At 44.5% G+C, this 262,289-nt stretch overlaps 1 protein-coding gene and 1 non-coding gene across 2 annotated transcripts; both read left to right on the top strand.

The window, feature by feature from the left end:
* Positions 1-63,491: 63,491 nt before the first annotated feature.
* SKI (SKI proto-oncogene) lies at positions 63,492-253,510 on the top strand. Its single transcript, XM_063145524.1, has 8 exons — positions 63,492-63,833; positions 64,131-65,557; positions 239,768-239,890; positions 240,590-240,699; positions 241,064-241,353; positions 242,471-242,778; positions 246,237-246,467; positions 251,198-253,510. Exons 2-8 carry the CDS (start codon positions 64,586-64,588, stop codon positions 251,384-251,386), a joined length of 2,223 nt encoding a protein of 740 aa, XP_063001594.1. The 5' UTR covers positions 63,492-63,833; positions 64,131-64,585; the 3' UTR covers positions 251,387-253,510.
* Positions 160,146-160,264, top strand: LOC134411659 (5S ribosomal RNA). Its single transcript, XR_010026360.1, has one exon. It is a non-coding gene; the product is annotated as a 5S ribosomal RNA (ribosomal RNA).
* Positions 253,511-262,289: the final 8,779 nt, after the last annotated feature.

Here is a 262,289-nt window from a genome sequence, read left to right as displayed (position 1 = left end):
CCATCTCACTGTTTTTCCTGAACCCACGATGGTTTACATAATCCTCTCCATTTTATTCTCACAACAGCCCTGTGAGGTAGATCAGCCCAAGAGTCTGAGACTGGCCCAAAGTCACCCACTGAGCTCCCTAGTCCCAGTCCAACATTGTAACCACTACACCACACTCTCTTGTCTATAAGAAGGGAGACAGAGACCTGGGTCACACAATTGCAGGGTAATTAATCAGCCACAATGGCTTGTTTACCACCCTGCTCATGCTGGGGAATTACCCTCAGCAGTGCAACTTGCGCTGTGTGAACCCAACCAGGGTGTCTTGTTGCCATGGTTAACAAACTACCCAGAATCCTACAACAGTCCATGGATTCTGGGGTCGCTTGTTAACCACAGTAGCAAGCCATCCTTGTTGGGTTTGTACAACACAACAAGCCACACAGCTGAGGGTAGTTATGCTTATCCTGGTATGCGACAACCATGAGCAGCAGGGGAAATAAGCCACCGTGTTTTTTTTCTCCAGCCCCAATCTGGGTCAAATCATGAGTCTCCTTGGGGAGCATCCCCAAGAGGGCACAAATTAAAGGTAAGGTATATGTCATTTATTTATTGCATTTTTATACCGCCCAATAGCCAAAGCTCTCTTTTATACAAGTAACTACAACAGACAGCCCCAGATTTTCCCCTACCCAAAAAAGGGCTTTTAAACTTTAGCATGACCCATTGTGGGATGCCTTCCTCACACCAACCTGGAGAACGGAACATTGGTACTTACTGAGAAGTTTCCTTCTGAGTTGGTGTGCGGAAGGCATCCCAACCACACCTTGTAACACTACCACTGAGTCTATTTGTATAGGTAATCAGGCCACTTGGCTCTGCACTTGGCTGGCCAGACCTTTGCCTAAGGATCCTCGAAGTTTATATTCTCAAATCGATTTCTAGGTATCTGTTCCTCTGTGGTCCTTCCTTACTTATGATAAAAGTGATGTTGTCTTCCTCAATTTCTGAGCTTTAGCCATGGATGGGACTGGCTAGGAGGAGCTTCAGACTGATAGGGGGCTTAAAACTCAGTTTTTCTGGGCGATAAAAGGAGCTAACCCATTATGGGATGACTTCTGCACACCAACCCAGAAGGAACCTTCTCTGTAAGTACCAATGTTCCATTTTCTGCTAGCTGACTGACTCGGCCTGCAGTAAGTCGGGACTGCTAGCAGATTTCCAGTGTTTTAAAATTTGGGCAAATTTCAGCTGTAATGTGTGCAAATTTGCATAATTTGTGCCACTTTTGCAAATACTCTGTTCTGTTCTATCATTAATGTTACAGCCCCCTGAAGAAGGCCTTAAAATAAAGGACAGGCCGAAACAAGTTGGGAATCTTGTCAATAAATCTATTTTGCATCTTGAGAACATGTTTCTCTCCTTTGTGACTTGCTTGGGATACTCATCTCCTTCCGACTCTTCATTAAAGGGAATGAACTTTTATAATATGCCCAGAGTTCCTATTTAAATGGAGGGGGCGCGCGATTACTGTAAGTAATGCAAGAGGCATGCAGGCCTTCAGCTTCTTCTTTGTTTAGGAACAGAGGACTCACGCAATGATGTTTTGAATGTTCTGTTTACGCTGTATAAACAAGTAGTTGATTACAGAGCTTAACTGGAATATATTAATAACGTATGTCGAAGTGGCATGTCTGTATTCCACGCTGAGATGAAAAAAAGGTCATGGGTGCACACACAAAAGTGTGTTAATGCTGTTAGGTTGTTCCCAATCCTGTAAAGTAGTTTACAACGCATTTCAGCATTGCCTTCATTGGGGGAAATCTCCCATTTACTCTTTACTCAAACACATAAATGTTCCCTTCATTCATAATTTGGTAAGAAGAGCTGTGTTTCCTGTCTCCAACAGCATTAGCACACATTGTGCTGCCTACCCACCCACCCCCACTGGTTTGGTTATTTTTCTGCCCATTTATTCATATTGGATGTGACCCTCTTGAGTGTTTTAATGGATTTCATGCTAAACTGAAATGAATTCAAGTAACATGGCAACTTATACTTACGTATCACTAAAGCGGATCTGACACATAGGACACTGGTCAAGAATAGGTGTGTGATCTCCTGTTTTTTCCTGGCCAACAATACAGAAACTAGCCGAAGGTGGGGTTTGTGCAGGTAATCTTGATGTGGCCTCTCTAAGTAGAGGACTGTGTTGTACTAACAGATCAGTATTTGCTGATCTTTCATCTTCTCTCCTGATTTCCCCTTCACTCTGTGGAGTAGTCCCTTTCCAAAGCTTTGGATGGTTCTGTGTAGCTGAGGGAGAATGCCCTGGTGACTTCTGCTGGTGAATGTGCCGGCACATTTCAATCCCCTCTCTACTTTCCAGCTTAGTGGAATGTTTCAGACTGTATTTCATTCTTGATTCCTCAGTGGCATACTCATTGACTGTAAGAGGAGCCTGTTTAGGAACAACAGAAATGACTCCAAGTCTCTCATCTTCACTGTTTTCTCTTCCCATTAAATGGACAGTTTCATTTTCAGAGCTTTGATGGCTTCTTGAATCTTTTGCTTTGGTAACTTCTCTGTGGTAAAGTGGAAATGGAATCCATTGGAATTGCTTCATTCCGGTGTTAAAAGTTTCTGGGTTTGGTTGAGGATTTGCAATCTGAGAGCTCTGTAACACAGACAAACCCAAGTTCATCTAAACGTGTAGACGCCCCGCCCCCGCCTGCCCCAAACAGAAAAGCTAATATAATACAGTAACAAGAGTGATGGCTTTGAATGTGAGAAATGCACGTTCGAATAGCTCCATGGATATGAGGCTTATTAGGTAGCTTTCGGTAATTTACTATATTCTCTAGTGGTTCAGGGATGGGGCCATCTTTAATTCTAGAAAGTACCTCCTCTTGGTTAACAGACACAGTCTTTTAGCATGAGCCACTTAAAGAGAAGAACTCCACCTGAGTTTCCAAACAGAGCTTGAGACATGGAGGAATACTCTTTGACCCTCACAAGTGAAACTTTATATAAAACCACAAGAGGAGATACTTCCTAGAATTAAAGACTGCTACATTCTACACTTTTGGTTTAGGCCCGTTTGTGGTTCTCAATTCTACAGGAGACATCAAGATTACCAGAACCAGTCTTTATTAAAATAAAAGTTGGACAAGCTTCAACATCAAAGCAACTATAGTTTACCACAAGCAGCATCAGCAAAACGGGCTTCCTCCCCTCGTATTACACAATTCTTGAAGGAGCTGTAGAGAATGAATTAGGGGACAGGGGAAAAGCCTCTCTAATATCAAAACCCATTACCCTTCAACCATAGTCTGTATTAATTTTTAATTATTTTCCATTGCTCTCCCTTTATATTGACTGAAACCATTATTTTATCTTAAGGCAGTGCCTTAATGGTTTTTAAGAGCATTTTCTAAACACCTTTACCTTTGTGCAAAACTCTGGAAGGTTGATCTCTTTTTCTAAGCTTGAGCGATTCAGATGTGGATCCACAGCCCTGAGTAATGTAATCCATGTGTTTTCGGCATCACTTAAGCCTTTCTTTTCAAACCAGGAAGAATTGCTGGCAAGTGTTCTACAAAACAGAAAAGTCCAGAATAGCATCATAACTCAGAACCAGCCCAATGTAGTTCTAGTCGCTTAACATTTTCAATTAAAATGCAGAATCTTACATTTGTGGGGTAATAATAGTTACTGCATTCTAAAGTCGGTACAAAAAGAGGCAAACCGGAACAAGACTAGGTATTATTACTCTCCAGATTGCAAAATTCCAGTCTTGCAACAGTAGATTATTCAGATTAAGCTATTGTGTACACAAATTAAATATTGTCTACTGTTTGCACAAATCAAGACCTGTAGTTAAAATGCTAGAGGCTGCTAAGTTGCCAAAATTCAACTTTTCTGCTGCATGCATGAATACACTTGCACTCCTGACGTCCACCCATGGTTTCCAATAAAGCTGGAAATGAGAAGTTGTATTTGGCTAATGCCACTTAAGCTCTGACTAGAATTTATTTATTTATTATTTATAGTATTTTTATGCTGCTCCTTAGCCAAAACAAAAAACCCTACTCCTGCAGTGGCTTACAATCAATCAGCAACATCTGAAATTAATATGACAAGATTTTATAAGATAGTTTTCATGAAGTGCAAAAAGTACTTTGGACTAATTGTGGTAAGACCCTTCTCTACAGTGGACAGAGAATACCCTCTGATGAATTGCTCCTTATTATTATTATTATTTATTTATTTATTTATTTATTTAGCACCATCAATGTACATGGTGCTAAAGTCGGTACAAAAAGAGGCAAACCGGAACAAGACTGGGTATTATTACTCTCCAGATTGCAAAATTCCACTCTTGCAACAGTAGATTATTCAGATTAAGCTATTGTGTACACAAATTAAATATTGTCTACTGTTTGCACAAATCAAGACCTGTAGTTAAAATGTTCATAGGGTCCTCCCACTCAATCCAACAGGCAGGAGCATGCAAATTAAACACAACTGCCTTCCTATGTGGGAGAGCTTCCCCTCCCATTCTAAAACTGGCAATAGCAGTGTAACAACACAACTCTTCGCTGCAGGGATTGTGGTATTGACCACTTAATGGAAAATAGCAAGAAAAAACTTAGAACAGTATAGTCTCAGTATGGCTGAAATTAAAACTAACAGAGATGCCACAACCCTTCACCGCCAGCAGTGAGAGCAGGTGGGACACAGACAAGCTGGAGGGGGTTGAAAGGAGGGCAACCAGGATGATCAGGGGTCTGGAAACAAAGCCCTATGAGGAGAGACTGAAAGAACTGGGCATGTTTAGCCCGGAGAAGAAGAGATTGAGGGGAGACATGATAGCACTCTTCAAATACTTAAAAGGTTGTCGCACAGAGAAGGGCCAGGATCTCTTCTCCATCCTCCCAGAGTGCAGGTCACGGAATAACGGGCTCAAGTTAAAGGAAGCCAGATTCCAGCTGGACGTCAGGAAAAACTTCCTGACTGTTAGAGCAGTACGACAATGGAATCAGTTACCTAGGGAGGTGGTGGGCTCTCCCACACTAGAGGCCTTCAAGAGGCAGCTGGACAAGCATCTGTCGGGGATGCTTTAGGGTGGATTCCTGCACTGAGCAGGGGGTTGGACTCGATGGCCTTGTAGGCCCCTTCCAACGCTGCGATTCTATGATTCTATGATTCTAAAGGAAGCCAGATTCCGGCTGGACATCAGGAAAAACTTCCTGACTGTTAGAGCAGTACGACAATGAAACCAGTGACCTAGGGAGATGGTGGGCTCTCCCACACTAGAGGCCTTCAAGAGGCAGCTGGACAAGCATCTCTCAGGGATGCTGTAGGGTGGATTCCTGCATTGAGCAGGGGGTTGGACTAGATGGCCTTGTAGGCCCCTTCCAACTCTGCGATTCTATGATTCTATGAGTATCCCACACTAGAGGCCTTCAAGAGGCAGCTGGACAACCCTCTGTCAGGGATGCTTTAGGGTGGATTCCTGCCTTGAGCAGGGGGTTGGACTAGATGGCCTTGTAGGCCCCTTCCAACTCTGCGATTCTATGATTCTATGATTCTAAAGGAAGCCAGATTCCGGCTGGACATCAGGAAAAACTTCCTGACTGTTAGAGCAGTACGACAATGAAACCAGTGACCTAGGGAGATGGTGGGCTCTCCCACACTAGAGGCCTTCAAGAGGCAGCTGGACAAGCATCTCTCAGGGATGCTTTAGGGTGGATTCCTGCATTGAGCAGGGGGTTGGACTAGATGGCCTTGTAGGCCCCTTCCAACTCTGCGATTCTATGATTCTATGAGTATCCCACACTAGAGGCCTTCAAGAGGCAGCTGGACAACCCTCTGTCAGGGATGCTTTAGGGTGGATTCCTGCCTTGAGCAGGGGGTTGGACTAGATGGCCTTGTAGGCCCCTTCCAACGCTGCGATTCTATGATTCTATGATTCTAAAGGAAGCCAGATTCCGGCTGGACATCAGGAAAAACTTCCTGACTGTTAGAGCAGTACGACAATGAAACCAGTGACCTAGGGAGATGGTGGGCTCTCCCACACTAGAGGCCTTCAAGAGGCAGCTGGACAAGCATCTCTCAGGGATGCTTTAGGGTGGATTCCTGCATTGAGCAGGGGGTTGGACTAGATGGCCTTGTAGGCCCCTTCCAACTCTGCGATTCTATGATTCTATGAGGGAGGGAGAGACACAGGCGCCTAGACCGCCTTCCTCTCACAGGAGCGGCCCACCCACACAGCCCCCCCTCAGCCCCATGCAGCCACCCGGAGCCGCCGCGAATGAATCCCGCCCTTTCTTCCCCGCCCCAATTCACCCCAGCCGGCCAGGGCGCGGGAGGCCTCCCCCCGGGGGCTCCGGCTGCCTCCTGCGTTTGAGGCTGAGTTTTCCGCCTCCTCGGCCGCTGCCGCCGTCAGCCCGCTCTCCGCCGGCCATGACGCTCGCCCGAGCCGGGTGGAGGAGGGAGAGAGACGGGAGGAGGATCCTCTTGCACAGCCTTTCTCAACCTGAGGCGCTCCAGATGTGTTGGACTACAACTCCCAGAATGCCCCAGCCAGGCTGGGGCATTCTGGGAGATGCAGTCCAACACATCTGGAGCGCCCCAGGTTGAGAAAGGCTGCTCTTGCAGGAGGCGGGAAAAGCCTTCTGAGGCATCGCCCGCCTTCAGGCCCAGCTGGCGGCGCTTCTTCTTCCCGAGGGAGCGTCTGAGGAAAAGGCGGGAAGGGGTTTCCAGGCCTTGGTTTCCATTTTCTGCCTCTCCCCTCACCGCGCTCAAGTTGGCCGCTGAGTCAGCGCCGAAACAAGCCCTGCATGAGCTTTATCACCCCAGCGTTATACTGTGCAATCACTGCGAAATAATAATAATTAATAATAATTTAGGAAAGCTGACGCTTTAGGGTGGATGCTTTAGGATGGATTCCTGCATTGAGCAGGGGGTTGGACTCGATGGCCTTGTAGGCCCCTTCCAACACTGCTATTCTATGATTCCAGCTGGACATCAGGAAAAACTTCCTGATTGTTAGAGCAGTACGACAATGGAACCAGTTGACTAGGGAGGGGAAGAGAATGCAAACAGGTACAGGGTAGGGTAAGCAGGCACTGGGTAGGGAAAAACTACACTAGAGGCCTTCAAGAGGCAGCTGGACAACCATCAGTCAGGGAGGCTTTAGGGTGGATTCCTGCATTGAGCAGGGGGTTGGACTAGATGGCCTTGTAGGCCCCTTCCAACTCTGCTATTCTATGATTCTATGATAATGATAATAATAATAATAATAATAATTCAATTCTTTTTATTACAGTCAACAGACCAATAAAACATATGAAAACATTTAAAATACATGGAATTAAAACAGTATGATTGCATGAAGCTGCCTTAAAGTTCTGTACTAGAAGCAAAAGGAAGTATATTATATTAAATATAATATAATAATAATAAATGTTTATTTATTTCTTACCCGCCTCTCCCTTTGGATCGAGGCGGGGAGCAACATTAGAACAGGAATCAATACATCTTAAAAATTCTTGATTTTACATTGATCTGGATAGGCCTGCCGGAAAAGGCTAGTCTCTAAAGCTGCCTTAAAATCACAGAGAGAGTTAATTTTATGAATCTCCTCCGGTAGGCCGTTGCACAATCGGGGGCGACAGAAGAAAGGACAGCATTGCATGCAAAGGACTCGGAAGTTTTCCACCTTATAATCCGTTTTGATTGTGAAGTACTCCCATGCATCCTGCCTTAATTGTGCAATAAAGCAAAAAGGTTCGCCGTATTTAGCCCCTACATTTTGAGTGTATTTTCCCAGCCGCCGCTGGGGTGCAGGAGCAGGATTTTAAAGAAATGCTTACATCTGCGTAAGCTTTAATGATAAAGACACCAACATTGGCACAGTAATAGATATTAGGGAGAGCTTTAAGCATACCAAATTTGAATTGAATTGGGTCATCCGTTGATTTTTTAATGATTTTTTTTTACATTTCCCTCCTTAAACTCACTTCCTGGAATGCAAAGGATCGCTGTCGCCTGGTAGCAAAAACAACAACAACGGCGAAAGCTTAGCGCTATGGGGATAATCTGAGGGAAGCAGGTACGTGGGATGAAGCTTTAAGAGAAGAAAACAAGCGCTACTCTTCACCTTCATCTGAGGGAGTCTATTCTAGTCCACAAAGGGCCTGTTCAGACAACACGCTAAGCCATGGTTAGGTTGCTTAACCCTTTTGCAGCAAGCCGGTAGGGAGCTTGTTTAAACCACCATGGTTAGGAATGGTTCACACAACATGCTAAGTCATGGATCGCATGACATGCTAAACCATAAGGTTTAGCTCAAAATGCTCAACTACCATGGCTTAGTGTGTTGTCTGAATGGGGTCAAAATCTTATTATGCCACCATAAATTTGAAGCAGTGTGCTCTCGTGTTTTCTCAAAAGTACAGCCTACTAGATTCAATGGGGTTCACGCCCTAGTAAATGTGTTTTGGATAGAGGCCTTTAAGGTGCAATCCTATGCATATTTATTTATTTATTTATTACATTTCTATACCGCCCAATAGCTGGAGCTCTCTGGGCGGTTCACAAAAATTAAAACCATTCAAAGTATAAAACAACAGTATAAAACCATAATATAAAATACAATATAAAAGCTTAGGCAGAATAAAGTCCTACAATTCCCAGCATTGAGTTGTAGAACTTTTTCCCCCGTCGAAACATGCATAGGGATTTGTTTCTAAACCCCTGATCATCTTCATTGCCCTCCTCTGAAATCCTCAAGCTTGTTTGCATCCTTCTTGAAGTGTGGTACCCAGATCTGGATACAATACTCAAGATGAGGCCTAACCAGGGCCGAATAGAGAGGAACCAGTACCTTACGTAATTTGGAAGCTATACTTCTATTAATGCAGCCCCAAATAGCATTTGCTTTTTTTGCAGCCACATCACACTGCTGGCTCATACTCAACTTGCGATCTACAACAATTCCAAGATATTTGAGAATCTCGGAGTGTATGTATGTGTGTGTCACGGAGTAATTTCTCCTTTTTGTATTTATTTACTGCATTTCGATATTGCCCAATAGCCGAAGCTCTCTGGGCCTTTCACAAAAATTTGCATGGAGCAAGAAAATGCCCCCATGCTGAATAATCAGCTAGAGGGGAAATTATCAGTCCCCTGCTGCCCAGGACTCTGTTGATCTAAGGAACCCCCACCCAGCTGGGTTTGGGTTTTTTTGGCAGGGAGGATTTTTTCGCCTTTGTGAAAATGGATGACGGAATCGCTCCATTCACTTGCAGAGCAGGGCGGGGAATCGCTTAGAGGTTGCGTCAGGTTGGTCCTGCAAGTGCCATGGCACCTAAGAGTACTGTACTTGAGACCCATGGAATAGAGTTTTGACCAGGATTTGGAGACCTGGGTTCTAGTCCCCACTTGGCCATGAAGCTAGGGTGACCATATGAAAAGGAGGACAGGGCTCCTGTATCTTTAACAGTTGTATTGAAAAGGGAATTTCAGCAGGTGTCATTTGTATATATGGAGAACCTGGTGAAATTTCCTCTTCATCACAACAGTTAAAGCTGCAGGTGCCCTGCCCTCTTTTAAATCTGGTCACAGTACAGCTGTAGTATAGTTCCTGCAGCTTTAACTGTTGTGATGAAGAGGAAATGTCACCAGGTGTGATATGCATACAAATGACACCTGCTGAAATTCCCTTTTCTATGCAACTGTTAAAGATACAGGAGCCCAGTCCTCCTTTTCATATGGTCACCCTACCATGAAGCTCACTGAGTGACTTTGGGCCAGTCACTGACTGTCAGCCTAACCTACCTCACAGAGTTGTTGTGAGGATAAAATGGGTAGGAAGAGGATCATATAAGATGCTTTAGGTTCTTTGTAAGAGGAAAAAGATGGGATATAAATGTGACAAATTAATGCATACATTTGGGGAATATGGCTGATGAATTTGTAATCTTAAAAAATTTAAAACAGAAGAAATCAATATCCCAGGAAACAATATCCCTCTTCCCCTAAACCTATTTTACGTTGTTCAGGAGCTAGCAGCGGTGGAAAGGGTGGGGAAGGTTGTACCTTGCCTAGGGCGGCAAAATATCATGAGACGGCCCTGAAACAGAGTGAACTTCATGAAAAGCTAACTTCAAGTTTACACATGGCATGAAAATGAAGAAAGCATAAAAGGAAATCCTGACATCAGGAAATAATTGCTTCATTGCCTCAAAGTTGCAGCTGTAAAAACAAAAATGAAAAGTGTTTTCCTTCCAGCTCCTGCCCCTTTTAAAAACAGTGCTTAATGTCTAAACTTGCCATTTTAAAATGGAGTGTAGATACTTACCACTAGGTGGCACCAAATAATTAAAAATAATCTAATTCTTTAAGTGTTTCCTTCCATATTTATTTATTTATTTATTTAAGCATTTTTATGCCGCCATTCAGCCAAAAAAGGCTCTCATGGCGGCTTGCAAAAGTATTTCTTGACATATATTTAAATGATGAGCAAAGTGTTGCAGGCCTTTTCCATGCATGTATAACACTTATGTGTTTGCCTGGATTTGTAGGGTGACCATATGAAAAGGCGGACAGGGCTCCTGTATCTTTAACAGTATTGAAAAGGAAATTTCAGCAGGTGTCATTTGTATATAAGGGGAACCTGGTGAATTTTCCTCTTCATCACAACAGTTAAAGCTGCAGGTGCCCTGCCCCCTTTTAAATCTGGTCACTCTAGTATAGCTCCTGCACTTTTAACTGTTGTGATGAAGAGGGAATTTCACCAGGTTCTCCATATATACAAATATTACCGGCTGAAATTCCCTTTTCTATGCAACTATTAAAGATACAGGAGCCCTGTCCTCCTTTTCATAGGGTCACCCTAATATTTGTTATAAGAGTATTTTGTTACAATGTTACAAATATACAGGTGGGCAATTATACATAGAATAGCTTTACTGTCTTTTGGGACTGCAGTAGACAGTGCTTTTAAAGAACTCTATTTTTTTTGTAAAAAAAAACTTGTTTTACAGTACAGCCCAGAAATGTGAAGAGGCAGTCTTCTGCGATTTTATATATCCATGTGTATCTGATTCTGAACACACTGTTGTTTGTGCAAGTATGTGTGTGCAAGTGCATGCACACATTACACGGTTCTCAGATTTTGCAGCGTGGCAGAAATGATACTGAAAATATCATTTTGTAATGATTGTAAAATTGATAGACGAGTGCTTGGTTTATTCCTACCATGCTATTTGCATTTATAAACAATATTCCCTTCTCCATTTCAAGGTAGGAAACAGAAAAGCAATCTCAGTTCAGGTCTACGCATGTCATGAAAATGAAGAAAGCAGAAAAGGAAACGCTAACATCAGGAAATAAGGTAGCAAATATTCTGTATTTACAAGAAAATATTAAGCATATAGCAGGAAACATAACCAAATAACAAATTATGTGTTGATTAATCTATTAAAAGGTAGTCATCAAAACCCATAGGTTCAAGGTAGCATAATGTTATATATATATATATATATATATATATATATATATATGTGTGTGTGTGTGTGTGTGTGTGTGTGTGTGTGTGTGTGTGTGTGCCTCTTTCATCCCCCTTTTGTCTCTTATCCAGTCTAAGTTATTGCACAAAATTAACCACTCTGCTTGCAATTTTTCAAAAGGGCAACAGATCAGGTGACATTTCAAACATTCAGAAACAAGTCTCTCTCCCTCCACCTGTTCCTAAAACTCTTTAGTTAATTTAAAAGAAAATATCTAAATTCCATTTCAAAGCGAACCGCAAATGCTAACATTTTTTGTAAAATATCACATGTTTTTAACCTGTTTTATTGTGTGCATTGCCCTGAGAATGTGGTTCATTGTGGTTTATTATTTAAATCACAATGAGACATGGTGCATGCTGAGTGTATGTGAATATGCAAACCCCAATTGTGGGTTGTGCCTTGTCATTATTCGATGGTTAAACAACCTTCGCATAACCCTCGATTCGTACTAGCGTTAAGTGAGGAATGTTTAACCCTCAACCCACGATGGCCGGGTTTGCATTGATTGGGGCAATCAGGGGTTGTGTATTCCAAATGTCGGCTGCACAGACGGCAGCTCTTCGTGGGTTAAATAGGCTAAAATAAAGCTTCCACAAAATTTGTTTATTTATTTACCTAGGACCCATTCACACGACAGGGCTGTCTTATCACGGGTTAAATAAGCAGACATGTCATGCAAACTGGTCCTAGATAAATAAACAAATTTCGTGGACATTTTGTTTGGTCTCTAAGCAGTTCTCATGAAAATTGAGCCTATGTTGCGGAGCTCAGTTTTAAGGCCTTGGTTAGATTGTGCACCAATTCACTACCTGAACCCAAAAGAGAAGCCCAGTTTAATGCCATGGGCTTAAGCTGGTATGATGGCCAGCCCTGAGTGCAGATCCTTTAAAATAAATGCTGTAAGTAGTGGAGAGAGGCGAGGAAAACACTTGAAGGTACTCTTGCTCTTACTCAGCTACACCCATCCACCTTTGGCCCTCTTCCTTCTTTAAAGAAACAGACAATTTATGATTTGAAATATAATGCAGTCATACTCTGTTGTCTGATTTGGGATTTTAAATATGATGCCAAGCTTTGGGGGGTGGGGCAAGGGGTCTGAAGGACCACATAGCAGCGTTCCTGCACCACTGTTTACTACCCTTTGTAGCTCATAGAATTATGTCAGTCTATAAACATACATCTTTGATGTCTGCGATTCTTTGCTTCTAATTAAAAAACACCCAACAACGGTTATAAGTCCTGCAGGCCTGTAAGTATCAAAGATCACTGGGAGGATGGGGGCGGGGGAGAGAGTGCTGGAAAGGAAGCAGTTGCTAGAGCAAATTATAATTCTCTAAGACATTCAGATAAAGAGTAAATCTGATGATATAAATCACGCACCAAACATACTATTATGCATACTTTGTTAGTGGGAGAGGAGGAGAGAGTCAGAAAAGGCACCGTGTGAAACGCAGGTGTCAGCATTTGCCGGGGAAGAACTGGTACATTATAAACTAATCCACCTTCTGCTATTTGTGATTTCCTCCCCGACAGCTGTGGCATTAAATAAGAGCTCATTGCATTTGGGAAGAATTGGAGAACTCGATGGGGGTGGGGGTTACAATTACTGAAGCATTGGGGAAAGGCAGGGGAAATGGGGATTTCGAAGGAAATGTTAGACACTTTTTAAAAAGTTTATTATTCAGTTAGATTTATCAGTGGGAATTGCTACGGTCCTTTGTTCTTGGCCTTCCATGAAGACTGGTGTGGCCCTATATATATTCTCTCACGCGCACTGTAGGCTCCTGTATGGTGTGCTGAGAGAGTCCTCGGAAGTGTATTTTTATTGCGGAACCGGGTTTGGTGCCGACTGCTGCCAGCTGTTAACGGGAGTCCACCAAGATAGGCTAGCTAACATATATGGATTCTTGTGCTCACTGCCGTAGAGAGAGATGCATTCTTTGAGTCCAAGAAAGGTGATTTATAGCCCAGTCATATGCATAGTGTTGTAGTGATAGTGACTTATAGGTTTGCTCCATTGTTAACGTGGATGCAGATTTGGACATTTTTTAGAGCTTATAATGGAGTTTACATAAAGGTCACGTCTAAGATTAGGATGTGTAACCTGAAGACCAAAGTCATGCATGTATTTCTAAAAGGCCCACTGAATTAAATAGGCCGACTTCCATAGCATTGCAGCTTAAAGTTTAGTAGGTAGGCCTATAATGTCTTCCTGTTTTGTACATTAGCATACTACAAATCTGCATTTACTCTTGACATTGCTGCACACACCTTGTGTGTGTGCCTCCTTATGGGAAGTGTATTTCAGGTACAGTATCCTAACTAGGAGGGATTAACATGTAAAGATTGAGTCAGGCCTAAAATCTGATTGAAATGGGTCCAGATAATCAGTATCATGCAGATATATCACCTTGCCCAATAATGGAAAAAATTAGCCACTGGTTTAAAATGATTAAGATCCTCTGGATCCAACTCTGGCTTCGTCAGGAGAGAACCCTAATGTCCATCAACTATAGAGCCAAGTGCGAAACAATGGCTAGGAGCCAAAGCTAGGTTTGTGTTACCCAGTACACCACATGGCTTTGGTGCTGAGAGGACCTGGATATACAAAGTATAAATCTACATCTGAGTTATTATTAGAGGTCAGGGATTCTAAGAGGCTAATTTGTGGGGGTGGAGGGAAGCCCTTTTTTTTGTAGGTGGTGGTGCTGTTAAACAATTGGGAATCAGAAATCCTTGCCAGTCTACTGCAAATCATCCAACAATCTCCTCTCTGCCCTCCCCTATTCCAGGGTACATTCTCATCTCACAGTCTCAGTTAACAGCAAAGTCTTTCCAGCTTGGCCAACACACTATTTGAAATGAGAAGAAGCATGTATGCATGTTCCATAATTGTGAAATACTGGTTTTCCATGATAGACAGTCAGGGCTTCTGGTTTGGTTTGATTTAACAAGGTAAGAGATGTGGAAAGGGTTCCCTAATGGTAGGGAGTTTGAAAACCTTTGATACACAGCTGTTCTATGAAGAACTGTCCCAGCTCCCGCATCACTTGCCACAAAGCATCAACACTGAGATTACATCCTTCTTTAGTGAATGTAGTTTGAAAATTGGTGCATGTCCAATGGTCAGTCAACCTGAAATAACTGGATTATGAACACTTGCTAGCGAGGGTTGGTGTGCTTGCTTTTTGGATTCTAAAATGGGCAAATGCTGCAGCTTGGCTAACGGTGATTTCTGCTCTCCATCCAGAGCTACAGCTCATCAAGGACAGCTTAATAATCCTTCTTGCTTGTTGGCAACCGACCACTGGATGCCATCATTTGTAGCTATATTTCATTCACACAACATACTGATGGTCGCGTAGCGCTTGCACCATCCAATATATTTTAACTATTTCCCTGGTAACTTTTTCATTGTTTATTTATTTATTTATTTATTTATTACATTTTTATACCGCCCAATAGCCGAAGCTCTCTGGGCGGTTCACAAAAATTAAAACCATCATAAAACAACCAACAGGTTAAAAACACAAATAACAAAATACAATATAAAAAGCACAACCAGGATAAAACCACGCAGCAAAATTGATATAAGGTTAAAATACAGAGTTAAAAGAGTGTAATTTAAATTTAAGTTAAAATTAAGTGTTAAAATACTGAGTGAATAAAAAGGTCTCCAGCTGGTGACGAAAGGAGTACAGTGTAGGCGCCAGGCGGACCTCTCTGGGGAGCTCGTTCCACAACCGGGGTGCCACAGCGGAGAAAGCCCTCCTCCTAGTAGCCCCCTGCCTCACTTCTTTTGGCAGGGGCTCACGGAGAAGGGCCCCTGTAGATGATCTTAAGGTCCGGGTAGGTACATATGGGAGGAGGCGTTCCTTCAAATAACCTGGCCCCAAACCGTTTAGGGCTTTAAATGTCAATACCAGCACTTTGACTGGCAGCCAATGAAGTTGTAAAAGGACTGGCGTAATGTGATCTCGCCAGCCAGTCCCTGTTAGTAAACAGGCTGCCCTGTTTTGTACCAGCTGAAGCTTCCGGACCGTTTTCAAAGGCAGCCCCACGTATAACGCATTGCAGTAATCCAAACGAGAGGTTATTGTATGCTACTGGCAAGCTATATAGATTTCCACAAGACACTTATCATCCTCAGACTAATTTATGAGTTGGTTTCCTTTTCACCTACTTGTCATATAAAGTTTGAAATTGGCAACTGGATATTTCCCCATCCACCTTACCTCACCATATCTCTCCCCTCATATTGCCCAATCCATTCTTCCGGTGATCTTTGCTCCTACAGCTTCACCACCCTCCACTGTCCAAAGGTCTGCTACTCCTTCAAAGGACTCTGCACTTCCTCCCTTGTTGACCCATAGGCTTGGAAGTGCCTCCCAGAAAGCCTGCATGATGCCACTTCTCTTACTTCATTCAAATCCCTCCTCAAAACCCCACCTTTTCCATAACTCAGCCAGTAGCTAAGCCTAAGCAAGCACATATCACTGGAACTTAACTGCATATTGCTTCCTTGTTTACCCTTGCCTCTATCACACCTCTCAAACGCCTCCTGAAAATACATCTTTTTAGACAAGCTTTCACTGGATTATAAATTTTTCTGGTTCATATGCCATTTTTTAAATTTTAATAGTTTTAAATTTTGACCTCTGTTTATTATGCTTTTAATTATGAACCAGCCCAGACAGCCTTGACTGTTGGGCAGTATAAATATGTAATAAATAAATATTCCAACCACCTCCCATCCTAGATTGTAAACTCTGCTCTCTTATACCCTGTAAAGCAACATGCGTACTGATGGTGCTATATCAACAAATAATAAAATTAAGAGCCTTCTTAGTCAGAATTGGGACCTAAAGAGTTCTGTTGTACCACAGACTCTACAAATGGTCATCTGGGTTTTCGAAAGCTGCATAATAATCAATTAGGCTTCTGTTGGAGGGAGGTTGGTCTTCTGTTTGTGCTAGAAGGGAAGGGAAGGCTCTCCTCCGCGTCTTAGGAAATGTTGCTTCAACCTATAAAGCAATGGTGGACAAGTTGTGGCCCTCCAGATATTTTGGCTTACAATTCCTATCATCAGCCTTAGCCAGTGTAGCCAATGTTGAGCGCTGATAGAAGTCCTATACTAAACAATAAAACATAGACGATGAGTATAAAATTGCTATTAAGAAAAGCATGAGATATTGCAAACATTGTTTTAAGCCCTTGAATTAGTTTTTTGGGGTTTCATTTGGTTTCATGACCCATATGTCTTCTGGTCTATAGGGAGGAGTCTAAGGCTGCAATCCTATACATAGGATTTCTGAATAAACATGCTCTATAGATTGACCATTTTGGGATTTTAGTACATGCATTTACACAATGCATAGATAACCATTTTTATTTGATGGGGAGCATGACCCTGGCAGCTCAATCCTATGCCTGTCTACTCAGAAGTAAATGTAACTAAGTGTGAAGGGCTTATTCCCAGCTACGTGTACATATGATTGCAACCTAAAACTTAATTTTAGCTGGCTCAAAAGCCTTACTAGGTTTCTGGACAGATTGTGGAATGGGGTATGGACTCCTCCACATTCAATCAACATTTGTTTATAGCAGAGATGCAAAAGTTAAAGCAACAGACTCTGCCAGTGTGGATGCCCCCATCTTTGTATAAGCCATCCCTTTGCCATGAATGACTTCTGGAATTATTTCTGCTGCATGTGAAAACATGCTGTGCCAGTGGATCACCCATGCACTTTAGAGTGAAATCTGCTTAATTGGAATTAAGACTTACTTCTGAGTAAACGTGCTTAGTACTGGGCTGTTATTCATTGAAAACCCCAATCGTCACAAAACTCCAGACATCCAGCTACAGTGCCTTGACTGTATATAAACCAGTTGTGCAGATGGTGTAATCCACCAGCATGTTTTCACATGCCTTAGCTGACTTTAAAATGGAACATAGTTCTCAAAGTGCTTCTGAAGGACGTAAATTTACCGCTTTGCATATTCTCTTGTCTCTTTCGGACTTTCAGCACTGATTTTAGTTTTCAAAGCGGTGCATACCGTGATCTGTAATGTTCTCCCTGCCCACCTCAGCGTCTCTTAACTATTAAACTGTACCAATGGATGACAGCAAACAAAATGCAGCCTGGGAGACGTGCCTTGGCGCTGGGGCGATGTTCCTGACTACAAGCACCCACTTAACCACATGCAGCTCTTTACCTTCCACCTGTTAGAATAGCAGTCTAATGCATTTCACATGTGTTAGCAATAAATACCACCCTCATAAATCATCTGGCGGTGTCTTTCCCATGGACTGGAGAGAGTCAGCAAGTCAGGCTTGCCTGCTTTGGACTGAGGAACTCCAGCCACACAGGGACTGTGCGTTTTGCTCCCTCTGATGTTTTTTTTAACATGCTGGTTTCTGATCTGTTCCATGCCAGCGGAGATATTTGCTTGCATTTTACATGAAGGGTTTATAAGCCGCCGTTCAAAACACAATAATTTCTCAAAGCAGTATACAAAATTCAACAGTACCATATTAAAACAAACAAAATTAATCATAAATGACAAAAACAATTATAAGTAAAAGCAATAAAATCATATCCTTTCAAGCCAGCCATCCTACCATGACATCTAAAAAGAACTCTTTAACAACAATAAAACCCACTTAATTAAAAGCAGTCTGAAAGAAGAATGTTTTAAGATCCGCTGAAACGATCCTGTCTCTTGCGCTCACCAGCCTAATTTTGTCTCCACTATGCCCACCTTCATGCCCTCCAGGGCTGCCTGTGTGAGCAGGTTCTTTGCCCGGGCATATGGCGGCACATCCTAATTACCCACATGTTTAGTTTTTAATTGGTTTTTAATGCTTTATGTGTGTATGTACTGTGTTTTAGAGTTTTAAATTTTGTATTCTTGTTTTTATCTCAATTTTAGAATTTCTGTAAACCGCCCAGAGAGCCCTGGCTATGGGAGCGGTATATAAGTATAATAAATAAATAAATAAAATAATAAATAAATTCATATGGATGCCCTTTAGGTAAATTCGACCCAAACTATTAACCTTTTAAAAGGTCAATATGAACTGGGCCTGGAAGCAAACAGGCAACTAGTGCAGCAGATGCAAAATTGGTATATTATATAGTCTGAATATCACATCAGAAGAAAAAAAAAACATTGTGAAAGAAAACAATGGTTGTTCCCCAGGTACACTCCTGACCCACCGATTAAAGACCAGCGTTCTAGAGGTTGGCAGAAAGTAGATTTCCAGCTGCTTTGGACTTCAGCTCCAACATTCTTAACCCTTGGCCATACTAGCAGGGGCTTCTGGGAGTTGAAGTCCAAAACATCTGGAGATCTACCTTCTGCCCACCCCTACTCTAGAGTACTTGGTTTGAGGTTTGAATAATAATTGACCCCAAAGATTAAGAAGGCATTTAAAACTGAACGAATGGTCCTAACATCTTAAAACAGCAACTGATAAAGGAAATAGGGAGGAAGGGGACTTTTAGATTATTTTTAGACCCTGTAAGTGTCGGTTATTATCTGCCGTGTTTGTATCATTGCTGCAAAATGTTATATGTGTGATTAGATCTATACATGTTATATGATATATAGCCAAATGCTAAGTACAAACCCCCAAAACTCCACCACTTCTTTTTCTCACTCTCTTCACGCTCCATACAAAATGACATGCAGCCTAATGGCTCAACATTTCTCTGGTTCAAAATCTGCCTATTCCAGGAATGAACTCAACTAGGTGGCCATAGGCTAGCCACTGTCTCTCAGCTTCTGCCTTCCATCTGTAGGTGTGGATAGTAATACCTATCCAAGTTCAACTGTTTGCACAAATTTATTTATTTATTGCATTTCTATATCGCCCAATAGCCGAAGCTCTCTGGGCGGTTTGCAAAATTAAGACAATTCAAGTATAAAACAACAGTATAAAACCATAATATAAAATACAAACAGTGAGATCTACTCGGGAGTGCTCCTGGACCCAGTCATGTTGCTTGATTCCTAGGTGGCAGCTGTGGCCAGGAGTGCTTTTGCACAGTAGTGGAAATGACTCTTGTAATGACTGGCACCACATTTCCCTGTCCCCGTTTCTGGAAAATATAGGCCAGGACATGGTCAATCAGGTCTTGGTTATTTTGAGATAATTATCCTTTGGAACCAAGGAACCATTTAAAGATGCTCCTTGAGTCAGAGTCTGGGTAATCATTGGTCCTCCATGGCTTAGATTTTGAGCCAAAAATATACAAATAAGCTCTTGTAATGACTTTTTCATTATGCAGGAGAAGAACAGTAGATACTCTCTTTGCCTTTGGAGTCACCAAAAGAAACAGATAATGCAAATGCCACACAGGAACAGAACACTTGGAAAATGTACTGCTTACAAAGGCCTTAGCTAGACTTAAGGTTTATCCCGGGATCATCCCAGGGTCATCCCTGTTCATGTAAATGACACACAGGATATCCCCGGAGCAGGCAGGGACGACCCCAGGATAAACCTTAGGTCTAGCTAAGGCCAAAGACAAAGTAGCCAGCTCAATCCTCTGTTTCAAAGAAATCTTCATCAGAAACTGGCAAATGAACATACTACAAAATACAACATCACAACAAAATTAAACCCAAGCAGGAAAAATGTGGAGTCATTTACCTTGTCAAAAGTATATCACAAATGAAACAACGAAACAGGTCATAAGAGCTCTGTCCCTCTAGCAGCAAACTGAAAGGCAGTTCACACAACACGCTAACCCACCCAGTGTGGGTTATTGTTGAACCATGGGTTAGTGTGTTGTCTGAATGCAGTGTGTTTTCCGGAGGATTGCCTGTTAACCATGCACTGTAGCTTGTTAACCACCCTGAACAACTCAACAACAAACCATGAGTCCTCAGTTGGCTTGTTCCAGAAAAATAAACCACACTGCATAATTAACAAGTCACCCTATGAAAAATGCACTGCATTCAGACAACACAATAACCCACCTTGTTGAAAACACACTGTATTCAGACTACCATGTTTACCCATGGTGTGAAAGAGGGATAGAGCTCTTAAGAGCAGTCTGTCTGTACATTTGTAATTTATCTTTGACAAAGGGAATGACTCCACATTTTTAAATTTCCTTTTTGGTGTTTCCTACTTTGTTACAATGTATTTTATATTGCTCTTTTGATGACGAGTATAATAGGCTGTGGATGAAGATTCCTTCAAAACAAAGTTTGAGCTGGCTGGCTAATCTGGCTTCATTAGCAGCACACGGGTCCCACAATAGTTCTCTGAACTTGACTTTGAATAGATTCCAAATTTGAACCACCATGATGCTGCCAAATATTAGCCTCATGTAAGGTTTGAGGATATATTTTGGTGTTAAGGACCCATTTCCCATCTTGGCATCTCCATAATTTGTTGTGGACAAGTTTCTTCAGCTTTCAGCTTAGCTTGAATTTTTATTAATTTATTTATTATAGTTCTGTCTAATAGTTGAAGCTCTCTGGGTGGTTCACTACAATTAATACCATAAAATACATACCGTATTTCTTCGATTGTAAGACGCCATCGATTGTAAGACGCACACTAATTTCAGTACCACCAACAGAAAAAAAAACCTAAGACACGCACCCCGTTTTTAAAGATGTTTATATGGGGGGAAAAGTGCGTCTTAGAATTAAAGAAATACTGTAATAAAATACAATATAAAACTACAAACCACAATAAAACCTAGCCACAGTGCAGAGATTTAAAATATAGAAGCAGATTTAATACAACAGAGCTAAAAGACTAAAGTGTCTGGGAAAATGTAAAGGTCTTCACCTGGTGTCGCAAAGAGTAGGTGCCAAGTAAGCGCATTCCACATCTGGGGTGCCACAGCAGAAAAGGCCTTCTTCCTGGTAGCCACCTACCTTGCTTCCTTTGGCAGGGGCTCCCAGAGAAGGGAGAACGCTGAAGACGATATTAAGGTCTGAGCTGTTAGATATGGGTTATCCTTTGGATAATCTGGCCTCAAGTCCTTTAGGGCTTTGAATGCCCATTGAATTGGACTCAGACATGGACTGGCAGCTATGATATTTATAGCTGTCGTGCATTGAGAACATCACTTTTAACTTACTCAATTTTATAATCAAGACACCACGAAGGTGTTTTGTTACCAAAAAAGAGCAATTTGGTTTGTCATAGTTAATACATAGCTGTCAAGATTTACATAAGTATCCCAAAGCTATTAAAAGGTCTCTTAGACCTGTTTGCGCATGGGAAGATGGGACCTGCATAAAGCAAAACTGATGGAGTTAGAAAAGAATTTCTCACCCCTATATTCAGAAATGGCACCGCTAGTATAGAATTGAATAGAAAAGTCCAACTAAATGTCTCCATTTGCCTATACGTGCAGGAATACTGTCAAGAAAATGTACGAGGATACCCAGTTCTTTCTTTCACGGGTGTGTCAGTGCCCAAAATTCTAATCAACAATAGCAGTTGTTGCTCAAGAAGAGAAATAATAACAGTATTGATCAAGATTCTTTGCAATTGTCTTCTCTGCAATTTTTCTTTTAAGAGGTTCTTGTCTATGGAACTGAAGGCTGCTTTCAGATCCACAAAGGTGCGTTACAAATAGCCTTTTCTTTTCTTTTGAAGTGTTGGTTATGATCACAGACCAATACAGGTTTTTATACAAAAGAAAGATACAACTGATTAAGAATAGCTAGATAAAAACAATAACTTTAAAATCGGGGCAACATAATTCCCCCCCTAATTTGCATTGAAATAGGAAAGAATCGTGAAACTTTTTCAGTGGTGTAGAATGAGTCATTCTTCAAACAAAACATCACCAGCTCTTCGGAAGATCATTCCGGGAGAGTTCTTAATAAAGGAAGAAAAAGCCTGCCTCTGCATTACAATGCAGGAGTACATGATCAACAGACTCTATTGCACGCATTCTGCATGGATGCAGACATTTTTGAGTATTTGTTGATCAAATGAAGAAGGGTAAACACATGAGCTGCATTTGGATGTAACGCTAAACCATAGATGACACACTAAACTGTGGTTAATCTAAAACAGAAATTTCTGATCATGCAACAACACCAGAGAGGGAGAGAGAGAGAGAGGCAAGGGGGGTGAGTCGAGACTCACTTCTGTGATGCTATAATTTAGCATAACATCTGAACCAGCCCATTGGCCATGGCTGAAACTAGCTCAAAAAAGATACTCTTCACGCAGTCTTTGAACTTGGCAAGCAAATATTCAGCAAGATGGTTTTATAGCGGCTCAGTTGATTTCTAAACCCGTATAAATGGGACAAAGATACCTATAGTCCAGCCTCCTGGAATGTTGCCAGAGGAAATATTGATAGCGTTGCACCAAAACAATAAAAGGAGCCTGCTGTTCAAAGTTGTTTTTAATTCATTTAAGAAGAATGCATTCTTCACCAGGAGTCTTGTTTTAGCCATAGCATCAATTAGACTTTCTACCTTTTCTGCTATGGGGAATAAGGTATCGGTGGAATCAATTGCACTACAATTATGTACTTCAGTGGCATGAGATGCCTTATTAAATGACAAGTAAAACATTATTTTCCCAAGCATTATTAAGAATGGGTATTAGAATGGGTATTAGAATGGATTAATTTCTTTAGTTTGGGCTGTCAAGTCTAGTTCGTTCCATAATCTCTGGTTTTACAGCTTCAGTCAGCCCAAGCCAGCAGAGCCAATGGTAAGTGAGAGGGATGATGGAAGTTGTAAACCAAAATATCTGGAGGGCCGCAAGTTTCCCACTCCTGCTTTAAAGCAATGTCTGGTCATGGAAACTGCATTTGTAACGTAGTGGATGTGTGTAGTCTGTGAATTTTTTAGTTGAAAATGCAACACATTCATATTGTACAGCTCCAAGCAACTTCACTCCTTAAGAGAGAATCTTGATTGTGGAACAACCAGGTGCTCACAGGGCTGTGACAACAGCCTTATGAGGAAAGGTTAGAATGTTTGGGGCTGTTTTGCTTAGGAAAAAGGTGAGTAAGGGGAGAATTGATAGAGGGATAGATATGATTGTCCATAGTATGGAGAAAGTGGATAGGTAGTCATTTTTCTCCCTCAAAGAACTGGAACCCGGGGTCATAGAATCATAGAATAGTAGAGTTGGAAGGGTCCTATAAGGCCATCGAGTCCAACCCCCTGCTCAATGCAGGAATCCACCCTAAAGCATACTTGACAGATGGTTATCCAGCTGCCTCTTGAAGGCCTCTAGTGTGGGAGAGCCCACAACCTCCCTAGGTAACTGGTTCCATTGTCATACTACTCTAATAGTCAGGAAGTTTTTCCTGATGTCCAGCCAGAATCTGGCTTCCTCTAACTTCAACCCATTATTCCGTGTCTTGCACTCTGGGAGGATCAAGAAGAGAGCCTGGCCCTCCTCTGTGTGACAACCTTTTAAGTATTTGAAGAGGGCTATCATGTCTCCCCTCAATCTTCTCTTCTCCAGGCTAAACCTGCCCAGTTCTTTCAGTATCTCTTCATAGGGATTTGTTTCCAGACCCCTGATCATCCTGGTTGCCTCCCTCTGAACATGCTCCAGCTTGTCTGCGCCCTTGAATTGTAGAGCCCAGAACTGGATGCAGTACTCTAGATGAGGCCTAACCAGGGCCAAATAGGGAGGAACCAGTACTTCATGTGATTTGGAAGCTATATCTTCCCATGAAGCTGAATAGTAGGAGAATCAGGACAGTTAAAAGGAACAACATACTCACACAGCACATAGTTAAAACTGTGGAATTTATGTAGTGATGGCTATCAACTTGGATGACTTTAAAAAGAGATTAGACAAAAACATGGAGGATAAGGATTTCAGTTGCTACTAGTCATGATGGGTATTTATTACCTCCAATATTGCAGACAGTAGGCCTCTGTATTACAGTCACTGGGATCATGCACTATTTTCTTAACGTCCTGTTTGTGGGCTTCCCATGGGGGGGCTAGGTGGGTCGGTGCAAACAAAATGTTGGACTAGATATGCCTTTGGTCTGATCCAGCATAGCTCTTCTTATGTTCTTATGTAACATAAACCCATTAGATCTAGTCCAGACCAGAAGACCTTGGTTTCTGTGGTTGGCATAGTTTTCCATGTTATTTGTTACTGTTCTAATTTTTAAGGCTTAAATACTTGATTTTAAATACTTTGTTTTAACCAATATTTGACTGGTCAATTGACTGGTCAGTGTTTGTGGTTATTTCTTATTCTGGTCAAATGTCAACCCTAGACCAGAAGATACGCAATCCACAGCTCTTAACATATTGCTTCTAGAAGCTGAACATCCAAAAATTAATGGCAGTCTTCCAAATGGATTCTCAAAATGAATCAATCTTGACTGCCACTGGGTCAATGGAGAAGCTGATTTCCAAGAGACTGTAAAACTCATGGTGCATACAACCTGCTTTGGGAATGGACTTGGAATCCGATCTGATCTCCGTGATGGGAGGGAATGCAGTCCTGAGCTGGTGCTGTGCATTTTTTAAGTCCACATTCTCACAAACAACTGGAAATATATTACTGTTGTAAACCGAGAGAGAAAGATTTGTTATGGGCAAGATTATTCTGGATTGTGCTGTAACACTCTCATTTATTATGCTAATAATGGGAATGCTGGGATGTGTGTTTGTGTGTGTGTGTGTATATATATATATTTCTGTCTAAACATGCATAAGTTTGTGCCCTTAGAAAGTGGACGGTATGAAAAAAATGTCTCTCACCTTCCCCACTTTAATTTCTTTCTTTTTTTAAAGACAAAAACTAGGTAGGTGTGAGAACAGGAAATATCAAAGTCAGTCTTTCTGTTTGAACCTGTGACTTAAGGAAGCTGCTGGGCGAATCTAGACTGTCACTTGCACTTCTGCTTTTCTGATTGAAGTGATATATCTCCAAATTTTGATCTCATACTAAACTGTGTTCTGCTCATGGAAAGAAATGCCCATTTTAAGAATTCTTTACCCTTGAAAAGCAGGTGCAAAAGTGGTACTTCTGACTAAAACTCATTTCAGGGCGTGAGCATTGGCAAGATTTCGCACTTCACATGAGTAAACTGGGATCATGTTTACTGACTAACTTTTTGAAGTGCTAAAGTCATCACGAGTGGATTTCGCCCTAGTTTCGTATAATGAGTCCTCTTCTTGTATACACCGTTCAAGGGTGAGAGAATTGAGATTTGTTTTCATCATGGTGTGTGTGGGTCCCAACCTACCCTATATGAGATGGTGAACAAGAAATACATTCACCATGCAAAATTAAAGTGATCCTCTCATAGTGTCTTTGCTATGATATATATATATATATATATATATATATATATATAGTGAGAATATAACCATAATTTGCTTTGGGGTGTGATTTGTTTATTTATTTATTTACAATATTTATATACTGCTCCCCAATCAAAATTTCAGAGTGGTGTACAAGATAAAATAAAATAAATACAGAAGAAAACACTTTGAAATAGATTTTAAAAGAAGCAAAGTGAAAAGTGAACTGTGGCTGGTCATTAAGGAAAGGCTTCCTGGAACAGTGACATTTTCAGGAGGCACCGAAAGGAATACAAAGTTGTATAGGAGGGGGCCACCATGCCGAAGGCTCTTTCCCTGGTGGACTCCAATTGAAGGATGGGTCTGTTTGGATTTACCCTATTTGCAGTTGGGAAGGAGTTTTCGCTTAGGTCTGATTGGCTAATAACACTGCTGGATTTGTATTTGGGTTGTGTGTGTATGTTTGCGTCCCCCTCTCCCCACGACCTTCCCTACTGTATGTGGTTTGGGGGGGCTGTCTGAACATCATTTTTGCCCCGTGGTGGCTCGGATGCAGCCGCCAGTTCGCTGCCACCACGGAACAAAGAGATAAAGATGTGCAGCAGAAAAATCAGAGACTTACCCTGATTTTTCCTGCAGGAATAAGGTCAGCACAGCTCTTCGCCAGAAGCCGGGAGAGGGAGAGGGAGAGTGGATAGGCCTGGCAAGCTAAATGGCCGCTAGAAAGTCCACGCTGCCTCCTGCGTCAGGATTTCTCAATGCCAACCCGCTGCAGCAAAAGCACGGAGTTTCTCTAAAAGTGGGGACAACCCAGTGCCGTCAAGGTAGCCCCCTGGAGTACTTTCACTTATACATTCACTTTCTCTATAATACTGTTTGATTTGGGGGGGGGCAGGGGACACTAAAGGCCTCAAAGATGGGAGTTTGCATAGCAGACGCCCCTTTTCAGCTACATTTTCATGTTCTATAATATCTCTCCCTCGTATCCCTCAGTTTGCTTGATCTTGTATGATTCTCCTCCCCACCTCCTCAGTCCCGGTACTGGCCTGCTCAAAGCAATTGAAGCTGGTTGTTAACTTCTGCCCTGTAGTTGTCACTGAGCTTTTCCAAGCACAACATTACACATGGAAATTAGAACATGCTTGGCACCCGTCTCTGGTTGAAGGTAAAAAAATAATAATAATATAAATAAATAAAAAGCCATCCATTAAAAGGTGATGGTCATGACCAAATGTCAGCCCTGAAGAGGTGCAGCTGGTGAAGATTGTGCTGTGTTTTCAGAACGTGTTTGTTTAGACAGACCTGAAAGCCAGCATCGGGTTGAACAGTTCTGGCAAGGTGGAAAGTTTACAGCGCACATTAAACTATGCTTTGAAGTCACATGAACACTGGATGTTCCTATTTTGTTCAAACTGCCTGCAAGCACATAGGAGAAAATCTATCTGAATGGTGTTCTGCTCAGGTGTTGCGTCTCTCTCTCTACTAGGGGGCTTCCACACACAGTCTTCGGGGCGCCCCGAAAGTGCTTCAGGGCGCCCCGAAAGTCCTAGTGTAGCTACCTGGTCAGAAGAGATGGAGGAAGAGGCGGCGGCAGCGAAAAGTTCCCAGGGCTCGGTGGCTTCTCTGGTGAGTCCTTGCTGCCGAGCCCAACTCCCCGACGGCCTCCTGCTGCCGGTGAAAGAGCCACCCGGGTTGGAGAGCTCGGCAGAAGAAGGCAGGCTCTTCCACCGAGCTCTCCAACCCGGGTGGCTCTTTCGCCGGCAGCAGGAGGAGGCCGGCGGGGAGTTGGGCTCGGCGGCAAGGACTCACCAGAGAAGCCACCGAGCCCTGGGAACTTTTCGCTGCCGCCGCCTCTTCCTCCGTCTCTTCTGACCAGGTAGCTACACTAGGAGTTTCGGGGCGCCCTGAAGCGCTTTTGGGGCGCCCCGAAGACTGTGTGTGGAAGCCCCCCTAGTAATGAAGTCGACTGGACCTCATGGGCATTCTTCCAATAATGTGGTTGGGAACAAAGTGTTCAGAACAGGAATTCCAGGTTATTTTGATTCATTCGGGGTTTGCTTGCTTGTTTGTTTGTTTGTTTCGTTTTTGTTTAGATATTATGTAGACTGTCCATTCAACAATTTGATTTAGGTTATCAAGGCTGATTTGTATATGGGTTTGTTCCCCATCTCTTTAACCCATGCGGGTCTTAAGTAACAGACAATGCCGTATATCAGATCAAATTTTGTCCATCTGGCTCAGCATTGTCCACTCTGGCCTGGTGTGAACAAACTTTCCCAAGAACTTAGAGTGCAATCCTATGCGTGTTTAGACAGAAAAAAGTCCTAACTCCCAGCATGCCCCAGCGAGCTGTCTGGGGACACTGGGAATTGTAGGACTTTTTTCTATCAAAACGTGCAGAGGATGACACCCTTAAGCAATGATTAATAAACCCAGGCCTGAGCACTTGCCCCTTGCCCTGGGACACTGGCTTTGGCATTTGCACGTCATTCTTTGCTTGCATTAAACCAGAGTCACCATAATGTCCAAATCAAGGAACTGTGGCGTCACATCAGTTAACAAAGCAGGATATTTATTTATTTATTTAAAATATTTCTTGGCCACCTATTAAAAACCGTAAAAACACAATAAAAGCATAATAAAAACAGCAACAGCAGCAAAGATTCTAAAAAAAGAAGAAGCATAAAATAAAACAAAAGACAACTGCAGCCACAACCCAGTCTGGTAAAATATAATCGGGGGAAGGCCAGAGTAAAGTAATGTGAATTGACAGGTCCAGAGTAGGGGCAAGTGGGTAGAGTTGAGATGGGAGGCGGTCTGCTAGACTAGCCACTCACCAGAGGTCACAGACTGAAGACACTCCCTGAAGGAGGGGTCCTATAAAAGCCTGTTGGGCATAGCAGGAATCTGTTCATTTAGTTGGTAGGTATCTGCCTTACTTTGTTAGGCTAATTAAGCTTAGAAGATAGCTCCTAGCATTCACACTCCCATCAGGTGTGAAGAGACGTCTGTTTACTGAATAAAGCTTTGTGGATTGCACAGTAGGGCTTGGAATCATGACAGTGGCCCTGTAAGTGGCCCTCAAAGAAGGAGCTGCTGTATGGTGCCATCCTTTCCCCAATGCTATTTAATATTTACATGAAACCGCTGGGAGAGATCATCCGGAGGCATGGGGCGGGGTGCTATCAGTATGCTGATGACACCCAAATATATTTCTCTATGCTTTCGACAACAGTGTCAGCTAAGGACAGTGTGTCTCCTCTGAATAAATGCTTGGAGGCGGTAATGGGCTGGATGAGGAAAAACAAACTGAAGCTGAATCCAGACAAGACGGAGGTGCTTGCTGTCAAAGGCCACAACCTGGGTTTGGAGGTGTGTCAACCAGTTCTGGATGGGGTTACACTCCCTCTGAAAGACTGCATTCGCAGCTTGGGGGTGCTTCTGGATCCGTCGCTCCAAATGACAGCCCAGATAGATGCGGCGGCCAGGAGTGCCTACTATCAGCTTCTGCTGATACGCCAGCTGTGCCCCTTCCTAGGGTTGGAAGACCTAAAGACTGGTAACTTCAAGGCTGGACTTCTGCAATGTGCTCTACATAGGGCTACCTTTGTGCCTAGTCTGGAAACTTCAACTAGTTCAAAATATGGCAGCCAGGCTGGTCACCAGTACACCTAGGGGTGACCACATTACACCAGTTTTAAAATCTCTTCACTGGCTGCCAATTAGTTTCCGGGCGAAGTATAAAGTGTTGGTTATCACCTTTAAATCCCTACATAGTTTGGGTCCAGGCTACCTGCGGGATCGCCTTCTCCCGTACAATCTGCCCCGCACACTCAGGTCCTCTGGGAAGAATCTACTTCAGCTAGTACAAACTAGATTAACCACTGTTACCCAGAGGACCTTTTCTTCTGCCGCTCCCAATTTGTGGAATGGCTTGCCGGGAGAGATTCGTCAACTTAACAGTCTTCTGGAATTTAAGAAAGCCATAAAGACTGATCTCTTCCAGCAGGCCTCCCCAGCTGAATTTTAAATTTGCCTTTTAGTGATGTGCTGCTTTTAGTGATGTATTGGTTTTAAATGTTTTAATTAGTTGTATGATGCTTGCATTTGTGTTGTGCCCCGCCTTGATCCAGAGGGAGAGGCGGGTAACAAATATATATTTTTAATAATAATAATAATAATAATAATAATAATAATAATAATAATAATAATAATTAGGCAGCTCGCTGCTGACCCAGTATAGCTGGCCAAACACTATGCTCCACTGCTATGGCATAATGAAAGGTTGTGCTAAACTCTTCATCTAACATCCCGTTATCAAAACACGTTGCACTGAGGTCAACAGAAACCTCTTCCAACAATTGCTGAGCCAGTCCTGTTTACCTTTCTTATGAACTGGAAACGTTAAGTCAAAAATCAAACCCTCTCTGGAGCCTCAACATCTTTTTTTCTGAATTCACAAGCACCAAGAGGAGTATGAGTGTGTCTAGACAGCCTTAGCAGTGGACGGAGTGGCATGCCTGCCATTCACTAACAGACAGCTTACTAGCAGGTAGGAATTCATGCCCACCACGGTCCCCCTTTTCTATATTTATCCTGTGTGCCTTGTCTGCAGTGCCACAAATTATGCTGCTAACTAGATGTTGGAGGAGGAGGATTTAGCCAATACACACAGTTCCCAAGCAGCATGTGTGCGTGGAGAAAAAATAGATGGGAGAGAATTACAGCAGTCATATTTTGAAGCATGGTATTGCCCCCTCCCTTACTTGATGGTGCTGGGTGCATTGCCTTTGCATCCCCAGTTGGAGGGCTGGCCCAAGGCAGGGTACCGGTAAGGTTTCTAGGCAGACAAGTGTTAGCAATATGGTTTTTCTATATGAGACCAGGTTGTTCGTGCTAAGAGTTCTTCCATTAGCGTCCTCAGCACCACAATTCTCTCTGTGCGCTTTTTGTTCACTTGGCAATAACCCAGAATACTGTACTATGTGCTCTGTTGTCTGAGTTATGGATTCCCTGGCAAAGGTTAGTGGTGTGCTGCGATTGGCTGTAGAATTATGCCCCCTTCATGTGATTACAAGAGAGTCACTTTTCTGCCCCCTGGACTGGACTGCTGCTTCTGCTGCTGCTTCTGATTCCTCCACCTTTATTCCTCTAGTAAGGAACCCACGGTGGCTTACGTAGGCCTCCTCCTCTCCACTTTCTCCTCTCAACAACCCTGTGAGGTAGGTTAGGCTGAGAATCAGTGACTGGCCTAAAGTCACCCAGTGAGCTTCATGGCTGAGTATGGATTAGAACCCGGATCTACAGAGTCCCAGTCCAGCACCCTAACCACTTCACCACACTGTCTCATCCACAGTGGTATGGATGCCTACACTGTCAAAGCCTATGTACAAACGGCTGCTTGCGTGTGATTGGGACTCTTGAGTCAAATTATGGAACCCACTACCACAAGATGTAGTGATGGCCACCAATCTGGATGGCTTTAAAAGGGGGTTGGATAAATTCCTGGCGGCAAAGACTATCAATGGCTACTAGCCCTGATGGTTGTGTGCTATCTCCAGTATTCGAAGCCTGTGTGCACCAGTTGCTGAGGAACATGACCAGTTGCTGAGGAACATGCTGTTGCACCATGTCCTGCTTTGTGGGTCCCTGGTCGACAGCTGGTTGGCCACTGTGTGAACAGAGTGCTGGACTAGATGGACTCTTGGTCTGATCCAGCATGGCACCTCTTATGTTCTTATTGTGTAGAATACGTATTGTGTAGAACACGTGGGCAGCCAGGGGATCTGTTTGGTGGTCCCACTCCCTAGTAATTGTTTGGAGACGTGTTCATGCAGTTAAGATGTGAAAGGAGCTTTTGATGGAATCCTATGGTCCACTATGGCTGGAAAGCAAGAGGACGTTTAGGCAGTGAGTGGCTAGAGGTTTTTCATTTTTCATTGACCTCCCTGGGAGTACTTTAAGTTAAACCACCACTTTTGCTAGTGTAGTTATGCTGTTGTTGTCAGGCAGGACCAAGATCCAAATGAGTTTAGCATTGCCAGCTAAGTTCATTCCTCCAGTGGATGGGTGACTCCACCCATCTTTGGACCCTAAATTGGCACAATTTATATCAGCGTAACGCTGACATTACACTGGCATGACACTAGCAAAGGATACTTAGTTGGCATGCTAAGGAATTCTAGCCAATGTAACTGGACCATAGGAATGCACTGTTTGGGGTTGATGTTGCAGAATGATTCCAAGGTTGTAGAGTTTTTCTATGCAACACAGTTCATTGGCTGTTAATTAGCTGTATCTACTTTCGGTTATGTTGCAGAATTGAGATCCGAGTGTTACATGAAGCGCATTTCCTGCTTTTCACTACATAACCACTAGGTGGCAATGTGGTGTAGCAGAATAGCCCAAATACACAAGTAGAAACAATGCTTTTTGTCATTTTCCCAATTAAATGCCACATTTTACCTGCTCTAACAAAACTCTGAAGTGCTGTTTAGACGAAGAAGTGAAACTCGAATGTCACAATGTTGTCTAAAGAAGCCATAAACAACTGTGAATAGGCATCGAGAAGCATGTGATAAATACCTTGTGTAGGAAAGGCCCCCATAAGTAAGGGGGAGTCAAGCTTAGGGAGGAAAGGGTGGAAGAATGAGTATAAGTCCATGCATAATTTTCTCCCTCCCCACTGCAATTCCATGCAGCAAAGAGAAATGATTTGTTGAGAGTATAACTATAACCCAGTTTCACTCTAAAGACAGATAAAATCCAAGAAACATTTAAAGGACGGAGGGGAAAAAACTGCTTTGAAAATCCCAGAGAGAAAAATAAAAGAAGCTGTTTGAGAGAAGGAAGGAAAAGGGGGAAGTTTATGTTATTAGGAACTGAAATACAATGGACACTGACAGCCACAGGGTGGGTAAAACATTTGGGGCTTTTTAGTTTAGAAAAAAGGCAAGTAAAGGGGGGTACATACACGATAAAGGTTTATAAAATTCTACATGGTCTGGAGAATGTGGACAGAGAAAACATTTTCTTCCTTTCTCGTAATGCCATAGTAGTCCGTGATCATCCACGGCAGCTGAATGTTAGGGGATTTGGGAGAGACAAAAGGAAGGAGTTCTATACAAAGCATATAATTAAGCCGCGTAATTGGCTACCACCAAATGCAACGATGGCCATCAACTTGGAAAACTTCAAAAGGGGATTTGGCAAATTCCTGGAGGAATATGATGGAGAAAAACAGGGATAGCCATTGCCTTCACACCCTGCCTGTGGGCTTCCTGGAGGCATCTGGTTGGCCGGTATTCTGGACTAGATAGCCCTTCTGATCCAGCAGGCCTCTTAGGGCTTTGCTAGACAGAGGTTTCAGCCCAGGCTGACCCCGGGCTCACCTCTGTGCATCCAGATGATGCACAGGGGATCCCGGGGTCAGCCAGAGCTGAAACCTCCTTCGGCCTAAGCTAACCGGAACCTCTTTTGGCCCGGTATTACCCGCGGCCTCAGGCTGAGCCCGAGACTGCGGGCGTCTAGCTTGTTCCACCGCCTTTCCCGGCTACCGCGCTTACTCATGAGTAGCCAGGACAAGTGGTGGAGCCCGGGGGAGGTGGGGGGAAACGAAGCCAGTGGGAAGGGGGGAAGATCGGAGCCTGGGGGAGGTGGGGGGGAAGATCGGAGGCAGGGGAGAAGGGGGCTGGCGGGTGGGCAACGGAGCTGGCGGGGATGGGGGAAACAAAGCTGGCGGTGGGGAGATCGGAGCCCGGGGTACGTTGGGGGGGGAAGATCAGAGGCAGGGGGGAAGGGGGCGGGTGGGTGACGGAACTGGTGGGGATGGGCGGGGAAATAAAGCCGGCAGGAGTGGGGGAGATCGGAGCCCGAGGGAGGTGGGGAGGGAGTTCGGAGGAAGGGGACGAAGGTGGGAAACAAAGCCGGTGGGAGAGGGGGGACTCATGGCCAGGGAGTGGGGAGAAGTTTTTTTTTTTTTAAGGGCGTTACCTAAGCGCTGGTGTGTTCCTGCATCCGGCCCCTTTAAAAAATAATAAAAAATGGTGGACGCGACAGAGCTTTTCTTTCCCCCGTCCGTGCTAGTTGTAGCACGGGCTCGCCGCTCCTCCTACCTGGATTAGGCGGTAGGTCTAGCAAAGCCCTTATTCTGCTCGTATAAGATCATGAAAATGGCAGCATTCCTAAGAATTCCCCCCCACAAAGGAAAGAATATGCATTCTAATCAGTGTGTGTGTGTGTTGGAGGGGCGGGGGGGGGGGGGAATACATGGTTTATGGATCCAGAAGAGTGGGAGGGGGTGGCTGCTGATCCTATTTTCCATTTTCTGCAGCAAAAACATGGGCACACCTCATATATAATCAAGGAAGCTCTTAAGAGTACATGAATACAAGCTATCTACATTATATATATATGACAGATGGCCACATGTTATCATGCGAGTTTTATTTTTTAAAAATCAATTTTTAAAACTTTTACTTAGGGTTCCCCCTGCCCCCTGTCAATCCATTGTGTGTGAGTCATTATCAAACATGCCAATGTAGTATCTGGGATTTTCTAATAAAAAAACTGTTTCCATTAAACTTTGGTTGGGCCTGAAGCCAATATTCGTGATGGGGCTGCAGCTATATGAACCAGAAAGATACGCTTAGGATCAAACTACAAATGATGCTAAACATGTCTCTGACTAACGTGACTGGAATGCTCCTCTTTTCTTTCAAAGCAGTGTTTAAATGTTTTAAAACAATAATGAATTAATAAATATTGTATTATTCCAAATAGGTGTTAATTAGGAATACAACAGAGAGCCCTGGCTATTGGGCGGTATACAAATGTAATAAATAAACATCCAAAACAAAACAAAGGCAGCTATGGTGGTCATAAGAAAAATGCCAAAACCTTTATACTACAATTCCTTTATTAGGCCAACTGAAAGATCCGGGGTGGGGTGGAGGGAAACACACAAGTTTTCGAGACCTACAGATCTCTTCGCCAGGCAAGATGTTACAAAAAAGCAAGTTGGAGTGGCAGGGAGAAAGGCTGACTGGATGTTGGAGTCAGGATGTCTGCAAAATCAGTGTCTTAAGATGTTATGAAGGAGGAGGATTTGCAGACATTCAAATTGGGCTCTGCCAAGCAATGTGATGGTTTCCTTGGGACCACTGGGAACAAGAAATTAGTAGACAATTGTTCATTCTGCATTTGACTGCCTGAAAAGATGCCTGTGATTAATTGGACAGCACATTTAAATGGATTTAAACACAAATGTCTGTGAGAGTTCTTTCTATACCCTTGCACCTAAGAAATCCAGTCTTAACTGGACATCTAAGTGCCTCACCTTTTTACTGAATATTAACCTGCAATCAAGTAACCTGGTAGACAGTTTAGCTGCCACCACCTGCTCAATATATAGCAGTTGAACTCTCCAATAGCAGGGCTAACAGATCCAAGGCTATGGGGCGAGATATTGGTATTCAGAATCCCAAATTCTAGCTAATATACTGCCCTAAGCTTTATTGTAAGCAGGTAACTTCTCTTATGTGCTGCAGGAATAGTGGAACCTGGAATCTCAGCAGTATCCTCAGTGGTCTTTCCACCTTACCGATAAATTGATGCCAATGGACTTTATGTAGACTTCCCAGCTATCTCCGACTGAAGACCCTTTGCACAGGACTTGGCAAATTATTTATAGAGCTTTGCCTGTGAAATTGACACAATGGCCTACTACCCTGCATCAGGATATTGGCAGGGATGAACCCTGATTGCCAGCTTAGAAAGGAAGAAAGGCAGGAAGGAACAGTGGGCCTTGTTGAACGGGTTGAAATAAAGGGCAAACATATTATTTTTAGGCATTTCGATTTAACCCCTACCTTCCCAGCTTTCTGTGGCAATGTAACACAAATTGCAGGTGATAGGTGGCATCTTTGAAGAGGCACCCATCCTCTCATATGCGGAACGGAATGCTTCTTCTAAAGTGTATTCAGTCCTGCTACGTCACTGTTCACAGATCACCTAAAGCAAAGTATACTTTTTCTTCCTCAACACTATTGCTTTCTTCCTATGCCAAAGTATTTCACTTTTATTCACAAATGGGGAACTCATGGATAGCTCTGCTTTATTTCATGTGACCCTCGGTATCGTTCAGTTCTCTGGATGTTGCAGGCACGCTCTTGCTTTTCGGACTGGAATTTCTTTCTCTTCTGCTTCATCTGTGCGTAAGAGAGGTAGAGAACGAATAGGGAGTGGCAGAGAGAGCAAAAGCTATGCAATGCTGCAATCTCTCTGTCCATCATCAACTGTGGCTCTTCACTCCATTAGCTGAGATCCCTGATTGATTTCCCCCCATGAGTTAACAGCCCTTCATAGGAAAAAGATTCCCCACCTCTGTTTTAATTGATCAATTAATTGATTTTAAACTCCTATGATTACTTGACTAAGTTTTTTTTAATTGAGTGAGAGCCCTAATTTTATTATGATTATTTAAACTTTGGATTCCTCCAAAATACAGCCTTTTCCTAACCAGATTATCATTTTATTGCACAGTAAATATTGATTTGTCACCTGTATCCCATTACTTGATTCTATGCATCTGGACAGCCATCTTTCATGTATGTTTTAAGGTGGATTCCTGCATTGAGCAGGGGGTTGGACTCGATGGCCTTAGAGGCCCCTTCCAACTCTACTATTCTATGGTTCTATGACTTATGTGGGCCTCCCAGTAGTATCACATCAAGATTTTTTATCAGATCCGCAGTGCTTCAGCATTAGGCACTTCAGGGCCATTTACTGGATTCCCACCCCCACCGTTCATCTGTTAATGTCAAGTTTTCAGATACCTTTTCTAAAGGTTATACTTTTATTGTAAGACAATTACATTTTTTCCAGCTCTCAAATGGCAGTAGTTGAAGGAGAAATGCATTTCTTTCCCATTCTACCTATTTCTAGCTAAGGAGGAGCAACAAAGCAAGACTCCCTCTGACCACCACTCCCCACATTATTATTATTATTATTATTATTATTATTATTATTATTATTATTTATTTATTTATTTATATAGCACCATCAATGTACATGGTGCTGTACAGAGTAAACAGTAAATAGCAAGACCCTGCCGCATAGGCTTACAGTCTTGAAATGCCCTGCATGGGACTGTCTAAACACTCGGAATGTCCCGGATGGGTGTGTAGTGGTGTGTTGTCAATTATACAACGATGTTGTAATCCCGCACCCACCCTGGGGCTTTCCGCCGAAGCTGTGGAGAAAAAAAGTCAGGGACTTACCCCGACTTTTTTCTCCAGAGAGAAGCGAGGACACGCAAGACAGCCCTAAAGCCTTGCTCCAGAGACACAGTGGAGGCGTGGCTGGGCGGTGTATGGTGGAAGATGACCTGCGATTGGTAGCCTTCCACCAGGAAGAGGGCGGGGTCCCTGGATGGCCACCCAGAAACCCGATGCCACCCCAGGGGAGGGAAAGTGGGGGGGGGTTTCAAGGGAGGCAGCAACAACCCGGCGTCCTGAAGACACCCCCCAGGACATTTTCTGGTTACATGGTTTTAGTGAGGGGCATTTACCTACAGTCTTAGTGAGGGGAACATTCACTATTGTAGATATTCCAAGTTTATAATTACTTCAGTGTGCCATAGAAATTTAGCCAAAACTGTGCTACATTTTGGGGGGAATTCAAAGCTCAAAATATACTAGCTACGTTATTAGATCTGGTGTTCTAGAGCAGTAATCTCTAGTCTTTTCAGACCCCATGCTCACTTTTAATCTCAACCGGCAAAACGAGGACCATTTTTAATTCTTTCTTTCTCCGCTACACATGCTTTCTTTCACCATCTGCTTTCATTTTTTGTAAAAATGTAAACAAAATTAAAAGATACTGTGTGGAAGAAAGTTCCCAAGACTGATATTACCATACGAGGCTTAGGTAGTATTTCCCCCCACCCCACCCTTGTTAAATGTATTCATATTTATTTATTATATTTTTATCCCATCTTTCCTCCAAAGAGCTGAAGGCAGTGCAGATGGTTATTGTCTTACTGCGTTTTATCCTCACAACAACTCTGCAAGGTAGGCTAGGCTGTGAGATGGTGAGCTTACTGGTGCTTACTGGATTTCATCCAATGTATTCATTTATTTATTATGTTGTATTGGTTTCATTTTTTACTATTCATCCTGAACTGTCATTAGTAAGAGTAGGGTGGAGGAAGGCTGGGGGTGGGATTGAAACTAGCTGGAGAGGGACCAATGGTCACAACTTTGAACAGTGATAGTTCTTCATACCTATTTCTATGTGCCTTTGTAGAGGGGGGATCAGGATGGGGACTGGGAATATGGCACATTTCAAATTGTTCAAAACATCTTGTGCTTTCATCCTAATAAGGAAAAAAAACACACATAAAAGATAAGGGTTGACAATGGAACCAATTACCTAGGGATGGGTGGGCTCTCCCTTCAAATAGAGGCTGGACAGTTATCTATTGGGAATTCTCTAGTTCTGGATTTCTTGCATTGTGTGTGTCACACCACCCCCCTGCTGGAGGAATCCTCCTCTAAGGAGGAATCAGAGCTCCTAGAGATAGCTAACACCAAGGAGCTATCCATGGCAGGAGACCTGGGGGGACCTAGGGTCTCAGTGGAGATGACTATGGTTCCATCCCCACAGGAGGAAGGGCCACCTAGCTCCTGAGAGTGTCATCACCTTAAGAGAAACTAATAGGACTCCTTTAAAGAAAAGTGCTCAAATGCAAAGTAAGACTCCTTGGGAGCAAGTCCTGTAATGAACTGCAGCTGAGGCCTGGGTGGGGCTTAGGAAGCTCTGGCAATATAAGACTGCAATATTAGTCTAGACTTTGCTGCAAACAATATCTGTCTTGTAGCTTGTTTTCCTTGCCTTGCCTTGTGATTGAACTTCCATGCGAATGACCTTGGATTCCTGCTTCTAGGACTGCATATTGTATCTGACTGTTTATCTGTGTTTAGACCATGGCTGCTCTTCAGACCTCTCTTTTGAACTCCCCCTCTTGCCTGGTAAACCATTGCCAGCTTATTGACCTGCTTTGGGATTGTCCCTTAGAATACGGAGTCTGATCCAACCATAGTACAACAAAGTGGAGAGGAGAGTGGAGGTTGGTCTAAAAGGCCTACAAAGACACCCTCCAACTCTATGAGTCTACTGTTGGTGCAACCTGTAGTGATAACTCTCTAAGAAGCGTTGCTGGTATAAGGAATTACCAAGGCAGAGCCCAAAGCTGGAAAAAAGCCAGCCAGAGACTAAAGGAGGTGCTGGGAGCAGGGAGTAGAGATGCAATCATCTAAAAGCTTGATACAGGGCCCAAAAGGCATATGCTTGCCATGACAAATAAAATCTTATTCTAGCAAATGTTCTGGAATTTATCACTGATAAATGAAAGAACGGCACACAACCCTCCATCAGTTTACTAGAGAGGGAAGCTGTAGGTACAGAGCAGCAACTAGCATGCCTACTAATAAGACAACAGGTGTTGTAACTATTACAATTTTGTGTGGGTACAACTGGAGGTTTAATAAGGTTCACAATCTGAATATTTAACTAAGATAACAACAATTTCAGCTGGATATACACAGGTGTTTACAAAGAAGCATCTAGAGTTGTAGACAGCATGACTCTGTTGTTATTATTATTATTATTATTATTATTATTATTATTATTATTATTTATTTATTTATTTATTTATATAGCACCATCAGTGTACATGGTGCTGTACAGAGTAAAACAGTAAATAGCAAGACCCTGCCGCATAGGCTTACAATCTAATAAAATCATAGTAAAACAATAAGGAGGGGAAGAGAATGCAAACAGGTACAGGGTAGGGTAAGCAGGCACAGGGTAGGGTAAGACTCTGGGAGCATGAGTGATGGATAGATAGGTTCAACTGCCTGCTTTCTGCTACCTATCTAGCAAAAATTAGATCTGTGGTAGGCAGATCTCTGGATGAGTTGCAGTAGATTGACAAAGGCTTATGTCTCACAATACTGTAACAATAGCAAGTAAAATAACACACAAATATTCAACTCTAGCTGATTTTGGGCTAATAGCTTCTCTCTTTAACCTGTAAAATATGAGTATTAATTGGTTGCCTTTAGCCAGGTCTCTGCGCAGCTCTCATGGCTCGTTTTAGAGTTTTGTGTTAGAATCTCTTATCTGTAGTAACTTCAATGTAGCTTTGTACTTGTTCATGCTGGACATCCCAGGGTATGGCTCATTGGGCACTGTAGTGAATTGGGTCAACCCACTGAGCCACCGTTTTGGATCTGGCGCTAGTCGGTAGACTTCACATACTCTCTGCCAATACAATCACCTGTCCAGATATTTTATTTATTTATTTATTTAATTAATTACATTTATATACCACCCCACAGCCGAAGCTCTCTGGGCGGTTTACAACAATTAAAAATAGTAAACATTAAAAGTATACAAAAATTTAAAAAACATAAAAACAGTATAAAAACAACTATCCATTTAAAAACAACAATTCTGGGGTCCATTAAAAACAAACTTAATGTTGTTAAATGCTGTTAAAATGCCTGGGAGAAGAGAAAAGTCTTGACCTGGCGCCGAAAAGATAACAACGTTGGCGCCAGGCGAGCCTCATCGGGAAGATCATTCCACAGTCGGGGGGCCACCACTGAGAAGGCCCTCTCCCTTGTTGCCATCCTCCGAGCGTCCCTCGGAGGAGGCACTCGGAGGAGGACCTTAGATGTTGAGCGCAGTGGACGGGTAGGTTCATGTCGGGAGAGGCGTTCCATCAGGTATTGTGGTCCCAAGCCAAGTAAACATTGCTGATATCTTTGAGTCCCATTTAACCTATACTAAATGTAATAGATATTGTGAAATAGAACCGCCCAGAGAGCTTCGGCTATTGTGAACCACCCAGAGAGCTTCACCTATTGGGCGGTATAGAAATGCAATAAATAAATAAATAGAAATCCCTCCCCCTTTTTTTTAAAGGTAACTATTATAGCCTGTTTTACTAACACACACCCTGTTTCAGAAGCCAGGGTATGACAGGCTATTTCAGAGTAAAGAAAAAGAACATACAGCAGGCAGAGAAGAGCTTTTGCAATATGTAATATTTGGAGAGTGTGGGGGAGTGATCAGCCATTGGGAGAATAGGGGTGTTAAAAGTGCACAAGAGTTTCCCCATTTTCATTTGCGAAATGTTGGAGGGTCTGCTGTGTACCCTGAAGAAATTGCTCACATACCTTATTTAATGAATGAGCTCATTCCTCTTGCTTTTGCCAGAAACAATAAAAGTTAGAAAATGTCCCAGTAATTAAAATAAAGTGTTACACAGATTTATGGCGAGAAATGTGAAATGTCAGCCTACTGGCTTCACAAATAAACCTCACATTCATCAGAACAGGTTGCATTCATTAGCAGGAGAGCAGTGTGGGTCTGCTATAAGCCCCATGTGGTTTTTACTGGCCAGGAAGAGAAGCCAGAGGTGGGAGAGAGAAAGTAGAAGAGGTAAAACGCCAGTATGCTTGGCTTGGGTTCCCATGAACAAAAGCAAGCTTGTTAGATAGCCCTGTTAAGTGCTTTAATGGCAGGGCATATCTTTCTTCTGCAAGGTCTGCACACACTTTAAATGCAAGGGTACATTTCCCATTTTTTTCCATGCAAGGAAAATCCTATTCAATGAATATCCCAGAACGTGCCTCTACTCTACTTTCTGGACAACAAGTCGTTTCCCTCTCTATGGTAAACAAAGGCAGCCTGAAAAGGAGTGAGGTTGGATCAACTCATAGCATAGTAGAGGAACATTTCCAAGAGTATGAGAGTATGCTATCAGGAACAAGGACTTGGGTGCAGAGTATGGCCTTAGCTAGACCTAAGGTTTATCCCGGGATCATCCCTGTTCATGTAAATGACACACAGGAGCAGGCAGGGACGACCCCGGGATGATCCCGGGATAAACCTTAGGTCTAGCTAAGGCTTATGGTTTTGAAAATAAACCAGTATATATATAAATATAATATATCAACACAACATGTGGAACACGAGAATGTCCTTCTCAGGGTTATATGAAGGATAGCGCCAGCTTACATAAGAGCCGTGCTGGATAACACCTAGGGTCCATCTAGTGCAGCATTCTGTTTATACAGTGGCCAACTAGCTTTGAAACCCACAAGCAGGATATGAATGCAACAGCACCTCTCACCTATGTTCCCTAGAAACTATGTGCATAGACTTACTGCCTCTGCTACTAGAGGTAGTACATAGCCATCATACATAGCGTGTTCAGAAGAGGGCAACCAGGATGATCAGATGTCTAGAAACAAAGCCCTATGAAGAGAGACTGAAAGAACTGGGCCTGTTTAGCCTGGAGAAGAGAAGATGGAGGGGAGACGTGATAGCACTCTTCAAATACTTAAAAGGCTGTCACACAGAGGAGGGCCAGGATCTCTTCTCGATCCTCCCAGAGTGCAGGACACGGAATAATGGGCTCAAGTTAAAGGAAGCCAGATTCCGGCTGGACATCAGGAAAAACTTCCTGACTGTTAGAGCAGTGCGACAATGGAATCAGTAACCTAGGGAGGTGGTGGGCTCTCCCACACTAGAGGCAACTGGACAACCATCTGTCAGGGATGCTTTAGGATGCTTTAGGGTGGATTCCTGCATTGAGCAGGGGGTTGGACTCGATGGCCTTGTAGGCCCCTTCCAACTCTGCTATTCTATGATTCTATGATCAGGATTATTTATTATTATTAATAATAATATCTCACCTTTTGCCTAATGCTGGGCCTCAAGGTGGCATTACAAAATTTAAAATGTATACATTTAAAACCTATAAATAGAAATACACTAGTAGCCATTGATAGCCTTCTCCAGAAATTTGTCTAACCCCCTTTTAAAGCCATCCAAATTGGTAGCCATCATTACATGTGGTAGCAAATTCCATAGTTTAACTTTGTGCGGTGTGAAGATGTACTTCTTTTTCTCTGTCCTGAATCTCCCACTAATCAGCTTCATAGGATGACCCCGGTTTCTTGATAAAACCTGGTGCGAATATGATGTAGCAACAAAACAAGTAGAACATGGGAATGGCCTTCTCAGGTTTATATAAAGAATGATGCCAGCTTTCACAACTCTGTGATGGATACACCAATTATGCCAATATTTGGGCCAAAGGCACTAACTAAACATGATAAAATCTTTATGAGAATAAATTGACCAACCAGACCATTAAAAGGGAGTTTCCTGACATTTAAGGCATCCAGTGTTTGCCAGATGTTTCAGGTCAAGCCAATTGTGAATATAGTGTCAGTTGTATATGTGTCATAACGATTATGAAAGATTATATCAAAAGTGATGAAGGAGCAGCTAGTTCAGTATCGTCTACAACATTCTAATCAAAACTAATCGAGCAGTGACTCTAAGCATTAGGGAACACTACAGTTTACCATCATTCAGTGAGGATTTTTAGTGTGCACTGTCAGGATACTGGTAGATCAAACTGGATGAAAACAGTTTTCTAAATAGTAATAGTTCTTTCCCCAAGGGATTCACAATATAAAGAAATAAAATGGTTTGGGGAATAAAAGAACCCCCTCAAAACAACAGCACACTTGGTAGGGATGCAAGACAGGGAATTCTCTGTTGGTGGCATCCAGGTTGTAGTACTCCTTCCCTAGAGAGGTTCAGTTTGCAGAAAGTGGAAGAAATAGGACGTAAGTAGGGGATTAATCCACAGTCTCTTGTGGTGACATCTGTTTTCCCTCCTACTGATGTAGGGTTTGGAAGAGAGAGCTACAATAGTTGGCCAGATACTCGGTATGTTATTGGTCTGGCTGGTTAACTGAGGCCACAACTAGACCTAAGGTTTATCCTGGGATCATCCAGGGTTCACCCCTGCCTGAGCACTGGATCCCCTGTGTGTCACCTAGATGAACAGGTTTGACCCCTGGACGATCAATGGGATAAACCTTAGGTCTAGCTATGGCCTGACTGGCTTAGGAAAAGAAGGAACAGATGAGAAGTGAGTCCTGTTTGCAGACTTATGAGGAACAAAGATTAAACGGTAAGAGGGAGATTGAGGAAGGAGAGAGATTTAAAAAGTAGTGTATCCATCCTCGTTCTGAATTTCCTTCTCTCTTCACTCACCTCTCCCCTTTCCCATCTCTCGCTGTTGTTTCTGCTGCAGCCTTCTCTCTTTCCCCCGAGTACATGCATGCACAGATTTCTTCTTTTGGCTTTTGGGGATGATTTTTTTGTTTTGTACAAAACATGTGGATCTCCAGGGCATGCTGAGGCCTCTTCCTTGTGTATGGGTGGTACCAATTTGGCTACATAAGTAATGGCATCCCCCCACCCCCAGTAGTTTGCAAGTAGAATATATGATAAACAGAAAATCTGTTTATACAGATACTGAAAAGCAGGATGGGTGGGGAGCAGAACTCAGGCCAAGGTGTAGTGCTGGTGTCTCTGAGCAATGCTCAGGAGATAGATGCATCTTCAGGCCCGGGCTCAGTAATACTTCTCCATCAGCAGCACTAACTGTCAATGGCAACCCCTGGAAAAATTGTTGCCAGATAGGATAATGTTTCCCAAGTAGGGAATGTTGGAGAAATTCGAGACTGACTAAAATGAGTTTGGATTTCTAAGAATCTGACCTGTGGAATCCGCTGCAGACCAGCTCCTCAGTCCACAGAGTGCTTGTGGACTTCCTCATCTTTCTTTTTTTGCGCAAATTTATTCATAGAAAAATATTCAAGTTTCTGCTGAGACTGGAAAATATCCGTGGGGAAAAGTTGAATGGAATGGGGGCGGGGGTTGCAGTATGCTAAACGTTATGTATTAACATAAATTACATAAATTGTTGTGAACCCTCTTATGGAATTATTTGTGTATTTTCCACCATAACAAAATAAATCCATCTGGATATGGATGCCAGAACAATTTATGTATTTATTTATTTCATTTATATACCACCCCATAGCCAAAGCTCTCTGGGCCGTTCACATAAGATAAAACATTCTCCGTGAGCCCCTGCCAAAGGAAGTAAGGCAGGTGGCTACCAGGAGGAGGGCCTTCTCTGCTGTGGCACCCTGGCTGTGGAATGAGCTTCCTAAAGAGGTTTGCTTGGCACCTACATTATATTGTTTTAGACGCCAGGTGAAGACCTTTTTATTCTCCCAATATTTTAACAGTCTATACATTAATTTTAACTTCGCTGTTTTAAATTTGTATTTTTGCATTGCTGCTGTTTTTATCTTGGTTGTGCTTTTATATTGTATTTTATATTATGGTTTTATACTATTGTTTTGTTTTGAATTGTCTTAAATTTGTAAACCGCCCAGAGAGCTTCGGCTATTGGGCGGTATAGAAATGCAATAAATAAAAATAAATAAATAAATAGACATTTAAAAACAATATACAAAAATTAAAAACCACAAAAGCATGCGACATTACTCTTTGCACGGGTCTTTCAGATGCTTTACCAAATGACTCCACACAATCCACAAAACACTCATGGGACGGATTTCACCAAATTCAGATTTCCCTACTCTCAAACAGCAGTAGTAGCCGCCTACTGCAGGGAGGGGCTTTGAGGAACCTTGATGGCAACTCACCAAGCCTATACTGTCTACGTGTATGTGGTCATCTGTTACAGTGGAATCAGATTACAAGTCATGCCTCTTTCCAGCACCAACCAAGACTTCAGCAGCAAGGGTACAATGTAGTACATGCCTGGAAAAGAGTTTCTGATTACGGATACCCTGTCTCTCAATTTCACAGAGGGACAAGATGCAAAAGAGGAGGAATGCACTGTGACATCTACCTGTGCCCACATGCATGCTAATGGAAATAGCAAAGAAGACAGACTATGATACTGGGTTAACCCTGTTGTGAAACCCCATATGAGCAGGATGGCCCATGCGCAAACAGGCTCCGGAGGTTATCGAAGACTTGTAGAATATGACTGAGCTGACCTATGGTGTAGTGATTCCAAAGTAAATGGACTCAGAGATGCTGAAGAGGATTCATGACGGAAACCCTGGAATGGTACTCTGTAAACAGTGTGTAAGGCAAACTTCTCCAATTGGGTGCCTTCAGAATGTTTTGGGCTTCAACTCCCATCAGCACCAGCCAGCATGCCCAACGGTCAGGAATCCTGGGAGTTGGAAGTCCAAATCATCTGGAGGAAACCTGACATAAGGGATAGACTGTACTGGGTTATGCTCTGGCTGGAATGCTCAGAGGGAAGATATTTGAGTAAGGTCCATGTTCTGTGCAAAGCACCAAAGACAGAACTGCAAAGAGCCCCCTACCAGCAGCACCTGGCAAAAGCACACTCACCAAACTTGCAAAAAGTACTCCACTAGTGGCAAAGGCCGGCGGTGTGGGTGTGTGGGTGTAAATCATGTTTGAATGTTCAGGAATCAAGAGACTCTTTGGATTTCAGGAAAGAATTTCCCTTCCCTCATCAATTCCATGGCCGGTCATTTGTTACTATGCAGTTTCCCATCCATCACCTTCTGTATTTGACTGGCATGCACAAACAAATAAATGGCTGAGGTTGCATGTGTAGTCATAACAATAGATTCTTTTACCCTTTTTGGTTCGTATATGGAATTGGTGACCTAATTTTGGTGACATAGATTTTGTGACGTGATCCAGAATTCCAGAGAGGGATCCCTCCCCTGCCCCAAACCAAATCCTCAGATAAGGCAGAAGTTTTCTTCTTTTGTAGCATGAGACTTGGCTGGCTGGCTTGAGTTGTCAGTTGGTATACAGTGCAGTGTCGAAGTAGGTGAGCTGGGAGTTCCCCAGTTCAAAACTTGCCAAATCAGATTAGGAGCCTGAAACCAGCTAGCACATGTTTAGAAGCCTTGAGCTGACTGTGGCTGTAGTTGTCTGGGCACCTTTTGCAAATCCCTTTCCAACAGCATGCACACCACTACTATCATTGATTCACCATCCAGCAGCACCTGGTTTCTTCTAATACCAGGTAAGAAGATGCAAATCTCCCTGACTGCCTCTTCTCTGGCACATCATTCCTCACTGCGGTTAGAAGAAGCCAGGCACTGCAGGAGGTCTGGGAAGTAAATGACATTGTACAGCCGCTCTGAGACATCCTCCTCTGAAGGCGCTCTCTGTGGCTAACTGTAGCTATTGATTCCAACAGCTGCTGCTAGTCACTTGGGGGCTCTGAACCTATAGCAGCTGGTTCACAAGCTGCAGTGTGAACCAGACCAAAAGAGAGTGAGAGGAACATAGGAAGCCGCCTTATACCAGGCCAGAACTATTTGTCCATCTTACCCAATATTATTTGGTCTGTTTTGCAACAGCTTTCTGGGGTCTTAGGCAGAGGGTCTTTCCCTATCACCTGTTACCTGATCTCTTCAAACTGGAGATACTGGGAATTGAACCTAGGACCTTCGGTATGCAAAGCTTGTACTCTACCACTGAGCTAAGGTTGGGGGAATCTGTTTTTGCGAAGTGCCGCATGGCCAATGGCTTCTACAGTCAGCCAATCTATCTCCTACTGATTCACGGGCTGTTTTACAGGATGCTATGTGAACCAGACAATGTTATCACCACGATTTTCTTGTTTAGGAAAGTTGTTGTTGACATTTCTGTAGAAAAGTTTAAAATCTTAGAAATACAATATAAAACATAATATAAAAACCATCACATACAAAACAATGAAAAACAATCAACACTAGAAATCCCAGGACTGGTTAAAACCTTACCATATGCTGGGCCTGTTCAGATTGCCTTCTAAGCCAAGGTTAGGCCACTATCTCTTTTGCAGCAAATGGTTAATGAGCGTGTTTAAACCATGGTGACATAATGGTTAGGAATGGTTCACACAACACCACTGAATCATGATTCACAGGAGATGCTAAGCCATAATGTTTAGCTCAAAGTGCTTAACTATCGTGGCTTAGTGCGTCATCTGAACAGGGTCACTGGCTTTTAGTGATATGTGAAGATATCATAATTTTCCTTGCTAGGTTGTATTGTTTAATCCTGAATCCTCTTATTTCAGTCAAATATGTGTTATGTATTTATTTAAATACTTTTATGCTGCCCTTCATCTTACAATAACAGGGTGATGTACAAAATCTTCTAAAATCCTAACACGCTATACCATAGAAACAATAAAACAACATAAAGTACATCAATAGACGTTCGTGTTTGAAAATCTAGAGGACCCTGATAAATAGATAAATGTTTTCTCTTCTTAGGTTTGTTCCACAGTTTTCTAAAGGTGCTCTCAACATAACAGGTCTGCGAGTGAGCATCTGTAAATGAAATATACCCACAAACCTCACATTTGAAACAAGCCAGCTTAATTAAATATAAGTTCTTTTGGAATATAAAAGGTGACACTGTAGCTGCAATCCTATCGTGCCATTGAGCTCAGCAGGATTTACTCCCAGGTAAATGCCTATAAGAACTGCAGTCTTAAGCTGCAATCCTTTGCATGATTATCTGAGAGCAACCCCACTAAATGCAGTAGGACATACGTCTGAGTAAACATTATTATTATTATTATTATTATTATTATTATTTATTTATATAGCACCATCGATGTACATGGTGCTGTACAGAGTAAAACAGTAAATAGCAAGGCCCTGGACTGAGCTGTTAATAAACACTCTCCTGTTTTCTTTCAAACAAGACTACTCCGTGGGTTGGAATCTTTCTCAACGTCTGTGGGAATACCTATTCGCAAAATGTGGTGAAAGTTAGCAGAGTTTTAGCCAAGCAGTACTCCCAATATATTCTTTAGCTTGCCTGCCCTCTCATTTGTCAGATGTTCTTCCTTCCTCCAAATGTTTTGTAGAATAATCACCAGAAGCAGCCCAGTCATCTCGTCAACCATCTCAGCCTGAACATCTGGTAGCGGCAGAGGGTCAGCTTTGAAGCATACACACACACACACACACACACACACACACATCCTTTGTGCAAGACACAGCCTATATAAACATGTTCATTTTCCCCATTGGGGACGTGGAAGGGGCAAAGGGTGGCAGACGCTCCTGGATATAGTCTGCTGCTGCTGCTGCTGCTGTTGTTGTTTTGAAAACAAACTGGGAGTGAGGAAGACAGAAACAATCTGCTTGTCGAATACGGAAAGATGGAGTCTGTTTTTTTTTGTTCTGGGCCTTTTGGAATCTGTGGGTGGACTAGAGCTGGCAGGCAGAGCGCAAGCACCACTAACCACAGCGATGAGCAGTTCAGAAGTTTACTAGACTGTTTGTGTTCCAAAAGTAGCTGGCCTTGAAGCAAGAAAAGAAGAAGGGAAGATAATAACACTATGATGTTAGGACCCTTCCTCCAAGATTATTCTTCTTGCATCTTCTTTCCCTTTCCACTCTCGTAAGTCAGAAATACGTGAATAATAAGAGGAAAAGATGGGGAGGCAGTAATAAACCTCGGCTCACATTTTATTCCCTGTTGCCGTTCCAAGGATTTCTTAAAAAGAAGTGTTCGCTCCCATCTCAGTATGCATTGTGGCATTCATCAACCAGACTAGCAGGGTGGATTTTGCAGGTTTGGTGTTTATCCCTCATGGGCATGGGCATATCTGAAGGGGTAATTGCAGGAAATTTGTACATATGTCACGTTTATTATTAGAAACTACCCTTTTGTGGGGGGGTGCCTGTATGGAAACGGAATAGCACTTAGCGGGGTGGCTGAAGATGGAAGCTCAACCTTCTTGAGAATGGGAGTATGAAGAGATTGATAAACTACATGTAAATGTTACCCCATGGCTGCCTTCAGCCCATTGAAATCCGGATGCTCAAATGGATGGGATTTTTTTCTTTCTTTTTCTTTTCTTTTGTAGGAACAAAGTTTGAAACCGGATGTGCACAATTTGCCATATGACTTCACATTGTATGGGCACCAACTGAGATGCATAGAGATGCCTATCTTAATAATAATAATAATAATAATAATAATAATAATAATTTTATTTCTTGCCCGCCTCTCCATTTTGATCGAGGCAGGGAACAACAATAAATGATAATATACATAATACTCAATTAAAACATAATATACATTGTTAAAACCATCCTAAAAACATTTTAAAAACATCTTAAAAATAATAATAGTAAAAGAACTTGCCAGAGTATTAGCATCTTTTCCATCAATGGACAGAATTTCTTCCAGGGCACTGGATTAGTGCGTGTGTGCATGTGCGCACGTGTTTCCTTTGAAAGAGATCTGGATTTTTCTAGCCAATGTTGGGAAACATCTGTATTTTTGCTGCTAGACCTCAAATGTGTCTAAAAGCATTTGGATTTGTCATTAAAATGAGGAATATGTTGTGGTTTCTGTGAATTAGACATTTCATGTTTCCAATTCCGTGGCAAGATGCTGTTGAATATCACTTGCTTTGGAGGCAACAGCGAAGAAGAGTTATTGCCCTCATGTGCTGCTTGTGGGCTTCCCAGAGGCATCTGGCTGGCCACTGGGGAACTGAAGCCAGACATCTTCAGCCCAACTGATAGGGAGGAAGGTCTGTGGCTCAATAGTAGAGCACATGCTTTGCACGCAAGTCCCCAGCATCTCCAGGTACGGCTGGGGACAACTCCTGCCTGAAACCCTGGAGAGCGGCTTCCCATCAGTGTTGACCTGGGATGGCCTTAGGGGTGGGTGAGCTGAGCAGTCACCCAGGGCACAGAGCTGAGGAGCGCACCAAGCAAAGCTGGGAGGGGGCGGGCGCCAAACTGAGCTCAGTGGCTGGGTGTTTCAAATGTATTGTCTGCAGTAAGCTAGGACAACAAAGAGACTCATCACACAGGGAGAAATTGCGTTTCCTTCCCGTTACTTCTCCACCCGAGAGTTTGTCCCTCATTACTTCTTCTTTTGAAAGAGGAAGTAAACAACGTGCACATGGCCCATTCAGTGGGCTGTTTTGATCCCGCTGCTTCTGCACACAGCAGGAGATAGTGGCAACTTCCATCTTTAAAAATAAGACTTACCGGGGTGTATTGTTGTCACAAGAGGAAGGCTAGAAGGGGTGTGCGGCAGGCAGACGACGTCATGAGAGGGAGCCACGAAAATCCGGGATTGCCCAGTAACGAGCGTGTAATAAAACGCCCGTCTGATGGAGCTCAAAAAGCAAGTGTCTGTAACCTTTCTTTCAAAGTTCTACAGGTCATTTGGGTACTAACTACAAAAATGATCTTCCTTCAGTTAGCTTTAAAGTATGTTTCTTTTTCAGTTTCCATATTGATATCTTTTGTGCTTGGAACACAGCTTTACTTTGAGGCAACATTGCTGAGCAATTAGCTCTTCAAATACTGTAAATACTATATGAAGAACAATAATAAAATAAAGCCGTAAGCTCTAAGAGGTCAACTGGAGATAGATAGATAGATAGATAGATAGATAGATAGATAGATAGATAGATAGATGATAGATAGATAGATAGATAGATAGATAGATAGATTCTTTATTATTTTTAAAGATAAAAGTAATGGATATTCTAAAATAAAGAATGCTTACCAAAAGATAGGAACTCTACACAATGAAAAATATTATAAGTAACGCCTATGCTAGTTCTGTTGTGCTGCATAATGAACTGCCACTGTGCAGAATGTCGCTTTTCGAACTCTGGCTGAGTACAGTGGCCGAGAGGCCAAGGTTTTGAGCAATGTCATTCTCGATGGACATCACACCTGCAACAGGCCCCATAAATCCTCTGAGTGGCCCTGCAAAACTGCCTATGGGGGATGCTGAAGGCGCTCCTCACCCAGGACGCCCTAAGGCCAGCCATGGAGTGTCAACCCTACTGGGCTGGATGGCCCAATGCTGTGACTCCGCATAAGGCAGCTTCCTGTGATCAGCAGTTGCAGGGAACAGACTGCTGATAGCATGTGGAAAGAGCGATCGTCATCAGGATTGCTGTTCGGGGTGGGAAGACAAGGTTAGACCCTTTGGGGAAACAGCGATCTTGATGAGAATCGCTGCCACCCCCTTCCCTGGGATCCCTGCAGGCACGATTGCTAAGGGGGAGCCTTTAACCTTACTTGTCCTTTGTCAACAATCCTGATGAAGATTGCGGTTTCCTGGCTGCTGGTAATGGTGAAGGAACAGCAATCTGTTTCCTGCGGCCCACCTGATGCCTGATCACCCTCCCCTGCAGGCAAGATTTCTATTTCTCACCGCTAATAGCAATCTTGATGCGGATCGCTGTGGATGGGTAGGGGAAGAGCCTTTAATCTCGCTCCCTCCTACCAATCCCTGCAGGCAAGATGGCTGTAGGGCAGAGATGCAAAACCTCTTTCAGCGTGTGGCCCGGATTCAGTCTTGGAGAACCTCCTGGGGGCTGCATTCCAGCGGTGGACAGGGGGAGGCCAAAGGCGGAAGTGTTGGGGCCAAAAACCCAAATACCAGCATAACTTAAGGTTCTTAAGTCCACTAACTAGTTAGTTAAAGTCCAGTAACTAAGCCTTAGGCATTTGACCTTTTAGAATGAGGGAGCATGCACAAAAGTCAGGAAACCACCAAAAGATCCGTGTTTGGGGGAAATTGTCTAGGCTTGGATTAGGACCCTGGGCCTGAGGTTATGCACCTCTGCTGCAGGGGATTTAGGAATGTAGCTTCAATCCTGTATCTTAATAAACAAGCTTTAAAATGAGGGGCAGTTGCCCATAAAATGAGGTCCAATCCACTGAGGACAAAACAATTTATAAATCACTTGGTGAGAATGTGAGACCTAGATTGAACTGGATCACACATCAGGGGATCTGTGAGGAGTTCTATTTTAAGGCATCACTTTTCTCAACATCTTCTTAAGGAAGAGTCTCTGGAGACATTTTCTGCCTTTCCATCCAGCCTAAGTTATTTTGGATCATTTTATGCAGTAGACATGTTTGCTCTCTGTACGCTGGTGTTTCCTGTAGTAAACACACAGCATTTTGGGAGACACACATGTGTCATTAAACACACATGTCCATGTGTCTGTGCCTGACATCTGCATCGGCTCCACATTTTGGGGGGACCGTGGGCAAGATGCCCCCCAAGTGTGCCGATACTTGCCGCTGTCACTAATGCCCATTTGCTTGCTCTCTCTCTCTGGGTCCCAATCCACACCACTGCCCCAAAGGAGAGGGTAAGGCAGGGGTAGGTTGTTGCACGTTCACCTGATTCTTGACACAGCTTACATCCTTAGTAGGGATGCTTGAGTAATTCATTTCAGTTCATTTTTGGTCAGCATCTACTCAGTTCCCACTGTCCAGACTGAACATGGACTCAGGCGCAATCTGAAGTTGAAGTCTGTACACTTTTGAACTTAAAGTGTGATTTCCGGAAAAGAAAACCCAAATGCATTCCACAGCATGCACTCCTTTTAAAAAAGCTCATGAAAACGTTTGTAACTTTTGAAAAATTAAATATGCTTTAACCAATGGGAGAAGAATGCATACAGTTGAAAGGTTCACAACTGATCCGTACATTTGGGGGGGAAAAAATATGCATGAAAGTATGCATGTATTTGCACCCCCAGCGCTCCCAATCTGATACAGACTCAAATCTTAATGAGCTTTGAGACGGAATTCGGAGAACTTCACTGAGCTGGAGTTTTGCTTATTTGCACATCTCTAATCCTTTAGGGAAGCATTACAGCAAGGAAGAAGAGCAGAAGCCAGGGAGCTCTGGGGCTCCTGTTGGGCAAATGCCCAATGATCCTGACCCTTGACGTTAGCCCTGTCTGGCTTAATCAAGGTACCCAGATGTGTGTACGTTATTCATATTTTATATGCTTACTGTAGGAATCATCAGCATACAAGATGTTTAAAGCCCTAAACGGATTGGGACCTCGATATTTGAGGGAGCGCCTCTCCTTATATATGCCTGCCCGAGACTTGAATTCTGTTGGAGGAGCCCTTCTCCACATCCCACCAGCACAACTCATTCACTATGTTGGGACAAGGGAGAGGGCTTCCTCTGTTGTGGCACCCTGACTGTGGAATGCCTTCCCCTTGGAGGCCCGACTGGCGCCAAGGCTGACTATATTCATAGCTTTTTAATAAAGCCTTTAATGGTTAAATTCACCAGGCTTGCACATTGTTTTTACTGTTTTTAAATTAGATATTGTTTTTAACTTGATGAACGGTTTGTTTTTAGCTGTGTATATTTATTGTTTTATATTGTATGATTTTTATCTGTACGCCGCCCTGAGGTCCTAGTGATATAGGGCGGGATACAAATGTTTTAAATAAATAATCACATTTGCCACTTAGAGTGTGAAGTTACTCTTTGATTAACAGTCTGTACATCTTCTGAGCTTTTTTTCTATTTCTAATCAGCTAATACTCTGCAGTGCTATCTGTCAGTTTTGTCCCCCCCCCCCCCCCGGTTTCTCTGTGCCTTTGCAAACCTGCCTAAAGGTCTCAGAAATCCTAAACTGAACTTCCAGTCAGAAAGTCTCAGGTTCAAATTTCACCTCTGCCATGAGCTCACTAAGGGCACAATCCTGTGTATGTTTAGACAGAAAAAAAAGTCATACAATTCCCAACGTGCTCCAGCCAACATGGCTGGAGGGATGCATGTGTCAGGAATGCTTTAGGGTGGATTCCTGCATTGAGCAGGGGGTTGGACTAGATGGCCTTGTAGGCCCCTTCCAACTCTGCTATTCTATGATTCTATGCTGGCAGCTGGAGGACTTTTGTGTCTGTTTAAACATGCATAGGATTGTGCCTAAGTGGCCTTAGGTAAGCTTCTCTCTCTCAGCCTCTGTCATCCCCTGCCCCAACCTGCAATATAGGAGATAATAATACTGACTTACATTATAAGGTTTTGTGAAGATTAGAACTTGATAATCTAGGTGATGTTGATGATGATGATGATGATAATGAATTCAATTATTACTAATACTGTGGCCCAAACTGGGTGGAATTTTGCAAAACCAATGAGGGGAAAATTCTGTTTCCAAAATGTGTGGGCCCATTATGACTATCTTTCATACTCAAGATAATAATAATAATAATAATAATAATAATAATAATAATAATAATAATAATTTATTTCTTACCCACCTCTCTCTTTGGATCGAGGCGGTGAACAACATTAGTACAGGAATCAACACATCTTAAAAATTCTTGATTTTACATTGATCTGGGTAGGCCTGCTGGAAAAGGCTAGTCTTCAAAGCTGCCTTAAAATCACAGAGAGAGTTAATATTATGAATCTCCTCCGGCAGGCCATTCCACAATCCGGGGGCGACAGAAGAAAAGGTTCTTTGGGAAACTGATGTCAGCCTAGTCTTGGCTGACTGAAGTAAGTTCTCCCCAGAGGACCTGAGTGTGCGGGGTGGACTGTATGGGAGATGAATCCTTCCAGTTGATACCATCCAATTAATACCATTAGAACATGTGGTTTAATGCAGAAGGTCCCATATTCAGTCCCTGACATCTCCAGATAGGTCTGCGAAAGCCCCGTCTGAAACTTTGGAAAACTGTTGACAGTTAGTGGGGACAATACTGAAGAGCCAAGGGTCTGACTTGGAATAAGGCAGTTTCCTATATCTTAAGGGAAAGAATGTAGCTCAGTGGTAGAGCATATGCTTCGCACACAAAGGGCTCCATCTCCAGCATCTCCAGGTAGGCCTGGAAAGATCAGAGGTCTAGAAACAAAGCCCTATGAGGAGAGACTAAAAGAACTGGGCATGTTTAGCCTTGAGAAGAGAAGTCCGAGGGGAGACATGAGAGCACTCTTCAAGTCCTTGAAAGGTTGTCACACAGAGGAGGGCCAGGATTTCTTCTCGATCATCCCAGAGTGCAGGACACGGAATTATGGGCTCAAGTTACAAGAAGCCAGATTCGGGCTGGAAATCTGGAAAAACTTCCTGACTGTTAGAGCAGTACGACAATGGAATCAGTTACCTAGGGAGGTTGTGGGCTCTCCCACACTAGAGGCCTTCAAGAGCAGTCATCTGTCAGGGATGCTTTAAGGTGGATTCCTGCACTGAGTTGGGGGTTGGACTCGATGGACTTAGAAGCCCCTTCCAATTCTACTATTCTATGACTCCTGTTTGAAACCCTAGAGAACTGTACACTGTCAGAGCGTAGACCACCAGAGAGGGGAGAGACCTGTGTCCCTCCAGATGTTGCTGGACCACCTCTTGCAGCATCCCTGATCATAGGCCATGCTGCCTGGGGCTCATGGGACCTGGAGTCCAACAACATCTGGAGGGACACAAGTTCCCCACCCCCAATATAGGCAACGTGGAGTTAAGTGTTGTAGACAATAATGAGTTAAATAGATCAATAGTGGTCTAACTGAGTATAAAGCAGCTTCCTATGAAATTAGGGCTGAAACAATGGGTGGGGAGATATGAATTTGTGGGTCCAAATTAAAGTTGGTCCTGAGTGGTGGAAATATTGTTCTCTCATCTCTTCTAGCAGTTTTTACATGTTGCTTTGCCATATCTGATGAGTTTGATTCTTAAATACATAGGACACTCTCTTATTCTGACTCAGTGGTTCATTGTATTCACTGAATGATACTGATTCCGAAGAAATGATGAATGCTGGTTTTGTGCTACATATCTCTCTTATCTGACCAAGTGCAGCTCAGCAAAACCTGACGCTTCCCACATGCTTACTCACAGACATCTCTCCAAGGCCAGGTATTGGGTCATCTACCTTCTTCATCTTATAGTATTTTGCAATATTGATAATGAAGTTTTAAGTTCCCAAGATTTCCAGGGCCAGTGCAAAATGGTTAGACTGGGCACAAAATCTTTATCCTAGATGTGAACTGAGCAAAGGTAAAGATGCAACCAGTAATTAAAAAAAAAAGTCGCTGCCTTAAAGTCCTTTTGAGACCTGCACCAGTAGGGGGCAACCTTTCCTATATGTGTAGTGTGTATATTGCTTTGAATAGCTGAGTGTATATATATAGTATGTGTGTGTGTGTGGGGAGGGCATTCCCTGTACTATCAGGTTACTAACCCAATTCAGCCCTCTCCCTGCCACCCTGCCCAATATAACTTCATCACCGAATGTCTCACTTCACTTCCCCTCAGCTGCAATATTTTTTACACTTTTGGTATTTTAAAAATGGTTTTAATCCGCTTTTTTTTTTAGGACTGTATAATAAATAGTCATCAATACAATAGTTAAACAAAAACAAACAAACAAATAAATAAAAATAATTAAAATGGAGCACAATTTTTTTAAAATTGTTTGGAGGCAGTTTTACTTTATAAAATCTGCAGTCCCACTACAATGGTAGTATAATGCAAATTGTGTGTGTGTAGGTGTACGTAGGGCATGTCCAGGTTGACTGCATAGTACAAACTCTTAGGGCTGCAGTGTTCAGTTGTTTAATTAGTTATATTAATAGAGTAAAACACTTTGACGAAAAAGATGCTTCCGATTAATTAGTCAGAAGATTTAAATGTTCATAATATAATTTTCAGTACGAGTACTTTTAAAAGGAGCAGATGGCAAGTGCCATCTTAAGAGAGTACGAGAAAGAATAGAATATGCCTCTTTTAGGGCTATGCCTGATGTGGCACATGGGTGCATCATCTAAAACATAGTTAGGAATTATGGGTGTTGCAGTCCAACACTTCTGGAGGAAACCAGTTTGAGGAAGACTGAACTAAAATTATTATTATTATTATTATTATTATTATTATTATTATTATTTATTTATTTATATAGCACCATCAATGTACATGGTGCTGTACAAAGTAAAACAGTAAATAGCAAGACCCTGCCGCGTAGGCTTCTTTTCTTTAGAACACTTGTGCAAATGTATTCATATTTTTAATCAGTTAATGTATTAGTACCACCATCCTATGCATGTTTACTCAAAACTAAGTTCCACTGTGTTCAATGCGGCTTACTCCTCCCTGTAATGCATATGTAGGATTTCAGCCTCATATTGATCAACTAAGATTTTCTAAATATGGCAGCAGGTCTACAAATATTCTCTCCTTCCCCCCACTCCATATATACTGTATTTCTTCGATTGTAAGACGCACACTAATTTCAGTACCACCAACAGGAAAAAAAAAAACCCCAAAAACTAAGACACACCCGTGATTCTAAGACGCACCCCAATTTTAGAGATGTTTATATGGGAAAAAAAGTGTGTCTTAGAATCGAAGAAATAGGGTATTTATGGCTATCTCAACAGGTTGTATGTTACATATTGTGTCATCCCTATAATGAGTGCATATGTCACTTTGCAACTTTTCGTAATCCAAACAAGTAAGATCTGCAAATGATCGATGAGCATTTTATATCATAATGGGAAGGACCCGAATAAGCATGGGATGAACATGAGCAAAACCAGTTACACAATTCAGCTTGAGATGAGGATCAAGGGCTCTAGGTCTGTGTTGGAGCACATGTTTTGCATGCCAAAGGTCCCAGGTTCAGTCCCTGCTGCCATCTTCACTTAGGACTGGAAAAGACACCTGCCTGAAACCTTAGAGCAGCCTTTTCCAATCTGTTTCCCTCCAGATGTTTTGGACTACAATGTCCATCTTCCCTAGCCAGCATGGCAAATGGTCGTACTGCTGGCAGGAGCTATACTAGAGTGACCAGATTTAAAAGAGCACAGGGCTCCTGCAGCTTTAACTGTTGTGATGAAGAGGAAATTTCACCTGCTGGCAATGGTGGGGGCTGCAATCCAATTTAGGCGAGGGTCCGTAGCTCAGTGGTAGAGCACCCGCTTTGCATGCAGAAGGTCCCAGGTTCAATCCCCAGCTTCTCCAGGTAGGGCTAGGCAAGAATCCTGCCTCCAACCCTGGAGAGCTGCTGCTGCCAGTCAGCGTCGGCAATACTGGGCTTAGATAGACCAATGGTCTGACTCAGTATAAGGCAGCATCCTATGTTCTTCTGATTTATTTATTTATTTATTACACTTATATACCGCCCCTATAGCCAGAGCTCTCTGGGCGGTTTACAGAAATTCTAAAATTGAGATAAAAACAAGTATACAAAATTTAAAATTTGAAAACACACAGAACATACACACATAAAGCATTAAAAACTGTTTAAAAAACTAAACATGTGGGTGATTAGGATGTGCCGCCATATGCCTAGGCAAAGAGGAAAGTCTTAACCTGGCGCTGGAAAGATAGCAGCGTTGGCACCAGGCGAGCCTCGTCAGGGAGATCGTTCCATAGTCTGGGGGCCACCACCGAAAAGGCCCTGTCCCTCGTTGCCACACTCTGAGCCTCTCTCGGAGTAGGACCTTAGATGTTGAACGTAGTGACCAGGTATATTCATGTCAGGAGAGGTGTTCCGTCAGGTATTGTGGTCCCAAGCCGTGTAAGGCTTTATAGGTCAAATCCAGCACCTTGAATTGGGCTCGGAAACATACAGGCAGCCAGTGCAAGCGGACCAGAGCAGGTGTTACATGGTCGAACCTTCTGGTTCCTGAAATCAATCTGGCCGCTGCATTTTGCATGAGCTGCAGCTTCCGAACCGTCTTCAAAGGCAGCCCTACGTAGAGTGCATTGCAGTAATCTAACTTGGAGGTTACCAGAGCGTGGACAACTGATTAAGCAATAAAGCCAAATGCCATGCAGGAAAAAAGGGATTCTAAGGAAGGATTTGAAAGAAGAGCATGTAAGGTGGCAGGCAGCACATGCAAGCTGAGCGAGTGGGTTCCAGACCTAGATAGGGGGCAGCAGGAGAGAATGGGTTGAGTTAATATGACAGCAGGCTCTGGGCAGTCAAGGTCCTGCTTCACTATACAGGAAGAAATAAGGCAGAAAGATAGAACAGGGCAAGGACTGTTGTTTATTTTAGCATTGTATAACTTGCCTTCAATAAGTTGTCAGGGCAGCTTTCAAAACTTTAAACAGGGTTACAGAAGAAGGTGGGAATCCTTAAGGAAGGACTTAATACAGTTTGGGCAGGGCTATTAGTGAATTATTATTATTTTATTCAATTTATATCCTGCCTATATACAAAATGCTTTGGGTGCAAGTAATTTTACTATCATTATCTAACATGGTGAATGATAGATAATTCGCATATCCACATAGGTCTGCTTTTTACATTCATTGGTGTTTAGTGTTATAGATCATTAGTAACATATCAAAATAATGGTTGGATCAGTCATGTATATATACAATGTTTTTATTTTATTTTCCCCGTCTGATATTGTTAGCTGCTTTGTGAAGGTGCTTTGATTTAAAAAGCAGGGTTTGTTGTTGTTTATTCGTTCAGTCGCTTCCGACTCTTCGTGACTTCATGGACCAGCCCACGCCAGAGCTTTCTGTCGGCCATTGCCACCTCTAGCTCCCCCAAGGTCAAGTCTGTCACCTCCAAAATATCATCCATCCCTCTTCCCCTTGGTCGGCCCCTCTTCCTTTTGCCTTCCACTTTTCCCAGCATCAGCCTCTTCTCCAGGGTATCCTGTCTTCTCATTATGTGGCCAAAGTACTTCAGTTTTGCCTTTAATGCCATTCCCTCAAGTGAGCAGTCTGGCTTTATTTCCTGGAGTGTGGACTGGTTTGATCTTCTTGCAGTCCAAGGCACTCTCAGAATTTTCCTCCAACACCACAGTTCAAAAGCATCTATCTTCCTTCGCTCAGCTTTCCTTATAAGTATATAAATAGTCTCACGCCTTCCAAGCGCAGAGCAATCCTATGTATGTTTACTCAGAAGTGTTACTATATCCCATGGCGCTTCCTCCCAGGTAAGTGTGCGTACAACTACAGTCAAAAGCGGCAATCCACTGAATACAGTAAAACTAGCTTCGTGACTAACTTACGTCCTATTGATTTCAATGAGTCTACTCCTAACCCATTGTATGATATACATGGTGTATGGTTATGTCAGCCTTCACCAGCCTGGCACTCTCCATGTGTTTTGGATTACAACTCCCAGCATTCCTGACCATGAAGTACAACACATTATGTAATCCACCCAGAGAGCTTCGGCTGTGGGGTGGTATAGAAACGTAGTAAATAGTATTTCCTGTCGCTCCGGGGTCCTCAACGTGGTGTCCGTGGGCACCAGTGTGACCACGGACACCTTCTTTTGCATCTTGAAATGCTCCCTGTTCTTTCTGGTTTTTAAAAGGTTCTTTTTCTTTACTTTTAAAAAAGATTTCTTTTAAACCAAGAAGCCATCATGATGCAAAGCAAAGTGCTAGCCTCCAAAACAATCTTTATTGTTAGAGTACCTCTTCATCCCCACATAGGCCTCAGAGGAATACCTAGAAAATAAAATGGCAGGTGGCTGCAGTCAAGCGGTTTGTTTTGAACTCTGCCCAGCCAGCCAGAAAAAGAAAAGAAAAGTCTATGCTGCAGTGATGATGGCACAGAGCATCCTAGACGGTGTTTTGTGGGCCTGGCTTTTTTTTAAAAAAGGTGTTGTGTTAGCTAGTTAGTTTCTTCATTTTGGAGTTGTGTATGTTTTGCCTAGTATGTGTGTGTGTGTGCCTTGGGGGCAGGTATTTGTGTGTTGTTTTGCCTGGATGTGCGTTTCTCTGACCATTACCACTTTGCCTTCTGTGAAATGGGCATTTTGTTGTGCTCTGTGGGGATATGTGACATGGCATTTGGGGCTCAGATCTTACCTCTGCCTTGTATTCACCTTCTGTGAAGTGGGTGTTGGGACAGAAATCTCTGGGCTCAACAGAGTCGTCTTGCATTTTGGAAATCATAGGCCGCCTACTTCGATTCTTGGGCAAATTACATTTCTTTCAGCTTCACCACTTTGCCTTCTGGGAAACTGGTGTTTTGTAGGGAGGGCTGTAGCTAAGAGGTACACAGCTTGTATACAGATAGTTCTAGGTTCAGTCCTTGACATCTCCTGGTAGAACAGAAAAAAACTCCTGCCTGAAACCTAGAATAGCCTCTGCCAATCAGTGTGGACAGTACTCGGCTAGACGGACCAATGACCTCACTCAGTATACAGCAGCTTCCTATGACTGGTCATGCCCACATGGCAGCTATTTTCTGCACAAGTGAGTCCCCTCATGGCAACCATTTTGTGAGAGCACCCATGACATGCTCTCAAAATTCCAAATGTGTTGGAATTGGATATAGTAGGACTTACTTCTGAGTAAACATGCTCTGCATTTGGATTGCAGTCTGTGAAGACGCGTGGTTATTTATGTATTTATGTATTTAAATACGTGTGCCAAAAAGCCTTCACAAAGCAGTTTACAATATTGAACTGATATAAATACAATTTAAAATGCACACAAAAATAATTGTAATAAACTAAGGTGACCATATGAAAAGGAGGCCAGGGCTCCTGTATCTTTAACAGTTGTATTGAAAAGGGAATTTCAGCAGGTGTATATGAGGAACCTGGTGAAATTTCCTCTTCATCACAACAGTTAAAGCTGCAGGAGCCCTGCCCTCTTTTAAATCTGGTCACTCTAGTATAGCTCCTGCACCCTTTAACTGTTGTGATGAAGAGGGAATTTCACCAGGTGCGACATGCCTACAAATGGCACCTTCTGAAATTCCCTTCTATGCAGCTGTTAAAGATACAGGAGCCCTGTCCTCCTTTTCATATGGTCACCCTAAATAAACAATGCAATAAAAACACAGCCATTTAAAGGTCCTTCCCAAACCAGAACGGAGGGTGAGTTCTACAATCACTGAGCCCTGCCTCTAGTTTCCACCCATCATATCTTTGCAAAGACCTTAAATGCTTTCTCCGCTGTGGCACCCCGGTTGTGGAATGAGCTCCCCAGAGAGGTCCGCCTGGCTCCTACACTGTACTCCTTTCGTCTTTAACACTTAATTTTAACTCAAATTTAAATTATACTGTTTTAACTCTGTATTTTAACCGTATATCAATTGTGCTGCGTGGTTTTATCCCGGTTGTGCTTTTTATATTGTATTTTGTATTTGTATTTTTAACTTGTTGGTTGTTTTATGATGGTTTTAATTTTTGTGAACCGGCCAGAGAGCTTCGGCTATTGGGCGGTATAAAAATGTAATAAATAAATAAATAAATAAATAAATGCTGACATCAAAGTCCAGATAGCTTCATGAGCAGCCCAGCAGATACATGGTTAAGACACGCATGCTGCAATATACATGTTCTTGTGTTTTTTTTTGGACTATTTTTCATTTGGAGATTTTGTGCGTGGGCATCCGCATGGAGCCACCGTGCCTTGGATGCAACTCCCGTTACGAAACGCTTTATTCTCTTGTATAAAACTTTGGCCCGTTTTTTAAGAAAAACCAAATCTCAGGAGCGAAGAAGGGAGAGCAAAGTCGCTCAGAGCCGCCCTCCCGCTCGCTTTTCTCCGCAGTCTCGAGGTCTACAAACCTCACACTTTACCCCTCTCCTCTCCTAGTTCTTTGCAGAGCAGAGCTGCTGCTTTCTTGCTTTCCTTTTTCTTTTTTTCCGGCAGTCTGCTTTTTCTTCTTCTCCTCCCTGTGCGTTTGCGCCCGCCCGCGCGCGCGCGCGCGTGCGTGTGTGTGTGGCTCGCTTGCCTTTTGCAGAGCGGCTCGGAGGAGGAGGAGGAGGAGGAGGACAGAGCCGGGGGGAGGCGGCGCCTGTTCCTGGAAGAGCCCAGCCTGGGGAGTTGGTCACATTCTTGGCTGGGATTCAAGAGCTGAGGCAGACACCAACAAACAGAGAGGTGGAGGAGGGAGGAGGAGTGCACAGCCAGCCAGCCAGCCAGCCTGCATTAGCTCAGCTTTGAAACACCCTCAGTCTGGGCTGGAGCGCGGAGTTGGGAGGATGTGAGCTGGTGCGGCTGCAGTTCCCATACTGAAAAGGAGAAGAGGCAGAAAGGCCACCCTCCCAAGGAAGGACTCCTTTTCGCAAGGCAGGGGACCCCGAGAGCAGCAGAAGGCGAGAAGGAGGCGCCTCCTGATTTGGGGGAGAGCCTAGCTTCACGCTACATCACCCCCCCCCTTCTTCTTCCTTTCCTCTCCCACTTCCAGCGAGCAACATTTTTTTCCCCCTTCCCTTTCCTTTCCTTACTTCTTTTTTTTTGGTGGACATGGACAGAAAGGAGGTGAGTTCCCCGACGCCAGACGCTGCCGCTTGGACATCTTTCAACACCCTCCGGTGCTGCTAACTCTTCAAGCCCGTCCACGTTGTTGTTCCAGATTCATTAGCAATTTGGGGGGAGGGAGGGAGGGAGGGGAGGGTTGTTGTGTGAGACTGGTGCGTGTGCGTGTGTGTGTGTGTGAACGGAAGATTGCAGGCTTGAATGGGAATGGGAGGGGAAGATTTGGTTTGAGAAGCCCGTGCGCTTTTTCTTTTTATAACTTTCCCCTCCTTTTTTTTTTTATTTATTATTTTTATGAAGAGAGAGAAGGAGATACACCCCCCTCCCCCGGATTGGTTCTTCTTTTGCTCCAGCGCATAAGGGAAGGAAAAAGAACCCCACCACTAAACTTACAGAGAGGGTCGTCCGGAAAAGCGGACCCAAAGAAGCGCAACCCAAGCCAAGAGGATTTTTTTTAAATTGTATTTTTTTTAAAAAATATGAATATGAGATTCGGTGGCTTCCCCTCCCTGCGTCTTTAGTGGACAGCAACACATATATTATTATTATTTTTTAAAAGAAGAGGAGCTTTGTCGCTTGGGGAACAACAACCACAAAAGGTTTGGAGACATTGAATCGAGGCTGGGTGTTGCTGGATCTTTGTGGCTTTTTAAACATTTTCTGGCACGCTTGTTGGAGAGGGGCTTTCGAGCAGACAGAAAGGGAGCGATCATCCTCAAGGAAAGAAGAAAGGCACAGCAGCGAAGGCACCTAAAATGGAGACTGTAACCAGGAGCAGTTTCCAGCCTCATCCTGGCTTGCAGAAGACCTTGGAACAGTTTCATCTGAGCTCCATGAGCTCGCTGGGTGGTCCGGCCGCCTTTTCGGCGCGCTGGGCGCAAGAACTGTACAAGCGGGAGAACGGCAAGGAGCCTTCGTCGTCCTCCTCCTCCTCCTCCTCGGCGGAGCCCGTGCTGCACTTGCCGCCCATCCAGCCGCCGGCGGTGATGCCGGGGCCCTTCTTCATGCCCTCGGACCGCTCGACGGAGCGCTGCGAGACGGTGCTGGAAGGCGAGACCATCTCGTGCTTCGTGGTGGGCGGCGAGAAGCGCCTGTGCCTGCCGCAGATCCTGAACTCGGTGCTGCGCGACTTCTCGCTGCAGCAGATCAACGCCGTGTGCGACGAGCTGCACATCTACTGCTCGCGCTGCACGGCCGACCAGCTGGAGATCCTCAAAGTCATGGGCATCCTGCCCTTCTCGGCGCCCTCCTGCGGGCTCATCACCAAGACGGACGCCGAGCGCCTGTGCAACGCCTTGCTCTACGGGGGCGCCTACCCGCCCGGCCGCTGCAAGAAGGAGTACGCCGCCGCCGCCGCCGGCGGGCCCCACCACGCCGGGCCCCTGGAGCTGGAGCTGACCGAGCGCAGCTTCAAGGTCTACCACGAGTGCTTCGGCAAATGCAAAGGGCTGCTGGTGCCCGAGCTGTACAGCAGCCCCGGCGCCGCCTGCATCCAATGCCTCGACTGCCGGCTCATGTACCCGCCGCACAAGTTCGTCATCCACTCGCACAAGTCCCTGGAGAACCGGACTTGCCACTGGGGCTTCGACTCGGCCAACTGGCGAGTCTACATCCTCCTCAGCCAGGATTACGCCGGCAAGGAAGAGAAAGCCAGGCTGGGCCAGTGCTTGGACGACATGAAGGAGAAGTTCGACTACAGCAGCAGATACAAGAGGAAAGCGCCCAGGGTGAGTTGAGGGGCGAGGAGGAGAGGGAGGTGGTGGGTGGCGGCTCTTCACTCCCGGCAGAGATCCCTAGTAGGTTGGGATGGCCTCTTAAACTGGGCAGGGGGGTGCTCTTCAAAACAAAAGGAAGATGCACCACCCCGGGTGATGAGGATGAGGGCTGCAGCCTTAAAACGGTGTAACCCAGTAATGTGGCATGTACCTGTCGGATCTGTCAAGCACATCCAATGAGACTTGCTTCCTCCCAATGGAGGTTGCATAGCTTACAGGCACACAGTCAACCAATTATTATTTCTTTTTCAAAAAGTGGTTATTGCCTGAGGTTAGCCTCAGCGCTGTTCTCCGCCTCTCTCTCTCTCTCTCTCTCTCTCACACACACACACACACACACACCTCTTTGTGGAATTGGACATATTTAACTTCCTTTTGGGTTCCTACCACAGGTTTCAGGTGATAAGTGGTTTTTTTAAAAAATGCAGTTAATTGTCTGGGATAGGAAGATGTGAAGCCAGATGCACTGATGTTCACTTGGAAGGTGCTCAGGATATAAGGGGGCTTAACTGCCCGACAAGTGTGCAGCTGTAAGGATTGCACAGAGCTCTTAATTCTGGCAGGAGCGGTGCTTTCTGTGAGGAACTCAAAAACTTGCTCCAGGGATGCCCATACCCTGCTAAAACCCACACTGCCATAACCTAGTTGAGGCAGGACTCTGGGTGTGGTAACCCGAAAGTGAGCCCCGTTGAGTTGAGTGAGATTTGCTGAGCAAAAAAGGATGTTTAGGAATAGAATCATAGGCAGCAAATAACTCAGTTGGCCTTGCTACTGGGTAAAAAATAGTACAGTATTGTGCTGGTTTTTTTGTATTGTTTTTTTAAGTGCCCCACACAGAGTGCTTTGTCTTTTCTCCCCCCCCCCTTTTCGTTTTTGGCAACAGACTAAATTTTTGGAATAAATCGTTTGGTCTTTCCTGGGTTGTTGTTTTTTTGTATGTGTGTGTGTGTTGCTTTTACTGCTACAGACTACCAGTGTTCTCTTCTAGAATTTGTCTGCACCAGCAATGTTGGATCCATTAAAGATATCGTATTAACCTCACTCCCTTTGGGGTGGGGGTGGAGATAGAAGCTAGCACATCAACCATTCCTACATACATTTTTTCTTGTAGCAAAAGCTTAAATTGTGCCTGCCTTGTTGTTTTGGGCTATTTTTAATAGCATGCTAATTTTCAGAAACCCCAGGCTTCTCTCTAAAATTTCACAAATATGAGGGAAATGCAAACTAAATAATCTCAAAAGCTTCTGCGCTAGAAGGGGAAAGAAATAAACACACAACCGGATTGACTTTAGACTGTACTAATTCAGTGTACTTGTAAATACTGTTGGCGTCTAGTAGATGTGTACAGACTAGATTGTGTATTTTGGGTGCCCAGTACTGTCTGGCTCGAACTCTAACCCTCCCATCTCTCCCCGAAAGTCGTTCTTGTGTATGGGTTATATATACACTCAGGAAATCAATGTGTCTCGGGGCAAGCTGTTACAGCAACCTTTAAAGTATGCCAGGCAATTGTGGAGTCTGCTAGAAAGTACATTGGTACAAGATACTCTTTATTTAATCTGCAGGAGTTTTCAGTTCCCAGAATCCCTAGGGTTGGTGGTTGGGGGAAACGGGGAAGTGGGCCTGCCTTGGCACTAGTCCTGGGCAATGAGGTAGAAAAGTTGTGGGCCTCTTGAAAAACTTGCCTATGGTCAGGATGTCTGACTAGTTGGTGGGTGTAATTGGTAAGCAATCCCCACCCCCTTTTTTATCCCCTCCCCCCCAAAAAACAGCAAGATGGAGCAAAACAGAAAACTGTACTTCACTGCCCAAAATCCTTTGATAGACTTTGAATCATGGGAATTTACAGGGTATCAGAGGAGAATCGTTTAATGCTTATTAGGGAATGTTCAGTTAAGCCTTTTTCTCGTTAAACTCCCACACACCTATTTTGGAGAAAATGTGCACATACCCACACGCACACTGGCACACCACAAATACACAACCTAAACAAAAACAACTCACCTAGCTTTGGGAAGCCAAATTAAATTGGCTCATTACTTCCCACTTCTAGCTATTCTCCTATTTCCACTTTTAAAGTAGAGGAACCAGTTCTTGCTTTGGCCTCCATTTCCCCTCCCCCAGAGCATTCAGTGTAAGAGCTATTGTAGGAACACCAGGGTGTAAAGACCCACATTATCTCTCATAGTCAGAGAGACGTGTTCTTAATGGCTTGTCTATCTTCGCCTAATCATGCGCTAAAAGTAGCAGTTTGGGGGCTGTCTGTCTTTATGCTTATGAATGGAAAGAGGAGGAGGAGTGAAAAATGTTGGATGCATTTTTTTTAAAAAAAGTTGGACATCTTTTTGAAGGCGAGTTCTCCATTCTGGGCAACACAAACAAGGAACCTTTCTGAGTCCAAATCCTTGAGTAATTTGGTAGAATATTATTTAGAACCATTGATATCATAGTTGCTTATTTGTAACTGGTTCCTTTCATTTTTATGGTTTTCAGTTACCATTTTGATTCCGTTTTTTAAAAGCTTTTGATTTGTGAAAGAATTTAGTAGCTGACATGGACATTCTCAAACTCATTTCGAGTCTGGTGGAGTCGTTTTCAGGGTGTGTGTGTGTAGATGTATGGCTAGCCTGCCATTATTTAAAACCAAAGTAGCATCTATCAGATGGTACAATGATGGGCAGAATGAAGAACTACTGGTTGATCTCTAGGTGATCCTGCAAAGATTTCTGACTCCAAATTATTTAACAACAGTAGCAACAAAATTACTCACTGCCCCTCCACCAACCCTAAATTATTCTGCTAAAATGAATGAAGAAAGAATGTGGGTAACAAGGAGTGGAGTTTTTATGAGGAAGGACTGTGAACTGTGTGTCTTTTGCACCAGGCTCCAGTTGGTAGATCTCGGGGTTCTAGTAAAGAACAGAGTAGCTCCTGCAAGCCTGAAGTCTGCCCACCTCTGAATTAGGCCAGATTTGGTGTGAGACTTGGAATCATATTAAGCTTTAAGCTGGTCAGCTAAAAGCAACTGAGTGGGCATAGGAGAGGTCAAATATAGGAAGACTGGATTTGAACAGGAAAAGTGGGGAGTGTCCATTTCATTGAGCTGGGAGAGAAGGAAATACTTGTGTTGTGGGGCGAGGGGGGGATGCTGCAGCTTGTGGGTCTCCTTTTTGTGGAATCAATTCCTCTGAGTCAAAGAATGTTGCTTGAAATATCCTCAGTGAGACTGAAACAAGTAGCATTTGCTTTGCTTTTCCAGAATTACTGGTGAGGCAGAAGGCTCAATTTATGCATATCTGTGTCCCAGGACTTCCTGTGTAGAATCATAGAATAGCAGAGTTGGAAGGGACCTACAAGGCCATCGAGTCCAACCCCCTGCTCAATGCAGGAATCCACCCTAAAGCATCCCTGACAGATGGTTGTCCAGCTGCCTCTTGAATGCAGTTGGACTAAGTTTCAAAGCTCTGAATTTGACTACAGAACCTTGTATTTTACCCTTGAGGAGACCTTGTCAGTGAATCTCCCCAAGCAAAAAGCTGCTTTGCCGCCATTCTCTTTCCATCAGACATAGCCAACCCGGAACCCTATGTTGAGGTGGTTTTGTATTGCAGCGAATAACCATGCTGAGCGTAAAAGCCAGCTGTAGCGTTGGTAGACTGTGGCCAGAGGCAAAGAGCATTCAAATAAATTTGGGGTTTCCTAGAAAGGAAATGGTGGCGGATGGATTATGATTGTATTGCTACTTGGAAATGTCCCCAGCTCATGGATGGGAACAGTGTGGAATGTATTTGTGTGCAGAAGGATAGGTTTATCCTTATCATTCTTGTTATTATTTTTATTATTATTCTGTGTACTGGATCTGTGAGAATTAGGTCCTGGTGGAGGGCATGAGGTGTATTTGTGTGATGCTGCAGTATGGCTGTGGTGGACGGTGGTGCTTCCATGAATCATAGAATAGCAGAGTTGAAAGGGGCCTACAATGCCATCGAGTCCAACCCCCTGCTCAATGCAGGAATCCACCCTAAAGCATCCCTGACAGATGGTTTTCCAGCTGCCTCTTGAAGGTCTCTAGTGTGGGAGAGCCCACAACCTCCCTAGGTAACTGATTCCATTGTCATACTGCTCTAATAGTCAGGACGTTTTTCCTGATGTCCAGCTGGAATCTGGCTTCCTTTAACTTGAGCCCGTTATTCCGTGTCCTGCACTCTGGGAGGATCGAGAAGAGATCCTGGCCCTCCTCTGTGTGACAGCCTTTTAAGTATTTGAAGAGTGCTCTCATGTCTCTCCTCAATCTTCTCTGCTCCAGGCTAAACATGCCCAGTTCTTTCAGTCTCTCTTCATAGGGCTTTGAAGTGGACTTGGAGATAATGTCTCTTTGAGTTGGTGGGAGACGCTTCCCGCAGTGGATCTCCGTGACTGCTGGAGGCAGTCTGCTTAATCCAAAAATTAATGTGCAGGGGCAGCTCTTGTCCTTACGCCAGGGGTAGGGAACCTATGGCCCTCCAGATGTTGTTAGACTCATAACTCCCAACAGCCCCGGCCAGCATGGTCAGGGATGATGGTTGTTGCAGTCCAACAACATTTGGAGGATACAGGTTTCCCGCCTTTGCTTTTATTCGTTGCTTGCAAGCTTCCTAGAGGCATTTGGCTTGCCAAGAAAATGCTGGGCCAGATAGAATTTTGGTCTTCTTCAGCAAGGCTGTTCTTGCATTCACAATATGGGTATATGTCGGCATGTGTTCAAAAGATGCCTGGAACTCTTCCATGCATACAGCAGGCGCTAGAGGGGAAGGAGAGTCAACTGCTTTTAGTTCTTCCCAGTTTCTCCTAGCGTTCAGTTTCTCCTAGCGTTTTGTTTGCTTTCCTTGGGCTTAATCATTGCTACGTGGACTTCTTCAGACCTCCTAAAGCCCTTCTGGACTTTGTTCTTTAGCTTCCCCAGCCCCTAGAAATGTATTGTTCAGTTTCCTTGCGCCCTCCCCCCTCCCCACCTCCTCTTCTCAGCTTTTCTCACCTTCCTGTGACACAGACTTAGAATTTTTTTTTAAAAAAATACATAGAGGGATTTGACTGCTTTCCACCGTTTTCAACTGTACGTGTGAAAACAAGGCCTGTTCTTCATTTCCCATCAGTCGTTCTAATATGTGCCTACTTTCCTGCACATGTTGCTGCTGAGTGTTCAGAAGGGGCCTTACAGCTGCTTGTCTCTTGGTAGCCCATGTAGTATCGGAATCCCATCACTTGATACGGGTCCCCATTGGGAATGCCGCCCGCGATCAGCTTGACAGTCTCCTTGCCTCCTTCTTTTCGCACGTCACGCAGTGTGCATGCTTAGTAAAGCTTTCTAAAATTATGACTGCCCTTTTCACAAGGTGTATTTTTCCCTACGTGGGTGTGGAAGGTGGCGGGAGAACCCAGGTAGATGTCATGTGTGAAGATCACACATCTGACTGTTTCCCTGTGGATTATTTCTCATTGGGAACTCGCTGCCCACTATAGCTTTCCAGTGCATGCATAATCTTTTCACATGGGTCGAGCTCAGAGATGTCCACATTTTTCTTGCACCTGGGTGGAAAAACGTCATCTGTGAAGTGGTCCTCAGTTAATGGAAGGAAAGAGGAAATGACGGCCGGCCCGGCCTATCTTTTGCACACGCCCACATCAATATTCCCCTAGGGCTCGGTGTCCTCAGAGGTAGGAGGAGCATTCTGGATAATCGTATGCAAGCAATCACAGCTGAGGAGGTACCCGTTTCTGTTTCATAATTATAATCCCTCTCAAGCCAATGAAAGGTATGGCACGAAGAGATCAAAGAGCGGAAACCTATTCGTGCTGAGGTAATGCAGCCCTTTGGATTGATCTTGTGAGACTGTTCAGGCCTTTTTGCATTTTGTGGTGGCTGCGATTCTAGTTTATGGCGGCGGGCAGCAGCAAAACAGACTTCTTGTGTCCTCCGTGAGCATGCATGGCCACCACTACAACCTTGGGGCTGCTGCATGCATTACAGAAGTGTAGGGTACACATCTGTATGCAGCATGTTGCCATGTAAAAATTAAAGAGAAACCTTTTTCCTGTGTACACACCACCTGGGGGCATTTCTGGCTCTGGAGTATACACTCAAATTGGTCAGCAAGTTAAGTTCAACTGGACATTTGTTGGCATGTATCAGCTGAGTGGTTTTAGAGCTTTTCATTGGAAAGCTATTGGCCATAGACAGGTGGTGCGTGCAGCTTATGGTATGCATGCAGTGACCAGGTTGTGGTTGCACAATTTTATTCTGACCACCCTCACCACCCTCAAATGTCTTGGTCCTGCAGAATATAGTAGACTTATGTAGGAAAACTATCAAGGTTGACTGATTTTTGCATAATATGGACCTCATGAGTGGTTGAAGCACCTCTAGTGGTGAGTTATTGTAGGTAGCAGTACGGAGGAAGAAAGGGCAGCATTCTCTCCCCCAACCTCCCTCAGATCCTTCTGGCTTGGACGGATGACTCCTGAGTCTCTGGCTAAAGAAAGCCAGACTTTAGTCCGGCTTCTATGGCGCTAGTTTCCTAGTCTCTCTCCCTGGCTGGGTTCACACATCACACTAACCCACCCAGTGTGGGTGGTTGTTGAACCATGGCTTATCTTGTTGTCTAAATGCAGCATGTTTTCTGCAGGGTGGGTTACAGTATTGTGTAGCCCGAACTCAATGCTTTTTCCACACAGTAGATTATCATGTCGTCTGAATGCAGTGCGTTTTCCATAGGATTGCTTGTTCAAGGAAAAATAAACCACACATGCCACTCTGCGGAAAACACACTGCATCCAGACAACACGTTAACCCATCCTGCAGAAAATGCACTCGGTTCCGGCAACACAATAAACCATGGTGTGTTAGCATGTTGTGTGAAACCTGCCTGTCAGTTACTTTATCCCATCTCTAAGTCTCCTTATCCACTTCTTTGTTCTGGCTCATCATCTTAAACCTTTGCCTACCTCCTGTTTCCAGTGCTCTGCCTAAGTCCTCTTTTTCAACCTGGTGCCCTCAGCCTTCCTCAACCTGGGGCGCTCCAGATGTGTTGGACTGCATCTCCCAGAATGCCACAGCCAGCAGAGGTAATGCCACAGAGCTGGCTGTGGCATTCTGGGAGTTGTAGTCCAACACATCTGGAGCGCCCCAGGTTGAGGAAGGCTGTGCTAGGACATGTGCTTTCTGCTTCTTACATGCTTGGCTGCTCTATGGCGCACTGCTGCCATTGAACACACAGTAGGACTAGATGCTTTTTTCCCGGTCCCTCTTCAATTCTGCTGCTAAGCCATTTGAAGTCTTGGGTTGCCTCAAAAATTAAAAGTATGAGTCTGTTGTGGTTCCAGTCTGGCATGGTTCTAGAGAACCTCCCCCCACCCTCCAATCAATAGACCTAATTTATTTTAGCAGAGGAGATTTGGGAACAGAAATCAATTTGGCTTTCAATTAGTGAAAGCCCTCTTAATACATAAGCTTGCCTTGGCTAATATTTGCTTAAATATATGGGGACCACATTATCCTAACTAAGTTGTATGTAAACTTTATTGGCGTTGTTTCTGAGATTCTATTTCCCCCTCTTCTTCTTTGGGGGGAAAAAGGCGTTTTTATATGCTTTTCTAAACTTGAGGAGTAAACATTGCCATCTTTGTACAGGTAATCTTTGCATTCCATTCTGCTGCCTCAGGCAAGCGCTCACACAATAGTCTTCAGTTTGCAAGGGGGCTAGAAAGTAGTGGGACCAGCATTGCTACAGGTGTGTGTGTATGTGTGTGTGTGTGTGTGTGTGTGTGTGTGTGGTTTTTTTGTTTTTATTTGAAGGGGGGAACTATGAGAAGTGTTTTTTTAATTGCTATGAATCCCCCCCATGCCTCACCCTTGAAATTTAAGTTTAATGAAAAGTAATAACAGGATAGAGAAGGATAAAGATCCCAAATTATTTATAATAAGGGTGCCTACTTTATGCATAATTGAATAAGCTGTTTTGGCTAGAAAGTAGGGAAATATATCCTTGAAATAAATTACTATTTAAGTTCAGTGACTAGACTGCTGTAATAGAAGGACAGGCTGCATGCAAAGTTTGCAATCCATCTTTTAAACCTAGTTTTTTGGTGAGATAGTCCAATTGTGTCTGGGCTGTACCACATTAGTTGTGTTATTGCACGCTCCTTCATTCAAAGCACTTTGCTTATAGAAAATGAGTGTGTTAGCTGAATAGCTCGGCATTTATTTATTTGATTTGTGCCCTGCATTTCTATCAAAAAACGTCAGTGAAGGTAGCATCTTCTCTAAACAACTGGTTTTCCGAGTGCAGATATTTTTGAAAACATTTTTGGAAAGCGCATTCAGACAAGGTTGCTCCCAGTTGCAGTCTGAAGTGGTACAGCCCAGGTAAAGGTTGACTATCTGAATGATATCCAGGCCTGAATTGTTCCTTAACTCAGGGCATTTGCACTGTGACATTTTCTCTTCTTTTTAGCATTAACATAAACTGGTCTTGTAAAGAAGCCCACAAAAGTAGCCTGCACCTTTCCTCCTCTCCTATCTGCTATGAGGCTAATCATAGAATCATAGAATAGCAGAGTTGGAAGGGGCCTACAAGGCCATCGAGTCCAACCCCCTGCTCAATGCAGGAATCCACCCTAAAGTAACCTCTTAGAAAGAGTTTACATGTTGGCCATGGTGGAGGTGGAAGTGACGGCTACTAGTGTTTTAGCAGGCAAAAAACAGCCTTCAACCAAGGAAAAGGCCTTCCTTCCTTCCTGGCAGAGCGAGAATGGAATAATCCATCTGTCTTATGTGAGCTCACTCATTGTTTTGTATGGAATTCTTAGTCGCCAATGGTTACCAGGTGAGTTGCTAAATTCAAGGCTGACCTAAGAAAAAACTGATATTGGAATGACCCAGTATGGATGTTTGTCTTATGCACCATTTCTGATCAAGTCACCTTATTTGTTCATTTCACATCTTTCTCCACCATTGATTTAAGCCCCACCATTCACATCATAAACCTGTTCTGATGCTGAAGTGATCGCACAGCTCAAAAGGTGATCTGCTCCCTTCAGATAACCTTTGAGGATGCTTCTGTGTAATGAGCACTTCGAAAGGTTGTGAAATGTGCATTTGGCTGTATGTGGAATGCCTAGAGAATAATTTCCCCAATCCATAGTTTTCCAGGGCTCTCAATGCATGTATCTAAACAATGGGAATAATGGTGATGCTACAAAATTGTTGTGAATGCTGACAAGATCAGAAAACTTCCCTGATCTGTCTGTAGAAGCAATATAGCCTCTATGACGCTCCATGTGTTTGGATCCAGAGCAAAGCCTTGGAGAACTTTGGTATGTTAGGAATGAGACCTCTGAAGACCCTAGAGTTGGTCTCAGACCAAGATAGAAGAAGGATCCAAAATGTCCAGCAGAGCTTTTCAGAGCTCCCTATCAGCTGGGCCATGGGAGTAATCCACCTTTTGCTTGCTAAGATCTCCCTCCCTTAAACAACTCCAAGACTACATGAGTGCTGGACTTCCTGGTAAGACCAGGGAACATGCCTGCTATTTCCTGCTCTTCTCAACCATGTAACCATGGTTGAGAAGAGCGGGAAACCATGTTTCCCGCTCTTCTCAACCAGGCAATTGGGCTCAAAGCTTCTCTTGCACCAATCTGCTCCTGCTCCTGGAAGTAGCCCATCCAACCGGCTGTCCTGCCCGCTCCTTGGCTCCCACAGCATATAGGCCATCTCTGTCCATCCCTTAGTAGACATAACATCACTTTCATCTGTGTTGGATTAAAATGGCTTAAAGAAGCCTTCCAGTATATAGAGGGGGGAGGATTCCAGTTGTAATGGGGTGGGTGGGTGGAAAATTCAATATTCCTCTGTCCCACTCCGAAGCTCAAAATCGAGCTTCTAGTGACAACTGCAGAGTGGACAGAGCACGGAGGAGAGGATTCCCTCCGTTCACCCTGCGTTGGATACTCAAGTCCCCTAAATTAATAACCTTTGGAAAAAACCAAGCAAGTACCGTCTTAGAAGAGGCATTCTCCCTTCTCTCATACACAGGAAGGAAGTGCCTCTTTTAAGGTGATGATTGCTTCTTGCTTTAGAAATATGCTCCTTGCTTTAGATATATTGGGCTGAATCCAATACTGTCACTTTGTGAATGGAAAGGCTCCTTCTGTGACTGTGAAGCTCTTTCCATGAATGGAATGACAACGGTAGTTAAATAAACACCATTATTTTCTACCCATATGCTAATTTGATCAATAGATTGTTTCAAATTCATAGGATTAATCAGTTGTAATTTATTTAATTGAGTTGCAACTTTAACGTAGACCTTTGCTTGCGAACATTTTTGCTTATATTAAAATATAAAACAAAACTTCGGTAGCACCTACCCTCACCAAATATCCCGCCCTGCTGCCATGACCTGAGCCCAGTAAACAGAAATATGTTCTAAGCGGTGGCTAGTTTTCCAAGTGGTTTTAAGAAAACCATCAGCGGCCGTTTATATTTTTATGGCTACGTTATGGCAAAAGGTACAAATCCGAAATGCCAATACATTGCATGTGGAATGCGGCTTTAGAAGCAAGTCAGTGAAAACTGGGCATCCATCAATAATCGCTAAGGAATAGTAGAAGTAGCTGCTACTAACCTAAGAAAACAGTGTGACTAGACTACGTCTTGGCATGGATTCCAGTTGCACTGCATGGATGGGTAAGATCAAGACTAGCTGGTGGGAGGAGACGTTTGTATACCTTTCCTTAACCCCCTTTTTTTGTTCGTCAAGCTCTGCTCAAGTCAATGGTATCATGTTAAAAGAATAAGGTCATGGACTCGGATTGCTGCTTGGTTTCCCAATCCCTTTTTTGCCAGCCAGTTTGTGTAATGTCTGTCTGAAACAGTTGAGTAAGGGCATTGAAATAGCAGACAGGATATCAAGTGTTAGGAAGTCTGGGTTAAGTATAACAGAGGCTCCAGTATGCTGACGGGTTCAGGAGAGTAACCCTTGCAGCTTCAATTACAGGTTAGCCACTTTGGAAGCCTAGAGAGAGCTCCATCTCAGCCCCAGAAGTGGCTGTCGTCTCTCAACTTGAGCAGACCTCAGAAATTTTTCTGTGTGGTTTATTAATGCCGTGCTCTGCCCAGGAAGGTGTCAGACCAACCTCCTTATTTTGATCTCAGTACTCTTTCTCTCTCTCTCTCTCCTTCCTCTCTCTTCACTGAAATGGTTACTCAAACTGTAACAACATCCTCACTTCCTAAAGGGCTTGTGTAAATTTAGGGTGGCTTTTTTTCCATTGTTAAATTATGCAAGGTTTAAACTGAAATATATTATAAGCAGCTTTATCATCTTTTGGGGGGAGTGTTTGCCATTGCAAGCCGCAAATTATTTAAATCTTTAATTGAACATCTGAAGGACAAGGTGGAAGGGATTTATTAATATTTTTCCCTGGTACCTTCACATTATCTGAACATTACAGCCTGTTTAATATCTTTCCTGCCCCCCCCCATATGTTTTTAAAGAAAAACAGTGCCCCTTTTCCTGTGGTTCAGTCTTAGTAAATGAATGCAGAAAGCCACACAGATGAGGCAATTGGGAGAAAGTGTTCTGTAGAATTTAGGGCAAGGTTATTGATCCTCAGACCCTTGGGCCAAATCTACCCTGCATGGGATCCTAACTTGGACCCCTGTGGCTCCTCAGAGGGTCATGGCCCACAGCCCTACCCCCATTTCCCCTGGTCATTTGCTGGTTTACCAGCTTTTGCATGTTTTTTCCTCCATTCTAAAAAGTTTGAAATGCCTCTCGTAAGGTTTACTTACTGGCAGTAAGTTTTTAGCTAAAGTAAGCTTGTATTTTGGGGAGGGGGGGTTGGCCCTGTCCATCACTGGACTGCGCCCCTTGAGGGCTTCTCTGACATTAAAATTGGCACATAGGCTTAAAGAGGTTGCACACACACACTACTTTAGGGCAACTTCCTGAAAATGAGGAAACGGCAGTTTCTTTTTGGTGGATGGCTGATACAATGAATTGATTCAATACATTGAATTGATCTTTGTTAGGAACATACAGTATGGAGCTGCCTTAGAAAAGGGAACATCTGATGTTTAGGAACATCAGATGCTGCCTTATACTTTTGGTCCATCTAAGCCGAGTATTGTTGACCCTGACTGGCAGCAGCGACTCTCCAGGCAGGATTTTTTCCTAGCCCCACCTGGAGATGCCAGGAATTAAACCCGGGACCTTCTGACTGTCCTTTATATACAGGCATAAGAAAAAGTCATTTGGAGCCTGTTTCAAAGAAAGTGAAATACAAGGGTGTTAAGGAAAAACTGAGTTATTTATTACATTCAACCAACCCATATGTGATTCAGAGGGTTGCACTATTTGCAGCAAAAGCTAATAGATGTAGAGCAAAGTTTTTGGATGCTATTGGTGTGAGATGCTATAAAGATTCAGAGATTGTGATTGAAAAGTAATTAAAGGTTTCTGTATGTCTGCTGTTCACCCATTTTACCATAATTTCAGGAATGGATGTTACGTTACAGCTCTGTAGTTTTAGCCATATGTAGTATGGTACAATACTATACTAGTATTGTATAATAGTATAGTAAAATTTCAAGTTTGTATGTGTTGCAATGATCTGTGGATTGAGCAATCAACGTTTTGTATACCTGGGACCTTCTGCATCCAAAACAGATGCTTTACCACTGAGCTATGGTCTGCTTATGTTACTTTCCATCTAGCTTAGTATTGTTTGCTCTGACAGGCAGTGGATCTCCAGGGTCACGGGCTAAAGAGATCTTTTCTATCATTTGATGCTCAATCCTTTAACCTGTAAAGACTTATAGAGTTTGGGATCTCAATACATAATGGAGCACCTCTCCTGACACAGACCTGCTGTACACTGCGCTCAACATCTAAGGTCCTCCTCCAGGTGCCTACTCTGAGGGAAGCTCGGAGGATGACAACAAGGGAGAGGGCCTTCTCGGTGGTGGCCCCTCAATTATGGAATGATCTCCCTGATGAGGCCTGCCTGGCACCAACATTGGCAGCATGTGATGAGTGTTACTTGATCCCAGATTTTGTTTACAGTTTGGCTGATTGCTTAAAGTTGTTTTTAGATGTATATTGTCTCTGTGTATACTGTCTGCTGTGTTTTTTGTTTTTAATTTTGCATATTGTTTTTAATGTTTTTAAAACACCGCAGAGAACTTTGGCTATAGAAATATAAATAATGCTCTCTGGGTACATACAAGCACTTGGGTTGTCTTGATTTTATTCTGATTTCTACAGAAGATGGCAATGGCTGATTCCTTTCATGTCCTGAAGAGTGCTTGGAGATGTAAATATTTATTTGAAGGATTTTTACCCTGTTTTTTTGGCCAAAAAGCTCCCAGAGTGACTTAATAAAAATAGGATTATAATATAAAAGATATGACACAAAAGGAAAAAGGATTCTTCGTTACAAAGTTCTTAAAATGACCAGCTGGAGTGGAAACATCAAGGAGGGGAGAAGCCAAAGTTTGCTGGTCTCTTAGTAGAGCTCTGGGTTCACACAATATGCTAACTCGCCCAGTGTGGGTTGTTGTTGAACCGTGTTGTCTGAATGCAGTGTGTTTTCCGAAGGGTGGGTTATCATGTGGTCTGTGCACAGCGCGTTTTCCGCTGGGTTGTTCGCTAACCATGCAGGCTGGCCTGTTGAGCACCCTGAACAACCCAGCAGCAAGCCATGGGTTCTCAAGGTGGCTTGTTTGAGAAACATAAACCACATTGCATGGTTAACAGCCCTCCCCCATGCAGAAAATGTGCTGTGTCCAGACAACACAGTAACCAAATGTTGAGTTAGCATGTTGTGTGACCCCCACCAGCTCTGCTTTCTGTCACTCCTTCTGCTGCAGCCTGATGGTATGGACATGTCCACACTGTGTTCCTTGCTAGTTTAAAACCACATGTGAGGACTACTTTTTATTCCCCACCCCCCCCACCCCATTCTACCATAAGGACTGCCCTGCTGGATTGGACCAAACGTCTATCTTCTCCAGTGTCCTGCTTCTAATAATGGCAAGCCAAATGCTTCTGGAAAACTCAGAAGCAAGGTTCTTCCTTTGTTGGCCAACAGAGTCTGGTGTTTTTCTATAAGTTACGGGTGCCAACTGGACCTTGGCACGGGATTTAAACCCATGCATATGTGGCCAAAAGAAGCTTTGCACTTAAAACTACTAAGACATCAACCCCAAATCCACTTACTAGGAAGCAAGCCCCACTGAACGTGGTGGGGCCTGTTTCTGAGTAGACATGTATAGGATTATACTGCAACCCATGTGAAAACTGAGTTAGGTATGCTGAACTTTAGTAGGCCGTAGCTGTCTTACCTGGACGGGTGGTTCTTTCAGATATGAAATAATAAATTCAGTGATATGAATTATTCTTTAATAGCACTGTTTGGGGGCTTTTAAAGTTGTTGGCTTGTTCAGCATACTCCAGGGGGCCCTGGTAGTTGTTCCTACATGTATTGAAAGTCATCAGATACTCTTTAAGAAAGATAAAATGGACATGGATGAATTTGAGATGCCTCTTTGGTACTTAAATATATTATTTCCCATGTGCCTCTCATTCATATCTAGGTTATTCAGCTTTGCATATTTAAATAAGGAAAACAAACTTTATAGCATTTTCTCCATCTAGTTTATTACCTTGAGGTAAACCCTTCAATTAATAGGCTTAACAAGTAGCAAGGAGTCAATGGGATATTTAACATCAGACGTATTAGGATTTCAGTTCTCCATATATATTAGAATAGAATTTTTTAACTATGTCTCTAGAGTTTTATTGCCGTGTTGATACGTGGTTCCCCCTCCCCACAAGTTCTAAGAACATGCAGTCATTTCGAAGTCTATTCTCCTTACTTGATTCTCAAGTCTCAGTCACCACATCCTAAAGCGGGCCCTTTTGTTGAGAGAGTCTGCATCGATGTGGTTGAACCGCATACTATGAGGTTTGAGTTTTCCCGCCTCCATTCGAGCAATCTCCGAGAAGGACCTCAGCCTGAAACCCTAGAACAATTCACTTCAGTTGTGGGGAGGAGAACCAGCCCACTTCCTGCCTTGGGTGGGAAGGTGAAAGGGTCTTTATAGGCCATTTGTGTCTCACCCACTGCAATATTTCACTATGCTGTTCACAAGTATCATATATAGGGATGGACACTAGAAGAGGGGGAAAGTTTGTGAAAGTTCACTATATCCATCCCTTCCTACACAAACCAGCCAGATTTCTTCCTCTTTGGCAGGGTGGCCAGGTGTCCTCTCTAACAGAGGACAATCCTCTATTTAAAGGGTTGTCCTCTCCATTTCTGGTTTAAAGACAGTGAACCACATTAACGGCTGCCCATCAACTGTTAATAGGCTGAACAGGCAGGCAACACAGGTCACAGTCTTCCACTGTATGGAAAATGTACTTATTTCTATTTCATTTCTATTTATTTATTTCATTTCATTTTTATACCGCCCAATAGCCGAAGCTCTCTGGGCGGTTCATAAAAATTAAAACCATCATAAAACAACCAGCAATTATTATTTATGCATCTATACATAGAAATGAGCGTATACAAATGTGTATTTATTTTATTTATTTATTAAGTTTATATACCGCTCCATAGCCGAAGCTCTCTGGGCGGTTCACAAATTATGCCAATCACCACTCTCTTTTTTTGGTGATGCATGTCTTTTACTTTTTTTGCGGGGAGGGCTATTCATAAGTGCCACCTTACTTTGGAGGCTCTTCTACAGGTTTCACTGCCATCTGAAACAGGGTAGGCAGGGACAGTTCCCCAGAGTAGTTCAGATGGCCGTGACTTTGTTAGCTTTTTGGCAGCAGGTATAAAAGTCCTTTGGCAGCAGCCGGGCACCTCTCCACCGTGCCTGGGTCCAGCTCCAGCTGAGAGCCCCCTCCCTCCTGCTACCAACTGTCTCTGCAGAGGCCACCAGTGAGGGAGGAAGCAGCAGCCAGGCACTTCTCCACCGTGCCTGGGTCCAGCTCCAGCTGAGAGCCCCCTCCCTCCTGCTGTCACCTGTAACTGCTGAACTTTCCAACTAAGATTGTAGTGCCTGAATTTGCTTTGCTTTCCCCCCTCCTCCTCCTCCCTCCCAATCCCCTTTCCTTTTGTGTCATGTCTTTTAGATTGTAAGCCTGTGGGCAGGGACTGTCAAGAAATACTTTTGTAAGCCGCCATGAGAGCCTTTTTTGGCTGAATGGCGGCATAAAAATCCTTAAATAAATAAATAAATAATTAAATTTATTCGCCCGGACTTCTACATACCAGTTCTTTTTTATACAGTCTTTCTCCATGAATTGCAGAACAGTTTAAGACATGTATTTTATGCTTGATGATTCCCCGCCTCGATCCAATCAGAGAGGCGGGTAAGAAATATATTATTACTACTATTATTATTATTATTATTATTATTATTATTATTTAGTCCTAGGAGGAGATTTGCAGGAGGGAACTTGCTCACCTTGAAGAGAGCACATGTGTGAATGCAGATAAACATAATCTCCATTTTTCACTAGCCCTGATGTCTATGTGCTACCTCCAATATCTGAGGCAGAAGCCTATATGCACCAGTTGCTGGGGAACATGGGTGGGAGGGTGCTGTTGCACCATGTCCTGCTTTGTTGATTCCTGGCCGACAACTGGTTGGCCACTGTGTGAACAGAGTGCTGGACTAGATGGACCCTCGATCTGATCCAGCATGGTACTTCTTATGTTCTTAATAAGAATGAAAATGAAGGCCGAGAAGCATTGATACTAAGCATCTATTACCAATGGCTTGCTTTTCCTGGTGCATGCCATGTGTTTCTTCTTGAGTATGTTATGCAGATTTGCTCTGGTTCTTCTTCTTCAAGACATGCTTCAGTTAACTAGGATTTTTAAAAAGCCGACCTTCCATTTAAGAGGACAAAATGAAGATGTGTTCTGGATGGGCAGGGAAATGGTCAGAGAGAGAGAACCATGCCTGTCCATGCAAATGTTTTAACACTGCTATATAATGCAGACTATAGTGCTGAACGGTAGAGATTCAGGACAGATAAAAGGAAGTCCTTCACATCATGTATAGTTAACTGCGGAATTCGCTACCACAACTTGGACAACTTTAAAAGGGGATCGGACAAATTCATAGAAGGCAAAGCTCTCAGTGGCAACCGCACGCCTCTGAAGGCCATTTGCATGGGAACATGAATGGGAGCATACTCTTGCATTCATGTCCGGCTTGTGGGCTTCTCACAGGTATTTGGTTGGCCACTGTGGGAACAGAATGTTGGACTAGATAGACCTTTGGTCTGATGCAGCAGGGCTCTTCTTCGTTTTGTATTGCCAGATCAAGAGAAATCATCTTGACTTTCACAATGGATCAAATTCTCGGCTGATGTGATGGTAGAATGCTGAAAAGCCCAGAAATCGGCATGTACACAGCTGCTCTTCCAGCTGTATAATTTTAAATCTGCCCATGCATGTATTTCAATAATTGGTCTTTTTGCCAGAATAGAATCCAATGGAAAAACATTCTACCTTAAAGAAGGGGATTTCTGTGCACTTCCAAACATTCCTTACTTTAGCTTTACATTCAATTTCCTTCTTAAGTCTTCTCTTTCCTCTTTCGTTTGGATACAAGTTGTGGCAGGAAACAACAGATTAAAGAATTGAGAATAACATTTAAGTATTAATAGCTAGTTTTAGTATTTGTAGTATCTGTGTTACTATACATTTCACATCCCTGTTAAATTATATTTTTACTAACATAACCAGTGGTTGGTAGCAACTCTGTAGAATCTAGATGGAACACATGATATTGTGCGTAGTTCTATTTGTTTATGGAAACTGGTTGTTGTTGTTATGCATCCATTACTATGAAAACATTTATGTCAATATGGCAACACCAGAAAAAAATATATTAGGATCTCTTTAAACATTACACTTGGAAGCCCTCTTTGCATTCTCTTCCCAGCCCTCAATCTTTTCCCAATGACGTCTAAGTAGTTTGAGTTTCATCATTATCTTCTAAACCTTGAACATGAATCCAGTGATAACTTAAAATATGCATTTGTAAACTAGCATACCAGTTCTGCCTCTGCATTGCATAACGAAGAGCCAAGCAATCCTGCTTAAATAGCCGAGAATCCATGAATGGAACCAAACATAACGTTAATCTAAAAAGAAAAGGAGGGGGGAAGCATTTCACACAACAAGAGGTGTTGTTTCCCCGTGAAGCGTCTGGGGGGATTTGGGCCCTCTCATCCAGCTGCACTATGTATATGAGGGCGCGAGATTCATACATTTAGCTGTGTGATATATCTTGGCTCTTCAGGGATAGCTTATACTTGTCAGTCACAGACCTTGAAAAGAGCCCCTTCTATTTGTGTGGCTGTATTGGTTTGACAGATTTGCATGAAAACAGCGCCTTTGTTACTCAGGAGAGACCTGCAGCTACTTGGGTCACTCTTCTGAAATCATAATCCTGTGTGACATCACAATTAGTTGCCTCGGAGACCATTGTGATGTCACAGAGCTAGCCGGAGGAGGAAGATGGAGTGGTTTTTAAAGGCCCCGCTTTCCAGCGTCCCGTGTGCGCGTGTTGAGGTGTGAGTGTGTTAAAAGGATTTAAAGAGAGAGCAGGGGGGCACAGACTGCTGCTTTTCAGCGAGGCGCCATTGGGTGAAATCCCCTTCGTTGGATTCCTCTGACAGTCTTCCCACAACGTGTAACCGGTTGCCAAATTTGCTCTGTTAATTATAACGGAAGACCCTCGTGAGGCCTGTTTCTCTTTTGGCACCAATTGCCATTTGGAAAGGTTGCTGCTAAATATTTTGTGGTCAGTCACAAACCAGAATTTGCTTCCTTGGAAAACTCCTTTGCCGCCCCCCCCCCCCCCCACGTTTTTAATAGAGAAGATTGGCACCAAACAATCCCTCCTCTTAAACTGCTGCCGTTACCAGCTCAGCTGTCTCTTTCTCTCCCTTTTTCCTGCTCATTTGGACGCAGCCTTAAACTTTGCCTCACCCTCCTCTTTCCCCTTCCAGGCTCTGCGCGGCCTCAATGCATCCTGGGACTTCCTTTTTGCTGAATGAGCTTCTTGTGAGCCGGGAAGGAAGGGAGGTCCCAGTTGGATTGATAGGGGATGGAAAGGAGGAGGCAGCAAGGGAGCGCGCACTGACAGTCATGCGCTGCGAAGGGGACGTTGTGCTTTGTATACAAGCTGCGGCGAGTGAATCCGGGTGTTGTTGTTGTTGTGTTTTATCATTACCTCTGTGGCCTCCCAAGGGCAGCCTCTCTTAACATGGCAGCCGCCTGAAAACTTGGAGCGTTTTTAAGCATGGGGAGAAAAGGCAAGTTAATGCCTGTTGGGAGATGAAAGGGCAGAACGCATTAAACGAACACCCATCTCATTCATTTCTCCAGGAAAGTGGGAGAAGCCGCAGACCCCATCCCCAATCTCAAGAGCTTTGGCTTTAGGATAGCGTAACGCTGTCAACTTCAAAGGGTTCTGCTCTTGTTTTACATTGGAATGAAGTCTGAATCAAGCCCATAGATGCAATCTCAGCCTTTTATGTGGCTTTCGCTCCGGCTGAGAAGATTAGAGCCAGTGATGCCATTTGTGCAACAGCCAATTCAGTCGTGTGGTAATTTTCTTTTTGCAGAATGGTGGTAGTGGTGCAACCGCTGTCTGCTTGAGGGCCAATTGAATCTTTGGCTTCCACCATTACATGTGCATTACAAGCCTGTAAACGCAAAGGCGGTATTAGGCGCTAGAGTTTCAGACAGCAGGAATGGGTGGGGATCTGAATAAGGTGTCCAGTGTGTAGCATTTATTTGCGTATTTATATATTTAAGGATTTTTATGCCGCCATTCAGCCAAAAAAGGCTCTCATGGCGGCTTACAAAAGTATTTCTTGACAGTCCCTGCCCACAGGCTTACAATTAGGGTGACCATATGAAAAGGAGGACAGGGCTCCTGTGTCTTTAACAGTTGCATAGAAAAGGAAATTTCAGCAAGTGTCATTTGTATATATGGAGAACCTGGTGAAATTCCCTCTTCATCACAACATTTAAAGCTGCAGGTGCCCTGCCCTCTTTTAATCTCGTCTCTCTAGTATAGCTCCTGCACCTTTAACTGTTGTGATGAAGAGGGAATTTCACCAGGTTCCCCATATATACAAATGACACCTGCTGAAATTCCCTTTTCTATGCAACTGTTAAAGATACAGGAGCCCTGTCCTCCTTTTCATATGGTCACCCTACTTACAATCTAAAAGACATGACACAAAAGGAAAGGGGATTGGGAGGGAGGAGGAGGGGGGAAAGGAAAGGAAATTCAGGCACTACAATCTTAGTTGCAAAAGGATGTTTGGACTTTCCCCTCCATTGCATTTTTTGCAGGATGTCTATCTCTGATTTATTAGAAACTGATAAAGGCCACAAATCCCTTGGATTTCAAAGGCCATTTGCACCTTACTTGTATTTCCCCCAGCCTGGTTGGAGGTGGGGGTGCTGGGCATTGTATTTATTTTATTTTATTTCTAAACCGCCCAATAGCCAAAGCTTCTTTCTGTCTTAACGTGCACAGGATTGCGTCCTAGGTTTCTCTTCCGGTTCCTCAACTACCTCACACTGTACCTCACAGCATCTTGACTGCCCTGAGCTCCTTTGCGGAAGGGAAGGTTACAAATGTAATCTTAACATCAGAAGAGCCCTGATGCTGGATCAGACCAAGGGCCCATCTAGTCTAGCACTCTGTTCACCCAGTGGCCACCCAGCTGTTGACCAGGAACCCATAAGCGGCTATTGGGTGGTATAAAAATCTAATAAATCTAATAAATAATAAACCCATAATCAATGAGTTTCCAGCTGTAAAACGGCTACATTGCACAGGGTTTATTTTTCTTTTGGGTTGGTGGTCCCCTGCCCTCCAAACATAGATTGAGCATGTCCAAAAAAGAAGCCGCTTCTGTGGGAGAGGAGAATTTTCAGGTTGGAGGATGTGGTGGCGAAGGATGGCGAAATGAGCATGCTAACAAATTAGGAAATGTGAGGCGTGTTGCTTCACCTTTGGTTTTTGCTTCATCAGAAGTCTTTGAAAGGGTTTTCCTCAGAATGTAATGCGAAAGAGATTATTGATGCTGTTGAAGAAAAGATTATTAATATACAAGAGCCAACACCTTCCGTTCCCTTGGGAATCTGCCTTTTATTACTCAGTGCCTCCTGTTTGTTTTTACCTGTAGTCTTGCTTTATCCAGAGAGGCGTGTTGAGTATGCGTGTGTTATCCAAACCATTTATGCCTTGAGTTGAATGATATGCAAATGCAGTCAATTAAGCAAGGGGTTTTTAATTAGCAGTTAAAGTTCATGTGCAAAGTGTCTTGCCTTAATTGCTTGACAGTTTTGTTGTAAATTTGTGAAGTTCCCCCCCTCCCTCAACTATCAAAACTGTGATTTTTTTTAGTAACATTGTTAAATCCCGTGAGTGCATTTGACCCCTCATGCTTCTGTTTCTTCATTCATAAAGCTCTTTTACAAACTGTGCAGGAGAGGTAAATTGTGCCTGTTAATTGCCTCTAATTAAAATATTGCTTTCATTTTCTTTTTTTTTAGAACTAATGGAGAACTTTGGTGTATCAGTCTTTTTTCTTCATTTGTTATACCATAGAATTGCATAGTTTCCATTCATTTGGGCCAGGTGTCTGCAATGCTGATATGCAGAGCTGATGTTCAGTGTGTCTTGCTCTGGGTTAGCCTGAGTGGGTTATTGGTTTTCTACACCGTTTAGAGAAATTTGCAGTGGTGCAGATCTTCTGGTAGAATATAGATACAATCCCAGGACAGAAAGAACGGGTTTTTTATAGCAATACTAATTGGAAGACTGATAGGTAAAGCATCATATAATTCAGCCTCTGACACCAAAACAGGAAAAACTCTCTTCAGATATCTGCTCTTTTCTTCAAGACCTCCAAAGGGAGGAAATCCCTTCCTTTTCTCTTTTATGGAGCTGTATTGTAAGTGATTTGAAAAAGTGTGGTTGCCTTTTGCCAGATGGCCTCAAAGCCAATTACAATATAAAACACTTGCAATACAGTAATGATAACGGCAACAAGAAACAGCAAATGGAAACAACCAATAAACAATAGCGCCAACAATTAAAAGCCCACATGGAGATAACAAAAAGTCTAATAAAGGATCCCCAATCCCATTAAAGGCAATTGACAGCACATTGGACTTCTCCTGGGATCTAAAAGATATCCCCAAAAAGGCACCTGGTCAAAATGTCCTGGGAACAAGTTCCATGGTTTGAGTACTGCCATGAACAAGGCCATCTCTGCCTGCCTAATCTCCAAGGATTTTGTAGGATTTGTAGCAATGCATCAAGGCTGTCTATATGTGGCTGTGCATATGCACCCCGATGGTTACACAACGCAGGCGCAGGTTCTCAGCCACTGTGCGGCTTCCCCATGGTTTATCCCAACTTTTTCAAAGGAAGTGACATCAACAAGGTGCTTCCGCCATATAACGTCGCGATGTAGTCAACCCGAGGGCGGAGCGTGGTGGAAGGCAACCAGCGTTTGGTCGCTTTCCACCAGGAAGAGTGTGGGGGAGGGGGGTGGCTCCGGGACCCGGATGGCCACTCAGAAACCCTGTGCTCCCTCCTTGGTGCTGGGATTACCTTGGTGCCGCCCCAGGAGAGGGAAAGCGTGGGGTTTGAGCCTCGAAAACAGCTCCTCAGTTTGGGAGAGCATCTCTATTTGAGGAGCTGCCACTGCCACTGCTTAGGAGGATGAGTAGGGAGAAACACTTCCCCTTTTCCCCTTGCTCTCCCCACATGTCACTCTTGACATTGGTGCTGCTGCCTAATGTAGGGTGAGCTTTTGAAGGAAAATGGCCTCCTCCACCTTTGGTCACCTTAAACCATGGTTCCCCCATGGATGCAGACTGAATAAGAAATATATGTCGCCTGCATCAAGGGTGTGCCCAAGGTGCCGGACGTAGTTTTTATTCCTCTGATCTATATTACTCTCCGCTCTCTTCTCTTTCATGGGAGTTATGAACTTCAGCCATCATTCCAGGCCTCTGTTGCCTAGATTACACAATGTCTTTCTCAGATCATTTGAAGTTCAAGTATTCATTAAAGTGGTGCCCAGCAGCTTTGCTGTAGTTAAGGCTCAGTTGCTTTTCCCATTAAAACAAAAAACAGCGCTGTGAGCCCAGCCCAGCCCAGCCCGTCCTTTGGAAGGCTTTATATCCCATCTGTTTTACTTTGCTTTGGGCTGAAAACACTTTAGGAGCAGTGAGGGGGTTTATTGATGCCCCTTCTATCCCCTTCCCCCTCTTGGGAAATGTCAATTAAATCTCTTACTCTGTGTGTGTGTGTTTATTGAGAAGGACGCGGGCAGAAGATATGTATCGTTCACCTTATTATGGAAGTAGGCTTGGTTTGAATGGCGTCTACTTTATCGGAATAACAGATGTTGAAAGGTGCTCTGTTGTAGTTCTTTAAACCGATGGCTTTCTATCTAAGGCAAGTTGTTTAGTGTGTGTGTGTGTGTGTGTGTGTGTGTGTGTGTTACAAGGGACGGTCCATTATTTTGTTCCTAGGCTTTTTGCTAATAGTGTGTAGCTGGTGCAGCTCCAGCATAAAAAAAGATATTCCATATAACAAAGGGCAAATCCTTTGAATTCAGCGATGCCTATGAAAATGAGGGGACATCTGGCAACCCTGCTAAGGTGTAATTGGCAGTTAATTTCTGTCAAAATGGTTGGGCCTGCTGCTTTTGTTTCATTTTACACAGGAGTAAATCTAGAGCAATTCCGTTGAAATTGGTGCAGTTGTGACTACAGAAACAAGGCCAATGTATAATTTCTGCATTTGAGTAGCTATGGCAGAGTATGTATTACGTAAGGATCAACGAATTTTAGTTGGCTTTCGTATAGAGCTGCCCTTTTCCAGAGGGAGGAGGGAGGGTCTTCTGACATTGTGCTGAGTTTAAGACCCCACAAAACGGGGGGTGAGGTTGAGGAGCCCCTGCTTTTCTCCACAGCTGAGGCTTTTCATACGTCTTCAAGGCTCAGTGCACGGCCATCTTCCTAGGACTTCCGAGGTCAGCATGACATCATGGAGAATCCTCATACTTTTCCAGGCATGGAAGTTATTGAGCAAGAAATGTACTTGCCCAGAGGTGAGCTGGGAGTGCATTTGTGAGCCCTTGAATATATATGTGTGTGTGTGTAGAGGAAGGATAGTTCCTGACATTCTCATCATGCAACTATTTTTGAAGATAAGTTCACAAAAGCCACCAGCCCACACATAGCTGTATGGTGTATTTGTTGGAACACAGTAGGACAAAATAAAAAGAGCCTTTTTCATCGTTTACAAATTCCTTGCCTACTTAGTCACCTGGAGGCGATTCTTGTTAGCCACAGGAGACCAGACAAGTGGCTGTTGACAAGTCTGCTTAAGACTCTGACATTATCCCCCAACCCCTTCTTTGCACATCTGGGAGTGTGGGGAGGTAATTAATGCAATAATGCATATGGAGAGATGCAGTTTCATAGAAGTTTGCAAGCATATGGGAAATAAAATAAATAAGACAAAGGGCAATTGTGGAATAAGCCAGCCCTGGAACCTTTTAGAAAAAGATTAACGGAGTCATTTCTCAGGGAAAGATTAGGCATTTCGCATCCAGTTTGGGGGCAGTGGAGGCTGTATCTTCTAGGGGTTGGTGTGTGTTTGAGCCCAGAAAAACACCATATATGATGTGAAGAAACTAAGGTTGGAAGGAGAAGAAAGCTCATCTTGTTAGGATAAAAATAAGGACCATTTGATAAATAGTATTACTTCCAAATCTTATAAAGTTTGATTTTATCACAACTGACCTCAAACACTTTGAAGAATTCTGCAATGTGGAAGAACTGGTTCTACCAAACCTTTCGAAAATAAATTTAAAAAAAGATGCGGTAAAGCCATTGGAACTGCTTAAGAACTCTGTGTACACCCTGATTCTTATTTTTCTTAGATGACCAGCCCTTTTGCTTTTTTAGAAAATGTGAGCTTTGTTGCTAAGTAGGCTTTCCTTCCAGCAGGGTGGGGGGCAGATTGGTGTTGGTGAAGAGAGTAATGTTTTGTATGTTTTCTCTCCCAGCCTTGGAGAAAAAATATGTAAATACAGCCTGTGTTATTTAAATGCGTCCTAAGACAGGTTTAATTGTGTGACCTTCCTTCACCTCAGTCCCAGTCAGCAGATGGTCCCACATCCCTCTTTTCTTTTCCTCCACGCCTTGTCGACTATAATTCCCAAGATGCCAAAAAGAAAGGGGGGAGCTTGCATGTGTGTGTGTATGTGTGTTAGAGTAAGATGCCAGATACTCTGCTGGTAGTGGCTGTGGCTCTATTTATTTTATTTATTTATTTATTTATTTATTTATTTATTACATTTCTATACCGCCCAATAGCCGGAGCTCTCTGGGCGGTTCACAAAAATTAAAAACACTCAAAGTATAAAACAACAGTATAAAACCATACTATAAAATACAATATAAAAAGCTCAACCAGATAAAAACAGCAGCAATGCAAAATTACAAATTTTAACAAGCATGAACCTTATTTGGTTTTAAGAAAGAAAGAAAAAGGAAGGGGTATTGCTAAAACTGAACTTCTGAAATGTCAGAAATGTAAGTCCACTCACCGGCTTGGTGCAAGCTAAGCAAAAGCAATCAGCATCAAGTCTTTTAAGTGTCCTTTCAACTGTTACAGAAGAACAAGTGCCCATTTGTCCCTGTGTGGCTCTATGCGGGCGCTGTAATGTGTGGAGGGCAGACGCGTACCTGGAGGGAAATAGGCCTCCATTAAGTTGCTGACGTTCCTCCAACCGGTGGTGGCATTTGCTGGATATGAATTAACCACATGTTCTTGGATGAGTTTGTCCCTGCAATCATGTTTTGCAGGCATACAGACAAATGCGAACTTGTTTTTCTAACGGTATTTGAAGCAGCCTTAAATTAATTGCTCGCACTAATAGCAAATGTAGGTGGCGAGTATTGACAGGAATACAGCCACAAATTGGGGCCGACGGCCTGTCTACTGGGATGGCCTGGCCATGGTGGAACAGCCTGGCCATTGTGACCCTCGCATTGGTAACTTTCCCAATCCTACCTCGAGATACCAGGGAATCAACCCAGGAGCTTCTGCGTGTGAAGGTCTGAGGCCGTTCCTATTTCACTTTATGGTATAATATATCTTGGTTGTATTTTACACGATCTTTGCATGAAGCTAAGATCGCCCTGATGGCTAGTCAGATTTCAACCCAACGTGCAGCTTAGAAAAGTTCATTACCCCCTGCCACCCCAAGTGGAAGCATTGATACTTTCCCTCTCCAAATCTGTCTTGTAATGAAAGTTCAGAGCTGCGTTTGGTTGTAGCCAGGTTGTTTTTGTGATGGATCCATTATTATTATTATTATTATTATTATTATTATTATTATTATTATTATTATTAATATAGCACCATCAGTGTACATGGTGCTGTACAGAGTAAAACAGTAAATAGCAAGACCCTGCCGCATAGGCTTACAATCTAATAAAATCATAGTAAAACAATAAGGAGGGGAAGAGAATGCAAACAGGTACAGGGTAGGGTAAACAGGCACTGGGTAGGGTAAAACTAACAGTAGAAAGTAACAGTAGAAGTCTGCACAACATCAAGTTTTAAAAGCTTTAGGAAATTGTTACAGAACAAGAAGGGGATGGTGCTTTGCGGTTCTAGCTGAGCATCTGTAGACCTAAGCTTGCCCAGATGCAGAGATGGCTTTAAATAGGAGCCCATTTAGTCCTCCATAACTTTTCTAGCCACGGCTCCCTACACGCCATATGCAAACCTCCATTAAGTTTCGCTGTGCAGGATGGGCAACCCATACTTTTTTTTTAAAAAAAGCTTTTAGTCTGAATGAAGTGGGCTTCTACAAGCACAGCGCTCGAGGGAATGCATGGATAAAAGGGAAAAAAAGGAGGGGGGACAATGTGGAGACTAGCCTTCTGCATTCGTTCTGCTGGCAGCCTCCCAGAATGGTTTGCACAGCTATGGATTTTAAATAATTTAACAAATGCACAGAGTAATGTCTGCAGCAGCAGCAGCATTGCTGGAAACACTGGACTCAGCAGACAGACAGTCTGGCCAAGGGAATGACATGCTTGCATTCAATATCCCATCATGTCATTTGACTAACGGATTCTGCTTAAAAGATTTACAGTAGCTCTAAATGGTGGGAACGGGTCTCTACTCTGAAGAAGGCTGCCTAAGAATGAAAGGAAAATGCAAAGGGGGAAGAAGCTCTTCAAAAGCCTGTCATCTTATTAAATCTCTCAGCCGTTTCTGCAGCCACGCAGTACTCAGGAATGATGAGTCATTCTCACCCTGGGAAATCATGAGAGCAGTTTAAAAGTCATGAGATTTTCAAATTAACGGTGCCTTGCAGGAGCCCTTTCTGTTTCAGTGAGTTGCTTAGGAGTTTCCTCTTCAAAATGTTGATCCCAAGTCAGAAGAGGAAGGAGGGGGAAAGGAAGTGGAGAAGCAGAGAGGTGCATGCTGCATTCATGTAACGATAAGCCAGAATTCCAGGCTTACTGTGAATGAATGAGCAGAGTGCCGGTGCTCTCAGCCTGTTCGTTTCTCCCGTCTCACAAGTGGGTAAAACGAACCAGGAAAAGATTGCTTATTGTGGCATCCAAACCCGGAATCCTGGTTTGTAATTTCCAAAGAAGCCAGGGTTTGTGAGCCAACAACAAATCCTGGCTTATTGCTAGCTTATCATTCTGGCTTGTTGGGGAACAACAATTTGGAGCCCAGATTCAGATATTGTTATGTGCAAATGCAGCCACAGACTGAAAGCCAAGATGTCAAAATGTAGAGATTTTAATTAAAATTGCCAATATCATACTTTTTTTTAGCTATGAAATTGCAATCACTGTTAGCTCCCTGTTTAAGGATTGTTTTCCCCTTGTGCTTTTCCGTAACTAAAAATAAATAAATAAATAAATAAACCCTCCAATTCCTCTTGTGCTCCCTAAATTTGGAATTTGGGGCTTCTTTCCTGGAAAGAGGTTTAACACACATACACACACACACACACACACACACACCAATTTATCTCTTGCATTTGTCATTATATGAACAATGGACTGAAATGCACTGCTTTGAGGTTTGCCTCATAATTATAATGTCAAGATAATTTGGATGTACAAAAAAGAGTCGAAGAGGTGGGGGTAGGGGTGAAACAGGCTGCAAAGCTCGAGTAAATGTTGGGGTGGGGGAAATCTGTGGAAGAATAACGGGATAGAATATACCCAGAATGTAGAATATTCTGCTGCAGAAGTCCTATTAAAAAGACTGAAATCTGCACCAGAGAATGACAGACTGCTTGATTTTCCCTTTTTAAATGTGCTTCTTACATTCTTACATTACAATAAATCAGGATGCTGATCCTTCCCCAAATGAATTCATGTTCATAACCCCCCCCCCCCCGGGGTCTCTAATTTCTTATAGGCATGCAGTGTGCACCTTTTTGTCTAAAGTTCACTATGGAGCAAAGAAAAAACAATGCAGGGAAAGCAGGGAAAATAATCTCTTATCAGGAGCAGCATTCCCACCTTGGTGCATTTACAGGATTTCTGGCTGAGATGGTTAGAGCAAGACCCACTCTTTAGGATTGTGTTCTTATGTTCTCTGAAAGACACTGACACACAACCTCTGTATTCCAAAAAAACCCACCCCAAACCCCCAAACAAAACCCCCTCTTGCCAAAGCTGTCATGCAGCCGCCCATCACTTGTCTTTTCAGAAGCCCAGATGGTAAACAAGAGTTGGAGGTTAAAGAGGACAACGGGGCTTTGTCCTCGTTTCTCAGGCCTGCTTTAAGCGTTGTGTGTCTGTCCTACACACACACACACACACACACACACACACACACTCCTCTGTCTTTAAAACTTAAGATAGAATATGCATAAGCAAGCAAATCATCATTTATTTCAGCACGTTAATGATTGTGCAAAGTGCTTTGTGTACATTGTTTCAGCAGACCCTCTATAGCACGAGTGGGCAACTTTGGGCAGTCTGGGGTAGCAATTTTGAGCCCCTGCCGAAATTCACGCTGCCGAAATTCACGCGGCCGAAATTCAGCTGCACTTGGTATTAAAAAAAGGGGGGGCAGTTTGTTGCCAAAATTTGGCGGCGAACTGCTATGAAGACTCAGAAGGGGAATATTTCACTTGAAAACGCTTGGGGTGAAACTCAAGGCCAATGAAGTAAGCTTTTTGTCTCCAAAGCCCATTTTATCTCCCTGCTGCTAGAGCCCTTGGGCCAATCTACATGACCAAATTGATGGGCTGTGCTAATGTGAATTTATTGGGCCTGTTAAGTTTGGGGCATACATCCCAACTTGCAGCTCAACCCAGTGTTGCTATCTCACTTCTCACATCCCACTTCCCGTAGATTTGCGGTGGTAGGGCTCATGAGTTGGTTGCATGCCGAGGCAATTCCATGTGTATGTTGGCGTGTGGTGAATGCTGCATTCTCGATAAGACCAATTCGCACAAGTTGATTCAGCTAGTTACGTTCTGAGAAGTGTGTATGCCTTGCAGAATTTGGCCATCATGGGAAGCTGTTTGCCAAATCCTTCGATTCTAGTTCGAAGCGATTCCAGTCCCACAAGGCAGAGGTGACTGAGTTCGTATGATGGTGGCCAGGCAAAGGAAACGTTGAAGAGAAGATTGGCAGAGTAAAATGGATGTGGCTACCGGAAAGGTCACTCTCCGCTCTAAGGACCACAGAATTACAATGAGCAAATGAAGCAAGCGTGAGCGCTGAACGCACTTGCCCCCAAACATCCTTTTCACAGGGGTAAATGATCCTTCTTTTCCTGTGATTGCGCTCTGCTGCAGTGCACAATTGGCTGCTTTCTGTTCTTGTCTGATTTAAAGAATAAATGGCCCAGGCTTGCATTAAGTAGGTTTCTACTGTTGCCAATAACCGTAGCAAAAATTGAATGCGGTTTCTTGCACCTGAACCCCAGAGGCAATCTTTTCAGCCCTGGAAGAAGAGCCTTGGGTGTGGCGGATCTCTCTCTCTCTCTCTCTCTGTGTGTGTGTGATGAGAGGTGCTAAATGAGTGTGTGATTGCTCTGGCTGTCATGGTGAGAGAGACAGATAATGCAGGGAAGGTGATAAGCTTTCTGAAAGACCTGGAATAGGTAAAGATTTTATCTTTTTTGTTGCACCAACTTTAATTCTTTTAAAGACTTTAATTCTTTTAAAGGCGTTCTGCAAGCTTTTGAACCTCCTTTGTTCTTGGGTGGGGGGAAAGGAATTAAAAACTGGGTAGTCCTCTACAGGCTCTTCAATATGCAGAAATAAGAATGCTTTTTTTGTGGTGGGGTTGCTCGGCGCTGCTCTGAGCCGTGTGAGTTTCAGAAGCTTGTAAGGAGAGGCAGTAGGTGGGCCAAGATTCACTTGGTGGCCTGAGAAGTCCTGCTTCTCAGCATCCCACTGTGTCAAACTAAAGAGTCCCAACTTTTACTTCCCAGTTCCACTTGAATAAAGTGGGGAGCCCGGTCATATATTTGGGAGGATTAATGAAATGGGGGTTTCCCATTCAACAAAGAATGATGCCCATTCTTTGTTTCTAGCATTGTTTCAAACTGCTGAATATTAATGCAGGTTGGGGAGAGGAGTTGAGAGTTATACATTTAATTCTTGAATGGGTGAGCGGGGGATCCTCCTCCTCCTCCTCCTCCTTTTCCTTCTTCGTTTTGCAAATATTATTGATGGAATCCTTGCTTTAGGGTGCTGGGCTCCTAACTTTATAGTTACCATGTTGAATGTCAACTGTGAAGCAGATTTAAAGGGATAACGCTGCCTCCTTTCCCTTTGCTGTGAATTTTATGTCGTTCAGGCCATAGAAGGGTTAGGAATCTTCTTGAGACGTTTTGTAATGCTAACAGGAAAAGCTGTAGATTTTTTTTTAAAAAAAGAAATGCACACCACATAAGAATATTATGTTTCCATGGAGAAGTGTTAGGGCAGTACTGTTCAAGTTGGGACTGAAAGCTTGTTGTTGAATGTCTAAGGAAGGCCAAATGGAAAGTATTTATTGGGCTGGAGGTCTGCTGCTAATGTGCATATTTTAACTACGTGATAAAGGTGGTCAGCATCTCAAAATAATAATAATCCCGCTTTAAAATGGCAGAGACCATTGTGTGTGCTTCGAGAACGTAATGAGCCTATACCATATTTTCTTTTTTGGGGAATTGTTCTTAGGAGAAGCCTGAGTAATCCTTTGGAAAAAAGCACCATTGGGGACTGTTGACTTGGAAATCCCACGGAGTTGAAGAACATACTGAACTTCTGCCTGTTTTCTCTTGCCCCATTCTTTTAGCATGTTTTATCGCCACATTGATCAGATTCGCCTTCGGTGAGGACTCAAATTAGCCTTCTTTTAAAGGAAAACAGATTCTCTCATTCCTAACAAAATTGCATTGGCAACCGCTAACAGGGCCCTGGCAAGTCCAAGGGAGGCAGCATGCCTTTTGTACTACAGGCAGCCTGGTCCATTCACCCAGGTTCTAGAGTCCAATGTCCTGTTGTGTAGCTAAGTCTAATTCATTATATCCTCTTCCTCGGTTCACCCCTGTTTCCTTTTTCCTTTCCTTCCTCTGTTGTCTCCCTTGTGTTTATTTCTAGAGCGTCAGCCCCTCAGGGAGGAGACTTGTATCTCTCCTTCTTTATGAAGTGCCGTGTGCACTATCACTGATGACTGTTCCAAAGTATTGGCTGGGTTCATACAACATGCTAACCCGGCCAGTGTGGGTTCTTGAACCGTGGATGATCGTGTTGTCTGAATGCTGCGCTTTTCCTGCAGGGTGGGTTATCGTCTTATCTGAACGCAGTGCGTTTTCCGCAGGGTTGGAAAGGGCCAATAAGGCCACCATGTCTAACTCTTGCTCAGTGCAGGAATCCACATTAAAGCATGCACTGCTCATTAACCCAGAAGTGTGCCTTATTCACCTCTCCTCCGTACAACCCAACAAGTCATGGGTTCTCAAGGTGGCTTGCTCAAAAATAATAAAGAAATAAAGTGAACCACACTGCATGGTTAACAAGCCATCCTGCGGAAAACGCACTGCGTTCAGCCAATTTAATAAACATAAATAAATAAATAAATACAATAATCCACCTGTGTTCCAAACTCAATCTTAGGAAAGCTGTTGCTACTCAGTTTAAGCCGCTAGTGATGAGGTGATAGTCAGCACAGAGAGGAAGAAAATCCAGGCAGTTAGAGGCTTTGGGTGGATGATGCAGCACACATTTCGCAGCCCCGAAAGAGGTAAAGGGTCTGGAAGCTCTAATGTTTGCTCCATGTGCCTGTGTAAAGTTTTGAGTTGAGTGGGTGAGGTTCAAGTTTGACTTCGTAGAGTATTTGTTTTCTCTCAGGGAGGCATGGATTGATGTCACATGCAGTCTCGGCGGCCGTGGCCTTTGGTGTTAGAAGGATGCCTCCCTCTGCCCTCGGCTTGCTATGCTTTCCCTCACTGCAGGATTGGTTGTTGATCTTTTAAGGCAGCGGTCCCCAACCTTTTTGGCACCAGGGACCGTTTTCGTGGAAGACAATTTTTCCACGGACCGGGGTGGTGGTTGAGGGGATGATTTTGGGAAGCCCCCCTCGCCTCCCCCCCACTCCAGCGTCCTGGCTTTGCTTCGGCTGGGTGAGTGCCCAGCCGAAGCGAAGCGAGGACGCTGGGGCGGGTGGGCGGCTTTGGAATGGCGCATCCGGAAGTCTCTCTCCCAAAGCGGCTCCCGGCCAGGCACGCCGTTCTGAAGCCGCCCCCCCAACCCCAGCGTCCTGGCTTCTCTTCGGCTGGGCAGGCGAGATGGCGCCCCATGCCCAGGTACGCTGGGGTTGGGGTGGGGTGGGTGAAAGCAGCTCACCTGCACAGCCCGGTTCCTCACAGGCCACGGACTGGTACCAGTCCGTGGCCCGGGGGTTGGGGACCCCTGTTTTAAGGGATCAGAGAGGCAAACATGCATCTTGGCCTCGGAGCAGGGAGTTCAAAACCTCTGCAACAGAATGTTTTACAGGAGCACAGACAGGTTCCAGAGGTACAACGCTTAATTATGGGGCCGGGGGGCTGCTTTGGACAGTTGAATGCATCATAACTATCGGACTGAGATTAGGATTGCTTGAATTTCTGTATTAATTTTTTTTAAAGTGGCTGCATAACTGGCAGAAGTAGGGTGGATAAAGCTTTACCCATTCTTGCATCTTGTTGCCAAGAAAACCTTCTCTTGGTGGTGTTTGTTTGTCACGCAGCTAAATCCATGAAAAGGTGAAAAAACAAGGCAGGGTGTCACACGATAGAAAACCCAACAGGCAGAAAAGCCAGAGGCCTTCAGCTCCTCAATGAGACATCTGGAGATGCTTTGCCAATTAAGTCTAGTCTTGCCTTTGGAAGAATAGCAAGACAATCTTACTGCTTTGGGCATGAACTTTTTCAAATCCTTTGCTGCAATAATGGGTTCCAAGAGAGCATGGATTCTCTAAAGAGGCAACTCAGTTTTTCTAGGAAAAGAAAGGATGTTTCTTTCCTTATTTCTTTTTTTTCAAATTCTGGCATGAATTTAACCCCCGTCTAAATTTTTTTTGCTCTTGTGTTTGCATTAGCACGCACATGCATGCAATATGTGTCCGGGAACAAAAGAATTCCTACTGCTAACATGCAGGTCTGGGCAGGATCAAGACATTGCTCAGTCATTTCTCTACCCCCGCCTTGAAATTTGAGCAGGGGTGTGTGCTCTCATTCTGCATCATATTTGAAAACTTTGTGAGACCACCCTAAAATAAGCATGTGGCCAAAGCCCAGCGTGCTTATTTTAAAGTTAAATAATGTTTAGTTATGGGAAATCGTGACTCGCAAGCAAATGCACACATAACACAGACCCCTTCCAACTCTACTATTCTGTGTGATTCTCTATGTGGATTCCTGCATTGAGCAAGGAGTTGGGCTCAATGGTCTTACGGGCCCCTTCCAACTCTACTGTTCTATGATTCTCTATGACCCTCTTTTTAAAAACTAAAACATAACACATATGATCTCAAGAGACATGTTTAAAAAGCAGCATTTCCCCTTAATACATTATATTCTCTGATCATCCATACATCATTGGTTACATCTATTTTTTGTTTGTTTTCTGACTTTCTGGCTTTTAGAGCACCCATCCATTTGTCTGGTGATGAGTCCCTTGCAAATTGCAGAGGATTCTGGGCATTTTAAGGAGATAAATGAATACATAGTCCATCTCTGTCTGTTTTGTCTCTCTCTCTCTCTCTCTCACACACACACACACACACTCACTCACTCACACACACGGCTCTGGCCAGACCTGTTGAACCTCACACTGACCCTGAACATACCGAGTTGCACATTTCAGGGAACAATGGGCAGCAGTGGACATGCTGTTTTTTCTTGGCATCTAGTCTGCAGTTATTGATCTTATCAATGAGGAATCCCTGATAAGCTTCCAAGTAATACCAGGGTTCTGCTTAGAACCAAATTTGAAAGTCCCCAGGGTTTATCCAGGTTCTTAACAGGCAAAAAATTCAGGTTTTTTTGGTTCTTTCGGACCTTGCTGCAAGAGAGAAAAGCAGCTAGTGAAATGTCACCCCCTTCAGCTAGCAGTGTTATGTAATGCACCCTTTTGTAGATTCGGGGGGGGGGGGCGGCACATCTGGGAAGCCAGGTTGGTTGCCATCTCCTGTTTCTGCCGCAGGGTTGCAGTTTGGAGGATACATTCAACATGTTCCACTTAGAAAAGCAGCTCAGATGCTTTGTGAAGGACTCCCAATGGTGAGGAGAACATAGGAATCTGACTTAGACCAGTTTGGGCTCTTCTAAATCCTTCTAGCTAAGTATTCCCTACTCTGGCAGGCAAGAACACTCCAGGGGCATAGAATAGTAGAGTTGGAAGGGGCCTATAAGGCCATTGAGTCCAACCCCTTGCTCCATGCAGGAATCCTGGAGGAGAAGGCTATCAATGGCTACTAGCCCTGATGGTTATGTGCTATCTCCAGTATCCAAGGCAGTAAGCCTGTGTGCACCAGTTGCTGGGGAACATGGGTGGGAGGGTGCTGTTGCACCATGTCCTGCTTGAAGGTCCCTGGTCGACAGCTGTTGGCCACTGTGTGAACAGAGTGCTGGACTAGATGGACCCTTGGTTTGATCCAGCAGGGCTCTTCTTATGTTCTTATTCTACCTTGGGCAGAGGTCTTTACCTTTACCTTATGTGAAGCGCCCAGAGAGCTTCGGCTATGGGGTGGTATACAAATGAAACAAACTCCTTTTAACTGGAGTTGCCAGGCATTGAATCTGGGACCTTCTGCATGCAAAACAGGTGCCTTCTACAGCTGAGCTGTGGTCCTTCTCCAAAGAAGTGAAACATTGATAATTTTGAAAGTTACAGTTTTCTGTTTTTATTCTTTGGTGCCCTGGCAGGAGACAGATTGGCTAGAAGAACTGAAAACAGACCCACAAAGTGCTTGCACAAGGCAAAGACTGACTGGAAGGCGCCACTGCATCATGGCACCAGAGCAGAACTTCCCCTTTAAAATATAAAATAAAATAAAATACAATCAACAAAATGCAGAGCTAAATGTCATAGCTTTCATGGGGGGGGGGATCTCAGGGAGGAGGGAGCTTGATATCTTTAGCCCAGGAACCTTCAAACAGATTTAGCAAGAATGTTGAGGAGCCCAGAATTTTGTCTTTCTCCTGTTGTTGGGGGAAAGTGCTCTGTGCAAGACACCTCAGCGCCAAAAGCAGAGACCCATCTGGGAAAAGTGAGAAGACCTTGCTGTGGGTCGCTATCTAGCTGGCTTTTCGCACATGTATGACTAGGGATGGGTGAACTCTCCCACATCCTGTTCGCATTCTCCTGCCAGTTGCCCGACTTCGGCGGGCATGCGGGGTGAGCTGCCAATGGTCTGTGGGTGCCCGGCGAGAGCTTGCTTCTTTCTTTTTTGGGGTGTGTGTGTGTCTATGAGCCTTGATTTGCGCAAATTCACAGCTGCAAATATTTACAGAAATTGTGATTTGCGGATATTTGCAGCCATAAATAGTGCAATTTGCATAAAATTGAAGACATCCATGACTTTGCACAAATCACACTATTTATGGCCTTGAATTTGTGCAAATTGAGATTTCTGTAAATATTCCCTGCCTCGAATTTGCGCAAATCATGATTCGCATAAATAAAAAAATCTGGAGCCCACGAACTTGCCTAACTCGGCGCGTACTGAGTCGAGCCAGCTCAGGGATCTACAAGATGGCGAAAACCCACCAAGCTTCACCCCCAAACCAGATTCCTGTAAAAAAAAAAAAAACACCCCATCACGAGTGTATATGTAACTTCCAAAATTAACTCTCTTCAGATTTGTTTGCTTTTACTAGCCACCTATGGATCACTTCCTGAGTTTTTAAACCCACATAAGTGACTAGTCCACAACGATACTTGGAAGCTATTCTTAATTTTGGTGCCTATCTACAAGCTGTGTTATGTTTCCTTGTTTGGTGTGCATGTTCAAGAGCGTTTGGAGATTTGTGTGTTGTTGTTGTTGTTGTTGTTGTTGTCGTCATCGTCATCATCTTACTATGAAATGCTTGACATTCATAGACCTGGGAGTCCATGTGAAGGAATGGCAGACTGTGCAAGAAGGGACAGCAGAAATAGTGAATATCATATATTGTCCAGTCAACATGGATAACCTCTCAAGTGGCAGTCCCTCTAATCAATGTATAGTTTCCAGGATTCGATCATTTTTGTCTGTCTCTTCTGCCAAGACTCTTGTTCATGCACTGGTTATTTCACGGTGGGACTACTGCAACCTTCTTCTCACTGGCCTTCCTTCTTCTCACATCAGTCCGTTGGTTTCTGTCCACCACTCTGCTGCTAAGATCATCTTCTTGGCTCGCTGCTCTGACCATGTAACTCCACTTCTGAAATCTCTTCATTGGCTTCCAATTCACTTCAGAATCCAATATAAACTTCTCTTGTTGACCTACAAAGCTTTTCACTGTCTAGCTCCTTCCTATCTCTCCTCTCTCATCTCACACTATTGCCCCGCTCGTGCTCTTCGCTCCTCTGATGCCATGTTTCTCGCCTGCTCAAGGGTCTCTACTTCCCTTGCTCGGCTTCGTCCATTTTCTTCTGCTGCCCCTTATGCCTGGAACGCTCTTCCAGAACATTTGAGAACTACAAGTTCAACCGCAGCTTTTAAAGCTCAGCTAAAAACTTTTCTTTTTCCTAAAGCTTTTAAAACTTGATTTTGTTCTGACTTTATACTGTTAGTTTTACCCTACCCAGTGCCTGTTTACCCTACCCTGTGCCTGTTTGCTTTCTCTTCCCCTCCTTATTGTTTTATCATGGTTTTATTAGAATGTAAGCCTGTGCGGCAGGGTCTCGCTATTTACTGTTTTACTCTGTACAGCACCATGTACATTGATGGTGCTATATAAATAAATAAATAATAATAATAATAATAATAATAATAATAATAATAATAATAATTGGAAACTATATATACTGAACAGGACATTTGCAAAATTCACTGTTTGTGGTTTTGGTGTTCTTGTGAACACACACAGGTTTTATATGCATGTTTTAGTGGATGGCTGTGGAACTTACATGTGTGTAAAATGGAAAATGACTATGGGTTTGCACCTGTCTAACATGCCAGCTCTATTAAGTCACATTAAATTCAATATATACATGTGTGATTTTTATTCTTTTTAAAGAATTGAGAGCACTGTCTTAAGGCCAGCGTTCCATTTCATTTGTTTTTATATTTCATTTGTTATATTTCTATACTGCCCCATAGCTGAAGGTTTCTGGACAGTTCGCAAGCCCTCTGGGACATTTCCCAACCTGATGCCCTCTAGATGTTTTGGATTACAACTTTCAGTATCCCCAACCATTGATTGTGCTAGCTGGGGCTGATGGGAGTTGAAATCCGAAACATCTGGACTTCCTGGTGCTGTGAGCTGTTCAACAGCGGGACTGACTTCTTTAGAAGGTTTTAAAGTTTTGTTCAGAAGGTTTTAAGCAGAGGCTAGATGCAGTAGTGAGTTTCCTGCATCAGCAGGGGGTTGAAATAGATGACCTTTGAGGTCTTTTCTGAATCTTTGGTCCAGGGCAAGAATAATATATATGCAGTAGTACTGAATTCAAAAGTAAAAACTATTTTTCTGTTAGTTCCTTGTTGAGGTAGGGTTTGAGTGAAGGTGATGGTGGTGGTGGTATGTGTGTGTGGGGGGCTGATGGTAGTGTGGCAGTTCTCTGCTTCTTAGATGACAAGCACATTTTCACACACACACACACACACACACACACACACACACACACACACAGCATTGGGTGATAGAAAAGTCTGGTTTGCTTTTCTCTTGGCCTGGGAGCTGCTGACCAAATCCCTTCTTCATTGCAAAGTTCAGGCACTTTCGTTGTTGTTTCGTGTGCGGCTTTGTGTTCCTGTGTGTGTTTTTTTCCCACCCTCCATGCAACCGTGGTCATCTGAGGATCATGTGACCTCACTGGGGCGATTCTTTTCAGGAGAGTGAGCAGATGCTACCTTGCTTATTTAAAGGCACAAAAGATTGCCTTTTAATGATGTCGCCTTGCATATTTTAAAGCCCACTATTCTCCCCCACCATCTCAAGAATTGTTTTTAGATCTGCCTTGAATTGGCCTTAGCCATTTGTATAGAGATATTTTCTCCCTGGACTTACAGGCACAGAAGCTTGCTACTTTGAAATAGAACATTATTATTTTTTCACTTTACCAGTCCCAACTTTTTAAAATAGTCGCAGTGTGCTGTGACATTTATTACCTATTATTTTTAGAATATTTATATGCAACTTCCCATTTTAAAAATCCCAGAGCAGTTCGTAACATATGAGATCCAGAGTGGTGTAGTGCTTAGAGTGTTAGACTGGGAGTCAGGAGATCCGGGTTCTAGTCCCCACTTGGCCATGAAGCTCACTGGGCAACTCCAGGGCAGTCACAGACTCTCAGCCAAACCTACCTCACAGGGTTGTTGTTGTTAGGATACAATGACTAGGAGGAGGGATTATGTACGCTGCCTTGGGGGGGGGAAATGCGGGATATAAATGTAATAAAATAAATAAATATTCCAAAACGTTATTAAAAGCAGAACAACATTTAGATAAGTGAATGTTTGGGAAAAGCCAGGGTAAACAAGTACATTTTTAGCAATCGTCAAAGCAACATGATCATCAGTGCCTGACACATCGCAGAGGGGAGTTCATTCCAGAGTGAGGGTGCCACCACAGAGCAGGCCCCTTGCTGTGTTGCTGCCAGACAGGACTCTCTAGGGCAGCCTGCCTCAACCTGGGGCGCTCCAGATGTGTTGGACTGCATCTCCCAGAATGCCCCAGATGCAGTCCAACACATCTGGAGCGCCCCAGGTTGAGGAAGGCTGCTCTAGGGTGTGTCACAGATAGCAAGTCCTCCCCTGAAGATCATAGTGATTTACGATCTAATGCGGCATTGTGGCTTGCAAATTAGAAGTGGATGGGAGGAAAACAACGAAAACTTAAGTTTTTCAGTGCCCCCACCCCTATTTTCTCCTGCAAGTCCCACTCTGTAGCCTGCTAAAGGAGACTTGTGTGGGCAGGGGTGTGCGTGTGTGTGTGTGTGTGTGTGTGTGCATGTTTAGAAGGCGGTGTGGGGCAGGTTGTCTTGCGTGGATGAGCTATTTGGCAAATGTTACTCTATAGTGCAGAAGGGAAGCAAAAAGAGGAGGACATTCCCCCCGCCGGGGTGCGAATGGGACTACAATGGTTATGCTTTTTGCATAAGTGGTTAATGGACAATATGTACGGTGCCAGCTCTTGATGCCTATGCAGCACTTTCGACTTGGGTAATGTTTGCGCAAAAAGACGGTAGGACATGGGTCACTACTACTGCATTTTTCTGCGTGTGTCATTTCTTCCTGTCTGCCCCATCCCCGCTTCTGTTCAAGAGTTCTGGAGACCTTGAAAGCTTACTCACTATTTTGTGACATTTCAGTTGGTCCTAAGAGAGGTGGATTTTGGATTCTCTCTCCCCCCCCCCCTCGCCCTCCCACCAGTTGGTCAACACGCCTTCCTTTGCATTTTGCCTCTCTCTACTATGTTACAGATAGGGAACCGAATCTGAGAGCGAGCAATTCACTAAGAGAAATGGAAACGTGTTTTGTTTTTATAAAAAAAAGCATTTGTGTAAGAAATGGTTTTCATCATGGTTTTGCAAGGATTGTATGTATCCATATGAAAATATCAATTACAAGGCACGGGAAATAGTTTGGATTGTGTTGGAATGTTCAGCAAGGACACCAGCCAGCCTTTTCTAATTGTGAGGAGAAACTACAATAGCTGCACTCCTGACATAAGAAAAGTGGGTCAGTGCAACTTGGAACTCGGTCAACTGTCTCCAGTGAGGGGAGGGGAAGCTGTCTCATGAATGGGCAAAGCCATTTTCTGCCAGCAGTAAAATCCTATTGAAATAAAAGGAAATAAAATCATAGGAAAGCCCTGATATTGGTAATGCAGGCTTCATCCTTGCTATCTTTTATACAATTCAAGAAGGACGCAGACAAGCTGGAGCGTGTTCAGAGGAGGGCAACCAGGATGGATCAGGGGTCTGGAAACAAAGCCCTATGGAGAGAGACTGAAAGAACTGGGCATGTTTAGCCTGGAGAAGAGAAGATTGAAGGGAGACATGAGAGCACTCTTCAAATACTTGAAAGGTTGTCACACAGAGGAGGGCTAAGATCTCTTCTCGATCCTCCCAGAGTGCAGGGCGCGGAATAACGGGCTCAAGTTAAAGGAAGCCAGATTCCAGCTGGACATCAGGAAAAACTTCCTGACTGTTAGAGCAGTACGACAACGGAATCAGTTACCTAGGGAGGTTGTGGGCTCTCTCACACTAGAGTCATTCAAGAGGCAGCTGGACAACCCTCTGTCAGGGATGCTTTAGGGTGGATTCCTGCATTGAGCAAGGGGTTGGACTTGATGGCCTTGTAGGCCCCTTCCAACTCTGCTATTCTATGATTCAATGCCAGCAGTTTGTACCAACCCAGATGAAATCCTAGCGTGTGCTGTATGGGGGTTGTCCTTGAATGTGTTTGAATGCTGCAGCTGGTGTGGAACGCAGCCGGTCTCCTCTTCTTCAGCTGTGTCCTTGAGGGCAGATCACACTGGCATCCTGATTTTAAATACCTTACTTGAAAATGAGTCCTGAATGTTTCTTTAAGAAGGTGTTCAGAACTGTATGGTGTCCTGCAGGCATCCTGTGCACAGCCATTTGCGGTTGCAATCCCAAGACGAGGCACGTTTCAGCCTAGGGGGGAAAGGCAAGTAAAACACAATGGAGGCTCATAAAATTTGGGGTGAAATGGAGAAAGTGGAAAGAGAGGTTTTTCTCATCCAATAAAGGTAATTGGTGGGAGAGTCAGGACAGACAGAAGGAAGTCATTCACACATTGCGGAATTAACTTTCCAGATTTGCTGCTGCAAGATTTGATGATGGCCCCCAGCCTCGATAGCATTAAAAGGAAGTTAAGTGAATTCATGGAAGATCACGCTGTTTTCTGTTACTTTACAGGCTCCACCCTGTGTGTGGGGGTTGAATACCGGATCAATTTATATATTTACCCTTTCTGGGCACAGCTTCTTGTGCCGTCTGAACCCAGTGAGGGCAGCTTGCTGGGGAGATTAACAAACCGTCCTGAACCCGTGCTGTGTTGTAGGTTTGTAGGGTGGTGTGTTAGCCACACAAACAAGCCTCCCTCGCTGGGTTCGGACGGCACGAGAAGCTGCAGCAGGGGGCTTGAATTGGCAACCTGGCATCGCAACCCAACCATAAATAAGCCATGGTAGGCTGCAGTGATCATATGAACCCGGTCACAGTATGGCTCTGAATAACCAATTACTGGAGAACAACAGGGCTGTTCTACTTGTAGCCTTGCCAGAGGCATTAGGCTGGCAAGTACGAGAAACAAGATGTTAGATTATCAGCCTTCCTCAACCTGGGGCGCTCCAGATGGGTTGGACTACAACTCCCAGAATGCCCCAGCCAGCTGGCTGGGGCATTCTGGGAGATGCAGTCCAACCCATCTGGAGCGCCCCAGGTTGAGGAAGGCTGGATTAGATCTTCAGGAGGGCTTTTCGTATGTTCTAGTGTTCTTAATTTAGTCATTTTAAGCTCATGTACTGTTAATTCTAGAATGTATTTCATCTTTGGGTTGTTGCACATGCATATAAGGGATTTGTGAGAATATGCTGCTTTCAATACATTGTTCCTTTGCTTGAATAATATGTCCCCGATCACACTGCTCTGTAGTTGGTTTCTACTTTCTCACAATGCCACATTTCCTGAATGGGCATTGAATACTTCCTGACAAAAAGAATTCAGACTTTGGTATACCCTAAAAGTGGTTTCAGAAAACTTTATCAACTTTGGCAGATCTACTAAATTCTTCTTGTTAATTGAAAATGTCCACGGCCAACACCTCTCTTCATAATCCGTTGTAATCCTACTGTTGCGTGCCAGATTGTGTTGCAACGTTCTCCTAATCTCCTCCTCTCCAAGTGAACGTGCGGCGAACGAGGAAAGCAAAAAACTATTTGTGCAATCCCATCATTCCCAGTGGTAGCTCTTTACTGCATTGGTTCCTTACATTTGCATTGTTTTGCAGTGACAATACTAACTGCTCCTTCAGAACGACATTCCCCTTTTTGAAGCTGCCCTCTGCCATGTGGAACCTTTGAAAGCTCTTCTAGGCACAAACCAAATCATAGAATAGTAGAGTTGGAAGGGGGCTACAAGGCCATCAAGTCCAACCCCCTGCTCAATGCTGGAATCCACCTTAAAGCATCCCTGACAGATGGCTGCCCAGCTGCCTCTTGAATACCTCTAGGGTGGGAGAGCCCACCACCTCCCTAGGTCATTGGTTCCATTGTCGTACTGCTCTAACCATCAGGATGTTTTTCCTGATGTCCAGCTGGAATCTGACTTCCTGTAACTTCCTGTAACTTGAGCCTGTTATTCCGTGGCCTGCCCTCTGGGACGATCGAGAAGAGATCCTGGCCCTCCTCTGTGTGGCAACCTTTCACGTATTTGAAGAGTGCTCTCATGTCTCCCCTCAGTCTTCTCTTCTCTAGGCTAAACATGCCCAGTTCTTTCAGTCTCTGCTCATGGGGCTTTGTTTTTCTGCACAAGCTGTGTTGAAATGAATGGGAATTGAGCAAAACCCTTTGAGGGGGAAACTGGAGCTCTTTTCTTAACAATTGCACATAGTCCCAATCAGGACGACCAGTCAGAGATCACATTAGCTGTAACCCCACCAGATTGGAGAAAGCTATAAGGCAGCTTCTTGTGTGTTCCCCAGTCTCTTCTATCTGGTATGAGAAAAAGCTTGCTGAAGAGTGTTTTTTTAAGTACCAAAAGAGAAATGGCAAGGCACCACACTGCTACCTAGCCTCTTCCCTGGGGCCAGTCCCCACATCCAGGCAGCCAGCCTTCCTGCCTACCCCTGCACAAAAGCCTCCTCTGCTTTTTGTTCAAGGCTTGCTTTTATACATGCAGCAAGCCTTTTGATTTGTGCTGGGAACCAGGAGCCTCGGAGTGGAGTGTTCGTCTCTGCCAGAACAAAATGTTCAAGTCTCTGCTCTGGAGATGCAGCTGGAGGTTTCAGTATTAATACTGCATTAGCCAGATGGAAATGCGGTTGAAGTGTGTGTGTGTGTGTGTGTGTGTGTGTGTGAGAGAGAGAGAGAGAGAGAGAGAGAGCACATGGGAAAATGTCTTCCCTTTAAAGGGAACAGAAAGCTGAATTGTTCACACACAGCTTTCATGGCGTTGCAAAATAGCAAGATTTGCTTTCGGTGCTGCACCAGAATTGATAATACAGTTATATCATGTATTCGGATGCGTCACATGACCTCATCATCTTGTAATCCTTACAACAACTCTGCAAGGTAGGCCAGTATTAGTAGCCTTATATTACAAAGGGGGAGGGGGAGACACAGAGGCTTCGATAAAGCCACCAATGTGTTCATAGCAGTGGCTGGCCCAGCCTTCCCCATCCTGGGACTTGGCAGATGTGTTGAACTACAACTCCCACCATTCCCCACTGGCTGGGGGTAATGGGAATTGAAGTCCAACGCAACTGCCAGGCCTCAGGTTGGGGAAAGCTGGGCTAGACTTTCCAATTAGTAATTCCGCCTCTTAACCCCTCTATGCTGTACCAGCTCTGTTGAAGTGTCCAGGGTGCGGGTTTGTGCACATTTTCCTTTTGTCTTAAAGGTTAACTTAAAAAGAAAAAAACACAGTAATGAAACATAAACGTAGGTATGGCAGTTTTACACTCCGGCCCTAGTCTTTGACAGGGAATTCTGTGACCCAAAATGTCTGTGGAATTTCCCAGGCTAGATCTTATGGTTGATGTTTTTAATTGCAAAAATCCAAGGACATTTCTCCAATGACTTTGGACAAGGTTTTCCTTGGGTTTAATGTACTTCAGCCCCACCTGGTGAGGGTCCTCTTCTCAAGGTCCTTGCCCTTGCTTTGTACCAGCAGACAGTGCATTTTGCTGTGGTGCCTCATCAAGACCTTTTTTGGTAGTGAGATTGCGTTCTTAGAGCAGATATTATTTATGCTTGGCTCGAACGTGTTTCCATTTGGAGCTTTTTACCACTGATCAAGCATGTCTACAAATAGAAGAAATGTATCCTTTTGGCAATCAACTCACCTGACCGGGTGAAGCAAAGCCATTGGATCTTGGAGGGGTGGAGGGAGTATTTGAGTATCATGTCTCTTCATTATGAGATGGGGCGAAGAAAGAAAATGGCCATTCTTTCGATGTTGAAAGGAAATTTGTTGGTTGTGACTTCCGAGGAGGGTCAAATAAGTAGCTTTGGAGAGGGCGTAAGGATGGCTTTGTGTACAAGTCAGCAGCTGGGAATCACCGGGCCAAAACTGGCCCTGTGAGTGGTGTAGTTTGGCTCCCAGATTGCGAGTCCCAATGGCAAAAGAAAGGTTTGGCAAAATTAGAGTGTAGTTAGGAGTTTAGGGATTGGTTCTACATTCACAGTTGCTGGGGTGTGTGTGTGTGTTCAGTTCAGAACTATTTTTTCCTGTTACACAAGGCTCTTATTCTCAGCCTGCTAGGACCCTGGGATTCCCGCCGCCCCCCTGCTCTGCCTTTTGCCCGTAGACAATCCTTGGTGCTTTGCCATCTCTCCACCAGAGAAGGGAATCTGTGGGCAAGCCCTGCTGTACAGGCTGAGGATGAAATGCTATCTGACTCAGAAGATATCTGACTTTCTTTATAGACCTTTAATTGTTGCCACATTTTGAAAGTAGTGTCTTGCCTTGAACATCCCAGTGGTGCCTAAATAATCAGCAGCAAACGAATTGCCATGAAGTTAAATCAAGAACCCAGGTTCCTATATCTGAATCGTACTTGTTTGAGAATTCTTAAACGATACTGAAAACGTGTCTGTTTCTGACCTTGCGCACAGCTAGGTCTTTCTCCCCCCCACCTCCACGTCTTCCTGACAGTGGAGTATTGCAAGGTCAGTACTCAATGGGATCAGAGCCTTAAAGCATCATATTCAGCTGCAGTTGTGTGCCGAGGCTAAACCATTAATTTAATTACCCGCAGAACAGCTCTCTCCCCCCACTGAAATCCTTAAAAAGGCATTTCCCCACATCTGTGTCCCAGCATCTTCAGGGAGCAGCTTGCAATTAAGGTCAAGCTTGAATGGAAAGCATTTTGCGGCCACTCTGGCATACAGGGGGTTGATATTGGGGGTGGTATTTAACAGATTTGAGAGGGGCTGGGTTTATTCACAGCACGTCACTGTGGATAGTAGCTCTCGCTTCTGACCTCCTGATTTTTAACGGCTTTGCACACTCCATAAAGCACTACAGCCATGCAACCCCCGCCCCATTCATTTCAATGGGTTGGTGGTGGTGCAGGGAGCCTAGTGTAAGCCCTGGTGAAATGGGTGGAGATTTTGGTGCACCCGTAGGGGCTGTCACACTTTAGGATCTTTTAAAAACAACAACCCACCACTTCATAAAAATGTGCCATTCCAACCAAGATAGAAGCCTACTAGCCGTCGTTTACACCCTGGAGGGACTTGCATGATGGCTGCCAGATGTGCAAACCAGACTGTAGAGTCTGCCTCCTCCCTTGAAGACAGAACAAAGTAGAACTCCGGGGTATTTCCCTCCGTGATTTCGCCGAGAATCTTCTGTGTCTGTCTGTGTGTGTCTGTGTTTTGGGGAGGGACACGGTAGAGTACACACGGAAAGCCCCAGGTTTGATGCCTATTGGCTCCTGGTTAAAATGATAGGAAATTCCTCTTTCTGCTTCAGACCCGGGCAGCTGCTTCCATTCAGTGTAGACAGTACTGCGCTAGATGGACAAATCGTCTCATCCTGGTGTAGGGCAGCTTCTGATGTTTTCAATTGGAAGGCAGCCATTTCAGGCAGGGAAGGTCTCCTTTCATATAAGGCGGCTTTGTATGTTCCTTAAAAAAAGGGGGGAGCTGTGAGTATCTGTGTACGTGTACAAAAGGCACCTCATCCCGAATATCCTAATTTTACTTTAGTTCATGTGAAAGCAGCCCCGGTACTGTGCACTTGGCTCTTGGTCCTGTACAAAGCCTTATGTAACTGTCTCTGAAGCAGAGAAAGGTTCATCTGAGGCAGCTGCGTTGATCTGCTTGACATCTTGTGTCTCCTCTCTTGATGCTGTCTGGAAGGATTTGTTAAGATTCCCTTTTCAAGAGAGGAGCCGATGCCCGCACATCGCCCAAACGACAGCTGCCCCGTGGCATGAAGCCTGGGTGTGCTTTGCAGCCTCAGTAGAACACCGCAAACGTTGTCGTTACTGTGTGTTAGAAGTCTGTTTCGCCTTTGTTCACTTCGGTAATACTGGGGTAGGGTAGTACTGGGGTAGGGTAATACTGGGGTAGGGTAATACTGGGGTAGGGACACCTTCCTAGCCCATATTTCAAGAGTAGAATTAATTGTATGCGTTCCCTCGGTTTGTATTTGCATGCAGGTAAAAACAAAATTTGTGAAGCAAGAAACACTTTGGATTTAGTGCTGTAGCAGCTATCCTCTTAGAAGAGGCATTCCTTCCTCTCTCTGTGTGAGAGAGGGGAGAATTCTTCTTTGCAGATAGCCAGTACCATCCTAATAAACACCTGTAATAATAAGATGCCCTTTGTCATCTTCACAAACACATGCCATTTTTCTAACTCCTGTATTTAAAAAGTAATCCGCTGCCCAGTTGATCACAGAACCATTGTTTGGTTGATTAAAAGCCCTGTAATCAATGAATCTACTGATTAATCAGTTGAGCTGAACCTTGTAGCTCAAGAGTCCAAGGTAAATTATACAAACGTTTGTGGGGTAGGTGCTCTGATGAATTTGACACAACAAGCAGAGAGAAGTGAATGCTTTTGTAGTCTAGTCGGCTGTTTGGAGTACCATTGAGTGAAAAGTCAGTGCTTATGTTTAAATAAATAAAATTAGGAAATGGACCCACCCCATCAGTCATTTTCTCCCATGTCTGATGTAAATGTAATTTGTCACCTGCGCCAGATTAGCTCAGGCTTGGTGACTGCTAACTTTAGAAAGCAGACAGGAAGTTGGGGGAATATCATTAAGGATAAACTTCTTTAGGCATTAGCATATGGAACAATTAACAGAAGGATGTTCCCTTCTAGGGAATGAGAGTACAGCCAGAGGCAAGTACATTGGAGATTGTTGAAGACATTTAGAGGTGCTTCACTTGTTTGCAGCAGAAATGCACGTTCTCGTTGTGGCCCCCTCTGGAACCTGAGCCTTAATTCTTAAATTCAAGGGAGTTTGGATCTTTTGAACAACACCATGACCCTGTCTATACCCTACTTCTAATACCCTGTAGCGACAAACAAAGGATGATTCTTGAAGGGGAAAAACTTCCCTGGATGGTCCAAGAAGATGTGACTGCTTCTGGAGAGCTTCGTAAAATATTATGTATACTCCTCCATTTCGTGTTTATTGTCCTAGGACCCCGAAGCCTGTAATGCCATCACACAGGAGAAGGCTCTGAATTTGGAGTTTTCCATTTTTAAATGTGTTTCTGGCCATTGTATTTGGAAGAAAGGGTGGCAAACTCAGTCACACAAGTAGGCGTTCTGGTACATAGAGGTGGCTTATCCAGAGGCTCCCCGCTTATATTATGGGATTGCTATTTAAGCAAAACTCAGAGGGGGAAGTCCCAACAGCAGAAATGTTGGGTCTAACCTGGTTGTATCTGGACAGGTATCTCAAGGACTTTCCTGTAAGGGAATCTGCAAAAATGGACGTGATGCTTAGATGTCTTTTGGATTGGGAGGGCGCACTGTGGGGGAATCGACAGCTCAGACTCTTCTGTCGAGCAAAGTGTCCGCTCATTCACAAGGTGCTCTAAAGTAGATTCGTTCGCTTTGACCAAGGCACCCATCAGCCAATGGGTCCCTGGAGAGAGTGCATTCCAATTACAAGTGACAAATAGGAGTGGGGTTCTGCTTTTAGACACGTCTAAAACCAGCCTCGTAGCCTGCAGGGAAAGTAAATCATGCTCATCATGAGTTTTCTTTCCAGGATGTGGCGAGACGTCATTCTTTCCATCCTCATTCCTGTGACTCAGTACATATGTGAATAGACGGTTTGAGTCCTTCTCTACTGGACACTACCTCCAGAGTGTGTGCAACCGCTTCTTCCCATTGTTGTCTGGATATAGTTGTTGTTACTAAATTTATACATTTCTGCATTACTTGAGGCACTAGACATATCCATCTAGCCAGCCCCCTCTAGTCTCAGATATTACTCCAGATGGACTTGACTCTCCAAGGGAAGAGGTATGAGAACATAAAAGAAGCCTGCTGGATCATGCCAAAGTTCCACCTAATCCAGCATCCTGTATTTCACAGTGGTCAACCAGATGCCTCTAGGAAGCTGGCTAGAAGGGTATAAGGCAATAGCCTTCTCCCATTGTTATTTCCCCTGCCTCTGAGCCTGTAGATAGCATAGACTTACCATTGATAGACCTAACCTCCATGAATTCATCTAATCCCCCCTTTAAAGTCATCTATACTCGGGCACCTCCTCCCCTGAACCCAGTTTTAGAGCCTTCGGTAGTTCGCTGTGATGCATTTAATGATCATTTCACAGATAAAATCTCTCGGATAAGAGCCAATTTAGATGCCGTCGTTATAACAGAAGCTGAAGCTGAAGTGTCCAGCAACTTTGTGAGTAGGATTACACTGGATCAGTTTCAGTTGGTGAGTACTGATGATGTGGACAAGCTGCTTGGACGAGTAAGGAGGACAACTTGTCCTCTCGATCCCTGTCCTTCTTGGCTGGTCACCCAGGGAGGAGATGCAGTTAGACTACAACTACAACATATTATTAATGCATCTCTCAGGGAGGGGAGTTTTCCACCATGTTTAAAAGAAGCAGTGGTACGGCCACTTCTCAAAAAGCCCTCCCTGGATCCCCTGGACCTTAATAATTATAGACCAGTATCAAATCTTCCATTTTTGGGCAAGGTGATTGAGAGGGCAGTTGCCTTCCAACTCCAAGCAGTCTTGGATGATACAGATTTTCTAGACCCATTTCAAACTGGCTTTAGGGCAGGATACGGAGTTGAGACAGCTATGGTCGCCTTAGTGGATGATCTCCGCATGAGCATTGACAGGGGGAGTGTGTCCCTGCTGGTACTTTTGGACCTTTCAGCAGCTTTCGATACCATCGACCATGGTATCCTTCTGGAACGCCTGAGGGCTTTGGGAATCGGGGGCACTGTGCTCCAGTGGTTCCGGTCCTACCTCTCAGGTAGATTCCAGATGGTGATGCTGGGGGATAGTTGCTCCTCAAAAAAGGAGCTGTTGTATGGCGTACCACAAGGTGCCATCCTATCCCCAATGCTGTTTAACATCTACATGAAACCGCTGGGAGAGATCATCCGGAGGCATGGGGCGGGGTGCTATCAGTATGCTGATGACACCCAAATATATTTCTCTATGCCTTCAGTAACAGCATCAGCTAAGGACAGTGTGTCTCCTCTGAATGAATGCTTGGAGGCAGTAATGGGCTGGATGAGGAAAAACAAACTGAAGCTGAATCCAGACAAAACAGAGGTGCTTGCTGTCAAGGGCTCTGACCTAGGTTTGGAGGTGTGTCAGCCAGTTCTGGATGGGGCTACACTCCCCCTGAAAGACTGTGTTCGCAGTTTGGGGGTGCTCCTGGATCCATCACTCCAAATGACAGCCCAGATAGATGCGACGGCCAGGAGTGCCTACTATCAGCTTCGGCTGATACGCCAGCTGCGCCCCTTCTTAGAGTCAGAAGACCTAAAGACAGTAGTGCACGCGCTGGTAACCTCAAGGCTTGACTTCTGCAATGCGCTCTACATAGGGCTACCATTGTACCTAGTTCGGAAACTTCAACTAGTTCAAAATATGGCAGCCAGGTTGGTCACCAGTACACCTAGGGGTGACCACATTACACCAACATTAAAATCACTCCACTGGCTGCCAATTAGTTTCCGGGCAAAGTACAAAGTGTTGGTCATTACCTTTAAAGCCCTAAATGGTTTGGGTCCAGGTTACTTGCGGGATCGCCTTCTCCCATATAGTCCGCCCCGCACACTCAGGTCCTCTGGGGTGAACTTACTTCAGTCAGCTAAAACTAGGCTGACATCAGTTTCCCAGAGGACCTTTTCTTCTGTCGCCCCCAGATTGTGGAATGGCCTGCCGGAGGAGATTCGTAAAATTAACTCTATGTGTGATTTTAAGGCAGCTTTAAAGACTAGCCTTTTCCGGCAGGCCTATCCAGATCAATGTTAAATCATGAATTTTTAAGATGTATTGATTCCTGTTCTAATGTTGTTCCCCGCCTCGATCTAAAAGGAGAGGCGGGTAAGAAATACATTTATTATTATTATTATTATTATTATTATCTAAACAAGTGGCCATCAGCATGTCCTAGAACAGCCTTCCTCAACCTGGGGCGTTCCAGATGTGTTGGACTACAACTCCCAGAATGCCCCAGCCTGCTGGCTGGGGCATTCTGGGAGATGCAGTCCAACACATCTGGAACGCCCCAGGTTGAGGAAGGCTGTCCTAGAAGCATCCCGGTGGTCTACGAATGATGCTCAGTCACACCTGGGAATAAAAATTCAAGAGAAGTAGAGTTCGACTTTCCTCTCCGTAGCTCAGTTTCCTTTTCTGTTGCAAAGTATTACCCATCCTAATGCTTCTCCACTTCTCCCCCGCACCACTTCATTTCCTGTTCGCTGCAAAATTATCTGTGATAGGATAAAAACGGTTTGTGGGGCTGTTTGCACTTCAGAGTGGCAAATCTGCAGCTATTTTGAATATTCAAACCCTGATCAATCTGATTGAATATTTGAAATGGCTGAGGGACACTCACCACTGTTATTTACAAACCGACCTGTATTTCTTCGTTTTATTTCAGGGCATATTAAGCAAATTTAGTAAACTTCGTGCAATTTATAGTGCTTTTCACAAAATGTATGTAATTTTCTCAGGCCAGCTTATTGTATTTTGGGGTTCCAAACTGAATTTCTCTAGACTCTTTTTGGGGTGGCTGTGAGCATATGCATTTGCATTGCATGTTTAGTGCTGCAAAATTAGGCGCACTTTCTCTTAAAGTCCCAGCCCTGTCCCATATGCTCAGTCTCAGACAGAGTTAATACACAGGTATAAAAATAGCTGTTGCACGTGCCACTCTGCAGATCCCAATTAACAGGTGTACAGAGGATGCTCTCTAGTTGAGCTCACCTGTCTGTCAATGTGTCTACTTGAAATGCTGGGTATACAGATTTGCTGGATATACAGAAAGAATAGTATTGAGATTGAGAGTTTATTGGTCTCAGAATCTGAGTGTCTCTGAAGTGCCTTGCAGATGCAGGGCCGTGTCCCTTTTGCATTGAAGTCTCAGAGGTCAGAAAGCACAAAGACAGGAAGAATCTTTTGGAAAAAATACCCTAAGCAGAGGTGATCCAAAAATAGTCCAATGAGGTCTAAGTGTGTACAGTGGACATGGAATTCTAGATGACTGTTGGAAGGGTTGGGAACAGAATGGAGTGTCCAAGAAAAGGGCATGACTGCTTAGCTAGAACCCGGCAGGAGCACTCCACACTGCAACTTTTTGTTGTAGGTCCCACATGTAATTGAGTCATGTAATGTGCATATTACCAGTGCCTCTATATAGGTGAATACTTGGGCAAATTGAAAGAAATATAAGATAGCACCCACTTTAATAAGCTAACGCTACACCTTACTATTAAAATGAAAGGGCATCCCTGTTCAAACAACACGCTAAGCCATGGTTAGGCTACAACCCTTTTGCAGCAAGTGATTTGTGAGCATGTTTAAAACGTGATTATGTAGCCACCAGGGTTAAGAATAGTTCACACGACACACAGAGCCATAATGTTTAGCTCAAAACACTTAATCATCAAGGTTTAGCGTGTTGTCTGAACAGGGCCACATTTTCACACATCAGAAACAAAATAGCCTCCAAAATGTAAACTTGTGCTTAACTCCAATTTACATTTATCCTTGCCGACTGAAATTTGGTTTAGTTGGTTAATCGATGAAAAGCTTTAGCAAATGGATTTACTGATTAATCATCGAATCATAGAATAGCAGAGTTGGAAGGGGCCTACAAGGCCATCGAGTCCAACCCCCTGCTCAATGCAGGAATCCACCCTAAAGCATCCCTGACAGATGGTTGTCCAGCTGCCTCTTGAAGGCCTCTAATGTGGAAGAGCCCACAACCTCCCTAGGTAACTGGTTCCATTGTCCATACTGCTCTAACAGTCAGGAAGTTTTTCCTGATGTCCAGCTGGAATCTGGCTTCCTTTAACTTGAGCCCATTATTCCGTGTCCTGCAGTCTGGGATGATCGAGAAGAGATCCTGGCCCTCCTCTGCGTGACCACCTTTTAAGTATTTGAAGAGTGCTATCGTGTCTCCCCTCAATCTTCTCTTCTCCAGGCTAAACATGCCCAGTTCTTTCAGTCTCTCTTCATAGGGCTTTGTTTCCAGACCCCCTGATCATCCTGGTTGCCCTCTTCTGAATGACTAAAAGGCTGCAGTCCTGTTCCCACATGCCTGGGAGTAAGCCGGATTGAAATCCGTGGGACTTGCTTCTGAGTAGATCTGTAGAGGATTGCAGTGTAAGGCTGTGATCCTGCAACCCTTGCCTGGAAGTAAGCTATATTGCCCGCATTACTTCAAAATAAACATGCCTAGGATCAGGCTCCAATCATTGTCAGCAATTCTGAGGGCTTTGTGGAAGGGTGGGATATAAATTCACGAAATCAGCCTTCCCCAAAATGGTGGCCTCCAGATGTGTTGAACTACAACTCCCATGACGCTCCAGCCATCATGAGCAACTTTCAGGAATGCTGGAAGTTGTAGTCTCACTACATCTGGATAGCATCAGGTTGGAGAAGGCTGCCCTAAATAAATAAATCCTATGAAATCAGTGGGACGTTGCAAAAGTTTGCAAACCACTTTGAAGACCAAATGGTGGATAATCTGTTTTATGCAATAATGACGTGGCTAGAATATCACTGCATAGCTTGCAACCTTATCGTCTAGATACATGACATTTAAAACAGAGAGAGAATACAGTTCCACTTCATACGCTCTCAGAGCGCAGTCCAAAAAGGGAGAGAGGAGAGTGGACTTGTATCCCATTTAAAGAATAAATGTGTGCATTCCTGGCTCAGCAGAGATCTCTTAAAGGGAGAGGAAATACCCTAGTTAGGTGTGCAGTATCGGTTGCGTGATGTTTGGTGCGTGTGTTTGTGTGTATAAATATACCTAAGTAGAGATGCAAGTCAGAGTGATTTTCAAAATACTCCAAGCAACTTTCAGTGTGTGGAGTTCCTTTAAGAAGTGCAAATTGTATGGGGAATTAATGATGACAGAACAATGAAGATACCTTCAAATTAAATATTGCAATCAATCATTTCTGTAGTGCTTTACTATATAGGCAATTCTCTATATACAATTCTCCTCCCAGCCTCTCTGCCAGGTAGGTTAAGGTTGAAAGACAGAGTGTGTTTTGCCCAAGGCCTATTCAGTGGGCTTGTAACTTTCATTCGTCATTCAAACCTCACCCATGTTCAAACACAAAATCTTATCCATTGCATCATGTTGACACTGTCTTGCTTAAAATTATTCATTAAGTTTAATTTTCTGCTTTCTGATCCTTTGTATTTCAGTATTTGAGGGAAGAATAACGTAATTAAGCTAAGGTGTCTGAAAAAAAATGTGCCATGCCTACAAGAAGGTTTAGGGCACCATGATACAGACATAGTCTGCTGCTGGAACTGGTCAATGTTCCCCTAATGTTTTTTGAGGACCCCCCACCCCCGCTCTCAAGCATAATGTACCGAAGAGATTGCAATGTGTTTGGGTTCCATTTAATGCTGCTGTTACTTTCCTGCCAACCAAAGCATTCTAAGACCAGGTTTGCACGCAATGACAACCCATGGTTTAAACAACTCATGGGTTATTGTGCACAAACGGGAGAGAGTGGATGCACTGGTTCCCGTGTGCCCACCACTTCCACTTTTAAACAGCAACCTATGATCAGCTCATTTGTAGGTTGTTAGAATGCCCTCTGAACCCAGTCACATTGGGTTGTTTGTGGGTTAACCAACTCAAAGTTAACCTATGATTTATTCTTAAGTTAACTTTGTGTTGTTTGACCCACAAATAGATTCAGACATCACACTAACGCCCTAAGAACAAGGTGTTTGTATAGTATTTCTGCAAACCAGAAGCAGCTTGCACATGGCATGCGTCCCTGCAAATCATAGGTTAATTAACCCATGATTTGCCACCAAGCGCTGCTATTATGTGTGAACAGTCCCTATGAGTTGTTCATTGCTTAGATATCATCCAGCTCTTTAAGAGCTATGGCACTATGCGCACCCATTTGTTGGTGTGAACTGAAGCTGTGAACTAATTCTGAAGGTGCAGTTCATAACAAAGAGATTGGTCAAACGTCATGGCTAATTGGCTTGTATTACTTCTTGACCAAGGTTATCATTAACATTGCTGGCCATATGTGAGGCTCATGAAATGTTTACAGGTATTTTCTCTCTTGGGGGCATCTCGTGGGCTGGCAGGACTCTTTAATTCAACTGGGGCTTTCTGAAGAGGGGGCGGCAGGTAGGGTAGCTTGGGTTGAGCCCCCCCCCCCCCCGTTTTTGTTTTGTGTTTTGAATTAAGGGCCAATTTTGAAACAATATGCAGGAGCAGAAAATGAAGAGATCAGGTAGGTGGAAGCGAGAAGGATATAATTAGAAAATCTGGCAGCTACCAGGCAACCTGTTTAAGGAAAAAAAGAAAAGAAAAGAATGTAATTAAATTTGCTAGAAAAATAAAGACATAAAATGCTTGCTTTGTTGCCTCTAGGGGTATGTTAACCTCCAAAATGTTTTTTTAACATCATCACAAGACAGAGGGATGCATACACACACTATACATTTCATAAAGTTGCTTTTAAAACCTTGACTTGAAAGAGAAGAACACATTCCCCATTGTTTGAACTTTGGATAACTAGGAATTTTTAATTGTCTACTCTGTGCCACCTTTGTAGACTACATGAGTGCAATTCTGTGAAAGAGTTTGTCCTGTTAGTATTCTTAGGCTGCAGATTTATACACACTTACTTGGGAGTAAGCTCCATTGAGTTTAATAGAGCTTGCTTCTGAGTAGACAAATATAGGATTACGCTGTTAGCTTCTTAGGCTTTAGTTATATCCATCTCCAAACCTACCTCTGCAATAACAGGGACCAGAGACCAGGAAAGCACTGAAAATGGAATATTCCTTTGTTTTTAATCATAGTTTGCAGCACTCTGGGGGTTAGCAACCAGAGGGCCCTGGGCCAAACTCTGGGCCTTGAGTGGCATTTCTTATTTATTTATTTATTATACTTATATACCGTTCCCATAGCCAGGGCTCTCTGGGCAGTTTACAGAAATTCTAAAATTGACATAAAAACCAAGTATACAAAATTTAAAACTCTAAAACACAGAACATACACACATAAAGCATTAAAAACCGTTAAAAACTAAACATGTGGGTGATTAAGATGTGCCGCCATATGCCTGGGCAAAGAGGAAAGTCTTAACCTGGCGCCGGAAAGATAGCAGTGTTGGTGCCAGGCGAGCCTCGTCAGGGAGATCGTTCCATAGTCTGGGGGCCACCACCGAAAAGGCCCTATCCCTCGTTGCCACACTCTGAGCCTCTCTCGGAGTAGGCACCCGGAGGAGGACCTTAGATGTTGAACGTAGTGACCGGGTATATTCACGTCGGGAGAGGCGTTCCGTCAAGTATTGTGGTCCCAAGCCGTGTAACGCTTTATAGGTCAAAACCAGCACCTTGAATTGGGCTCGGAAACATACAGGCAGCCAGTGCAAGCGGACCAGAGCAGGTGTTATATGGTCAAACCTTCTGGTTCCTGAAATCAATCTGTCTGCTGCATTTTGCATGAGCTGCAGCTTCCGAACCGTCTTCAAAGGCAGCCCTACGTAGAGTGCATTGCAGTAATCTAACTTGGAGGTTACCAGAGCATGGTCAACTGAAGCCAGGTTATCCCTGTCCAGATAGGGGCGTAACTGGGCCACCAACTGGAGTTTGTAGAAGGCACTCTGTGTCACTGAGGTCACCTGAGCCTCAAGTGACAATGATGGATCTAAAAGATCCCCCAAGCTACGAACCTGCTCCTTTCTTGTTCCTTCTCCATCTTGTTGCCATTTCAGTGGCAAAAGAAGAGCGCAGGGAAAGTGGCAGCTATGCCAGTGAGAGCTGCCGAGTTGTGAGAGTTGTGAGCCTGTCTTTTGTCCTCCTTCAAACGGCCTTCTGGTAAAATTAGTTACTGACCAGGGCTTTCAAGCAGGCAACTGTAAGGCTTGTCATAAAATAAGTAAGAGTTGGCAAAGAACCTACATTTCCCACCTGACTATCATTACGTGCTTTGGCTTTTTTTGAGAAACAACTGAAAGGGAGAAATGGTGTTTGAAGGCAAAATATTGGCAGGGCCTAATAATGAAAATGAATCTGGCAGGCGCCATAATAAAATATATCTTGAGATTTCATCCCACCATCCTACAAAAAGATCTCCTGTATAGCTTTAATTAACAAAAGTCACCGTTTTCCTCTCCCTGGTGTTAACTTATTTATAGGCCAACCTGCATGTTAAAATCAGTAAATAACTTCCTGTGTGTGTTTTTAATAAGGATTTTGAAGAGTATTAGACTCTCTGGCACTATTTTGATATGTTCATGTGGTTTTCATTTAGTGCAAGGACCTGAATTACATAAGCACAGTCAATAAAGCAGGATATAGCAAGCCCTTCTGTTGACCAGATGTTACATGGGGTAAAGAACCAGAAAGAAAAACAAACAACGTCAAAAAGGAATCACTGCGGAGTAGGAATAACCCTATTTATGCTAAAGAAGAACCAGCTTCTTGTACTGCTCTCCTGCCTGGTCACCTGGAGGTAATTCTAACATGCCACATGTGACCAAGCAATTCGCTCTTTACAAGCCCACGCAATCGTTTCGTTGGGGAGCAATTCGTGCTGCCCGAAAACGCTAGCAAAGACAGTGCAGTTGCTCGGAAACTTCGGGGGCATTTCTACAATGGGAGAAATGACCCACGTTTGCTCTGCTGGGAAACTGAGCTAAGGACATGTGTGAGCTTTTCTCTGCAAGTGATGCATGAGGACTGCGCACATCTACATGCACCCGCAGGAGGGTTTGGTAGTGGAAAGTTGGACAGCCGGGGGTTGCGTTTCTCCCAGCTCATAACCAGGCCAGAATCTTTCTGTGGCAGGGGCAGCCAAGGATGTGTGAGAGGCATTTCAGCACCTCTGTTGGAGTATAGCACCCTTTGGAACCCGTTCCAAGTGGCACCCAGGTGTGTCCTTAATTGCTGGGTGGTCACCTAATTGACCTAGTGCAGCTTTGAGATTTCGGGGGCTCAAGTGGATGAGATGGACTGAGCATTTGCACATTTTGAGTTGATTTCGGTACAATTTCCTTCTCACTGGGAGTTGCAAGGAACTCCATGCAAGCTAAAAGATAATCCAGGCTCCATTTCGACAATCTTAAAGCTGAAATACATTTGGGCCTAACTCCCAGGTGAATAATCTCATATTTTCACCACTTGGAAGAAGACATGGGTTTAAAACCTTTCTGTCCTGCCTACCCACTGTGTTGTCTTCTGAAAGATAAGAGTCAAGTCTGGGTTATTCTTTCTCTTTCTTTATTCTCCTTCCCTCCGAACAAACGTTTTAAAAAAGGCAAGGAATGGGGTCATTAGGGAACTGCTCAGAGCAATTGGGTGTAAGTCTCCTCCTTGATCGCTATTCAAGACAGAAGCTACGGCCAGTTTGGATAGTAAACAACAACAACGCTGTCCACCTCCCCGCACCCACAAAGGGGGGGGGCAGACTAAACTTTATGGCTTGTTGTTGGTATGTTTGTGTGCGGAGGAAGAAAGGGGAGGCCTACAAACAGCCATGTTGTAAATCATTCTCATGGCCGGTGGTGGTGGTGGTGGTGGGAGCAGTTCAGGAAGGGAGAACTGGCAAGGGGGGAAATTCTATGACAGTGGGATGATGGAATGCAGTGGTGGTGACTGTTGTAAAAATGGCTGTGAGCAGAAGGAAAGCTAAATTATGGCAGAAAATGAACCAGGCGGCTGACTGTGCTCTGACTCAGACACGCTCAAGAGAAAGGAATTGTCGGTCGCCGGGAGGTTTGCTTGTGTCCCGAACTGGGATGACACGTAGAAAAAGCTTCACGGTTCCTGTAGAAAGATCCTGCATTGTTGAAGGCTTTAGGGAGTTTTTAAGGGGGTAGGACGGAATGTTTTTTTTGGACTGGGTTTTGTGGGTGGGTGTACAGTAAATTTAGAAGTTTGATTTTGGAGGAAGTTGTTACTTTTGGGGGAAGGAATGTAGTTGAAGCTTGCTAACTGTTCTAGGTCCAGTCCGCTTTATCTCCAGGTGGGACTGGGAAAGACCTCTGCAGAACCGCTGACAGTCAGGAGCTAGACAGATCACTGGTGATTAAATATTGACCTAATGGGACTGTTCAGACAACGCCGCTAAGCCATTTGAGAAGGATCGAGAATTGTTGTAGATCGCAAGCTGAATATGAGCCAACAGTGTGATATGGCTGCAAGAAAAGCAAATGCTATTTTGGGCTGCATTAATAGAAGTATAGCTTCCAAATCACATGAGGTACTGGTTCCTCTCTATTCGGCCCTAGTTAGGCCTCATCTAGAGTATTGCGTCCAGTTCTGGGCTCCACAATTCAAGAAGGACGCAGACAAGCTGGAGTGTGTTCAGAGGAGGGCAACCAGGATGATCAGGGGTCTGGAAACAAAGCCCTATGAAGAGAGACTGAAAGAACTGGGCATGTTTAGCCTGGAGAAGAGAAGATTGACGGGAGACATGATAGCACTCTTCAAATACTTAAAAAGTGGTCACACAGAGGCGGGCCAGGATCTCTTCTCGATCCTCCCAGAGTGTAGGACACGGAATAACGGGCTCAAGTTAAAGGAAGCCAGATTCCAGCTGGACATCAGGAAAAACTTCTTGACTGTTAGAGCAGTACGACAATGGAATCAGTTGCCTGGTGAGGTTGTGGCCTCTCCCACACTAGGGGCCTTCAAGAGGCAGCTGGACAACCATCTGTCAGGGATGCTTTAGGGTGGATTCCTGCATTGAGCAGGGGGTTGGACTCAATGGCCTTGTAGGCCCCTTCCAACTCTGCTATTCTATGATTCTATGGTTTGCAGCAAATGGTTAGTGAGTGTATTTAAACCATGGTTGTGTAGCTACCATGGTTAGGAAGGGTTCACACAACACGCTAAGCCATAACATTTAGCTCAAGATGCTTAAGCACTGTGGCTTAGCGTGTCGTCTGAACAGGGTAATTATTTAATAGTAACCTTACTGTTCGTTTAATGCGCTGTGGCTTATATCACTGTGGCAGTAAATTCTGTCCTGTTTTGCCATCGCTTTGAGTCTTCTTTATTTGTTATATGTTTTGTTGCATCTCTTCCTCTCTGGTTGGGGTGATAAGTTCAGAGCTTTGGTCAGATCATGTTTGGGCTTGTAATGAAAATGAGAGGACTATTCAACAGATTTCATGAGTAAGGGCCTGGAGCTGCATGTAGCCTTGCAAATGAGATCCATCTCTTCAGACAAGCTGCTATTGAGTGGCCAAAATGATAGATAGATAGATAGATAGATAGATAGATAGATAGATAGATGGTTCCTGAGTCCAGGAAATAGGCTCATTGCCTGTTCTTGATGGGGTTGCACACGTAGTTTGGGCATCCTCCTAGATCCATAATTGTGGCTGGAGGCCCAAGTGCTGTGGCGACTCAGAGTGCCTTTTACCAGTTTCAGCTGGCTCGCCAGCTATGGCCTCTCCTGGACAGGGATAACTTGGCCACAGTGGTACGGGCACTAATAACCTCAAGACTGGATTACTGCAATGCGCTCTATGTGGGGCTGCCCTTAAGACTGCTGCAGAAGCTGGAGCTAGTGCAGAAGGCAGAAGCTTGGATGTTCTCGGGAGCTGTGTCTCTTCAGCATATAACTGCTGAAGGAATTGCACTGGCTGCCTGTTGGCTACTGGGCCAGGTTTAGGGTTTTGGTACTTACAAAGCCCTAAACAACTTGGGACCAGGATACCTGAGAGAGCACATTCTCCCTTGCTACCCTGCCTGATCACTGAGGCCATCGGAGGGCATGCTTCTGGTGGCTCCATGTGGACCAGTAGCTTGATTGGAATCCCCCAGGAGAAGAGCCTTGAGTGTGGTGGCCCCTTTTCGGTGGAACTCTCTGCCCCTGGAGGTCAGGCAGGCACCAACACTAGGCTGCTTCTGGCGCCTCCTGAAAACAACTCTGTTTTGAGAAGCCTTCCTCAACCGAATAGCCACTGATTTTCTGGTCCCTTTGTTTTTAAGTTGAACAATTTTAGTTTGCTTTTTAAATCTTCTTTTTTTCCTGGAATCTGTGTTAGATAATTGAGCAGTATCTAAATATTGTTAATAATAATGATGTTTGCTTTCAAACGCAGAGCATGAGTTCTTTTAACCGGAGTGTTAAAAATCAGGTTGGCTCAGCATCAGGATGGAGAACTTCATGCGACGGCCGCCTTGTTTGGGAAGTCTTTGTGTGTTGGGTGGGTTTGATGGGAAGAAGAGAGAGCCGAGTTCCTACTACTTTTACGCGGGGGTCAGGCGGTCAGCAAGGATGATAGAAGAGTTGCAGTTGGTTAGGGTCCACCATCTGGCAATCGTAAAACAGGCAATACACATTTTAAGGAGGAGGAATGGCAAGGAAACGCACTGCAGACAGTTGTCTTAAGATCATGCCCCTTAAGCAGACACCTTTTAGAACTCCTTTTCTCTCTCCTGGTTGGGATGTCTGCAGTGAGGGTCAAAAGTTCGCACTGTCCAGATATATCCCCCCACCACCACCACCAAGGAGCTCGGCAGAGGGTATATGTGTAGAGAGAACGTGGGCAAATCCGACTTCACTAAACCAGCCAATTTTACTTTTTCCTTCCTTCCCAAATAGACAGAGCTGGAGTCAGAAAGAGTCTGATGGTTAGAAAGACCTGGACAATAGACACATTTTAAATGTGGCTTGGACTTTTAAAACACCTTAGTTAGCCAAAGTGGCAAATGCATCTTCCCCCAAAAATAATGAGCAGAGAAGTTCTTCACTTTTTAAAATATATAAAAAATAATGTTTATGGGCTCTCCTTCCCTGTTTTGTGGGTGCAACTGCTAATGCATAAAAGGCAGTTCAGCACTCTGAAAGAGTTTGGCCCAAGTTAGTAGGTCTGAAAAATGCAGCCTCCCTAATTAAGCTCTCTGGCAGTTTCAAGGAAAAGCCCAAACTCTGTTTCAACCCCTTCCAGTGGATGTATGAATTCGATCGGCCTTCTGCCCCACATGCCCCTTATCAGATTAAATCTGGGTGGTTTTTTCCTTGCATTTTAGCAGTTTGCTATACCACCCCCCCAGAAAAAAAAACCAACCCCCATATACTGTTCATCAAGTGTTCAAGAATTGCATCGCTGCTTTACCCAGAGCATTGCGGGGGGAATATAGAAACTGGGTTTTTATCAATTTTGCCTTCCTTTGTAATGCAGACCCATTGAAATGAATGGGACTCAAGTTAGTCATAACTAATTTAAGTCCCATTCATTTCAATGGCTCTGCTGTAAATAGGACTAACATTGGATACCACCCACAGGGTGTACATGCAATATAATGAGAAAATATGAAACTTGAGGGCAGCAGCACCCACAAAGAAGAAAAGACTGGGTAATATACTGTGGAATTCTGAAATTCGCAGGGGATTAAATTCTGCTCTAGATCCCAGATTATGCGCTACATACATACATGCATGAATTTATCGCTGTCCTCAGTGAATCACCCAAGCTCTTTTTGCAAACTAGTGTTTGTCAATGACGTCTTGCTTTTTCTCCAGTTTCTTCCCCCCCCCCCCCCCCCGGGTGTTTCACGAATAAAAAAGCTCCTCCACTGAGGGATTGTTCTGCTCTCCCTGATATATATGGGTGCAATGACAAACCAATTCGAAAAATAAAGATAAGGTGAAATGCTGCATTGAAAGGATGGGCCCCCAAATACTGTTTTTTTAATTGCAGTGGCCAAGGCCTGTCCTAGTCCAGCCAGGTACATTGGGAATATGTACTTGATAAACTGTTTTCATGTGCAGATGTTGGATCTCCAGTGTAACAGTTTCTTTCTGGAATGTACAACTGCACATCTGGTCTACATTACTGCGGGGCTCTGTCATAATCACCCAGAGAGCTACCTTGGGTTTTTATGTTGAAATGTTTGTATTACACAAAAATCCCGTTGCCAAGCAATCTTTATTAAAAGAGACAGTTTATGCTCTCTGCATTATAATAGAGAAGGAGGGTCTCAGAAGGCCATGTAACATATACACAGACCAGTTCCCAGTCTCCCAAGAGTGTGAGTTGCAAATGTAACACACCAAAGATAGACGCCACTTTAGTCTTTGAATTAAGGCTCTTAAAATTTCAGATCATTTTAACGATTCTGGTTATTTTGTGAAGTCAGGTATGAGGAAATGCATGACGCTATATTTTAAAATCATAATGAACATGGTCTCTTTTGTAGTTGCCTCATTGTTATGGAGGTAATTACACCCATTGCCATGTTTCCAGATGCTTTCCCCATCAAAATAGGGTTGCCACCTTTGTTGATGTTGATGTTGATCTTTGTAAGCCACTCAGGAGATGCTGGGAGTTGGGGAAGGCTGTGTGAATCCTTGGCAGCAAAAATACAAGAGAAGGTATCCATTAAATAGATGAAAAAAATGGTTAGTTGTTTGTATACATGTATATTTCAGGTACACGAGAATCAGTGATGTGCATCTACCCTAAATCCATTTCTTGTCTGATTTGTCCATACGAGGATGCAGGCCTAGAAAAGCTGATGTTCAAATAGTGAAGGCCTATTTGCACAATTTCTTGAGACTGCAGCAAAATTCCTGTGCGTGGAAGCCGTTTGTGTTCAGGATTCATCTCTCCACATGCTTTGGAGAGCTCCCGCAAAATGGCATTTCTCAAGACCTCTTGCAAGTTCAGTCCTACCATCTCCCCAGGGAAACTTGTGGATGAAACTCCTGGTGTGTGAGGGAGCTAGCTAGGCACCTCTAAGAAAGCTTTGGCTATTGGGTAGTATAGAAATACAATAAATAAACATGAATAAATAATAGGAGTCCAGCGCATCAAAATGGCAATTCATTCAAGAGTATGGGGGAAGCCAGGGCTATACAAACCTATACAAATTTGTAGCGTAAACATACCCCTTTTTCTTATACCACCTTTTAAACTCCTTTTATCCTAGTTCACCTGTCAGTAAGGGCAAGGATGGAGGTTTTTGAGGCAATTAGCATTTACACACTTGCATTAAGAAGTACACTGGCTTAAGCCTAGAGATAAATATATTGCCCTTTTAGCTGCTTTCTTTGAAATAAAGGGTGTTTCTCGCACCACTGCAGAATCTTAGCAAGTGACACCGAAGCTTGCAAAGCAGGAAGAGGAAGAAGGCTGGCTGGCTGGCTTTCTTAGCATTGTGTCAGTCGCAACTGTCTACCGGAAACCACAAAACCCCTGCCTTAATCTCTATGTAGACCTCCAGTCACAACATGCCTCTCTCTGGTCCAAGAGACAACTTCCTGTCCAGCCGTTTCATTGTGTCCCCACGAATGGCTGCGTTTTCTCTTCTTGATAACGCAGCCTTGCCTTTTTCTTGCATGCCTGCTCCACCGAGGAGTTGGGACTTTTGAGGCTTGGCAGCTCCTTTGTTTGCAGAAGTGAGGTCCTTTCAGGTCAGAACATAAGTGCATTTGCATGGGTTTGGCTAGGTGGAGGGAACTCAAATGCATCAAACTCAGCTGGCAAGAGTCCTTCTGGCTGCCGTTTAATTAGACGCGCTGCGAAACTCCCTTTTGCGGTTTTGCTTCTCAGGGCCAGCTTGTGGGAAATGTTTTCTCCAGGTTCCAACTGCCCTGACTTTTTCAGGTGCGCATTCTGGCTCTTCAGACACAGGTGAAGGAGCAGCCAGGTAGCTCAGGCTTCCAGGTGTGCCTGCCTTTGGCTGCATTCCAGAAGAGGGCATGGTTGGGCAGAGAGCGTAGGTGCAGCCTAGATTTAGTGCAGGAACATCTGTGCAGTGAAATTCTCTAGCTTGTGGTTATGTACTGGATAAGCACACCTGATTGGGAGTCGGACAGACAAGGAAGCAGAGTCTGGCAACTGCCCAGACCCCCCTCCGAACTTCAAGCGGTGTGGGGAGAGTAAGATTTATAGTCATTGTAAAAAAAACAAGCCACAGAAAGATGAACATCTCAATTCCCAAGCTCTTGAGATTGTTGAAGAAAAAGGCTTCCCATGAACGTTCTCCAAAATTCATATGACTCGACCTGTATTTCAGTCCTCGGTGACATGGCACCTCTCTAACCCTCATCAGTGACTCAAGATTTTGGCGTAGACCCTTGGGCAAAATGGTTTTATTCCTTCAGTCATCATGTATTTATTAATCAATCATCACCTTCAGTATCAGAGGCAGTAAGCCTACATATAAAGTATCAGAGGCAGTAAGCCTGTATACACCAGTTGCTGGGGAACATAGGTAGGAGGGTGATGTTGCACCTGTGTCCTGCTTGTGGGTCCCTGGTCGACGGCTGGTTGGCTACTTTGTGAACAGAATGCTGAACTAATGGACCTTGGCTTGATTCAGCATCAGGGCTGTTCTTATGTCCATTATTCAATATAGCACCACCGACATGCACTGGGGTTTACAGAGTACAAATGGGCAGCTCTCTGCTCCAGGGTGCTTCCAATCCAAAATTTGACTCGGGGGAAACTGCAGAGCAAGCGCAGGGAAGTGAATGCAGGGGTAGAAGGGGGGAAAGAAAATATGCAATATGCCCTTAGCCCCCCCCCCGAATAGCCACACCTCCTCGTTGTTGTTGCTGCTGTCTGTCTGGACCCAATCCAGAAGGAGAGGGCGAGGGGGAGCGGAGGCTGGCTTCTCCGTGCTCTAATCACCGCTCACGAGCTCAGAGAGGGGGCTAATGAGGAGGCGTTGGAGAGCTCCGAGGGGTAGCCGTGGGCCCCAGCCGATGCCCAAGGATGCCAACCCCAGGTTCACCCCTTGTGGTCATTTCTTTCCCTTGTCCCTGGTAGCCATACATTTCCCTTCTTCCAGGCTCTGCTCTCTCTCGCTCTTCCCCTTCCTTTTTAATCAGCTCCATTTTAAGCCGCTTCCTGGGAAGACTGCCAGAAGGTGCACGAAGAGAGAAAATTGCTAAAAACACAGAAGATGGACTTTGAGATCTAGGCTTCTGGGAGGGGGCGGGAATGGCTGGGATCCAACGAGCCATGAAACTAGTTTCATAAGTCCAAAGGGGCTTTTGACTAGTTTCCCCCCCCCTTCAGCAGAAGCTGCCCACCCCCAGGACCCAATGCCACTTTTGAGACTTACTTCATAATATTGTGTGTGCTTACTTTGAAGTAAGTTCCACCAACTTCAATAAGAAGAACTCAAAGAACTTAGTAAAAATTGTAACCACAGTGCTGATGTATGGGTCTACCCCACTGGCAGATCTGCTCATTGGGGCAGCTGGCTTTGTTTTTCCAATATGGCATTTTATTTTATCTTGTTTTTCCAAATATAAATATGGTCTTCAGTGTTATTCAGTTCCATGTGGAGGCTGTTTGACACAATCCCCTTTTCATACATCCTTTGGCATTTTTTTTTGCCACACAGACAGAACGTGGCCAGGGGTGAATGGGTTGTGTGCATTCACACAATCTCCTACATCCGACCAATGCATCACGTGAGAAGAACCTGCACAACTTTTGCCTGGATTGGGGGAGAGTTGCTTACACAATCAAGAGTCAGAAGACCTAAAGACAGTTGTGCACGCACTGGTAACTTCAAGGCTTGACTTCTGCAATGTGCTGTACATAGGGCTACCATTGTCCCTAGTTCGGAAACTTCAACTAGTTGAAAATATGGCAGCCAGGTTGGTCACCGGTACGTCTAGGGGTGAGCATATTACCCCAACATTAAAATCACTCCACTGGCTGCCAATTAGTTTCCGGGCAAAGTACAAAGTGGTGGTCATTACCTTTAAAGCCCTAAATGGTTTGGGTCCAGGTTACCTGCGGGATCGCCTTCTCCCATACAGTCCGCCCCGCACACTCAGGTCCTCTGGGGTGAACTTACTTCAGTCAGCTAAAACTAGGCTAAAACTAGGCTGACATCAGTTTCCCAGAGGACCTTTTCTTCTGTCGCCCCTGGATTATGGAACGGCCTGCCGGAGGAGATTCGTAATATTAACGCTCTCTGTGATTTTAAGGCAGCTTTGAAGACTAGCCTTTTCCGGCAGGCCTACCCAGATTAATGTAAAATCAAGAATTTTTAAAATGTGTTGATTCCTGTACTAATGTTGTTCCCTGCCTCGATCCAAAGGGAGAGGCGGGTAAGAAATAAATAAACATATTATTATTATTATTATTATTATTATTATTATTATTATTAATTTACTGCATTCATATTTAAAACATAGGGGGCTTCCAGAATGGTTGTGTGAATTGGGCCTATTCTAGTTTTGGTGTAATCATGTGAATAGAAGTACCTTGCATTTATTAAAGCATCTGATCATGTATACATTCATATTTAAAACATAGGGGGGCTTCCAGAATGGTTGTGTGAATTGGGACTACTCTAGTTTTGGTGTAATCATGTGAATAGAAGTACCTTGCGTTTATTAAAGCATCTGATCATGTATACATTCATATTTAAAACATAGGGGGCTTCCAGAATGGTTGTGTGAATTGGGCCTATTCTAGTTTTGGTGTAATCATGTGAATAGAAGTACCTTGCATTTATTAAAGCATCTGATCATGTATACATTCATATTTAAAACATAGGGGGGCTTCCAGAATGGTTGTGTGAATTGGGCCTACTCTAGTTTTGGTGTAATCATTTGAATAGAAGTACCTTGCGTTTATTAAAGCATCTGATCATGTATACATTCATATTTAAAACATAGGGGGGCTTCCAGAATGGTTGTGTGAATTGGGCCTACTCTAGTTTTGGTATAGTGCCTAATAAAATTCTTGCAAAGTAAAGTGGTTTAAGGATTACAGTGTCTATGGCATTTGTGTCAGAGAAGCACTTTGTAGGCTGCATCCTTAAAGACTATAAGCCCCTGCATCTCATCTCGAGGGTTCCCTTTCTCTTAAACATTTCTAAAGAGCAAGTTAAGATCTCCTACTGGGGTGGTTTTCCTACCTCCCCATGCATGACAATTTAGCTGCTCCTGCTTCTCTTAAGGGCTATTTATCAGCCCCATTGATATTCCGAATGCATGGCTACATCTCAATGATCTGAACTAGAGGACAAGCTGATGGCTCTTCCTTGCAATTTTGCACTCTCCTTTTATTTTAGGTGCCAAACACGAAACCAAAGCAGGTGACTTGTCAATTGCTCTCTGGTGTTGGGTTTGAAAGTTGCTGTTATTCAAGAACATTTTTCCCTCTTGCAAGTCAACAGGCCATTGGCGGTAAGATGATCAGCAAAAAAGCAAAACATCCACCTTTAATTCATTTAATTAAATGGCTTTACAGCCAGAAGGCTAGGTGTTGCGTCCTCCTCTTTATTGGGTCAGCTTGTTGTTGTTAATAAAACCTTGAAAGAAGAATGCACCTTTGCTGACTGATGAACAAAGCTCAGTTTCTAAGCATCAGCACCACCTTATTTATTTATTTATTTAAGGATTTTTATGCCGCCATTCAGCCAAAAAAGGCTCTCACGGCGGCTTACAAAAGTATTTCTTGACAGTCCCTGCCCACAGGCTTACAATCTAAAAGACATGACACAAAAGGAAAGGGGATTGGGAGGAGGAGGAGGAGGGAAAGGAAAGCAAACTCAGGCACTACAATCTTAGTTGGAAAGTTCAGCAGTTACAGGTGACAGCAGGAGGGAGGGGGCTCTCAGCTGGAGCTGGACCCAGGCACGGTGGAGAGGTGCCTGGCTGCTGCTTCCTCCTCACTGGTGGCCTCTGCAGAGACACTTGACAGCAGGAGGGAGGGGGCTCTGAGCTGGAGCTGGACCCAGGCACGATGGACAGGTGCCTGGCTGCTGCTTCCTCCCCCACTGGTGGCCTCTGCAGAGACAGTTGGTAGCAGGAGAGAGGGGGCTCTCAGCTGGAGCTGGATCCAGGCACAGTGGAGAGGTGCCTGGCTGCTGCTTCCTCCCTCCCTCACTTTACCACAGATGAATTCATTAATTTATTCTGGTCTGCCATTATCAATGTTGGCTAATAACGTGCAAGCATAGGAACGCTGCACAACTTCGTTTCAAAGCATGGAATTGGCTTCCATCCTTGGTTAGTGAAAAAAAAGAAGACTGTGTACTCATGCATGATGACACCAGAAATCACTTGTGCTAGCAGCTGGTCTCTTCTCCCAGTCTTAACTGGTGCCGGCTTTTGGCTGCCTAATTACTTTGTGATGTGGATTTGTTTTTTGTTTTAAATTAAGTGTGGGTGACACATAACTCACAGCCCCTTGGTGTGTTGTTTTCTTTAAAAAACCTCAACTTTATGAAAAGCTAAGTTTCTCGACTATATGGTGGGGAACACATCCGTTCTAATGGTTCACCCAACAAATCATGTGAATAGAAGTACCTTGCATTTATTAAAGCATCTGATCATGTATAGCTATTACGATTGAGAGGCTCTGAAATGGCATATTGGCAACTCTGGGATTTTTGCTTGGTGTACAGCTGGAATTCTTGGTGAACAGCTGGGGAAGGGGGTATTTTAAACCCTTTTTCTGAGAATCAACATGGTCCTAAAGTAGCCTTTCTGTCCAACCTCTATTTGTGAGCAGTAAGCATGCAAAAGAACTATATTTATTACCCTATTTCTTCAATTCTAAGACACACTTTCCCCCCGTATAAACATCTCTAAAAATGGGGTGCATCTTAGAATCGTGGATGTGTCTTAGGTTTTTTTCCCCTGTTGGTGGTATTGAAATTAGTGTGCGTCTTACAATCGATGGCGTCTTACAATCGAAGAAATACGGCAAGTGGACATTGGCAGAAATTTGAAAGCGAGTGTACTTTTAACCCAGCATCTTCCTGCTACAAACTGTGTAACTGAAATAAATCGAAAGATCTCGGAACAGCAAAGAAGAAGCGTGTAGGCTTCCCCACCAAATTATCATGTTTTTGTGTAGAATTTAGGTTCCTTTTATTACAGGATGAAACGATGTTGGACGTTTAGGCATTGATGTTTGTGATGAAGTCCCTGGGATAGCATTACCAAGCACCCATCTCTCAACGTCTGTTTCAGAAAAATTGAAAGTGTGCGTTGTGAGCAAATCCGCTATCCCCCCCATGGGCATTAAAATTTCCCACCTACTCTGCAGTGTGCTTCTATCCCTCCGAACGTCTCCTCTGCCCATCAAATGCGCCGTCGCCCAACTCGGCCATTGTAAAATGCCCCCAAAGTTCAAAAGGTCATAGCCTTTGCATGGCCTCCCCTACCTGCTTTTATTACTTTTCCTCCGTTGGGTTCTCATGACTTGCATTTCATTACAGTCATCAGCAGAGGTATCAGACAGGTCAGGGATGGGTCCTGTGTTTTTTCTCTCTCTCTTTTACGACACTCTCTGGTGTCTTTCTCAAGATCCCTTTATTTCTTCAGCGGCTGGACGGCGAGTATAAAGAACGCCCACTCTTTAACATGTTAGTTGGTTACTTAAGATAGGATGGTTTGTTTGCTGAAGTGCTTGAGAACTGAGAAGTTTTTTTAAAAAGAAAAAAAGAAAAATAAGAGGCCCGAAATCTTCTGAAACCCATTGTTGTGGGATTTTAACGTCTCTTGTCACGTACATCAAGGGAAGAAGAGATTTGGTCTCCCAGCTTGCCAAAACCTCCCCAAAACAAGATCCTTCACTATAAGCTGCTGTTGTTCCAGATATAATAACAACAGTTCAGGATTTACTTAAACCAGATTTGTTTTGAAAATGTAGGTCAAACTACAACCATCCACTTTGGTCTCTGTTGTTTTTAGGTGCAAGTTGCAAATGTTTTTAAATTGGCATAAAGTTTAAACATCGGGATGCATTGTTGGCCTGTGTTGCATCACTTTGCCTTGACAAGTTGGGTAATAATAGGGCAGACAAGGGCACTAGGGGAGGTTCTTAGCTGGCGTAGAAAGGAGATGAAGATGGAATTGCGACAGAAAATGGAATTACTAATTCGGGTGGAAATCCATGGCCTAAAACAAAGTTGTGGCACCATAAAGTCTGATAGGTTCTTCGTTTTCCATAAACATTTGTGAGACGGTCTCCATTTTGTCAGCGGGCTCCAATAGCTTATGCCACAAAGAATTTGTTTTTGGACAAGAATGTCCAGTGTTTCATTATAGACTTAACATAGGGTGACCATATGAAAAGGAGGACAGGGCTCCTGTATCTTTAACAGTTCCATAGAAAAGGAGATTTCAGCATGGGTCATTTGTATATATGGAGAACCTGGTGAAATTCCCTCTTCATCACACCAGATAAAGCTGCAGAAGCTATATTAGCGTGACCAGATTTAAAAGAGGGCAGGGTCCCTCTCTGCCTGTAGGCGCCAGGCAGAGAGGTCCGCCTGGCGCCTACACTGTACTCCTTTCGTCGCCAGCTGAAGACCTTTTTATTCACTCAGTATTTTAACACTTAATTTTAACTTAAATTTAAATTTTACTGTTTTAACTCTGTATTTTAATCTTATATCAATTTTGCTGCGTGGTTTTATCCTGGTTGTGCTTTTTATACGGTATTTTGTACTTGTGCTTTTCACCTGTTGGTTGTTTTATCATGGTTTTAATTTTTGTGAACCGCCCAGAGAGCTTCGGCTATTGGGCGGTATAAAAACGTAATAAATAAAATAATAAATAAAATAATAAATAAAATAATAAATAAGGCACCCACAGCTTTAACTGTCGTGATGAGGAGAGAATTTCACCAGGTTCTCCATATATACAAATGACACCTGCTGAACTTCCCTTTTCAGTGCAGCTCTTAAAGATACAGGAGCCCTGTCCTCCTTTTCATAGGGTCACCCTACTTAACATGGCTATCTCTCTGGAATTAAGGGTGGTTGGAGGTTTGTTTATTGTTTTATATGAGGATGGAGGAACATACCAATTACAGTGCAAAGTTAAGGAATGGGGAAAGAAGGAGAAAAAGACAGGTGGTGACTTCCCTGCATGTATGTGCTCCTGGTGGAACATCCATTGGACTTCTGCGGAGGCCCATGGTCCACTAAGGAGCCTATTGCCAATTCCAAAAGCCTACTGGCCCAATTGCCACTTGCCCTTGCTGTTGAGGTGTCATTATCTGCCCTCTCGAGCGAACGAGCAGTGAAAGGTTTCCCTCCGGCGGTGGTGTGGATTGGGCCCAGGGAGGGAAGGGTCCCCCAAAACTCAGAACTGACATTGGCTGCAACTCAACTTGCCCCTGCGACCATAGCTGTGCTAGGTTGACCTAAAATTTGCAAGCTTGTGTTCTCCGCTTTCTGTTTTAAAAATACGGAGGAAATAGCCCACATTCAGGGATGTCTGTCACTGACACGCCTACGTTATGGTCTTTCCAATGCCTGGTGAAGACCTTTTTATTCTCTTAGACGTTTTTAACAACTGTTTTCAGTGCTTTTAGTACTCTTATTCTACTGCTGGTTTTAACCTGGTTTCATGATGTAATAATGGTTTTATCTTTCGCTGCTGATTTTATCTTGATTTTATCCTGCGCTGTTTTAATGTTTGTACTGTCTTTTTAATGTAGTGTTTACTGCTCAGAGAGCATTGGTGATTGGGTGGTTTGAAAGTACAGTAAAAATAAATAAATCCTGCACTTTTTTGTTTTGTATAGCTCACATTTCTCTCTTTTTCTCTCTTTTTTCCTCCCCGCCTTCCCTTCTCCATCCGGTCGTGGCATTATCCTTCTCTTCATGTGCTGGATGTTATACAGGTAAGTGATGCTCTACTATTTATTCTACCTGCACTGTGGTGGTTGCCTCTTCCTTGATAAATGTCTCTCACTCTTGAATAGAAAATATATTTCAGCCTTTGAGTGACCTTAGGAGGATATGCCTGAGCAGTTTCCCTCCGCGTTAGATGAGGCTGGCATGTGTAACACCTCAAGAGGGACCAGCTGGCAGCTTAGCAGTCCTACGACTTCCTTACAGCACTTTTTAAAAAATGGGGGGGGGGGAGGGATGGTCAAGAAGGCTCCTAAATATACTTACCTGGGAATAAGTGCCAGTGATGAAAGTGGGATTTACTTCTGAGTAAGTAAACCTATATGGAATTGCACCTGTAAGGCATTAGAATATCACAGAAGCTTATTTCCCTTCTGTTGTGGGACATTTGCCACACTAGGTAAATCGGACGTAAACTCTACTTTGAGTAGACCCATTGAAATGAATCAGATTTCGCCCTGACTAAATTAAGCACCATTCATTTCAGTGGGTCTACTCTCAGTAAGACTTATGCTGGATTTCACTCATTGTTCATGTTTGTTATAAGCGAACTTTCAATATATAACTTGCTTCTTTATAATGAAGGCAGCAACGTATTTCCCAAACAGGCCAATTCTAGATTGTTAAAAAGGGCAGGACGGAGGGTGTCTGGGTTTTCGTTGGCCAGAAATAAAAGAATAAAAATTGTGTGCGTTCTGGTAGAAATATGCATTGCTTGGATTGAGATTGGGTTCGAATTCTGAATATTTGGACTGAAGTCCTTGCAGTGCTAACATGACACCATTTTGGGGAGGTGCTACACATGAGATATAACCTGCTAACCATTGTGGGAAAACATCGCAACATCCACAAGGGTATGAATGCTTAAAATACTGACTGTCCGATCAGAATGAGAGCCTAAGCACCCGCACCCGGCCATGCTTCCACTTGACAGTGGAGGGTTGAGAGTCAAGCCTTAAGAGATCTAGGGGATCATCCAGAAGCCAAATACACACTCATGGTTCCTTAACGTGGATTCGTTGCTGCTTAACTCCCTCTGCACATTGAAAATTGGGGAGATGCCCCAGACATCTCAGATCAGTGGACAAAGTTGACCAGGTAGCGCTGTACGTAAGTGTGTGCATGCGTAACAGAAAAGGAGACGTGATAAGCCAGGCTAATTAAGCAGGATGAAACCCAAAGCAACATTATTGTTTGTTAATATTTATATACTTCCTTCTTTGCTAAAAATCACACCTATAAAACCCACCAAACCCCACAGCCATATAAAATATATAAAGGAAAGGAAAGGAACCTCTCGTGCAAGCACTGAGTCATTACTGACTCTTGGAGGGACACCAGCTTTCGCTGACGTTTTCTTGGCAGGCCTTAGAGCGGGGTGGTTTGCCGTTGCCTTCCCTGGCCGTGATTACCTTTCCCCCAGCTAACTGGGTACTCATTTTACCGACATCGGGAGGATGGGAGGCTGAGTCGACCCGAGCCGGCTGCCTGAGAACCAGCTTCCGCTGGGATCGAACTCAGGCCGTGGGGAGAGTTTCAGCTGCAGAAGCTGCTGCTTTACCGCTCTGCGCCACACGAGGCTCATTTAATGGCATCAGGTATCTAGATGGCCCTTTCCATAACATTACCTGTTAGAGTCAGTGATTGCAGTTATAGGGTCACAAAACAACGCCAGCTCTATTCCCACAGGTTTAGGGAGTTTGTGGATCTCCTGGCATTATGGATTATCTGTTTTCAGCACTGGAAAAATAGCATTTGGATTTTAATGGCTTAAAAAAGAAGCAGCAGCCAGCCTACATGACGTTGTTTTTTCACACCTGTCTCCTGGCATCAGAGCTGTCACCTTTTGGGTAAAATCTCTCACTCCTTACACAGATGACTGTGTCCAGTAGACTTGAAGAGGGAGAGCCTTTTTGTCTCATGTCACTTGTGAGGTTATATTCCACCATAAACATTATGACATTTTAGTTGACTGCATTATCACCCCTTTGCTGCCCTTTGCAATGTCAGTCATCAAATTCTAGTCTTTGGGAACCTAGTGGGGTTGTTTTAAAGGTCCCCTTGCCCTTACTCTGAAAAGATCAGAAGCGCTTAAACTACTTTATTGTCCAGTTTTCAAGTATAATGATGTCTGATTCTCCCAAGAAATGGCTGCCATTGGTCTTTGAGGGTCTTATTTTCATAGCATGCCTGAAGCGGCATTATTTTTATTTGGGTAAATAGTCATAGAATCACAGAATAGTGGATTTGGAAGGGGCCTACAAGGCCACCGAGTCCAACCCCCTGCTCAATGCAGGAATCCACCCTAAAGCATCCCTGACAGATGGTTGTCCAGCTGCCTCTTGAAGGCCTCTAGTGTGGGAGAGCCCACAACCTCCCTAGGTCACTGGTTCCATTGTTGTACTGCTCTAACAGTCAGGAAGTTTTTCCTGATATCCAGCCGGAATCTGGCTTCCTGTAACTTTAACCCGTTATTCTGTGTCCCGCACTCTGGGACGATCAAGAAGAGATAGACTGCTCTGACTGGCAGTAGCTCTCCAGGATGTCAGGCAGAGGTCATTCCTATCACCTGCTTCCTCATCCTTCTAATTGGAGATACTGGTGTCCCTGTGCATGCAACCACACTTAGAATACTGTTTACAGTTCTAGTTAGTGCACCTAAAAAAAAGATACTGTAGAGCTGGAAAAAGTGCAGAAAAGGGCAACTCAAAAGATCAAGGCGTTGGAGCTTCTCCCCTATGAGGGAAGGTTACAACAGCTGGGATTATTTAGCTTTGGTAAAAGGTGAGTAAGGGCAGACATGAAAAAGGTGTACAAAATGATGTATAGTGTGGAGAAAGTGGATAAGAAGACGTTTTTCTTCATTTCTCATAATACTAGAACCTCATTCCATGAAGCTGATTGGTGGGGGAGATTCAGGGCGGATAACACAGCGCATAGTCAGACCGTGGAATTCACTACCACCAGATGTGGTGATGGCCACCCAGTTGTATGGCTTTAAAAGGGGGTTGGATACATTCCTGGAGGAGAAGGCTATCAATGGCTACTAGTCCTGATGGCTATATGCTACTTCTAGTGGCTGTAAGCCTATATACACCAGTTGCTGAGTGGGAGGATGCTGTTGCACCATGTCCTGCTTGTAGGTCCCTGGTAGACAACTGGTTGGCCATTGTGTGAACAGAGTGCTGGACTAGATGGACCTTTGGTCTGATCCAGCAGGGCTCTCCTTATATCTGCATTCTGGCTCCACATTCCCAACCTTCCCTTGCAAGGCATGCAATGTATGTCCTGGCAAAAATGGGATGGAAGACGAGGATGTTGGCTTGTGGAGGCAGGTCAACCGCTCCTCCAAGCCCATGTTACGTACCAGTTCTGTGAAAGCTTGTTCAGGGTTTAAAAGCCTTCTGGATTAGCAAAGCTATGGCCCATGGAAAGTACCTTTGAAGAGGAATTATAAGATGGGGTCTGCTGTTCCCAAGTTTATGATGTTCCCAAAGCAATCAAACTGGATCCTGCTTATAAGAGATGGCCATAATCTTTGCACCCTGTGGGCAGCTGGTTGGCCTCTGTGTGAACAGAATGCTGGACTAGATGGACCCTTGGTCTGACCCAACATCATACTTTTTATGTACTTATGCACTGAGATCTGGCGATACCTTCACAGTGATACTGCCCAAATTTCTTGCTAGGGAAGTATGCTGCTGTTATTTATTTTTATATACACAAGAATACAACATAGCCTCCCTATAACTAAAGTTTTGTGGTGAGCTTATAGGAATCAAGACAAATGGAGTCACAACAAAATACGGCCAGTGCAGCACCGTTATAAAATCACAAATCATTTTAAAACCAAGAACAGCTGTTACGTTTCTTTTCCCCACTGCCTATTTTGGAGCTTGAACACACGGTACAGCTGGCCATCGGGGTGCGTCTGAGAACGACTTCCCCACGGGAAATCAGCCTTGCTCTGGCATTGACTTGTTGGAATATTTATCACACGGATCACGCATGGCCCCAGGGAATATGGAGCAGGACAGTGAGACTTTGCAGTTTCTAACTCTGTGGTACTCCCGAGAGTTAGGGACAAGTGCATTTGGGCTCCAAGAGAGACAGATTTGCATGATGGGTTTGTCAGCAAGTTAGACTCAATTGGACATTTGAACAGCTTCAAGTTTGTCCTGTTACAATACCTCTTCCATGTGTTTTTGTGAGGGTTCACAGCGCGACCATGGAGCACCTACTCTCCAACTGGAAGGCTGCAGGTTCAACCCGTTGCTAGGAAATCGAGTTCTCTTTTGGCTCGATGGTAGTTCCGGGCCGTATACCACTCACTTTGCAGCTGCTTCCTGAACTCCAGGAACTTTTTCGCACATTTTTGGGAGCAATTGGCACAAACTACACAAATTGGGCTGTCATTTGCATAAAATGCACACATTTTGGGCGTAAGTTGCACAGGATGCTCAGAAATGCACACAGATTGAAGAACCTTCTGCCCCCCCCCCCCCCGGGGAGCAGAATTCCCAGAAAGTCAGCAAAGTGGAGCGATGTGCTGCAGTTTGAGTTGGGCACCACAGTGGAACCCCAAACCAAATCTGGAGGGTCGATCCTAGAAAAAAGCGCTGAACACCCCGCCCCCACCCCCAAATGGATTTCTCCAACACCCCCACTTCCGCTGCAAGGGCCAGGTAGCAGGTGTTGGGAAAGTTTTCTCCCTACTGGAGATCTGACAATTTTTGCTTGTCAGAACAAAAATACTGGATTAGATGGACATATAGTCTGACCAGTGCCCCAGTATAAGGCAGCTTCTTACGTTTCTAAAGAATTGCCTGTCAGGGTTTGGGTGTAGAGGAACATCTGGCAAGCCTAAACAATGGCTACAGATGTGGCTGAGGAGAACCAGCTATTTCTTTTCATGGGTGTCATTGGTAAAGGGGGCAAGAGAACGGTACAAATGATTACATGAGATGAGGAGGTAGTTTTCGGAAAAGCCTGTTTTGCTAATGAAGAAATAGCTGCTTATCAGTCAGAAGGAGTTCTTTGAAAGCTTGTTCAAGGGTTAAAGTTACAGGCTGGAGTGCTCTTTACAGTCAGCGAAGTGTAAGGACTCGGCTGGAATGTGTAAAAGAGGCAAGCAATGCCATAGATAAGAATGAACTCTGGACTGCCTACTATGCTGCAATCCAGTTTATGCATTCATAACCCACAACAGAAAGAACAGAAGGAATTTCTCCGCCCCAACTCGCATTAAAAAAAAAAAAAGAACAACAAATCTAAATTAAGAAATTATTAGGTTATTAAGGTCCTTGAGAATAAATTAATATTATGCAGGGTTTTGAAGTGGAATAAAATAATTAAGCAGTGTTATACAGTGGATAATAAATAATTAAGCTTCGCTCATGTTTTAACTTCAAGGTGTATTTGAACTGATTTAATGTGAGTGTTTTGAGCAATTCTTGTATGTATTTACGCCAACTGAGAGGTGAAGCAATGCAGTTCTTAAATAGATCAGTTCTTAAACCTTTTCCCCCTCACAGGCCGCTTGAAATTTGCTGGGGGTTTCAGCAGCCCACTTAATACACTTTTGTTCCTGTTGTACAAATCAGAGCCTGTTCATAGCCTATATTTTAATTATTTCTTTCTTCATCACTGGCATCCTAATCAAAACCAGCACCATATTATGAAAATCATGGCCCCTAGGCCAGGACAGTAAAACAGGCTCCTTTACCTGGTAATTTTTAGGAGGAAAAAAATTGGACTTCACCCGTGTCAGATTATGAAAACCACAGCCCCTAGGCCAGGATCGTGTTAGCCTGTTTGATAATCTGGCCCTGGTCCAAATAGCCTGGATTTCTTGTCAAAAGAAAATTAAGGGTGGATTCCTGCATTGAGCAGGGGGTTGGACTCGATGGCCTTGTAGGCCCCTTCCAACTCTGCTATTCTATGAGTCTGTGATTCTAAGTACAGATATACTCAAATCCTGCACTACGTTTCTGTGAGAACCTTTGAGGTTGATAATGGAAGCACTTGTGCAAACACTTGCACAAGTGTTTAGCTAAATTTAGCTAAATTTAGCAACTTTTCCATTTTACTCTGTGGATGCTCATTCACATGTGGTGGCTTGTGAGAGAGAGAGAGAGAGAGAGAGAGAGAGATGCTGATTCATTGTACCTAGACTGTAAGCCCCGCAAACCCCCATTTTTGGACGTGAGTATGGATTGTTTAGGTAGCCAGCGGTTTCTGGTTCACTCGTTTGTTTACATTTGTCATAGCAACTTTAGATACATCTCCTCCTCGCTGAGTTCTTGCTTTGTTCTTAGAAGCTGTGGACTGGACAACGTGCCCACATCCTACCTACATTGGGGGTAGGATGATTGTGTGTAGAGCACATGCTTTGTATGCAGAAAATCCAGGGGTCAGTGATGGGAAGGACCATCTTCTCCCAAAGGGCATACAGAGATTATTATTATTATTATTATTATTATTATTATTATTATTATTATTATTATTATTATTTATATAGCACCATCAATGTACATGGTGCTGTACAGAGTAAAACAGTAAATAGCGAGACCCTGCCGCATAGGCTTACATTCGAATAAAACCATGATAAAACAATAAGGAGGGGAAGAGAAAGCAAACAGGCACAGGGTAAGGTAAACAGGCACTGGGTAGGGAAAACTAACAGTATAAAGTCAGAACAGTATAAAGTCAGAACAGTATTATTATTATTATTATTATTATTTATTTATATAGCACCATCAATGTACATGGTGCTGTACAGAGTAAAACAGTAAATAGCAAGACCCTGCCGCATAGGCTTACATTCTAATAAAACCATGATAAAACAATAAGGAGGGGAAGAGAAAGCAAACAGGCACAGGGTAGGGTAAACAGGCACAGGGTAGGGTAAAACTAACAGTATAAAGTCAGAACAAAATGGAATGGCTCCTTCTCTTCATGGATTGGACCGCGATCCAGTGAGTATCCCACTGGAAGAAGGTGGGGAGCAATTTTTGCTGACTTCCCCTTCCCTTGCAGCTCCTCCACCATTGTTCCAGGAGGTCCCTAAAATAGGAAAATAGCCTGACCTATGCAGCTTCCCATACTCCCAGAATATAGCACCCAAGATAGGACTATGCAGCATATATGGACTATTTACTGCAGGTGTGTATACCAGGGATGGGGAACCTCTGGCTTATGGGCATGATCCGGCCTGCGGAGGTTCCCTAGCTGGCCCACAGAGCCTCCTTGGATTCTCAGAGGAATCCACACTGTTCTCGCTGATTGTGACTGGAGATAATGGTGGAGATTTCCTGGCGAGCCAACTGGGTGAGCAAGGCGTAGGGGACATGCCCATCCAGCCCACAAAGAGCTGGGGGAGTGGTGTCATTCTGCCTCCCCCAACTTGAAACAGTTGTTTATCACATGGGATACAGCAACATCTTAGTGATAGGCAGTTGCTGGGGAACATGGGCGGGAGGGTGCTGTTGCACCTTGTCCTGCTTTGTTGGTCCCTGGCTGACAGCTGGTTGGCCACTGTGTGAACAGTGCTAGAGTAGATGGTCCCTTGGTCTGATCTAGCAGGGCTCTTCTTATATCTGCATTTTGGCTCCACGTTCCCAACCTTCCCTTGCAAGGCATGCAATGTATGTACCGGGAAAAATGGAATGGAAGAGAAGGATGTGTTGGCTTGTGGAGGCAGGTCAACATGACTGTTCTTCCTTTGAATAAGAGATGTTCAACCCCACCTCCAAGCCTATGTTACGTATAAGTTCTGTGAAAGCTTGCTCAGGGTTTAAAGTCCTCCTGAATTAACAAAGCGAAGGCCCTTAGAAAGTAGCTTTGAAGAGGAATTATAAGATGGTGTCTGCTGTTCGCAAGTTTATGATGTTTCCAAAGCAATCAAACCGGATCCTGCTCATAAGAGATGTAGTCATAATCTTTGCACCCTCTTGCTCCATATAACTTTTATTTCTATCTTAGTGACCACGCGCTTTTCTTTAGTCATTCATTCTGATGTGCCCAAGAGACGTGTGCATGAATACACATATAGACACACAACAATTACTGCCACTGCCACCTCTCCAAAATGTGCCCACTGCAAGTTTGCAAGTTGCACCCCCCCCCGCACACACAGATATGCTCTGTTGTCATGGTAACTGGAATTTAAAAAAAAAAATCTACTCTCACATTGGGCGGTGATAAGAGTTCTGCCACGAATGTCAGACATCTCAAAAATAAAATGAAGAAGACTGTGAAGTTTCACTCCCCTTACCTTCCCACACCAAAAGTTTGGCCAGAATCCCACAAGCTATTTGAAGTCCAGGTTCAGTCTCTCGGTAAACATAAGTAGTTAAGAGCTGTGCTGTACCAGACCAAAGGCCTATCCAGTCCAGCATTCTGCTCACACAGTGGAAAGCCCACAATTAGAACATGAGTGCAATTGCATCCTCCCAGCAACAGATATAAAGAGGCATATTTCTTCCGATACCATTTTGACTAGTAGCCATTCATCTTTGAATTTGTCTAATCCCTTTCTAAAGCTTTCCAAGTTGTGATAGCGAATCCCATAGTTTGTCTATGCGCAGTGTGAGGGACGCCTTCCTTTTGTCTACCCTAAATCTTCCACCATTCAGCTTGCGTTCAGTTCTGGGCTCCACAATTCAAGAAGGACGCAGGCAAGCTGGGGCGTGTTCAGAGGAGGGCAACCAGGATGATCAGGGGTCTGGAAACAAAGCCCTATGGAGAGAGACTGAAAGAACTGGGCATGTTTAGCCTGGAGAAGAGAAGATGGAGGGGAGACATGAGAGCACTCTTCAAATACTTGAAAGGTGGTCACACAGAGGAGGGCCAGGATCTCTTCTCGATCCTCCCAAAGTGCAGGACACGGAATAATGGTCTCAAGTTACAGGAAGCCAGATTCCGGCTGGACATCAGGAAAAAGTTCCTGACTGTTAGAGCAGTACGACAATGGAACCAGTTACCTAGGGAGGTTGTGGGCTCTCCCACACTAGGGGCCTTCAAGAGGCAGCTGGACAACCATCCGTCAGGGATGATTTAGGGTGGATTCCTGCATTGAGCAGGGGGTTGGATTTGATGGCTTTGTAGGCCCCTTCTATGATTCATTGGATGACCCTAGGTTCTCGTAGAATGAGGGAGGTAGACACTTTTCTCTCTCTCGTCTTTCACCACCCTATGTTATATACCCCTGTCGTGTCTCCACTTATTCCCTTTTTTCCTAAGCTAAACGTCCCCAAACCTTACCTCATGGAGGACTTGGCTTGGCAGTGCACAAGTTGGGAAACCCGTTTGTACATATTATCTTCCCAACTTGTGTATTTTGTAGTGGCAAGAATGCAGAGATGCAGACAGACGCTCTTGAGCCGCACTTCAAACAATAAGCTATTGCATGTGCTTTTTGTACTCACATTATCTCAGAAGAGGAAAAAAAGGAATGTTTGAAATGGATCCAAAGTTCCTTTTCTGTTTAATCGAGTACTAGAGTCTCCTATGCACGGGTCCTCAAAAGCTTGTGAAAAAGAACGGTTTCCTCAAATGGAACACTCTTTTAAACTACAAAATGCCCTGAAATCCTACAACAGCATGGTTTTTGTTTTATTTTTCAGCAGGAAATTGTTCCATTTTACCTCCAGAGGTGCTTTGGTCCATACCCTGCAGGTTAAATAGACCAGATCTGGATTAGCTGAAATTATTTTTATTTTTATTTTGGGGTGCAGTTGCCTCATCTTAGAGTTGCCGTGGCGTACATACCAAGATAATCTGCTGCAACTCTGTGGTGGAACTCTTCAAAAGGATGCCATCAAGATATTTTACCCACATGAAAACTGATCTGGGCTTCAGATTTAGCTTGCCAATATTATTGTTGGCCCCATTTGCAGCACTGTTGAAACTTTGCAGTGATTCTACCTGACATGAGGCCCACAAACTGCCTCTGTTATGTGTGAATCCAATCATCCAACTCAGCCTGGCACCCAAATCCCCCTCATTCACAATAGAGCAAGCCCAGCTATATAAGCAATTTTATTACCCACAAGCGCAAGGCAGAACCATAAAATATTGCCGTCCCTGAAACAGGGGCTGGTGGACGGTAGAGTTGGAGAGATTCAAAGGGGGGGGGGGCAAGGGTCGCAGGTCAAGACCTTTCTGCAGGATGAACAGAAGCGGCTTTGACTCCTTAGTGAAATGACCGTAAAGCCCCTCTTGGGAGGAGAAACTGGATAAAGAGGAGGCAAGGGACATAGAATCCCAAAGTGACAGTGGGATTTTAGGGAATCCGTTTTCTTTTTTCATATTTCTATAAACAGTATTACTCTTCCGAGATTCACCTGTGCCTTTTGTGTTGGATGCAAGACAGAGAATGGAGGGGGAGCAGTGCTCATAATTAACCTTAAATTATTTATCTTTCATCCTAAATGACCCCAATACAGTTTTGTAGGGGGGAAAATGGGCTTGAGTCAAGCTGTCATCCCAGAACAAATTGAGGGTCATTTCACATGGCCATCTTTGAAATGGAAGGAGGGTGCATTTTCCTTTGGCATTCACATGGTAAACGGTCTTGTGAAATGGTCCCCATCTGGTAAAATTGCTAGTTACCTTATCGGGGAAGAAAATAAAGAAGTAAAGAAGATTTGGGGTGTGTGGAGGTGGGTGTTTTAAATCCCCAATAATATATAGCGACATTTGTTACATGAATTTGTTCATTTTAATGTGAACTGAGGGCGAACAATGATATTGTGATGACCACCACAGTGTATTGTCTGAACTGGCCCTAAGCTTTACCAAGTTAATCTGGCAAATATTATTTGTCAATTAATGCAAATATTAGTGGTTCCAAAAAAATCTTTGGTCTGCTTAAGGCAGTGTTGCAGAATAAAAGTATTAGAAAGAAAAAGGGGAGAGAGAGAATTGTGTATGTGTGTGTTTTTGCCACTAATGCTCTAAATCTCATTGCTAGTCAGCTAAAGTACCTGGAGCAGTGAGAGATACGGTCATCGTGAATGTTTTATTACCATAGAATTAGCTGCATATTTTTTTTTTAAATAGGCTCTACGCCCTCTCTTTTAATTTGTTCAAAGCCATACAAGGCCTTTCACTTTCCCGCTGAGTGTACATTCTGTTTTGCACACCCCAGCTGCCTGGTCATAGAAGGGAACCTTGAGAAACGAGATGTGTAGCTTTCTTTTCAGTGTTGTTTAATGATGTATTTCCAATCATAATGTGAAAAGGCTGGGGGAAGGAGCGAAAATGTGAACTTCAAGAACTGAATTCGAGACGGGCCACCCACCCTTGTGTGTTTGGGAGGAATAATTGTTACGACGAACAGTTTCAAATCCCAGACCTCGAGATTGCCACCCACAGCTGTGGCCCCAGAAGGAGATATATAAGATCTTTGGAGAGGAGGGGCGGTTGGCTGTGTCTTCGTGGCTATTTCGTGGTGGTGGTGGGGGAGAGGTATAGAGAGGTGAATTGTGAGAATCTGGAAACTGTCCCTTAGCTGTTTCCCACGAGATTGCTGTTATAAAAAGCAGGAGGCGAGAGAATAGCTGATGGTGACAGGCTGAAAGTGCTGCTTGATGATGGGCACACCCGTTCAGGTTTCTCTCTCTCTCTCTCTCTGTCTCTCTCTCTCAGCTTGCATTAATTTTTAATCACTTCCTCCGGTTGGCATGTAACAATCGTCTCTAGGGCGACTTTCTGCACTAGTTCCTGTGTTTCGCTCTTTTCCCCCCTGCAAGCTGAGCAGTGCCGAGGCTCTGAAAATTAACATTGGAGGAGACGTGACCTTAAGTTTTGGGTGAGATCCTGGTCTTGTGACCCCAGTGTAAAATTGGATGCCTTTTGCTTTAGCTCGTCTCTCCTCAACCCCTTCTCCCTCGAATGGAACGCACCAACTCCATCCTCTCCGTGTTTTCAAGATGAATGTTCACATCTGGGGTGCAGATGCAAAGGCAGGGACCCGCTGCGGATAATTGTGGGTTTGGTGTCCTGTTCCTAGGCAGCTGCTGGCATTTTTATACATGGCATGTCGATAATAGTTTCACCCATGTGTTCAAATGGTTTGACTCCTGCATCATCTCAACAATCAGATGACTATTGAGGAGAATATGTAATGTGTGTATTTAGACTGTGTTTTACTGTACTTGACCGGTGAATGCAGCAGTGGCACCCTTATCGAAAAGGCCGTTGTTTGGGTAGGTTCATTAGGTTCAGCATAACCATGTAATGTTATCCTTGTGGACCTGGGTTTCATGATGGTGTCCATCGGACAATGGAAAGTACAGTTACTATTGGAAAGCTGAAATCCACCTTGTCAAAAGTGTGGGATTCCAAGAGACCTCAGATCGCCATTTGGATCCCTGTAGCTTTATAGAACAATGCCCATGAAAGTTTATACCTAAGAGCCTTGGGGTGGGGGAGATCATAGAATTGTGGCCTTAGAAGTGACCACAAGGATCATCCAATCCAACCCTCTGCACCGTGCAGGACAACCAGTTAGACTATCCATGAGAGGTGGTTGTCCAGCCTTTTCTTAAAAACTGGAGGTTTCATCTCTGGAGAACCCACAACCTCCATAGGAAGATTGTTCCACTGTTGTGCAGATCTTACGGCCGGGAAGTTTTTCCTTATTTTTAATCGATGTGTCAACATCATGCACCAGAGATGGTGGCGTAAATTAAAGTGATTTGGTTTCTGGGGTGTATGGTAGCTCAGTGCTTTTGTGTCTGTTGCATTATATATATATATATATATGGACATAGGTAAATCATCTAGCCTTCAACAGGTCTTCAGTTCCCTTCCACACTTCTGGGATGGTTGTGATTCTGTGTGGCAGCTCTGGGTCCTTAAGGTTGAGTCATTGTGTGTGTGGTGGAGTCCCGTATGTGTATCTTTCTCTCTACCCTTTAGCTGAAATGCTTCTTTGTTTGTGTGACTTTATATACTGGGTCATTGCCCTTAGTACAACAACCATTGCTAGCTGAAAAGTTGGGAATTCCATTCAGAATCCTAAAAAGCAGGTGAGGCCAAGCTGTGGGCACTTTTTGAGAACCCTGAACCTTTCCCTCATCTCTCATTCTCTCTTACTGTCAATGATGTTACGCTTACTCCGGTCAAGGAAGCTCGTAGCCTTGGCTTTATATTTGACTCCTCGCTCTCCTTTATTCCTCATATTGAGGCAGTAGCTAAATCTTGTCGATTTTTCCTGTATAATATTGCCAGGATTCAATCATTTTTGTCTGTCTCTTCCGCCAAGACGCTTGTTCATGCGCTGGTTATTTCACGGTTGGACTACTGCAACCTTCTTCTCTCTGGCCTTCCTTCTTCTCACATCAGTCCGTTGGTTTCTGTTCACCACTTTGCCGCAAAGATCATCTTCTTGGCTCGCCGCTCTGACCATGTTACTCCGCTTCTGAAATCTCTTCATTGGCTTCCAATTCACTTCAGAATCCAATATAAACTTCTCCTGTTGACCTTCAAAGCTTTTCACGGTCTAGCTCCTTCCTATCTCTCCTCTCTCATCTCACACTATTGCCCCGCTCGTGCTCTTCGCTCCTCTGATGCCATGTTTCTCGCCTGCCCAAGGGCCTCTACTTCCCTTGCTCGGCTCCGCCCATTTTCTTCAGCTGCCCCTTACGCCTGGAACGCTCTTCCAGAACATTTGAGAACTACAAGTTCAATCGCAGCTTTTAAAGCTCAACTAAAAACTTTTCTTTTTCCTAAAGCTTTTAAAACTTGATGTTGTGCAGACTTTATACTGTTAGTTTTACCCTACCCTGTGCCTGTTTGCATTCTCTTCCCCTCCTTATTGTTTTATTATGATTTTATTAGAATGTAAGCCTATGCAGCAGGGTCTTGCTATTTACTGTTGTACTCCGTACAGCACCATGTACACTGATGGTGCTATATAAATAAATAATAATAATAATAATAATCAAATTAGAATACTATCCCTTTCTCGTTCCCTCCCACTCAAATGGTGCATATCAATTTGCGGGGAGTGGGCGAGAGAAGCTGGCTATCTCAGATAAGGAATTTCCCTTCCTTTTTGCTGTTTTGTAGCAAGTGGGGCACAATTCTATCTATGAAATCATTTCCCAGAAGCAGAACTTCAGGGCATTAGGCTGCAATCCTATGCACACTCACCTGGGTCTTACTCCTGAGTAGACACGCAGAGGAATGTACTGATAGTTATCCACCCATTTGAGATGCCTCATTTGTTATGACAGCTCTGACTCTTTACATAGCTTAGGTCTACCACAAGGTGCAGTGTGTGAACATATTTTAAAAACAGTACACGCAACATATGTCCATACAAAATACTTTTTTTCAGGCAGCTGTCTCCTGGCACGGACCTTGAATACAGTTGTTGGAGGACAGGTGTATAATTCAGGGGTGTTGGCTGGCGAACAATAAGAGAACCACTGGCTGTGTTAACACATGGCCCATGGGCCCTGCTGCCCCACACCATGTTCCTGGAATTCATGGTGGCCACAAAAATATTGGCGTTCTTTCACCCTTTTATTGCTCCGTAGTGGCTTCCTGCTGAAACCGCCAGTGTTTTTGCTGCTTCTGAATTTGGGGGTGCAACGTCAGGAATCTGTCTGTGTGGCGGTGGGTGACCATGGGGGCAAAAGTTCCACGCCTGCCCCCCCCCGACCTCCTGAGGTTGCCCACCTCTGTGTTAGAATAACAAAGAGTCTTGTGACATGTTAAATACTAACCGTTTGTGGCATAAGCTTTCATGAGCTAGTGTCTTCCGTCTTGCATCTGTTGAACTGGACTCTAGTCGACAAAAGCTTATGTCAGAATGAATCTGTTAGACCAGTGGTTCTCAACCTTCCTAATGCCGCGACCCTTTAATACAGTTCCTCATGTTGTGGTGACCCCCAACCATAAAATTATTTTCGTTCTTCTCTACACGATCCATTGTCATGGGATGGTTTGCTAATAATGAAAATAATACATAACAATAGCTTTAATAATACAAAAGATGATACATGACATAGTTCAGTCAATACAGTTTCCTAAAACCATCGGAAATATGTGTTTTCCGATGGTCTTAGGCGACCCCTGTGAAAGGGTCATTCGACCCCCAAAGGGGTCCCGACCCACAGGTTGAGAACCGCTGTGTTAGACTTTAAAAGTGCCCCAAGTCTCGGATGTGTTTTTACCTCTGAGAAACAGTTTAATTATAGGTGGCAACACTGTGTGAGATTTAATAGTGATAATAATTATGTGTGTGTGTGTGTGTGTGATATAGATATAGATATGCTATAAGATTGGTTTTTTTAAAAAATAGTATGTTTGTGTCTCCTGCTAGATTGCTGAGGAAAACCACATGCCGCGGTATATACGTTTTATTGTGGAAGGGCGTCTGTACGCGTGCGCACATGCCTTTCCTCAACAAATGCCTTACTGTGGCTTTAAGAATGCCTGCAAAATGAGTCAGGCTACGCTGAGGCGTCAGACAGGCCAGGCAGACGAGGGAGATAGCGGAGGGGAGGCGGGTGGTGGCCTGGGAGGAGGTGGAGGGAGGGTGCTCAGAGGACGGAACAGCCTCAGTCTGGGCTCCCAGCCTCCTGGCTAGACTGCAGAAACTTCTAATGGTGTTCCTGAGCTTGGCTCTTCACCCTCCCCTCCCTGCAGCTTGGCTGGAGGGGGAAAAAACACACCAGGCTGACTTTTTGTCATGCTCTTCCACAGTGACCTTGCCTGCAAATAAGTACACAGGGATCCAGAAGGGGCGTCGTGCACTTCGAATAATGGCGAAAGGTGGAAATTGCGTGGGGTTTTATACTTGATATAAAATGGTGCTGGTGGTGGTAAATTCCAAAATAGGCATCTCTTGCCTTTGCGACCCAGTTTTCAGGCTGTTCCGAAAGGTGGCTCAGCGTGTTGTTTGTTAAATCATGAATCTGAGAAAGATCCCCCCCCTCTTCCCCCAATTTCTACTATTTCAGTCTCAAAGCATTTTCATCCGGAAAGTAGCAGGTTTCTTTGCGTGTATAAAACAAGCATAAAATTGACCGCTTTTTATTCTACGTTGCACATGTCAGAAGAAACCGAACCGATAGAATGTGAAATAAGGGAATTATAGGCCACTTGTGTTCATATAAAGTAAAATTTTAGGCTTTGCTGGAAGTGGGTAGGACGAAATGTCATTCCATTTTCAGCAGAAACTAGTTTAGCTTTGCTTCTTCCTTGTCAAGTTTCCAATCTTCAGAGTTGTTCCCTCATCGCATCGTAGGACTTTCTAACATTTTTTTTTTTAAAAAAAGAACACGTATGTTTCTGAATTTGTGCTCCCCTTTTCCTTATAAACTTTTCACTCAGTTACGTGACTCCAGTAGCTGTGTTTTGAGGACAGGTGTAAACTCAGGGTGTTATTGACGACAGAGCGTAAACTCAGGGTGTTATTGACCGGTTTATCTCAGGTTCCTTACCTGACTTGTCACCGACTCCAGAAGTTAACCTTTAGTCAGTATACTCGAAAAGAACTCTGCAGAAGCGGGTTCATCCACCTGTTTTCTTTCACTGCTGCTTCTTGTGTAACCTGTGATTGTGCCAGATGTTTCAGACGGGTATTAGAAAAGTGTAATTCGAAGAAAGGGAGAATTGATTATGCAGAAGTGACTTTAATTAAAACTTGTTTTTCTCGTCTGTTCTCCTTTGTTTACGTCTGTGTGACAAGGCACCGCCACTCCCTGCAGTGGGAACTTCTTGGAGAAGTTTAGCTGCTGGTGCAATCAAAGGTAATTTTGTTTGTGCAAGATAGGTATCTCCAAAGGAATGGCCAAGAACAGGGGTTAAGGAGAGGACAGGAGGCAGAAAGAAAGCACCGTGTTTGCATTGGGCCTCCACCTTGCTGTCAGCCGTGATCACTTTTTAATGGCTTCCTAATGGAGCGTCGGGCAATTCCGTCTGAGGTGGGTTTTGGGGGGAGTGCTTTGGAGACATCCGCTTAAGAAATGAATGAAAGAGCACTGCCCCAAACAGGTGATGCATGAGCTGCATTTCTATTATTCTCATCCACACACCGTCCAGCACAACTTGTCTCTCTCTGAGTTGCGTTTCCGCATATGTTCCATTTCAGTGTCACACCTCAGTCTACAACAGAGGCATGTCTTGTTGTGGGGGGGGATACAGGACAATGACCCATTTTGGAGGGGAATGGCTTAGGCCCGTTCACACATTACCCTGGTTAAAAAAAAGTTCATGCTACTCTGTGGAATCTCGGGGTTGCATTTATTTGTTCTGGGATATTATTATTATTATTATTATTATTAGTAGTAGTAGTAGTAGTATCCCACCTTTTGCCCAATACTGGGCCTCAAGGCGGTCTTACAAAGTTTAAAACATACATTTTAAAACATAGGAAAAGAATTGTAAAAAAAAAGCTTAAAATACACAACAAAATTACAAGTCATTACAAAATTACAAGTCAAGTTAAATTACAAGTCAAGTTAAAGGAAGCCAGATTCCAGCTGGATATCAGGAAAAACTTCCTGACTGTTAGAGCAGTACAACAATGGAATCAGTTACCTAGGGAGATTGTGGTCTCTCCCACACTAGAGGCCTTCAAAAGGCAACTGGACAACCCTCGTATCAGGGATGCTTTAGGGTGGATTCCTGCATTGAGCAGGGGGTTGGACTTGATGGCCTTATAGGCCCCTTCCAACTCTGCTATTCTATGATTCCATGAACATAGATGGAGGACCAAATTACTCTCCAAAGGCCTGCTGGAAACAAACAAGTTTTAGCCTGCTTCCGAAAGCCCATCAAGGAGGGAGCCAGTTGAGCTTCCCTGGGAAGAGAGTTCCAAAGCACCGGAGCAGCCACTGAGAAGGCCCTCTCCTGCATTCCCACCAGGCGTACCTGTGATGGTGGTGGGACTGAAAGAAGGGCTTCTCCAGAAGATCTTAAAGCACGGGCAGGCTCATAAGGGAGAATACGGTCTTTCAAATATGACCTTGTAAGACTGCAATGTCAGTTATTCGCGACCAATTTCGAGCGAGCATAAGCGTTTTCAATGCATGTCTTGTGCAGGCTTGCTACAGACGGATGCTTATATTAGATTTTTTTTTTTTTTAAAAAAAACACCTTGTAAGTGGCAGTGGCCAAGTCTAGGGTTTCTGCAGTGTGAGATGTACAGAGCCATGAAAGATACTTGCCGGGTGGGGCGTAGGCGCAAATTAATCTGTGACCTCTCTCCTTCCTACCTAATAAGTGCGGAACGGGAGATAGTATTGTCTGCTCCTTAGTGAGGGCAGTAAAATAACAACGACAACTTCAGCAGCAACAGTAACAGTAACAGTAACAGGCTTTGTTATAGCACTGTTGGTTGTACAGCTTGCAAGCATTATCTTGAATTTACATAGGGCCATTTTTATCTCCATATTGCACATGGGGTTGGGAGCTGGAGTCGAAAGAAGACAGGCTTCCCTAAACCTGATGCCATCTTGTGAGTGCTACGGCTGAGATTAAATTTGGAACCAGGATTTCTTGGCTCACATTTCCTTTCCTTTCTTTAGACTTAGCTTTGCCTAAAGAAGATCAAGGGCCCCAGTGACAGAAACAAGGCAAAGCATCTCTCTGCCTTTGTTGCATTGGAGGAGTCTGAAAAAGTTGGGTTTTTCTGATTTGGGGAGAGTAAACTTTAATATCAACAGCCTGTCAACCAATTAACTTTTTTAAAAAAATGATTTAGTGAACTACCTTTTAGTTGATTGTATTTAAATAAATTGACACCTTACTAAATCCTCCTGTGTGTAGCCTTCACTCACAAAAACCACACTATTTAGTCTGTCTTCTATAATTGCTGTAAATAAATAAATTTCATGTATGCAAGTGGCTGGACACCTCACTAATATTTAATACAAGAACATTTGCCTGTGTGGGTTGTGGAGGGTGGGTTTCTGTCCCCACCATGTCCACTTGGCTCTTGACTCATGTTTAGATGGGTTACCCACCAAGGGGAATGCCACAGAGGAACAAAGCTTTATTCAAACAGTCTTGGCACAGTTCTTGTTCTGAAACAACTAAAGCCCCTTGAATTTTAGCTGTAAAGCTTGTTTTCTGTGTCTGCTACTTACAAAAGAGGTGACATCTTCTGCTAAATCTATATAGGGGATTTTCATCTGCTGCCCCTTACGCCTGGAACGCTCTTCCAGAACATTTGAGAACTACAAGTTCAACCACAGCTTTTAAAGCTCAACTAAAAACTTTTCTTTTTCCTAAAGCTTTTAAAACTTGATGTTGTGCAGACTTCTACTGTTACTTTCTACTGTTAGTTTTTCCCTACCCTGTGCCTGCTTACCCTACCCTGTACCTGTTTGCATTCTCTTCCCCCCCTTATTGTTTTACTATGATTTTATTAGATTGTAAGCCTATGCGGCAGGGCCTTGCTATTTACTGTTTTACTCTGTACAGCACCATGTACATTGATGGTGCTATATAAATAAATAATAATAATAATAATAATTTTAAAATGTAGAGAAAGGAGTGGGGAACTGCCTCCCCCCCGCCCGGTAATAACATCCCCAGCTGCAGTTGCTGGGAGAATTTGGGGGGGGGGGTTAAAGGTGAGGGTAGGAAATCAGATCTGTGGAGAAATCAGATCTGTCCCAATGCCAAGTCAAGATGGCATACCCTTAGCTCCAAGAACACTCAAGCATTCTCTCTCTTTGAATTTGGCCCATTTAAAATGTTTCAGGAGCATGAGGAAGACACAGCAGTTCAGAAGAGGGCAACCAGGATGATCAGAGGTCTAGAAACAAAGCCCTATGAAGAGAGACTGAAAGAACTGGGCAGGTTTAGCCTGGAGAAGAGAAGATTGAGGGGAGACATGAGAGCACTCTTCAAATACTTAAAAGGTCGTCACACAGAGGAGGGCCAGGATCTCTTCTCGATCCTCCCAGAGTGCAGGACACGGAATGACGGGCTCAAGTTAAAGGAAGCCAGATTCCAGCTGGACATCAGGAAAAACGTCCTGACTGTTAGAGCAGTACGACAATGGAATCAGTTACCTAGGGAGGTTGTGGGCTCTCCCACGCTAGAGGCCTTCAAGAGGCAGCTGGACAAGCATCTGTCAGGGATGCTTTAGGGTGGATTCCTGTATTGAGCAGGGGGTTGGACTCGATGGCCTTGTAGGCCCCTTCCAACTCTGCTATTCTATGATTCTATGATGTTTGGTGACATTCCCCTCCTTATTTATATGCAGATTTCTTTTCTGAGCCTAATTACAGTTTTATTTTAGGATGTTTTCAAGTGTGATCAGTTTAGAAGGTGATTAAGAAATGTGCCTGGTTATCCTTAAAATAGGACGCCATCTAATCTGTGTGTCTACCTATCTGGCTGTCTAGCCAGGCAGCTATATCTTTTTTTTTGGCCTCGCAAACCACATTATTTAGTCTATCATCTATCTACAGTGCTTACCTATTTGATCTGTCTGCAGTAGGACCTCATTATCTCAAGAGGACATCTAAAAGAAGCCAGTTGGCATGCTCAGTTTATACAGTTTTAAAAAAAGTTACATTGAAACATGTCTCCGTGGGTGACATACCGAATATGGATAACGGCAATTATCTTTTGCATATCCTTAAATAGGAAATACCAAATCAGCTCATTCTTTCTCTGTCCAAGTAACATATTCCTGCCTGCCCATCTCTGAAAAATGGCCGGCATGGCGGAAAAGGCCTTCTGCCGTGACCAACTCACAGGGGTGATAGAGTGGTCCATCCCTCGTCCTCCAAACCACTTGGTAATTTAGGAAAAAAGAGTCCTTTGAGATTAGTAGCCTGCATTTTCATGCTGGCTGTGAAGGAGCAGGCCTTCCTTCTCTATAGCTAGCATGACCCCGTTCAGACGACATGGTAGTTAAGCATTTTGAGCTAAATGTTATGGCTTAGTGTGTCATGTGAAGCATTCCTAACCATAGTGGCTACATGTCTGTGGTTTAACATGCTCACTAACCATTTGCTGCAAAAGGGTTAGCTGCCTAACCACGTCTTAGCACGTTGTCTGAACAGGCCCAGTATTTTCAGGTTAATAACCGTTGTGGGTCTGTTTACAAGGCTGAGGTAAATATCTTCCTTTGGATCAATTCAAATGGCAGTAGGAAGTATGCAAGAGTTCGTATTTCACTCTTAATCACTTCAAATGGAAAACTAGAAGAATCTTGCAGGTGTTTCTATGGAACCAGTTAGTTTATGTAGGAACATAGGAAGCAGTCTTATTCCAGGTCAGACTATTTATTCATTTAGCCTAGAATTCCACTCTTGTTAGCAACAGTTTTCAAGGGCCTCAGGCCTTTCTTATCATCTGCTACCTGATCCTTCTACCTGGAGATGCCAAAGGTTGAACCTTGAACGGTCTGTAGGCAAGACCTCTTATTAGTAAGGCTGTCTGGAGGACAGGTTGAAACATTAGAGTAAACAGCAACCCTGTTTCAGCATCTGTTTTAAGTAGCTTCAATCTGACTATGCAAGGAATAATACCTGCATTAGCTTGTGAAATGTATGCTTGGGATAAGGACGGGTGCAACTTAGAGGAATATTGAAAATAACTTTATTGCATATTAGCAATAACATACCCGCTGCAAGCTTGCCACTAGCCAGCAAAAGTGCTACAAAAAAGAGTAACTAGTATGGCCATACTACCCTGAACGCGCCCGATCTCGTCTGATCTCGGAAGCTAAGCAGGGGCAGGCCTGGTTAGTACCTGGATGGGAGACCGCCCGGGAATACCGGGTGCTGTAGGCTTAGAGGAATAATGATTGCAGGCAAAATCTTGTGTTCGATTACAAAGCTAGAAGACTTCATTGAACTAACTTGGGGCATCATCAGAGAGCTTCGGCTATTGGGCAGTATAAAAATGTAATAAATAAATAAATGAATAAATAAATAAATAATCATAGCCCAAATCATCGGACAGCCTCCCCAATACTATTATGAAGATCGCTGAAATGCATTGGAGACGAGATGGCATCTTGTGGTGCCCCATAGGCCGTGGGAAAGATCAGTAGTCCCCCATCACCACCTTCTCAGAGCTCCTTTCCAGGAATAGCTGAAACCGCTTAAAACACCGTGCTCTCCATTCCTCTCCTGGTATGGCACTCCAAAAGAATATCATGGTTGATGGGATAGCAGGTTCCACTCTCCCAATCATTGCCCTGCACTGGTCACCCACTAAAGCACCCACTAAACTTGATGCCTTCCAGATGGGAATTGCAGTCCAACTTGTCAGGTCTGGACCAGTTTGTGGAAAGCTGCACTAGTGCTTTTAGGGCAATTGAAGTACCAAAACCAGTCCCAAGACTGGATTGAAGTAGTTCCAACTAATCATTTCCTCCAGGAGGAAGGGATGTGGCTTAGAATAAAAGCAGAGTTTACGGTTAGTGATGATTAAAGGTGTTCTTTTCCAATGCTTTCCTTAAAAAGATTTCATGCAACCTTGGCAGGGATGGGAAACGCATACGATACATCCTTACCAACAAGGCAGGAGTGGAAGTGATGGAAGAGCAGCTATGCAGTACGAGATCCCTGGGTGTCATGTGAACAGAAATTCAGAAGGCACACTTTTAGTATACCCTCTTGCATAAATTAAAGCTGGTTTGAAGAATCACCCTTCTTTCTTGCAGGATGGTAATGCAGAGAGAGGGAGAAATCAGCCCCAGCATGGCTTGATTTCTTCTTGCCTCTTTCCCTAAACTGGCATCCCTACAAATATTAAGACCAACCAAAGTCAGCAGAGCATAAGAGCCCTGCGGGATCAAAGCAAAGGCCTATCTAGTCCAGCTTCTCACCATGGCTAACCAAATGCCTCCAGAAAAGCTCACAAGCAAAACCATGGCAGGTGGCCTTTTGATACAGCTGGGCTGAAAGCCATCTCACCTCCATCGCTTTTAGTGCCCTCCTAGTCCAGAAAGTCCAGCATAAAGGCAGGAACCTTCTCCAGGCTTTTGGGCACAGAAGGTTTTTACTACCTATGTCTTTTAATATGGGATACTGGAGATTGAACTTGAGACCTTCTACACGCTAACCTGTGCTCTACCCACAAAACATGCAGACGTAGCTGCATGTATCGAGCATGTTAATTTTGTGTGTTAAATGTATACTCTGGTGATCTCTGGAATTTTGTGCTAGAGCAGATAAAATCTCAGGGGGGCGGCAGGAATGAAATAGGCAGCATTTCAGCCCCACCCACCCCAATCTTTTCTTGGTCATGTCAACTCTCTGAATCTGGGCATTACAACCCTGATGTTAGGGAGAGGGAGAGAAAATATTCTATGCCTCAGACAAGCTGTGGCACGTACCATCTGCCCAGAGGGACCTCTCCGTTGCTTTCCCTGCCCATCTGCCGTCTCCAAAAAGCAGTAATGGCTCTCAGGCTTCAGTGAGTAAAGGAGGAAATATCTTGGCAGTCCCATCCTTGTTTTTTCTAAGTGTGTTTCTCTTCCCACCCCCCTCCTGAGTACTGGAATTTAGGAAGGAGTAGGGTGGGATTAGTAATACAATTTCACAACCCTTACCTCTCTGGTGTGCCCCTATTTTCAGAGCTGGACCCCAAAGCAATGGAAGATAAGATCTAATGCAAAGGTCTAGTGGTAGTTGCTTTGATCCCAGCTGTGACCCATTGGCGTATGATTTCTGTCCTTTTTGCATGGCATTGCTGTGGGTACAAGCATGACTTTCACATAAAAAACAAGCAGGGAGAAATGCCAGAAGTTCATATAACTCTTGATTTTTGGTCAGTTGTTGGCGGACTCTTGTGTTAGTCACAACTCCGTTGGTCTTTCCAAGTCACGGACTTTGATTTAGCGAATGTTGAAGATGCGGTGAGCAGTGTTGTTACTTGTACACCAATAAAAATTGGATAGCTGGGCTGCATGCTAAGAATTGTACGAGCGGCAACTGGATCTCATCTGCCACTGAGGAAGGCCATATAGGCCGAAACGCGTTTGGCTTCGCTTAAGAGATCATCGTGCCAAAAATTCTTTCCTCTCTTATTTCCATGAGCATCCAGCAAGGAGTGATTTGAACCGCTGTTCAATCATTTTCATCTTAATGGATTATATATTGACTTTTTTCATTCCTTTTTTCAGGGCTGGGCTCTGAGAATTTCTCATACATTATTTTGTCCTGAATACAATTGTCCTTTTTATTATTCTTATTACCTTTTAAAAAACTGGGAATCGCACACCCCCAATTTGAATGAAACTTGTGCGTCTATATTTGTAGTGATTGTATTAGTGATTTTTAAACGGTAGTAATATTGTTATACCTGTGACTTTTTTTTTTTTTGGTTGCTCTTTCCCAAATGTAAATCTTCCCTCTCCGCTCGCTGCCCTGCCTGCAAGATCTGGGGGTGGAGATGGTTCCCAGGGGGTGGAGATGGTTCCTATTACCTTAATTGTGCCGTGATGGGAAAACCAAGCGATTCACAGGCTGTTCGCCACATTCTAGACCATTCTCTATCTTCACTCTCTCTCCCTCTTTTTCCTTCACTGTTTATGGAGCTGGGGGCTGGCTAAGGCTTGCTATTTTGTCGGTTTCTATGGAGGAAAGAAAACATAAGTCTGCCAGGCCTGGAATAATATTTTTTAAAAACGAAGGCAGAGAAGAAAGAGGGGAAGAAAAAAAGAGAGAAATATGATCCCACTGTACTCTGGAGACAAAATGTGGATTCGTTCTTAGTTGGATTGCCTGGGGGAGCGGGGGCATTTCCCTGTTTTCCCCTCTCACCCCCACCACTACCCGCCTTGCAGATAGGTTGTTCAGTGCAGAGGCTGAAAGCCATTTAGGAGGTTTTATGGAAGGGGAAATTTCACCCCTCCACAGTAGCAAGGGGATCCCACACTGAGCGAATCTGAGTTTTCCTTTCTGGGCACCTATTAAACACGGAGGAACTTTCACAAGTCCAGATGGCAAACTCTAGTTACAGAATGCGGAAAGGTAATGGAAAGGTTTCTTGTAAGTGAGAATCTTGACATGCCACACTTTCCCCCTTTTTCTACTTCTGCCCCACTCATTTACGATTGACAATCTCATCTGGAAGGGGATACCTAGCTGCAGCTGTTAAAACCACTTATCTTCAAAATGCTCCCATTGAATTCTTTGCAAGTTCTGTTGGCTTGAAGAATTGGGCCTCCCTCCCTCCCTCTCTCTCTTTCTCTCTCTCTCTCTCTCTTGTGCCTTTGGGATGCTATCCAACAGGAGTTCAGCTCTCCACGCCCTTGTTTTGCTCACAACTCCAAACTTGAAGCCCTTCTAGCGAAAGCCAGGATTTTTATTCCTGAAACGTTTCAGAACCTTTGTGCAAAAATGTCTGTATAATAACAGAACTGGAACTAAACCCTAAACCAGATATGTGTTGCCAGATATTAAGTTTCATTATAATTCCCAAATGTTGGATGAAGTGCTCTATTACACCCCCCTCCCCTTCCTCCCCTCTACAGCTTGGGACCTTATTATGATTTTTTGGGGGGCAGAAACCAGGGGAAATTCTGTGGTTAAGGCCATTTTGTGTTCTTTCCTCCTTCTCATAAAATTGGAAAGAGATTTTAAAAAGAGAGAGAGAGGACTAGAACTTTTCTGAAAGGAAGCAGTTTAATATTGCTCCACTTGTTTCCTGCTATGAGGGATTTCCCTCATTTTAAGACATAAATCCTCACTCCCCTTGGGAATATTGAGCTTTAAGGCACCAGCCCACGTTCCAAAGGCAGTGGCCATTTTAATTGGCCCCCTTTTTACACTCCACTCCGTTTTTAGTCTCTTTCCAGTCTTCGAGTAGCTGGCTTCAGCCGCAAGCGATGTAGGCATGCTACTTGTAGAAGGGGTTGCACGATTTCCATCATGGGTGTTTCCTAGCTCCATTGAGCTGCCATTTATGCAATCTGGAAACCACACAGTATCATTGCGATTAAATTGGTAGCTACTTGTGGATTTGGATTTGATGAATGCGTTAGTTTTATTTGAGTTGCAATCCTTAATTTGTTTCATTCTGGAGTGTTCAGTGTGGTGCCCATGGGCATCAGTGTTCCCACAAATTCTGCTCACCCTGCTCCTCCTGGCTTTTATTTTGTTTATTACATTAATTTTTTAAAAATTAAAAAAAATAACAGGGAAGCTGGTGTGCCATCCAGTGCCATCTTTATTTAGGTTCAAAAGAGTGGTTTGTTGTTGTTGTTGGTCGTGGTGGTGGTGGTGATGGTACTGAGACACCAACTCTGCCTTCTATTAGGTTCCTTTAGTCTCAGCAGTTTGCCTTTTATGAACTGGGTGTTCTGTAACTGGCCATGTCCATCTTGTGAATCGTCCATTTTGTGAATCGGAAAGCCCTCAGCTTCCATTGTGTGAGAGCACCCATGACTCTCTTGAGTTCTAGATGTGCCCACTGACACGAAAAGGTTGAGGAGCCATGATTTAATCAGTAGATTACTCCGCTAAAGCTCAAGCCGAGTCAGCTTCCATTTGTTAGTTCAAATTGTAATTGCTAAGGCTGCAAGCAATGAGCTCTAGACAATGAAGTCAGAACCAGGATATTCTAGGGTGAACATCTCTTCCTTTGGAAAGCTACCTATCTTAAGCCTAGAATTGTCTAGTATCTCTATTAAGTGTTTTATACCTTGTTTCACCATATTACATTGAGGACCAGTGTGGTATAGCGGCTAGAGTGTTGGACTGGGAGTCGGGAGATCCGGGTTCTAGTCCCCACCCATCCATGGAAGCTCACTGGGTGACTTTGGGCCAGTCACAGACTCTCAGCCCAACCCACCTCACACGGTTGTTGTTGTTGTTAGGGGTAAAATGGAGAGGAGGAGGAGGAGGATTATGTATGCCACCTTGGGTTCCTTGGAGGAAAAAAATGAGGACATAAATGCAATAAATAAATTACAGACATATACTGGGATGCCATGTATTTTAGACCAGGGGTGAGCAGAAGGTGTTTGGAGTTCAACTCCCAGAAGCCCCTGCCAGTGTGGCTAATGGTCAGGAATGCTGGGAGAAGGCACCCAAAACATTTGGAGATTTACTTTCTGCCCACCGTTGCTCTAAAACCATCACTGTTGTTGATTTGACTACTCTCTCTGAGCCCGGGTCTCAGTGCCAAGACCAATATCAGTTGGATGTCCCTTGGCATGTACCGCATCCCACCCCTTTGAAGAATAATTTCCCCCATGCCAGATGTTTGGGCTGTGCAGAAGAAAACAGAGCTGCAGTGAGACGGTTGTGATTGCTTTTAAGAGTCTCTGGTCTAACTCCTGCTCAAGGAACTCCACATCGTCTTATGCTCTTGATAGGAAGAGAAGGCCATCAAAGTCTACCATAAACCGTTCCCATTTAATTCTTTCCTGAGTGATGAAAAATTGATCCTGTTCAGGCAGGAACATTTTCATCTACAGCACCTTAAGTCTGACCACAGTATGTGCATACAAACAGAGAGTGAGTGAGTGAATGTCAGTCTGTCTTTTGAAGGTTAAAAGTTCACTTTCTATAGGCTGCAGGGCAATTTCTGGGCCTCCCTATTAAGCCGTACACCTTCACCTTCTCTCTTCTGCCCTGCAGTAAAAAATTCCAAATACTCAAAAATGCAAAAATCATTTGAAGAAGAAAATCTCCTGGTCCTCGTAAACGGGAGTAAGGGTGGCTTCGTTACCTGAAGCAAGCCAAATAAATATGTTCGCTTCTCCAACATGGACCATACGCAGTATATTCTGCCGTAGTAATCAGATGTAGGTTCTGTTTATTACTCATTTCATTAATTACAGAATTCTAGGGGGCAGTGAATGCTACATGGTGGGAACAAAGTTTTACAAAATGTGTGTGCTTTTCTCTGGCATCTTTGTGTTCTGCATTGAGCAAGACTCGATTGCCTTGTAGGCCCCTTCCAACTCTGCGATTCTATGATTCTATGATTCTTCGTGAAAGTTTGATATCCTATTGAAGTGATGGTACATATGAAGCAAGGGCCATAAGTGGTGGAGTAGTATAGCGTCCCCAATTCTTCATGAGGTTGCGGCAATATTCCAGCCTTCCAGAGATTATGTATGTACCTGCCCGGACCTTAAGATCATCTACAGGAGCCCTTCTCCGTGAGCCCCTGCCAAAGGAAGTGAGGCAGGTGGCTACTAGAAGGAGGGCCTTCTCTGCTGTGGCACCCCGGTTATGGAATGAGCTCCCCAGAGAGGTCCGCCTGGCGCCTACACTGTACTGCTTTCGTCACCAGCTGAAGACCTTTTTATTCTCTCAATATTTTAACACTTAATTTTAACCTAAATTTAAATCTTACTGTTTTAACTCTGTATTTTAATCTTATATCAATTTTGCTGTGTGGTTTTATCCTGGTTGTGCTTTTTATACTGTATTTTGTAATTGTGCTTTTAACCTGTTGGTTGTTTTATTGTGGTTTTAATTTTTGTGAACCACCCAGAGAGCTTCGGCTATTGGGCGGTATAAAAATGTAATAAATAAATAAAATAAAATAAATATTTATTTATGTATTTATTTATTTATTAAAACATTTATATCCCACCCTATATCAGAAAGATCTCAGGGCGGCGTACAGATAAAACCATACATATAAAATAGAACAATAAATATACAATTCTAAAACAAATTAAACCATTAAAATCGAACCATTATGGCCCATAATCACGACCAGGATAATTAACTTGTGCGAGGAAATGGAAATGAGTGGAACCAGGGTAGGTATGATTGACATTTTGTTGCAACTCAGAGATATACTACTGCTGCTGATAATTCATTTGTATCCATTGTGACGGAACATAAAAATCAAGATTCTATAAAAGCCTGCTGAATGCAGGCTGTGAAAGAGCTAACTGAACCTCTCTTGGGGAGCTGTACCACCTTGTAGATGTTTCTACTAAGAAAGCCCTCTTCCAAGTATTCAATTGCTATGTCTCAGATGGTGGTGATACTCCAAGGAAGCCCTCTTCCAAGTATTCAATCGCCATGTCTCAGATGGTGGTGATACTCCAAGGAAGCCCTCTTCCAAATATTCAATCGCCATGTCTCAGATGGTGGTGATAACTCAAAGGGGAGTGCCTTCAAAGTTCAATTAGGCTCAGTTCAGACAACACGTTGGTGGTGTGGTGTGAAAACCCCACTCAACAGTTGAGTTTGTAGGAGGTTCTCCCCACACAACATGTTCTAACTCCATTGTTGTGTGACTGTGGGCTACCATGGGGTTGAGTAAATTCCATTGCGACGTTTGGTTGACAGTTCCTCCGCCCTATCTCATCCCCCGGTCCTCCCGATGGTATCCCACCAGCCATTGCTGCAAAGAAAACAATCCCAGCAGCTCTCCTAGAGCGGCACTTGCTCCTTTCGCCACTCTTGCAGGGTACTCTGTAGACCAGTGGTTCTCAACCTTCCTAATGCCGCGACCCTTTAATACAATTCCTCATGTTGTGGTGACCCCCAACCATAAAATTATTTTCGTTGCTACTTCATAACTGTAATTTTGCTACTGTTAAGAATCGTAATGTAAATATCTGATATGCAGGATGTATTTTCATTGTTACAAATTGAAATATGTGTTTTCCGATGGTCTTAGGCGACCCCTGTGAAAGGGTCGTTCGACCCCCAAAGGGGTCGCGACCCACAGGTTGAGAACCGCTGCTGTAGACAGTGAGAAAAGTCCACTCTACGCAACGGAAAATTCCACAGAGCCCTCCACACAACACGCAACACAACGGCTCTGCAGCATGGATATTCTGCATGGAGCGTTTTCCAAAAAAACTCCCACTGTTGCATGGCGTTTTCCCACCAGACAATAAATACATTTCTCAACGACGGTGTAAAAACTCCACCGTTGAGTTCTAAAACCACCATTGACTAACGTGTATCTGAACTGAGCCTTAAGGTCCTACCTAGGCATACTCAATGGGTGGGGGAATACAGTATTTGAGATGATATTTGCTGATAATTTGTGGTTACCCCGTCCTCACATTACTCTTGCTCAGAGAAGCAGGTAGGAGGACTAATGGGATGGATTAAATGATTATGTGAACTTGTCTTGGTTTCCACAACACGGCTGTGGACTCAGAGATGCAACACTTCCTTTGGCCCCAGCAAACAAAAGCACACGCTCACCAAATAAACAACAAAGTGTTTTGCAGCACCTTACAGACTAACAGTTTTATTACGGCATAAGCTTTCATGGACTAGAGTCCACTTCATCAGACGCGGGAAAGGTTATTCTCAGTTGGCAGGTGTGTGCGCGTGCGTGCATGGTTGTATAGAGAGGCAAAATTGGTGCTATATAAATAAATAATAATAATAAATAATAATAAGATGGAAATGAAATGCAGAAACAATGCAGTCTGTGACAATACAATTACAGTTTAAATGTATGCAAAATAAGCATAGTGACCATTCTCAGCAACAGTAATTAGTGATCACAATCATTTTGGCATTGCTAAGTAAAAATACCTGTGGTGGGATAGGAATCCATTGTCTCTGTTCAAGCCCAAATGAATAGAACCAAAGTTTGACTAGCATCAAATGTCAGGATTAGTTCCAGTTCAGCTATTTCATGCTGGAGTTTCTCTCCGAAATTCCAATTTGTTATCATGCCCTTCGTATGACACCTTTGAGAGTTTCACCACCTGGCCCAAATAAGGAACGCTTCTTTCCTGGTGTGTTTTGACCATGTGACCGTGTTACCTGCGTTAGACCTGCATGGATCCGTCAGATTTTCACATGGACTGTAATTGACAGGGGCCTTGAAAATGGAAATATTGCTTGACCAGTGCTATGTATGTGAATGATTTTGGTTTTGGTCAGAAATTATTTATAATAGAAATACATAGATGTGGGAACCTTAGGCTGACTCCCTCAAAGGGTATTCTGAGGAAAGTGGGGTTGGTGAGAGTTGTGAGGCGGGTGCGTCTTCTGGAACATTTCCACCCTACAAATTCTCCTCTGGTCCCTTCAGTAAACAGTGGCCTCAATTGGCAGCTAAACCGTACAAGAGTTTATTTTTATTTCTTGGAATTCAGTAGACCTGAAATGGCTGTTAAATGTTAACTTTCAAAAGACACACAGATCAGCGTCCTCAGCTGCGGGGTTGTGGTGGTGGGGTTGCAGTGAGGAATGGAGAATTAGGAAAGGTAGATTTTGCTTCCAGAACATAACTTGCTGTTCCTGCCACCTGTTTCCAAATCAATTATACACCTTTTTGCAGTTGGTTTTACTCTTGTGGTAACTCTCACGATGATTCCTGTTCTTCTTTGTGAGCTGCAGTGACTCCTTCCTTTCTGCCTTCCTGAAACTCTTCTTGAAAACGGCTGCTCTATTTCTTTGGTTGCAAGACTCAAGACACAATCCTATGCGTGTTTAGACAGAAAAAAGGCCTATAACTCCCAGCACGCCTTTTGCACTTTCTCATTAATACTGGTTTTCCTATGATGCTACTTCTGTACCATTGAGGGAATGGCTAAATTGTGTCCTGAGCTATGAGCTAAGTGTACTACCACTGATAGCAATCAATGTTGCATGTTGTCGTATATTTCCCATTGGATGGGAAGAATCACATAGGAGAAGTTGTGTTGATAGTTGTGTCCTCAACAGTGAATTCTGAGTCTCCAAAGCGCTTCATGTATATTACTATTTATTGTAATCCTTACAATAAATGACCTTGCAGGTGAGTGTTATGGCCAGATTTGAACTGGTGTTATCTGATTTGTACTTTGGTTTCAAATCCACTATATTACACAGCCCAATTTTCTCTTTGGAAGCTCCTACTGTTGTTCTCCTAGGATACAAGGAATAAATATTTATTTATTTATTTATTAAACTCTCTGGGCGGTTTACAGGGCTCTCTGGGCGGTTTACAGAAATTCTAAAATTGAGGTAAAAACAAGTGTACAAAATTTAAAACTCTAAAACACAGAACATACACACATAAAACATTAAAAACCAATTTAAAAACTAAACATGTGGGCAATTAGGATGTGCCGCCATATGCCTGGGCAAAGAGGAAAGTCTTAACCTGGCGCCGGAAAGATAGCAGCGTTGGCGCCAGGCGAGCCTTATCAGGGAGATCATTCCACAGTCTGGGGGCCACCACCGAAAAGGCCCTGTCCCTCGTTGCCACACTCCGAGCCTCTCTCGGAGTAGGCACCCGGAGGAGGACCTTAGATGTTGAACGTAGTGACCGGGTATATTCACGTCGGGAGAGGCGTTCCGTCAGGTATTGTGGTCCCAAGCCGTGTAAGGCTTTATAGGTCAAAACCAGCACCTTGAATTGGGCTCGGAAACATACAGGCAGCCAGTGCAAGCGGACCAGAGCAGGTGTTATATGGTCAAACCTTCTGGTTCCCGAAATCAATCTGGCCGCTGCATTTTGCACGAGTTTTCAAATAGTCATTTGAAAACCTGCATCCCAGCAAAAAGTCCTTGTTTTGCTTAAGGCCAATAAATTTGGGACTGCTTTGTGCGTATGTGTTCATCAGTCACAGACTACAAGGTTGTGATCACTTAGCCTTTGTGAAATGGCCACGGCAGATCTTATTTTAATATAATCTTCCTAAAGTACAAATATGACATTGCGTCTATTTTAAATATTACTTTTAAAAGGATGAATCCATTTCTATAATCTCTGTCGCAAATCACTTCAATGTCTCCATCAAATTCCGTTTCTCCTTTTGTTCTAAAGCTTAAAGCATGTCATATTCAAGGCGGCAATTCTGTCCTTGTGTACATGGGAGGTAGTCTCATTGAACTCAATAGGGCCCCACTTCTGAGCAGATTGCAGTGAAGAACAACATACCAAAGAGAACTAGGTTCACAAACATTATCCAAAGGATCCTCCTCGTCTTCCAATATCTCAAAAACAGCTTCTAATCTTGCATGTAGATCTAACTTCACATATGGGGCTTTTGTCTCCTCCACTGTCAGCTTGGACACAATATTGTTCAGTGGAGACCATTCCCACCTTCTGCTTCATCAGTGGTATATATGCGTGAATGAATTAGCTTTTAGACTTTATTGAACATCTGAAGGAAGATCATTCCAAAGCTATTTATTTATTTATTTATTTATTGCATTTGTATACCGCCCTATAGCTGAAGCTCTCGGGGCGGTTCACATAAAGACTTGGGGCACCCAATACACCACTCTACATGTTGCAGTTTGGGATAGAGCACATGCTTTGTGTTTAGAAGGTCCCGGGTTCAATTCCTGGTCTCTCCAATTAAAAAAGATCAGGGAGCAGATGTTGGGAAAAGACCCCTACAGGATACTCTGAAGAGCCAAGCCAGTGGGAGTAGGCCCCAACCTACTCTAGTGCGCTCCAGCTGTGTGGGGCTACAGCTCCAATGATCCTCATTCCCAGCCAGCAGGTTCAATGGTGCAAGTTATAATTCAAGTCATCTAGAGGGCACCAGATTGGGGACAGCTGGGGTAAGCAGTGCTTGGATCGATGCAGTGGTCTTAATGTCCCATGGAGACTGTCCCAGTTGACTGTAGTTACCTTCGCCGGCCACTGAGAAGGAGGAAGTCTCCTGGGTATATGAGTCTCAATTCACTTAAAGCTTTATAGCACATATGGGTAACCCACGGGTTGCATGAGGCCCTTGCAGGCCACCTGTTTCCAAACAGCCAGATGCTCACACTGAACTCCCCATCTCCCATACCACTGCTCCCACAATAATGCTGAGGAAGAGGATGCAGAGGGGTGACTCCTCATTCGCCCTTTTCCCCAGCAGAATCTCGCTCTTGACAGCCCACCAAGGAGGCATGTGTGCCGGAGCGGGGTTGCAGCCCCCAACTCACTCAGTCTTCAGAGACAAAAATATTCGCCGCCCCTGCTTTATAGGTTAAAATTGACATCTTGAATTCTAGCTAGAATAGTCTGTTTCTAACGCATGGTGAGCTCCACCAAGAATCAAGTGTTCATCTGGCTAACGATATACTTGAGAAGTTAACCTGCAGCATGTTATCAGTAGTTCAAAATATTCCATTTCAGCTACAGTGTACGACATGGGTAGGTTAAGCATGCCAGGGTGCGTGTGTGCATTTCCATGCCTGTGGACTGATGTCAACCTATATTTACCACCCCACCTGGAGACTTCACTTGGAGAGACCCTGTGGGTGAGGAACAAAATCTCTAGCAACAAATAAAATTTTAAGGAGGCATTCCCAAAACACAGAATAGGAATTTTGCCAGATAATATGGGCTGATTCCAGTAAATAGGGACCGTTTGAACATAGGAAGTCACCAAAGACAACCTGTGGCCATCCTTGACCTGTGGCCATCCTTGACTATTGGCCACCCTGATTGGTACTGATGGGAATTGGAGTCCAAAAAAACATCTGGAGGGCCACAGGTTGTCCACCTCCGGTGTAGATATTTTTGAAGCAATCTCAATTTATTGACGTTTATGTAGAACAACATAAAAAAGGAGCCTTGCTCCAATTTGTAAGTCATTTGAAAACATACACATAGAAATTAACAGAAGAAGTTGTTAACTGATCTTCAACAAAGTTACAGCAGAGCCTAATGGGTTAGCTTATCTGGCTTTTCATACTTGTAATATCCCCATGTGGAGAGTGGGATGTCTGCAAATGTACTTCTTACTGCCTTTAAGGACACATTGACTTTCCATGAACTTTATGGAGCGAGGTCTCTTCTCCCCCATTTCTTTATTCTTTCTCTTTTTAAAAAATGAAATTACAGCTTAGATCCCAACCCACTGGAGATAGTGGGAGGATTCCAATTGCTGTCAAAAGGGAATCCATAAAGCAAGACTCTAGAATTCTTAGAAATAATCCAAATAATTTCTCAAGGGAATCTTTTACATGTTTAGTATTTTGTTCTTGGAAATGGTGGGTATCTAGAGCCCTTGTGCCAAAAATAGCACGGACGCTCTTCGGTGGGACATTGTCCAAGTTTGGTGTAAACACATTGCTTCCTCCTTCCCAGCAGCATTAGCGTGGACATTTTGGTCTCATGATTATGCATGCTTCCAGCGAAAATGTTGAGCTTGGGGCGGGGGTGTCATGCGATTTTTGAGTTTCCAAGGAACTTGTGCTATCCAGAGTCCTAAAGTTAGAATCAAGACCCGTGAATGTAATTTCAAGGGTGAGATAAATCAAATGCCCATCAGTGGATGTATGTACACATATGACCAGTAGCCAAAAGTTTTCCACAAAAGCCAGTGGCAGGTGCAGTAAGCCTGGTTGCATATATCTTAAGCTAGAGTTTAATTAGCAGAAGTAACATGCCCCAAACCAAGACAAAGCTCTTCATATTTGTGTCTTGTCTCCAGTCAGGGACCACAGACATTGTGCTGTCATCACCGGTGTAAACAAAGTCAGGCTGAACAGAAGGGAGTAGTCCCACATGGTGCAAACCAAGCCCATAAGTGTGAAGCCATTGAATTAATCCCAGAACAAAAACTTTGCACCATGAAGAGGCTGCTTTATCAGCCCTGAGTTAGTCCACATTTTTACAGAGTGGTTTCCTATCATTCAGTCATCTCATATTTATTAAGTGGCAAAGAGTAGTCGGGTCTTGGATTACTTTGGATCGAACAGATTCTATGGCAACGTTCAGACGACGCGATAGTCAACCAAGTGTTAATAGCCAACTCCACAGATGACTATTTGGGGGTACCCTCAGCGCGACATGGTAATAGCCAACCACGGAGTTGACTGTTACCACCCCAAATGGTGGTGCTGGTACCTGCTTTCCATATTGGGACCCCGCAGAGAAAGACACAGGAGAGCCGCCCGCCCCTTCAGCACAAAGAACGTTGCGTGTCAGGAGAGCTTGAGTGCAGCAGGAGATCCTAGCGACCCCGTCCCCATTGACCACCACTTTCCCATCCTCGTTCGCCAGAAAGTGGTGGCGAGTGGGGACAGGGGAGTCTAGGAACTCCTGCCGCTCTCAAGCTTGTGTGTAAAATGCTCGACAGATGACACAATGGTCAACGGTGGATTACTCAAGCAACGGGGGACTATTTAATCAACCGTTGACACTTGTATCATAGAATCATAGAATAGCAGAGTTGGAAGGGGCCTACAAGGCCATCGAGTCCAACCCTCTGCTCGATGCAGGAATCCACCTTAAAGCATCCCCGACAGATGCTTGTCCAGCTGCCTCTTGAAGGCCTCTAGTGTGGGAGAGCCCACAACCTCCCTAGGTAACTGATTTCATTGTCGTACTGCTCTAACAGTCTACAATGGACCAAAACGTCTAAGTGCCACAGAGAAAACCATACAGTTTATTTTGAAATAATTGCTATTATCGCTACCACAAATGTAATGTGTGAATGGGGTGTGGGTAGAAATCTGCCTTTGGTGTTGCCCATCCAAAATCCAGTATGCTCTGCTCCAAACCTTATTTTGAAGGTAATCATAGAATCTTAAAATAGCAGAGTTGGAAGGGGCCTACAAGGCCATCGAGTCCAACCCTCTGCTCGATGCAGGAATCCACCTTAAAGCATCCCCGACAGATGCTTGTCCAGCTGCCTCTTGAAGGCCTCTAGTGTGGGAGAGCCCACCACCTCCCCAGGTAACTGATTCCATTGTCGTACTGCTCTAACAGTCAGGAAGTTTTTCCTGATGTCCAGCTGGAATCTGGCTTCCTTTAACTTGAGCCCGTTATTCCGTGTCCTGCACTTGTCCGAACCCAGTCTATGGCCCTTTCTACACCTAAGGAATATCCCAGGCAAATGGAGGGATCGTCCCTGCCTGCTCCCGGGATCCCCTTGTGTGTCATTTGGATGCACGGGGACGATCCCGGGATGAAAAAAGGCAGGTGTAGGAACGGCCTATGTGTTCGTTTGAAAGAAAGAAGCTGGACTCCTTGTGACAACTGCCCCCTACTTCATTTTAAAGGCGGTGTTTGTGTAGACCTAGGAAGGATGATTTCCAAGTACTTGTTATTCTAAAAAAGCATCAAGTGAGCAAGTTCTCTTTTGAGACATGACTCAGTAACTGAGATAAACAAAAGGAGGGAAAGGGTGAGGAAGGGCAAAAGAGAGACGCGGTTACAAAGGTCATCGTTGTGCAACCTTGAAGGTACTAAATATATGGTGTATTTAGAAATACACAACAACTGGCTCTTTTCTGCCTACTTGTACAGACTGTGCTTCAGAGACAGGATTTAAGGAGGGATGGGGGGAGAGGTTTTTTACGTTCAGAGCGTTTGCTCCTTGCATGGAGGAATCTTCAGACAGAGCCCCCCTGCGTGATAGTTAAATATGGGGCAAATAAACAGGGGGGGGAACACAAAGGAATTCAGGAGCACGGCTCCTTTTGCTAATGGTTACTGCTCACGTGAGTCAAAAGTGGGGGTTTTCAGGAATGAAATGATGAAAAAGAGCATATATGTACTCTTTTTTAAAGGAGGGCGTTAGCGGTTAGAAGAGCTCCAGTGCAAGGCGATTTAAGGCAGGCGTGCAATTTGCCACTAGCCGGCTCCCATTGATTTCAAGTGCAAAAACTATCATGCGAGTTAGAAGACCGGGCCCTGGAAGCAGCCGGCTGAGTATTGCCACCAGCTGCATAAGTACGAGGGAGAGAGCAACCAGAACAGACTGCATAAGTTACGAGGGAGAGAGCAACCAGAACAGACTGTATCTCCAGCAGGCTTTTCTCCCTGTGCCCTTAAAGGTACTTGCATTTGAAACCGAAAGAAGCCCATTTACACAGCTGGTAGTATGGTGATCATTACCACCGCTTCCCTCGTGCACTGGAATTGAAAGGGAGTGACAGCAAGCAACCCTCTGTTTGCATCAAGGATAAATGGCAGGTCAGGGAGAAATGAGCGTCTCTACTGTCAGACATCATTTGTGAGGTTAGTTTAAAGGTGTGCGTAGCTATTGCAGCAAAATCTAATTCCGGAGTCAAGGGTTAGGAAGAAATGTCCATTCCTTGTGTCCAAAAGCAGGATCTTCATCATATCAACTCATGGATTAACCTACATAATCCAGCCTGCGGCAAGCCGCAAACAACTCCAATGTCCCTCAAGAGGCATGCTAAGGTAGAAACCAGTGTGCCTCGCTACTCAGCCGGCCAATTACCTCTCTCAAGTAGCAAGTGAGATTTTCAAGTCTTGAAAAATCATCACAAGAAGAGCATTTGATGTTCCGTTTAAACTAGATGCACATCTTAAACTAGATGCACGTCTTAAACTAGATGCACGTCGCAGATTTCGGCGGGGGTGGGTGGGAAATATGGCTTGGACCCATTTGCATATTCTTCAAAACCCTTCAATGAAATGTTAATTAAAACCACACACCTGTAATTGTATTTCCAAGCCGGGAACAACAGAACTTGGGGAGCAGTCATTGAATAGTTGTTCCGATGCAGCTGAGCTATCGAATAAACTTTATCTTGCGCACATTGCATGATAACGTTTCTTCTTTGATTGCTTTCGGGATCTGCAAGCTGGAATTAAGATCTGGCTTCAGTCTCCTTTTTAATTTGCAAAGAAGTTTCCTCACCGGCCCCGTTTCACCCTTTCCCAGCCCTTTTGGAATGATCAACAATTTAGTCTAATTGAGCTGGATGTTTGGACTGCAAGCCTTTGTTTATTTTGTCTGTGCGTCTGGAATATCCACTCTTTTCAAGGACCTAAGCCATCGCTGCAGACAGCACGTAGTCTGGGAAAGTGGGCTAGTCCGTGGTGTTTGTTACTATTTCATATAATATTGCTTTTCTAGTTCGTTTCCTTGGCTCTGATACCAACTGACCCTGTGAATTCAAGTAGTAATCTTGGTCAAGCTGCCTTGTTGCTACTAACTCTGTTTCCTTCTGTGTAAACTCGGATTAGTGAAAACCTGTGTTGGTTTCCAGATTCTATAAAGAGCTGAGTACTATTGAACTAAGGTTTGTTGTATTAAATGACTCCCAACAGTAAGAGGGCATTCAGGGCTGTTACTTTTATTTATTGGAATAGGCTATGCAAAAGTGAAGAGACAGTCATCCAGCTAGAAGTACTAGCTGTACATATACCAACCTTGACTGTGAATGTCTGGAAACTGGATTTCAAAGAAGTACTTCTTCTGCATCATCTAGTATTTCCTAGTAATAACGGCTTTTGTTTTGTCTAACAGATTTATCTTTTGCTATCTGCATTTATTTCAGAGGGCTTTTTCCTCTTGGGAAAAAAAAAGCCTATTGGTGAAATGTGTATCATAGAGTTGAGAATGCAAAAATAATGTTATATGTAATTATATGTACGTAATACTCCTGCATCTAATAACATGTACATGTAGGATTACATGTACATGTAATCAACCAGGATGATCAGGGGTCTGGAAACAAAGCCCTATAAAGAGAGACTGAAAGAACTGGGCATATTAGCCTGGAGAAGAGAAGATTGAGGGGAGACAAGAGAGCACTCTTCAAATACTTAAAAGGTTGTCACACAGAAGAGGGCCAGGATCTCTTCTCGATCCTCCCAGAGTGCAGGACACGGAATAATGGGCTCAAGTTAAAGGAAGCCAGATTCCGGCTGGACATCAGGAAAAACTTCCTGATTGTTAGAGCAGTACGACAATGAAATCAGTTACCTAGGGAGGTTGTGGGCTCTCCCACACTAGAGGCCTTCAAGAGGCAGCTGGACAAGTATCTGTCAGGGATGCTTTAGGGTGGATTCCTGCATTGAGGAGGGGGTTGGACTCGATGGCCTTGTAGGCCCCTTCCAACTCTGCTATTTTAAGATTCTATGATTACCTTCAAAATAAGGTTTGGAGCAGAGCATACTGGATTTTGGATGGGCAACACCAAAGGCAGATTTCTACCCACACCCCATTCACACATTACATTTGTGGTAGCGATAATAGCAATTATTTCAAAATAAACTGTATGGTTTTCTCTGTGGCACTTAGACGTTTTGGTCCATTGTAGACATGTTTAGCTTCTGTCTGTGTTGAGAAGCGATATTGTGCCAATGTACAAACCAGGGAGCCATGTTACATGCAGTAATAACAAACAATGAAGCCCATGTCTCTGATCAGAGAAGCTAGTAAATTATAGTGGGAGTAAGGGAATTTTTCAGCTATTTCCTAAGGAGGCAGAGGGTCTAGTGAGCTTACTTAATACTTATCCTAGCACATTCCTTGGGAAGCCATGGGATTACAGAGTGGATGCTTTCCAAATACTTAAAAGAAATTTTAAAATCCTTTCCCTCGTGTAAAGAATGTGTGTGTTTTGCAAGTATACAAATTGAGTCAAAGTTTGCTGCTCTGCACAATTGCAAACATGGGAGGTGTGTCGGCATTCCGAACATTTGACATATTTATCTGAAAAATTAAGGAGAAAAGCACATTAAAAATACAGCTTTTAAAACTCTTTCACTAGGTGCAGACCCTTTGTGGCTTATAAAAGAAATGTTTCTTGCAAACATCAGTTCAAAGCTACTAATTTCATAGAATCATAGAACCATAGAATAGCAGAGTTGGAAGGGGCCTTTAAGGCCATCGAGTCCAACCCCCTGCTCAATGCAGGAATCCACCTTAAAGCATACCATGCAGATGGTTGTCCAGCTGCCTCTTGAAGGCCTTTAGAGTGGGAGAGCCCACAACCTCCCTAGGTAACTGGTTCCATTGTCGTACTGCTCTAACAGTCAGGATGTTTTTCCTGATTCCCAGCTGGAATCTGGCTTCCTTTAACTTGAGCCCGTTATTCCGTGTCCTGCACTCTGTGAGGATCGAGAAGAGATCCTCCCAGAGTGACAGAGTTGACAGGGGCTCTTCGATTTTGGCTGTTTAACAAAATAGTTTCTGAAAGATACATGGCGGGTAGTATGAATTTCCCATTTGGTCGTGCTTTCTTTAGAAGCAGGCTGTGTTTTCCCCATTGTAGAGCAGTAACCCTGGCTTTGACAAAGCGGCCAATTCAATACTTGTACTATTCCAATGATCGCTACAATTTACGTATGTATGTACCTAAAGAATACAGTATGATGTGCCCGTTAAACTGGCTTGTGTATTGCTTATTTATGCCATTTATACCCCACACCTTCAACATAATCATATTCTCAGGTGTCTAACAATACATGATAGAATAACAAAAACAGCAAAAACTTTAAAAAAAAACAACACCCACCAAAACCAACAACAAATCATAGAGATTTGCTTAAAAGATTTTAGACCTCTGAAGATTTTTTGAAAGCCCAGGAAAACACTATTGTTTCTACTTGGCACTTAAAAGATAATAACATTGTGAGCAAGCTCTTAGAGGTGGGAGCCATCACAGAAGAGGCCCTGTCTCTGGCCGTTATCCATCACATCTTAGATGGAGGAAGAACAGGGAGAAAGGCTTTAAATGATGATTCCAGTTAACAGGTGGATTCCTATGGGACAAGGTGGTGTAATAAATATATAGGCCCTAATGCTTTAGGGTGGATTCCTGCATTAAGCAGAGGGTTGGACTTGATGGCCTTGTAGGCCCCTTCCAACTCTGCTATTCTATGATTCAATGAAACTGGGAAGAATTCAATAGAAATGCAATTTTGGAAGGAATTGTAAATGAAGAAGACTTAGAACTTATTATCTCTGTGTGAATAGCAGTTGGACAAGTAATTGTTTTAAACTGGAAATCTAAATCTTTATTAGTTTGGGAATGGTATGAATGTATCTGGCTAACTAACAACTTTCTTGAGTGAGCTTATGTACTATTAGAGGTGTAAAAGAAGGATACACAATACCAAATTTATTGAAAAACATCTTTGCAAACCACTGCAATACAAATTATCAAGTACAGTAAGATATTGTATATTTTTATTTCATTCCCCCCCCCTTATTTATTTATTTATTACATTTATATACTGCCCCACAGCTGAAGCTCTCTGGGCGTTCACGAAAGTTAAAACAGTAAACATTAAAAAGTATACAAAATTTAAAAACCATCAGAAACATAAAAGCAACTGTATAAAAACAACAGCATCCATTTATAAAACAACAGTTCTGGGGTCCAGAACTTAGCGTTGTTAAATGCTGTTAAATGCCTGGGAGAAGAGAATTCTCTTTAAAAAAGAATCCCAACAGAAGTGTGCAGTTTTCAGACGTTGTCTGGATGTTGTTAAGGAAAGCGGGCAAGAGCTGTTTCATTCCATTTACAGGAAATTAAATTGCTGATCTGAACATCACTTATAAAAAAACCCACCCCATTGTGTTAAGCTGGTTTTAACAGCTATAGAAGGTTTCTGCTCATGGTGCGCTGGAAATTATTGTTTTGAGGGGGTGTTGATGATCCTGGAGGTCTCTAACCACCTCTGGAATCAATTTAATGCCCTGAGTTCTTTTTGAGCAATTTTCAGTAGCCCTTTTTCTTGCTTTTGAGAATGGCCTGCACTACAGAATATGCAATGCTCACGGGTCAGGGGAGGCATATGTGAGCGCACACCTCTTTCACACATTCAGTGAATGTGTGTGGAAGAGGACTCTTATGTCCTAGGGTACCCAAAATTGAATGTTCAGCACTTTCAAGTCTTCAAAGTGGTTCACATGTATGGTCTAGTTGTAATTCTTACAACAACCCCTGTAAATTTAAGTTATTCTACCGCCACTCTGCCCATATTGTAGAGGGAAGTACTGAGGCTGAGAGCAAGGATTGCTTCAGGCCCGAGGCCACGTAGAAAGTTCATGGTAGAGTCGAGATTCGAAGCGATGAACTTCTGATTCATAACTGTGTGTCCTGACTGACAGTCCCCGCCAGTCCGCACCAAAAGAGAAGTCATCTTCCTTTCAGAAGCTCCTAAGCACCTGAATCTTTTCTGAAGAATAAGAACATAAAAAGTGCCATGCCGGATCAGAACAAAGGTCCATCTAGTCCAGCGCTCTGTTCACACAGTGACCAACCAGCCACCGGCCAGGGACCAACAAGCAAAACATGGTGCAACAGCACCCCTCCTACCCATGTTCCCCAGCACCTGGTGCAAAATGACTGATCAAGAAGGATTTGGATTTTGTTTTCTGCTTTGAGAATACCAAGGGGGTGTATTTAGTCCAGCGTTGATGTTTCTCAAAATAGTCGTCTGGTATTCCTCTAAACATGGAAGTTCCATTTAGCTAATGTGCAACACAGTATTAAGGATGTTTGCACAGAAGGAAATCCAACCGATTTACTTATCCCCAGGTAAGTAAACACAGGACTGCAGCCCTGTTCCCCCTCTGATTTGTCTAATCCTGCTTTAAACCCTCACTTGCCTGAGTAGCTAGCATTGGACTTTGCTTTAACTATTTCATTCCGAGTTCTGTTTCATTTGGCCGTGCTCTCAAATTCCTCGCAGCCTCATGTGGTGTCCCTTTCTGCTGTTGTATTTTTTAACGGTGTCTCTTTGCTATTTCTTCTCCTCGCTTCCAACCGTACATTGGCTTTATTCCTTCCTCCAGCCCGCCCCTTCTCCTCCTGCTTTTGACTCTGGTTCCCATGTAGCATATTTCATCATGATTGAGCTGTAATGTATAATTCATCGAGCTGCGTTGAACCATGAAACTATTGTATGGCGAGCGAAAGGGTAGAGATGGAGACACATTGAGCAAATAAAAGGCTCTTATTTTGCATGGAGACTTGGGCCGGATCTACACTACTGCTTTAAAGCGCTTTATAACAGTTATAAAGCGCTTTAACTGCTTTAAAGCGCTTTAAAACTGTGATAAAGCGCTTTAAAGCAGTAGTGTAGATCCGGCCTTGGCTTAGCCCGTCACAAGTAATACCGGCCTTTGCTTCTGAGCAACACATCCTTTAGGGTGAGGGTGGGCAACCCTCTTTGGCCTGCCATGTCCTCCAAAAGGCAAAGACCTTGACGGATCCTAACAGCTGGCAGTAACAGTGAGCATTGTAAAAATGGCATTCCTCATATGCGCAAAGCAGTGGCATCCATCCAGAGCAGGAGTGCACAGCTTGGCTCCTGTCACACCTAACCCAGCTTACCAGTCATACGTTATAATTGTGGACATGCCCGTGCTTGACAATTCTTCTCCTTCGCCCACCCCAGGCAATTTGGTGGTCCCAAGCATGCGTCGTTGTGGCAGTGAATCTCATAAGTTAATTGCAGATTTTATCTTTCTGGAACTTGGTTGCATGATCCAAAATGCTATTATTTGGGGAAGAGGAGTGGGATTGGTGGAGCAGGTTTGCTGTACAAAGTGAAACCAGTTCTAAACCAGATTAAGCAGCATGGCCTGGGAAGAACAACCGTTCCTCAAGGGATGTGGAGGAAAGGGGGCAGGAGCAATTAGCTATTCCCACATCCCCCTTACAGAATTCTAGTTCTCAGAGTTCCTTGCTTGAGGAGGCACTTAATGGTTAAACCTACTTCGGATAGCACTACACACATCCACCCAGTGTGCACCTCACAGTGGCAGATAATGGGTTAATTAATGATTTGTGGGGAAGTGCATTGCGCATGAGCTATTCCCAGTTAGCATGAACAACCTATGAATGGCCCTCCAAACCCTCACACTCTGCAATTAGTTGTTAGATTAACTCTGCGTTGTTTAACCCATAAGCAAACCAGAGTTTCCAGGTTTGGACATTATACTAACAACCTACAAATGGGGCATTTGTTTAGGCAATCCGGAAGCCATTCGTATGCAGTTCACATCCCGGCAAAATGTGGATTAATTAGTTAACCTGTGATTTGCCGCCATGATGTGTGAACTGGCCCACTCTAAACCAGAAGGAGGCAGCCTGATGCCCTCAGATGTTTTGGACTACAGCTCTCATAATCCTTGTGCAGTAACAGTGCCGGCAGGCGGTTATGAGAACTGTAGTCGAAAATATCAAGAGGGCACCAGATTATCTAGCCATGGTTGTGGTCAGATGATGCCATGGTAATACCTTGGCTTCTCTGTCTCCAGTATAGAATAGGCAATTGTAGTGCACAATTTCTTGTATTTTTCCTGTGGAAAATCAAGGGCCTGCCCAAGACAGTGGATCCGTTTGGATGAAGAGCCCATTGTGTGAAGCCTGTCTGAATGCAGCCTACATCAGCCTTCCTCAACCTGGGGCGCTCCAGATGTGTTGGACTGCATCTCCCAGAATGCCCCAGCTGGCTGGGGCATTCTGGGAGTTGTAGTCCAACACATCTGGAGCGCCCCAGGTTGAGGAAGGCTGGCCTACATGCTCAGGCCAAATTTGCATAGCAGACAGCCAGGTTTGAGGATCGATCACATGATAGCGGCAATCTGAGTTTTCACATATAGGCATATATTTGGACAGCCCCAGCATGGCGCACTGGCTTTTCACACGATAAGGCAGGGGAGGGGGGCTCTTTCAGGTATTGTCACACCTGGCCCAGTGGTGGCAAATACAAATGGCACTCCCCCCCCTACACACACATTAAAGTGGCACAAGCCCACTGGGACGTCTTCATGGAGAAACCCCATCAAATTGAACTGGAGCAGAGCATGCACGGACTGACGGTGGCCCACCATTTAGGCCCGCTCTCTCCACTGCTCTCAACACCTAGAAACGGCTACACCATGAGTGGGCTGGGCTGCCTGTGAGGGAAATGCAATAAAGGGACCTCAAAGTTAAAACCCTCCACAAGCTCGGTTCTCATATAAACTGTAAAGGATCACACAGCAGCCTCCATTTTGTTGACTGTTTTCAAGATGCTTCCGGAACACAAAGAATAAGAGATGTAACTATAGTCTCACATTCTCACCCTGTTTTAAAAAATAAAACATTTCTTTTTAATTAACTCAAGAGTCCTAGTAAATAGACTGTCCAAATGCAGTCATCACCACATCCTGCATTTTCATATAGTGTGTGTATGTGTGTGTGTGGGGTGTGCGTGCAAATTGGAGGTGGTGGATATACAGTAACTGTTAAAGCTTTATTCTCTCTGCCCCACCCTCCTCTGCTGCCCTCCAACATTTCCTCTTAGGTCAGGATGGAGAAGTTCACTCCTATTGTATCGATCCATTGTGATGACAGGCACGGAGCCAAAAACCCATTACTCATGCATTACACACTCCACCCCCCAAATCTGGCAAGTCATGCCGTTGGAATGTTTTCTATAGATCTACCAGCTTTGGGAAATATCAGCCCGTTTCTCCACCACCCGCTTGTATTTCTTAAGAGAGCAAATAACATAGAATGGCGTTTTCAGGAGAGACGTTTCATTCAGCACGTGGCATTATGCTCCCTGAGGCAGAAAATAAGCAAATGGTGTGTAATTCCCACTATGGAAGGATATGTAATTGACAGCATTCCCCCCCCCCAAAAAAAATTCTCTACCAGAGTGAGAGAGAGGTGACGGTGGCGATACCACGTGTAGACATAGCTTCGGAATTTAGTCAGTCATGAAGCAAGCTTAGATAGCTTTATTCAGGGTGTTCGGGTTAAGGGTGAGTCATTGGGTTGTTAGGATAAAATACAATGGGGAGAGATTATAATCCACCCTGAGTTAGAGAAGGGTTATATGTCAGTGGTAGAGACTTGGGTTCGATTCCTGGCATGTCCAGGTTGCTCTGCCGTTGACATTTGCTAGGGCCAATGGCAGCTTCCTATGTCCGAGAGCAGGATAAATGGAACATGTCCCTTTCAAATACTTAAAAGGTTGTCACACAGAGGAGGGCCAGGATCTCTTCTCAATCCTCCCAGAGTGCAGGACACGGAATAATGGGCTCAAGTTACAGGAAGCCAGATTCCAGCTGGACATCAGGAAAAACTTCCTGACTGTTAGAGCAGTGCGACAATGGAATCAGTTACCTAGGGAGGTTGTGGGCTCTCCCACACTAGAGGCCTTCAAGAGGCAGCTGGACAACCCTCTGTCGGGGATGCTTTAGGGTGGATTCCTGCATTGAGCAGGGGGTTGGACTCGATGGCCTTGTAGGCCCCTTCCAACTCTGCTATTCTATGATTCTCTCTACAGATAATCTTTATTGAGCTTCTGGTAGATGCTTAATTTCCCCATCTTTTAGGTCTCATGTTACTTTGGAAATATATGGTCACACCTCCACAACTAAATTCTCCTTCCCGTAGATGCATAAAAAGCGGAAAGTCCATTGTGTGAGTCAGTGTGTGTGTGTGCACACGGCTAGGTGGCTGCAATCCTATGCATAGTTACTCAAGAGTAAGTTCTGCTGAAATCGGTGAGGTCTATTTCTGAGAAGGATAGGCATGTAGGAGTCTCATGACAGTACAGTACTCTCTAACTGGGGCTGCCTTCTGAAAACAGCTTCGACACTTAAATTGATCCAAAATACTGCTGCTCTTTATTCGTTTGTTTGTTTATTTATTTATTTTGGCCCGACGGCCAACATTTGGGGTATATAACTGATCTTGTTCAAACTGTTGTTGGCTACCTGTTTGTTTCTGGGTTAAGTTTAAAGTGCTGATCCTGGCTTTAAACAAGCCCTAAATAGTCGCGGACCTCATTACCTTAGCGAGAGATGGGGAACCTGTGTCTGTCCAGATGTTGTTGGACTACATGCCCTATAATCCTTGTCAATTGGACTGGCGTTCTACTTCTGCTTTCAGGACTGTTGCTCTTCGATAGATCAGCCAGGGCTTTAAGTTATGCTTCTTGGGGCATCAGGCAAGCGAGCAAAGGAAATCAGACATCCCCTCGCCTCCCCCCCCCCAAATTTTTGCCTGTGTAAATAAACAAAGAAGTGGAGTGACTTTGTAACATTGACATGTTTGCCGTTTACATTTTCCCTTTTTATTGTTGTTCTCGTGCATCGTTTTTAAACCCCCCTCTGAAAACCCTCTTTTAAAAACAACAAACAAACCGTGGTTGACTTGTTACATGTTGGGGATTTGTTCTCTCTCTCTCTCTCTCTCTCTCTCTCTCTCTCTCTCTCTCTCTCTCTCTCTCTCTCTCTCCCCCCCCCCCCCAAGCATTTCAATGGCACGCTAGGAAGGAGTGATTCCACACCATTCCTTTCCCGCCCTCCCCAAAGTAGGTGGAATTACTCAGTACTTTGGTTTAATTGTTCCGAGTCCTTTCTGAGTTCGATTAGAAAATGTGTGGAAGAGATCTACAGTGATGGAAAGGTGTAATTTGGCCACCTACCACTCGCTGCTGAAAAGTAATTTTAAGGGCTGGGTGCCGATAAGGATTAATCACCCAGTTCATTATTGAAAAATGTTTCTTTCCTCTCCCGCACCTTCTTGCGCTCCTTACTAAAGAGCTGTAAGGAGAAGGAGCTCTAGTTTTGGGAGAAAATGATGGTCCACCTCCAACCGAAAAGGGGTGGGGGTGGGGTCCCTTTGTTTGGACCTATTGTGATGTTCTCTCCTGGAGGAAAAGCCGGATTTGGTGGTGGTGACATGATTGCCCGTTCACTGCAGACTGCAGTTTATAGACCCTTGACTGCCTGTTTACCTCCAGTTGAACTCCAGCGATGGACATGGCCAAGTGTCCTCCTTCAGATGAAGGGAGGGGAGAGAAAGAGAGAGAGAGAGAGAGACAGAGAGAGAGAGCATTGTTGAAAGGAACTGACCTCTTCTTCACCCTCTTCTGTCATCGTGATGCTTTTATGGTTTTTTTATTCTTTTCTGAACCACAACTTTCCACCCTCCTCCCCAGAGACGTTGCAGCGATTTTCAGCAGACACCTGCTCTCTCACCCTCAGTTTCTATTATCCTTTGATCCAAATGTTAGTCAAAAGCTGTGGGGCGTCTGTATTATTATTATTTTTTAAAAAATTCTATAAAGACATTTTCTTTATGGAATCAGCTGCGTCAAGCTAGAATACTTGCAGGTAATCAGAGCTAAGTGGTTCCTTCAAGAGGTGAGGTGGGTGAATTCAAGTCAAGGAGTTTATCGAGGCTGGGTTTACATGTGATATTTCCCTCCAGAGGTTAGCAGCAGCACCAGGCTTTGCTAGAGAGAAACAGCAAGACATTGATGTTCTCACCTGTACAGGTGTGTGTGGAGGTTGCTCAGTTTTTAAGCTTCTAACTAGCTGAAGTTAAATATTGGAAGGGTGCTATCCTATGCAGGTTTAGACAGAAAAAAAGTTCTACAACTCCCAGCATTCCTCAGGCAGCATAACTCCCCCCCCCCCGTCTAAACATGCATAGCATTGTGCCCTGAACGGAGGGTTATTTGAGGGGGGTCCTGCTATGCACTGTGCTAGGGTGGTGGGACTCAGCCGTAACATTCTGCCCATTGCATGACACAGATTTAGCTGAAACCATAGGGCTTTGGCACTATCCACACACGTCTTGGGGAATCCGTTTTTTTTCTCCTGTGCCCTTTTAGCGACAGACTTGGCTTCTTCTCGCAGGTCCCCCAAACTGGCTGTCCTTCCTGTGGGTGCGCAAGGCGAGGATGAATTTGGAACGCTGTTCTTTGTTTCTGCCCCTATCTTGCAAAAAACCGAACGCCTTTCCTTGGTGAACATCTCTCTCTCTCTCTCTCTCTCTCTCTCTCTCTCTCTCTCTCTCTCGTCACACCTAGTCCCTGCTGAAATGATGCCAGTCAGGTGTGAGACTGGCCAACGAAAAGGAAAGAGGGCTGTGGGGGTGGGTGAGGACAGAGGGAGTCATTGTGTCACCAAGATACTCCTCCAGCTGTGGATGGAGCCGGACTATTGATGAATCTCTGGCTGTGCGCCAGTATTTCCTGGACTCAAATGTAATTCGGGGAGAGGTTGGAGAAAACCAGACAGAGAAATTGATTGTTAGTTTAATGTGATTTGACATCAGGGAAAGTGGAAGTAGAGGACAGGGGAAAGCCACAACCTCGGCGCTGCATTAGCAGCACTTTGACATTAGAGGATTTATTGGTGCCTTGTTTCTCTCCTGGAGACAGACTTTATAGAATCCTTTCCAGGGCAAGGGGAGGATGGCCAAGTGTGGTGCATGAATGATATCTTTGTGCACAGGAGACACGTCGTGGAGGCCTTTCCCTCCCCTCCCTGCTCCTTAATAGCTCAGTACCTTCAGGAGAGAGACTGAGAGGGCAGAGCAGTCAACCGCCGGAAAATGGTATCTGTCCCTTGTTAAGGCCATCGATAATTGCACCGGGCAGGAAAAGATCACAGCTACGATTTGTCAAAATGATTCAGGAGCAGTACTAGCTGTACTTGTTATACGGCAAGGGATGTGTGGTTATCTTGTCTAGTCTAGCAAACTGCCCCTGGGCAGGTTTAACCATTAGGCGGAGTAAGGCTGTGGAGCACGGTACAGACAGATAGACCACTTAGCGTGGCAGTGTGGGAGAGCTACAAACCCCACGCCTTAAGGTGGGGTTGTCCTATGAAGAAGGGGGCTTTTCCCGTGTCATGTGACAGATTTGCAATTTGCATCCTAAAACAGACAGTTTGTCATTCTCTTGTGTGTTTTGTAGAGTCGTAGTAGGCTTTTGAAGGTCTAGAAAATGTCATACTTTGAAATGAACATTTTCGTTCATTTTGCTTGCTCATATGTACCTTAAAGTCTTGAGGTACACTTCACAGGAAGATTGTCTATATACAAGTGAAATCCCCTCCAACTGCTGGGAAATGTCTATGGATTATCTGTGCTGGCTGTTGCTCACTTCTGCACATGGGTGGGTGTTGTACAGAAGCAAATCAATCACAACAATCATATATAATAAAATTCACACTAAAACACAGAACAGGAATAATATTAAAAACTAAGCAGCAACCTTAAAACATCAGAGTAGGTTAAATTGGTCTCCCCAGAGTGGGCATTCCACAGTTTTGGTGCTACCACTGGAAAGACTCTGACTCTTGTTCCTGTCTGATGCGCTTCCAGTGGTGATAGGGGAGAGCACTACATCTCTTCTCGATCCTCCCAGAGCGCAGGACATGGAATAACGGGCTCAAGTTACAGGAAGCCCGATTCCGGCTGGATATCAGGAAAAACTTCCTGACTGTTAGAGCAGTATGACAATGGAACCAGTTACCTAGGGAGGTTGTGAGCTCTCCCACACTCGAGGCCTTCAAGAGGCAGCTGGACAGCCATCTGTCAAGGATGCTTTAAGGTGGATTCTTGCATTGAGCAGGGGGTTGGACTTGATGGCCTCATAGGCCCCTTTCAACTCTACTATTCTATGATTCTATTATTCTATCTGAAGCTTAGGTAAGTTCAAATGGACAGTCCTTGAGGTAACCTGGTATGGGGTTCTTAAGGGATTTAATATTTAACATCACTTTAAATTGAGCCTGGAAGCGCATAGATAACCAGTGTAGTTGATACAAGATTGGCATAATGTGCAAGGGATGTTTAACTCTTGCGCAACCTCTCCCCCGCTTGAGTTCAGATGGCATGGCAAGACGCAGCTTGAATATTCGAAGTGGCCACCCACATGTGCTGGCATGCGCCACAGTGCCTTACTTGATCGTGCGAACTGGTGTAGAGGATCAAAGACATGTGGGGCATTATTGTGGAAGATAGGGAAAATGTCCCATGTGAAGCAGCCGTGGTGGAGAAGAACTCTGGGGCTGTGCTTTCAATGGGGCAAGAAACACCATGTATGGTTTACTAACTCTTTCCCAGACTGGAAAATACTTCATGTCTGCCTTCGTGGAAAAAATATCCCCATGAAAGAACGTTTGTACGAGAGGCATCTTTGTTCATTGTTCTCATTAGCCAATGTAACTTGACATATTCTGCGTTAAAGGCGGAGGTACCTTGAAAGCAACACTTTGTTTTGCTTCCTTTTTTAAGCATAAAACAAAAAAAATAGCAGGTCACAATCAGGGAACTGGGAAGACGGCCCAAGGCACAGGCCCCAAGCAGTGCTGTATGGCTAGTGTCAAATGTGAAAGCAGGTTCCAAGAAGGAGTTTAACAGGATGACATTTAGCATCCTATTCTTCAGTTGCTCGCTTGAGCCTTCCACATTTTCTCCCATCATCCACCCATCCTCACCATTGACCACACACCTCTCTTGCTCTTGAGGTGTGCCAACTCTTCCAGTCTTGCCTGTGTACGTCTTGTAGTTTTCCTCCTCTCTTCATATTAGAGGACTTCAACGATTTCGAATAAGTTCAGTAGATCTTCCACATCCTCCCTTGTCGAAAGGAAAACTGCCTTGTGTTGTCAGAGTTGACATTTCTAAATGGGCAGATCCTGATGGTCTTGGCCAGCTGCGAGATTTGATCCTAGGTATGGGATGCTACTGTCTTTAAGGTTACATCCAAAAGCGATAGGAGATCAAGAGTGTCATGTGTCAAACGGGAGAGGGAAACACTAATTTGTGACATCGGGAGGATGGGGCTAAAATGGGATAAACTTTAGCCTGGTTGGGGTGCTCAAAATACTTCTAAAGGGGGGGCATATTGTACATATATACTGTATTGGCAAAGGAATGAGCAAACACGTTATATACAGAAGGTCATGGCACCCCAAGACCCTTTGTGGCCAAAGAACAAGATGGCGGCCCCTCCCATTCCATATAGAGAAGCCAACTGGACTGACAGATGGATCTGTCTTCAACACTGATAATGGGTCAGTGTCCTCCACTGCCCCCTGAATGCTGCAGGCTAACTTAGGGGGTGCAGCAGAGCAGGCCACATGGACCACAGCTGAGTCGTCCAACACTTTGCTGCCACCTCCCAGCGTCTGCCGCCTGAGGCAAGTGCTTCATTCTGGCTAATGATAGGGACTGCCCTGCAGAAGGTCTCGGATTTAATCAATGACATCTCCAGGTAGAAATGGGAAAACCTAGGCCTGAAACTCTGGAGAATGCTGCTGGTCAGCTGATAATACTGAGCTAGTTGGACCAATGATCTGGCTGAATATAAAACAGCTTCACACATGCAGGTTGGTGCTTTTCTAAACTGAGTGGCCAGGAGCCCACAGCCCACTTGGGTCCTGGGGGAGGTGGTGCTTTTGGCCAGGACTTAAGGGTTTTGCACTCCAGCTGTGGCCCCCTTTTCAGCATCTGGGCCATTGTCCTCGTTACCCAGCTGTCAAAGTTGGCCCTGTTTAATATTCTGCGAATCATCACTTCCTTTGGGAGTCAAGAGAACCTGGCCTTAATTATTGGCAAATCCTTCTTTTTGCACAACTGTTAAGTGGCACCCTTAAGCCCTTGCAAAGGAAGGAATTTTAAGTCCTCTCCAGGTGAAACGTGAAAAGTTGACTTTGGTTGCATGCTTTACCTCCGCTGCAGAGAAGAGGATCTTAAAAAACAAAAGTGTATGTTTGGGGTGGGGTATCGGTGGTTTCTTTCTCCTGCCCTGATGTTGACTGTGCAAGTTTTTTGTGAGACAGTGTGGGAGTTGGAGGCAGGAAAGCAGAGAGTTGATCTGGCAGGTTGGTCAAATGGAGGTTCTAATCTACTTTCAATCCATCTGCCCTCCTATAACTCTCCAAGCTTCTTTTGAAGATGTTGCTACACGTGGGTCTCTTTACAGCGATTAAAGCACAATCCAGTTACCTGGATTCTGACTATGTGCATCCCAGCCTTTTCTCCCACCACCACCGAATTTTATGTTGAAAAAATAGACGAGATTGACAGAGCAAGAGCAGACGGTATCAGCCAACCTACCTGCGTGTATGAAACGGAAGAGTTTGCAGGTTGTCCCTATTGTGAACACCGTAACGTTTGTAGGGGAGGCTGAACATCAACTAGTTCTGGGTCTTGGGTGCCTGTTTTAGCACACTTTGGGATAGTATGTCCCAAACTATCAGGGAGCCGCTTTGCCCTAGGCAGGTAGCTCACTGCTAGTGTGCCAAACACTTAAAATAAATTCCCATTGCTTTTAGTGTGTGGTTGTGGAATGTACAGTAGGCCTCAGAAGTAGATGCCTTGATTGTAGTTGTGAGATGAATTATATCTGTCCCATACTGTCTGCCCACCCCCACCGCGAATGGCCTTCTGTAGGATGGTAACATCCCTTTTTAGGAAGGCTTTTCGGCCATAAATCCTTGCTCTCTTTTTGCAATGGTTTTAATTGCTCACCTCAAATTATCTGTTATGGTTATTTCATTTTGTTTTCATCCCTTTTCTCTGCCGTTTTACTGTCTGAGGTTATTAATAGTGCAATCCTAGGCATGTCTACTCAGAAGAAAGTCCCATTGAGTTCAGTAGGACTTACTCTCAGGTAGCCGTGTATAGGATTGCATGATGTTAGCCGGCTTGCTCTTGTCGAGAAAAACAAATGCTTGTAAATAAATCAAGACTGACGTTTCCTCTCCTCCCTCTGTTGTCTCCCTAGTTGTGAAATTTTAGATTTCTAAGGTCTTTGGGGCTTGATGGATTTGTTTGTCTGTTAACTCCATTATACTATAAAGCTCTGTGTACACCAAAGGTCTTATACATCAGTAGATAAGAAAAATCTTCAAGCCAATGCATTGAGCAGGGGGTTGGACTCGATGGCCTTTTAGGCCCCTTCCAACTCTGCTATTCTATGATTCTATAATTATACCCGTTCTTTGCGTCCTCCAAAATATAATCTAGGACATTTGGCGAGAAACCAGGGCTGAACCAGTAACTTTTTAGCAGACCAACTTTTGGCTTGGGGGTGGGTTGGGGGGCTGTTAATTTTCTGAGTTACACAGAACTTTCTGGTGTGTGTGTGTGTGTGTGTGTGTGTGTGTGGTGTGGGAAAATTTTGAAGGGTGAAAAGCTAGTGCTCATGGGTGCAAAATCACAATAGGCAGAGTGGGAGATGTGTGGACCTCCTTTCACCCCCCCCTCCCCTGGGAGCAAACTGACAAAGGGCAGCGCAAAGAAAACTCCCGTCCCAAAGGCCCGTCCTGGGGTTGAGGTCAGTTATTTTGGCCTTGTGACTGGAAACACAAGGCCTCTAGCTGCCGTCCTTGTCAGATGTGAGCGCTCGGTGACACGCAGACCAGGATCAGACAATGAAACCGGGGTGGGGGAGGACGCAAAAGGGAGGCGCTTTTCTTTCTTTTGAAAAATCTCTCTCTCTCTCTCTCCAACCACTAGGTTGTGGAAAGAACACCTTCCCACCCTCCACCCCCACTGCAGACTAAGAGTAGCAGCAGCCATTCTGGGATGGCGACAGCTAACAAAAGAGCGGGGGGTGGGATGGAAAGGGGTCCGCGGGGCCCCTCCCTGAGCTATTGTTTCCTCCGTGCTCCGTGCCAAATAACCATGACTCCCATAACCTCTTAGTGCGCTCTCTCGAATGATAGCTTCGGGACACCTGCCACAGCAAACAGCTGAGGCAAAAGTGTTACAAGCCCAGCTTTACAGCAATGTTTGGTTCTGCTCCCCCCCCCTCACGCTCCCCCCCCCCACGCCCTTGTAGCTTCCAGCAGGAAGGATAACAAACCTTCCCATTGTCAAATCCATTCCCCTCCTCCCCTTTCTCCCCATCGCAGTGAATGGTGCCCGGTTTTTTTATGTGCTGAATCTGCTTAGAAACTGATTACACTGGTAAGGAGGAAGGAGCGGGGATGATTTTAATCTCGCCTCTGTAGGCCGGGATGACTTTTTGCAGTGCTGGTGAGAACACCGGAATGGAATCGGATGTCCAAGCAACATTTTGATTCTGAAAAGCAAACCTGCCCTTTTCCTTCAACCTGGACCCCTTCCGTGCAGGAATATTACCTACTGGGTTCTGGGTTTGAGTGAGAACCATGCATGGAGCTTTGCTTCAGAGCCTGTGTGTAGGAAGCTGCCTGTCAGACCATTGCTCCACCATAGCCCAGTGCTCTCTAAACTGACAGCTTTCCAGGTTCTCAGACAGGGCTTCTCCCAGCTTTCTGTACACAAAGCGTGGCCTCTACGGATGCTCCTAATGAATGTCGGAAGCTGCCTCGTACAAGCCTGGTTCGCAGGTAGTGACAATCAAGAGTATGGGTGGTGGTTGAATCGTGGGTTGTTGTTATGTGTAGACCCTGCAGTATGGTTTAACTATGGGTTTTTAACCATGAACAACCCGGAAAGAGAACCCATGGGTTGTGAACTCTGGTTTGTCCATAGTTAATAACTGTAGTGCAGGGTTCATGATTCAACGACAACCCATACTCAACTCTTACTCTGGGTTGCTGTTACATGCAAACCAGGTTACAGAGTCAGACCCTTGGTCCATCTACCTTAATATTGCCTGTATTGATTGGCGGTGGCTCTCCAGAATTTCAGTCTTTCCTAACCTTTCCTAGAAATGGTGGAATTTGAATTTGAATCTGGGGCTTTTTGCATACAAAATCCTATCACTGAGCTCCAGCCCTTCTCCAGTAAATCATAGTATGTGAGATTTCTCCCTGGCTTGAACTTGTCCTTCTCAGCTTTATTTTTGTCTTACTGGCACTATTGTGGCTCCCAACTCTTTCCATTGGGTGTTGTATTATTTAGGCGCTAATAGGCTATAGGGCTGAGTATATGTGAGAAGGGCAGAGAAATCACAAAATGTGGTACTACTTTAGCTTCTTAAGAATCTCAGCTGTTCTTTCCTTTTGTTTCAGCGGAGTATTGTTCCTAGCGCTCGCGATAGCAAATACGTGATAAGGTGAATTATCTTGTGTTATGCTGCTGTTTATTATTACACCCTATTTTAGCCACAGGCCCTCAAAGTACATACAAGGACATTAAAATAGATATTTGAGTACCATTTTTCTTGGTAGAAAGACAGGGATCAAATCGATAAAATTAAAAACACAAAAGCCATTTCAAAATTAAGAATTGGTGATTAGGGAAAAACCAGCAAAATAAACAGCAATCAGGGGAGAACACACACACACACTTATAAAACAATGTCAGAAAGTAGTCATCAACATTGGAAACAAACTTGGAGTCAGTGGAAATTAGGTCGTATCGGAGTAATAGACTCCAAAAGCATTTGAAAGTACGTGACATGACTACTGAAAACTTAGAAGCCAGAGGAGTTGAAAATGTTCTTCATTGGTGACAGACAGCGAGCTTCAGTTACCTCTATAACCCTTTGCCCCTCGTGAAGGCTGGCAAAAGGAAACCCTAAGCAAAACGTGTATATTTTGATATCATTTGTGTACCATCACAGAAAACAGATGTTCTTGTTGCAGAATCTGGGTTATCGTGGTGGACTTTTTTTGGTTGTTTCGCTTGGAAGAACGCTCACGGGCCTGAGATTCAAGCATTTGGTTTCTTGAGCTGGTTTTGACAGCTTGGGAGGATCCTTGATTTATAGGGTCCCATCATATCTGTATTACCATTGAACCACCTGTTCGTAATCAAACCTACCAGACAGTGACTCAGTTCAGACAATACTTTTCTCTACGAAGTGGGAAAACTCCATTCAATGGTTGCGTTTGTAGGGGGTACTCCTCACACAACGTGTTCTAACTCCACCATTCTGTGACTGCGGGCTACTGTGGAGTTGAGTAAAAGGCAATGCGACGTTTCATTGACAGTTCCTCCGCACTCTCTCCTCCTCCAGTCCTCCTAATGGTATCCCATCAGCCATTGCTGCAAAAAAAAAAAAAAAATCCCAGCGGCTCTCCTAGAGCGGCACTTGCTCTTTTCAACGCTCTTGCCAGAGAACTCTCTAGCCAGTGGGAAAAGTCCACTCAACGCAAGAGGAAACTCCACGAAGCCCACCACCCAACAGTTGTGCAGGAACTCTACTCTGCACAGTGCAGATGTTCAGCGTGGAGTGTTTTGTTTAAAAAAATAAAAAATACCGCCGTGGGGTGGAGTTTTCCCTCCAGAGAACACATTTCTCAACGGTGGTGTAAAAACTCCACTGAACTGAGCCAATGGCACAGCTGCCCTAATAGAGAACAGCTTTTCCATTATTACCCTGTTTTTTTTCAAGCTCTTATATATACTTGAAAATACCTTTTGGAAGATATTCGCCCTTCATTTGCCTTGGCTCTTGACTCTCCCTGTATGCACAAGCTTCATCGTGTCAAGAGGCCTTTGATCCCTTAATTGGTTTCTATCCACCTGATCCCATTTCCCCCCCTCCCCTGGAGCTAAAATCTATTTTTCCATAATGCCCCCTTCTGCAGCTTCTCATTATAGTCCCTTGACCAAAGATCTATGCCTGCTAAATTATTCTATTAAGTGTGGTGCTCAGAAGATCAAGCTACGCTGTAGAGCTTTTCATAGCGGTAGCGTTTGTTTTTCTTTATACATTTAGACGTATAAGACATGATGTTGCAAGAGCTCAGAGCAGATTGTATAGGAAACAGATAGGTATATATCCTTTAAGAGGTTCTTATCTAAAGTAGGACAGATAAAGCGGCCCGGAGAATGATAAGAGTTTTAAAATATTAATCTGAGGGAGGCAGGATACACCAGAAGCTGCTACATATTGACCAGTTAGAACTTTGTTAAGCATTCATATTGGTTAAGAAGTAAAGCAATAACATTAATGTTATACTAGAACCTGGGGTCACCCCTTGAAGCTGATTGGTGGGAGATCCAGGACAAATAAAAGGAAGGACTTCTTCACACAGTGCATAGTTAAATTATGGAACTCACTACCACATGATGTAGTGATGGCCACCAATCTGGATGGCTTTAAAAGGGGGTTGGATAAATTCCTGGAAGCAAAAATAAATAAATAATAAAGGCTATCAATGGATACTAGCCCTGATGGTTGTGTACCACCTCCAGTATTCAAGGCAATAAGCCTGTGTGCACCAGTTGCTGTGGAACATGGGTGGGAGGGTGCTGTTGCACTATGTCCTGCTTGTTCATCCCTGGCCGATGGCTGGTTGGCCACTGTGTGAACATTGTTGGACTAGATGGACACTTGGTCTGATCCAGCATGGCACTTCCTATGTTCTTATATTCTTATCAGTTGCTTCTTTAAGGAACAGCGGCATGCAACTGGTTTTACCAGAGGACTCCTTTGGAAAGGAGATGAGCAACTATTTCCTCTCCAAGGGGATGGCCTTGCACTGACAACTCAAGGTTTTGGATGCGGCCTGGGAGGTAGCAAGTTATTGACTCGTAATATCATCAGAACAGAAGTGAATTAGGTAGTGCCAAGCCAGTGTGATATTATTCCGTCCTAGGGTGACCACATGGAAAGGAGGACAGGACTCTTGTATCTTTAAAGGTTGCATAGAAAAGGGGAATTTCAGCAGGTGTCATTTGTATGCCTGCAGCACCTGGTGAAATCCCCTCTTCGTCACAACAGTTAAAACTCAAGGAGCCCTGACCTCTTGACCAGATGGAAAAGAGGGCAGGGCTCCTGCAGCTTTAACTGTTGTAACGAAGAGGGGATTTCACCAGGTGCTGCAGGCATACAAATGACACCTGCTGAAATTCCCCTTTTCTGTGCAACTGATACAGGAGTCCTCTCCTCCTTTCCATAGGGTCACCCTATTCAGTTTTACATATAAGATAGCCATAAAAGCAAATTCGGGCTTTTCTTTCTTGTCTCTCTTGCTTGTTTTAATTATTAGCAGGCTTATTGGAAGTTTCTTTTTCTTTTCCCGAAGTGTCATCAAACTGTTGAGCATTCTCTTCTCATTCTCCAAACCTCGTAAAAGTGGAATACGGATGCAAATAAACACAAGTGTCAAAACCACCGACGTAGATTCAAACCCTGACTCGCTGCCCTAATATTGCTGCTAAAAAAAAAACCACCCAGTGCCAGAAAACACTACAAGCATGATGCTCTGAATGCAACCCTTAACTGATCTGGGTTATTCTGCCATTCCATTCCCCCGCTCCACACACATTGATAACTTTGATTTGGAAGGGGCCTGTGAGGCCATTGAGTCCAACCCCCTGATCCATGAAGGAATCCACCTTAAAGCATCCCTGATAGATGGTTGTCCAGCTGCCTCTAGTGTGGGAGAGCCCACCACCTCCCTAAGTCATGGGTTCCATTGTCATACTGCTCTAACAGTCAGGAAGTTTTTCCTGATGTCCATCCGGAATCTGCCTTCCTGAGCCCATTATTCCATGTCCTGCATTCTGGGATGATCAAGAAGAAATCCTTGTCCTCCTCTGTGTTACATTTGAACAGCCGAGGAGTGAGCCCCTTTTTTCTTCCTTTTTCTCTTCTGTGAGCCCAGGTACGAATGGCTGCAAATTAAAGTACATATGCTTCATACAGCCATAGCTAGCACTGTCTGGCATAGTATGAAATACCAGATTTCCCCCTCCGGCAATCTCAAATTTGTGAAATTCCTACACCAGAACAAATTTTTATTTCTTTACCTTGAAAAGGGTAGAGTCCCTCTTGCGAAATCCAACCCCTTAAAATAGCCTTTCCCAATCTGGTACCCCCCAGATGTGTTGGACTGCAACTCCCATAATTCTCAGCCAGCATGCTGGGAATTATGGGAGTTGCAGTCCGACAGAATTGGAGGGTGCCAGGTTGAGGAAGGCTGTTGAAAAATGTTGCCCAGCAGCTCAGACCGTTAACGGCAGTCAGAATTTACCTCTTCACATTGTGAAGCAAGATTTTCTTCATTCTTCTCTTTTCCTATCACTTGTGCCAGAGCCTCCCACTTGGGCACTGTCTTGTTTCTGCTTAGTCGCAAACCACGTCTTGTTTCTGCTTAGTCTCAATAAATTTATTTATTTATTTAAATATTTATATCCCACCCTATATAACTAAGATCTCAGGGAGGCGTACAGATAAAGACATTCAGTATAAAACAATAAATATACAGTTAAAAACAAATTAAACCATGATCCAAGTTAAAACAATATATAATTTAAAAGCAATAGATACAGTTAAAACAGTTAAGACAATGTGCCAGTGAGTTTAACCATCAAAGGCTTTGTTAAAAAGCCATGTTTTTACTTGGCGTCGAAATGCAATCAATGTTGGTGCCAGTTGGGCCTCCAAGGAGAGGGCATTCCACAGTCGGGGTGCTACCACAGAGAAAGCCCTCTCCCTTGTCCCATCATAACGTATATGTTGCATTGATGGGATGCGGAGAAGGGCTCCTCCAACAGATCTAATGTCTCGGGCAGGCATATATAAGGAGAGGCGCTCTCTCAAGTATCGAGGTCCCAAGCCGTTTAGGGCTTTAAACGCAAAATCCGCAAAATCCGTACAAGGGCCAGAAAAGAAAGCTTTTTGTTAGTTCTCAAAGGCCAGCCGAAACAAAGAAAAACGTGTTTGGAAAGGGATCATCGGGAGACACTTCTGTGGATCTCTCCTGGTAAGGAGTTCCTCCATATTTGTTGTGCTTCCATCTTCCCCCAAAGGATCTTGGGTATTGTAGTTTGGTGAGAATGCTCTTAAACCAATACATGCGTGTAGTGTTGATATGCCCTCAGGCAGCCTCCCCCAACCTGGTGCCCTCCTGATGCGTTGAACTACAGCTCCTATCATCCCCACACTGCCGCTGGATTTGGCTGCTGGTAGCAAAACCTGTCTGGATCCTGAGACAGGCAAGTCATTGTTTCAGGAGGAGGAGGAGGATAACAATTAGACACTTTCTGAGAATGCTAAGTTAGTCTGATAGACTGTCATTCATAAAGTTGTCTGGCTTTCTGACTGTTCTGAGATAACCCCAGTCCCATCCTTGGTGAGACGTATTTGAACATACTAAGACATTTCAGCAGCTACAGCGTCACCCTGCTGAAATGTCTTAGTATGTTCAAATACGTCTCACCAAGGATGGGACTGGGGTTATCTCAGAACAGTCAGAAAGCCAGACAACTTTATGAATGACAGTCTGCTCACTTGAGGGAATGGTATTAAAGGCAAAACTGAAGTACTTTGGCCACATAATGAGAAGACAGGATACCCTGGAGAAGAGGCTGATGCTAGGGAAAGTGGAAGGCAAAAGGAAGAGGGGCCGACCAAGGGCAAGATGGATGGATGATATTCTGGAGGTGACAGACTTGACCTTGGGAGAGCTAGGGGTGTCGACGGCCGACAGAAAGCTCTGGCGTGGGCTGGTCCATGAAGTCACGAAGAGTCAGAAATGACTGAACGAATAAACAACAACAGCGTCACCCACCTGCACCGCCAAGGGACTTCACAAACTAGGAAAGAGCTTAGCTTGACAGGTTAACTTTGACAATGGAATCAGTTACCTAGGGAGGTGGTGGGCTCTCCCACCCTAGAGGCCTTCAAGAGGCAGCTGGACAACCATCTGTCAGGGATGCTTTAGGGTGGATTCCTGCATTGAGCAGGGGATTGGACTCAATGGCCTTATAGGCCCCTTCCAACTCTACTATTCTATGATTCTATGATTCATCTCAATCAGGTTGTTAATGCAGCTGCGTTTCACTGGGTAGCCTCATTCTCCAGTTCCAACGAATCTCTCTCTCTCTCTCTTTGTGCAAAAGCAGGAAGAATCTCTCCAGCTTCCTCTTTCGAGTCTTTGACCTGCTTTGCATTTTTCTTGTTTGCTGCTCAGGGAGTAACAAGGGCCCTTCAGTGTCTGGCGGCGTGTAAATAACCCAGAGAGTCCGTCCCGTCCCCTCCTCCTCCTCCTCCTGGCTCTCCACGATGGTTTTTTATCCTCCCAGCTTTGTAAGTGGTTCTTTTATCCCACTTGTACCATTGAAACAAAACCCCAAACAAACAAGGATTGACCCAACATGGTGTGGTGGAGGAGAATGCCTAGTAATCCAATACTGCCGGCCGCTCTTGCAGGGAAATCCAGAGTTAAGAGCGAAAGAGCCAGGCCAGCTAGTGAGTTGCCCTCACCTCACCCGGTGGTGCTGAAAACTCGCTGGACCCCGATGTGCCCTGTCAAATGCACGTGATTAGCTGGTCACTAGTGGGTGAGCTGAGGACAGCCGCATTTGCCTGGAGTTTCTGGCTTGGCTGCGATTTTCCTCCACTCATAATACCCTACATGAAGGGGTGTGACTTCATTTGGACTGATTAGCCTTTAAGGGCAGCATCCTATGCATGCTTAGTCAAGGAAAAAAGTCCAGAGCTCCCTGTATTCTGTTGGGAGCGACGCTGGGAGATGTAGGACTTAGATTGCGCTCTTAAATTAAACGGGACCATTTGAAAAGAAAAAATAGACATTTTGATTTCCAGGGTGTGTTTTGTCTGGTTATTCTGTCTGCAAGCTTTTGCATTCTAAAGACTGATGGAGGAAGTGGCAGGAGAACACTTAAATTAACGTTTCAACCTGGCCATGCTGGCAAAGTTTCAAGAAATGCAAAATCCCCCCCACCCCTTCGGGGAGAAAGGCAGAAAATGGAGGTGGGGGGGGGAGGAGGAATTCCTTTTAGAATAGAAATATAAGAGAATATATCGAGCAACAGTACAGATATGATGGCACCTCTCAGGTACATATCAGGAACCTTTTCTGTCCTGTTTTGGTTGTCCGATTTTACAAAGAATAAAGACAAACACGGAGGGGATTTCAAGCAGTAATAATTTAGGATAACAGAAAAATGTGCTTGCTTTTTTTAAAAAAAGGAAAACAAGAGTGTTGAAGGAGAGTTGTAATAAAACCTTTTCCGGATTTTTTTTTTAACTTTTGCTTGTCTAAAAAAGCATTTATGAAGAAGAAGAAACTTCATTGAGGCTTTCGAAAGACAGGACAGGAAGTGAATGAATTCTGAAACTGCAGGATCTTGCTCATAGGAGGTGTTAAAGGAGAGTCTGCTAGATATGACTTATGGGTGCCTCCACGCAAAGCGATTAACTGCAGAATGTGAAGTGTGGCTTTGGCAGTTTCCACCCCTGCAGTCCAGACCAGTAGGGTGTCTTGATCCACTCTGGTTAGTGTGGATTACGGCTGCGTAATCGAAGGGGTCTCAGATAATTAGTATTTCCCTCGCTCAAAGTGGTAGGCACATACTTTGCATGAAGAAGGTGTTGGGTTCAACTCCTGGCATTTCTAGTTAAAAGGATCTGGTAGCTAAGGGTGAGAAAGACCTCCGTCTCCTTGCAGTCTGATTAGACATGTTGCTGGGCTTGTAGTCTAACCTGGACTAAGGCAGCCACCCATGTTTAAAATTTAATGCAACCATTTCAGGCAAGGAAGGTTATCGCAGACAAGCTGGAGCGTGTCCAGAGGAGGGCAACCAGGATGATCACGGCTCTGGAAACAAAGCCCCATGAAGAGAGACTGAAAGAACTGGGCATGTTTAGCCTGGAGAAGAGAAGATTGAGGGGAGACATGAGAGCACTCTTCAAATACTTGAAAGGTTGTCACACAGAGGAGGGCCAGGATCTCTTCTCGATCCTCCCAGAGTGCAGGACATGGAATAACGGGCTCAAGTTAAAGGAAGCCAGATTCCAGCTGGACATCAGGAAAAACTTCCTGACTGTTAGAGCAGTATGACAATGGAACCAGTTACCTAGGGAGGTTGTGGGCTCTCCCACACTAGAGCCTTCAAGAGGCAGCTGGACAAGCATCTGTCAGGGATGCTTTAGGGTGGATTCCTGCATTGAGCAGGGGGTTGGACTCGATGGCCTTTTAGGCCCCTTCCAACTCTGCTATTCTATGATTCTATGATTCTATTATCTGTTCATATAGAGACATATATAGGACATGTTTTCCACCTGCTTCTTAGGTCTGTCATGCAAATGTGCTCCCTTCATCAGGAGGAAGGCTGAGGTATTATCATACTCACTGGAAGGAGATGGGAGATTTGACAATGTAGAGTCCTTGCGGACTTACTTGAGGGTCCGTTGCTGAAATATATTCCAAAGCTCCACATGGCATTCCAATAAACCACACTGGCCCTTTTCAGACAGCATGCTAAGCCATCATGGTTAGGCATTTTGAGCTAACCATGATGGCTTAGCGTGTTGTGTGAACAGTGTTTTTCCTAACCATAGTGGCTATATAAGCACGGTGTAACCATGCTCACTAAGCATGCTCACTAAGTTAGCGGCCCTTTTACAGCAAGTAAAAGTGTGTTGTCTGAACAGGCCCACTTGTGTAACCTGCCAACTTTGCATGCAGGGGTGAGCATAGCCTTCCTTCCAGCCAAATCAACCCATCCTACCTTTTCTGGAAGCCTTTTGCAAAATGAAAAATGCCCTTGCTTTCTGCTACTAATATTTTGGCGTTTCCTCCACCTTGAGTCTTGGCCGCTTCCATATTTATTTTTATTTGATTTATTTATTTATTAAATTTATATACCGCCCCATAGCTGAAGCTCTCTGGAATTGCAGTAAGATAGGAGCCAGCATACTTTGCATAGCAAGAATTCATCCAGTGCCAGGAGAAAGATGGGAGCCGTTTTCTCAATGAGAAACTCATTTTATTTTTAAAAATATTTATCAAGTCACCTTTCTGGATCTAGTTGGTGAGGACTGTAGAGGACGTAGGATATCACCAGGGAAGGATTAACAATCACAGTAAACCAGAAGCAACTATAGCTAGTGATGACCGTATCAGTGCATGGAGAAGATACAGCTTATAATGAAGACCAACTTTGAAGCAGGATGGAGCTCATTTCAGTTGAGGGTGGGTAAGATGTCTTGCTAAAGCTCACTCTTAGTTGCACTGGAGATTACATGCTAAAACGCAATAACCACATGTGATCTGAAACACAAGGGATGAAGGGAACGCTCCCACCTGACCAGCCTAAAGAGTGTTCCTGCTTTGGAGCCCCAATAAAGCTTATAATTAAGCCTAACTTTGGAAACTTCTTATGGTCCCACGAGGTCAAGTGGAATCTGGTTTCCATCATCGAAAGGTTCAGTTCAGTTGCCCTTAAGAAAGTCTGGGAACAGGCAGGCCATTCATGCCAACAAGATGGCGGTCGACGGGAGAGGGGGAGACCAAAAGTGGGTCTCTCCCCCTTTCTTTTTACCTACAAAGCAGAGCCTGACACTCTCTCTCTCTCTCTCTCTCTCTCTCTCTCTCTCTCTCTCTCTCTCTCTCTCTCTTAATAATGCCTAACATTTACATGGGACCGTTTTTCCCCCTGACTTAAACTTTCCAGGCAATTAAAAATAATTGATAGGTATTGCCAAATCCCCTGAAGATACAACATTTTTGTTTTTAATAAAGTTTGTGAAGTCTCCAGATATTTGTTTGACCATATTTATAGGAGGTCAGGGGCTTTTTAAATGTGTGTGTACCTACACACACACAGAGAGAGAGACACACACACAGAGAGAGGGAGGTTGGTTGGTTAAAGGAAGAAAAAAAACACACCCAGTGTAAGGTGTGAGCGATTTTGTCTAGAGGCGGGGCGGAGGCGGGGAAAAAGGTTGCAGGGGTTTTGAAGCAGCAATTATTTGAGTGTTTGAATGCTAAAGATGTTTGGGCCGCAGACGTGCTCAGTATCAAAGTTGAATGCTTAGCATGCAAAATGTCCCAAGCTGACATCTCCAGGTGAGGCTGGGAAACTCCCGCATCTCCCAGTTGGCTGAGAGTTAGACCATACAGAGCTCGTGTGTTGTGATGTACCTGGTAAAGCCCTACACAGCTTGGGACCTGAGACCTGGGGGGTTCCTGCTCACAATAAGACCCTGCTTTCCATGCCGCAGCTATCAGAAGTGAAGCGGGTAGCATGTGAGGAGGGGGCCTCCTATTATTATTATTATTATTATTATTATTATTATTATTATTATTTATATAGCGCCATCAATGTACATGGTGCTGTACAGAGTAAAACAATAAAATAGCAAAACCCTGCTGCATAGGCCTACATTCTAATAAAATCATAATAAAACAATAGGAAGGGGAAGAGAATGCACCAAACAGGCACAGGGTAGGGTAAAACTTAACAGAATAAAAGTCAGAGCAAAATCAAGTTTTAAAAGCTTTAGGAAAAAGAAAAGTTTTTAGCTGAGCTTTAAAAGCTGCGATTGAAGTTGTAGTTCTCAAATGTTCTGGAAGAGCGTTCCAGGCGTAAGGGGCAGTTTGGGGTCTCCCCAGTTCTTCTTCGTGGTCTCTATGCATCACACATATGAGCACATATGGGCTTTGCGCCTGCGCAGAGACCAGACCGGAACCTTCTCTAGCTAAGTGGAACGTTTTTGGCGGGAACCCCTCCCCCACGCTACCGCGCATGTCCATGGGGTTCCCGCCCTTACCTCAGTTCTTCGTCGTCCGCCGTTGTGCCTAGACCGAATAACTTTACCTCTAGCGTTTTCTCTGTAGATCTGTTTAAAATACTTTTCTAGCTTACCTTTTCTTCAGCTTTCTTCTTTTTCGTCCCTTTTTTCTCTCTTTATCTATATAAAAAAAAAAAAAAAAAAAAAGTTTTTTGTAGTTAGATTTCTCCTCAGCGACTTCGGTCGTGTGAGGCCTTTATGGCAATCAAAGCACCATTTAGAAAGTGCGTCAAATGTGGAGCTAAGCTCCCTCCGTCTGACGGCCATTCTTTGTGCATTATCTGTTTGGGAGAGGGACATGTGGTAGAGACCTGCCACCATTGTATGTCTTTTACCAAACAAACCAGAAAACACCGAGCAGACCGACTCCGCTCCGTACTTTGGGAGAAGGCTCTCAAGGCCACAGAGGCCCCTTCAATGGAAAGAACGGCGGTTCATAAGTCTGTTGCCCGTAAAACGGCAGTTACAAAGACTGTTGCGGAGAAACCGTCAGACCATAGCACTGAAGTGCAGACCAGAGCAAATAGGGCTGAGATACCCCTCACGCCTGGTCGGTCTTTATCGAGTTCTATGGCTAAGACAATCCCTAAAACAGCCAGAACTCTGATATCTTCTTCTGAGCCGGAGAAGAAAAAGAAGAAGAAGAAAAAGAGGGATGTGGAGAAATCCACCGTACCGTCACCTCGACATCGGGAATCGGCCAAGAGCCATTCCACGCCTCCTGCCGTACCGACCACTTCGATACCGAGGTCACCTTCGGTACCAAGATCTATGTCAGTACCGACGGCCATGATACCGACATGTCCTCCAAGTTTATCAGAGGGTGAAATTCGGGATTCAGTGTCGGTAACGTCCGCTCGGCAACCTATGAGGCCGCAAGAACTCGTACAGCCTTCCCCAAGACGGACCTCAAGAACAGATTGGGACAGAGCATCGCAGTACTCTGATTCCCAGCCTAGATATTATGACTGGGAAAGATACCGTCCTCAACAATATTTTCAAGGGGATCAAGGTTACTACCAGCAGGAAGGTTATTATGCACAACCTCCTCCAACAACAAGAGTCTGCCAGTTGCCTCTGCCTTCTCCATCCGCTCAGTTAATGTCGACGGTATCGACGCCTCGACACCGTGCACAGCAAGCAATACCATCTGCTGCATCCGCTACTGTGCTACCGCAAGATGAACAACATGGTCTGCAAGTGGTGACGTTATCCTCACCAGAGGATAACTATCCTTCCGATTCTGAATCTGAACATTCAGTTGCTCCAGCTGCCCCTTCACCTGACGATGCAATCGATGATACAGACCCGTCCTCTCCTTCGGACGATATGGTTCGTTTTTCGGACCATATGCTTAGGATGTCCAGAGCATTGGGACTTGACATACAGGAAACAGATGAATCGGTAGTCGACCCAATTTATGATGTCTTTCAGTCGACAACGAACCAACGTTTGGCCATTCCTGTTCCTCAAGCCTTGAAACAAACGGCTCAACTGTCATGGAAAACCCCTGCAGTGACACAGGCAACATCAAAGAGATTGGAGACACTCTATAAAGTTAAGGAAGAGGATGCACAATTTTTGCTTCAACATCCTAAGCCGAATTCCATTGTAGTGGAATCGGCACAGGGACAGTCACAAAAGACTCATTCTGCACCTGTCGATAGAGAGGGGAGGAAATTGGACCAAACTGGCAGGAGAGTTTACTCGTCCTCATCTTTGGGCATCAGAGCATCGGTGTACGAGGCAACTATGGCGAGATACCAGATTTTCCTTTGGGAAAAGATGGGTTCTCTATGCGAACATCTTCCGGAGGATAAGAAGGAGCTCGCAAGAGTATTCCAGAATGAAGCGACAGCCATAGCAAGGCAGCAATTGTCTACCGCTCGACATCAGGTGGATTGCCACTCAAAGTCGATGATGGGGGCCATTTCTTTGAGGAGGCACGCTTGGCTCAGATCAGCCAATCTTACTCAAGAAACGAAAGGGAGGATAGAGAGCATGCCATTCGATGGCGAAGGTCTATTTAATACAAAGACCGACGAGACGCTGGACTCTATCTACAAGGCGAGAACAACAGCCAAAAAGATGGGGTTTACTGCTCCTCCTCCACAGACTCAATACCGACAGAAGAGATGGATAAGACCTCCTCCACAACAACAACGGCCCCAATACCAGCAACCAAGGCAGCAGCAGCAACAACTTCAAAGGAAGCGGCCTTATCAGAGCCGTTTCCAACAGGAAAAGCGTCAGCCCGACTTCTCTAAGAAGCAGCGGGTTTGACTCCTCGGCTCCAGATCCACCCCCTTTTGCGAACCGCCTAGCACCCCATTACCATCAATGGGAGTTAATAACAACAGACTCCTGGGTGCTCACTATCATCAACTCGGGCTATGCCATCGAGCTCGATGCCCTCCCTCCTTTTTCCGGCGTGAAAGCAACGACTCCATCCCCTCCTCTGCTGCTCGAGGTACAGACCTTACTATCGAAGGGAGCCATCTCTCCCGTACCTGCAGAGGAACTCAATCAGGGATTTTTCTCTCGTTACTTCACGGTCCCGAAGAAAGATGGAGGTCTTCGACCGATCATGGACTTAAGACAGCTGAACAAGTTCATCACCCCGAGGAAGTTCCGTATGACAACGGTTACTTCAATTCTGCAGCTTCTACAGAAAGGAGTTTGGTTTGCAGTGGTGGATCTGAAGGATGCGTACTTCCACATTTCCATCAGGAAGTCGCATCAAGCTTACCTTCGGTTTTCGATCGGAGCGTCCCAGTACCAGTTCACCGTTCTTCCGTTCGGATTGGCCACGGCGCCGAGGGTCTTCACGAAGGTTATGGCGGTGGTATGTGCTCACCTAAGGCAGAAAGGCATTTACGTGTATCCGTACCTGGACGATTGGCTTCTCGTAGCGGACAGCAGCGAGGCGCTCCAGTTGGATATACTAACCACCCTCAACCTGTTGGACTCGTTGGGGCTGTGGGTCAACCACGAAAAGTCCATTTTGACTCCGCAGCAGAGATTGGACTTCATAGGGGTAACCCTATCCTCTCGAGACGGGAGGGCATACTTACCGTCAACCAGGGCGAACACCTTACAGCAGTTAGCCATCGATACCGAGAGCCGCCGAAAGGTTTCGGCATGGACAATTCAGAGACTGTTAGGATTGATGGCAGCTACTACGGCGGTCATCAGATTTGCAAGGCTCAGAATGAGGATCTTGCAGGCCTGGTTTTTGAGGACTTTCGACCTCAGACACAATGCTCGACGAACTTACCTTTCGATACCGAAGGAGGTGAGGGCATCCCTGAGATGGTGGTTCTCGATGTCGACTCTTCTCGAAGGCGTTCCATTCCAACAAGACGCGCCTTCGGTAACGATCACGACGGATGCATCTTTAGAAGGATGGGGAGCCCATTGCAGCTCTTTAACCTCTCAGGGTCGTTGGCCTCGATCACAGAGGGAGCATCACATCAACCATCTCGAACTCCTGGCAGTAGAAAATGCAGTAAAAGCATTTGCACAGATGATCGAGGGCAAGAATGTCTTGATCGCGACAGACAATACTACTGTAGTGGCATACATCAACAGGCAGGGTGGAACAAGATCACACCCCCTGAACCGTTCTGCACTCAGGATATGGAACTGGTGCATAAAGAGAAGGACTTACCTGACTGCGATCCATGTAGCCGGCAAGGAAAACGTCACTGCGGACTCTCTCAGCAGATCCTTCCATGTCGACCACGAGTGGGAGCTCGACGTCGAAGTGCGGGAAAGCCTTTTTCGGTACTGGGGCCGCCCTGTTGTCGATGTCTTCGCTACCGAGGACAACGCAGTCTGCGCCAAGTTTTGCAGCAGGGCAGGAAAAGGAAGGCGCTCTCTAGGAGACGCTTTCACCAGGACTTGGAGAGGGAATCTCCTGTACATGTTTCCTCCCTTTCCACTTTTGACAAGAGTGATAGCCAAGATCCAGATGGACAACTCCGATTGCATCCTGATCACGCCGTGGTGGCCTCGACAGACGTGGTTCTCACACGCTCTTCGGTTATCGAGAGGGGATTACATCAGGCTCCCGTCGACACCGAAGCTACTGTCTCGACACCAGGGCAGGGTTCGACACGCAGATCTGTCGACCCTCAAGATGACTGCATGGAGGATAACAACCACTCCTCCTCTGCAACTAGAACTTTGACTGTGGATCACATTATATTGGCAGCACTAAAGCCTTCCACTAGGAAAACTTATGCAGCAAAGTGGCAAAGATTTCGGAACTTTGCTTCAGTACAAGATCAAACACCAGAATCTTGCCACTTACCCTTCATCCTTAATTATTTATTGACACTTTTCCAGCAGGGACTTAAGCTCGCATCCATCAGGGTTCACCTTGCTGCGATTACATCTTTTCACCGGGGTGTGGATGGTTTTACACCTTTTACCCATCCAACAACCAAGAAATTTCTGAAAGGTCTGAAGAACACGATACCGACTGTGAAGACTATCGTGCCGCCTTGGAGCCTGTCAGTTGTGCTGCAAGCATTGACGCACAAGCCCTTCGAGCCCATGGCGTCGACAGACCTTAGGCTGCTTACTTTAAAGACTGTCTTTTTAGTAGCCATTACATCGGCAAGACGTGCAAGTGAGCTTAAAGCTCTTAGGATAGATGTCCCGTATACTATTTTTCATAAGGACAAGGTTGTGCTACGCACGGACCCAGCCTTCCTACCTAAGGTAGTGTCACCTTTTCATCTGTCCCAGCACATTACTTTGCCTGCTTTCTTTCCCAATCCATCTACACCTCTTGAGTCTTCCTTGCATACTCTCGATGTAAGAAGGGCTCTTGCTTTTTATAAAGACAGGACAGAGACATTTAGAAAAACAAAGCAACTGTTTATTTGTTATGGTGAGCCTTCTAAGGGACTCCCTGTCTCCTGCCAACGACTGTCACGCTGGATAGTGGAGACAATAGAATTGGCCTACTCTATTGCTAAATTAGAGTTAGTGAAACCTGTAACAGCTCATTCTACCAGAGCTGTTTCAACGTCGGTGGCTTTCACCAGAGGTGTTCCACTGACTGAAGTCTGTAGAGCCGCAACATGGTCCACTCCATCCACGTTTGTCAAGCACTACAGTTTGGACACCCGTGCGAGGCAGGACTGCTCATTTGGGAGGACAGTGCTTTCAGAGATCTTCAGATGATGCACCAACCCACCTCCAAAGGTATGTCAGCTTGCTATTCGCCCATATGTGTGATGCATAGAGACCACGAAGAAGAAATGCAGGTTGCTTACCTGTAACTGTAGTTCTTCGAGTGGTCATCTATGCATTCACACAACCCACCCACCATCCCCACTTGGTGGTGTGAGACTTACAAATGACACTGTTTTATTGTGGAATGTACCTTATTTTATTTACTCTCATGTTTATGGGGGCACAACGTCGGACTCCTGTAAACTGAGGTAAGGGCGGGAACCCCATGGACATGCGCGGTAGCGTGGGGGAGGGGTTCCCGCCAAAAACGTTCCACTTAGCTAGAGAAGGTTCCGGTCTGGTCTCTGCGCAGGCGCAAAGCCCATATGTGCTCATATGTGTGAATGCATAGATGACCACTCGAAGAACTACAGTTACAGGTAAGCAACCTGCATTTCTGGAACTGTGATTCTTTCTCCCTAGGAAGGCTGACCTGGGGCTTCCTTTTTCTTTTTTTCAGCACCAGGCGAAGATCTTTTTTTAGAAAAACCCAGGGCTTGTTCCTGCTGCTAGTTTTTTATCCAGACTTTTATCGATGGCTGTGCATTTCAGTTTTAGCGTCTTTTTATCGTCGCGAGTGATCCTGCAAATGCTCATATTAAAGAGCAGCATACAAATTTATTAAGTAAAACTATCCCAGTGTGATTTCGGAAGAAGAGGGTTCAGAAAGAGCTGCTGTTTTGCTTGTAGGGTGTTTCCCTGGACATGGTTTTAGGGTCAGACGGCTTCAACTTTGTTTGTCTTTTAATGCCAGGGATGAGATGCTTCTTCTGCCAATGTCCCTGCCCAATAGACTTGGGAGGGAAGATCTGGATGGTTTCATCTGGGATGGCTGGCTGTGCCATCTATGGACCAATAGTTTTCCTCCCCTGCCGAGGGCTAAAACTGGGGAGTTCCCATGGGTTTGTACCCTAAAGGCTCTATATTGGGCCAGGCTCCATATTGAAATGGGTCTTGGATGTAGTTGAAGGGCAAGGACAACAGCTAGAGCTAGGACGGGTGTGTGTGTGTCCCATCCTAAACTGGGGGGGGGGGAGGGCAGTTGGTCGGTCCTCCATCTGGCAGCCTCAAGTCTCCACTCCAAAGATTTGCAAAGTAGAGCAAAATGTTAGAAAACGTTAGAAAAAGGATTTCTCCCTTTCGGTTTCAGAACAGCCCTTGCCTTACTGCAGTGCGTGGATGGAGTGGTGTCAGGGTGGCCGGCCGTGGAAGGAATTTGCAGTATAATGCACACGTGAGTTCCTGCCCGCACAGTGCCCTCGTCCCCCACATTTTTTTGCAGGAGAGCTCAGGGTAAGGGTGTCACCGTTCATTTCGACTACACCCGGGTGGAGTAGGCCCGAAGCCTTGTCTCGGCAGCGAGAGCCAGGCCCCACTCCGGAGCGCCGTTCCTCTTGATGCAAGCAGCGTGTATAACCAGCCGGCCGTCCCTCCCTGATCTGAGTTTATCCTATTAATAGAGCCGGAGCAGACAGCATCCATGTGGCTACTCAGTCACGCTGCATTGAAATAGCACTCACCCAGTTCTCCCCCTTTAGGCTTAATATCCATCACGTTACACAAGAGCTGAAAGCCCCATGGCCCAGTTTCCACTGCCCCTCCCCTCCCCCGCCGCCACCACGTCCACCTCATCCATCTTGGGTGCTAATATTACTTATTATTAAAACAACACTTTCACGCGGTGATATTATGCGCATTTCAGTGGGCAGGAACATGCAGCCTTTTTTAGCAGCCTTTTTAATTATAATAACAAGCTGTCACTGATGCAAAGTGCGGTGGTTAGGGATTGGTGTAGGCCGAACAGAGCGAAAGAGATCGTGGTGGTGGTGGTGGGGGTTCTCCCCAAATGCTGCCTACTTTCTGATTTCACCATTTGGCTCATATGAATAGACAGTGCTTTGGAGCAGTGAATCGTAAATATTATTTATTTATTTATTTATTACACTTCTATACCACCCAATAGCCGGAGCTCTCTGGGCAGTTGACAAAAATTAAAAACACTCAGAGTATAAAACAACAGTATAAAACCATAATATAAAATACAATATAAAAGCTCAACCAGATAAAAACTGCAGCAATGCAAAATTACGAATTTAAAACACCACTTAAAATTTATTTATAGACTGTTAAAATGCTGGGAGAATAAAAAGGCGTCTAAAAGCATATAATGTAGGTGCCAAGCGAACCTCCTTAGGGAGCTCATTCCACAGCCGGGGTGCCACAGCAGAGAAGGCCCTCCTCCTGGGAGCCACCTGCCTTTTGGCAGGGGCTCGTGGAGAAGGACCCCTGAGGATGACCTTAGGGTCTGGGCAGGTACATATGGGAGGAGGCGTTCCTTCAGATAGCCTGGCCCCAAGCCGTTTAGGGCTTTAAATGTTAATACCAGCACTTTGAATCAGGCCGGACCTGGACTGGCAGCCAATGAAGCTGGAAAAGGACTGGCGTGATGTGGTCTCGTCGGCCAGTCCCTGTTAGTAACCGTGCTGCCCTGTTTTGTACCAGTTGAAGCTTCCGGACCGTTTTCAAAGGCAGCCCCACGTATAACGCATTGCAGTAATCCAAACGAGAGGTTATCAGAGCATGGATCACTGTAGCTAGGCTTGGAAATCAACTTGGAAATCAAATGAAAGCAAGGGATAGAAAAGGACCGCTTTTAGTGCCATGAGCCTAGAGTGCATCCTTTGCGTGCAGAAGGTCCCAGGCAATGACCCACCTGGACAGCAGCCGTCACAGGACCCCTCTTGTCTTCCACAGTCCCTCCACGTTCTGTCGATGTGTTTTCAAACTGATCTTTGTAGCCCCAAAGAAACCGAACTTGTTGGTTGTGTTTTTCCCACCACCATCTTTTTGGCCATTTCCACTATTATTGCTTTGTATTTTGAATTCAGATTTTTTTTTAAAAACAACAACAACGAAAGGATCTTGGGATATAGCACTATCAAATTTCTTTGCCATTATCGATCTGGATAAAATGAATTTGCATGAAGGAATGGCCTCTCATACCTTACGACTCTGTTAAGGAACGTCCCTCGTGGATTTTTTTTAAAAAAATCAAGTCAGCTTTGGACCAATTACCCCTTGCCAGGTTTTTCAGTTTCTCAAATAAAAAGCCCTGAACCTTGCAGTGGAAGAACCGTGCAACGATTGTGCCTTTCCCTTCCACAGTGCGCGGCCTTACCTCCCAAGCGTGACGCCTAGTGCAAAGAGCACATGATGCTTATTTCTAAAGGCAGCACAAGAGGCTTTGGACATCTAAGACAGTAATTGGCTGACTGGCTTTATCCCCGGAGCGCTGAGGAAGCTTCAGAAGCAATAACATTACTCAAAAGAATGCGAGCTCCTTGCGAATTCTCTAGAATTCTTCAATAGCTGGGCTCTGGTTCTCTGGGACTGCAAGTTCACCTGCCTCTCTCTTTTCTGAAGCACCCCCACCTCTGAACTATTCGAGGCCAAGCGCATGTATTTGTCCTTTTCCTCCACAACCTAGTTGCGAAGCAGACGTTTCATTCCTCCAGGGGTGTGCTAACGTGCGCTCCGTCCCGTAAATTTGCATTAAATCCTCCTTTCTATCTGAGCTGGTATTAAGGGCTTCTGATTCCCTTTAGTCGACGCTCTCAGGTTTCCCGAGCATGCCAAGCTAAGCGCTGATAGTTTTCGGAAGAGAAATTCTGGAGAGATGCATTAGGGCACACTAGGCTGTGCGCGGAGATCCCCCACGCGCACCGTCTTTTCCATTAGACATAATGGGAATTGCACCTCTCAATCTATCATAATTGAGTTGACAGTGCAAAGGGCTCCTGCCCCTTACACTATCTTTAGGCTCTTTAAACAGGCCTGCATGTAAAAGCCGGGCAAAAAACAGTCCCAAAATATTGGTGCATCAAGTCCTTCCAGGTACCACTTCACTTCCGACATAAATGCTGATTGGGCTTTAATGATTGGCGCAGTCCATTAGCAATTTCCTCTCTGGCGATGCAAAAGTGAATGGGACTAGCGCAGAAGTATGGATACTCTGGCAAGCAGCTTCCTTAATGGCTCAGGTCTGTTGTGTCACTCTGCCCAAAGCAGAGTGTTTGTAGGAATACATTCATAAACAAAGCCCTGTGAAGAGAGACTGAAAGAACTGGGCAGGTTTAGCCTGGAGAAGAGAAGATTGACGGGAGACATGAGAGCACTCTTCAAATACTTAAAAGGTTGTCACACAGAGGAGGGCCAGGATCTCTTCTCGATCCTCCCAGAGTTCAGGACACGGAACAACGGGCTCAAGTTAAAGGAAGCCAGATTCCAGCTGGACATCAGGAAAAACTTCCTGACTGTTAGAGCAGTACGACAATGGAATCAGTTACCTAGGGAGGTGGTGGGCTCTCCCACACTAGAGGCCTTCAAGAGGCAGCTGGACAAGCATCTGTCGGGGATGCTTTAGGGTGGATTCCTGCATTGAGCAGGGGGTTGGACATGATGGCCTTGTAGGCCCCTTCCAACTCTGCTATTCTATGATTCTATAAGTAGGTCTGTATTCTGGCAGCCTGCAGGCAGGTTGACTCATAGGGCTGCTTCTCTCCCAGTCACCAGCCCAGGCCTGGCAGTCGTGGGGTAGGGACTCATGCAGCAGTGGTTTAAAGAGCATTAAGCATGGGCTTGGTTTGACCTGGGCTCAAATTTTCAGGTCCTGCTTCAGGAACAGGAGTTGGTTCTGGAATTTGGGACATATTGTCAAAGAACACGGTGCCCCAAGCCAATATGGAGGCTTTTTCTTCGTTGCCCGCCAACGGACAACCTGAGGTTTAAGAGCCCAGGGTTTTCTGGGAAGGATCACAGTTCATATTTTATATGAAGGAAGCCTATTCCTGGCATGTTCAGTTAAATTTCCTCAGGTGAAAGAGCTCTCTCTGCCTGATTCGTCGAAAGTTGTCGCCCATCAGAGCAGAAAGTATTGGCCAAGATGTCCCAGTAGTCTGACAGTATAAGGCTGCTCCATGAGTTCATGTGTGGTTTTTAAAAATGTGTTTGTTGCATTCCACAAGTGGATCCTGAAATAAAATGTTGGAGTATGGAGTGCTTCTTTTCGTGGTTCCAGCCAGCCATGCCCTCTTCCAGGATGTTCCATTACATCCCCCAACCCACTTTGCAGCTCCCTTCTCCCAACAGACATTTGGCATGCTCAATCCTCATTGGTATGTTTTGGGTTAGGTTTTTTGGGCCCCTTAGTCCCGTCCCCCCACAATCCCCAAATATGTTTTTGTACTTCTGACTTCTGTGAGGTTCCCCGAGCCTGCTAAGATCAGCCTCCTGTGCATGAGTGCTGCTTTGACGACATAAGGATTGGCACTCACTCCTGAACACTGCTCATAGAAAGAATGATTTCACACATTTCCTGCGGAGGAATCCCTGATCTCCCATCCAGGCGCCAACCCAAATCCACACCTGCTTAACTTCAGCAGGGCTGTGAACTGGCAAAGCATTTGAGGAGTCGTTTAATATTTTCATTCCTAATAAAAGACGTCTAGCTGATTTATCCACAATTCTTTCTCCGGGCGTGCGGCTTTTGTTAAGTTGGGATTTTCTTATGGAACATTATGTCCTTCACTGGATCCTCCCCTTTTACCAAACGCTGCGTCGGTTGTTGCCAAACCCAGAAATTAAAAAGCCCGGCCAGGACTTAAGCCATCCCCCAAATCTTACATTTTACTTCTGGTTTCTGAGGCATTTGGGGTTCATATTTTCACCCACCCACCCCTTTCTGTAACTTAATTCCTCTTTGTTTTTGCTGAAATACAAGTCCTCCAAATTCGCTGCTACTGCTTTTCTTACTTTTTAAAGGCATTTTTCTTTCTTTAAATGCCTTTTTAAAGGCATTTTTCTTTGGGGACTAGAACCCTGACTCAGCCATGTAGCCCAGCGGCTGACCATGGCCCAGTCACTATCTCTCAGCTTAACCTACCTCACAGGGTTGTTGTGAAGAGAAAACATTGGGTAGAGAGGGGCCGACCAAGGGCAAGAGGGATGAATGATATTCTGGAGGTGACAGACTTGACCTTGGGGAAGCTGGGGGTGGCGACGGCCGACAGAAAGCTCTGGCGTGGGCTGGTCCATGAAGTCACGAAGAGTCGGAAGCGACTGAATGAATAAACAACAAAGAGGGGAGCACACCATGTATGCCACCAGAACATCCTTGGAGGAAAGACAGGATAGAAATATAGTAGTAGAAATTAATCACCACGTGGCAAAACCAGCCATCTTTAGGTTGTGTTTATTTGCTTAGATACTAAGGTGGAGCGCTTGGTTTAACCCAGAGGCAGACAACAACACCCGTACGCCTTGCCTGTGCATGCTAGCAGTCCTTCATTTCTTGCTTTCTGAAACTTGCAGACTGCTTGCTTTCTAAAATTCATTATGCAGTGGGTAGTGTCTGCGGACAAAAAGCCTGACCCTCTTGGTAGAGCTGGTGTTACTCCAAGCCACAAAGGGGAATATTTCCCCCTTTTATCCTGGTTTTGAAATTAAAATGAGATTCTCGGGCTGGTGGGAGTTGGATGGGTAGCAATTTTAAGACTGTGCTTGTAGAATAAGGGTTTGGCACTTGAGAGATCAAAGGTTCAAGGCAGGACGCTTCTCAGCCTCTGGGGTTTTGTGTACCTTCTTTTTTCATTCCAAGAGGTTTTGTTTTCAGTTTCCCAGCACACCGAATAATGCTATAGAGAAATAATCCAGGGCTTGGGGAGGCAAAGGGCAAATACTTGTTTATTTAATTATTTAATTTCAGAAGATTTGTATACCGCTTCCTATTTTAAAAACCCTGAAGCCGTTTGCAATGTCTTATGAAACAATACATCATTAGAAGAAGGACAGCGTTTGGATAACGAAAACAGCATTTAGGTAAAGCTGGGGGAAGCCAGCAAGTAAGTTTTTAGTAAATGGTGTCGGTGATTGATATATCGTAGAGGGCAGACCATTCCGGAAGGGAGGGGTGCCACCACAGAGAAGGCCCTTTGCCATGTTGCTGCCAGATGGGGCTCGTCAGCAAGGCCTCTCCTAAAATTTGTAGTGGTCTTGTTGTTGTTTATTCGTTCAGTGGCTTCCGACTCTTCGTGACTTCATGGACCAGCCCACGCCAGAGCTTTCTGTCGGCCGTCGACACCCCTAGCTCCCCCAAGGTCAAGTCTGTCACCTCCAGAACATCATCCATCCATCTTGCCCCTCTTCCTTTTGCCTTCCACTTTCCCTAGCATCAGCCTCTTCTCCAGGGTATCTTGTCTTCTCATTATGTGGCCAAAGTACTTCAGTTTTGACTTTAACACCATTCCCTCAAGTGAGCAGTCTGGCTTTATTTCCTGGAGTCTGGACTGGTTGGATCTTCTTGCAGTCCACGGCACTCTCAGAATTTTCCTCCAACACCACAGTTCAAAAGCATCTCTCTTCCTTCGCTCAGCTTTAGAGGAGATGATATTTCAGGTAACCTAGTTCTAAGTTGTTTTGGACTTTGTATGTCAAGAATAATGCCTTGAACCTGGCTCAGTAGCAAATATATGGAAGGACTAGAAGGGAAGGACTTTAAAATCATAATCAACTGAATTTTCACCGGTTAATCCTGGCCTGATCCTGACTGTTGCTGATTGTGTGTGCAAAGCCGTGGGTTTGCAGTATATTACGTTATGTTTTATGTTATGCGACGCTTTTCTGCCAGTAGGCCCCAAAGCAGCGTACAAAGAATAATTAAAGTGATGCCTCCTCGCTTAACATTTTACAAATCCCTTCTCAAAACCAACCGGTCCCAATACAGTACTTAACTGAGCCTAAACACATGCAGCTGAAACAATTGCAGATTGCTTCCCAGTTTGCTTGTGATTCCCCTCCCTTCCCTCCCCCTCCCCCTGCTGTTTCCCCTGTGATGAATTTTAGATTGTAAGCTTCTCAGGGCAGGGACCTCTGCCACACGCACAAGCAAGAGTCAAGGGTCAAAACGCAGAACTTCGTCCTCCTAAAAAGCCTGGCAGAAGAGGATCAGGTTCAGAGGAGGGCAACCAGGATGATCAGGGGTCTGGAAACAAAGCCCTTTGAGGAGAGACTGAAAGAACTGGGCATGCTTAGCCTGGAGAAGAGAAGACTGAGGGGAGACATGATAGCCCTCTTCAAATACTTGAAAGGTTGTCACACAGAGGAGGGCCAGGATCTCTTCTCGATCCTCCCAGAGTGCAGGACACGGAATAACGGGCTCAAGTTAAAGGAAGCCAGATTCCAGCTGGACATCAGGAAAAACTTCCTGACTGTTAGAGCAGTACGACAATGGAATCAGTTACCTAGGGAGGTTGTGGGCTCTCCCACACTAGAGGCCTTCAAGAGGCAGCTGGACAACCCTCTGTCAGGGAGGCTTTAGGGTGGATTCCTGTACTGAGCAGGGGGTTGGACTCGATGGCCTTGTAGGCCCCTTCCAACTCTGCTATTCTATGATTCTATGATCATTTCATCATTTGTCGGAACTGGGCTCACTTTTTAGGGGAGGGAGTTCCAGAGTGTAGCCCCCACTGCCAAGAAGGCTCTATCCTGCCTGCATGCCAACGTAATTTCAGATAATGGTGGGATGCAACGCAGAACATTCTCCAAGGATCTGAACTGTAGGGCAGTCTCACCTAGTGGCAAGCGGTGCTTCAAATATTTGCAAACGGGTGAACTCAATAACAGCGCTCTGGGTGGCGTAATGTACATACTAGGCTTGTTGTGGAGATACATAGCAAGCTGCCGACTCAGACTACCGGCCATCTATCCCAGCTCTCCAGGGTTTCAGGGGAGGATCTTTCTCTGCCCTACCCAGAGACACCAGGATTTGAACCTGGGACCTTCTGCATGCAAAGCAGGAGCTCTCTGAGCTATAGTCCTTCTCCACGCGCAGGCTGCAGTCTAACCTGCCCTAAACTCTTGGAATAAGATGAGAAGGATATCCTAAATGGGCAAGTGGAAGCAAGGACTGGAGGAGCAGCGGACCGGAAAGTGAATACAAGAGTGAAATTGCTGAGGGTTGGGAGGAAGTCTTCCCTGGAATACTTGTGCACAGGATTTAGTCCGGTTTTTATTTTGCCTGAAGATTCCTCCCAGATTCCTCTTCGCACAAAACACATAAATAAATATAAAAGCCCTCTCTCACACACTCTCGCTGCTCTGCCCCACAACTTCACTATCAACAGTCCCGTTCTGAGCGTTCCCACACAACTTTTGCCAAAGAAAATTGCCGGAGGAAAAGGGGGCATTTTCCCCGCCTCGGTACCTTCTGACCTGCTTCCGAGTCGTTGCAGAGACTGGCCGAACTCCAGCATTTGGCTGTGTGGGGGTTTTGTTTTGTTTTTAAAGAGGGGGCATGGAACCCTTCAGGACAGGCCTGCCCCCCCCCCTCCCGCCCCAGCAAAACAAATAGATTATAGCTTCTGCTGGAAAGGGGAAGAGAGAGGAAGAAGGGAGTGTTTCAACAGACTTCAGAGACAAGCGAGATGTCTGGTGTTACCACTGTAATTGTTTTTGTTTATAGCACTGTCTCTGTAGGTGGCATTTTGCTCAGCAACATGAACAACGAAAGAGGAATCCCTGCCCCAAGGCGCTTACAGTCTAAAGTCTGACCTTGAGCAAGACAGCGGTGGAAGGAGGGGGAGATAGTTGGGAAAGGGGGGGAACTCTCCCCTTTTCATAGAATCATAGAGTAGCAGAGTTGGAAGGGGCCTACAAGGCCATCAAGTCCAACCCCCTGCTCAATGGCAGGCATGTTCCTTTATGGCAACACGATGAAGCATCACGATTTCAGAGGGCAAAGGCAAAGCGAGGTAAAATGGGTGGGGGAGATCCACACACACACACACTCCTTGTCTGGGGTTGCCAGAAGAAAATGTTTGTTTATTTATTTATTTATTACATTTTTATACCGCCCAATAGCCGAAGCTCTCCGGGCGGTTCACAAAAATTAAAACCATCATAAAACAACCAACAGGTTAAAAGCACAAATACAAAATACAGTATAAAAAGCACAACCAGGATAAAACCACGCAGCAAAACTGATATAAGATTAAAATACAGAGTTAGAACGGTAACATTTAAATTGAAGTTAAAATTAAGTGTTAAAATACTGAGAGAATAAAAAGGTCTTCAGTTGGCGACGAAAAGAGTACAGTGTAGGCGCCAGGCGGACCTCTCTGGGGAGCTCATTCCACAACCGGGGTGCCACAGCGGAGAAGGCCCTGCTCCTAGTAGCCACCTGCCTCACTTCCTTTGGCAGGGGCTCACGGAGAAGGGCTCCTGTAGATGATCTTAAGGTCCGGGCAGGTACATATGGGAGGAGGCGTTCCTTCAAATAACCTGGCCCCAAACCGTTTAGGGCTTTAAATGTCAATACCAGCACTTTGAATCGGGCCCGGACCTAGACTGGCAGCCAATGAAGTTGTAAAAGGACTGTATTAGTTAGAACAGCCATTCTGCTTTGTGGGACTGTGACGATCCAACTCTACTATTCTATGATTCGAAATGGGGGACTGTCCCCTTTTATAACGCGGGAGGCAGGCCAGTCCAACCGAAGCGTCTAGCCAACAAAACCCCTTGCCGAGATGAGGAATCGTTATCCCAGCACGATGGAAGTGGCGAAGGCGATTTGAGTCCGCCTAATTTGACTGGCGTTGTAGTCCTGTTACTAATTCAGTTTTATGGAAGAATGCGTTTATAGAAACGGACATTGTTTCTGTCGAGGAATACAGCGGTGGAAAACCTTCCTCCCCGTATCACTGCCGTTCGCCCCGCCCCAACGTGTGGGGTGACAGCTCTGCAGTGTGATTGGCACAAAAGTGGGCAGCCCTTGCAGTGCATCGGGAAGGTGCTTCAAGGCTTCCAGCCGCGCAGTCCAGCGCAAGAAGAATTTCCGCTGTGTTCAGTGGGGTTAATCGCCTAGTTAAGGGTGTTTAGGATTGCAGCCGAAGTTCAAACACAAGGGAGTTTCACCTGCAAACTGGTTCCCAATTTCCTTGAGTTCCCCAAATGCAAAAATGCTTCGTATTTGCAAAACACACCCAAGCCCTTGTTTCTCATTATTATTATTTATTATTATTTATTTATTTATTTATTTATATAGCACCATCAATGTACATGGTGCTGTACAGAGTAAAACAGTAAATAGCAAGACCCTGCCGCATAGGCTTACATTCTATGGCCAGTTTTGCAATTGCCGGATCCTTGCTGCCCATCTGTCCAGAACGAGCTGCGTGCTTTTCATGTGGTCATGAGTAAGGATGCTGTCAGAGCTGGGATTTGGGGAGGGCAGGGGCGAGGGCGCGTAATGCCTGAAAATCCTCTCCGGATTTACTCAGCTTGGTCAGTCCTGTGGGTGTCTGGGAGTAACATCAAGGATAAAAGCTGTTTATGTCTGCCTTGAAGCTTCTTGGAACTTGAAACTGACGCTGACTCGTGCTTAGATATGATACACACACACACACAAGTTGTGGTTTTCCCTTTGTGAAGATGTGTTTGAAGCCCACGAGAAACCAAAGAATTTAAATTCCTAATCCCTGAGTTTTGTAAAGGTGGCAGTCAGACGAAGCCATCTTTACTTACTTATTTGAACAACTTGTTTGCAGGGCCGGGCGAGGTATTTGGAGTGGAGAAGAGCTGTGTTTGTGGAGGGGGAGGGTACAGAGCCCTTCCTCTGCCCGTTGATCCTTTCCCTTCACGTGTCCCATTTCCTTCGATGGGGTTCAAAATGTGTGTTTACGTTTGGAACCCCATTAGTGAAAACCGACATTGGGGTGCAGTGACTAGGAGCAGAGAAACCGGTGGAGAGGACAAGTATTAAGAAGACCCCCCCCCCCCGCTTGCTTAAAATCACACCTCAACAGCTTCTTTAGTTTAAAAACAAGATAGCAACAACCATGTTGGAGCTGTGCTAAGACACCTGTTTAGGATGCAGTCCTATGTATGTTTAAACAGTTAGGGAAGCCCTACAGCTTTCTGCATTCCCCAGCTTTCATGGCTGGCTGAGGCAGGCTGGGAGTTGTAGGACTTTTTTCTGTTTGTTTGTTTATTTACTTATTTATTGATTTACGATATTTCTATACCGCTCCTCATTCAAGGATTTCAGAGCAGTGAACAAATGCAATAAACGAGTAAAAACCCGTTAAAAATACATTTTTAAAGGAACAACAGTGTTTTCGGGAGATGCCAGGAGGAATACAAAGTTGGCACTTGTCTGACCTCCAAAGGCAGGGAATTCCATAGGAAGGGGGCCACCACACTGAAGGCTCTTCTCCGGGTGGACTCTAATCGGACCATAAATCCATGTGGCACCTCCAGGAGCGTGTCCTCAGATGACTCAGCGACCGGGCAAAGGCAGGCTTCATATTGTCTCTTGGCAGAGTGCCTGTGCCCTTAAGAGCTGCATGACAGACAGAAATTCAAGAGGTGCAGCTCTTCCTGGTTGGAAATGCACTGGTGGGAAGGAAGCCTGTCATGCAACTATTAAAGGCGTAGTAACCCGAAGAGAAACACAGGGCACAGACAGCCCTACCTAATATAGGGCAACCTTAGCAGCCTGGAAAGTACTCCCAGTTTGGGCTGTATTCATGTTGGCCTTGAAGAAATCTGCCCACACCACCCCAGCATGTTGTGTTATTTCATAGGTGAACTTTTTAGGCTCTAAAATAAAATTCCACAGATGGAGGATGCAAGCTATTAATTATTATTTTTGTTAATGACAACGAATTCACCATTAGTGGAAGAAAGATATTTTTCTTCTGCCATTTAGAATCCTGTGGTTCTCGTGGTTGTTTCAGCGTTTGTCCTGACCTAGCAAGGAGGAACAGCTCAAGAGGCCATGCGGCCAACTTTTAGGTCCGCTTCAGATATTATTGGGAAGACCGTATCTCACCCTCAATGTGGAGCAGGCCAGACATCCATGTAGCCCATAGGCCAGAGTTGTGTGGTTACCCAGGAATCAACAAGGCGGTTTTGGCCCAGGCGTTCAGATGGGTCACCCCTGTGTGGACAGCGGCAGTGGCGAGGCGAGAACAGGCCTTTCAAATATCATCCGTTCCGCCGGTGCTTCAGTGAGCTGGTTTTGAATCCGTGAGGAGCGTGTCTCAAATCGTACAGAAGCAAAACAAAACCATCCCTCGAAGCCTATTGCTAGGAAAGGCCCTTTCAAACTCTAAAATTGCTTTTTATGGGTCCTTTGTTTTAAATTGGACTATTTTAATTTGCTGTTTTTAATCTTCTTTCTGTTTTGTTCCTATGTGCACCACTCCAGAATTTATTTTAGATATGGAGAAGTATATAAATATTGTAGATAGATAGATAGATAAATAAATAAATAAAATGGGATGATTCTGTGACCTATGTTTCATCCCTCTTCTCTTGAAAACACAATTGCTTTGGAGTAAGTAGCTCAAGCTTTGTGATTTAGCTAGTTTGAATCTGGCCTACGTGATAGAGCAGTATTTGAGAGAGAGAATTATCCAGATACATAGAGATTATGTTTTCTCTCAATTGCCACCTCCCTAATTTTTTTACCTAGTTCTAGATTTTTTTTCCTGTGCTGTTATCAAGCCTGCTACAAACCCATAATATTTTGAGTTACTTCTTCCTTTGTCCCTGAGTTTGTCTCTCTCACTCTCTCCTCCACGAAATGGCTGCCATTTTGTGGTCTAGTAAGTATCTTTCTGTGTGTCAGTAATACCAGTGTGTTTCTGTTTTCCCTTGATTTCATAACCTCTTTAGAATAGATAACATCACTTTTTGGAGGGGAAAACAGAAACACCAAAACACATGTTCAGGTTTTTTGAGTCTTTCCTTCATGTGACATTTTAAAGTCAAGCTCTATAAAACCCTTTTTCTTTTGCAGCAAGAGGAACAAACTGTTAGGAAGTGGGAATTTGTCATTTAAAATATTATATATACACCATTCTTCTGTGGTGAAACCCGCCATTGATTGTAACCCTGCCAAATCTTTGCAATAAAAAAGCAAGACATTCAGGCAGAACCAAAAAACACAAAACAAAGAAAGAATTTTACGCCAGGTTTGGGAATTTGGAGCTGCAGCTGTGATTTTTCTCTAGAAAAGCGTTTGCATGTTGCTTCGCTGTGTACACTTCACACAGAGTATTCTGCAAAGGAAATGAGATTAGGGTGTCTGAGAGATAGAGAGTGGGGGCGGGGGGGAGGAAGGGAGAGGTTTAAAAGTATTTCCATAAACTGCAGCAAAGCCTCCCTTATCCAGAGTGCTGTAATCCAGATCGCGGCTCGTACAGTACAAGACTATTTGCTAGGCGGTTTTGTCATAGAAAAGCAGAGTTGGAAGGGGCCTACAAGGCCATCGAGTCCAACCCCCTGCTCAATACAGGAATCCACCCTAAAGCATCCCTGACAGATGGCTGTCCAGCTGCCTCTTGAAGGCCTCTAGTGTGAGAGCCCACAACCTCCCTAGGTAACTGATTCCATCTTGTCAGCGTTATTGTACCCCACGAACCTTGTATGCGGAGCATTCCCCCCCCCCACCGAAATTGTAATAGTGATAAGCGTAAAATGGAACCTCTGAGACCGGGATTCTCAGGCATGGGGCTGGCTTTAGGTCTGTGCCGCGACCGGCATACTCTGTCTGCACAAACAGTGAGAAGATTTGAGGTAAAGGTGCAGCAGCCTCCATTTGCTTCACCCTCTGGGTGGCCGTGGGCGTTGGGTCCAGAAGACAGAGGGGGAAATAAAGAATTAGAGGGGAAGGGGGCATCTTACCCAAAGACCTCCCAAAACAGGGAGGCAACATTGCTCATGCATTCTCTTCCATCACTAATAACAACAACAACAATAATAATTTCTTACCCACCTCTCATAGAATCAGAATAGCAGAGTTGGAAGGGGCCTACAAGGCCATTGAGTCCAACCCCCTGTTCAATGCAGGAATCCCTTTGGATCGAGGCGGGGAACAACATTATCGCAACAATACAGTATAAACCAAATACATAAAATTAATTTAAAGAACATATAAAACCAACACAATATCAAAAACAAGACATCTTAACATTCCTGGTTTGAAAAGCAAGCACTAAGCGTTGCTCGCCAGTTCAGAAGGTACAGGTGGCACCCTGTTGCCAGCCCAGCAGTTGACCAGAGCTGGGATACAGGAAGCCACTTCATCCACCTAGCCCAGTATTGCCTGCTCTGACTTGCAGCAGCTCTCTGGGACCTCAGGCAGAGAGTGGAGTTTCCGTACTCCTGATTTAGTTTCTAACATTTCCTGGCTAGAGATATAAGCGTTTCCGATTGACTTTCCCCATTGCCCAATTTGGCCTACCATTTTTGGCACTTAAATTCTGTCACTCTGAAGTTTTCTAGCCTCTAACCTCACTGCCCTGAACCTGCTCCTCACCTTTTATCCTTTTTCAAATTTGGGGTGGGGGTGGGGAGAGACAGGACCACAACTCTGCACAGTATTCAAAGCGTAGGCAAACCACGGGCCTCGCTTCAAGGAACATTTGGCTATTTTCCCCGAAACCGTGCTTTATCCCCCACCCTTTTTTAAAGCTCTACCAGATTGTGGCTGCTTCAGAGTTCCCCATGGGTCAGTTGTGGGGCGACACAGTGGCAGCCAGCAGACAACACCGGGGAGCGCAAGACCTGGAAAGCAAATAGGCGGCCCGAAATGACAGAGTGAAATATTTCCATTGGGAAGGGAAGAGACAGAGAGTCCCTTGCTCGTAACAGTTTGGATGCCTGCCACCCAAGCCACAAAACCTAGTTAAATAAAAAATAAATAAAAATGCCACCCTTAGACCGAAGCTAAGCATTTCCTAGAACTGATTGTTTAGATGAAGGTAGGTTTTTCTTTCTTTAAATATATACAGCCAGAATGCAGTAAATCTCCCTTCTGCTGGGCTTCTGGGCTTAGCCGAGCAGTGTTGTTTATGCCTGTCTTCACCAGACTAAATATTTTTGCAGCAGCCCACATGCATACACACACAAAACACCACACATAAATCTCACTTTTATCAGTCTTTCCCAACCTGGTGCCCTCCCAGATGTTTTGAATTAGAAGTCCCAACCATCCCAGTCAGCATGTCCAATACTCAGGAATGCTGGGAGCTGTATTCCAAACATCTGGAGGCGGGCACCAGGTTGGGGGAAGGCTGTTTTATATGATGATATTTCATGACATGACGAAATTCGGACAAGCCAGGAAGAGCTTGGGATATGTTTGTCTGTGCGTTTGTTTTTGCTTGAAGGCACTAAGAACCCAAGAAAAGCCCTTCCGGATCAGACCAAGGGTCCATATAGCCCAGCATTCTGTTTACATAGTGGCCAACCAGCTGTTGACCAAAAATCCACCCACAAGTATTGGAGAACACAGAAAAGAACATTTTGGGCAAACAGATGGGGGCACAAACTCCCAATGTGAGAGTAATAGTGTTGTTGTGGTGCGCTGGGTTTTACCAACCTCCCCGTGGAGGGATTCTCCCAAAATTGAGCTGGGGGGAGTGGGGGTGGGATACTTCCTTTTTCAAAAGTCCCAACAACGAAGAAAATTCTTCTCCAAAACACGATTGCATCCCATTTTTGACGGCACTGAGCAAAGAAATAAAATAAGTCCTTGAAAGGGGTTTGCGTGGGGAAGGAAGTGTAGCTAAGTGGTAGAACCCTGGTTTTGTATTCAGAGGCTTAATCGCTGGCATCTCCTGCTTGGGCGGGGAAAGTCAGTGTTGGCAGTCCTGAGCCATATGGACTCTGTACTGCAGAATGCAGTGCAGTGGAGATTCATGTTCAGAGCACAAGGAAACTCTTGCTAGGTCAGACCAAGCGCCTGTCTAGACCGGTAGCATCTTTCCTGCAGTGGCCAATCAGATGCCTCAAGGAAGCCCACAAGCAGGAAATTACTGTAACTGCATCTTCTTGCTAATGTTCCCAGTAGCTGGCGTACAAAAACATACTTCCTCTGATCCTGGAGGCCATATATAGCCTCTTCCGTGAATTTGTCTAATCCCCTAATGGAGAAATGCTCCATCTTGCATTATTTTGTATCACGATGGCATTCTTGTGGTAACCTATCCCCATCACCTACCCTGGTTTTGCAACTAGCAAAACCTTTGTGTGTGTGTGTGCATTCGACCACCACTGTAAGTGGCTGGTGGGTTGCGTTGCGCTTTCTCCACAAATTGCACCTGGCCTGGGATTTTGCCAGTAAAATTCTACTTGTGTCCACCTGTCGAGATCATGATCAGAGGCTTTGTGTCCCACAACCGTCAAATGTGTGTGATACAGGACAGGGGCCTTTTGGAAGTGGCACAAAAAGGCCCCTGTGGAATTTGCTCCCCCAGAGATTGAGAGCGCCCTCATGCTGCAGGCACCCCAACACTTCGTTTTATTTTATTGGGTATTTCATATTGAATGTTTGATTCTTGTTTTTTCATGGATCTATGGATTGCAATAAAGTAGTATGGTATGGTATTGAATGAGCTGTTGCTTTCCTGCTCCGTTGATGGTTGGAGATTTTTCTACTGTGTTGTGCTAATTCTATTTATATATTTATGGCTGGATTCTCTTCATTCTTTATTTTTTGATGTCTTGCTTTGAAGTCCTATGGGCCGCAAATTGCCATAAAAATGTGAATATGAATATTATACATTAAAGTGCTACCCTGCACCCTCACCCCCACCCTGCATCCGTGATGTGGGTGCATCCACTCAATGCATTACATTTACAGCCCTTTTTAAGAAGTTTATTTTATGGCGTTTAGAAGAAAGCTGTCTCTTGGTTTCCCGTAGAGCCCCCTATGACTTAAAACACCTCCCACTCTGGTCTCCCTTTGCCTTTTAGTTTCTCATTTTATGAGTGGTAATTGGCACTTCGTGGCACCTCATGGAAGTGGAGAGTCAACTTTACCGTCGCCAAAGCAAGTCATAGCGCCGTCTGAATTTCAGTAACTTAGGTCACCGTATGAGTCAGGGCCCGCGTTGGAAGCCTCATTCTCTTCCCTGCCAGGCAACAGGGCCAGATTTACCACATAGAATTATAGAATCATAGAATAGCAGAGTTGGAAGGGGCCTACAAGGCCATCGAGTCCAACCCCCCTGCTCAATGCAGGAATCCACCCTAAAGCATCCCTGACAGATGGATGTCCAACTGCCTCTTGAAGGCCTCTAGTGTGGGAGAGCCCACCACCTCCCTAGGTAACTGACTCCATTGTCGAAGTTAACCTCTCAAGCTAAGCTCTTTCCTAGTTTGTGAAGTCCCTTGGCGGTGCAGGGTGAGGTGACGCTGTAGCTGCTGAAATGTCTTAGTATGTTCAAATACGTCTCACCAAGGATGGGACTGGGGTTATCTCAGAACAGTCAGAAAGCCAGAGAACTTTATGAATGACAGTCTATCAGACTAATGTAGCATTCTCAGAAAGTGTCTAATTGTTATCCTCCTCCTCCTCCTGAAACAATGACTTGCCTGTCTCAGGACCCAGACAGGTTTTGCTACCAGCAGCCAAATCCAGCGGCAGTGTGGGGATGATAGGAGCTGTAGTTCAACGCATTAGGAGGGCACCAGGTTGGGGGAGGCTGCCTGAGGGCATATCAACACTATACGCATGTACTGGTTTAAGAGTACATACTTCTCGATCCTCCCAGAGTGCAGGACACGGAATAATGGGCTCAAGTTACAGGAAGCCAGATTCCGGCTGGATATCAGGAAAAATCTCCTGACTGTTAGAGCAGTAAGACAATGGAATCAGTTACCTAGGGAGGTTGTGGGCTCTCCCACCCTAGAGGCCTTCAAGAGGCAGCTGGACAGCCGTCCATCAGGGATGCTTTAGGGTGGATTCCTGCTCTTAGCAGGGGGTTGGACTCGATGGCCTTGTAGGCGCCTTCCAACTCTACTATTCTATGATTCTATGAGGGACATAGGAAGCAGACTGGCACCAACTTACCAGAAGTGTTTCACATCCCTGGCTACCTGATCCGTTAAAAAACACCACCACCAAACCCAACAACTGGAGATGCCAGTGATTTCACATGGGACCTCTTGCGTGCAAAGCAGGTGCCCGAGCACGAAGCTGTAGTTAATGCTAATAATACTGCCAGAAAAATGTGAAGGGAATGTACCCTGCTTTGTACATACCAGTAGCATAGCCAGCCACCCAATGGATGACAGCTATGACTTAGGAAGAGGAGAGCATGACCCTGGGGCTGACACATTGCTTGCGGCACTATTTAGTCTGAGAACCAGTGTGGTGTTTAGAACAGCCTTCCCTAACCTGGCATCCTCCGGATGCGGTGAACAACAATGCACGTCATCCTCAGCCAGCATGGCCATGTTAGTTGAAGAATGATGGGGGTTGTTGTCCAAAAAATTGGGAGACCCGGATTCAAATCCCCACTCAGCCATAAAGCTCTTGCGGTGTGACCTTGCTCCAGCTACTCTCTCTCTCTCTCTCAGCCTACCTCGCAGGATTGTTGTGAGCATAAAATGAAGAGGGAAGAGCATGCTGCTTTTGGGCTCCTTGGAGGAAATGAATGAATGAATGAATGAATGAATGAATAAATAAATAAATAAATTCCCTTTAGCAACTAAAACTGAAGTGTTGGTAGCTGGATTTTGATGTAAAATTTGGCTGGCTTGTATTAATTCAAGACTTCCAAGAGGGCTGTCGAAATAATCGCATAAAACTGTCTTCCTAGAGTGTGTTTGCCCCTGTGCCCCTAAACCACAAAGGTGCCTTCCCGCCTTTCGCTCTTTCTTTCGCTCTTTCATTCATTCTTTCTTTCTTGCATCTCACCGAGTCTGTGTTGTGTCTCAGTCACAATTTTCCGCCCTGTGCAAGCAAGCCATGGCTTCACAATCCTTGTTTACTTCGTAAGAAATCGTTAGCGTCTCCAGGGTTCATTTGAACCTTTCGAGAAATCTAGTTTTGAGGTTTCTGGAAACCAGTATCAGACCGGTGTTGGGTCTTGTGGTTTTTTGCTCTCTCTGAGAAATCTGCTTTATTTGGTTTAGCAAACAGCAACTGCGTAGCTGCCAAGGCAGGAAACTCCACCCGGATCTTGTCTCTCTACATAGAGAAACTACGAGAAGATTAAAAATAAGGCTTGGGTTGTGTGTCTTTTTGCGTGCCCTACCACCTACGGCACTGTAATTGCGGTAGTCCAATTATATTATAAGCTGTTTGTGCATGTTTAGTGTTCTCATCTCCAAGTAATCAAAAGTGATGAATCAGGCCTCCTGAGTCTGTTTAGAAAATATTTGGGAATTATTTTAATTTATATTTGAGGGGAGTTTTGAATTCCGTAGTGCCTCACATCCTCCTCCAATGCAAATGCAACCCCCTTCCTCCAATTGTGGGAGATGTTTGTGTTGTCGTTTTTTATGTGACATTTTCATACATTCCCATGACATCTCCAGGCATTGTGGTTTCTGAAGAATCTGAATATTTGCTAGAGTTGGGATGGTAGGTTTCTTGTCTCTCTCAGAAGCAACCGCAAATTTGTCCACATTGTCCATGTTTTCACAGACAGTCTTTCTACAAGCCAGTATATGCCCCAACCTGGCGCCCCCCAGAAGTGTTTGGACTACAACCCCCATTATCCTCAGCCACCATGCTGATTGGGGATGATGGATGTTGTATTCTAACATCTGGATGGTTTCTTTATTTATTTATTACATTTTTATACCGCCCAATAGCCAAAGCTCTCTGAGCGGTTCACAAAAATTAAAACCACAATAAAACAACCAACAGGTTAAAAACACAAATACAAAATACAATATAAAAAGCACAACCAGCAAAATTGTATAAAAAGCACACACAGAACAGTAAAATTTAAATTTAAGTTAAAATTAAGTGTTAAAATACTGAGAGAATAAAAAGGTGACGAAAGGAGTACAGTGTAGGCGCTAGGCGGACCTCTCTGGGGAGCTCATTCCACAGCCGGGGTGCCACAGCAGAGAAGGCCCTCCTCCTGGTAGCCACCTGCCTCACTTCCTTTGGCAGGGGCTCACGGAGAAGGACCCCTGAGGATGATCTTAGGGTCAAGGCACGTACATATGAGATTATCCTTTAGAAAAAGAGTATAACGTAGGTGAACCTCTCTAGGGAGCTCATTCCACAGCCGGGGTGCCACAGCAGAGAAGGCCCTCCTCCTGGTAGCCACTTGCCTCACTTCCTTTGGCAGGGGCTCATGGAGAAGAACCCCTGAGGATGATCTTAGGGTCAAGGCACGTACATATGAGATTATCCTTTAGAAAAAGAGTATAACGTAGGCGGACCTCTCTGGGGAGCTCATTCCACAGCCGGAGTGCCACAGCAGAGAAGGCCCTCCTCCTGGTAGCCACCTGCCTCACTTCCTTTGGCAGGGGCTCACGGAGAAGGGCCCCTGTGGATGATCTTAAGGTCTGGGCAGGTACATATGGGAGGAGGCATTCCTTCAGATAGCCTGACCCCAAACCGTTTAGGGCTTTGAATGTCAATACCAGCACTTTGAATAGGGCCCGGACCTGGACTTAGGGTTAGGTTGCTCCCTTTTACGATGGACAACAATCTGTTTTCACCCCTTAGTTTAGGATTTGCACCTTCCACCTTCACATAAATCCTGTGGATGGCATGACGGTTGAGATGGCACTGATACTGCTGAGCCAGGCTGTGAATCTTTGGCACCCGGGTTCAATTCCAAACGTCTATCCATAGATTGGGTGGGAAAGAAGGTGGTACGGTTCTGCACAGAGCGTGTTTTGTGCCTGTCTTTAACAGCCCGGTTGCTATGGAAAGGCTGAGCCAGTGAAACCTCATGTGTTTGGGTCACTGCACCTGCTCCCAGTTTTTCAGATGTTTTCCAAGCCACAAGTGTAGCGTCTCTCTTTCTGCCAGCTTGCAAGAGTCACTTTCACGCCAGGGAGTCCATATTCATCAATTGCAGAAACTGAGATTTGTGTGGAAGCTTGAAGAGTGATTACTTTATACTTCCATGGATTGGATATGAGTCCGAATTGAGACTAGTTATCTGTGTGAAGCTATGCCCCTTCCTTCGGAGTATTTCGCCAGTGGGAGTGGGAGAAGTACTACCAAAAGCTCGGGGAGGGGGGGAATATCAGGAGGCTTTTTGGAGAACCTGTCTCCTTGGAGAGAACTTCTATAATATTCCTTAGGAAGTTGCAGTGAAGGAAAATGCAGAAAGGTTGTTTGAGTAGGTGAGTTGGAATGCTGTTGTGACATAGCAGTAGAGCAACCCCCTTACTGTACCCACAACTATTTGCATGATTAGGAAAACCTAATTGAGCATTGGAAAAAGAACTCAGGGGATCAGAAATAAGGACACAGGGAAGCTATGGGTAAGAAGAAAAAGGCAGGCAGCCTAGGGAAGGAGTTGTGAAGGGAAAAGCAGACAAGGAAAGTTAAGAGTGGAAGTGAGAAAGGAATCAGGGAAAGGAGCAGTTGAGGGAGAAGACACACGTTTGCCTGAATTCTATTTCCCTCCCCCCAAATTTCACATATAGGTATAGTTTTCGGTCACAAAACCATTGAAGGACCATCCTAGTTGGGTCATCAATCAAGCTTGTAGACCTAAAGTATCCCAAACAGATACCCATAAATGTGATTGCAGTTCACCGGCTAATATAGGAAGCCTGAATAAACGTCAGACTTGAAATTGTCAACTTTTCAAAGCAACGGGACAAACCCCGTGCCAGATTAAGCTAAAAGCTTTCCCCGATTTTCTTGCATGATTTAGGCTTCAAGGAAACCACAAACTGAAGCATTCTTCTCAGCCTTGGTGCTCTTTGCACGAGAGCGTCTTCTCTGCTTTTGGTGCTTTAAAGTCAAACAAGAACCACTTCTAGCTCTGGGGCATTGACAGGTGCCCAGTTCAAAATACGAGAATCGTTCTAAATTAGCTTGGAAATAAGCTGCACTCTTCAAGTATCAGCCCAAACGCTTTCACACAAGAAAGCTGCCATTTAAGCAGACGCTTCGTAATAATAAGCATCCCTTTAACAGCGTTAAGAGTACATTTCTTACAGTCCCTCTACCCCAAGAAAACAACCCGCGAGTGGTTGTGAGGTAGCTTCCCAGATTTCAGTTCAGGAAAACCAGGAATGTATCCGTTCTGTAGGAAAATGCAATTTGCCAAATGCACAAGAATGGATTCGTTCAGAGGTCGGGCAGAATCAGCTTTGGACAGCCCAGACTTTGGCCTGCGTTCAAACGCAAGCAGCACTTGTATTTCTGTAGAGATTGTTTGGTAGATTTTTAAACCCGAGATCCCTTGGCATGTGAAATGTGGCATAGTTTGGTGCTTGGGGCATCTAGGAATCTCGGGACACGCAATATCACCGCAGAATCCCTTCAGGTTGAAAGTCTCTTCTTCTGGGCACTGCAATTTCTGCTGATGCATTCATCTGAAAAGAAACTAGCAGGTGCTCATGCCAGCTCTGTTATCACTTAGCCTGCTGGCTTTATTATTACGACTTCGCCTGAAAGAGGAGGGGCTGTTCTGAGAAGTGGAGGGTCAGGAATCAGTTCCCACCAGCTTTGCTACTGCAGTGCTGAGCAAAATTGGCCAGACACGACCTGTGTGGCCAACTCCGAAATTAGTCTGATGAATAGCTGCGTGTCGGGAATGACCTTCAGATGAATGGGCCCAAAATGTCTGTGAGCACCTTTTGGAAACCTCACTGAACTAGCTGGGGTTGCAACTTGTTTCTTGGCGAGGATCCAAGACGTTACGTCGGGGGGCACCCAAGGGGTTGTTACATGCTCAGTGAGATTTTTTGACACACAAAGCCCTTCTTTGAACATCAGATCTCTGCAGATTGCTTTTGATGGCTCTCTGGACATGTGGGGCTCTTTGGATCTCAGTTAAATGGGTTGAAGATGGGGTGGGCAATTTTACCTGCCCCCCCGGGGCTGTGTGGAGAGCCTCGCCGAAATTAAACTGTTCCATCTTTCATGCACTGACATGTTCCGACAACATCTTAGGAGGTACTGAAGAGGCACACGTCCTGCTTTGCAATATGGTGACTTTGCAGCTGTACTGAATGGCAAAATCGAAAACAAAATCACCCATTGCTCTTCGCCACTGAGATTCTGGAAATATGAAGTACATTTAAATGGGCCTCTGAGAGGTGTGGGTTTTTTTTAAACTGCTGGGAGACTTTTTATTATATTCAGCGGTATAGAAATGCCACAAATAAATAAAATAAAGCATCTAATGAAAGGAGCTCCAATCCACAGAAGCTTATGCCAACATAAACGTGTTAGTCGTTAAAATGCTGGTGGCAAAGTGTTAATAACTACAATCAAGGTGTATAATTTGGGTTTTTTAAAAGATTTTATTAGTTTTCCAAAACAAAATCAACAAAGAGAGAAAAGGGAGAGAGAGAGAGAGAGAATAAAGAATAAGGAAAAAAGGAAATAGATAAATAAACAATAAAAAAACAGAAAATAATGAAATAAAACATACAAACTAACACAACTAAAAGAGCAACAGTCCATTGGTTTCTTCCACCACCACGAAAGGAAGGCTCTAGCAGAATGTTTCCGTTGTGAATCCCAAGTCCTCAATCTCCTTTTTTACCCCAAATCCAAGTAGCAATTGTCATGTCTGGATGCTGTCCAAGATAGCACAAAAACAATTGGTCTGGATGACTAAGTCAAACAGCAGCTGTGATCCAGGAGAGATTTCATAGGAAGTATGCGGACAGTGCAGATACATCAATCGGAAAGTTTGGTCTTGCAAACCAGGAGTGAGCGAGTCAAGAATGTGGATTTGTTACTGCAATCCACGTAACCAGTTATTATTATTATTATTATTATTATTATTATTATTATTATTATTATTTATATAGCACCATCAATGTACATGGTGCTGTACAGATTACACAGTAAATAGCAAGACCCTGCCGCATAGGCTTACAATCTAATAAAGTTGTAGTAAACAATAAGGAGGGAAAGAGAATGCAAACAGGCACTGGGTAGGGTGAAGCTGACAGTATAGAGTCAGAACAAACTCAATATTTAAAAGCTATAGGGAACAGAAAAGTTTTTAGCTGAGTTTTAAAAGCTGTGATTGAGTTTGTAGTTCTCAAGTGTTCTGGAAGAGCGTTCCAGGCGTAAGGGGCAGCAGAAGAAAAAGGACGAAGCCGAGTAAGGGAAGTGGAGGTCCTTGTATTATTATTATTATTATTATTATTATTATTATTATTATTATTTATTTATTTATTTATTTATTTATTTATATAGCACCATCAATGTACATGGTGCTGTACAGAGTAAAACAATAAAATAGCAAGACCCTGCTGCATAGGCTTACATTCTAATAAAATCATAATAAAACAATAAGGAGGGGAAGAGAATGCACCAAACAGGCACAGGGTAGGGTAAAACTAGCAGTATAAAGTCAGAACAAAATCAAGTTTTAAAAGCTTTAGGAAAAAGAAAAGTTTTTAGCTGAGCTTTAAAAGCTGCGATTGAACTTGTAGTTCTCAAATGTTCTGGAAGAGCGTTCCAGGCATAAGGGGCAGCCGAAGAAAATGGACGAAGCCGAGCAAGGGAAGTAGAGACCCTTGGGCAGGCGAGAAGCATGGCATCAGAGGAGCGGAGAGCACGAGCGGGGCAATAGTGTGAGATGAGAGAGGAGAGATAGGCAGGAGCTAGATCGTGAAAAGCTTTGAAGGTCAACAGGAGAAGTTTATATTGGATTCTGGAGTGAATTGGAAGCCAATGAAGAGATTTCAGAAGTGGAGTGACATGGTCAGAGCGGCGGGCCAAGAAGATGATCTTGGCGGCAGAGTGGTGGACAGAGACCAGCGGACTGATGTGAGACGAAGGCGCCTCCTGGCTTCACCAGTGCAGAACTCATGGTTGTTGGACTGTTGGTTGTTTTTGCATTGTTTGAACGGTACAAATAAAATAATATCCAAAGAGGGATAAAAGGAGAGGGTGGGGGGAGTTGAAATAGGAAAGGAAGATATGGAAAATGGGCAAGTGTGTTTGGACCATATACATCAAAAGCACAGCATCTACAGGACTGCTGACTACAGTTCATAAGTCTCAAGAAAAGCTGAGAACTCATGGTATCGGGCATTTTATGAAAACCAGCTCAAATCCAGATAACTGATTTGTAAGAGATAAGGCAAAAAGGCACGGCCGTGGCGATACAGCAAGGGCGGTGGCGGAGACAGGAAGAGGGCCTCAAATGCCTTGGATCACTGAACTTCCACGGCCTCTGTGGGACGCCTAATAATATTTGACCGATCACACTTTGCCATCAGCTGCTTCCTCCTTCCTCAACCTTTATAGGTCAGTTAGAAGGGCCTCTTCTTGCAGCTGAGGCCACGTGTACAAGGGGTTATCCTATGGTTTGGGCTGCTCAGTTGTTGTGCTGGGTGTAGAAGAGACGGCTGTCAAATTCTCTCTTCTCTGTCTTGAATAGGGTGCTGGTGGAAAAACTAGGAACAGAGATTGCGTCTCTCAGGGGAAAATCATGTTGTATTTGTCATCATTCCCACCCCCCGGCACACACACACACACATCTCTTTAGGATTTGGCACATTGCATCTAGCTGTTTCTGATAGCAATGTGTTTTTTACACTCTACTCAGTTTGTCGTTTAAGGGCGCTTAACAACCCAAATTGTCTCTCCAGTCTACCCGAAACGTGTTTTTCCCTGCAGATGAGCAGAGAGGGTGGAGGAAAAGAGAGCGGAATATAAAAGTGGGAGAAAAAGAAAGAAAGAAAGAAAGAAAGACAGAAAGAAAGACACTCATGTCTGTGCTGAGCAGGAGCACCTGCTAATGTGCCTCTCATTCCAGGTCTCTCCCCCCCCCCCCCGCCCCCCTCTATCTTGCTATCCCCAATGGACAGGGCTGGGATCTTGTCCGCACTTGCCAAATATCATTGTCATGCTGTCACTGCTTTTTGCACAGCCAGCAACTCCTCAAGCAGAAGGAACGTTTCTCCCCCTTCACCACCACTGCTATCAACCCCTCCTCTAATCATGGTCCCCTTTCTTTAAGGACATCCCCACCCCACACACACACACAGTTTGAAAAGCTCCCTGCTCCTTCTCGGAGTGAGTGTAAACACAACTGAGTGTTTTTTTTTTTTTAAATTGAACTTGGGCCTAGTAGGAGTCTTTTTGCGTTGGCATTTGGGGCCTCATTTTGCCCTCACCGTTACCAACTGATGCCATTTGGCATCGGCTGCTCTGTACATGCTTTGCATGTGCCGCGGGAGTCGGGAAACACCCTCGGAAAGGGAATACCGCTTCGTCGCGCACCTGCGGGCCGCTGCGGGGGTGTGTGTCATGTCTTTGGGATTCATCTGCAGAGATTTCTTTTGTCTCCGTCTCCTTTCCTATCCCTAGCATCAAAATCAGGAGAAGCATTCGCTTGGTCCTGAAATGAAGCTGACACCTCCCTGCCTTGAAGGGGAAAAAGCGAGCGAGAATTTTTATGTGCTTTCAGTTCCTATGAGGTCATTCAGCCCAACTCCCTCCTAACCAGTGGTCTTGTTTGTACTGGCTGGCTTTCTGACTCTTGCTTTCTTCAGAGCCCCAGTTCCACCAGTAGGTACCAATCTGTTTGGCAAAGCACGCTGGGGCTCTCGGAATGTATCTCCTCATGTCCCTGGAGGGGAAAAGGTTCCAGGCGGCCAAAAGGGCTTTGCTTATGCTTGCGGATGATTTATAGGCCGAGCGCAGTCACTTGTGGAAAAGCAGAACAGGTCCTGGCACCCGGCCACGGAGCCTCTGCTGCAGCTGCATGCGCAATGAAGTCATCAGCATAACAACCGCTGCAAACAGAATAACAAAGTCTGCCCTGTTCTCATCTAAAATAATCTTTCCAATTCAGAAACCACCGTTTGTGTTTTTGTTTTAAAAAAATTACCTTTCTGCATACAATTGGAAAAGGAGGCAGCAGACAAACTTCGCGGGAGGACAGACGGTGTGAATGCTTGGATTATAAAAAAAGTGTTTAAAGGAGCAGTTTTTTAAAAAAGCTTTCGTCTTTTAACCTACTTATTCTAGAAATTTTGATTCTCACCTTTGTAGAGTTCCCCGCCCCCCTCCAACCCCATGTAGGTGAATTACACAGTCTTGGGCAGGGGGGATTTTACACATTTCTATTCAGTATTGAACACACACACACACACACACCTGCAAACTTAGGTGAAAATTAATTATAAAGGGTTCCCCCAAATTTGGGTGGATTTAATCCTGTCCTGAAAACATGCAGGGATGATGCAAATATCTGTTGACAGGCAATATATGCTCCAAAGTGAGATAAGCTTTATCTCCATCAGAAATAAATAAAAATTACAGGGGGTTGGAATTCTTCCCATTAGTAGCTGCAGGGATAATTTGTAAATGTGACAGTTTTCAACTCCCTATTTCATGTGGAAGATGGGTAGAATTTGTACATGCGTGTGAACACGTGTTGGAGGATCCTTCTTGCACCTTTAAACATTTAGTACGGCAAATACGTTGGTGGATCAGAACCTGTTTTATCCAGTTTTTCTGTCAGTTATATTCCTTTTGTCTTCCTTTGGACAAAATAATCTAAAAGAGGTTAGACTTTTGGCGGTGGTAGTTGTATATGCAATTTATTGGCTTGATTTGGCCTACTGTATTTGTAACCTTTCTGTACCTGGGCTGGTATTTTCTTGCCAGGACAAAACATTTCTATAATTCAAGAACAACAGCAAAAACGAAGTGCTTACTTCGCATGCTGTAGGAGCTGCCGTTAAATGCAACCTTTCGGTAAAACTTTTCGTAAGCGAAGGAACATGGGGCCGGGGGTTTAGCACTTGGCAGAGGCTAAACTGAAGCCTGCAAACTTTTCTTGCCCTCAGTTTTAAGACTGTGACAACCGCAGAGTGCCTTGCTGCTGCGCCTCCACCCCGTTTTGTTTAACGTACCACTTGAAGAAGAGTTCTGCAGGACTCCAAAGTTTGCTCACTTGCTTTGTGGAATTTCACTTGATCCTAATAAAGGGCCTTTTGGGATTTTTTTTAATGGACCCACATTGCTAACCACGACAACAGGACAGTTGGTGGATGATTCTGAAAGAGCAGTTTATTTGCTGCTCAGATACTTGACCCTATGTGGATTTATCACTGTTCAGATAGTGGTTGTTTGGTCTACATTTGATTTTTTAAATTGCCATGGAAAATGACAAGAAAAGCATCCAACCATTAAATCCTCTTTTCTCCTTCAGGTCCCATCGGATCCTCCTGCCCCCAAGAAACCCAAAACAGACGACTCCTTGCAGTCTCCAATAGTTGGTGACAAAGAGAAACAGTCCAGTTGGTTACGGTCTTTGTCCAGTTCATCTAGCAAGGTGAGTGTTCGCAAGGTGAGTTTTAGTGAAGTAGCCTTAACTTAATGGGAGCACTTGCTTTGCATGGAAAAGGTCCCATGGTGAGTCCCTGGCATAATGGCTAAAATGAGTCAGAGTATCATAGAATAGCAGAGTTGGAAGGGGCGTATAAGGCCATCGAGTCCAACCCCCTGCTCAGTACAGAAATCCACCCTAAAGCATCCCTGACAGATGGTTGTCCAGCTGCCTCTTGAAGGCCTCTAGTGTGGGAGAGCCCACCACCTCCCTAGGTAACTGATTCCATTATCGTCCTGCTCTAACAGTCTGGAAGTTTTTCCTGATGTCCAGCCAGAATCTGGCTTCCTGTAACTTGAGCCCGTTATTCCGTGTCCTGCACTCTGGGAGGATCGAGAAGAGATCCTGGCCCTCCTCTGTGTGACAACCTTTCAAGTATTTGAAGAGTGCTCTCATGTCTCCCCTCAGTCTTCTCTTCTCCAGGCTAAACATGCCCAGTTCTTTCAGTCTCTCCTCATTGGGCTTTGTGCCGCTCTAACTGTCAGGAAGTTTTTTCTAATGTGGAGATGCTGAGGATCGAACCTGCGACCTTCTGTATACAAAGCAAGGGGCTCTTCCACTGAAATAATTGAATAACTCACAAATGTACGAAACTCCTTCTACAAAAAGCTTTTGCTTTTTTTCTCTCCCTTCTTCCTCTAACAGAGCTGTATACACCCGCGACAGCGCCTCTCCGCGTTCCGGCCCTGGTCCCCCGCCGTTTCAGCAAACGAGAAGGATCTCTCCAATTTCATCCCCGCTTTGATCCGAGACAGGTGAGTGGGAGACGTACAAACCTGTAGCCCCATTGATTTTAAAGGTGGGTATATAAAGGAGAGCAAGTCCCATTGAACAAGTGAGGCTATGCTTCTAGATCACAGGGCCCTTTACTCAATTATATGAGGGAGCATAACAGCGTCAACTGGCTTGCCCAGTTAGGAGGTAAACCTTTAAAACCTTCTAGCGAAAGCTTTAGCTGATTCATGGGCATTCACGAAAAAGTGCATGTAAATACGGCCCTGTCGTGTAAGCCTGCAAAACGTACTCTGTGCGCCAGCCCTGAAATAGCATTGTGAAAGCTGCCGTCTAAGCCAACGTGCAACTTCTTCTTCTTCTTCCTCTCCTTTCGCCGCCCTGCAGTTCGTATTCGTACAAAAGTTTTGAGAATGCCGTCGCTCCCAACGTTGCCCTCGCCCCGCCTCCTCAGCCAAAGATCGTAAGCAACCCCCCGTGCGCCATGGCAGTGCCGCGGAGCAACGAGCCACTGAACAGCCCTCCCCAGCCAAGGAAAAGGAAACACGCCTCTGAAAACCCAGCCGTCCCCGAGCCTACGCCCACCGCCGCCGTCGCGCCCACCGCCACCGCCCTCCCCGCCGCTGAAGAAGATAAGGAGTCAGAAGCCGAGATCGAAGTAGAAACGCGAGAAGAATGTAAGTGTGAGTTATCCAGTCTTGCTTCATCTCCTACTTTGCTCAGGAACTTTATTTGTATCCTGCTTTTCCACTACAGTTAACGCTCCACAATAGAATATAAGCTAAGATGCAAAATTATAATTGAAACATAAAAGCAAATCAGTAACATTAAGAAGCCCTACATCAGCAAATAAAACCGCATAAAAGCCAAAGCCCAGCCTGAATAAAAATTCCTTTGCCTGCTGATAGCCTAGCCTGCCTTGGCAAGGAGTTCCAGCGCCTGGGAGTAGCCACCAAGAAGGCCCGGGCTCACATCACCACCAAGTGTGCCTCTGATGGTGGTGGGACAGAGCAAAGGCCTCTCCCCAGGATCTTAAAACCTGGGCTCGTTCCCATGGAGAAATAAGGTCTCATTGCGATAGAAGGGGTTAAGGGAAGAGCAAAGACAGCTTGAATTTCTATTGTCCCAAATGTTTTGGAGCTGCAGTAAAATCGCATACATCCTGGATAAGAGGACAAATCAGAACCTTAAAATCTGGTGACACAAATTTTCTCCTTGTTGGGCTGTAGAAGGAGGAATCGCAGCGTACGTATTTCAAAGTATCTTATCACATCAAAGAAGGCAGGGGAGTAAATTTGAGCCAAGAGCTCATCCCTGAAACTGATGCTCCTGTTCCCAGGGTCCCATCTTGCCCTGGCTGGGTTTTGCAGGCAGTGGCTAGTTCTTGAGTTCTGTGGGACACATACATGGGCTAGTCCCGGAATTTCCCCTTATTTCAACTCATTTAACCAAAAGGCAGCCATTCTGATCTACGTGGAAAATCGGAAGGCAAAACCTCTTCCGACCCAACTGACAAGGTGCAACGCCCTCCCCACCCCACCCCAAAAAACATCCTTGCGGTGCGTAGGTCCTCTTTTCACAACATTGTCGTAACAGACAATGTTCCTTGCTTGAGTAAGTAAGTAACCACAGCCAGGAAAATATTCCTGCAAAAGGACTTCTGGGTTGGCGGATAGGGCTACCACTGGCTGAAAGCTGTCCTTTGCTGAACGACTCGCTGCTGGCTCTTTTTAGCTTTCTAACGTTGCCTGGGGCGGCGGGGACACTGCCGCCTTTGTGTGTTTTTTCTTCCAGTCACCTCCTCCTTGTCCTCACTCTCCTCCCCGTCCTTCACCTCTTCAAGCTCGGCCAAGGACATGAGCTCACCCAGCATGCCAGCGCCGCCCGCCGTCAGCAACGTCTTCGAAGCCACGAGCCACGTCGAGCCTCAGAACAGCGCCAGCGGCTTGGAGGCTGAGCTGGAGCACCTCCGGCAGGCCTTGGACGGTGGCCTGGACACGAAAGAAGCCAAAGAAAAGTTCCTCCACGAAGTCGTGAAGATGAGAGTGAAGCAGGAAGAAAAACTCAACGCTGCCTTGCAGGCCAAACGCAGCCTACACCAGGTAAGGACGTGCGTCCGTCGTAAGACAAAATGGGGGTGGGGGGCAGCAAACCCCTCCCCAGTGTACAAAAAGCCCAAATGCCCTCTTCCTTCCAAACGGACCGAGAAATGAACCTTACTAGGGCTGCAACTCAATGAGTTGGTTTTAATTGCTTAATTGTATGGGGGAAAGCTGTATGTTTGAAGCAAGGCACATGTTTTATTTGTTTTGAGATGATAACGTAGCATAGGAGGTAGATCTTGGAAGAAGCAGGACTGCCCGTGTCTGAGAGAAGCTGCCCCACTTGGAGTGCTGCGTGGAGTTCATAGAATCATAGAATAGGAGAGTTGGAAGGGGCCTCTAAGGCCATCAAGCCCAACCCCCTGCTCAGTGCAGGAATCCACCCTAAAGCATCCCTGACAGATGGGAGTTCTCCTTAGTGCCCCTCAAAAAGGATATTGTAGGGCGGAGAAGGTGCAGAAAAGGGCAACCAAAAATGAGCAAGGGGCTGGAGCAAATCCCACCCCATCTGGGGCCTTTTAGTTTAGAGAAGGGAGGCGGCCCATGTGGGAGGTGGGCACGGACGTGGTAAGAGATGTATGGATATATACATTGTGTGAAGAAAGTGGATGGAGAGAGGTTAAAGCCCTCCTCTCATAATACTAAAAGTTGGGGTCATCCAACGAAGTTGACCAGCTGGAAGACTTAGACAAAAGGAAGCACGTCTTCACGTAGTTCCATTTATGGAACCGGCTGCCACAAAAGGGGAGGCATTCACAACGTAATGCTAAGCCCCAGTTTAACGTTTTAGGCATAAGCAGAAAGGAGACAAGGGCTTCCCTTCCCAACATCCCACAGGACCAGAATTTAGTTTCACTTGAGCACAATGCTGGCCTGCCTTTCCATGCGTTGGGAGGCCTTGCGCTGAGGTTGCGCCTGCATTAATGTCAAAATTAGGGCGGCGCCACAAGAACAGCGTTGACGTAAGAAAAAAGGACTTCCCATTTATGGAGCTCAAGAGCTGGGATAAATTCCCTGCCTAGCCTTGGAGCTCATTGAGTGACTTTGGGACTCTTAAGGCAAGATCTACACTACTGTAGTGTATCTACTGTGATCTACTGTAGTGGTATTGAAGTGCACTGGGCCTGTTTAGCCTGGAAAAGAGAAGATTGAGGGGAGACATGAGAGCACTCTTCAAAGACTTAAAAGGTTGTCACACAGAGGAGGGCCAGGATCTCTTCTCGATCCTCCCAGAGTGCAGGACACGGAATAACGGGCTCAAGTGACAGGAAGCCAGATTCCGGCTGGACATCAGGAAAAACTTCCTGACTGTTAGAGCAGCATGACAATGGAATCAGTTACCTAGGGAGGTTGTGGGCTCTCCCACACTAGAAGCCTTCAAGAGGCAGCTGGACAGCCATCTGTCAGGGATGCTTTAGGGTGGATTCCTGCATTGAGCAGGGGGTTGGACTTGATGGCCTTGTAGGCCCCTTCCAACTCTGCTATTCTATGATTCTATGACAACTGTTGGGGCCCATTGACACATCTACACCAAGCGGGATATAACACTCTGCAAGTGATATATGGCATGTGTCAATGGGCCCCAAGAGTTGTCATAGAAGTGTAGATCCTGCCTCCATATACCACTTTCATACCACTTTCATAGTGGAATATCCTGCTTGGTGTAGATCTGGCCTGACTATCTCTCAGCCTGACCTTCCTCACAGGGTTGGGGTGAGGATAAAAATCGGGGCAGGGAAAACCTGGTACACCACCCTGCACACTTTAGGAGAAATAAAACTAATGAATACTAATTTGTTAAGAGAACCAGCAGGGCCGGATTAAATTGCCTTGGGTGGCTGGCTTCAGTAGGGTTAACCCAACTGGTGACTTCCACAGGACGGTGCTGCAGCTTCTTGCTTGATCATCCTACGCTTACCAGTTCTCTCTGCACGACCTCAAGGCTGTTGCTGGACTTTCTCAAAACAGAGTGCCAGAAAATACCGAGCTTTTAATGGGGCCTAAACTCAGCCAAAGGCCCGAGGGCCGAGCTGGATCCCGTTTCGTTAAATTTGTTCAGAGGAGGGCAAAGGGTTTGTGTGTAGAATGGCTGGGAGACAAAACACAAGCCGGGATAACATGTCCTTGCTAGGAAACACGATTTGCCAGAAGAGAGAGGGTTTCCCATGACCCCTGGTGCAGTATGTTGCTTAACAAAGGAAGGACCTTCGTCTAGAAATAGGAAAGGGTGGAGGACAGGGGTGGGGAAATGTAACATTTATCCCACTTGTAACCCTTTTAATTCTTTTTATTTTAATGCATAATATGGACACTCCAGAAGAATTAGAAAACCCACAGGCATCTGCTTATCCATGTACCTGAAGATTTGATGATGGGCCATTGAAATGTTGAATGATTATTATTATTATTATTATTATTATTATTATTATTATTATTTATATAGCACCATCAATGTACATGGTGCTGTACAGATAACACGGTAAATAGCAAGACCCTGCCGCATAGGCTTACAATCTAATAAAGTTGTAGTAAACAATAAAGAGGGAAGGAGAATGCAAACAGGCACAGGGAAGTAGGGTGAAGCTAACAGTATAGAGTTAGAACAGACTCAATATTTAAAAGCTATAGGGAAAAGAAAAGTTTTTAGCTGAGTTTTAAAAGCTGTGATTGAGTTGGTAGTTCTCAAGTGTTCTGGAAGAGCGTTCCAGGCGTAAGGGGCAGCAGAAGAAAAAGGACGAAGCCGAGTAAGGGAAGTGGAGGTCCTGGGGCAGGCGAGAAGCATGGCATCAGAGGAGCGGAGAGCACGAGCGGGGCAATAGTGTGAGATGAGAGAGGAGAGATAGGCAGGAGCTAGACCGTGAAGAGCTTTGAAGGTCAGCAGGAGAAGTTTATATTGGATTCTAAATCCACCTAGGAATTTGGAATATTCCTGTTCTCTACTATTTTCCACCCCAGTCACTAGAACTGGCTGCAGTTCTAGAGACACTTCCTCCCTGATATAACCTTTCCTCCCTTTGAGGTCCATCTAGTCCAGCACTCTGTTCACACAGCAGCCAACCAGCTCTTGGCCAGGGACCCACAAGCAGGACACGGTGCAACGGCACCCTCCCACCCATGTTCCCCAACAATTGGTGCAAATAGGCTTCCTGCCTCTGCTACTGGAGGAAGCACATAGCCATCAGGGCTAGTAGCCATTGATGGCCTTCTCCTCCAGGAATTGATCTAACCCCCTTTTAAAGCCGTCCAAATTGGTGGCCATCACTACAACTTGTGGTAGTGAATTCCATAGTTTAACTCTGCCCTGCGTGAAGAAGGTCCTTCCTTTTCTCTGTCCTGAGTCTCCCACCCATCAGCTTCATGGGATAATGACCCGACCGGGCTCCAGTATTACGGGAGGAGGCCCACTACTTTTAAGACTCTACTTATTAAGAAGGAGGCCTTGTCCTGTCTTGTTTCAGGAACTGGAGTTCCTACGTGTGGCTAAGAAGGAGAAGCTAAGGGAGGCAACCGAAGCCAAGCGCAACTTACGGAAGGAGATTGAGCGCCTTCGAGCAGAGAACGAGAAGAAAATGAAGGAGGCCAACGAATCTCGGATTCGGCTAAAGCGGGAGCTGGAGCAGGCCAGGCAGGTCCGGGTGTGCGACAAAGGCTGTGAAGCAGGCAGGCTGCGAGCCAAATACTCCGCCCAGGTGAGGGCAAAGCCTGTGAGGTTCCCCTCGCAGATTTCGAAGCGTCCGACTTCACAAAACACTTTTTCTTGAAGAACATTTATGACCCCAGCATTCGCAATGCAGGTTTCCAAAGCGGTTCCTGCTTTTTCTATTGTTCCCTCGTTTCATTTTACTTTTACATCCTAACGGCGGAGGTGGTGGCGGGAATTATAAAAGGGCAGGAGCTTGGTTTTTGCTGCCTCTGCTGGTGGGGTGTTAAAAAGGGGGGGGGGATAAGTGAAAGCAAGGGCAGCTTTGAGGCCAACATGGCGGCCTCAAGAACCTTTCAGAATCACCACTCTGATTGCAGGGTCAGTCTCTGCAGAAGCCTCTGGTAGATTTGGAACTCTCATCGTTCCAAACAAAGATGTATTCCGAGGTCTCCTCGCATCAAACACGAAGCGTTTCATGTTCCGTTTTGTTTAATGAAACCTAGGAAACTGCCATACATTGGGCCTGTTCAGACGGCACGTTAAGCCAGGGTTAGGATGTGTGTGTGTGTGTATGTGTTGAATCATGGTTATGTAGCCACCATGTTTAGGAATGGTTCACACAACATGCTAAGTCATGGTTCACATGACACACGAAGCCATAATGTTTGGATCAAAATGCTTAACCACAGTGGGTTAGTGTGTCATCAGAACAGGGTCAGTGACTCAGACCCTAGACCCACCTAGCTTAGTATTCTCTACATTGACTGGCAGCAGTTCCCAGGGTCTCAGACAGTGAGTCCATCCTTGCCCTGTGTGGAGATGCTGGGGATTCAACCCCAGACCTTCGGTGTGCAAAGCATGCGTTTGACCACTGTCCCAGAGTTACCCAGGATGCCACATGGCTGACCCAGGTCTCTCCACCTTTAGTGCAATACGCTAATCACTCCACCACACTGCCATGCTAAGAGCGCAACCCCCCCCCAATCGCCCCAGTGCTACTCACAAGGCAAAAGTAAATATATTTTCGTAAGGAAACCAGCTTAGTGCACACTCCAATGCTGTGTCTTTTTTTGGGAGGGAAAGGGGTGTGTGTGTTTCCACCTCTACCTGGGATCTTCTGCATACAAAGCATGAGGTCTACCCCTGAGCCCAATGAGAGCCGGGAAAGTGAGAATTGAGGAGAAAACATCCTGAAGTCATCTTGCTTACTGTTTACAGGGCATGATTTTTAAAAAATTAGCGATGTGTGATAACAATGTATGGTTTTCTCTATAAGGGGGCTTTCTTGTTGTTTTGTACTCTTAAAAAACCCCAGTCAAACACTACCTTGAGAGAGAGAGAGAGACCCCTAAACAAAACCCCGTTCAATGCAACTCTTCCTCCTAGTCTTGCTAACAGGAAGGGGAGCGGTCCAGCAGTTCCTTTTGTAAGGCATGCCAAATTTAGGAGAGCAAAAGCAGGAAATGATGCAGATTTCCTCCTCCGAGCATCATGGGACGTCTTGCCGATAAGAGATGCCCAGACTAAACATAATCAGATCCGAGCTTCACGCAGTGGGTGTCAACTTCCACTTTAGCAGAAGGTTTGGCGCAAGGGCGGGGAACAGTTCCACAAAAGAGTGCGTTCTTTTGCATTTGCCCAATCGGCCTCCCTGCACCCGCCCGCTGACTTGCTGTGCCGTAGGACACATCTGGATTTTTGTTTTCCTATTCTTTTCTCAAGGTTGAGGGGAAGGGAGGAAAGGGCTGGGATTGTGTGTGGCTGGGTTTTTTCTTTTCTTCTTAAAAAATAAATACGTATCGCGCTAGAAGTACTTCTGCCTTCGCTCCCAGCTGCTGCGTCGACATAGGAAGTCTGCGTTTCACTGTGAGTGAGGACGCGTCTGTCTCCCTGGTTTCTAATTTAGCAAAACCCACAGCTCGTCTGCTCGTCTTAAGAAATAGCACCAGAGGAGGATGAGTCTGGAGCAAGCTGGGAAAAACCAAGGCCTGTGATTTTTCAAAGCCGTCAAAAGGAATCAGCACAGAGGCACGTCTCAAGTGCTCTTTTCAGTTTGTCAGGCATATCTGTTTCTAAAGTTATCACATTGCCACTCCGTGGTTTGTTTGTTTTTACATCCCTTGAAGCATTAGAATTAGGTGGACTGAGAGTAGAAAGGCTCAAAAGAGCCCCAAAGTGACTGGGGTGGGTGGGCTACAGAGAGAATAGAATCATAGAATAGCAGAGTTGGAAAGGGCCTACAAGGCCATCGAGTCCAACCCCCTGCTCAATGCAGGAATCCACCCTAAAGCATCCCTGACAGAGGGTTGTCCAGCTGCCTCTTGAAGGCCTCTAGTGTGGGAGAGCCCACAACCTCCCTAGGTAACTGATTCCATTGTTGTACTGCTCTAACAGTCAGGAAGTTTTTCCTGACGTCCATCTGGAATCTGGCTTCCTTTAACTTGAGCCCGTTATTCCGTGTCCTGCACTCTGGGAGGATCGAGAAGAGATCCTGGCCCTCCTCTGTGTTACAACCTTTCAAGTCCTTGAAGAGTGCTATCATGTCTCCCCTCAATCTTCTCTTCTCCAGGCTAAACATGCCCAGTTCTTTCAGTCTCTCTTCATAGGGCTTTGTTTCCAGACCCCTGATCATCCTGGTTGCCCTCCTCTGAACACGCTCCAGCTTGTCTGCGTCCTTCTTGAAGTGTGGAGCCCAGAACTGGACGCAATACTCTAGATGAGGCCTAACCAGGGCCAAATAGAGAGGAACCAGGACCTCACGCGATTTGGAAGCTCTACTTCTATTAATGCAGCCCAAAATAGCATTGGCCTTTCTTGCAGCCATATCGCACTGTTGGCTCATATTCAGCTTGTGATCTACAACAATTCCAAGATCCTTCTCGTTTGTAGTATTGCTGAACCAAGTATCCCCCATCTTGTAACTGTGCCTTTGGTTTCTATTTCCTAAATGTAGAACTTGGCATTTATCCCTATTAAATTTCATCCTGATGTTTTCAGCCCAGCACTCCAGCCTGTCAAGATCACTTTGAAGTTTGTTTCTGTCTTCCAGGGTATTAGCTATCCCACCCAATTTTGTGTCATCTGCAAATTTGATAAGCGTTCCCTGCACCTCTGCATCATAGGAGGAGAGGTGGAGAAGATACCTTGCCACAGGGCAACTGCCCAGGGTTAAGAAAGGTGTAGGTGTAGGAGGCCTGCAGTGACCTCCTTTCCCCCAGAATAAATGATGTACTGTTGATGAGTTGATCTAGGAATAGATTTACACTGCAGTGGCTTATACCACTGCATCAGCTCTCTGTACCTGGGACTGTCATAGAGGCAGAAGCCACGTGGTAGGATGAGAGGGCGGGGAGAGGTGAGCCCCAATTGCTTTTCTATTCACGGCTCCTTTATACATTACGGTTTCTAAGTAGCGCACGTTTTGGACAGAGCGGAACAGAACACATGCTGGTACAATATAGCTCACATCCTGCAAGGAACGGGCAGGCAGCATCGTGTGGTTCCTGTGTGTTTTCCCCAGCAGAATGGGCGCATTCGTTGCTGTGCTTTGCCGTGCCAGGGTCACCATTGGCTCAGCAGCCTCTTGAATGCTGTTTCTGGGTTGTGAGGACTAATTTCTGAAGATCTAGCAAATGGGACACTTTGGTCTCTGTCTCTGCGAGTCTGTAATCTAGTCTTTGCTTGCAATGGAGCTGCAAAAGCGTATATCCTTCCCTTCAAACCTCTCCTTAAAACGCACCATTTCCAAGAAGCTGTTCGCATCACCCAGGTCCTGCTGCCACTAAACCTCAGTAAATGTAACTGTGGTAACCACATATTCTTCCCCTGTTTTCCCTCACCTCCATTTCCCTCCTCTTTCTCTGTTGCCTCTCGTCTCTAGTTTTAGATTGCAAACCCTTTGGGGCAGGGAACTGTTTCCTCCTTCTTTGTACGCCATGTAAACGGATGGGTATTATTATTATTATTATTATTATTATTATTATTATTACTATCTCTCTTCTCACTCGTGGTGGTTTTTCTAGACAGACATGGTGGGCATTGCAAAGTCATACTGTATTTTACTGATTCAGCGATTTCCTGACTATTGAGCATGTTTTAAGTATGACTGCTTTCTGGATGTTAGTGTGGATGTATTTTCGTAGGCCCAGTTTCTGAAGGTTTTCCGTATTGTTTTTTGATGTGATGACACCAACGGAATAATTGTAACTTTTTCCTGTTGCTCTAATCCTTTAACTTCCATAGCCAGTAGTGTATATTTTTTTCTCTTTTCACCTTCCTTATCTATGACATTTTTGTCATTAGCTATTGCTATGTCAATGAGGTAGATGTGTTTCTCTTTTTTGTCTATAACTATTATGTCTGGTCGATTGCAAAGTATGAATAGTTCTGTCCCAGCATATTTTATGATCTGCATTTTCCAAGGGTGTTTCGGGTGAGTATGTAAAGTATGGTGCAGGTCATTTGAAGTTGAATTTGTTGGCCAGTTGTCGGTGAATTATTTTTGCAGCTGTATTGTGTCTGTCCATATAGTCCATTCCTGTACATGGTCTATTGTTTCTTGGGATCGATGACATTTCCTACATGAGTCTTTTGTTACACTGTTATCTTTTATGATGTATTTTTGGTAGTTCTTGGTTGTTGTAACTTGATCCTGTATGGCCATTAGGAATCCTTCCGTTTCAGGAAATAGCTTGCCCTTCCTAAGCCATTCGTGTGATTGTTCTTTGTTTATTTGTGAGTTCTGTATTATGTTTTATATTGTTTATTTGTTTACAGATTGAAGACCTGCAGGTGAAACTCCAGCATGCGGAAGCAGACAGAGAACAGCTGCGCGCTGACCTGTTGCGCGAGAGGGAAGCGCGAGAACATTTGGAAAAAGTTGTCAAGGAACTTCAAGAGCAACTGTGGCCTAAACAGAGCGATCTGCCCGGCAGCGAACACACAGCAAAAGACATGGAAAACTAAGCCAGCTCTGACGAACACAATGACACAGGCCTAATCTGTAGGCCGGACAGACAAAATATGCACAGTAAGGGAGAATGTGTGGGAGAGGTGCGTGCCCTGGGGCCTGCCACCGATAAACCTGGACTTTAGGATTAATTGGAGGGCAAATGTTACTCTTTATAACAGAAGCACTGAATTCCGCCTCTTTTTTTCAATCCGTATAGCACAAACATCTTCCTGTGCCTAGAACATGAAGAGTGTTTATAAGCCTAAACTAATTTTTGAGTCTGCAGCAAAAAAACAAACAAACCCACAACATATTTTTTTTCTACTGGTAAAACCCATCTGACAAGCAGCATCGGAGCGAAATCAAAGACAAGCCACAGGGTCCTGCTTTCTGGGAACACTTTGGAATTGACACACACACACACACACCCCTTTTGTTATAAGCTATTTAAAAATGCAAACAATTGAGTCGTGAAGATGTGGTATTATAGCCATTGAGAAGGTTTTTTTAAAAAAATAAAATATATTATATATATAAATATATATATATATATATACACACACAAGAGGGGGGGTGCTGGAAAGGAATACTTTCGATGCCTAATCTGTAAAGACAAATTACTACACATGTTGGGTTCTTTCTTAGAGAAGCGTGTCTAGAAACGCCCAAAAGTAAGCCATGACCATTCTAAACCAGGCAATTTCTATGAGAATTTCAGATTTAGTTTCCCCCTCCTAGTTTAAAATATACATATATCTATCTATCTTATGTTTCCCCACCCCCCCATACTTGAACCAAGAAAAGAAAGAAAGTGAGTGGTGAAAAAGGGACAGTTGTTATGTTTCGAAGGGGGCGTAGGAGCAGAATTATACCCTAAATGAACCCAGCCTTATTAAATCCAGTGTTTGTTAATCATGCCGTAACATATATATCGATTATTAACTGATGTGTTTTAAAGACTCGCTTCAATTCCAGAGCACTTCAGTTTTACGAAACAAATAGAAGAGTATAAATGAGAGAGAGAGAGAGACGGCTGGACCAGAAGTTGCTTCTGAAATCTTTTCGGGGAAGAGAGTGTGGCGCGTGCATTTGGAAACCCGTCTTTCCGGTTTCTCAGAGAACTCATCCTCATTTAACCATCGCCTCAGAAATTTCAGTATTTTATTGACTTAACCCCACCATCATGTGTGAGGATTTTGGTGCCCCACAAAGTGTGCTCAACCTTGTATTAAAGAAACAAGACTTTTCGCTGCTGTGAATAAGCCTACATTTCTTATTCTTTAGGGGTGGGGTTGTCATGGGGGCGGGGGTCTTTTTTGTATTAAATGTGATAAATACTTTAATCTTGGGATCTATGCCGCAACCCCTCCCCTCCCAACAATGGGTATAAAAATATGCAGTAAATGACACAACTCAGGGCAAAATCCTATCCCCAGTGGGAGTTTTGCTTCTACCCAATTGGGGGCAACATAACCCACTGGATTTTATTTTCCTTTTGAGAACGTTGTTTGTAAAGAACTTCACTTTGTTATACTTTTTCCTACATCCCTTAGAGAGACATTTTATCCTGTTGTCCGTTGTAAGTTGGCTTGGATTTAACTCTACCCCTTCCACCTCCCGATGTGGTCTTTTGAGAATAAGGTGGTATATGAGGTTATAAAATTATAATTGTTAAAGCCATGATGGCCATGGAAGAGGCATGATGGACTCACGTTTCCTAGGTTTGTTCTCTAGCAATCAAGCATGTAATGTAGGAGTATGATCACTTGAGCCATTCTGCCGTAAAAATCCGTGATGCCCTCCTACCACCATGGCTAGGCCCGCCCCAGTAAGTTCTTCCGCCCAAAGCATGTAAAGACTGTTTCCATTTCAGGTTCTTATCTAAATAGTTTTCTAGACTCAGTCCCTGGGACCAATGGGTCGGCCATTTACTAAGAGCCTCCCTAAATCCTTAATTGGGGGAGGGAGACGCAATCCCATAGTCCCAGAATCTTCCCATAATCCTGTTCATGAACACTGAAGAAAAACTGCTCTCTGCGAATGACATCTTTCTCCAGTTAGCAAAGTGCGGCTGCTTGACCTAACATTAAAGTATTGACTTACAATACACTAGAGGAAAATAAAATAAAAGTTGTATTTTAAAATAAAGAAATGGAAAAAGCTGATATTATCCATTCTACTAGCTATTGTAAGCATGAACATTGAAGAGGAGGAAGCAAAAGTTCATTTGGGGCTGGGGAGGGGGTGGTACAGAAAAATAAAGGAAGATGTATTAGAAAAATTAGGCAAAATTGAAATACGGGAAGCACGAAACAGCTAGACAAACTAATTTGCATGATACAAAGTTGTCTGAGGCCCTTGTCGTTTGCAATGAGTGGTTTCAGCTCTCCCTCCGTAAAGTGCAATGCAAAAGGAATATTGATTGTGTTTATGCAGTTATTTTTTTAATGTGAGGATTTTTTTTAAAAAAAAATGCTTCTTTGTATGTTTTTCCCCCCTGCAGTTATTAAAAAAAAAACCCATATGCATGGAATTAAAATCTTTGCCATACATATATTAATTAACGGGCATTATTACTGTCTTATGTAAAGGTGCATAAAGTGTTGTTGTTTTCCTCCGCCGTATGAATTTCCAGGGTCTGTTTTCCTTTCTGTTAAGTTTGCAGTTATTTCTTCAAGAGGCACAAAATAACTTTAGTTTTAGTTGTTGGCAGTTCAAACTTATTGACAAGAATTCACTCATAGGACAAACTGATGGTTGTTTTCACTCTTTCTGTTCCCCCCACCTTTGGCAGGGAGCTAGGAGTAATCTTTGGTAGTTATATTTCTCTTACGTCATGGACGGATGCCCAATCCCAGAAAGATTTCAAACTCATGTTCTGGGGAGCATTCGCCAGCGTCTCCAAAATCCTGTTCTCCCACAAATTCTGACCTTCTGTGCGGCAACAAGGGCATGTTGTGTGCACACTCCATAGATCACTCCCCATGATCCACTCCAGAGTGTATTTGGTTCCTCAGACAAGAGGTCAAACCGAAAAAGGTACAAAGACTGAGAACCGTTACTGCATCCACTGAATTCCTGTACTGATGCACTCGCACAGATGCAAGGAACGCCAGTGTTTATCTCTTCCCATCTCCCTGCTGTCCAGCTGTGCTGCACTGCCTGGCCTCAAACTTTAGGTCCAGCTGCAGCGGCTGGCCCAAAGCTATGTTGAGCCAACCAAGTCCTAAGAATGGCGATCAGAATGTCTGCCTCTGCTCAATCTTCAGAAGTCTCTGCTTATGCTTAACAATTGTGGTACCAGCCCAAATGTGCCATGCTGACGTCTGTACTGCAGCGCTGGTCCTCCAGATATTCTCACCTACATCTCCCCTCACCTGTGACTCTGCTGCCCTAGGGCTGACTGGAGTTGCAGGCCAAAACAGCTGGAGGGAAACCAGTTTCTCACCAATGCTGTGTTGTGTCACCTCATCTTTTGAACGTTGCATTTTCTTTCTCTTTTCCTTTTTTAAAAATTCCTTGGTATAGACATGCAACATCAGCGCATGCCGCCTTTTTACCCTCTATCCCACGTCCAAGAGAAGCTGACTATTTTCCCTGCGAAACCAGGCGGCCGCCTCTAGCAACTTAACACTGGGGAAGTCTTGTGATTTAAGCTGCATCTCTCCTCCGAATTTCATTCTCACATCCTGTGACCCCCGATGCACAGGCAAGTGCAGCCTTGCCACTAAATTATAAGTCGAACAAGAGCCCTCCCCTCCCTGAGAAATGGTAAGGAGCTTTTACAAGGGGATTTCTCACATTTATATTTTACTTCAATATGGGTGTGCATTTAAGAGGGGCTCTTAAACTACGTTACACTACAATCCTATGCTCGCTCACTTGGGCATCACCCCTATTGAACTCGATGGGACTTGCTCTTGAGTAAACAAATATAGGATGATTCAGTAAATTTATGTCCCTCTTAATTTTTTCTGCCTTTTGGGCCAGAGAGCTATTTAAAGGATTTCCAAATCGGACAATAAATGGGTAAAGAAAATGCAACTATTTCCCAGCTACTTGTTGTCTTCAGTTGATGCATACAATCAACAAAGAATAACTTCTTAAGATTCATTGCAGCAAGTGGGCTGTTTACTTTGGAGAAATTCCTTGTCTCATGGCGTATAAAGATTTCTCGTTAGTGTGACAGAACCGTCACTAGTATTTGACATCCGTGGGCACAGCCTGACCACCCAGAGAGGGGACATTGCACTAAGAATTTATTTTTTTTTAAATGACCCAAATCCAAAGTTCCATTAGCGGCCCAAATCAACACACAGAGTTCTGTGTGAGCAGGTGATTCTCCACCATTAACTCTAATGCACCTATGGAGCACTCTGACACCAAAGTGAACGGTGAAACAGCCGCTTGTGCAAAACCGTTGGTTCTCACCAGAGCCCCACTCCCAAGTGCGCGAAGGAGCCACTCAGTAAAGGGAAATCATTGATGCTAGCTCATCATAATGTTCTAGTTTTGCTCTCTTAACTAGTTGCTTCGTTTCGTTGCTCACGGGTGGTACAGAAATTGCAGGTGCATCACAGTTCAGTTGTCTTTGAAAGGAGAAGAGGTGTTTTATCGCATAAGCTGTTGACTCTCCCTATACATCAAATATATATAGATATATATATATAGATATATAATCTAGATACTTGTATATTCAGTTTAATTCATTTTTTTTTAAAAAAAATATTCAAATAAGACTTTAACGAAGGGGGGGAAGAACGCCAACAGCAATAAAGACGTTCATATCTATGGAGCAGCTAATAATTATACATAATAATAACCTGCTTTTTTCAAACAGAACTAGCCAATGTAAAGAAAAATTAATTTGTAAATACTTCTTTTTTTTCATTTTACAGTTGTATAATAAGTGTATATGGTGTTTACTTTTACAAAACCTTTTTCTTACTTAGTCGTCTTGTTTTAAGAATTGTGTTTTTAAACTAAGAAAGGTTACAATTTGTTAGGAATTTTAAAAAAAACCCACAAAGAAACGAAAACCATTTTTCTTCAAAAATTTCAGTGTCGGTTAAATCTTTTTTCCCATTATTTGCATCATATTTTTGTTCTTGATTGTAAAGTATTTTATTATTGAAAGCAAATAAAATGGACATTTCCCCTTTCACCCCCAAGCAGTCTGTGTGTTTAGAGAGAGGTCTTTTAAAGCAAAAAAAGTTTTAGAAATATGTTTTCAATCAAGGGGGTAATGCTGCAAATTTCTAACAGGTAAAATCATTTCAGCACATTTTTTTTGTTACTCCCCCCCCCCCCCAGCTGCTGCTAACAATTTTATGACTTACTCTCCTATTTTAGAACTATTTTTATGTAATTAAATATGCTTTCTTGTTTATAAATGCCTGATTTACAAAAAAGAAAATGAAAAAAAAAAAGAATGGGGTATTTATCTATTTCGCTGTGTAACTTGATAGTCCTTTTCAAACTCCCCTTTTTCCACATCCCTTTCCGACCTGGAAACAGATAATATTGTAAAATAAAGGACTTTATCAGATTATGTATGAAAATAGCTATGCTTATATATACCACAGTGACTGAATGTACAGTGTATAGACGCATTATCTAAAATAAAATTGTTTGTCCAGAAAAAAGTCCACACCCACTAAAGGTATGTTCTTTTGCTAGTCTGGATAACAGAATATCCAAATTATCAAGAATAACCAATTTCAGGTGGGGTAATACTGCACTAGTAAAATGGGAGTTTGCTTATATGAAAATAATTGGTGCAATTCTGAAGAAAAGCAACTTTAAATTATTTCATCTCCAGATGAACGCCTCTTCATGAGCTAAATTACAGTTTCTGGACTCCATACCAGAGGTGGGCAGAAGATAGATCTCCAGATGTTTTGGGCTTCCAACTCAAAACATCTGGAGATTTACTTTCTGCCCACCCCTTCTCTATACGACCACTTCAGGTTGTTGGTCGAATATTGCATGCTTGCCACCCCATATAAAAATTTCCTACACCCTTAAAAAAAGGAGAGAGAGAGAGAGAGACTTGTTGGTCTTCACAGTACACTCATTTTTTATGTGTAGAATTCTCTCTCTCTGGCCTTAGCTAGACCAGGCTATATCCCAGGGCGAACCCTGGGACTGTACCTGTGCGTCCACATGACGCACAGGGGATCCCGGGATCAGGGAGGGATCATCCCTCCCTTGCCTCAGGATATAGCCCTTCACTTTGAGAACGTGTGGCCCGTTGCCGCGGTTTGACCCGGCTCCGTGCAATTACACAGAGCTGGGAGCTGCGCCCATCGGGGTTAGGGTGGGGTGAGCGGGGAAACCGAATTAAATTTAAAAAACCACTAACCTTCAGCACACGAGCGTTCGTGCGCTGCCGTTGCTTAAAAAAAATGGCGGGCGCGACGCCTCTCTTCCTGAATGTGTAAATGGGAGAGAGATCTCGCATTAATCCCAACACAAGATCTCCCCTCGTCTCTCTATCTCCCTCCCTCTCTCCCTCCCCTTCCCCTCCCTCCCTCCCTCCCTCCCTCTCTCTCTCTCTCCCTCCCTCCCTCCCTCCCTCTCTCCCTCTCTCTCTCTCTCTCTCTGGCCCAGAACTCATTCACCACCTCTTCCTTGCACTCTTGACACTGCTATTCATTTGCTTGCTCCATACTAGAATGCGGGGTCATCCCATGAAGCTAATTGATGGGAGATTCAGGACAGACAAACAGAAGTACTTCCTTCACACAGCTCATAGTCAAACTATGGCGTTCACTACCACAAGATGGGAGAATGCTGTCATTGGCTACTAGTCCTGATGGCTATGTGCTACCTCCAGTATCAGAGCGTATATACACCAGTTGCTGGGGAACATGGGCGGGAGGGTGCTGTTGCACTCATGTCCTGCTTGTAGGTCCCTAGTCTAGAGTACTGAACTAGAGGGACCCTCGGTCTGATCCAGCAGGGCTCTTCTTACGTTCCTCTCTCTGAAATAAATCTGCACCTCTTCATCCCAGAAGAAAAGAGCAAGGTGTGCTGAGGTTACTGTTCTGCCACGCTCCTCTTCACACTCGCTACTTGCCTACTTGGAAGCAAGACAGGTCAACAGGCACCAACAGCGGGGCCAAGGGACTCAAACGGCCAGCCACGGATTCCCTAGGGGAACGTGAGTGCCCTAAGCCTGAATTCACTCCCTACCCGCTCACTACGGATTCGTGGATATCTAACCTTTTAGGAAATGGAATGCTAGGGGCAGCAGTCAGCCCATCTGCAATTTTCAAGAAGGTGGGCTGGTTTTTATCGATTTTTTATTTAATACTAAAAATCTACACTATTTGCCAGAAATAATTCGTTATTGCTACTAACGTCCCCCACCACTTTTACCAACATTTTGGAAAATGAAAAGAGCGATGCAATGGGGCTGGGTTGGCGAGAAGGGTGGGGACGGTGAGGCAGTTCCGATATTCCTAGGATCATCTAAAAATAAAAAAAGCAGACCTATGCAACTTGCGAGCCATCCAGAGAGCTCACCGGCCACATGGGAGCCATCCAGCAAGTCCACCGGCCACATCTCCCTGATACTACAAAATCAAGTGTGCAGCAGGGCATCACTCCAATCAAGACCATCGGAAGCCACGACTTTATACCAAGCCAGACTATTAATCTAGCGAAGCCCAGCATTGATATGCTTGACCAGCAGCAGGTGTTTGACTTTTCACCAACTATTCAGTCACACATCTGGACTGCATGATGCCGCCTTCTCCTTTTTTCGTTTGAAAGGAACGTTGACCGTTTCTCCTTGCATATTACATGGCCAGGAATTGTTGGAAGGCAAGGTGGCCATTTTTGTCAAATTTGGGTATGTGGAATATTCCCCGTTTTCGTGGCTGTGTCCAGGGGGGGGGAAACACATCTCTGGAGGATAAACCAGTTAATGACCCATCAATACTCTGGAAGATGCGGGTTTGGTTTCAGTTTTTGAATGGCTTATTTAGACTGCCATGGAGCACAAGTCCTCTTTCTTTGCCTCTAGTGCTTGTTGCTATCGCTGTCATCTGATGGATCTCTTCTTGATCCTCCCAGAGTGCAGGACACAGAATAATGGGCTCAAGTGACCAGAAGCCAGATTCCGTCTGGACCTCAGGAAGAACTTCCTGACTGTTAGAGCAGTACAGCAGTTCTGGGCTCCACACTTCAAGAAGGACTCAGACAAGCTGGAGTGTGTTCAGAGGAGGGCAATGAGGATGATCAGGGGTCTGGAAACAAAGCCCTATGAAGATAGACTGACAGAACTGGGCATGTTTAGCCTGGAGAAGATTCAGGGGAGACATGATAGCACTCTTCAAATAGGTTGTCACACAGAGGAGGGAGAGAATCTCTTCTTGATCCTCCCAGAGTTCAAGACATGGAAGAATGGGCTTGAGTTACAAGAAGCCTGATTCTGGATGGACATCAGGAAAAACTTCCTGACTGTTAGAGCAGTACGACAATGGAACCAGTTACCTAGGGAGGCTGTGGGCTCTCCCACACTAGAGGCCTTCAAGAGGCAGCTGGACAGCCATCTGTCAGGGATGCTTTAAGGTGGATCCATGCATTGAGCAGAGGGTTGGACTTGATGGCCTTATAGGCCCCTTCCAACTCTACTATTCTATGATTCTGTGGTATCTTTAGATGGAGATGCAGGGACTTCCTGTGTGCAGAGCAGATGAGCGATGGCTCCAACCCTCCTCACTCACATAGGACAGTTGGGACAGGTTTGGAAGAATCCTCTAATATTCTGCACTTTAGGGACAGATTTGAAGGAAGATCTCTTTCTTCCACCAGAAGGGCTAGCCCAAGACATGCAGGATGGAGCGGGCAAGGTGGTTCCCCTGTGACGCGTGCCTTGCTGTCCAGCTATTGATGGGCAGCTTCAAGGCCCCTGTTCTCATGCCTGCTGGTTCTTTATCTTTAAACTGGCCAGCCCCTCCCAGCAGATGACTGCCCTCCATAACGCTATTCTATAAGCTGACCCAATTCACAACTGAATCTTACTTCAACGCTGGTGATGGGCCAGAGGCCTCCTCACCACCTAGGCCTGATTAAAAGTGCTGATATTACCATTCAAAGCCCTAAACAACTTGGGGCCAGGTTATCCAAAGGAACGCCTCCTCTTATATGTACCTGCCCAGACCCTAAGATCATCTTCAGGGGGGCTTCTCCGTGAGCCCCTGCCAAAGGAAGTGAGGCAGGTGGCTTCCAGGAGAAGGGCCTTCTCTGCTGTGGCCCCCCGGCTGTGGAATGAGCTCCCTAGAGAGGTTCGCCTGACACCAACGTTCTATTTTTTCCAACGCCAAGTCAAGACCTTTTTATTTCTCCAGCATTTTAACATTTTACCACCTTCCGTCTCCTCACTTTGCTGTTTTAAATCTGTATTTTAAATCCCTGCACTGCTGCTCGGTTTTATTCCGGTTGCACTTTAATATTGTGTTTTTATTTTACGGTTTACGGTTTATACTTTAAAGCAGCCTTCCTCAACCTGGGGCGCTCCAGATGTGTTGGACTACAACTCCCAGGGGCATTCTGGGAGATGCAGTCCAACACATCTGGAGCGCCCCAGGTTGAGGAAGGCTGCTTTAAACTGTATTTGATGGTTTTAATTTTCGTGAACTGCCCAGAGAGCTTCGGCTATTGGGCGGTAGAGAAATGCAATAAATAAATGAATGAATAAACAAGCAGGCCCTTCGACGCTTGCTCCGCCCTGCCCATCATCACCTGCTACCTGAGGCAGCCACCTGACTCTGCCTGATGCCAGGGCGGGGCCTAGAAGCAAGTGTGCATAATCCCCAATTCCTTGCACCTTTTTCTTTTTCTTTTTAATCCATGCATTATCTCCAGTTTGCCTGGCTGGCTTCCTGCTTTCCACCCAAGTTCCCCAACCTGCTGCCCTCCCGATGTGTGAGGATGCTAGGAGCTGTAGTCCCACACACTTGGAGAAGGCTAGAATAGAGTGTGACTGTTAGAGCAGTACGACAACGGAACCAGTTACCTAGGGAGGTTGTGGGCTCTCCCACACTAGAGGCCTTCAAGAGGCAGCTGGACAAGCATCTGTCAGGGATGCTTTAGGGTGGATTCCTGCATTGAGCAGGGGGTTGGACTCGATGGCCTTGTAGGCCCATTCCAACTCTGCTATTCTATGATTCTATGACTTAGAGAAAAAGGGACCAACCTCTCTCTAGGGCTACTTTTTACGCTACCAATTTTACCATATCATTGGGCGCATGAATTGCTAGGACTGGATCCCAGCCCAAAACTGCACCAGGTTTCTCCAGCTATCGCTTGCGTCTTTGAACTTTTTTTTTAGCTGACCCAGTTTATGCACACAACAGAGCGCAACCTATGCTCTCCTATGCTTCGCTCCACCACAGCCCCACCCACCCCTGGCTGCTTCCTCAACTTAACTCATTTGGAAGCGAACTGGAAACTTGGCATTAAATGACAGCTGCTTATTCAGTCCAGTCCATTTGTTCCTTAATCTCCCCCTCGCACTTTTTTTTTTACCCTGCTGAGACAGAGGTGAAATTATGAACTTGGAACGAACCCAGCTGCCATCAAGATCTACGGTTCTCACCTGCATGATGATGCGGGAGGAGATTTTTTTTCCTTTACCCAAAAGTTACAGCCTGCTGCCAAAATGAAGAATTCACTTCAGTGCTTGCCTCGCTGAAAAGGAATGAAATTAGCAACTCAAGCTGCAATCCTATGCACACTTACTTGTGAGTAATCCCCACTTACTTGTGAGTAATCCCCACTGAACTTGATTATATCATCATCATCCTCTTTTCAAATTATGAGTCACCCTACAGCAAAATCTCACTGTGATCAAAGTAATAGGGCTTACTTCTGAGTAAACATGCACAGCGCCCTATGAATCAACTG

This window comes from Elgaria multicarinata, chromosome 20 (genome assembly GCF_023053635.1).
Source record: "Elgaria multicarinata webbii isolate HBS135686 ecotype San Diego chromosome 20, rElgMul1.1.pri, whole genome shotgun sequence".
NCBI lineage: Eukaryota > Metazoa > Chordata > Lepidosauria > Squamata > Anguidae > Elgaria > Elgaria multicarinata.
The sequence above is the reverse complement of the archived record's forward strand: the minus strand, read 5'-3'. Positions and strand labels throughout refer to the sequence as shown.

Excerpts from the sequence above, each read along its gene's own strand:
- SKI (XM_063145524.1), top strand. The coding sequence starts at position 64,586 with ATGGAGACTGTAACCAGGAGCAGTTTCCAGCCTCATCCTGGCTTGCAG. Across the intron at positions 241,354-242,470 it reads AGTAGAAACGCGAGAAGAAT|TCACCTCCTCCTTGTCCTCA; the intron begins GTAAGTGTGAGT and ends TTTTTCTTCCAG. Across the intron at positions 246,468-251,197 it reads GAGCCAAATACTCCGCCCAG|ATTGAAGACCTGCAGGTGAA; the intron begins GTGAGGGCAAAG and ends ATTTGTTTACAG.